Raw genomic sequence first — 228,234 nt, 5'->3', positions numbered from 1 at the left:
TTTTCAAAAGAAGAGGTCTCCAGGAAAAAGCACAGGTGCCCTGGTGGCCACTCTATCCAGAGTAATCACAGCTTAAATGCGAGATAGTGTCCATTCAGTGCAAACTATCTTTCAAAAAAGCAGATTGCTTTTTCGATGCGCTTTGGCAACGTGGACGCTCTCTTTCGGAAGTTTTTTTGGAAGATCTCTTCCAGAAAATCTTCTTTCAAAGGAAGCCTGCAGTCTAGATGTACCCTAAATGAGTCCGTCTGCATAACACTGCAAGAAAAGCTGCCAGTGCATAATATAATCATGTTTTGGAGATATGGCAAGCCAGGGGTTGAGGCAAAACTAAACTGCTTCTAATAGCGCAATGCTGAGATGGAAAAGAAGCTATAGATGGGCAAAGTTTTTGGTGTTTTAGCTATGGCAGTAAGGTACCCATCAAGTCTAACCTTTCAGTTCTTTCCACCTGTTCCTGGGGTCGGGGGACTAGATTCTGCCATCCTGCGCACCCTAGGTGAATGCCCAATCTGCTAGGCCATGCCTGTACCCGACCCACTCCCCCTCCCTACCTTCAGGGTACCCCTTCTCCTGCCTTCCCCCTGTGTGACCCAGCTTCAGTTCTGTCTGTCTGTTCCCGGGGTGGGGGACGTGTGGGACGGGAAAGTAAGATTTGTATCATCAGAGGACAGTGAGAAACTACGTAGTGAAACCCTAAGTGCTTCCAAAGAGAACACAAAAGCATGAACCCAGATACACTAAGAAAAAGGTTTAACAAATGAATAAAAACTAGAAGCCATCTGGCCCTGTGGTTCTTATTTAGAAGGAAGAAAAAAAGACCCTATTAAAAGAGGAACAGCCATGAGTTGCAAGGCCAGGCAGTGGAAAAACGCTGATCTAAGTTAAGAAAGAAAATGCTGGGAAGAACAATACTGATCCCACTAAAAGAGAAGAGAAGGACCTTGCCCATTAGCAATTTTTGGTTATCAACAGTAATTTGTTTTTACACATGCATCTTGTAAGCCTCCTAGGAAATGCAGTTCTCTCCTGGAAGAGAGACGACTCTGCTTCCTTCAGCTCACAAATCTATTGTTTACCTGGAACATCCCATCCTATTTGGTGGCCTTCTGGGCACTCTGAGAGACACATTTGACGGGTTCTTAAGCAGAGAATTGAGTGCTTGATTCCTAGAATGAAGGGGTGGGAAGAAGCTTTGATAGGTGTCTGGCTGAATTCCTGTTGAAATGATCTCTCCAATGCTGCTGGCATTTGACTGCATGATCAATGGTGGGTAGGGCGCATAAGGCCTTGGTGAGGCAGGTTTTTAATTTCACATAACCTTTGCATGTTGCATGTAAAACAGACAGGACCAGCAAAAGCAGGACAAAAGCCATAGCCTTAGGCTCCACCATTTTACGATTTGAGGTGCAGCCAACAAAGGTGGCTCAACTTGCTTAGGTTAGGCATCACATCCTGAGAACACTAAATGAAGCCCAGAGCAAAACCTCACACCCTTAGAACAAAGCACCTGATCCAGAAACAGGGAGGGACAGATCTCTGAACAGCAAGCAGCAGCATGCGGAAAGGCAGTCAAACACCAGCACGTATGGACTGGAGGCAAGAAAACTTTCAAAAGGAAAGCTGACAGCACAGTGTCTGTTACAGATTACTTCATTCACCTGATCAAATGGATGAAACCTCAGTAACTGGCCTGCCTTGATATAGCCATAACCTTGAAATACATAGTTTTGGCTGAGATGAACCCATGCAAACAAAAGGAACACATGCCTAGAGGGCAAGGAGACTTGAAGCTCACAGAATGGAGTCATCACAGATAGTGAACGGTACTAACTATATCTCTCAAAGAGAGAAAATGGGAGCAGAGGCTGATTTCATTGTCAGGGATTAAATGGGATTTGGTGGCCTATGTGGAGTGAATTTATTTGGGTCCAAGCTAGTTCCCTAGAGGACCTTGCATGTTGTAAAAGGCAGCTTCTTTTGTTGACAGCATCAGCAGACGTCAAAAAAACAAAAGGATCCTTGGGACTATAACGTGCTTCCCTAAATAGATCACTGCTAAAGCGCTTTGGCATAGAATCTTGCATTATAGCTGCCTGTTAACTGGCCTATTTTGTCAGCACTAAGCCACAGTACTGCAGCAGTAACAGTACTGTGACTGGCTACAGAGGTATGTGTGTTATAAACCCCATTTTTAAAAGGATAGCAGTGTTTCTGAAAAAAGTCTTAAGAGGCTGAAATTCCAAATGCTCATTCATAGGTCAAGAATATTTTTATATTAAAATAACAAAAAACCAGCTACTGCCCCTGGACAATAACTAGTTTTCCTCCAGTTATATTAATGTACTGATATCTGGAATGCCAGCTAAATATGTACCTAGAGAGTCAGAGCTTAAAGTAAACATATCCATGTTTATTTCAAGTGATTTCACATGCTAGTGCACATTAATGAATAGGTTTCCTAAGAGAGTGCAGTTGAAAGAGGGGGGCTTGGAATTATTACAGATGCAACAGACAGGGAGGGGGAAGCAGAAACATGGGAAGAGGAAGGGTGGGGTGGCCAGGAAGTCTCTGATGAGTAAAGGCATTTACCAAAAAAATTAAAATAATGATCAGCAAACTCTTGTGTAGTGAGTGATTCATCTCTCAAATCTTTCAGTAAGTCACACTGGGTGACTGGTGGGTTTAAATCCTGGGGAGCAGGCTCAGTTTCACATGGGCATTGGCAACAATGCACAACCTCTTTCCAGCTTTTCACTGTAAGAGTTCCTTTTTCCTCCCACAAACCTGTTTCCTGGTGGCTGCCCAGCTAGGATATTTGTTTTGCTTTTTCAGAAAGCCATAGCAAAAAGGGCACATATATTATACACAGTCTACTAAAGCTTTGCGAGATTAAGAACAACACTCTCTCTCTCTCTGCTGTCGATGGTAGGAGGGCTGTTTATATAAACGCACACAAAAGTGACAATCCATTAATTATTAGCTGTATGACTGAGCATTCATTACTCATAAGCAAGCCGCTTACACGTAAATTCATCTGAACTGACAGAAGTAATGCTTTTGGGTTTCCATCACACCAACTTCTGAGAAAGCCACCTGATTTAAAAAAAATTAAAGCAGATCTACACTGCAATGTGTCTTGCACTTGTGTCACTTGACGGTCTTCACAGATCAACAAACTAACCTTTTCAGCAACATAAAGTAAAGCCTTCCTGTTTAGGGGATATGTTGGACAGATGCAGGAGTCAGGAAGGAGTTCCATTACCACCATAGTGTGAAGTACTGTGCAATAGACCTTTTGGAGGACATCAGATGGCAAGATATATATTGTCTAAATGGTCTGATCCAACCTGAACATGTCAATCATAAAGTACAGGAAATTCACACAGTTATCAGAATTGCACCAAGTCATCTTTTCCATCACAACTGATGCTGATGTTTGGGCTTATATGATGTTTTTCAGGTTAAATTGAACTGGTCTTTATCAAGTGGTTGTATCCTCAGAGTTTCCATAATGAAAGTTATAAACTGTAATAGGAATTAAATACACAAGCTGCAGAAGCTGGTACTACTGCTAATTCTCTTGTGTTACTGACAGCATATTGCCTGTTCACATTCCAGTGAGAAGATAAAATACATTCCCATTTTCACTTAAAATCTGAGAGCCTGCTCCTGGCAAACCGCTTCAAGGATGCAGCCAGTTTACTGAGCAATAGGCTCCTCTGTTTGTGACACCCTTTGCTCTCACAATTTACAGGATTATAAAGAACTGCAATAAAGTCACTGATGCTACAGCAGCATCTTTTGTGGCACATGAAATACAAAGCAACATTTAACTGCACCACTACATTTGCTTTGCTTCCAGCTTCAGTGTTTCACTTTCAGCCATGCCGCTGGGCACACTTAAAACCATCTCTATTCACATCACTCACACTCTGAAGGCAACATCACACCAGATGTTCAAAAAAGAGCAGAAGAGAAGTTGCTTTAAGGTGCATGTACATGTAAATTCACCTAACGGTTCATGAGGGACCTTGCTGGACCAGGGGTAGTCAAATCTGGCTCCATGGCTACCACCAGTACTGGACCAGCTGCCAGCCTCCTGGCTGGCTCCCCCTGACACCAGCCTTGCTGCCCTGCTGGTCCCCCCTCCCCACCTCCTTCTCTGCTATGCCAGGCAGCCCCAAAGTGGAGCACTAAGCTCCTGGCCCCATAGGGCAGCCCTTCTGGGTTGTGGCAGGCTGCCCAAGTGCAGTGTGCTGGGCAGCCCTTTAGCAGGAAGACACGAGCCCTCCACCGGGACTCTCTGGTCCTGGAACATCCATGGTCCTGCCGGATGTTGCCGGACCAGGAAGTCCCGGATTACAGAGGTTTGACCTGTATGTCTGTAGTGTCCCAAATCCACCAGTTCTCCAACGGACCTCTGAATTTTCCAGACAGACAAAACTTGACATTTGTCAAAATGACTAGGAAGAGAGCCTCTTCTTAAGTGTATCAAAAGCCATATAGATCCATTCTTCTCCCCCTCCTCCCCACGCTTTTTTAAGTACAGGCAGTCCCCGGGTTACGTACAAGATAGGGACTGTAGGTTTGTTCTTAAGTTGAATCTGTATGTAAGTCGGAACTGGCGTCCAGATTCAGCCGCTGCTGAAACTGACCAGCGGCTGACTACAGGAAGCCCGAGGCAGAGTTGCTCTGCCTCGGGCTTCCTGTAGTCAGCGCTGGTCAGTTTCAGCAGCGGCTAACTTGGGGACGCCTGGGGCAGAGCAGCTGGGGTCCTGCTGGGTTGGTCCAGTAGCGCCACTCCTCGGCACTACTGGACCACTCCACCAGCACCCCAGCTGCTCTGCCCTAGGCGTTCTGATTCAGCCGTTGCTGAAACTGACCAGCAGCGGCTGAATCAGGACGCCTGGGGCAGAGCAGCTGGGGTGCTGCCGGGTTGGTCCAGTAGTGCCCAGAGCGGCGCTGCAGGACCAACCGGCAGCGCCCCAGCCGCTCTACCACAGGCGTCCAGAGAAAAGCCTGGACTGCTGGGGCGGGGGGAACGTACTAGCTGCGCCCTCCCCCCCCCCCAGCAGACCAGGGAGACGCGGGCAGGGGACCGAGACGCACTGTGGTCCTGCCGCCTGGGTCCTCCACGGCTTTGCTCCCCGTCTCCCTGGTCTGCTGGAGACCAACAGATCAGGGAGACGGGGAGCAAAGCGGAGCAAAGTCGCGAAGCATGCCAGCAGTGGGACAGCCGCGGCACGTCTGGGCTGTCCGCGTGCTCCGCGGCTTTGCTCCACTTTGCTCCCCGTCTCCCTGGTCTGTTGGTCTCCAGCAGACCAGGGAGACGGGGAGCAAAGCCGCGGAACACACCGGCAGTGGGACAGCTGCGGCGCGTCTGGGCTTTTCCGCTGCTGGCGTCCTCAGAGGCTTTGCTCCCTATCTCCCTGGTCTGCTGGTCTCCAGCAGACCAGGGATATGGGCAGCAAACCCCGTTCGTAACTGCGGATCCGACATAAGTCGGATCCGTGTAACTCGGGGACTGCCTGTAATATATTTTGGGCAAGCTAAAACATAGGAAAGAAACATGAAATCAGAGAAGTTTATATTTTTGCTATCATCCTTCTCAACACTGCTTTACGGTTTAAAAGACACTTTTTACCTCAGTACAATATGCAACATCTGGACTATGGAATCTGAAAGAAATCAGTATTTATTATTGCAGTTAGCAATCATGTGCACTAAAAACCAGGGGCAGATGACCATTTTGCTGGGCCCCAGGCAGCATAATTCCGCGGTGCCCCCCTTTGCCACGGCGCATGCGCGGGGCTTTCTGAAGCGCGGGGCCCAGGGCAGCCGCCCCGTTCACCCTGCCATATATCCGCCCCTGCTAAAAACTATCCTAGAGGGACTGGTACAACAAACAGTTTAGTAGCAATTTTTTCAATTTCACAGTGTAAGTTATTCCATCTACCCACCCTCTATCAAACTGTATTTCACAGTCTTTCTAGAGGATTTTGGGCAAGATACTGTACCATACAATACTTACTTCCTTGTAAAATACTTTGAAAGCTGTGAGTGAAAAGGATTATAGAATATACCTGTGGATTATTAGGGGCTGGACTGCTTGTGAAATTAAGAAATTCTGAAGCAAGTTTCCAAAAAGCAGAATTTTAAGAATAATTGATGTATCGACTTCTAGAACATGTGTTTTATAATGAAAGAGCAGAGAAATCTTTTAAAAAGGGGTATAAACACAAAGTATGTCCGGAAAATAGACTATTGGCTGAGATCAAAGATGTTTCCATGGTTTCTTAGATTCCAGGAGGAAAAGTTTTAAAGTAAACACACCCCTACAACACTTACCTAACCACGTATCACAGCACTAAAAGTGATTTTTTCCCCCCATTAGCTAGTCAGAGAAATTGACATCATAAGTTATGAAAAGGACACCACGTTTTTTAAAATTTTCTATTTTTATAATGAATTTTTAGTAACATTGGTAAGGTTTGGGATTCCCTCCTTCCCCCCCACAATTTAATTTAAGTTAACTCATCTTTCCTTACAGTGTAGCAAACAGCATTGCCGTGTGTATTATACACTACAAATCACTACATTCTACACAGATACCATAGGCATCTACATTAGGAATACTTTCCTCTGATGATCTAATATCTGATCTGACTCCATGGTAACAAAAGTTCTTTTTGCAACTGTCTCCAAAAGGCATACCTTGACTTCACACAGTCCAGGTTCTGCAAGAGTGTGTATGCGCGAGAGCAGTGGTGGGGGAGGGGAAGGGTAAGAGGCTAGGAAAACTGTATATTTCGTTATTTTATATCCAAAAATGTCAATGCTTTTAAACACCTAATTACTGAAATAAGAGCTACATGGGCTTGCACATTGGGTATGGATGTGAATATCAACTGCAAATAAATGATTAATTATACATGTAAATTATACACTCACATCTCAGGTATGCTTACGAACAAGGATGCTGATCAGCCTTCTGTGATTAATTCCCTTGAGGCACAGCATGTGTGGGTGTGTGTGTGAGGGAAACAGAGTCAGAGGGCAACAACCTTCGAAGTGTAGCCCGAGATGTAATGGAATGCCTGACATTTTCCCATTTATTTTTAAAATTCAGAATTCCAGTAGGGATAAGACCCTGCCAGACACAGAAGTAATAATAATAATGAGCTAACATTTACAAGCTGACACATTGCACACCAACGTTCTCTAGCACACTACACAGTGACTGGCTATTCCAGCAGTGACACAAGGGACGGAGAAACTCCTTTCTATGAAGGTCAGTCCAGTGTGCACACACCTGATGTTCCTGCTTCCTCCACTTCCCTTATCGGGGGCTGGGAGGTGCATGTTGGGGTGGTGGTGTCTGTCTGTTTTCAAGTCTTGCCATTTTGCACTTAAGGAATAAGGGTGACCCCGTTGTTCCCCCTTCCAAAGGGCAGTGCTGTCAATGATAATTCAAATCTGGAAACCCAGGTCAAGTTTCTGTGCACTTGTCACTGCTTTGCTTTTTTCACTATGGTGCCAACAGCAGAGATAACGGTGGTTTTGGAGCCGCTTGCACTGGTGGTTACTGTGACAACAGCTGGCAATGTTGCGGTGGTGGTGAGGATGGTGGGCTGAGCTATGGTTGTTACCGGGATGGCAGAGTCCCACTTACTCTTTCTCTTTTGAGCATCTGATTTGAACAAAATGAAAAGAGACCAGTGTTAACATTAATATTCACAGACCCCAACGATCCCCCTCATCATCCTCAAAGTGCCACTGCCTGAGTGGATGGCAATAACTTGGAATCCCAAAGGAAAACCTGAACAATCTGCACTGCTTATGCCCCTCAACTCTTAGAAAAGTGACATGAGGTTCACTCGCTCCCATATGTCAGAGTAGGTTTGGTTTTGACAAAAGACATGGCTCTCACCATTCCATTAGCATGAGGTCATGGGGTACAGCACTGACTGTTAAAGGGTCATTATCCAAATTACAACATCAATTTGTTCAGATCCTCCTCTCCCAACCCCTTCCACAGGATCTGGGGAAAGACCCATTCAAGAGACTCAACAGCAACAAGTTCCACTAATCACAGCACAAAAGAAATCCTCTCCTTCCCGAAGTTACCCCCTATCAGGGGACCAGAACGGCATTCCCCAATCCCAGATGACTAATATTAGTCACCCCAAGGCTACCACTATTTTCTTTTGACTGGTCTACACTACCACTTATGTCAAAGTAGCTCACATCACTCAGGGATGTGAAAGAGACACCCCATGAGCGATGCAAGTTACACTGACCTAAACATTGTCCACACTGGTGCTATGTGAGTGGGAGACCGTCTCCCGCCAACCCAGCTTCCATCTCTTGTGGAAGTGGAGCAATTATGACAATGGAGAGTGCTCTCCTGTTGGCATAGCCTGTCTTCACCGGATATGCCTCAATGGAGCAGCTGCAGCAGTGTTGAGTGGCAGTGTAGACTTGTCCTTTGTGTCAAGGGGATGGAGAAGAAAGGGAACTTCCAGAGTTTCTGGGTAGCACGAGTGGTGGTTTCCACAATTACGATGCAATGTAAGTTTGAGGTTATTGCATTACTTTACCTCCAACAGCAGTGCTGACTGTTGTGGTTGTGGTGGATGAAGCATTTGTTGTTGTGCCCTTCTTAGTGCCGGTTACAAATTCAATCTAGAAACAAAGGGGTAGGGAAAAGAAGAATAGATGTTAATATCTATGTCTTCTCTCACCATAAAGTTATTTTTAACAAGGTATAAGAAAGAATGTAGGTGATTTTTTTATTGAATCAACTTCTATAATAAGATATTACCTCACCTACTTAGTGTCTCATATATTCTGGGATCAAAACTGTTACAACACCTCAGAAAACAAAAACAATGTATTGAGCTATGCCAGTTAACAGTGTTATGTTGGAGAGAAAGACACATGGTCCCCACTCCAAGTACTACAAAATATACTTGTTATAGCCATTATGAAGATGTGTAAATATGAAGATTCTCCATATGTAGACAAATCAAAAAGTTTGGTACCATCCTTAGTGCACAGATCAGAACCAGGATCCTGGTCTGTACGGACACATTCTTACAATTGTTTCTTTAATGAGAAACGAAGACAGAAAGATAAAAGCTGTCCTAAAATGCAAGCCCCCACACGCATGGTTCACAGAGACTGCACTACAGAAGGAAACCTAGCAACCAGAGCCATAACAGCTAGCAATCACATACCTATGAGTCTAGCCATGGGAGATGAGGGGAACAGTCACAGATGACTATCCTTGTCCATAAAGCAAAACAAGAGGCAAACAAAAAGATGGCTATAAAAGTTTGCCATAAAATATACTTGTTGCTAAAAATGCATTTTATAAATATGAAGTGAGAGCTCATTAGTTTACTCTTTGGTTATGATTTCCTAATGCTAGCCACTAATCCAAGTGCCTCACCATTTGGTGGGGATGATGTGAAGTCCTCCAGAGCTATCAAGTGTTTTAAATGCACTGACTCAATTTCCTAACAAGGGATGATATTTTCCGGTATTGAGAGGCCAATATGGGTCTACATACAGTCAGTGAAAGGAGATAATAGTTATTTAGAGAGTTTATCTTGTATTTGAAATACTGGCTGCAATTGTGTGTGCTCTGATTTAAGAACATTAACAAAACTGGATGATATTCAAGGAGGAAAGTCAATTGAGCCTGGAGAAAAACTGACCTATGAGGAAAGACCAGAAACTTAAATCTGTTCAGTTTGGCAAAGAAATGAATAAGATCATGTCAGAACCACCTAAAAATACCTAATGGTCAATACAAAGGGTAGTACATAGAGAAATATGAAGCAATGGGAAGAAATCCAGCAAATAATTAATAAGGATAGGCCTCTAAATTCCATAATTCTTGAATTATTACCTTTGTACGTTCCTTCTTGGCCTTTTCCAGTTTGTCCATTTCAATCTTCTGTGCTTTGGCTAAAAAGGTTGGTAAAAATGTATAAAAAGCAGGAGATTCAGCAAAAGCAGTAATTTCTCCCCACAACATCCCCTCCCCAATCAATGAATAAGGCCCCACATACAGAAAACTACTGAATCAGCTAGGAAACACTTTACTTTCTATCTAGGCAACATTCCACTAATCATTTCTTCAATCTCTTCACTGCAATCAGAGCCTACTTGCATCTCAGACCAAGATTTTTAAGGGAGGGGCTTTCCAAACTAATGGAAACTCAGGAAGTTCTAGATCAGTCTAGCCAAACTGAACAAGTGCCTTCACAGAACATAGCAGGCATGTTCAGACTTTCCATTAATTCAAAGGGGTGTTTAGTTAAAATATGGTAGCTAAAGGTCTAGCATGATTCAGTTGCAATGAAGGTATAAAAACTGCAGGAGTGATCAGAAAGAAAGATATCCTTAAGATTACCTAGAGCCTCATAGTAGGAATCTTCAGACCACCCATGAGGGTCAAACATGTCCTGAGAGAGAATAAGTTCAACATTACTTCAGGTCTGGTTTGAATAGGAAGACATACAAAACTCTTCAACATTTCACTGAGTAACAAACATATACTTCTATTAAAGTACCAAAAGGAAGAGTGGGAAATCTCCTTGCCTCTCTCCCATATCCCAATCAGCCACAACAGATTCATATACAGTGTAGTTGTAGCAGTACTAGTCCCAGAATATAAGACACAAGCTGGGTGAGGTAATTTCTCTTATTGTCTCAAAAGAAGTTATATCTTATTGGCCTGACATAAGCTAAGAATCTATAAAAACTGTGAAGCACACCTGCCACGGGGGTGGTGGTGGTGGTGGGCTGGGGGTGTTACAGCAGGCATAGGCCAGCCTCCGTTGGGGGAGAGGGGAGGAAGCACCACCCAGCCCAGTTACACCCCTAGATGTGGACCCAGCTCCTGGCCCTATCCCTAGCATGCCTCTATACCCAGCTGGCTGCTATTCCCCATATGGCTTTGCTCCTGGTTCGGTCCTTGCTTTGTCCCCTAACTGTAGCTCCATTTTTGGCCCAGGGCTGAGGCGTGGTCAGGATCAGAGCCACACCTGGACGTGGGTGACAACCTGTTGGCCCCCTCTGCAGCCTGGCTGTAGCGTCTTCCCTGTCCCCAGCCTCAGTCCCTACCCTCAGCCACGCCCAGCTCCAGATTTACCCCCAGCTTTGGCCCCTTAGCCCATCCATATGCCCCTTGCAAGCCATAGCCCCATTCCCAGTCCATATCACAAAGCTACAGCTATTTGGGTTCACTATTACACAGAGCACATTTTATACTTCAATACAACTGGAGATCAAACTGCAGACAGATCTCTAGCTGACTATTTCAGTCATCAACCCTGAAGCACAAAGCCCTAAATGACTTTCCTGAGAACAAAGCTGAGAGCTTCATGTATCTGCCCTATCTCCCATGAAATCTTTTACTCTTCTTACCTTGGGATAATTTGTACCAAGTTCGTCGATTGCACAAAATTGGATCAGCTTTTCGTAGATGCTGAGAAAGAAGAACCACCATTAAGTTATTTCTACCTTTTCCCTTGTCCAATTTTAAGCTCATTGGGTTTGTTGGTATAAAGAGGCTGTTGCTCCTTTTCAATGGTCCAGGAGCAGAATCAGAGTGTAAAGAGTAACACACTAAAGACACAGGAACACCACCACAACTTGCAAAGCATACCATAAACCCAGGTTATTCCTCCACCCAACGAGAGGTTCATCTCCCAACTCCCAACTCAAAAACCTGCCATCTACAAGTCATACCTAAAGCCCCACACAACTGGTTTTAAAATCTGTGTTTCAGTGGTGGTTACATGGCTCTCCAAAGAGTCTCATGCTCACTCACTTCTGCCATCTTGTTAGTCTTTAAAGTGCTACATAGTCCTGTATTTCACTTCTGATATGTTTTTCTAGATCCTCTTGCTGATTTCATGAGCTGTGACAGCATCTATTGCTGACATCCCCAATTTCTGATATGGTGCCAGTGGCAGGGAAGACAAGTTTTAGCATTTGTTTTCATGTGGTATTGCAACTCCAAAAAACAAAAAAAGAAAAAACAAACAAAAACAAAACAAAAAAACTCACCTGGGATTACGAAATTCCTTCTTTCTCTGAATGATGTAGTTCATGTCCATACCCTCTTTTATCTTCCTATCGTACAACTTTTGAATCTTATCCTAGATAAAAAGGAAACAGTATATGAGCCAATACCAAGTAGTAGCATACAGGTAAGCTATATTCAATATGCACAAACACAGTTCTCTTATTTCTTTATAGTTAAACCCAGAGGGCATGTCTACATAGTAGGGCTAAAGTCTAATTAAGCTACATAACTTTAGCTATTCAATTGATGTAGGTAAAGTTGAAGTAACTTAATTCAGCTTTTTGCACTGTCTACACAGCAGGAAGTCAAAGGAAGCACACTCTTCCTTCAACTGTCTCACGCTCCTCGTGAAATGAGAGTTACAGGAATCAGAGTAAGAAGTCCCCCAGCTTGACATTATTTCGAAATAAAGTCTTGTAGTGTAGACGTGCACTATGTTATTTCGGATTAACAACAGTTATTCCAAAATAACACTGCTGTGTAGACATACCCAAAATGGCCCTCTCCCACCTTAAAACAGTAATTTTTCAGAGGCAGGAAGGCTGAAGTAGGCATATCATTTGGGATGAGAAATGTTGATGAATCAGCTAATGGAGTAGCTCACAGCTCTTACTACATTTAAAAGGCAGAGGCACAGCAGTTGGACTGGCACAAGCAGGGACTAAAACAGTCCCTGCTCATGCTGTTTCCACGCTGCGCCTCTGCCTCCCCTGTCATCCTCCGCTACGCAGACAGAGGCAGCAAAGGGGGGAGAAGCAACTAGTCAAGTAGTGACTTAACTACCCAATAAGCCTAGGCTTATCAGGTAGTTCACTAGTCACCTACATTCCTAATTTGCGGTGACACGATCTCAGACTCAAAGATCACTCTCCATTCCACCCATGAATTCATTATATAGGGTGGGCTATCAAGCTCTTAAATGAGTAATGATGCCTCCCTGCTTTGTAGTTTCACTCAAGTCTTCCTGCAGCATCAGTGATGGCAGAAATAGTAAAGCAAAACAAAGCAAATTAAACTCCCAATGTGCTTGTTTCAGCTCCCAAGGAAAAATGGATTAGTCTGTGGACTAGTTTGAAAACCACTGAACTATCGGGGTGTACAATCTACATTTAAGAGTTCCAAAGAGTACCATTCAAATTTTTTAGGGTTCTGCAAATGAAAAAAGTTTGTAAACCACTGGATTAGTCTCAAATTGTTTAGGTTACATTCAACATGCCAGCAACACGCTCGGAAAACGTGGAATAAAGGAAGAGTAACTTTTAAAAGATGGGGGGGGGGGGAAGAAAGATTATTCAGAGGAAAATAATCCTCTGCCCCCACAATTTCAACACTTTCAATTGAGTAACTCCCCCCCCCCCCCCCCCCACACCCCTTCAAAATCAAAGCATTTGCCACCACAATATAAACAGGGGAAAGTAGAGGAAGCAAAGAGGTGAGCTATGTATCAAGACTGTCCACCCAGATAAGTACAAAGCTTATAAAGAGCTTTTAAAGCAGCCAGTAGCTTGACAAGGCCAGCCATTATTGATGCAATTAATGGATTATATACTGCCCTTAACAATAGTTCAGCTTCTTAACAGAACTTGAACGGTCCCTTATGATTATGACCAATTCTGGAGATGGTCCACTTCCTAGGCTAACAGTGAAGCATTAAAGCCATTATCTTGGTCTGGAAAAGTGACACCAGAACAGAGACTGGTGTGTGGGCAGAGCTGGATTTCCAATTTAGGCACAGCAGGCACCTGTCTATCTGCATCGGCATCTCTCTAAAACTCAGTGCAACATGAACGTCAGCTGTAGGTGGGGAAGAGGGGCTGAAAATGCTGCGCCCAAGTGCTCCTAATGTGTAAATCGGACCCTAAGAGGGGAGGCACAGCCAAAAGGCGAAGTTGGAGGGCTCTTTCACATGCCCTTAAAGTCTTTTCTCTTAGCTAAAACTGCTCACCAATTTTAATTTATGAGGCTTTAGATTAACAGTGCAACTGAGATTCAGAGGCCACACAGAATTTTGTCCCCTAAGTTATTGAGACAATTGGTGATACCCCAGAAAGCAGACTTGGGAATAAGCAGCCAGCATCAATGCTCCTTTGGGAAGCCCTAAAATATAGCTCACGAGAGGACATGGTGGTGGGGTTAACAGTAGGGGAAGTCAGATGTATGCCTAGACCAGCCCTTTGCCTGTAGGCTGTGGCTCTGGGGCTGGGGCAGGCAGAGCCTGGGGCTGGCTCCAACCCGGCCTGGTGCAGAGGGGCACTGGGGAAGAAGTTCCCTGACCCCACATGCAGCCTGCAGGGAGCAGCCTGGGCCCCAGCATGCCACGTGTGCTGGCCACCCAGTCCTGCCCCCTTCCAAAGCAAGAAGTCTGTAGCCAGAAAGGGGGAAAAAAAAATCTCTGTCAAATGGTTTTGATTGCGTAGTAATCTGTCTTGCTGCATTTTACCAGCTCTTAGGATGTTCGGTCAATCAGTTAACTGAAATTTCAGACAAATCCTTAGATTCAAAACTGAGTTGGTACCTACCTGTAGTTGATTGGAACACCTGCCTGGAGGTTCCGGTGGTATTTTGATTTCATCTGGAGACATATTTCTTACTCGCTCTGAGAAGGAGGCTGCAATGAAAGATTGGATATGAGATCTGGTATAGCAAGCAGTTTTTTGTCATAAAAACTCCTTTTACACTCTCACTGACAATTCTGTCATTTTGACAATTCAGGATTGGAAAAATGGGGAGGAACCTACAAGTCAGTATCCAACAAAATGTGGATTTTGTGCTAGGGGCTTGAGACTAGGAGTTCTGCAGAATGGAGGATGAAGAACACGGTCAGAAATGTGCATAGAAAGTTTGTGCAGTACTTGCATTCACCTTGTACTATGTCTGGCTCTGTCCAATGCTTAATCCTTCATTTTCATGAACACAAGAATTCATTTAAATGTGCTGTGAAAAGCAGGTGGATTTTCCAACTATCAACTAACTGCCCCTTCTATTCCAAAGCAGCTAGCAAGTTTGTTTTTGTTTTTTTGGGGGGGTGGGAGGGGGAAGAGCTCGGGGGAGGTAAATCAGATACAAATGGCTCTGCAAGTATAGGAACAAAAGCTGTTCAAAAGGCATTATTCTATTCCACCACTGCTTCACCTCTGCACCAAAACTATACACACCAATTATTTTACAATCTTGCTCTGAAAGATTCAGACAACGTGCTGTCTGTAGCCACGGTCTTCTTCCCCCTGGCCATCAGCATATAATCCCATGAAGACTGTCAAACTGTGTAAGTGAAGAACCAAAAGGAGGGACAACCTAAACTAGCCCAGACTACAGTCTGTTAGTTTTGAAAGGGATCAAATTTGGACTTATTTCAGGACACGTTTATATAGAAATGATGTAGGCTGAAAACAGGCACACAACAGTTGCCTAAGAGTTAGTACTCTCAGCTTTTACCCTCATCTTAAAGTTAATAACAGATGCTTTGATTTCTTCTTACTAGAAAGAGCAAATCATTGACACTGATGACAGAGCAGTACAAGTTTGACATTATTATTATAACTCGCAAGAGTAATTGAGACTGAAAGAGCAGTACTGTACAGGTTTGACACATTGTTACAAAGCTAATTTTTAATACTTGTGACTATTACTGTGGTTTCTGTGTAATGTACACATCTGAAACTTCAGTAAGACAGAACATCAGGCTCCCATGAAGTCTTACAACTTCATCTTTCAGCTAAAAAACCAGGGCTGAATAAACTGGGAATCCCTGGTGTCTCAGATTCTGAATGTGGCCATGTTTGAACTTTCTAGAATCAGTTCCCTGTGAAAATACGATAGCCATGAACTTGCTAATGAAAACACTTTGCACTAGCACCCACAAGCCATGTCACTCATATTTGTGATTCCACAGCCATAAGACATGCATCTGACGAAGTGGGTCTTTGCCCACGAAAGCTTATGCTCCAACACTTCGGTTAGTCTATAAGGTGCCACAGGACTCCTTGCCGCTTTCACAGCTCCTGAATGTCTATGTTAAACCCTCTTTGAATAAAGCCCAGAAAGGCTCCCAAAGAACAGACAGGATAAAATCTACATCGGAAGGTAAGATGGCATGGTAACACATAGCTAAGGCTGCAAGAACTCAAATTGTAGAACTGTGCAATCATCTTCAAATCATCTTCTGTACCAAATGACTGGAGGATAGCTAATTGACGCCATTTTAAAAATAGGGCTCTAAATGAGATTCTGGTTGAAACTATTGTAAAGAAGAGAGTTGTCAGACACACAGATGAACATAATTTGTTTGGGGAAAGTCAACATGGTTTCTGTAAAGGGAAATCATGCCTCACCAATCTACTAGAATTCCTTGAAGGGGTCAAGAAGCATGCAGAGTAGGGATGTCAATGTGTACTCATGTACATAATTAACTGATAAGGCTGGATTAATCAGTTAACCTGCATGGTGACATGCACCCTCCTTCCCCCCCCCCCCCCGCCCATACCCTCTCCTGCAGCTCAGGGGGGACAGTGGGAGCTGGTGCTGGGGGTGGAAGGGAGAGCCATCTTAAAAGCCAGATCCCACCCAAGCACCAGCTCCCACAGTAAAATAAGCAGATCTGGCAAACAACCACTCATTCTGTTTGATCAGGCTGTTATTAAGAGTTAAATTCTTCAGCAATTGAAAGTAAACAAAAAACTGTCCTTTGGCATTTACAAAGAGTGCACACTCCTCTGTGGCAAAGAGAAAGCTTGCCAAAGTCCCTACAGAAAAGCATTCACTTTGGGACTCCCAGACAACAAGGCCACATTTGTTATAGGTTATAGCTGCTGGCAGGATGGGGGATGTTTCTAATTTAATTAGTATTTCAGAAATACAAGAATATATGAGCGAATGCATAGAAATGTTAAGTGACAAAAGGGAGAATGCATACTCCTGAAAAGGTAGAACAGATTTTTGGGATCATAATGCTTTCACATTTCTGGCTGAAAGATTACAAGAGCAATGAGGCTTCCCAACCCAATCCAGACTACATAAATGCAAAGGAGTCAAATTAAATCCAGGTACAGCTTTTCCAAATTCAAGATCCACATCTTTCAAGGCTCTTCTGCAGATGGTTAGAGGATGCATTAAGTGAAATAAAAGGATATAGGAAAGTGAGAAATAGCACTTTCACAGATGGGGAATTATTAAACTGGAAGTCAGCCAGGATTGGAATGCAGGAACCCTCTACTAACCCAGCACATCATTCAAACTAGCCTATAAAACAGTGGTTCTCAAAGTGTGGTCCACAACCATCTTGCAGATGGGCTGCGGGCTCCAGGCATTCCCCCCTCCTCACAGCCCTGTGTCCCTTCTCTCCCACAAGGCTGAAGCTCTAGCACCAACTTCCCACTCCTGGGAGCAAGGCAGAGCAGGAAGCAGCTCACCCGGAGGCTTTCCCCACTGCTCCCATTGGCAATTCATCCAACACAAGCTTGGCAACGGATGGACCTGGCACCCTTGGAACAAAGGATAAATAAGGGGGACCCAGATTGTAGGGAGGCGGGGGGCTCCTCCAGTGCTCAATGGCCAAACCACATGAGGCCCTTTCAAAATTAAAATGTGGCTCTAGGAGTGCCCCATGATCCCCCATTCTTCAATAGCCACACTTATGAGGGATGGGAAGCTCAGGAATTCCACCAGGCAGCAGAATGGTAAGGTATAGGCTTATACCCATGATAGAATCATGGAATACTAGAACTGGAAGGGACCTCAAGAGGTCATCAAGTCCAGTCCCCTGCCCTCACAACAGGACCAAGCACCATCTAAGACATCTCTCAGGGATGTTCAACCTGCTCTTAAATATCTCCAATGATGGAGAAGTCACAACCTCTCTAGGCAATTTATTCCAGTGCTTAACCACCCTGACATTAAAGAAGTTTTTCCTCATGTCCAACCTAGAGCTTCTTTGCTGCAATTTAAATTTTTTCTGCGCCTTCCTGGGACTAGCCACATTTCTGAACCTTTTACTTTAAACCACACCAGGCTCATCTTTTGAAAGTGTTGTGCAGGGTTTCCTCTGAGGAGGAGGACTGATAGTTCAGATATATACACTGAGCTAACAGTTTAATGGCCTCAGCAAAGTATCCCCCACCCTCCCCCACCTTCAAATCTTCACACAGTGCAAGTATACTGCAAATTGCTGGTGCACAAGTGGTCCTTCTTTAAGCAGGTAGGGATAATTAGAATGTATTGAACTCAAACTACAGTGGCACTTTTAAATCAGACACACAAAACAGAGCATGTGAAACGCCACGCCATGCGGTTTACATTAGGCCTGCAAAGGTCTATTTGTCCAGGGTAATGGTTTTATAGACAACCAGAAGATCAGATTTTGCCTCACCATCCTTTTGCTCTTGGAAAAGATGGAAGAACAGATTTTGTATTTAGGCTGGTAAGTTTCCAGGTCAGTTCTGCAATGCTGACGTACACTAAACACTGTAGGAATGCTTTAGTGCTTGGGATATTATATATCCATTAACTGAATAATCATATAACCGCATCAAAACATTGCGGTTACATGATTACAGGCAGTCCCCGGGTTACGTACAAGATAGGGACTGCAGGTTTGCTCTTAAGTTGAATCTGTATGTAAGTCGGAACTGGCGGCCCCAAGTCAGCTGCTGCTGAAACTGATCAGCGGCTGATTCCAGGAAGCCTGGGGCAGAGCAACTCTGCCTCGGGCTTCCTGTAGTCAGCTGCTGGTCAGTTTCAGCAGCGGCTGACTTGGGGACGCCTGGGGCAGAGCAGCTGGGGAGCTGCTGGGTTGCTCCAGTAGCGCCGCTCCTCGGCGCTACTGGAGCAACCCAGCAGCACCCCAGCTGCTCTACCCCAGGCGTCCTGATTCAGCCGCTGCTGAAGCTGACCAGCAGCAGCTGAATCAGAACGCCTGGGGCAGAGCAGCTGGGGTGCTGCCGGGTTGTTCTGGAGCGGCGCTGCGGGACCAACCTGGCAGCGCCCCAGCTGTTCTACCCCAGGGGTAGGCAAGAAAAGCCTGGTCTGCTGGGGGGGGGGGGCACTAGCTGCACCCCCCCCCCCAGCAGACCAGGGAGATGGGGGTGGCGGGACCGCCCAGGTCCTCCACGGCTTTGCTCCGTCTCCCTGGTCTGCTGACCTGGGAGACACGGAGCAAAGCCGCAGAGCACACGGGCAGCGGGACAGTCCAGGCACGCCGCGGCTGTCCCACTGCTGGCATGCTCCGAGGCTTTGCTCCCCATCTCCCTGGTCTGCTGATCAGACCAGGGAGACGGGGAGCAAAGCCGTGGAGCACGCCCGCAGGGGGATAGCCCAGGCGCGCCGCGGCTGTCCCACTGCGAGCGTGCTCCGAGGCTTTGCTCCCCGTCTCCCTGCAGACCAGGGAGACGGGGAGCAGTTTTTCTCACCCCGGAGGATGGGGGCGGCGCATCTGGGCGTCCTGCCGCTCCCGTCCTCCGGGGCGAGAAAAGCCCCGTTCGTAACTGCGGATCCGACATAAGTCGGATCCGCGTAACTCGGGGACTGCCTGTATTCAATATTCCCGGGGCAGGGCCAGCAGCCAGTGCACTTCCAGCCCCACTCCCAGGGAGCCCCCTGACACCCTGCATCTCTGTATCAGAGGCAGAGATGATACAGATTCCCTCTATACACAGGGAACCGAGTTCCCCCACAAACAGAGGCTACATCGGCATCTCATGAAGCAGTCTCTATCCACAGTGAGCATGGACCTGCTGCGGACAGAGACTGCTCTGTGGCAGTCTCCCCTGCCACAGCGCGGGGCAGGAAAGTGTGTGTGTGTGGGGGGGGGCTGCTGTCTAAGCCAATATGTATGGGGCACTAGCTTGAAAGCCAGCTCCCTGTGTGTACCAGCTCCTGCCTGCTCCCTCAACCTCTGTGTTGCTGCCTCTCTATCAGAGGCAGCAGCTCAGGGGTGGGGGGCAGGCAGCTCCACGGGATCTAATGCTCGTGGGCAGCTGGCTACCATTTCACCCCCCTTGCTGCCTCTGATACAGAGGAAGCAATGGGGGGATGCACTCAGTCAACAAGATTCACCAATAAACCCAGACTTATCAGTTAACTGTGTAGCACAATGGCAACAAATGGAACCTATATGTTACAGTACAGCCATATTTTAAATAGAAAATAAAACTAGCAGCAGTGTTACTGAAAAAGACCTCAACAATTTAAGTCTCACCTCTTCTACCATTGTATGTGGGTTCTGAAAAAGGCTGCCAGGATAAAATCATTACAGGCTTTTATTTTCCAGATGAACTTAAAAAATGACTTTTTTGTATTTCCCCTATATTTTAGATGCACATAAAATATTTGCACACATTTTGGGCATGGCTGCCTCTTTCTCAGTTTAAAACAAATAAATATTAGCCTGGTAGAGGAAATCACTGAAAATATTCCATTGAGATGAGAATGAGCACATAGGATAAGCCAAATAAAAACTGCATGAACAGAAGGGATCCAAAATGATTTTCACTAGCAGAAAGATTTTCACTAGCAGAAAGAGATGATTTGCATGCATATTTTACAATATATAGCATTACGTGAACTTACCAACCAGCTCCTGGGGATCTCGTTTCTCTATTTCTGAAAACTCCTGGGGAGGAAAAAATAACAATGTTAGCAAGATAGGTCTTTTTGAATCATGCACTAGTGTCACTGGCTAATGGAAATTTTATTTATATATATATAAAGCTCTCAGAACAGCTAAATAAAGACTAAAAGGAAGAATGGAATGTAAAATATTAAACACAAGGAAATGCTTTCCATCAGAAGTGTAGGACTGGAAGGGACCTCAAGAAGTCATCAAGCCCCTTTGCCGAACCAGGATCAAGTAAGGCAAGATGGTCATCCCGGAAGGTGTTTGTCCAACCTGTTCTTCCAAACCTCTGACGACAGGGATTCCAAAAGCCTCCATCGGATACTTATTCCAGAACTTAATTAGCTGTATATTTTTTTCTCCTAATCTGAATCTTCCTTGCTGCTGATCAAGCCCATTATTCTTGTATTGCCTTCAGTGGACATGGAGAACACCTCAAGAGGCCAGGGGGAGGACTGACCAAATTGGATCAGAAGACCATTGATTCAATCAAGACTGGTACTTGACCACTGACAATGAATAATACCCAGTGCTTCAGAGGAAGATTCCCACCACTCTATAACATACAATATATACTTAGCCAATTGTGAAAAGACATAGTACTTTTCCCTTTTATTAAAGGAGCTTTTTTATTCATTCACAACTCAGACTTCAATATTAGGACTAGGGATGTTAAATATCGATTAACTAACTAATTGAATAGTCAATGCGATTTCCATCAACTAATTGTATAATCGATGACTAGTGTGTGTTCCACCTTTGAAATGTACAAGAGCTCCAGCAGGGGCTCTTGAGCATTGCAAAGATTGAAACACTGCGTGGAGCACCAGGCCAGCAGGGAGACCCACTGATCCTAGGTTCCATGCGGCATTACCTCTTTGAAATGCACAAGAGTCCTTGCTGGGGCTCTTGTACATTTCAAAACGGAAGTGCCACATGGAGCTCGGGGTCAGTGTGTGGGGGGGGAGGGTCTCCCTGCTGACCCCAGGCGCCACACGGTGTTTCAATCTTTGCAATGCACAAGAGCCCCTGCAGAATTTGGCAGTATTAATTTCTATAAGAGAAGGGGATTGTGGAAAAAGTTGGTCTTGAGAATGTGGTGAAAAGTTATCCAAAGCTAAGTTTGGGAAGTACTGAAACGCTTCCAAGATCCCAGGAAAATGACTCGTTCTTACACCAGTCTCCCAAAATGACACAAGGGCTCTGAAGCAGCCACGGTAACAGTATTTGAACCACCTCCCTCTTCCCAAAAAGTCTTTCACGATTCACTGGACTCTTGTGTCCAAAATTCCTCAGCTTCTCAGAACACTGAATCTATTCATTCAACCTAAAATGAACACAATGCTGACTCCTCGTTGCTTAGCAACCAAACAATTATACTCCATTAAGGAGGGGCTTTTTATGTTGGGCAGGGGAAGGAGGAAGAGAGGTCAGTAAGATAATTTGGAAATTTGCTGTGCCAAATTCAGGCTGGCATTATAAAAGTCACCAATTCCCAGAAGGCTTCAGTGCCTTTGGGATAAAAACCCAGCATTTCTTTTGTAGAACTAAATGCAGTGTAGCAATATTTACCGCCTTGCATAAAAGAGTATTGTGGCTGAGAGTACATTTGGGTCACAGAAACACAAAACAGACTATTTTTAAAAAATGAGGTACAAGGAGGCAAACATGTGCCTGTTAGCCAACTGGCTAGGAACCAGTCGTATCCTTTTATGTGGAACTGAAGTGGACTGGACTATTGTGTCTTTGATAGTACTCATCTTTAGAACCCTGCAAATCTGCAGATATCCACCAGTATCCACATCCCCAGATGTCAATGTGGATATCCGTGACTCATTTTTGCCGATATAGATGCAGATCGCAGGGCTCTCCACATCTCCCTATATATAGCTAATGTGCCCACACTGTAGTCTCTAGGTGCCAGTATTCTACTATGTACTCTCTCAGGGCTTTTAAAACCTTTTGACAGATAAGGATATATACTCAGGAGAAAATTAAAAAGAAGATACTTGAAATATGAATTGGCAGAACATTTATCAGCAAGTAATTTTAAGAGTCCATTAAAAGGAGGTACATTGTCTGCAGGTTAAAGCACTAGACTGGGACTCAGGAATACAAGAACAGAACCCAGATCACCAAAACTTGCACTACTGCAGCTCCACTGGAGCTAAGAACAGTGTGAATATTAGTGTAAACAGTCCATCTCCCTTCTTCTCCCATTAGAAGGGGAAGACTCTCACCAACCTCTCTGTGCCACTTGCTCCACTCATCTGAAGTGGGTTGTGCCCACAAAAGCTCATACTATATAACATTTGTTGTTAATCTCTAAGGTGCTACAGGACCATTTTTTTTTAAGTTTAAGTTTTTTTAAGTTGACCCTCCTGCAGGTCACTGTCATCCATCCCCCATTCCATTGTTCACAGCTACTCCAAGCAGCTGCAGTAATGAAGGTGACAACAAATCTTACAAATTTCACCATGCTAATCATGCAAATGGTCAGCATCTGGTGCAGGTGGATGAAGTTGCAAAGCAAGGAAACAAACAAAACAAACAAACAAAAAATCAGATTATAGGGCCCTCTGGATCACTTACATTTCTAAGATCTAGACTTATCCAATGCATAACAAGCCATATAATTTCTGGTCTGCCTATTCCAGAGCAGTTTGAGACCTACAAGACTACCATTTTCACCAATTGCTTCAGAGGGGTAGCCGAGTTAGTTTGCAACAGGAAAAACTTAAAACACAGTAAATAGTCTGGTAGCACTTTAAAGACTAACAAAACATGAACAAAACATCAATGACTGACTTCAGCTGCTATTTAAGTATCATTACTGCTTTTCTGCTAGCACCCAGAAAAAAAATCCCATTTATTGCTGTTGAGCATGCAGGCAAGTGCTTCTTCAAGCCCTGGCCCATGAGACACTCCCTCTGGCAGCCTGACAGTTGTATATATTATTAAACGGAACCACCAAGATGAATTCATACCAGTTGATGAAGGCAGGCACTGTTGCTGCTTGTTACATGCAAAAACTGCAACATGAAAGCAACATATTCTATTCAAACTCCCATCCTACCATGGTGACTGTTAAGAGATTAAAAGCCAACAAAACTGCAGGGTGTGTCGTTCCCTTCCCCCCTCTTAAGGTTACAAAAACCCAAACATGTAGGAATGCAGCCTGCCATCAGGTCCCACTGAAAAAAACAACAATCCCCTCAGTTGGAACAGAGACTAAAACATAGGAAGGAAATGAAAACAATATGAATCTGAGACACACTAGAATTTAAGCTTGAGAAAATGTATCCAAAAAAAACCATTTTATTTGATGAAAAGAATGGACTTATTTACAACAATGCTTGCTAAATCCTTCCTGAAAAAATCCATAAATCCAGTTCAAATCTCACACCCACATTGTGGAACACAGCAGCTACTAAGGTTAGCTCTTGCCAAAGGATACCAATCCTACTGTCAATTTCTCACAGAATCAATGGCATACAGTTAGAGGGGCCATTTTAATCATACAGAAAGGGAAGGAGCAAGGGAGATAGGGTAGATAAGTGCCTTGTGGGGAAGGAAAGCCTATCAATGCTAAAGCAGGGGTGGGCAATAATTTTTAAAGCGGGGGGGGGGGGGGGAGAACTACTTCATAAATTTGTGAAGTGGCCCAGAATGCTCCAGAAAGGGTGGGACCTTGTACAGAAGGGGCGGAGCCAGGAGACTTCTCGTGCTGCCCGCCTTCCCCCCAGACTCTGTTTGGCCAGGGGGGAGCATGTGAAGTCTCCACCCTCACCCCCACAGAGAATCACCAGCTGTTTTAGAACAGCTGGCAGTTCCCTCTACACTTGCAAGGGCCCTTCCGCTCCCAGGCCAATCAGAGTCTGGGGGCAGGGGAGTACGTGAAGTCTCTCGCCCTCTACCCCGCTCAGGGCACGTGGTGGCTACAGAAACGCCAGCTGTTTTAAAACAGCTGACATTTCTATAGGCCACGTGCCCTTGGTGCAGGGGGGGAGGAGACTTCACATGCTTCCTCGTCCCCAGGGCTCAATTGGCCTCGGAGCGGGGGAGCGGCAGGGTGGCTGCGGGCTGCATTCAGCCCGCGGAAGCCCCTTTGCCCATCCCTGGGCTAGAGGGATTTGGGTGATTAAAACAAGATCCAAGACAGAGAACTGGATTGACTGAGGGGTCAACGTCAAATTCCCCAGCTTGAGTTCTCTCTTTTCCTATGCTGTTACAACCAACCCAGACTCACAAACACCCTCTATTTAAAAAAACAATGAATGGTCCTGCATTGTTTTTTAATTTTTTTCAGTTACAGACTAACACAGCCTCCCCTCTGCGACCCGCTATTTAGTTTTTTATCACTGCTGATTAGCATCTATTAAACAATCTAATGGGTTGGGAACTTCAAGTTTGACTTAGCCAGCTCGATCTTACTTCTGTTCATCAGATCTCCCCATTTATTATCCTAGCAGACATACCCAGCATTGCCCAGGTCCTTCAGGGCAGGGGGCTGGTGGTGTGGAGGGTCCAGGACTCAGGGCAGGGCTTTAGGGAGGTGTATGGGTAAGGAGAGGAGGAGTTCTGGATGGAAGCATGAGAGTAAGGGTTGGGTGTGAGAAGGGGCTCAGGGTGCGGAAGCCTCATCTGGCACAGATCTTTTTTTTCTCCCCAGCAGCTGCCAGGGGCCTTTTTTTCCCCTCCTCCCCAGCTGCCGGGGGGGCAGGAGAAGGGCCATAGGGCTACTTATTGGTATGCTGGCAGTCAAGATGAGGAGCCCCAGCCTTGCTGGCTACTCCCTTGATAGTACTGTCGCCCCCAGTGGATACTCTCCAAAATAACTCTCTCTTGTGGGCTCACTGCCCCCAGGGACCCCTCTCATATTGTGTCCCTCCGAACAGCAGCTTTTTCCTCTGCATGTTATGGATAACAGTCCTTTTCCCAGGGCTTCTGGTTGTCTTAGCACAACCAAAACTTGACCTTGCTTTAAGTTAGGAAAAGAGGAGGCCGCATACCAAATTTGGTGATCCTAGCTCCTACCATTTAGAAGGTGATCTTGAGCAAATAGACTCTCAGACACACAGAGACATACTATAAAAGGAGGAGAGGGGGGAGGAGATAACTCAGTGGTTTGAGCATTGACCTGCTAAATCCAGGGTTGTGAGCTCAATCTTTGAGGGGGCCATTTAGGAATCTGGGGGTAAATCTATCAGGGATGCTACTTGGTCCTGCCATGAGGGCAGGGGACTAGACTCAATGACCTCTCAAAGTCCCTTCCAGCTCTATGAGATAAGTATAGAATCATAGAATCATAGGACTGGAAGGGACATCGAGAGGTCATCGAGTCCAGCCCTCCGCCCTCAAGGCAGGACCAAGCTCCGTCTACACCATCCCTGACAGATGTCTATCTAACCTGTTCTTAAATATCTCCAGAGAGGGAGATTCCACCACCTCCCTTGGCAATTTATTCCAATATTTGACCACCCTGACAGTTAGGAATTTTTTCCTAATGTCCAATCTAAACCTCCCTTGCTGCACTTTAAGCCCATTACTCCTTGTCCTGTCCTCAGAAACCAAGAGGAACAAATTTTCTCCTTCCTCCTTGTGACACCCTTTTAGATATTTGAAAACCGCATATCATGCTTGTTTAGTTTGGAAAAAAGAAGATTAAGGGGGGACATGATAGCGGTCCTGCCTTGAGGGCGGGGGGCTGGACTCGATGACCTCTCGATGTCCCTTCCAGTCCTATGATTCTATGTCCCCCCTTAAGCTCTACCCCAAAGCTTAAGGGGAGCAAGGTTAGCAGATTTTGTGGATGACCCCAAGCTCTGAGGTGGAGACAAAAATAAGGGGTTCAGTGTATGGGAGTGGGGTGCTGGGGAGGATGTGGGTTGTGGGCAGGAGGTCGGGTGCAGGAGTAAGCTGAGAGTGAGGGTGTGAGGTCTAGGTAGGACAGAGTGTTCGCTGAAATGCAGGAGTGGGCTGGGGCATTTGGAAGAGGGTGCAGGAATAGGGTGGAGATGAGGCGTCTGGGCAGGAGGAAGGGTGCAGGAGAGGTCTGGGAGTGCAAAGTCTTGCAGCTGGGGAAAGGAGAGCATGTGGCAGTGAATGCTGCAGGGAACAATCTTTCACGGGCACTGCCCCTCCCTGCCTCCATTGGCTGTGATTTGGCCAATGGGAGTTATGGGGGAAGGGGCCAACCCCTTCAGTGTGGAGGAGCCACTCCGTCCTCCCCACCCCCCGCTAGGCAAAGCCCATGGGCCAGATCTAGGCCTGTCTTGCCTGAATTGGGGCCATGAGGCTTGGGGCTCCACTTCACGTCTTCAGCCGTGCCCGCCCCCCTCATTCCTGGAGCGCCAGTGCCTATTTACACCAATGTGGGACGGGGGCGGGAAGACAGGTAGATTGGGAGCCTTGAGCCTTGCAGGCTGGAGGAAAGCAAGCCACAGGGCGGGCCATAGGTTCCCTACCCCTGTGTTGCAGTGTCAGCTATTTCTTTACAAATGTACATTTATGTAAACAAAAAGAAGTCACAGGTTCAGCAGACCAAACACAGGGTTCAGCAGAACATATTAATCCAAGCTTATACTTGCCTGTTGGTTATCACAGCAGGTTTCACCCCCCAACCTGAAAGTAGAGCCAGGACCCAAGCATAGTTTTTTCAGGCACAGTACAAACTTGTAAAAAGCCCTCTTTCACACATACCGCAAGTTTCAGTCAAAGCTAGGACTCCGGGACCCACTAAAAAGCACACCCTTCTTCCCCCATGTGGCCCTGGGTACAGCTAAAAGTGAACAGACATTTTTCTTCACTCTCCAACAATTCAGACAGTGGGAGGGAAAGCTTAACTCTCCATTGTTAAAGAATCTGCTAAAACAGTATCATTCTGCCACAATTGACGCAGAAAGGATCTAAATCTGTATTCAAACACTTCATCTCCACTACCAGCAATTACAAAGCACAAAGGAAAGACATCTCTATAGGTAGACAGAAGTTTATGATTAATTTCTCAACCCTTTTCATCTTAGGGCAATGCACATGCTCCAGTAGTTAGCTGGATGATCTGTTCATTCTCACAATAGAGACAAAGTATTAAAATCCATCTGACTTGAGGAGTTAAGAGCAAAAAGCAATTTCACCCCTCATCCTTTAAAGCTTGTCAGTTGTAACATGCTACATTACAGAAGTGGTAAACAGAATAAGGTCCGTGCGTGTGCGCGTGCACGTGTCGGGGCGAGGGCAGGAGGAGAAAGAGAAAACAAGAACAAAGTTTTATTTCCTTTTCCAACAAAATGAAAAAGAGAAGGAGAATCCCAGGAGAAAGCCCAATGCAAGTCCATTTCCTATGGCCATATCCTGTTTGCCAATTCTGTCACATGGCTCTAGGCAAACTGCCCAACTCCAGAGGAGAAAAGGAACTTCTCTCAAAAATGAGAGGAAGCTGCTGGGGCCATGTCCCTAAAACACTAAAAAGTACAGAGGCGAGCCACCAATGGGGAAGAACTGACCGTTTCTCCTACTGAAATATGCAACTTCATACAGTCTGCACACTCTTAAGTATCACCCTGTTCCAGAGAAAGTACTAGACAGGAAAGAGACAACTCCTCCAACTCTTTCTTTATCTTAAACATCTTATCAAAAGAAAGAGCAGACCTAGCTGACACTGCCTTTTACTTTGCTATATTAAGTCTGTGCAAATCCACTGCAAACTCACTTCAATTCTACAACAAAAACACAGCTAAACAAGATTTGGCTAATTATGAAGGTGATAAAATGTTCTAGAACGAGGAACTTCCATAGCAGGGAGAGCCTTTAAATAGTTCCCATTTGAAATCTATTCAAACACTATGTGAAGTTAATGGAATCATATTTCAAAGATATCTAGTTTCTAACCACCAGCTAGAAAGCAAAAGACCCTGAGCCAAGGTTCTTGTATTCTGGTTTAGTACCAAAGTCTGAATCACTGAAGCATTGAAGGCAAGTCCCTAAACCTCTGTACCTCAATTTCCCCATGTTTAAAATGGATTAATATCTTCTTCACATGGTGAGCATTTTTTCCCCAATGGTCCAAATTTCTTTGTCCAGAGATAGTCAGAGTCCATAGAGAAAACAACAATAAGTAAATAAGATTTTTGGGTTCAAAAGCAGCTGGCAGTTCAGATTTGGCCCACTGTCCACTTATTGAATACCCTGCCAGTAAAGCATTTGCAGAGCTTCAGCTACAGGAGTGTAAAGTAAGGGTTCTCGGTATCACTGGAAAAGTTCCTAATATGGTGGCATAAACATGTTTAATTAAGAGCAGAAAAAAAAATCCAAAATAGCTCTCACTTATTGTTGAAACAGATCTCTTAATGACCAATTGGGCAAACAAGCACTTGACTGGGGTTGCCCGAATTCTGAATCCATCTCTGCTCATTTCCATTAGCCAGTGATATTGATTAGCTCTGATTAAGAGATTTCTATTTTGAATGAAAACAAGTCATAAAAGAAGCCAAATTATAGCCTCTGGCAATTCCCATTAAAAGTGGACAAGCTCAAAGCTGCTTATTGCTGTGGAAAGCCCATGAACCTAGCAATTTCCCTCATTGCATTACTGCATCCTATTCAGTTTCAGAGAAGTAAGAATGACAACTTCATGAGATCAGATTATAAAAAGAGTCATGCAAATCTGCAGACATCTGCTTTATATCCGCAGATGTGGATAGGTGCAGCTCATTTTTTTGAGTTCTATATCTGCCCAAGATTCTAATAATAAATATCAGTAATCACATAGCAATGACTAAGATATCAAATTATGTTGATGATTTTTCTTTAAGGATTATTTCACAGAAAGGGAAGCTGAATTGTGAGAAGACTTAGAACTCAGCAGCAGCAATCAAGCAAAAGTGCTTCTTGCACAAAAATTCTTTGTTAAGTACATCCCACTGAAATTCCTTCTTCAAAGTCTAAAGAAAAAGTCTGGTGCTAAAACTTTAGTAATTCAGGGGTCTGAAAAAACCTCACACACGTAAGCAACAAAACTTTTAACACTAAAAAGCACCAGTATTGACAGGGCTTCTTAGTAATAATGCTACCAAGCATTGTTTGGGTGTTTTGTTTTTAACGATAGGAGAGCTCTTCCCCCATCCATAAAGCATGACTATACTGCCCATGTCATAGTACTGCCATGGCCATGCTGTAACATGGGCAGTGTAGACATACCCTTTGTCTACCTTGCCAATGGAATGACAGAAGTGCCTAAAAAAAAAACCCACCAAAAGACAAAATTTTGGGGGTGGAAGTGGCACTGTAAGCGGCTCGTCAGGGGAGCACTCTTCTGTTGATTATATGAACCCTGCCTAGAGGCGGTGGAAGTATTTTGCCAACAAGTGTGCCAACAAATAGCATTTACATGGCTCGACTTTTAGTGACACAACTGTCACTAAAAGCTCTGTAGTACAGACAAAGCTTGTGCACCACAGCAGAAATTCAGAGAAATGGTAGGAGCACAAAAGAGGATTGTTCTGCTGCAGACAATTAACACTAGAAAAGGGCCTTGGGCCCTTTTATTCCATTTATTAATTAGAATAAAAGTGAGAGAAGAAGTTGCAAGGTTAGTTAATAAAAATCGATGAAAAAGCTCATTATCCTAGCAGTTGTGGGGCTAATTATTTATGTCAGCAGAAAAAGGGTGCAACAAGGATTTTCTTTCTGGAGGAAGCACATCAGAAACTCATATCCACAAAGCATTGTCTAGAGAAGGATTCCCTGTGCCAAATTAGTTTCCTATACTCACAATAAACTGTTATAAGGAAGCTTAAATGTTATGAGAGAAGTGCTGTGTTGGTACTTTCAATTGGTCTCCCAATGACAGGTATCCATAGCACAAAACCAAGCCAGCAGCACATGTGGCACTATTTGCACCTTTGCTATCATTCTCAAAAAAGACTGAAGAAGAACTTTCATCTGAAGTGGGTTGTGTCAGTGAAAGCTCATGATACCATCTACATGTTTTGCTAGTCTTTAAGGTGCTGCTAGACTATTCATTGTTTTTTACATTTTTCCAGTTACAGACTCTCAGAAAGGCCCAGGTCAAAAAATCTACCCTAAAAAATTAAATAAACCTATGTTACTGCAGTTGCTGTGCGTGCTGATGTAACTGAATTGGTTTTACATGTCCACGCTAGGCTTCTTGTGTCGTCAGTGCTCATCGTTACCAGAAGCAGTTGCACAGATTGGCGTTGTGGGGTGGTTTTTGAAAGGCAGCAACAGTCGATGTTAGCAATGCAGTGTCAACTCTACACTGACACTGTCGCTCTAGCTACATCAACTTAAAGCACCATGTCTCTTGCATAGGTAGAGTTAAGATAGTGTAGTGGACAAGTTACATCGTCGAGAGCTACATTTTAACGTACATTCTTAGTTCTGGTCTACACTGGAGTGGAAGGTTGACCTAAGATATGCAACTTCAGCTACATTAGTTGCATAGCTGAAGTCGACAAGTCTTAAAACACCATCCACCAAGCAGGAGGTCAATAGGAGCAAACACTCCCATTGGCTTCTCTTACTCTCACGTAAAGCAGGAGTACTGATGTAAACAGGGGCTCCCCTTGAATTCAATTTAGTGCTTCTTCACCAGACCTAAAACAAAACCCTGGAAGACTGACCTCAGCAGATCTTTTCCTTGGTATAGGCATGTCCTTACAGAGTTAGATCCATGTAAGCTACCTTACATGTTAACTTAACTGTAGTGTAGGCAAAGCCAAAAGGACCACCTCTAGGCATAAAAGGGTTGTTAAGTAGGGTTGCCAGGTGACCGGTTTTGAACTGGACAGTCAAGTATTTGAGCGCTCTGTTCGGGGAAACAAATTGAGAAAATATAAATGAAAAAATATAAGTGGCTGGTATTTTCTAAAGATGTAATATAGATTGTGATGTAATGTCAAGCGTGTCTGGTATTTTTGTTGAAACCATCTGGCAACCCTATTGTTAAGAGATGGGATAAGAGTGGAAGGTTTGCACTGATGTTGTACGCAGTCCTTGCTCTGTTAGCGAGAGGTTTCAGTTTCCAGGACACTCAATCTGTCATCATTCAAGAACATTTAATAGAAAAGTTACAATGCCAAGAATGTAAAAAAGAGCAGGTTCTCTCTGCAGGTTGTCAGAGGGTCCCCCCCCCCCCGCGTTCCCCCCCCAAAAGCAGCACCATGCTTAAATACAAGTGTATATATTCTTCCAGTCAAGCTCTTACTGGTGAAAAGAATGCAAGGAAAGTGGCACCATAAGTTCTTCAGTCTTCTGGAACTTTTTATAAAACAGATTAAAAAAATCTTTCATGACTCTCTGAAGAAAGAACTAAGCCACACCTGTATCAATAATCTATGGTATTCAGCACTTCAGGGAGTAAAATTTGTTGCTGCTTGTATGCCTGACGGGGGAGGAATGAGACATGTCCAAATATGTGCCGACTCATCTTCCAAACAGTTAATAAGAGTTGGTTTATTGGGTTCAAAGCTGCAGCCCTGAATTCAAAGTTTCAAGCCAACAATGCTACAATCTCTCTGCAGTTGTTAAAACAAATGGGATGGAAGTAAAGGGGGAAAAACGTGTGTGAAACAGAATAAAACCTGTTCAGTGCCAGATTCATTCTTTCATTAAAAATTGTGTTTAGCATATGCCAATATTCTCAGGCAAACAAAGCTACTTGTAACTGTACCCACGTGCCTAGAAAAAAATGGATTAAGATAAACCAATTGCTTTAGTTTTGGATACAAAAAAAGCACTTGCTTTAATAGTGGGTGAGGACAGCACAAAACTGACTGATCTATACTCTTCTTAAAAATCAGGCATAGCAACATCAGTGAAGCCTCTCAAGACTTTTGGTTTCTTAATGGGAAGTTGAAAAGCTGCATATCTAGGGCTGAGAGTAATGGAGAGACTCAGCCAGTGACTTAGTATATAAAACTAAGTAGATCAAGCAGGTATTGTGATTGTAGGAAGCAAAGAGGAAAAAAGACCAATATAACATTCAACAGACACAGTGCTACTCCTGCAGAGAATGCTAAGGGTTGTTTATTGTAAAGCATTTCAAAGTCTAAATCCAAGAGCAAGTAACCTGAAGTACATTATCAGGGTGGGTGTATTCCTGGAAAGATTAAATGAGATTGCCTTACCATAATGAATTGTGAGCTTGATATTTAACTCCAAGCAGACCCTGCCATATTGTTTAGAAAGTCAGTGCAGGGAACACCCACTGCAGTCATCACTGAATGGGTAGGTTTTTGGGGTTTAGGAACAGTTTTAGAACTGGCTCTTGAAACAAGCTACTTTTCAGAATTCCCCAATGATATTTTAACAGATGATACTTCAAACACATAAAAGCAAAGGAATTCATTTGACCTACTTTTGAGCTTTGTCACCTATAATTAAAACATGAACATTCATCATAAGCAGGGCTTGCCGAACCACGGCGAGCCCCGCTCGCCAGCTGCACTGTCCGGCGATTTGCGCATGCGCAGATCACCCAAACCCAGCTCTTCCAGGTTGCAAACTACTTGCCATGGGTGCGTAGATTACATTATGTGTCGAACCCTGATCATAAGGATATCCACAATGAGTCAGACCAATGGCCCATCTAGCCCAGTATCTTGCCTTCTGACAGTAACCAGTGCCAGATGCTTCAGAGGGAATGGACAGAACAAGGCAATCCATCTACTGTCAATGAGTCCCAGCTCCAGGCAGACAGAGGTTTAGGGATAACCTGAGCAAGGGAATGCATCTATGGTCATCTTAGCTAATACCTATTGATGGACCTATCCCCTTCATGAATATATCAAATTCTTTTTTGAACCCAGTTATTTTAGTATTCACAACATCCCCAGCAATGAGTTCCACAGGTTGACTACACATTGTGCAAAGTATTTAGTTTGTTTTACACCTTTTGCCTATTATTTTTTTAGGCAACCCCTGGTTCTTATGTTATGTAGTAAATAACACTTCCTTGCTCATTTTCTCTATCATACCCTCTTTAGTCATCTTTTTCTAAGATGAGCCATTTCAGTCTAAGTAGGTTTTATTTCAGGCAAAAAGGATTTTTATATACATGTTGCTTTTTTGGGGGGCAAGTATTGCTGCAGATGACTTTCCAAAATTGGACTTAAAATGGCAATGGTCTTACAGGCTGGAGTGGAGAATTGCTAGTGAGCTTTGACAATTCAACTGTTAGTGACTCAATTATCATTTGTACACCTGCTGGTTTACAGAGCAAAATCATCACCTGAAATCAGTAATCTCAGAGCCCACAATGATAGCTACGGAGAGCTGGGGTAGGCAAGAAGGATAAAAAACATCACAATTAGGATGTTGGACTCGCATCCTGGTATTATTTCCCCCACTTCTCCAAATCAAAATGATTGTTAGCTTCTCCCTAAAGCAGCCCAGGGATCACTCATCCATTAAATTAATTATTCTATGGGAGTGCTGGATCAAGACTACAGTAAAAGCGGAGTATGTCTCTCAAGGTTATCAAAAGGCTCTATATTTAGGAAATGCACCATTTCTCTACAAATCTGATATTCATTCCTCTGCTTCTTTTGTCCTGTAGTCTAACTTGGCAGCCTCCCAGAGTCCCAACACACTAAGTGAGAGGAGGGTTCCATAAAAAACATGGCTTCTGACAAGACCACAAGCTTTCAAAAATCTGTAAATGTTGGACACTCAGGGTATGTCTACACTGCAGTTAAAAACTTTTCCGCTGGCCCAAGCCAGCTGACTTGGGCTCACAAGAGCTTTGTTTCAGTGGCTCTGTAACTGCATTGCAGACATTCTGTCTGGGGCTGCAATGCATGCTCTGGGATGCTCCTACCTTGCAAAGCCCTACAGCCCAGTCCAACCTAAGCCCAAATATCTACATCTCAATTAAACAGCCTCTTAGATAGAGCCCCAGCAACCTGTAGGTTATTAACAGCAGTGTAGACATACCCTCAGTTGCAAGGAAGCTGTCATATACACTTAATTTCCTGATATCAAGTGTAATCAGCATAGTATTCAGAGCCTGAGAGTTAATGATTGCCTGTGAATGCCATCTGAAGCAATCTAAATGGAAGGGTTGGGCTTACGTCCTTGCTTGACTTTAACATTGTGCCCTGTTTTAAGTCCTATCCCCACAATGTCTTGGACGGTCCAGAATCCTTCAGGCCACAGTTCAGCAGAGGAGTGCGCTCAATGTTCTGTTCCAAATCAGTTTCTCACTTTTCCCCTGACAACCTGCCCAGTTAATAGTGAAGGAATTAAAAACAAAAAGAGAAGACCCAAGGGCTTATTTCTTTACAGCTTTGAAAAAAAAAAAACAACAATATTCCAATCTTGTGGCAGTAGGCCAAGCACACTGCATGATTACACACAGCTCAACCGTTCCTTAAACACGAGTGCCATGAATGCCAGCAGGATACCACATCTTAAAGCCAGGTTTACACAGTTTGCCCTCTTGCCTCAAATTCATGGCTCCACACTCAGAGAGGACCCACAGAGGCTCAAGTAGGCTGTGGGATACCATCCATCCAAGTCCTTTCCATCCTAGATGAACTGTCAATCATTTTCTTCCCCCTAGTAAATGTAATTCTCTGTTGTGTTTCGTAGTTGTATATTTTTTAAATGACTATATGCTTACAGCTAAGGGATTCACTTTCTTGGTCATCATTACAATTCCCCTTGTAAAGGGATTTGGGTTTATACTCAGCCTGCAGGGTCTCATACCAGAGACAAGTCTCCCCAGGGGAAATTCTAGAGATCCATCTGCTTTTTGCAAAGTTACAACCATCAGGAGCTTGCGGTTCTGTTAATTAGAACACCATATTGCTGAATTAGCTGCCTGCTCACTATCTGCACTGAGCAACAGTTTACACTTCACTAATCAGTTTGAAGACACACGCCTTTGATTCACTGACACACCCTTCTTCAGGTAGTCAGACAACCCTAGGCTAGTCTAGCCCTTGGCTAAAGAGAAACAGTGGCGAGACATCAGTGTCTGGACTTGAAAAGCTTTTTGAGACTTGCTGCTCAAAAAATTCAGTGTCAACATGAGGAGGAGGAAGCTGCAGTCTGTTCAGTCATTCAGGCTCTTTTGAGATAAGCAAGAAAGGGAGTGCCATGGTCATGGACAAAAAACAAAACAAAACAAAAACAAACAGAAACACATTCATCTACAGCAACTGCAATAATTTGATTAAAAAAAGGGATAAGATACAAGATAATATAAACTTAAGAGCTGTGTAGGAAAAAGAGTCTGGACACTTCTTTATATTGGTGCTATCTGTATGATGGGGATCACATTTGGAAAGCATTCCCCCACAATAATCTTTAATATTAAACTGCTATAGAAAATTATGCTTTTATCCATTTATAACTTCCACAGTCTTTGCCTGTGTCATGATCATTAGGGTTAGTTAACCCCTTAGTCTCCAGGATGCTGGCTATTTCCCTTACCTAAGACAGGTGGCAGGCAGCCAATAGAAATGTAGAAATGGGGAAGGAGCCATGACAGCCTGTAATAGCCATAACACCTGATGAACCTTTCACTGTGAGTTATTGCTGTTTAGGTCAAAAAAAATTCTGAATTGCTTTTGTGTGGTTTCTGGAATGGACCTGAGCCACAGGCACAAGGAATTCTAACCTTACATAACCCTGTTTAAATTAGGGATTCAGTGTTTGCTTGTTTATTGTTCAAATAGACTCCTCCAGCTAAACTGACAAAGCACAAACTTAAGACTTTATTCACCATTTGCTCACAGCTGTGCTTATTAGAAAGACAGCAGAATAGATGCTTATAGGTTCTGAATAACTGCAAAACTAATCAATCCAAAGACAGCTGTTAAATCTACTTTTTACAACCAGGTGGCAAGGATTTCATCTTCTGCACAAAGGCTGACCCTAAAATCTGAGTGTTGCACTAGGCCATTTCAACAGCACACAGAAATGCCCAAGAGTTCTACAGATTTCCAAAAGTGAACGGTGTGACTTTATACAGAAACATGCACCTTATCCCCAACAGCAGAAATATTTTTCAGTACATTAGAAGCAGGAATCTTGCCAAATAATCAGCAGGGGCACTGGATGGATGATCAAGGAGCAATTAAGGAAGACACAGCCACTGTGGAAAAGCTAAATGAATTCTTTGCATCAGTCTTCACTGCCCAGGATGAGGGGAAGATTCCTACATCCAAGCCATTCTTTTTAGGGTACAAATCTGAAGAACCATTCCAGACTGAGATGTCAATAAAGGAACAAACGGACACATTTAATAGTTATACGCAAGTAGGACCAGACACTCACCCAGAGTTCTGAAGGAACTCTTATATGAAATTGCAGTACTAACTGTGATAAGTAAACTCTCTTAAATCAGCCTCTAACAGATGACAGGTGTCCTCTGCTAATTTTTAAAAAAATGCCAATTTTTAAAAAAGGCTCCAGACACAATCCCAGCAATTACAGGCAGGCAAACCTAACTTCAGTACTAGACAAACTGGTTGAAACTAAAAACTTCAGGGGGTAGCCGAGTTGTTTAAGTCTGTACAGGATAAACTAATAAATAGTCTGGTAACACTTTAAAGACTAACAAAACATGTAGAAACTAGGGATGTGAACAACTAGTTGACTAGTCCGCTTATCAGATAGTTGGCAGGATAGCCAACTAGTCGCTTCCCTTGGGGGGAAAAGGAGAAGGGGGTACTTCAAAGCGGCAACTCTGCATGGAGCCTGGGGTCCTGGGTTCCATGCGGCACTGCCGCTTTTAAATGCCATGACAGCAAAGCTGATCCCAGGCTCCGTGTGGCGCTACCCCTTTGAAATGCTGCCATGGAGTTTTGAAGCAGTGCCACGTGGCGCCCGGGGTCAGCTGGGGAGCGCCCAGCTAATCCTGGGCTCCACCTGGCATTTCAAAGCAGCAGTGCCACATTGATCCCGGGGTCAGCTGGGAAGCCCCAGCTGATCCTGGGCTCCAAGCCGCTTTAAATGCCATGCGGAGCCATCAGCTAGGGACTTCCCAGCTGATCCTGGGCTCCACTGGGCATTTCAAAGCGGCAGCGTTGCACTGAATATTAGTTACCACTTCAAGATCTTGGAGTCAACATAGGTAGTTCTTTGAAAACATATGCTCGGTGTGCAGCAGTATTCAAAAAAGCTAACAATGTCAGAAGCAATGCCACTACATGAATCCAAGGTACCCCCACATTTTCAATACTCTATGTAGCTCTTATTGTCCCATCTTAAAAAAAATGATATGCTAGAAATGGAAAAACAGAGAGGAGCAACAAAAATTATTACGAGTATGGAAGCTGTTCTATACAAGGAGAGATTAAAGACATGAAATATTCAATTTAGAAAAAAAGAGACAACTAAGAGATGGATATAATAGAGGTATATAAAATCATGAATGGCATAGAGAAAATGAGTAATAAAATGTTATTTAACTCTTCACAACACAAGAATTAGGGATCACACAATGAAATTAAGAGGCAGCAAATTTAAAATTAACATAAGGAAACACTTCAGAAACAGCACGGGCAATCTGTGTTGCTCATTGCAAGGGAATGTTGAAAGAGACAAAAGTTTAATTTGGTTTAAAAAAAAAGAATTTGATAAGTTCATGGATGACAGGCCCATCAAGAGCTATTACTCAAGATGATCAGGGACAACCCCACATTCCAGGTGCTACTAAACTTGACTGCCAGAAACCAGGGCAAAACGACAGGGGATGGATCACTCCATAGTTGCCCTGCTCTGTTCACTTCCTCTGAAGCATCTAGCACTGGCCACTGTTGAAAGCAGGATACTGGGCTAGATGGACTATTGATCTGATCGAGTATGGTCATACTCATCTTCTTATGAAACCAATGGAAAACTAAGAACTATTACAGTGGCTGGAAAATCCAAAAGCTGTTAGTGAGTTAACTAAATGGCTTTCCAGTAGCCACGCTTCTGCCTAGGGTTTATGATAACCAGGATTATGTTTACTTCCTAGTTTGAACATGTTAAGATGAAAAGGTTGGGAAGAAATAAGACAGAAATATACTGCCACTTGGTGGAAAAGGTAGGTATGAAATTCTTGCTACAGGTTAAAAAAGAACTTTTAAAAAGACTTTTCCAATGGATTTCTTGGCAGAATTTATAGTGAAAACTCAACTGGCACCTTAGATAGATTGTCACGGTGATACATCTTCCAAAAATCTCCACCCATATCAGGAATCTGGTTTTGGGCTTCCTCAGGATGCCATTATGCCAAGCTAGCAGTTCAATTAAAAAACAGAAACAGTCTGAAGCATATTTTGTGGCACCCTTATTTTTCACACTACACACATGCCTGATCTGTTTATGCCTAATGCCAACAAACAGAGGAAAATATAATTTGAGCATTAAAAAGTAGTTCCATTTCCTATACCCCTTCTACAAGATGGGTGCAGCTTCATAAAGCCATCTTGTCACACAGAAAGGATATTTCCCTGACCAGCTGGCCAAGATCTAGTGTAACACTAGGTTATGATTGATATTTTATAATGAGGAAATAATTATACACTGCACTTGAGATGGAAAGATCGAGACTAAGAAATAAGATCTTATATTTTAGAAGATATTTCAAAGACTTGGTTTAAGTGGAATGTGGAGTGTTGTTCAGCTACTGAAATAAAACCTCAGCTAAAGCAGAAGGCAAACAGCTCAGCTCTTTATGTGTTAGTATTCTTCAAATATACGTTTCCACTCTGGAAAAAGTCAGTACAGGTTGGACCTCCCTGGTCCAGCACCCTCAGGACCAGACCAGTCCTGCACAAGGTAATTTGCCAGACCAGGGGAGGTCCTCTGTCACTGGTCCCACAGCCCGCCGCTGGCTCTGTTCCCAGCCCCTGCTGGGCCATGGCGGCCCCACTGTGCTCTCAGCTGCTGGCTCTCCAGTTGCCAACTCCCAGTCACCAGGGGTTTTTAGACCAGTGTTGCAAGACCAGAGAGTCCTGGATTAGGAAGGTGCAACCTGTATAATTAATCCTTGCATTGTCAGCAGAAGAAGAGGGAGAGATGACAACAACTATACTTGCCCACCTTTCCTCACAATAGGTTCAGTATTCATTCGTCTCCTTTCCTACTGGGGAATGTTCGTAAATCTGGCAGGTGGAGAGAGATTAAACAACCTTTCTAAGATTGTCTCCTTTCCCCTGCCCTGGTCCTCTGTCTGAACCATAAAAGTCTTCCATCTTCTCATGTCTCTTCCCAGCAAAAAAAAAAAAAAAAAAAAAAAAGAGATCTTAAAATGTTTATCACTTCACTAAACTGAATGGTTAATACAGAAATCATCATATCAAAGCTCCTAAAGTGCTTCTTGTAAATGCAGGCTGTCAGCTTGTTATGAAAAAAATGCAAGTTTCAATTATTTTTAGATGACAGAGTAAAGTGTTCTTCCCTTCCAGTTTTCCATGGGGCCGTGTTTTAAAACATTCCATTGTTTCTTCTTTTTCACATTAAGTTGGAGTGCCTGGCTCTTGTTGCGTACAAATCCTTTCCTTAAGGGCATTAACTGCTATATTTGTGGGTACAAGTCCCCTAAAGTCAATGAGGATGCCCCTGCTTACGCATGGATTGAGTTTGGCCCTAAATCTCAGCTTTCACTTCCCAGCAGTCATAGCTTCCCTCCATGTCCAACATGTCTAAATACTCCCCTCACCTCAGCCTCCCATTCAGCATTACATTTTCTTCCATGCTACAGGCTAAAATAGCAACAGTCTGTCTGCCTGTTGTCATGCCTGACTCCTCTCTTCTTTAAATCAAATATTTTCTCAATCGTCAATGCCAATCTCCTCCGATGGGGCTATACCAAATTCTGAATATAACTGTATGTTTTCACTGTTGTATTTGAATTAAGCCATTAAAGTCTTTGATGCAAGACCAGCTTGTATGAACAATGCTTTGGTCATTTACTGTATGGCTCTCAAACAACATTACTTTATGTAATGCTGGATTTCTCCATTATCCTTTCCATTAGGATTGTACTGCCTCAGCTCAGGTGTGACTGACAGCAGCAGGGGAAAGCTGAAGTGAAAGAACAGACACTGTTCTTAAAGAGAGACACTGCCAATTCAAATAGAGAAACAGCACAGATCTGAGTGATGCCTCTATTCCTAGAACTATTGGAATTCTAGGAGAGCATTAAATCAGTAGCAGGAAGACAACGTTGAATGTATTTTCTGGGGACCAGGAAGGCTGCAGACAAGGTGTTCCTTGTTCAGGCACTGGATATAAGAACTTACTCCCTTACCGTAGGCATGTCACTCAGCCCTTGTGGCTTTATTTCCCTGTTTGTATTTTCTTGCCTGTTACTGCTCATTAAATGTGTCTGCACACTAGAGATGCTAAAGTATAATCGACCAGCTGATACTTCTCAGTTAATAGTGTTGGCTACATTCAGTGGCTGCGGCTGGACAGCAAAGCCTCATCTCCAAGAGCTGGGCAGGCAAGGGCTGCCTGCTCTGCTCCTGGGAGGGAGGCTTCCCTGTGGCAATACCAGATTCTACCAGCCTTTCTTCTATGACCCCACTAAGGAATACCAATCCCCACCCAAAAAGACTGCTCAAGAAGCTCCCTGATGCTGCTCAGGAACAAATTTACACTAACACCCCTCCTAATCCCCGACCAGGAACTTTGCTACCCAATATACACAAACCTGGAAATCCTGGACAGCCCATCATCTCAAGCATTGGCACACTTACCACAAGATTATCTGGCTATATCATCTTCTTCCTCAGACCCTACACTACCAGCACCCCCAGTTACTTCCGAGACACCACTGACTTCCTGAGGAAACTTCAAAACATCAGTAATCTACCTGAAAATACCATCCTGGCCACTATGGACGAAGAAGCCTTTTCCACCAACATTCCACATGAAGATGGATTACAAGCCATCAGGAACACCATCCCCAATAACAGCACTGCACACCTGATTACAGAGCTCTGTGACTTACAAATTTTCTCCGAATTGGAAGTAGTTGGAATCTCCAAGTCAGCGGCACAGCTATGGACACCCGCATGGCACCACAATATGCCAACCTTGAACGATGTTTCCTCAGCTCTTGCCCCCTAACATCCCTACTTTACTTACACTACATCAATGACATCATCATATGGACCCATAGAAAAGAGGCTTTTGAAGAATTTCACAAGGATTTCAACAACTTCCACCCCACCATCAACCTCCGCCTGAACCAGTCCACACGAGAGATCCACTTCCTGGACAAATTTCCACCATCCTATACCAGAAACCCACCGACCGCTACCCTTATCTTCATGCCTTCAGCTTCCATCCCAGACACATTTCTCAATCTATTGTATACAGCCAAGCCCTAACATACAACCAGATTTGCTCCAATCTCACAGACAGAGACAAACACCTACAGGATCTTAATAGAGCATTCCTAAAACTGAAATACCCATCTGGAGAAGTGAAAAAAACATATTGACAGAGCCAAAACGTACTCAGACATGAACTATTTCAAGACAGACTCAAAAGGGAACTCAAACTCCTTCAACGCATTATACACAATCTGCAACCCATTTTGGAAAATGATCCTGTGATGGGGGCAGGGCTGCCCTGCACTCTCGTCCGGGAAGAAGAGACGGCGGCGCGGCCGGGAACGTGGAGCACAAGCTGCAGTGCTGTGAACATGGTGCAGGTGCCGGAAGCTGCGCTGCAGCATAGGAATGACTTCAGGGGCTGGCGATGGGATGAGGGCATCACCACACCCCCTCCGGGAGCGGAGAAGGACCTGGGAGGGGAGGAGGAGGGGAAGGCCATGGGACACAGGCCGGTGGATGCTCCAGCAAGCCCTGCAGAGGGAGGGAGGGACACTGGCGCAGGGGGCACGGCCGACAAGGGTACAAGGTTAAAGGAGGGAGAAGGGAAGGGAGAACAGAAACCTGTCGGGCAGACAGGTAAGAGAAGGCGGGAAGGAGGCTGGCCAGGAGGAAGTGACCCAGAGTAGGGCTGAGGGGATGCCCAAGCATTGGTGCGTTTAGGGGAAACACCTCACCGAGACGGGGAGGATTCTCCATCTTTAGGGCCCTGGGTTGGGATCTGGAGAGATGGCGGGCCCAGGTCCCCCTCTCGCAGGGAGCTGAGCCGGCTGGGTGTCACGCTGTAGTGCAAGTAGATTGGGGGAGGTCCCCCAGGTTGCACCATGTGGGTGCGAATAAACTTGTAATTCCTACAAACTGTGCGGAGGGTCACGTGAGTTATTACACGAATGATCACAGATCCCTCCCTCTGAGGCCTTTGGGGAAAAGCCTATTCTTGCTTACAGACAACTCCCCCAACCTGAAACAAATTATTTCTAGTAACCATGCTACACAACCACATGATAAGCATCCAGGAACCCAGCCCTGCAATCAGCCACCGTGCCAACTCTGCCTACATATCTATTCAAGCAAAGTCATCACTGGAGCCAACAACGTAAGTTGCCAAATCATTCAACTGCACATCCAGGAATTTGATCTATGTCATCAAATGCCAGCAATGCCCCACTGGTATATACAGGCAGTCCCTGGGTTACGTACAAGATAGGGACTATAGGTTTGTTCTTAAGTTGAATTTGTATGTAAGTCGGAACTGGCTCCAGATTCAGCCGCTGCTGCTGAAACTGACCAGGGGCTGACTACAGAAAGCTGGAGGCAGAATTGCTCTGCCCCCAGCTTCCTGGAATCAGCCACTGATCAGTTTCAACAGCGGCTGAATCTCGAGCCTGGGACAGAACAGCTGGGCTGCCAGGTAGGTCCCTGCAGGACCAACCTGGCAGCACCCCAGCTGCTCTACCCCAGGGTCCACAACAAAAGCCTGGTCTGCTGCGCCCCCCCCCCAGCAGACCAGGGACACGGGGAGCAAAGCCTCAGAGGCGCGGGACCCCGCCGCCGCTGCGGCTTTGCTCCCGGTGTCCCTGGTCTGCTCGAGACGGTCCCCAGCAGACCAGGGGCACCCGGAGCAGCTTTTCTCGCCCCAGAGGTCGAGGTGGCGGGACCACTGCGCTCTGGGCGGTCCTGCTTCCTGCGAGCTCCGGGGCGAGAAAGCCTCGTTCGTAAGTGTGGATCCGACATAAGTCGGATCCGCGTAACTCGGGGACTGCCTGTATATGACAAACTGGACAGTTCCTACAAGAAAGAATCAATGGACACAAATCAGATATACAAAAGCGGCGAGGAGCCCTGTGGCACCTTATAGACTAACTGAAGTGTTGGAGCATAAGCTTTCGTGGGCAAAGACTCACTTCGTCAGATGCATGTATTGGAAATTTTCAGAGGCAGGAATAAATATGCAGGCCAGAATCAGGCTGGAGATGACGAGGTGGATCAAATCAGGGAGGATAAAGCCCACTTCTAGTAGCTGATCTGGAGATGTGAATTCCAAAAGAGGAGAAGCTGCTTTTGTAGTTAGCTAGCCAGTCACAGTCTTTGTTTAATCCTGAGTTGATTGTGTCAAACTTGAAGATGAACTGTAGCTCAGCAGTTTCTCTCTGAAGTCTGGTCCTGAAGTTTTTTGCGCTGCAAGATGGCTACCTTTAGATCTGCAATTGTGTGTCCAGGGAAATTGAAGCGTTCCCCTACAGGTTTTTGTATGTTGCCATTCCTAATATCTGATTTGTGTCCATTGATTCTTTTACATAGGGACTGTCCAGTTTAGCATTGTTGGCACATGATGGCATATATTACGTTAGTAGATGTGCAGGAGAATGAACCAGTGACAGTATGGCTGATCTGGTTAGGCCCTGCGATGGTGTTGCTGGTGTATATATGTGGCCAGAGTTGGCACCGAGGTTTGCTGCACGGATTGGTTCCTGAGTTAGAGTTATTACGGTGATCAGCCAAACTCAGTTCAATTCTCACGCTGATGGCCTCAGTTGAGATGAGGGATGGCTGGGACATTTATTAAGCTAACATTCAATGAAAGACAAAGGGCTGTTTGCACCATGTAGATTCTTGCGTTAGTACCCTTCCTATCTGTTGCTATCCTTTGATCCTTATCTGCTTCTTTTTAACTATCCAGTCTTCAGGTGCTTACAGATTGCCAGTTCTGCCTACTTGTTTTTCCCTTTGATATTTTCATTCCCTCTGCTCCTTGTTTCTCGCCCTCCCCCTCCTTTGCTCCCGTATTTATTTTGGGTATGCACATCCTAAACTCAAAACTCCAGTCATCTGAAGAAGTGGGCTGTGCCCACGAAAGCTCATGATACCAGCTACATGTTTTGTTAATCTATAAAGTGCTACCAGACCATTTGTTGTTTTTTAAGCAGTTACAGTTACCCATTTAATTGACTTAACATCCCTTGCACACAGCAACACTCTGTTCTTCCTGTTTGACTTTGCAATGCAAGAATACAGACGGAAAATGCCAGGCATAGGAACCATCTTTTAGTTATGTGTTTGTATAGTGCCTAGAACCAGAGGCTAATGTAGGAGCAGGGCTTTGGCTATATATATGTGGAGATATATCATTTCATAGAACTGGAAGGGACCTTGAGAGGTCATCAAGTCCAGTTCCCTGCCCTCACAGCAGGACCAAGTACCATCCCTGACAGATTTGCCCCAGATTCCTAAATGCCCCTCCCCCAGATTGAACTCACAAACCTGGGTTTATTAGGTCAATGCTCAAACCACTGAGCTATCCCTCTCCCTCCTGCTAGGCAGTAAGGCTATACAAGTAAAACTAAGATTGTGGCATCACAACTGAAGCCTTAAGGGCTTGCAGGGATAGATGAGCATATTAAACATTAGGCGCATGAAAGTTAAAGGAGAAAATTATTTATGAATGAATGTTAATAGCCGGTAAGGTTGCAGTTTATGTTTTAGCAAAGTAATACATAAAGAATATTTTAAGGTAGTGATCCCATCACTGCTACCATGTACAGATTTTTGTCATTGTTTTTGTTTGAAGCTGAATGACATGTAACATGGGGAAAAAAATTAATATCTTCTGGTGCAATTTACTGCTGGAAAAAGCTGCTATCAACTGCTCTGGAGATTGAGCCCTTTCATTCACACAAAAGATGCAGGACAAATTCACATCAGGGCCCTCTAGCAGTGGCTAGATTCTGTTGGAGATTCCAAACACTCATTCAAAAAACAAAACAAAAAAAAAAAACCACTGTTGGTAGCCAAAGGCAAACCAATATGTATATACAAGCAGTCCCCGAGTTACGCGGATCCGACTTATGTCGGATCCGCAGTTACGAACGGGGATTTCTTGCCCCGGAGAACTAGAGCAGCGGGACGCCTGGTCCCGCCGCCCGCCTTCTCTGGGGCGAGAAAAGCTGCTCCCCGTCTCCCTGGTCTGCTGACGGGAGCAAAGCGGCGGAGCACCAGGGGCCGGACCCGCGGCCGCTTCCAGATCAGCTGGAAGCGGCGCGGGTCCGGCCCCAGGTGCTCCGCCGCTCTGCTCAGCGTCTCCCTGGTCTGCAGACTTTGCGGTAGAGCCGTGTGGGTCCGGCCGGGTGCTCCGCCGCTCTGTTCAGCGTCTCCCTGGTCTGCAGACCAGGGAGACGCTGAGCAGAGCGGCGGAGGACCCGGGCCGGACCTGCAGCGCTTTCAGCTGGAAGCACCACGGTTCGGCCCGGGTCCTCCGCAGCTTTGCTCCACGTCTCCCTGGTCTGCTGGGGGGGGGGGGGGGGGAGGGGAACCACAGCTAGTGCCCCCCCCCCAGCAGACCAGGGAGACGTGGAGCAAAGCCGGGGGCCTGTGGTAGAGCAGGTGGGGCACTGCTGGTTGGTCCCGCAGCACCGCTCCTTGGCGCTACTGGACCAACCGGGCAGCACCCCAGCTGCTCTGCCCCAGGTGTCCTGATTCAACTGCTGATCAGTTTCAGCAGTGGCTGAATCAGGATGCCTGGGGCAGAGCAGCTGGGGTGCTGCTGGGTTGGTCCAGTAGCTCCGAGGAGCGGCCACGCTACTGGACCAAGCCAGCAGCACCCAAGCTGCTCTGCCCCAGGCGTCCCAAAGTCAGCTGCTGCTGAAAATGACCAGCGGCTGACTACAGGAAGCCCGAGGCAGAGTTGCTCTGCTCTGGGCTTCCTGGAATCAGCTGCCGATCAGTTTCAGCAGCAGCAGCTGACTTGGGGACGCCTGGTGTTCTTACCTTGAATCTGTATGTAAGTGGAACTGGTGTCCAGATTCAGCGGCTGTTGAAACTGATCAGTTTCAGCAGCTGCTGATGCCAGTTCCGACTTACATACAGATTCAACTTAAGAACAAACCTACAGTCCCTATCTTGTACGTAACCCGGGGACTGCCTGTACTGTATATTCTTGAGTCAGTTGGTACTTTTAGCAGAAAAATCCAGCTAACACGCTTAGCCATTGGCGATGGATGCAGTGGCCAGAATTTAGAAGTGGAAAGCTACTGATGAGGTGGGGAAAATAGGCATTTGAAGTCTACTCTCCAGCCCCTTCACCCAATTAACATAAGAATAATCATATTGATATAGACCAAAGAGATGTAAAAATACATTAACTGTGTAACCGACCAAAATTCTATTGGTTACAATGTTAACTGCGTGACTGCTAGCTCCTGGGCTGGAGCAGCATGCTGCAGGTGGGGGTCTGCTCCGGCTGTGCTGGGCACCGGTTAACCAGTAAGCATCACTCAGTAAATAGGATGCTTATTGGGTAATTGGTTAACCCATTACCCGTTTACATCCCTAGACCAAAGATTCATCTAGCCCAATATCCTGTCTTCCAATAGTAATCAATCCAGGTGCCAGAGGGAACAAACATGACAGGCAATCACCAAGTGATCCATCTCCTGCTGTCCATTCCCAGCTTCTGGCAAACAGACGCTAGGAACACCATCCCATGCCCATCGTTGGTAACAGCCACTGATGGACCTGTCCATGACTTTATCTAGTTCTTTTTTGAATCCTGCTATAATCTAGTTGTAATCATTGTTCTTGAAGAAAAGTGAAAGAGAAAATTGCAATGTATTTCTCCTTTTTCCTACTACCAAAAATCTCAGCCGCCTCCTATATGCCAAAACCCTGCACCATGTCCCTCGCATTCTTACGCTGAAGACATGTGCAACTCCAATCACGCTGCCAAAACCTCTAAGTATATTAAATTATAGACAGACTTAATACAAAGAATTATGTAAACTGATGAGGTGAATTATGTAAACTACTGAGAAACATGTTCAAGTTGTATAAAAATACTGAAATCATGTTAATTTTCATGCTATCCAATAAAGAACTCAGTATTTTAAGAGTACCTGTAGCTACCTTAGCATTTCCAATTTGCTGCTGAAAATCTATAAGCCTTGCCATAGGGTTTTGGTATAGCTTGTCAGAGAGGACACAGGTGCTTGGTAAAATTAAAGCCCTGACAATGTGTTCTCTTTCAATATTCAACAGCACTTTTCATAGTTAGGAGAATTAATTCTTAACCTAATTTCCTACCCAAATTTTCCATAGATGCTCCCTCTGCAGTTTCAAATGAATACAGTATTTCCATCAGTGATCACCACCAAATATACTTCCTGTCCCTATTCAGTTTTGCTACATAGTGCTGCCTCTCACCATAAAGTTACATAAAGTATATGCTATTCAAGGCAAAAGGGTGTGAAAATTTATAAAACCAGTTATTTGGAAATTAGGGATGTAAGGGAGTAGACAACTACCAGATGAGCATATGCCTATTGGGTAGTTAAGATGACTACTTGCTTCCCCACCACTTACTGACTCTGTGTTAAAAGCAGCAAGGCGGTGGGGGGAGCAGGAGCCGGTGCAGGCAGGAGCCAGCTTAAAAGCTGGTCCTCCACAGCACCATCTCCATGATCCGGGGGTGGAGGGGAGGAGACACAGCATTCCAGAGCCAGCACGAGCCAGGACTGTTCAAGTTCTGGCTTGCGCCAGCCCCAGGAACTAATCCTGCTGTGGCTCTGTATTTTAAATGCAGAGCCACAGTGGAGGTAGTTTCTGGGGCTGGTGTAAGCTGGGACTAAACAGTCCCAATTCATGCCAGCTCTGGGACACTGCAGCTCTGCATTTTAAATGTAGTAAGAGCCCAGCAAACTCTTAAAATTCAGAGCTGCAGCTGGGGTAGCGAGCACTCCACCCACCCCCTTGACTAATCAAGTAGTCAATGGAAATTCCATCAACTATTTGATAAGTTGATTAACCTCAAATTAACATACCTAGTGGAAATATCTAATTTGATATGAGGCTCTTTCACTCTCAGATAGCTTTGAGAAAACAATCCTTACAATAGGATCACTAAGAAGATTAATATAAAATGCTTGGATTATTTCTCAAAGGACTTTGTAAGATTTACAGCACCTAGGGATGCACTCAAAATTGATGACTATCAAGATGTCTCATGTAAAATCTGTCTTCTCGATGAGAGAGTGGTCAGATACTTGTCTCTGAATATTCAGGATAGGCTCCTTGTATTACAAGATGTGTTCTTTCAGGTCATTGCAATAATGCCTCCCCTCAGTTTCCTGCCATGTCAAATCTATTTCACAACATAGCTCACTCATGATTTCAGATCTCTATATGCCAAATCAATGCCCTAGCCAGGCAGTTCTGTTGTCTCTTCAGATCTTTTTCAGGAGTTACAATTAAAATCCCTGAATATTCATGTTATAGCTTCAATAAAATAAAAACAATTTATCACTAAGGCTAACAAGAGCAGAAAAACCATGTACCAAACCATGCTATTAAGATTTATTCCTGTTGCAGACAGCTACCCAACCACATCCCACCATACTTCCAAATACCTTTAGGTCACCAGCCTCAGGTTTTTCAGTCTCTGAATCGTCATCTTCCTACAAGACAAGAATTTACAGGATTAAGCTTAAAGGGTGGGCTTGGCAAGTTCCTGCATATATAGCAAGGGGCTTGCATTCAACAGCCCAGTGACAGTCTAAGACCCTTCCAATCAACAAGTCATCATGAGCTCTATCCCTCCCCTTTGCATGATCAAGAAATGAAATCAGATAAACCATGGAAGAGAGTTGTTTAGCAGAAGCACAACTCCAAGTAGCAAATATCCTTTGCAGAGTTCATACAGCTCCTGAACATTAAAAACCGGACAGTAATAGATAGCAAGCTTTTGTCACCCAATAATACCAGCACTTAGTTTTTGCTTGCTCTTGCTCAGCAATCAGCACAGAAAAAGCAGCGTTTACAAGACCTACTGCATGCCAAGCACACTCCAGCAACATACACAGGACACTGCTTGCCTGACATCCCACACAGCATGCGGGCTTGGTAGCACTAAGCCAGACTCACAAGCTTCAAAGATCCAGTGATGCCTGCATACACTGCATCTTTTCCATTCTAGTTTAGCACCCTAAGTTGCTTTCACACAGCTTCAAAACACAGAGGAGGAAACAGCTGGTGTTTGGAAGGATTTATTTCCACAGTTTCCATCCAGAAGTATGAGCCAGATGTTGCACAAGATGCCACCATGAAAAGAATTTTTGAAGTGCATCGTCATGATAAAGTTTGTGACCTATGGTTTTACTAATAGGACTGATGATCAGGTGTGCCGACACTGCTCCATTGGCATAACTTGGGTCATACAGAGTTACAGATCTTTAGAAGTAAATACATTACTCAAGTCAAAATAGGTCTCTAGTAAAAATAGAATGATTATTTTTTGTCCTCCCATATCTTAAAGACTGCTGACCCGGATTTCCCCCAAACTTCTTCATTCAGTTTAACTCTGACCTGAAACCGAACACTTGATGTGTGAGATTCCAAGAAAAAAAAATTAGAACATTAAAAATTGAAAGGTAAGTTGCTACTGAAAGTGACATCTCAGTCTTAACCAGCATGTCAATCAGAAAATTCAATTTAAATTATCTATATAAATATCAGAGAATAATATAATGTTTATACCAGACTCATGGTCTGTTATCAATGAGAAGATGGACCCTTTGTTTAAAATAGCTATTAAATCAAGGAGAACATGGAGTGCAGTATTTCCATGAATATTAAGTCTGAGACAATGTAAAGGGTTTTAAAAAGTCTGCTACTTAACATTTAGGTATTATTTACAAAACCAAATATACAAATTTACAGAGGAAGTAGCTTAGCAGCTAATGCCATGGCCAACACAGTCTCCAAAAACACATGGAAAAACAGACAAAGGTCTACTCAAAGTTCAACTTGCCTGGCTCTTAGAATGCCAACAAACCTGGACTCAAGTAAATCAGGTGAAGTAGCAAATTCCAAAGTTAGAAACCTTCCACGAAGGTGGTTCTAATGCTGATTCTTGACGTGTCCGAGAAAATGATGTTTTACTATTGCAACAGTTGATAAGATGAGCCAGTCTATGTAACTGGGTCATAGACTACCATAGGCTATAAGTCACTTACTATACATAGACTTCCAGCTATGCAAGTACAGAGTTTCGAAAAAATGTTAGATGTGCACCACATCTTGACCCCTGGGATGGTGCATAGCTATAATACATATTCCAAGAAATTGTGCATGCTTGAAAGAAAAAAAAAAACAAAACCAAAAAACCCCCCTACTTTTCAGTGCTAAACAAGAAAGTTCTTCTGGCAAGAATTTCAGTCTAGCCATCAGTTTCTACAAAATATAAGGTCTCATGTCTTTAAAAACATAAAGAGATACTTTTAGCCCTTATGGTTGCCAAAATAACCTTCCAAACGCTATGAAACCACTAGTTTATACTCTTTACGAGCACCCAATGTCTACTTCAGTGTCTCTGCTGTCACAGCTTTTCTATGCTGCAAAAGAATTTAACAAGAACAGCCTGTTTCATTTCTGCTAATCAGGGCTAGAGAAAATATAAAACTTAAGTTCCAGCTGTAGTTTGGAACAGCTAAGAGCAGCAGACACTGAAATTAATCACAATGGAGTGTCACAAAAAATAGAATTTGTGAAGGATTATAGCAACAGTGAACACTTCCCTACTGTACTCCTCACAGCAGATGAAAGGCTGGAGAAAGGCGCAAAAAAGCAGAGATACAATCTTGTACCAATCATACAATCAGGCCCACCAACCAGGAGGTTTTTTTGGGGGAGGGGGCGAGAGGGGCGCGGAAGGGGAGGGGAGGAAGAGGGAAAAGTCACCAGTGACGCTCCAGGTAGCAACAAGGGTTGGCTGGTGTTCTACTAGCGGCACTGACAGCTGACTGTCTCCAGCCACATCCCTTCTGGGAGCATGGAGCCATTGCCCCACCCACACCTTGGCCAGGGACCCAGAAATTCTGTCAGCCCTCCTGCAGCCAATAGACTACGGAGGACAAGGAGAGCAAAGCTTCTCTCTTCCTTTCTGCAGCTAGAGGAGGGAGTGAGTTTTATGTCTCTCAGCCACAGACTACCAAGGGTTGAATACAGAAGATAAATCCTATTAGCTGGATGGAACCCTAAAATAGCTTTCCAACTTCCCCATTCTTATCAGCTGGGTTTCTCACAAGGCCACTGCCCAGAGCCTTCATGATGAGACTGCCCACCCTTTTGTATCTCAAAACTATATTTGGCTGCTAGATGCCTTGTAAAGTTCCTATGCATTGTATGTCTGAAGGATGCCTTTCAATACACTTTACCTTGTTATTTAAGTGCTATTACAAAACATGCCATGCTTTTACAAACAAAAGCCATACAGATCTAGACAAAGAAAACCTGCTACACCAACGTATTGATGTTGTTAAGTGGGATTGTACACAAAAAAAAACCAAAATGATGCTCCTATGTTTCAATCCTGCTAATCCTCCAGTCTGATCCTGCAAAAGCTAGCTGCCCATTATAGGACTTTCCCCATGCTTCTTAAAAGTGCAGCTGAGCTTTCCACCACTCCTCTCCATTTTTCCACTACAGGATTTCATACACCAATTTTGTATATTAAGAAATGAAGGTTTATTTTACACTTCTACTATCAATTCAAAGCCAGTAGCTTACCTTATCCATGAAGCAAAATCAAAATGGCAACTAAAAGTTAGCAACAAGAAGCACAAATGAATGGAGCTGATATTTTTAAAGGCAGAGTTCTTTCAATTTTAAGAGAGACAAAAGGAAATGAAATTATTTGTTGAGCATGGTTTGGTGGCTGAAGGAGAGGATGAAGAGTCTGGATTTCTGCATTCCATTCTTAGTTCACAGGTGGTAAAATGGCTTGTTAAGGAGGCATTTTGAAATCCCTAAACAGAACTATAGAAATATGCACTAACAAAATATTTAAACAGGAAGACTGACCAGCTGGAATAAGAGGACAAACTACTTACTGAATGTCTACTGTTTTCATCATCTTCTTCCTCATACCCATCCTCATCTTCCTCCAAACGAGAGAAATCATCTTCACCATATGCTTCTGACACCAGACCTCCTTTTTCTTCTAGTCCATGCACAGGAAGAAGAAAAGAAAAAAGCATAATCCAGGCATTAACAACTTAGATCAGAGTGGATTAAAAAAAATCTATTTTAATCATAATTTAAATTTAAAACAACACTTAATTTGAAGCTACTAGAACCTGTGTTGAAGACTAAGTTCAGTATAGACAAATCATTTAAATCAAACACTTATTAGTACTTGTTTTTCTTTTGAAGTTTTAAAGAAAAAAAGCCACTAAATCAATTGAAGTCACAGACTCTACTAAAGTGCTACACCAATTTTTGACAGCAGTTGCCTCTTCTCAAAGTGCAGAGAGAATATTTTCTTCATTTCAGTGTGTTATTGGACTGAACTAGTTTAATAAAGTTAAGAAAGCAACTGGAAAATGAAAAAAAGCAGTAAAGCTTCTTTTTTTCTTCCAATCTAATAATAAGAAATAGATAGGAAGAGATGAGATCTATTACTTCTAAAATGATGGACTCGGTGGAAAAAAAAAATCAGTTCAATTCATAGACTAGATACTTTGCTTATTAAGTATCAGAGGGGTAGCCGTGTTAGTCTGAATCTGCAAAAGCGGCGAGGAGTCCTGTGGCACCTTATAGACTAACTGAAGTGTAGGAGCATAAGCTTTCATGGGCAAAGACCCACTTCGTCAGACTCCTTGCCGCTTTTGCTTATTAAGTTAGTTTTGTAAAATGTGTTATGATAATTTACTCCTTTATGTAATCAACACACTTACGGTCAGGGCTCGACAATCTATGTAATCAACTCGCCCGTGGCGAGTAGATTACATCCCGGAAGAGCTGGGTTCGGGTGATCTGTGCGGCTCAGCGAGCCCTGCTTATGGTTGTTTTATTTATTAATAAAAAACAATATTAAAATGATGGATTTGTAGTTTTAAATTAATTCCAGTTTCTACCTAAGGACAGCTTGACAGTCAATGACGACTAAAAAAAAACCTGATCTAGTAAAACAGAAATGCTGACAAATGCATTTCTTAATATAGTAAAAAATGTAAAACTTAAGGATCTAAATAAATGTATGTGAAGCTATTTAACTGGCTAAACATTTAGAACACTAGTGCATCCTCTTGATTAGCAATATTTAGTATAGTGGCTATATTTTAATTACAAATTAACATATTAGAATGCTTACCTCTCAGCATCAATCATTTTTTAGGAAATGGCTTCAAAAGTACAAATGCAAAAATAGATTAAGAAAAATCCACCCTGATTTAGCTGGGACGCTGTCATAGTAACAAGCACGGAGCTTTGCTGTAATCAGATTCAAATGTAGGACTAGATAGATCATCAGGACCAGCGGTTCTCAACTAAGAGCCCCTTCGGAGTGTCTGCCATGCAGGGCTACTCAGAGCCCAGCATCCCACTGGGCAATGGAACATGTTGGGAATGTCTCCAAAAGGCACAGGTTGAGAATCCCTACTCTAGATCCATCTCCTACTGAGGGCAGACTAAGTATTATCTACACCAGGGGTGGGGAACCTTTTTTCTATCGTGGCCACTGACCCACAGGAAAAAAAGCAGTCATGGGCCACACATAATCCCATGGGGAAGCAAGGCGGTTTAGGGCTTTCCCCTGCAGTAGGGTGACCCAGTGCTTGAGTCTCCAGCCCCATGGGGGGAGTGGCGCAGAGGCTCAAGGCTTCCCCAGAGAGAAGCCAGAAATGAGTTATTTAGGGTACAGGATGAAGCAGAGAACTGGGGTGGGGCAGGGAGAAGGCTCTGGCTGGGGGCATGGGTTCTGGATTGGGGCTGGAGATCAGTGGCTTGGCATGCAGGAGCATGCTCAGGGATAGGGCAGAACACTGGGGTGTATGATGGATTTTAGGGTGCAGGCTCTGGCCTGGAGGTACTCAACTCAAGCAGCTCCTTGTTGGCAGTGCAGCCCTGCTTCTGTGCTGATCCACGAAGTGGCCAGCATGTCCAGTCCCTAGGCAGAGAGGCCAGGCTGCTCCGTACCACTGCAGAAGCTGCCTGCACCGGGCTGCAGTTGCTGGTTAAAGAGAGCTGTAGAACTGGCGCTAGGGCAGCATACAGGGATTTGCTGATTGCCACTGCAACTAGGAGCTGCAAGGACAGGGTTGGGGCTGCTGACCTGTGACATGAAGACCTGCTGGGACCAGACGAAGTAATAGGCCATAGGTTTCCAACCCCAACGTAGACCATTCTTTGACAAGCATTTGTCTATTCTTTGACAAGCATTTGTCTAACCCAGGGGTCTGCAACCTTTCAAAGAAGGAGAGGCTTTTTTTGTTCTAGACTAACGTCCCAAGAGCTGCAACACACACAAACAACTTTACACAAAGAGAGCATGTTCGGGGGGGGAGGGGTTGTAAGAGAGAGCTTGGGGTGGAGGAAGTGATGTCACTTGCTGGCTCTATAACAGGGTTGTTGTTTGAGGGTTGTTGTATAGCCTCCTGCCGGGCAGCATTTACCACAGGCAGCTCCCAGTTGGCGGTACAGCAGGCCTAAGGCAGGCTTCCTATATGTTCCAATGTCATGCTTCTCCCAGAAGAAAGCAACACACCCCTATGGCTCTGGAGGCTGGGGGCCCAGGCTCAGTGGGCTGTGCCGCTCTGCTGTCACTGCCCCCTAGCTCCCATTGGCCATGGTTCCCTGTTTCCCACCAATGGAAGATGCCAGAATGATGCTTGGCTGGAGCCACATGCAGAGATCCCTGACCCCATCTCCATGGGGCCATGCTGGCTGCAACCCAGCTCTGCTGCAAGCGGCTCCAGAGCCATAGGTTGCCAACTCCTGGTCTACCCTGTTATTAAAAACAACTAATGGAGATTGCGCAATCTCCCTGTGTAATTTGTTTCAGTGCTTAACTATCCTTACAGTTACAAAGATTTTCTTGTTGTTGAACCAAATTACCCTTGCTGCAGGTTAAGCCCCTTTCCTCATGTCCTGTCCTCAATGGACAATATCATACTCTTTATAACAACTTTTTACAACAACTTTTTACATTCCTTGAAGACTATTCTGTCCACCTCAGTCTTATCTTCTCCAGACCAAAAAAATTTGGTTTGTTTAATCTTCCCTCATAAATCATATCTTCTAGACCACTGTTTCTCAACCATTGGTACGAGTATCCTTAGGGGTACTTGCAGGGTTGTCAGATGGCTGAAATGAAAATACCAAACACCGCCCCCCCAAAAAAAAACACCGGGCCGGGGGGGGGGGAAGGGGGGGAACCAAAGTTGTTGAGAAAAAACAACACACACAACTCCAAGAACCTGGATCACTGCTAGGTGCTAGGGATTACTAGGTACTCATTTAAAAAAAACCAAAAAACAAAACTACACACACACACACTTCATGGGGGAGAAGAGGGGGAAGGCCAGCCAGGAAGGGAGCGGTGCTGGCTAGGAAGGGGGGCAGGGGTGAGCAAACTTGCCGGCGGGGAGCGGGACTGACCTGGTCACTTGCTGCCTGTCCCGCACAGGCTCCCAGCGACACAGGAGTGAGGCGGCTTCTCCTCCTCGTCACACCCAACCGACTGAGGGCTCCCGGTGGCAATCGCGGCCCCGTCTCCCAGCTGGGACTCCCAGCCGTTCCCCCTGCCCATGCCAGGCTTCCGTCTGGTGCGCAGCCAGAAAAAATCAGAAAATAACGGACATTGCACATGTCTGGTATTTTCTGATTTTTTTTTAACCGGACAGAGCATGCAATTACCGGACTGTCTAGTACAATACCAGACACCTGGCAACCCTAGATACTCGAGAGAAGTCGGGGGTGGGTGGGTGGGTGGGAGGAGAGATGTCAACACAATTGAAATTTGGAGAAAGCTGAATTTTTGTTTTAAGTTTTACAGCGCTTTATTAATTTTACACCCAAAAATTTCATCGCCTGCCCGGCTATGATTAAGTTGTTTAAACAAATGTGTTGCAATAGTAGAAAAAAATGTGTGTGTGTCTGAAAACTAAGTACTGGGAGTACTTTTTTTTTTTTAAAGGGGTATTTTATTTTAAAAAAAAAAAGGTTGAGAAACGCTGTTCTAGACCTTTAATCATTTATGCTGTTTTTCTCTGGACTTTCTCCATTTTGTGCACTTAAGTCCTGAAGTGCAGTGCCCAGAACTGGACACCATACTCCATCTTGAGGCTTTATTAGTATTGAGTAGAGTGGAAGAATTGCTTCACATACTTTGCTTACAACATTCACAGAAAGTTTACTTTTTTTTTTTTAAAAAAACCCCACCAATTACACAGTTCTCATCTTAAATTTATGATCCACTATACTCCCAAGATCTTTTTCTACAACATTCCTTCCTAGGCATTCATTTTCCATTTGCACAACAGTACTTTACATTTGTTCTTGTTGAATTTCATCCTATTTTTTTCAGAACAGTTTGTCCCTCCTAACTCTCAAGATCATTTAAAATTATAATTTTAATCTTTCAACATGCTTAGAACACTTGTCAGCTTGATATTGCCTGACAACTAGTCATGCTATTATCCAAATCGTTTATGAACATCTTGTATAGAACTGGACCCAGGACAGATCCTTGTGGGACCCCCTCAATAAACCCTTCCAACTGGACTGTGAGCCATTCATATCTATCCTCCAAATAGTTTTCCAACCACTTGCATGCATACCTTATAGAATCATAGAATCATAGGACTGGAAGGGACCTCAAGAGGTCATCGAGTCCAGCCCCCTGCCCTCAAGGCAGGACCAAGCTCCGTCTACACCATCCCTGACAGATGTCTATCTAACCTGTACTTAAATATCTCCAGAGAGGGAGATTCCACCACCTCCCTTGGCAATTTATTTCAATATTTGACCACCCTGACAGTTAGGAATTTTTTCCTAATGTCCAATCTAAACCTCCCCTGCTGCACTTTAAGCCCATTACTCCTTGTCCTGTCCTCAGAAACCAAGAGGAACAAATTTTCTCCTTCCTCCTTGTGACACCCTTTTAGATATTTGAAAACCGCTATCATGTCCCCCCTTAATCTTCTTTTTTCCAAACTAAACAAGCCCAGTTCATGAAGCCTGGCTTCACAGGTCATGTTCTCTAAACCTTTAATCATTCTTGTCGCTCTTCTCTGTACCCTTTCCAATTTCTCCACATCTTTCTTGAAATGTGGCGCCCAGAACTGGACACAGTATTCCAGCTGAGGCCTAACTAGTGCAGAGTAGAGCGGCGGAATGACTTCACGAGTTTTGCTTACAACACACCTGTTGATACAACCTAGAATCATATTTGCTTTTTTTGCAACAGCATCACACTGTTGACTCATATTCAACTTGTGGTCCACTATGACCCCTAGATCCCTTTCCGCCATGCTCCTTCCTAGACAGTCGCTTCCCATCTTGTATGTATGGAACTGATTGTTCCTTCCTAAGTGGAGCACTTTGCATTTCTCTTTATTAAACCTCATCCTGTTTACCTCTGACCATTTCTCTAACTTGCTACCCTATCCTCCAAAGAATTTGCAACCCCACCCAGTTTGGTATCATCTGCAAACTTAATAAGTGTACTCTCTATCCCAATATCTACATCATTGATGAAGATATTGAACAGTACGGGTCCCAAAACAGATCCTTGCGGAACTCCACTTATCCCTTTCCAGCAGGATTTAGCACCAACAACAACAACTCTGACTACGGTTATCCAGCCAATTATGCACCCACCTTATCGTGGCCCTATCTAAGTTATATTTGCCTAGTTTATCAATAAGAATATCATGCGAGACCATATCAAATGCCTTACTAAAGTCTAGGTATATGACATCCACCGCTTCTCCCTTATCCACAAGGCTCGTTATCCTATCAAAGAAAGCTATCAGATTAGTTTGGCATGACTTGTTCTTCACAAACCCATGCTGGCTATTCCCTATCACTTTATTACCTTCCAAGTGTTTGCATAGGATTTCCTTAATTACCTGCTCCATTATCTTCCCTGGGACAGACGTTAAACTGACCGGTCTGTAGTTTCCTGGGTTGTTCTTATTCCCCTTTTTATAGATGGGCACAATATTTGCCCTTTTCCAGTCTTCTGGAATCTCCCCGTCTGCCATGATTTTTCAAAAATCATAGCTAAAGGCTCAGATACCTCCTCTATCAGCTCCTTGAGTATCCTGGGATGCATTTCATCAGGACCTGGTGACTTGCTGACATCTAACTTTCCTAAGTGATTTTTAACTTGTTCTTTGTGTATCCTATCTTCTAAACTTACCCTCTCTCTGCTTGTATTCACCACGTTAGGCACACCTCCAGACTTCTCGGTGAAGACCGAAACAAAGAAGTCATTGAGCATCTCTGCCATTTCCAAGTTTCCTGTTACTGCTTCTCCCTCCTCACTAAGCAGTGGGCCTACCCTGTCCTTGGTCTTCCTCTTGCTTTTAATGTATTTATAAAAGGTCTTCTTGTTTCCCTTTATGTCTGTAGCTAGTTTGATCTCATTTTGTGCCTTTGCCTTTCTAATCTTGCCCCTGCATTCCCATGTTGCTTGCCTATATTCATCCTTTGTTATTTGTCCTAGTTTCCATTTTTTATAGGACTCCTTTTTTATTTTGAGATCATGCAAGATCTCCTTGTTAAGCCAAGCTGGTCTTTTGCCATATTTTCTATCTTTCCTACATAGCAGAATTGTTTGCTTTTGGGCCCTTATAGGAAGAACAACAAATGGTCTGGTAGCACTTTATAGACTAACAAAACATGTAGATGGTATCATGAGCTTTTGTGGGCACAGCCCACTTCTCCAGATGACCAGAGTTATGAGTCGGGGATATGAAAACCTCCCTTTTTCTTTCTTTCCCCTCTCCTATTTATTTCAAGTTTTCATATCCTCAACTCAGAACTCCAGTCATCTGAAGAAGTGGGCTGTGCCCACGAAAGCTCATGATACCATCTACATGTTTTGTTAGTCTATAAAGTGCTACCAAACCATGTGTTGTTTTTTCTGTACCAGACTAACCCTGAATCACCTTCTAGGAGGTTTGGCCAAATTATATTCCCTTATTTGCTCCATTATCTTTCCGGGTACCAAAATTTAAACTGACTCATTTATAATTACCAATATTCAGTTCCCACTAGAATCTGGGAGGACTTTTTACTTTTAATGCTGATTTTAAAGCCGGAAAAGGCAGCTGACTCCTCTGGAGGCCACCAGGGACGGGAGGTTGCCCCCTTTCTCTGGCTAAGGATGGCGAGGGAGTACCAGTAATTTCTTCCTTCTCGCAGTTACCACACGGGATTGAAAACACCCCCCCCCCCTCGCGCCTCTTGCCCACCAGGGATTTGGGTGCCACTGGGACCCGAAGGGGCAGTTTCACTCCTGCTTCGACGGAGAGAGGGAACAGAGATCTTCCCGCCCTGGGAAATGGGCTCCCGCTACACACTGCGAGCGAGGAGCTTTTCAGCCCTCCCCGCGGCGCTCGCCTCTCGCAGGGGCATTTCTCCGCTGGCAGGCGGCTCCCCCCGGCGGGCGAGGGGCGGCGGCTCTGCGGAGCGACCCTAGCGCGGGGAGGACGCGACCCCGTCAGCGACGGGCGCTCTGTGGAGGCCGGGCTGAGCACCGCTCTGGGCGGAGGAGAAGCAGCGGCAGCTTCCCCCAGCACTCACCCCCTGCCGCCCCGCCGTCGCTCCCCGCCGGGCCGGCCTCGCTGTCGGACTCAGGCTCGGAATCCTCCGCGTAAACCGCCAACGACGACAGAACGTTCCGCTTGGCCGCTGCCATTTTCCTCAGCCCGGCTAGTGCAGGACACAACTTCCGGCGACTGGCGATGACGCAAGCAAAAGAAGGCGGTATGGGCGAGCGCCATAGCAACTTGGCCCGCCCCTTCCGGCGGGTGCTGAGCCGGACGGACTCAAGTCCTACGCCGAGCCGCAGGCGCTTCTTGGGGCTGAGCAGTGCCGAGAAGCGAGTGGCCCTGTGAGAAGGGAGGGGAATGGGCGCCCATGACCACAAGACTCTCAAATCAACGGGACCTACCGGGTTGCTGACAGGGGATTGGCTATGACGTCATTAATCGTCGCCCAAGCGAGAGCAACACCCCCAAGGAAGAGCATCCCAATGACGGAAGCTTAATAAGTGCGAGTAACGCGGTGGGGTGGCTGGGGCGGAAGGATATAAATTGGGGGAAGCGTAGGGCTAAAGGGGAAAGGGACGTTGTTAACACTGGGAATAAAGTAGTTCCTGCAGTGAGAGTGCCGGCGGGGGTACTCTCGTGGGCCCGAATCTCTTCCTAAGGCGGCGGGGGGACCTTAGTTCAGGCGGTTCCTTTGCCAAGCGGGGTTTGCCCTAAAATCCAGCTCTGCTCTGGGTTGAAGGGGACCCTGAGTTTGTACCTTTCCATCCTCACCCTCTTCCCCGCCTGGCAGTTTCAGCTTTGCTGCCTCAGTGATAATTGGGGGGAAGGGCTTTCGGGAGAAGGTGGGAAGAGAGGGGCGTGGGGGGAGGATAGAGCCAAGATATGTGGGAGAGGGGAAGGAAGGAAATAGTGGATGTAAGGGAGAAGAAACGCCCAGAAAGTGGCACTGTTGGCAGACCAGGGAGGCGAGAAAGTGCCAGTGTGAAAAGAGCTGCTGTGAGGGGATAGAAGGTGGTAGCCAAGGGACAGGGATTGAGAGGAGGCAGAAAGGACACAAATGTTCTCTTAGCCTTTCCTGTTTAATCAGACCATTCAGCCCATAGCAGGCTTCCCAGAGGAGTGGCAGGTTGTGTGTGAATCAGATGCTCTGATCATTCTAAAGAGAGTTGTGCAGTGGGTTCTTTTCTCGCCCAGCTGTTTCAGACATGTGGCTCTGTATTAGAAACACTACTTAGAACTGTGTCTAAGAAGAGACTTGCTGCCAGTGTAAAAATTAGATTAGATTTCCCTATTTTTAGAACGGAAGAGGGAAGCTGATTTATAAGTGATTATGTTTAAGAGAAACATATATATTCTCTAACTGCTCCAGGAATATTTGTTAACTTGGATGCTTAGGCAGTCGAGAATCTAATGGGAAAAAATATTAGTGACCAAAAAGAATTTGTGTTTGGTTGCTTGTGTAAATAACAGTTGAGCTAAGTAAGCTCCTTTCCTTCTTACCTTGACCTATTTCCAGTACTGTACCTATACGATGAACAACTACACTTCCTCAGGCCTGGATGGCAAGGTCCAGAAAACTCTGAAAAAGGTCTTTGGTTTTGACTCCTTTAAGACCTCTCTGCAAGAGAGTGCAACCATGGCAGTGGTGAAAGGTAAGGCATTACTGCCTTTCTTGGGACTCTAATCTTGTCTCTTCAGTTTTCAGGTTGTTGTCTGACAGTGGTTCTTTGAATACCATATCACTTGTTTCCACTAGCACATGCACACAGTTGCTTTCAGTTCACAGATCATTAGTATGGTTCTTCCTATTAAATAGCATGGCCTTGGTTTGCATCCTCTTTTTGTTAGTGGATGTTGTGTTATACAGTGATTCTCTGTACAACTTAGAGATTCTCAGCTCCATTACTGGGAGACTTGGTGGTAAAGTTTAACAGGCTGCGGTAAAGGTTCAGGTGTTTTGGTAGGTGGATGTAAAGCCTATCTTATAAGTTAAAAGCAAACTTCTCTGGAAGTAAGCTGATATTAGTTTGGAATGTCACTTAACTTCTTTTTGATTTACACTCCTGGGTAGAATAATTTCCTGTCTCCCAAGCGTATTATGATATTTAATTAACTATTCTAAAGTTATTAGAAATGCTTGGAAGGAAACTAGGGCAGAAGTGCAAAATATTGCAGCTATTAGTCTTTTAAAAATTAAAATAAACCTCTCTCAATTTGTCATGCAGCAGTGTACTTGCAGAGATGTGCTTTTAATGCAATTTGTCTTGATCTACAAGACTTTGTGCCAGTCCTCCAGAGCAAAATTTAGATGAATTGCCAGTTTAGTAGCGTTTAGCTTTGTTTTGTTGTCTTTGCAGGTGAAAATGATGTCTTTGTATGCATGCCCACAGGGGCAGGGAAATCCCTGTGCTACCAGCTTCCTGCAGTTCTGGCAGTGGGCATTACCATTGTCATTTCACCTCTGATTGCACTGATTCAGGTAACCATCTCCTGTTAACTGCGGAAAAGCAATCAATGAAGGGAAGATGGAGAGACTGTGTGGAGACACAATTGAGTCTAATCCCTTCCCCCACTGCCAACCTGTGATTCCAGTTTGCCCCTTTATTTTCACTGACATAGGTTTGGATTTTGATACTGTGAACGGAAAAGACTACTGCTGCTAACTGCCTTGACAGTAGAATTTTTCCAATTAATCCTAGTTGAAAGTATCCTAGCTTGTCAGGTCTTTATCCAAATCTAACACCCTAAAGGTGGGAATAAGAGGATTTTAACTACATTAGCTGCTGTGGGAATTCAGTTTTAACCTTTAACAGGTGATTTAAATTATCACTTTTTTTCTCTGTTTGCCTCCATTGCCTGCCAAAGATGTGCTTTCTGGAGGCAGCAGTGTCAACATCTAAAATGAATTAAATTGGACCATTCCTGAGAAAAGAACTACTATTTTATCTATTTCTGTAGTAAAAACCTTTGGGCGATAATCATTTTTTCCTTATAATAAATATTTTTGCTCAGTATCTACCTTCCTTTCTCTCATTCTTCCCAATTCTATCCTGGAGAGAGGAAGCTTCAGGCAGTACCACTTCTTGAACTCTTAAGGCTTCAGGGCAATTACATGTGGACATTTGGTCTTTTCTGGTGCTTTGTCACCCAGCTGTGAACAGTGAGCTTCCCTGAGTATAGCTGCTGTTTTACTTGGACTTTTGTAAGGCATTTGACTTAATATCACACAACAGTGTGATGAGCATGTACTTTGACACTGTCTTGTGGTATTTTTTAGAAGGGATCAGGAACTAGTTAAGTGATTGACAACTATTTTTTGAGATCAATGAGGAATTCCCATCAAATGGGGTTGTTACTAGTGACTTACCACAGGGATTAGAGCTATGTTGTGACACTTCAATATTCTTGTTCGTTATTTGAAAATAAATATATAGTTTTTGGATAACATAGCGATTGACAGAATGGTAAATAATTATGAGTTGGAGCAACTTGGTATACTAGACCCATTCAAACAAAATGCATTTTGATTCTCCCAAATGCAACTTTACACATTCAGGAACAATTAATGCAGGCCATAACTACAGAGTGGAGGACTGTATCCTGGAAAGGAGTGACCCTGCGCATGAATTGGGAGTCTGTGGACAAGCAACTCAACATGAGCTGCCAGTGTGATTCTGTGGCCAAAAGAATTGATACAATCCTGAGCTATAAAAATGGAGTAGAGAGGTGCCCTTACTTTTGTAGGGTCATTGTGAAACTGATACTGGAATGCTGCATGCTGTTTTTTAAAGAAAGCCCCCCAAAATTATTTGAGGGCAGGAGAAAAGGCAGTTTTTGGTGACAAAAGTTGGTAGTAGGGATGTAGCCTCAGTGTAGGGATCTGATGCTGATCATCCTGAAATAGTCTCATTGTCATTTCCAACATCTGAAAATGACTGGGTCCTTGCTGATAGCCTCAATGCTGATGAGAGAACCATTGTCTCCTATAAATAATAATGGCCACCTAAAGATATGGATGGATGATCAAGCCAAGCAGTTTTGTTAGCTGCTGCAGATAAGCCTGTCTTAAAAGACTCTAGTACTTTTGCTTGAAGACAGTTGGAGCTGAGGCTATACAGAAGTTGAGAGGGGTGAACAGGGTTTGGAAACTATAGGTTTAGAGGTGAATCTTGGTTATTGTGTGTATTTCTGCAGTAGCTTTCTTGGTAAACACAGCTTTCTTTAATGCCATTTGCTTCTTCTTTAATTACAGGACCAAGTGGATCATTTGTTGGCACTGAAGGTCAAAGTCTGTTCTCTGAGCTCCAAGCTTTCTACTCAGGAAAGGAAGCCCATCCTGGCTGACTTGGCAAGTGAGAAGCCCCGGGTGAAGCTCCTGTATATTACGCCAGAAATGGCAGCTGCCTCCTCCTTCCAGCCCACCCTGAACTCCCTGGTGTCTCGAAACATCTTGTCCTACCTAATAATTGATGAGGCTCACTGTGTCTCCCAGTGGGGACATGATTTCCGACCCGACTACCTGCGGCTGGGCATCTTACGCTCTCGCATACCCAACACACCGTGTGTCGCCCTGACTGCCACAGCCACCAAGCAGGTTCAGGATGACATAGTGGTGTCACTTAAGCTAAAGCAGCCTGTTGCCACCTTTAAGACTCCTTGCTTCAGATCTAACCTGTTCTATGATGTGCAGTTTAAGGAGTTGTTGACTGATCCCTATGTGAATCTGAAGGATTTCTGTCTGAAGGCACTTGAAGAGAAGAATGCCCAAGGGGTAAGTTTAATTCTCAGAAGCTACTTTCAAGGACAGAATGGTAAATGGAACCGAACTATCCTAAATGTTGTGGTATCAGGTTGATAATAATGGGTCTGCATGGGGAAGGGAGAGGTCCCTGTAAAAAACATGCTCAGATACTTTTTCAGAAACTTCTAAATCTCTGAAATACTTGGCATCCTTCCAGATATTGACTTCACCTTAATGACAGGGTGTCAAACTCCTCTGTCTTTGGAGAGTGACACTCACAGTTGCTGCCCTCTTCCTCCAATCCTTCACCAAGCCTAAGTGAATGGGGACTAATGGGAGGGGAGTCCTGCAGGAAGTCAGGGGAAGAATCATGGCCTAAAAGTGGAAGGGTGGAGAGAAACAGTCACTCCACAGCTGCTACTGCCGTTGCCTCACGGGTTCTGTTTATGGTAAGGAATTGGACATTGCAGATGTGCTCCTGTCCCTCCCTACAAGCCTGATTGTTCAGAGAGTTACTGCAGGTCAGCATTTCAATACATATCTGATGGAGACACTCTCTGTGGGCTCCTCAAGTCCTGCATCTTCCTCTTCACACTGGAATCCCATTGCTGCTTCTGCAGCTGAGGTTTGTTTTGGAGGAAAGGGCACAATTTGTGTCTCAGAAAGCTTTGTTCACCGTAATACTTTGAATCTTCAATTGAGGTGGTTTGATTGTTTCAAGAAACTACATCTGAAGATCTCCCTGGCTTTCGCGGATGAGAGAACCACATCCCTTCTGCTGTCTGCTAGCCCCCAGTTTCTTTGATGCGTACATCACCTTCCTTATCTCTGAAAACCTGACAAGGAAGCCGCATCATAGACCTTCTAGACCTCAAAGTGGTATCTCCATAAAGGTGTTTATTTAGACAAATCCTTGAAAACCATAGGTTGAAACCACACAGCTTCACCCTCCATAGTCACCAGTGTTGGTTGCTTGTTATGCCGTGATTTCAGAAATCTTCCTTTTAGTATTTAAAACCCTAAATAACTGAGGGCCGGTCTACCCAAGGATCTGCTCCCCTACCCTGTTGTGGTGTGGCTGGAACTGCTGTCTGAAGTCTGGTAAAGCTCTGGAGGGTGTAGCATTCAAGAATGTTCTCACTGCTTATTGGGTCCAATCCTGCAACATACCCTCCATTCCCTACAGAAGTCAGTGAGAGTTGGCTGTGCTTATCAGTTCACAGGATCAGGCCCACTGTGCCAAAGATCATTCTGGTGAGCCTTCACATGTCCCTGTTGTTTCAGCATATGCTTATTTCCTTTATGGTTAAGAGGCCTGGGTGGGGGCTTGGTGTGGGTTCTGTGTCCGCTCTAATCATCTTGGGTCTTGCTGGTTTTTATTTAATTTAGTGAGCTGTTCTTATAGCCAGTTAAAACAAAGGTGCCTTTACATATGGGCCACTCTAAATACCTTTACACTTCTAACAATATATATGTAACTTTTCTTTCTTAGCTGACTTTTTCTCCCATTTGACAGATGCACGGCTATAAGTTTAGTTTTGCTGTGCGTCTGTGGGGGAAAAGCTGAAAGAGGACGCATTGCACAATGGTTTGCGCACTAGCCTAGGATATAGAAGAAGTGGGATCAGTTCTCCCTCTGTGACTCTGGAACAGTCACTCTTCTGTGTGCCTCAGTTCTGCATGTGCAAAATGGGGATAATTGCACTGCTGTACCCCATTAGAGATTGTGTAGAGGTCAGACACTACAGTGATAGGCCATAGACGTCTCTAAGAGTCTCAAGTGTTTGTAGCCCTGTCCCATCAGTAGCAGTGGCTGTTAGCATTCTCTGAATTCCCCTGGACAGTGTGCTGGATTTTCTCTTCTCTGGCTCTGTGTAGGTATACGCTGGCTGTGGCATTGTGTACTGCAGGATGAGAGAGGTCTGTGAACAATTGGCTGTTGAGCTGAGCTACAGAGGAGTGAAAGCCAAGGCCTATCATGCAGGTACTGGAAGTCATGTCCACATTGTACAGCCCCTCACTCAGAGCTGCAGAATTTCACATTATCTAACAATCTAGGTCAGAGCTACCATAGGGAGCATCTCTCTCTCTGTGTGAGCCTGTAACTGCTGAGATTTGGCCAGGAGCTCAAGCTGACAGGCACCAGAGATAGGTGGGGTAGGGTCCAATGGTGTTCCTTTGGTTCTAGAACTCAGTTTCCTCTGCTGATCCACCAGACCTGGAAAATATTGCTCTCTAAGACATAGTTCCAGGCCTTTCTATTCAGGCTTTTGCCTGAGAGGGAACTGAATTTTCCCGTTTGGAGCGTGGGGAGTGCTGAATGTTTTTCTTTGATAATGAGCCAGTCCAAAGTACGGATTATTGTATTTGGCTTTGACCAGCATATTGTTATACATAGGGAGTGGGGAGAGATTGCTGGGATACTGAGGGGTGAAAGGGTATCTCCTCTTTCTCTCTGATGTCCCTGCTTTCTCTCCGTTTCCCTCCTCAGGGCTGAAGGCAGCAGAAAGAACTTCAATTCAGAATGAGTGGATGGAGGAGAAGGTCCCTGTTATTGTCGCTACCATCAGTTTTGGAATGGGAGTCGACAAAGCTAACGTCAGGTGTGTAGGAGCTTGAGCAGAGAGGGGGAAATGTCCTCCGTAGGGTCCCTTCCCATTTAGAACCTGATATGCTTCTCTAGCCCTTTCTGCGAAGAAACCATATTGCCACAAGGGGGAGTAGAGATGGGAGGGATTCATATTCAAACTTCATAAATGTGTGAGAAGGATTTCAATTTAGAAGCCGTGGAGAGCAGAAAGGTTGGGCTTTTACTTGTTACGGGATACCAGTGTTAAACACAGATCGTTGAAGGGTCTGGCTTGAGGGGACCTGCTACAAACAAAGAAAGTGCACTCTCCTTTGCTGCTCTCAGAGGTCTAAAGGGGCCTGACAGTTGCTTTGGCAAGATTAGGTTTTGATTTTCTTGTTCTGCTAGAGTTTGTTAGAAAGCAGGAAACAAGCATCAAATAAAAAAAACCACCCTTTCTTAGTTGCTTTTTAGAACTGTGGTTAATACCTGATCAACTCAAACTGCTGACAGACACTTTGAAGAAAATCTGTCTTTGTGAAAGATTCAGTACACCTGACTCTTCAGTTAAGGGACAAGAGAGCTCAAATTCTTTAGTCTATCAAAAATGGGGCAGACAAAAATTGATATTCCTGATATTTTTTAAGGTAAAGAACAAACAAAGAGAGAAATCCTTTCAGGCCTTCTTTATGCATCATAATATCTGGTTTGGGTTGTAGTTTTTTTTATGTAGGGGGACACATGCAAAACATGCCTGTTTGCAAGTCTCCAGGAAATGCAGAAGAATGCCATCTCTTCTTGCATTTATGCTTGAGCATGTTGTGGGGCAATACCATTGTTAGAGTAAGGATGAGACTCGTTGTTTAACAGCTGATTCTCCTGAAATCCTTGAGCATAATAGCATTAATGAAATAAATGGAAGATTAAATTCTCGGTCAGCAGCAGCATTACAGTAGCCTGATCATGCTGTTCACGCGGTCTTAAACAGTTGGGAAGTGAGCATGATCAAAGAAAAACAAGCATCGCCTCAATGGTAGCCTGATCAAACAGTCTGCTGACCATCAGCAAAATCAGCCATGACAGAGAGTTCTAGTCTAAGGACTTATTTGAGGTTGACACTGAATCTGTTATTGCTCCAAACAGCAACTGGTGTTTGTGAAGAAAAATAAACACAGAAAACACATTTCATCTTTCTACAATAATTCATTCAGTCTAGAGACACTGAAAGAGTCTGGCCGCTCTTACTACATTTATAATGCAGAGGCGCAGTGGTCCTGGACCTGTCGCGTTGGGTCCAGCAGCCCTTGTTTGCGGCAGGCTGCTTGGTGGGAAAGCCCCTGTCTGCAGAGGGGCCCAGCTGCCAGAGCAGCCTCCCCTGTCCTGCCCTACTGCCTCTGACAGAGACAGTGAGGGGAGGGGGCAGGCTGCACCGTGGAGACAGTGCTGGGGGAGCTGGTTTTTAAGGTGAGTACTCCACTCGACTACTCGCCTACGTCCCTAATCCCTAACACAGTGAAGAGCAGCGTGGGAGCATGCATGAATGACAAAATACATAAAACAGCACATTTAGTCATTCCGTGTTGCTCGTAAAGGAAAAGCTGCCCATAACATACTTACAGTAGAACCCCAATGGCGCTTGCGAGCTCCTGGTAGAGCATTAGGTTTGTAGTGCAGATGTGACTATTTCCTGACTTTCAGTGGTTTAAGTTTAGATGGATTTGACGTTCCAGAACGTCAGTGGTTCTGCTGATCAACCCTAGCCCTGCAGAAGGAAAGTTTGTAGCCTGTGAATTGTACACAGGTTTTCAGCTATAGGATCATGCCTGGGAAGTGCTGGAGGAGGCTCTGGAAAGAGAATGGAAGGAGGGTTGAGATGGTCTCTTTGCTTCAGCTGTAGTCACGCTGTCTGCAGCTTGAATATTGCTGTTGCTGGATATGACATATTTGAGGTGCTCATAAACATTCAAGCAAGGAGGTTTTTTTTATATTCTGTTGCCTCCTGACTGTTCCTGGATATGAGAGAATGTTTTGGTTTAAGTGGAGAAATTCAGTTACTTGATTCTTGCAGTCTCTCCCTTCATACATCTGCAGCACATGAACTTCTGGAGTATGGGTTTTAGCACAGTCTGATCCTTTGTTTATTGGCAGCACCTCACTGGAGCATAAACTGCTCTGGGATGTGGCAGGTAGAGAACACAACTAGCAGTGAATGTTCTAGCATTTGTAGATTTCAGTCAGCCATGCAATGGTATTTGGAATGCAGTTTTTGTGTGTGTTTTAATGGTGTTTTAGTAATGATCCAGGGTTAGAGCCCTGTGTGGATACAAAATTTGTATCCACATCTGTAAAAATGAGCTGCAGATATCTGCATTCACATCCACAAATGCAGATACTCAGGGATTTGAAGGGCTCTGTCTGTGGTAGCATATTATGATTGGGAGAGAGGCCTACGTGTGCAGCTGAACTTTCAGCTAGATTCCGTATGCATAACTTGTAAGCAAAGAAGTTTCTAACAGACGTTTAAGCAAGGAAAATGCTTTGGGCCTTGGCAAAGTTCTATGGCCTATGTTGTAAGACGGTCAAACTAGATTCCAAGGGTCCCTTCTGTCCTCGGAATCTATAAATAGTACTATTATAACACAGGTAGCAATTCCTTAAGGTAAATAAAGCACACTAATAACATGCATAACTCTGTAGTAAAAGAACCCAAGCTCATGGATATCAGTACTGGTTTTGCCTCACTTCATAGCTATATATCTTCATGCATTTGTAGTATATATACACCATGTTTATTCTCCATTTGCTTTGGGTGTGCCCCACCAACATATTGTTCAAAGATATGCTCGGCTGTTGTAGCTTCCCTTGGTGCCTCTTGCTGCTTTAAGAATGTCCAGTTAAGAATCCCTTGCTCCGTTTCTCTCCTAGGACCTTGCTTTACTTATGCTGCTCTGTTTCTGCTTTATTGTTGGCCTCAACAGAGAACATCTCTGTGTTTAAAGTGACTGGAAAAGACTTCAACATTGTGCTTCCCATTCTCTTATCCCATGCAGATTTGTTGCCCATTGGAATATTGCAAAATCAATGGCTGGATATTACCAGGAGTCTGGAAGGGCTGGAAGAGATGGAAAGAAGTCCTTTTGCCGTCTCTATTACTCTAGGAATGATCGGGATCAAGTCTCCTTCCTGATCAAGAAGGAGCTCTCTAAACTCCAGGTAGGAACTGTAGAAGAGCTTTCTGCTGCTCTGCTAATACTAGATTTGCACTTTGTCTGTGTCACAGCCATGGCTTCTTGTTAGCATTGCCTGCCACATAATACATGACACTATAGATGCTCCCTGCCTCAGCTCATAACTTATGGCAGCTGTTTTGCAGCAGGGCAGTCTATGCTGCAAGCTTAACATCCATTTTTACACAGGAAAATAATCAACTTAGAATTTGGTTTTCTGTGCTTTTAAAGAAGCAAGTGCTTGAAGCCAAGGCCCTAACTTGGTTCAGGGCTTGCACTGAAGAGCAATTTCTCTATCCAGATCTCCCCTCCAGGTACTCTCTTGGAGAGGAAGCAGATGAGCCGTCTTAACTGACCTGGTGGCTTCTGATTGGACAGGGTCTGTTCCTAGCCTTTCTGTACCACTGGAGGACTAATTCTTTTTGGTAGCCTGGACTGAATTGGTTTTCCTCAAGCAAGGGCTGTCAGTGATCTAATAACTGCAGCAAGATGTAGAGCAGGCCAGATATGATACGCTCCTTCGCATTCTAGTTCAGGGCTCTCAACCTTTCCAAACTATCATATCTTGCGTAACAACAAGTTTCATCTCACTTAAAAATACTTGCTTACAAAATCAGACGTAAAAATACCAAAGTGTCACAGCCCTGATATATGAGAAATATTTGAGAAATGGCTTTCTCATTTTCATCATATAATATTAAAATAAATCAATTGGAATATAAATAGTATACTTACAGTTCAGTGCAGAATAAACAAGTCATTGTCTGCATGAAATTTTAGTTTGTATGGTTTCAATAGTGCTTTTTATGTAGCGTGTTTTAAAACTAGTCAGATCTCTAGATGAGTAGACATATCCCCGAATCACCTTAGCATACCCCCAGAGGTATACATACTCCTGGTTGAAAAACCACTGGTCTAGTTAGCCCTTCATTCATGCTTATATCGTACTGTCCTGAGAGAGAATAGAGTTTCCCCAGATCTGGCCACATTTCTTCACTAGGACTGGTGATAGAGGCATTGGGCTTGGATCTGGCCACAGCAGTGTTGGAATTCAGAGTGGAAGAGGTAGAAGTGCTGAGGAAGGGATGGCTGGTGCATTCTGCAGATCTGTCAGGGAGTATGGAGACGTGGCTAAGGAGGTTGCTCTTGGCCACTATACTACCATGAAGTGGTGAAGTGGCACTTAGATCTGGTTGCAGTGATGTTCTGGAAAGATGCTGCATCCATCCATAGCTACATCAAAGGTGGCTTTTAAGTATTCTTTCTTACTTGCAGGAGAAAAGAGGCACCTTGAAAGAATCTGATAAAGCTACGCTGTCGTCCTTTGATGCTATGGTGAACTTCTGTGAAGCGCTGGGGTAAGAGTGTTTCATATATACATTGATGGGGAAAGAACAGGTGGTGACTTAATCTACTCTTCCTCACACCATTACTATCAGTGTTTTCTGTAGTAATGTGACTGTGGAAAAACTTAAATTACTAGACCTTGGAGTTGTAGTGGAAAATGTGAACTGAATGTAACAGATGCAGTGTTGTTTACAGACCTAGGAAAACTGTCAGAAATAGTCATTTGAACTTCCTGCTTTTATTTTAATTGGTTGCTACTCCTGAAAGACAGGGTGGTAGGTTAGGTGGGCCATTGGTTTGTTGCAGGGGGTCCATTCTTATGTTATGGTCATAAAACCCATAATTTGCCTCCCTGTTTTCCTGGGCACTGAAATACACCACTGTCTCCTGTTTAAAAACTCTGATTTCCTCTATGACCACTTCCGTGAGGCTGTTATTTACTGCCAATAGAGAAATTTGCAGCATGTTAAAAGTCAGAGCACAACAAAATAACTGGACTGTGATATTAAAATAAGTAGCCAAAAGTTGTATTTGCATATTTAAAACACTTTTAAGTGTATTTGAAACTACTCTGGAATTCCTAACCCTGCATTGCAGAAACCAGGAGCCCTTGCATTAGATTGCATTTGACACACCTACTCTGGGTCCGAGTCACATTGCCTTTGAGACGGCCCAGTTCAATGGCTTATGTAACCATATGCGGTACCATCTCGCCTTCATTCAGTGCATCTCATCTTTCTTTGTTTCCTGCCCATTGTCATCAAGACCTCAGAGTTTGAAAGTTGAACCTAGCATTGTATATTGATGATTTGCTTATCGGAAGGAGCTTCTGTATGACCATGAGACCCTCCCATGCGGAATTGTCATGCAGCATCAGCATTTTTCTGCTGAAGAAACCAAAGGGAATGGGCAGTGTTTCTTTGTGCAGCTTTTGCTATTTTCAGACTCACATTGGAGCCTTTAGTTGTCTATCTTTGACTTTTTCTTTGCCACATCATCTCCCCTGTAAATAAATGCATAATCTAAAGCACAGTGTTTTGGTGTAGAAGCATTTAGCTTTAATGTTTGTGTCTGACTCAGAGAGGCTCCCTGCTGCAAGTTGCTAAAAAAAAATTCCCTAATTCTTGTTATCCTCAACAGGAGTTTATGGTGCTCAGCGCCTTTCAGGATCAGACCTATAGCATGGACACGCCCAAGTTGGGGAACCTAAATGCAGCCTTGTAACCACTACACACGTTACAAATAGAGTACTATAACTCTGAGAAGGCTGTAATTGTAACAAATTACTATGTGACACTAGCCTGAGACAGCAAGACCTTAATTTTGCCAATAAGAGAGCAATGTATGTTTACAACCTGGGAAATGAATATCTTCTCTCCCACATACTGCCTTGAATTCATTTTCATTGTGCAGCTCTGTCCAGGGTGGTTTTGCCAAGATTCATGTGGAAATAGGAATATTTATTTTCTCACTGCTGGAGCCCTGACAAGGGTGTTGCTTTCAGTCATGCTTTGAATCGGATATTCTGAAGGATTTTTATTATTTGTCCTGAGGTATGGCCCAAATATTAGAATAATTGGCATGACCTTGCAACAATGCTTGATAGGTTGCAGTTAGGGTGACTCCACTGGATGCCTGCTGTGAGACACCATGCTCTAATATTTTGGACAGTTTATACAGCTAAGTCAATCTCTAGCTGCTGACACATGCCTTTAGTCTAGGGCCTTGGTATCCAACATGGTAGCGACTAGACACATTGGCTACAGTATTTGGCCAGTTGAGTGTGGCTAGTTGGCTTGCCAATGTGGCTATTTGGCTGGTTGAGTTTGGCTAGTTGAATGTGGCTATTTGGCTAGTTGAGTGTGGCTTCAGAACTGGTTGGACACCACAGGGGAGAAAGGGAAAGAGAGATGTTAATTTTCATGCATGCAAGATATTTTAGGTTATTTTGTAACCAGAGCAGACGAATGATTGCACCAGCCTCCTTTAATGAGAGCTTTTTACATAGAAGGGTTGAGAGGAGCTTTTAATCTGGAGACTATTTCTTCATCTGCACGTGTGGCAAAAAAGAGGTACCATTGCCTTGGTGGGATTACTTGAGGGTCTCTCCCATCTTCACACTGGCAGGTGGTCATTTACAAATACTTAATCTCATAGTTTTCCTTGTCAGGGAAAAGTTCAGACAAGCAAATACCTTGACTGTAAGGTTTGGCTGGTCATGTGGTGCTGAATTCAGATTGCATTGTGTGTTGAGATTGCTCCTGAAAGGGAGGCCCTCATGCTGTTGTGCAATCAATTAGCAATCTTATGTGTGGGCTGTCAGCTTGTGAGTGCCTCAAATCTGTGTGTGAAGAAATCATTGCAGAAGAAGGATAAAGGATGAAGCTTCCCTTTAATCTGATCAAGTAGTTCATGGATGGGATGATTCTTGCCTGTTAGCGGTGTTCTTGAAATGCCCCACTCTTGTTCTTGCTGTTTATATGCAACTTGATTTGCGCTTGGGAGCAGAGTAGCAGCCAAAGATGGCAGCAAACAGGAGGAGGGCAATGAAGACTATGCAGAATGACCCAATCACCACAAGGCCCCCAAGAGCCCACTTATCTGTCAGAATGCAACTCTTCAAGTCTTCCAAAACTGATGAAGCTGCTTGCATTGAGGACGACATGCTGACCTGCCCCTGCTGGAATTAAAATGGGGAAACCAGATGAGTGTCTGATGCTTGTGTGCCTTCTCTATTTCCTCAACAGATACATGCACTCACACACCCTTTACAAACTTACTAGCGTTGTTCTTTTGAAAGGTGTAGCCTCTCTTCAGAAAAACAGATCCCATGAACATAAACACAATATAAAATACCAAAGAACCATCCAGCGACCAGTGCCATAGATCAGAGAAGAGAGAATATTCTGCCCTTAAAAAAAATTCTGTTCACAGATTAATTATTCCAGTAGCGGGATCTTATTTTACTAATATTTTAGCAGTGTCGGCTAGTGCAGCTACAGTTATGGCTTTTTCAGAATCTTCAGTATAAGGATTGCATAGTCTGTGTGTAAAAGAACTATAATAAAAATAAATGACTGTAGCAAGTCTGTTGAAGCAGATCTTTACCAGGATAAATCGGGATAGCTCCACTGAAGTTAATGAGAGACTCAGATTTATATCAGTTGAGGGGTGTCTCTCTCTTAAAATAAAAAGTTAGGCTCTTACGTCGTGGGAGTACACCAGAAATGGAAGTAGGCTCTTGTTTCCCTATAAAAAAAGAAATATGTTCTGCAGCCATGTCGTCCAATGTTGGATTAAACCCTCTTGTTGTTTAATACAAAAAGATAAGGAATTAGACCAAGTTATCACCATGCAAACATTTCTCTTTCTGCAGGTGTAGTTATATAGAAAGTGTTAGTTTTAACATTGAATCCCCTAACTTTTTCCTGTTTTTGACTCAAACCTTTAACAATAGCACATGCTTGTGTGTGCCCCCACAGTGTCTCACTAGGGGTGTTAGACTGCAACAAAAATGTTTTCTTTTTATTGACAATTTAATCTGGAGGCTCACTAGCTCTACACACTTTGCTCTTTCAGTGCCATTTTGCTCGTTGCCTGGCTCACAACCGTACTGTTACACCACTGAATAAATGTCTAATATCTCTTGGCAAGAAGATGTAATGTTTCCCTGCTTTATACTCCACAGTGAGAAAAGAAAGGTTGAATAGATTTTAAATCCTTCCATCAGAGAGTGACTGCTGTGCTGACCTCAATTCTTAATATGAGGTCAAGGGAGACAACACTTCACTAACTTATTTCAGTCTACCTATTACCTGTATTGGTCACCTCCCCTTATTTTTTGTCCTTAATACTGCATGAAAGGAAAGAGATATTCTAGGCAGTGGAAAGGGCTGGGGGGAGGGCGCGCTGCACGCCTGGTTGTGCTGAGAGCAAGCTGCCCTCAGCCCTACCTCTTCCAGGAGTGTGGAGCCAAACCCCCCACCCCCCCCCGGGCGCGCGCGCACACACACACACACACCTCTTTCCTGGGGGGCCGTGGAAGCTGTCAGTTCTGCTGGAAAGGGATTAGAGAGTGTTAAGTTAATTTCACCCTCACAAAGCTGTTCCCAGGATTCAGCTTCAGTTGCTGCTTGTTACTTCTGCCCCAGCAGCCAAAGTTTTTTGACGATGCTTTGGTTTTGGAATCACAACAGATCATTGCAATAGGGACCTTTATAACTATGCAGTTAAACAAAAGACCTCTCTGGATAGTTCACCTCAAGAAGGCTGCATGCAGACTCTCTGGAACTGTCCCCTCTCCTTGTAAAATAGTGACACCAGCGATAGCATTGAAACAGGTCTCCTCCACGCCCAAGGGAAGAAATACAGTCTGGATAACCCAAAACTGCTCTTTCCTCTGAATGCAGCCTTGAACAAAGATGTTGTGGGAAGTTCCACTGTTACCTGAAGCTGCTGTGGATGTAGCATTTGTACCTTCCGCTGCTAGTGCCTTCTCTGCACGTCCTGCAGAAGATCCTGGCCTGCAAAGAGGACCCTCGTCTGAGTGCATGCGAAGTGCGGACTCTGTGGGAATTGCCTGTTGGTATTTTAGTAAATGATTAACAGTGGTGGCAGTGTTTTGTGTCTCCCATTCAGACGTTTCTGGAAGGGTGGTGAGGCTTATCTGTGGCTTGTCCAATTATGCAGTTCAGAGATTTAGTTTGCCCATGACTCAGCCACTTCTCAGCCTTATTTGTGTGTGTGTTTCAGTTGTAGTGGAAAGGAAATGTAGGTGTGAAGCTGAGTTGTATATGCATGCCCTTGGTATGATTTTGGCCATGGATGTCATCCCATCATGATGCAATGTCCTAATGTGATGCAGTGTTAACTCCAAAGGATATTTGTAAACATTTCAATGTCCTGAAGTTCATTCTTGTGTGATGTGAGACTGACATAGGAAACAATGCAGCAGGTAGCAACCCTTCTTCACTGTTATTCATTCCACTGATCTTTTTGCTGTATGGTGTCCACATGATACTGTGATTGAATCAAATGAATTGTCTTTCCTCCTCCGTCCTACTGCAGCTGAGGCAGAAATCTGGGGGGGAGGGGTGCTGGCCATGTGATTTCCCACTCTAGCCTGGGAAAGGGCTGGGACAACCCCCCACCACTCCAGGCGTGCCCCCCCCTACTCCCTCCCAACTCTTCCTCCGCCCTCTCCTTTCCTCTTCTCACCCTTGCTCTGCTGCTGCCCCCACCCCACTATGTCTTCCAATCGATGGGCCATAGGGGGCCAGTGCCGGCAGTGAGAGTCCAGCCTATCCACGCTCACCAGCAGTGTCAGGGGAAGGGAAGCAATGCGGCCCCAGCTCGCTCTGCTTTCTGGCCATGTCGCTCCACTTCCTGCCGATGCGTGCAGGGGGGAACCCTTCCTAGAGTAACGTAGTCAGAGGAGCAGAGCAAACTCGGGTTGGAGTGTGGGGGCTGGACCCCTGCTGTGCGCGCCAACCCCTCCTCTGCACTAGTTCTTCTGCCAGATGCTGGCTAGTCCCTTGCTCCTCCTGCCCATCGCATTTTGAGTGTGTGCTCTGTTGCCCCCCTACATGTTACCTCTGACGACAGGCATATATTCCAATAAAAAAAACCTTGCTCCTGCTTGAAAGGACCTGCTAGTTTCTATAGCTGCTGGGTCAGGTGCTAGCTCACAACCTCACTGTTGGTTGGGGGGTTCGGCTCCAATCTCTGATTTATGTACAGAAGTCAGCATCTTAAGCGCAGTTTAGAAACGAAGGGTGTGTCCACAATGCAATGAGGGGTGTGTCCTCTAAAGCAGAACCGCTATAGCACTTCAGCTCTGCCATGGTAGTGCCAAAGGGTGGGGGTGCTTCAGACCTCAGCAGAAGGTTTTTTTCCCTTTTACAGCCTTGCACAACCTAGTCAGTCTAATGGGTAAGTGAAGACCAGGCCATATTCCTCTCTTTAGCGGCATCTTAACCAATGCCATGTTTCCAATCAATATCTTCATCAATTTGTAACAGTCCAGATAGAACAGTCCCTTAGGGTATGTCTACACTACAGTGTATTTCGAAATACTTAATTCAAAATAAGTTATTTTGAAATAACACGTCTATACACAAAATGCATTTTGAAATAGTGTTTTGCTATTTTGAAATAGTGTGTCCACACTGAGTGGACACTGAATCGCATTTAAGGCCAGCCGGAACCAGGTCCAGCAGGACATCAGGTCAGGAGTTACTTTGTGTGGCTGCTGCCTGAGGCTATTTGAGGCCTGTGCTTAAAGGGACCCCCCCCCCCCTCCGGAGAGTTGGTTCTCTGCTTTCCCTGCTTGCTTGCCTACCTCGCTGAGGGACAGCAAAGCATTTTGTCTCTGCGTGCTCTGGTTGCCCTCACTCGGGACACCACAGCACTCTGCAACACCGAGCCAGAGCTGCCCCTGGGCACTCTGGTGCTTCTCGTGGATGCGTTGCTGCAAGCCTGGCTGCTCTGTCTGTAGGCTGCCATCCAGGAGGTCCATTGAGGGGCTGTCAGTATCCAAGAGGCCCTGCGGGAGAGCTTTCAGCCTAAGAAGCACTAAGAGCCTCCCTGGTCTGCCCCACTGGGGACTTGTGCTTCATTCCTCCCTCACGTCCTTCCACTTACCCCTCCCTACCCCTCCTTCCTGATGTGAAATAAAATACATGTATTTTCATGAACAGAAACTCTCTTTATTTAACAAAACGGGGAGGGGGGGGGTGAAATTCTGGTGAGACTGGGAAAAGGAGGCGGGAGAGGGTAGAAGAGATGGTGCGAGAGGGTAGGGGGAAACCAGGGAGGAGGGAGCTGGAAGGGGGAAGAAGGAGAGGGGAAGTTCAGGGTCTCGTCGGACCAACTTGATTTTCATGCAAACCTGCTTCTGGATTCGCATGTGTCCTTTGGTGACCAGGCTGGCAGCTATCCTGCCCTAGACAGCTGCATTCCTCCATCTAGTGTGGAGATCATGGACGTTGGGGGGCATTCCCCCCAAACCTGAATAAGATCCATGATCTCCATCCTGGACCAGGAAGGTGCCCGACTTCTCTGGGCCCTGGCAGGCTCCTGGAAGCTGGCAGTCTGCTCCTGGGGAGCGGTGGATGGCTGGCTGCCAGTGGCTGGCTGGCTTATGTTTTGGGGCCACTGGGTCAGGGGCAGTGACTGCTGGCTCTGGCCTGGCAGGCTTGGAGCTGGCACAGGCACTGTGGCCAGAGTCAACCCCTTTAAGGGCTCCGGGGAGGGGGGAGGGAGAGGAGTGTTCTTGGTTGAGGCCGGAGTGGCCACCAGGGCACCCTGGGAAGGCGGAAGGACCCTTATTTCGATATAAGTGTCTACACAGCACTTACTTGGAAATAGCTATTTCAAATTTGGCATTATTCCTCATGGAATGAGATTTACCAAATTCTAAATAAGCGCGCCGCTATTTCGAATTAATTTCAAAATAGCAGTTTGGCTGTGTAGATGCTAGTAAAGTTATTTCGCAATAACTTTGCTGTGTAGACCTATCCTTACAGAGTAAATGCACTGTGAGACAACTGTAATGAAATACTCTTTGTTGCTTTCTTAATTAACATGGAATGAGAAGATTACACAAGTAGAGGGCTCTAGGTGTGTGTTAGGGACGTAAAATCCCATTTAATCAATTAAACAATATGTTTAACTGGTTAACCAAATAAAGGGAGAGGGTGCAGGGGATCACTCCAGCCCAGCTGGGCTGGAAAGCGTGCACACACCCAGCCCACCCTCCACTGGGCTGGAGCGTGCCCTTCCCCCCTTCACTGCAGGTAGGGGCTGTTGGAGCCCAGCCTGAGCAGCTGCACCTGTGACACAAACACCCCAGCTGCTGGATGCCCGGGCCTGCCATGGACAGGGTCTGCTCTGGACGATAGTGGCAGGCAGGAAGCTGCTCTAGCCCCCACTGTTTAACCTTAATGAGTAAGCTTCACCCATTAAGGGTGAGGCTTATCAGTTAAACATTCGAGTGTGTGAATGTTTGTGTGATATATATATATATATATATATATATATATATATATATATATATATATATATATATATATATCTATCTCAACAGCGTTGCTCACCATCTGATACTGCTGACTGATCAAAAGTAACATTAACTGAAGTCAGTTTAACTCTCCAATGGGAGGGCTCATCGTGGTGAGGAGAATCTTTTATGTAAGATGTATAAATGACCACACCCTACTTTACCAAAATGAAAATTGCATAAAAAGAAAACTATTGTAGTTGCATCACAGAAGACTGAAGGAATTGTAGCTGCTATGTTGCACTTCCTACTTGCATGCTAACTCCAGCTGGTGCCTGTTTACACAAAAACTTCTGCGTTTGAAGTGAGTGATTCTCTGTCTATGCTTTCTGGACTTAAAAAAAAAATCCCCTCCTCCTTTCTGAGCAAGGAGTCACTCCACATCTAATACCGTGCAGGGCATATCTGCCTCTGGCTCCCAGCCACTTTATCTGTAGATTATTTTAAGCCAAGAGACTACAAGTATGTGTGGGGGGTGAACAAGAGGAGTCGGGGGCATTGGCCTAATGTTTATTAGGCAATCATAAACTTTACAAAATGTAGAAAGTTGAAGTAAGATTTGTGGTATCACCTGAAATGCTTTGTGTACTGGCACTTAAACCCCATCTAGCCTTATATTTAAGCATCGGTTGAATTTCAAACATGTGATTAATCCCACTAACTTTGACAGGACTGCTTCCATGCTTTAAAGAGTGGCTAGCTCACTCAGCATTTGCAGAACTGAACCCATAATAGTTGTCTCCTTTTGAGGGAAGAAAGTGTGTGTGGGGAGGGGGTGGGCGAGTGTGGCCATGCCACCTAAACTCCCCTCCCCCCGCTCTGAAAGACGATCTTGGTTTTAGGCTATCTTCAGCGAGTGTTTAAATTCTCTATTGCTCTTTTTCTGTCCCCCCTTTTTTAAATTCTCAATTGTTGCTAATTTGGGAACATGTGGTGAGGGAGATAAGGAAGGGGCCTTCTTCTTGCTGGTCTCAGTCTGTATTTTAACTGTTGGCCATTACTCTTCTGGCTATGCCTCTGTAGATAAGGGCTGGTAATTATAGGCTTGCTTGTAGCAGTCTAGTACCAGTATTCCTTGTCAGTCCAGGGTGAGCTTCCTTATGGCAACTTCCTCCTAGCGACAGCCACCATGGCTGCATTAGCACAGGCCAGCCCCATAATGGTGGAACTAGAGATGTAAAATCCAGTGTAATTAGTTAACCGGTTAATCATTAAGATTAACTGGATAACTGATTAAACAGGGGCAGGCAGCCCAGCTGCTTCCATCCCTGCACTAGGCTGTCCGCTTCCAGCCCACATGGGCTGGGAGTTGGCTGCCTGGCATGGGGCCTGTGGGGAGGGCTCTTAATGGTGATGCTTACAGGGTAACCAATTGTCTGTTCACATCCTTGGGGGAAAAACAAATAGTCCTGTAGCATCTTAGAGACTAACACAAGTACATGTATAGGATCATGCGCGTTCGTGGGCAAAAACCTACCTCCTCGCTTTTCATGGGATCCTGTTCATTTCCATAGCACTCATTATGCTCAGTGGGTGAGGCAATGTCTTCTGTTGGATGAAAATACCCTTTGGCTTGGGCGCAAACATTTTTTGCTGTGCGTTCACTCCATATCTGATGTATCAGCCCTTGTTCTCTAAGGGAAATATGCACAGGACCTTCAAAAGATGAGCTTGGGGACTTAAATTCATAATTCTGCTAGACACTAAAAATCATGATCTCAACACAAACACTGGTTGTATAGCCTACTGACCTTTTGTCTCATGACTGCAGAGATGTTAATGGCTCACATCTTATGCTTAACAACCTGTCTCACCTTGTGTTTCGTTGTTACATGCTAGTTACCTTTTCCAGACCTGAAGAAGAGCTCTGTGAAACTCAAAAGCCTGTCTCTTCCAACATCAAAAGTTGGTCCAGTAAAAAAATATTACCTTACCTGCCTTGTCTCTCTAATGTCTGTAAATGTTTAGAGATCCTCTATGGGAAGGTGCCCCAGACATATGAAAGTTATTATATTAAAGTAATACTATATTAGGGTTTAGCCATCCCAATTCCTTTGAAAAGTCATACAAATATTTGCTTCTAACGTGTATATTGAGGCAGCTAAATGGAAAGGCGGGGCAATTCTTCAGTCTAAAAACATTTTATTCTTTATGTGGTTAGCTTATAGCACTGTAACATTAATACTTAGTTTTTAATGGCTTCTGTCAAGTTAGGTTCAAAAATCTTAATTTTTGTAAAAACCAAATAATCTCCGTTGTCTCTTAAAGCACACATTTTATTTTTGCACAATTGAAATGCAGAGGTGGTGTTTTTTCTGAATGTATACGTTCCTCTGCATTGTTGGCAGCTTCCAGAATTGTTTCAAAGTATGAGAATGAATTCAGATGTGAACTGGACAAATCTAGTTGAGTGAAGAGCAAAAAGTTAAACGGAGCAAGTGGTGAAAAGTAAACTACAGGTTGAACCCCTCTAATCCAGCATTCTCTGGTCCGGCAACATCCATGGTCCAACATAATTTTAGTTAACTGTCTATCCTCTTATCACAGGGGTGGGCAAGTTTCCTGCAGTCCCATAAAGTTTGTTTGTGCCTAAATGTCTTCTAAGAGCCCAGTAAGCAGTGAAAGTGTTGGTAATGCTGCAAGACCATATTGACCTCCTGTGTTTCGGTAAATTCTCGGGTTTGGCACCAGTCAGATCCCAAGGGTGCCCAAATAGAGAGGTTCAACCTGTAGCTCTGTGTGTACACAGAGGATATTGTAAATAATCTAAGGTAATCTTGGGATTCTTTTAAAAATGTTTTTCCTCTTTTCATTGCCCCTTTTTGCAGATGTGTCAGCAACTGTTAAAGCATTGTACGCAAAGCCTTGTAACTCAGACTGTATTAGCTGAACTCTGGGACTGTAGGTGTGTCGTCCATATGGCTGTTTCAATCCTATTAGTCAAAATGCAAATAGAAGAAGGTTTATTTACATTCTCTTAACTCTAAATGGGCTTGTTTAAAATTTCTCTTAAAGATGATCAATTCATATTGTGGCATAACTGCTTTCGGTTTTAAAAATTAAACCTCTTTTAACTAAATAAATTACTGAGAAAGGAGAGTTTTTCTCCTCCTTTCCTATCCTTAATTACAAGTTTCAGGCCTAATGTTACAGCCTTTTTACACGCGTAACTTCCTTTTGAAGTTCACTGGAGTATAAACCAAATATACACAGTGGCTGCAGTGTTGAAAAAGTATTTATTTGCACTTGTTAAGTTCAGCGGCACAGTTTGCTTGGCTCCAGTTTGCTCCACCACTTGTCATGATGCCATCTCTCAGCTGCTGCATGTATATCCTGAATTAACACTGCCTTCACTGTATATTCTTTCTCTGAAATATGTGTGTGTATAAATATACCTTACACGTTTGCTGCCATTCATATAAACTATTCAGGCTTTTTTTAGTGCAGGGTGCTAAGCACGGCACTCCCATGAATAATAACAGGGATTTGTACATCTGCTTCAGTGCCCCATGCTCTGTACTGAACATTCACCCTGCAATATGCAGAAAATGCATAGAGAGAAGGATCTAAATAAAACACTTTAAAAAATGATTACTGGTAGGGCAAGCAAACTAAGCAGTTCATGTTTGGGTTTTATGCTCTTGCCTCAGTCCTTCAGTATATGATGGTTTATTGCACATAGTTTAATCGTTTTTCCTCTTTGGCAGTTTTCTTGTCTTCATAATACTGAGAAAAAAGCAGGGACATTTGATGCCAACTGTATTTCCAGTCTCTGAACTCACATGCCAGCTGAAAGTCCATGTCATGCTGTGCTCTGAGTGGTTGTCGCTGTTAAATTTCACGTGCTCGATTACTCATGGTTTTAGAGAGAGTAGGACAGGGAGGGAAAAGCCATACTTGTGTTGGGCTTGATCCTGAAAGGTGCTGGTAATGAACATCTCCAGTGATGACAGTAGGAATTGCTGGCGCACAGCACCGCTTCTTGGATTAGGTCATTTGTCAAGAGGGCAGGGGACCTGCTTAACCCTGGGCCCATCTGCATGTGATCTTTGTCATGGTTTGCTGCTCATTGCTCACAAAGAGAGAGCCTGTTGAAATTTGCTGCCTGCCCAGCTGCAATGTTCGCATTGCGAAAAATCTTTTTTTTTTTTTTTTTTTTTTTGTCTTTCTATGGCAAGGAGAGAGAAATGTCAGAATACTGTTACTAGGTGGCCATATTGCAGACTTAGGCAACAATCATTGCAAAAAACCTAGTCCATTTTATGATCCATTTTTCTCCTTTGCAGCATATTCTCATTCATTCCCACCAGCCCTTCCAAAGGGTTAGCGTAGAGGGTTGTTCCCAGGCGATTCAACCATGGTGTCTGCCTGTGTCCTTTCGCTTTCTTCTCTTGATGCATTTCACACATGAGCAGTTGGCTGGACCTGGGTCTTCCTGCCTCTTTGGTCAGGGCCTCCATTGCAGCAGCAGCGATAGCAGCAGCAGCTGCAGGCTATGGTCATCAGGGACAGCACAGTAACTGGGGAGAGAAATGAAGAGTATTGGCTTCTGAAAAGATCTTCCAGGAATATAAACATGCTAACTTTGCAGTGCCTTGAAGAGGCTAAATTTCCCAGAACATCTGCTGTAAATGTTAGATTTATATCTGTGCATTATTTGACATTGTGGCAAAAAAGCCCAATGACATTGGTTTATCCGTATGTGAGAGAGTAACCTTAATGCTATAGTGTAATGTATAATTACATCATACAGCACATTTCATTCCAACGGATCTCAAAATACCTTCCAGAATGTGCACCCTGTGAGGCAGTCATTGAACGTATAACATTTCCATTGCTATTGCTTGAAATTACATGCTTACAAGTCCTGGGGCATCAGGCCTAATAGGAATCCGCTGCTCCTCCGGTGTGAAACGCAGCAGCTGTGTAGTGTTGTGTGGCTATAAAGGGCGGAAAGTGAAGAAGAGTTTTCTGTTCAGATGAAATTACAGGGGGGATTTTAAGTATGCAGGAAACAATTACCAGAGCTGGGATTTGTCTCTGATGTCAGTGTTAACATCCCATCTCTTAAGAAAAGTGACTTTAATTAAAACTTTAATTTCTTCCAAATTGATCATTCAAACTAGTAGACGTTTATATTTTTAGTTATCAAATTTAAGGCCAGAAGGGACCTCAGATCATATAATCTGTTCCCCTATTATCTCACAGGCCACCAACAGCACCCAACAACCATCTGTCCAATTTATATGTAATGTCAGACACAGGGTTCACTTTTAAAACAAAAAGCTGGTCAAGATGGGGATTTATTACCTTTCTTTGGAAGAGATAAGGGTGATGGTTAACTGTTGCATAACATCCCTTGTGTTTGTTCTTTTAGGTATAATCCATTGCCAGGTAACCAGAGCTAGTGGGGAAACCAGTTGTCTATGAGAAGTAGATATACCTGCTTCCAAATTCCAGCTGAGGGAGGGATCCATTTGTGGTGGACACACACCCTTCCCTTTGGCATTCAAACTGCGAGCAAACTCTCTACCTCCCTTTCACTCAAGGGTGCCTTTCTTCTCCTGTGCTACTGTTTAAAAAACCCCACCAACTTTCTCCACCTGCCCAGATAGGTTAAACAGCGATCTGGTCTTCCTCCAACATTAGTTATCCCATGACATGGCAACACCTGAGCTAACCTTTTCAAGGGGGAGGCACCTTTTTTCTTCACACTAGGAAAAGAAATTGTCTATCCAATAAAGATAGTAAGCGGCAGTAAAGGGCAATCCCAGACTTGTGTCTTTTCTAGTAGCAAGATACATAAATACCATTCTTCACAAACACTCTCCTTTTACTCCTCAAAACGTTTACACGTGACACGACGCTCTGGGATTTACCCAGTAACAGCAAGAGAGCTTCCCTCTGGATCAGTATTCAGGGACAATGGAATGAGGAAAGCTTTCACTGCTGTTCCCCTTGCTATATGTTCTGTACATATGCAGGAATTAATTCATCAGGACCATCGATCTGGTCCTATCCTGAGTGCCAAAATTCACTTCAGTCAGAATGGATTTGTGGAAGAAAACAAGCTTGAGAATCACATTCTTTAGCACAGCTGCAGAACACACCTGCTCTCAACAGTCATCAGCACAGGCTGCCAGCCTAAGAGATCTGAAAAGAACAGGCAACAAGGAGCACGTAGGATCCTAGTGCTCTTCCATGTACTTACCGATAAACAAGAGGATAACACAAAACGACACTATCTCCAAAGTTTCAGCCTTGGGCAGCTTTTGGAGCTTCAGCAGAAATTTCTCACCAATGGTCTGTATTTCCTTCAGAAAGCCTTCAGAAGACATCCTGGCTAGCACTTCCAAGTTGTGTTATACTGGAGAAAAGCCAAAGAGAGAGTGCGCACATGAAGCTTTTCACTGTCAATATTACTAACACTAGGGAAGCAAACAAGCCTTCTTTAGGGAGCTAATTTGGGAACACAAGTAGAACACGTTTATCTGGTCTCAGCCCTTGCTCCCAATAGCTGAGGAAGGGGTACGTTAACGACCTGCCTATCCAGTCGTTGCTTTCATTCAGATCAGGAGCTAGGAGACACTCTGAGTTTGTATCCGATCAGTTTGTGGCTATGCTCTCCATCTGGGCTTCACTTCGCTGCTTTTAGAAAGCCAAATGACTCTGCACAGTTGGGCAAGGGCAAAAATATGGGTGTTCCCTCTGAAAAGACAGCCTGTTATGTGTAGGGTTTCATTAAAGCTGACTGGTGGCTGGCCAAGGATCTTGGGGTTGTCTTCCACAAAGGGAAATATTAATCATTGCTTTTCTTTGTTTCCAACTGTCCAAGCTTGCATTCTCCCAGAAAGTCAGCAGGCTTTCCCTTGCCAGCCTGAGAATTTGTGTCCCAGATCATGTACACAATGCTGCATTCTGAATGCAAAATGGTCTTCCCCTGTGTAACAGAACACACACTCCCTTTTAAGGCTTCTTGTAGTTCCAGCTGCAGAGTGCCTCTGTAAAACTCATGTAACATTTCTGGTTTCCAGGGAGGGTGATTGTGGGGATATTGTGAATTTTGGATGACCCACATCTATTTAGACACGTTGAATGCTTTAAGTTTTACAGTGAATTCTGACTTTTGTACCTGGTAAGATAAATGTGGCCCTGTTTGACCATACATTTGTAGTAATGTAATGGCATTTAGACTCCTACCCATAGTATATTGGGACAAAGGCGGAAGGGAGAACAACTGCTGCAGAAATCTATTTGACTTTAGAACCTAGTGTAGATAATCCTTACTTCCTTTTTCCTGCATTCTACTTGTAATTCCATCAAATAAATGAAAAGGCAACTTATTGTCAGGAGTTGAAAATACTTTTGATAAAATTATATTTATATAGCGTAACGTTTTCAAAGCTACTACGTCAATTGTATCCATAATATTTACAAGCCTGCTCTTTTGTGTGAGCAAAAACTTCTTGGTATACAAATGAATGAGTTTGCAATATTGCTGGAGAGAGATGTAGGGTGCTGTGTTTAAGAGCTTGCTTACCCTGAGAATGTAATTTGGTTTAAGGAAAGGTATGCATTTCAAAGCAGAATAACTAATCCTGATCAACTGCTTGCATGGATACTCTTTTTTCCAGAATAAGAAACTAGCAGAAATATTCTCCCTTATTCTCAACTAGCAGAAATATTCGGTGTTGCCTGGGGAAAATATAGTAAAAGGTGTGATGAATGAGCTACGTCAATGACCTTAACATAACATATTTTATTGGAAATACTTTTCTCTTATACATATTACTTTAATAAATTAACATAGCTAGTGATGTGCTTACAAAACACATTTACATTTAACTCATTTCTCTCTCACTGTAACTTGAGACCATTGCTCCTTGTTCTGCCATCCGTCGCTGCTGTGAACAGTCTTTCTCCATCCTCTTTGGAACCTCCCTTCAGGAAGTTGAAGGCTGCTATCAAATCCCCCCTCACTCTTCTCTGCTGCAGACTAAATAAGCCCAAATCCCTCAGCCTCTCCTCATAGGTCTTGTGCTTCAGCCCCCTAATCTTTTTGGTTGCCTCTGCTGGGCTCTCCCCAGTGTGTCTACATCCTTGCTTGAAGGGCAGGAGTGTAATGAAAAGATTTTATAGAATAGGTAGTGTATCTCTCCCACTCCCTCTCCAAAAACATCCCTAAGGCCAGGTCTACACTGCTGAGGAAAGGTTGGCTTAAAGTACACAACTCCAGCTACATTGAGTCCAGCTATGTTATTTACGTAGGTTAAACGGAGCTTGACATCATCTCTGCTTCCCTTACACCTCACAACAGTGAGGAGTACTGGTGCCACGGGGGTGCCCCCCAGCATTCGATTTAGTGGGTCTTTCCTAGACCCACTAAATCGACTCCTGGAAGTTTGATTAGCAAAGCGGCGATCCTCCGGTAAGAGGAAACGTGGCCTAAGATAAACAGGAACAGGTCACTAAGTCTGGAATAAGGACATCAGGACATCCATGCAAGGAGCTAATTAGGAATAGTTAATCTAGAATATCTTTTCTCAGTTAACTTCCCATGTAGACACACCCTGAGACCCGCACCACTCTATTAAGGTTGTAGTATGTATAGTAGGGATGTCAATGTGTAGTCGACTATACAATTAACCGATAAGCTGGGCTTCTTGGTTAATCTTATTGACTATACGCATTCCACTCCCTTGCAGTTGGCTCCCCGTGAGCACTGGTTCTTGTGGTTCTGTGTGATAGAGAAGCAACAGTGTGGATGGTGAGCGGGTCAGGTGGGAGCCGATACATGTGGGGAGACGGCTTTTAAGCTGGCTCTCTGTGCATGCTGACTCCGCAAAGCTGCCCGCCCCCTCTCTTGCTGCCTCCCACAGAGGTGGGGGTTGGGTAGGCAGGAGCTGGCTTAAAAGTCGCCTTCCCATGAGCACTGGTGCTGTTGCAGCCCCACCCCGCGCTGCTGCCTCTATCAGAGGCAGCAGCACAGGGGGAGGCAGGGGAGGCTGCCACAGAGCAGCCTCTGTCCGTGGTGGGCCCAAGCTTGCTACGGACAGAGGCTACTTCATGGGATGCTGGTTCATCTTCTGTCCCCAGGGAGCTTGGACCCTCGCAGGCATAGACTGCTGCCACCTCGCATTGCTTCCTCTGTATCGGAGGCAGCAGCACAGGGTGACAGGGGGCTCTCTGTAAGTGGCGCTGGAGTACACTGGCCCTGACTCTGGGGAATATCAAATAATCCTGTAAATGCTAAGTTTTGATGCAGTTACATGACTATTCATTGAATAGATATCTAACATCCCCAATGTATAGTATCAAAGAAACTGAGTGGTTTTCCCATCGTGAGTTCTTCAACCCATTATGCTTAATAGTAGTGAAAGCTGCTTAGAAGAATATAGCCTGTTTAGACACATGCAGAATTTTGTGTATGGTGTGTGTTTGGATCCTCCACTAAGTTAAGGTTCTCATGCCATCATTCAGCTGAAATTTCTGACTTGTTTAAATTCCATTAGTTGACGCTATTTTATGGGAGTCTTTCATTTTGCAATTAATTTCTTCTTTTAGTGTTGACATAAAGCAGACAGATACAGAAAAGGCTTAAAAAATAACCCAATTCATTCACTGTTGCCCTTTCTACTTTGCTTTTGCCCAGTGGATGCTCTAGGTTCAGCCTTCAGTACCTTTAGAACAATTACTTGGTTCTTTCTTTGCATGGTGGGTTTAAATGCTATCCTGCTACGTGAAGCAATGCATTTTAAACATGAGTGTAATCTAGAGAGTTATTCTTTTAAAACCAAGGCTACAGAGTTTGTGGGAGAGAGAATCAGATGGATTCTTAGGGTCAAGGTGGGAAGAGAGACCAGGTCAAGTAGGAGGAGTGCTGCCAGGTGCAGTAAAGCACAGTTGTGGCCTTATCACCTGAAATGGTGTATCCTGATCAATATAATTATTAAATAATCTATAGATTACTTAAGAGTTCCCAGTTACCACTTTGAGGATTGACAGTTTCTTGTCCCAAGATCAGGCCCAATATTATGCTAGGAACTCTGATGTGAACAGTTGCAAAACTTACGCCTATAGGAACTCAACTCTGCTCTATTTACAAATCATTTTATTGACATTTAGCACAGTCACAAAGACTCCAGATAGAGAGAGTACAAACTGTACATCTGGACATCCTTGTGCTTACATTGTCCCTTACAGAACAGCGTGAAATGTTAATTATCTCTTTCTAATCACCAGTGATCATCATTCTGGCATCACCCCAGGGCTACATCTATTTCTCCTGCTCCCATAGGCTGAGGTGCAACTTTTATAATATATTATGCTGACACCACTATGTCTGATGCTTATTCAGAAGGGGGTTTTCCTCTTGTCCTTATTTCTATTTCCTTACCTTGCTAATGTTAGTGTCCTCCTATAGGATAGCATATCTGTGTTCCCCACTTATTATATGCGTCAGTTAGTTGCTGTGGTGCTTTTGTGGTTGGGTAGCTGCGGATGTAGCTCCTGTGCTAGTGGTTATCATGTTATCATGTATTTCAATTCATTGCTGTGTCACTCCTGTGTGGAATTTCCCCTTAAACGCTCTATTGTCAGCTCTCTGATGCTTAGGGTTTTTCATAGGGCAATTTACCTGTGTCAGAGTTCATGGCCCTCAAGCCTAATGTGAACTGCTGAAGCTTATGTCTTATGTGATACAGGCCTGTAGGTTGCTTGCATTACTACTGAATATAATACAAGCAGAATGAAAGGCAAGGCCACGAATATAATAAAGATAAGCTAGTGCTATAGGCTACAATGGCCATTACACAAACCAGGGTTAAATATTTTTCTCCAGGATTGATCTTCATGCTCCAAGTGGACTGTTCCACAAATGGCTTTTCTTCCACCTCTCACTCTGTTCTAGAATTCTGTGTCTGTATGTCTCTATTTTGTTGGACTAGAAATCGATGGAAGGTCTGAGGAGGGGGTGAAAGTCGGTGCCTTAGGGGTAAAACCCTTCGGTTTATTTGTCCCGATGATGTCTTTCTGCCTGGAAGATCCCACAACAAACAGTGTGGCAGAAATGTTTTTGTGCCTTGCGGTGGGCTGGGGAGAGTTGTTCGTATGATATGGGCTAGGACAACAGAGTGTTAGTGAGAAATGTAGGTGTGCTTCCATAGTATGGGTATGATGCTATGTGGCTTCATGTATAGTTCAGTCTAAATAGGCTGTCCAGGATCCTGCCTTGCCTCTGTTCTAAAGCTTCAGAGAGGTAGCTGAGTTATTCTGTAACTAAAAAAGCTTAAAAAGCAACGAATAGTCTGGCAGCACCTTATGAAGGTATGAACAGGGCTGGATTAAGGGGGGAGGGCAAGCCGGGCAGCTGCCAGGGGCGCCAACCAATGGGGGGCGCCTGATGGCAGCTATAAGGGGCACAATCAGGTGCTGCGTGCCCCGGTCTGGGGGCCTCACGGCGCCCCTTAGAGCTGCAATCAGTCACCGTGCACCCGATTGCAGCTGTAAGGTGTGCAGCGGGCCGGGGCCCACGCATGTGCCGTGCGCCCAGGGGTGGAGCCGTGTGCCCACTGCCCAAGGCACAGGAATGACTCAAGCCGACCCTGGATATGAATAAATACATTACCTGGCTAGCACAATACCTTCCACATCCTAATGACTTAACCAACCAAACAATGAGTACTTAGAGAAGGTACAAATTGTTTTTATCAGCTTTATGTACCCATGAACACTCTAATTCACTATTTTTCCCCCTTCCTTCTTCTGCTCCCTCTCCATCCCCTATTTATTTTGGAACTGGACTTTCGGTACTCCGTTCACCTGAAGAAGTGGGTTGTACCCATGAAAGCTCATGATACCATCTACAAGTTTTGTTAGTCTTTAAGGTGCTGCTAGACCACTGGTTCCCAAACTTTTCAGCATCATGTCCTGTTTTTGATTTTTGAGAAACCCTCACGCCTCCCCACCTCTTCTTTACCATCATCCAACCCCCCTTTTAACAAAAAATTCAGTTCGTAATTTAAAATTAAAAATAAACACACAAACTTGGTATAAAAATGTTTATTTAAAATTAAAAATAAGCACAAATTAGTTTTTCTTGGCACAAAAATTTAATAAAAATGTAATTTAACAAAAAATTGTGAAACAAAACAATTTAATGTGGAGGATTATGCTGCATTTTCTTCACGAGTTGGGAAATCCTAGGTTTGAAAGATGAAAGTGTGCAATGCAAATTGTTTTTGACATCCAGTCAATTTCTTTGTTTCGTTTTTAATGTGACTAAATTTGAAAAGCTTTTTTCACTAAGGTATGTCGACGAAAATGGAAGAATAATATGTAGCATTTCTTCTCCAACTTTTTTGAGTAAATTGGGAAATATTTTATCCAAAATTCCTCCAAGCTTAAGTTTTCAAAATAATCTTTCGTTCTTGAATCGTGTTTCATTTTGAGTGCTTATTCTTGCAATGCTTCTGGCAATGAATCAATATCAAGATTGAACAGATTGCGTCCTAATTTATGAACAGGTTTGCCAGAAAAGTTGTCTGGAAAATAGCGGATGAATTCGTCAGCAATGCAGTCCAGATGAAACACAATTTTGTTCTTTGCGTCCTCTTTACAAAGTTCTTGGAAACTTTCATTTTCAGCAAGTGATGAAGATGTTAGAGCAGCAAAAAGTCTTGTATTTAAAGCGCTGTTCTTCACAAAATTGACAACTTTGATGGCCAAATTCAATGAGTCATGTAGGTCATCTGGAAGGGTTTTAGCAACCAACGCTTGTCCGTGTATGACGCAGTGAGTCGTAGTGATGGCTGTATTTTTTTCCTTCACCAGTGTCACAAATCCAGAGCAAGAGCCAACCATCTCTGTGCATACATCAACCAGTTTTCCCCATGAAAGTCTATTTTCTTCAAAAAGTCAGAAATCATTTTCATAACATCAGAAGCCTTTGATGTGGTCATCAATTCCTTCAAAAAAAGCAGTTATTCTTTCACAGTTCCATCGTTAATTAATCGAATGTAGATGAGCAACTGTCGGTATCGTGCTACATCAGTGGTATCGTCACACTGAATTGTGAAAAAGGAGAAGCCAACACTGCCTCCACAACTTGAAGTTTAAGATCTTTTGCCAAGTCATCGATGCAACGTTTCACGGAATTGTCGGAAAGCGAAGTTTTCTTGCTTTTGACACCAAGCAGAATATCAGCTGCTTTCAACAAGCAAAACTTCACAAGAGTTTCTCCTATTATGTGCGCTTTCTTGGCTTTAACGATGAGCAATGACAGTTCATAAGATGCTTCTACCACTTTGGCTGACACTTGATGAAAAGATCCAGTAATGTCCAGCTTCAAGCATTTCAAATTTTGAAGTTTAGCAGCAAAAAACTCTCTTGGTTTGTCTGTCAAAGCACTGTGGTTCTTCATCAAATGTTGCTCAAGACGACTAGGTCTCAATGCATCATTGCTAAGAACTGTGTGACATACTGTACATTGAGGATGATTGAACCCGTTTTTTTCCATGACAGTGAAGCCATACTTCATGTAGTCTTCATCGTACTGCCTTTTCTTAATCTTAATCGCGGCCATAATATATTAATTTTTTAAAATGTATAAAAATAATTTTCCTGATTCAAATAAATGTAATAGATGCAAGTTACGTTGATAAGTTATCGCAACCGTTTATTTACTACTACTATTATGTAAGGACACGTGCTGCCTTATATATACCCCGCCACCAGTCACTGCACAAGATCAGCTACCTACTCCTACGATAGAACAGTCCTGAACACTCCTATGAGTGTGCTAGAAAGTTTGAAAAAGTTCCATCGGTTTTTACATTGTAATTCGCCCTCCCCACCGACCGAACCGGTACCCCTACACATCGAAAGGCAAAAAAAAATTTCACATTTCGTGGTATGAAATTTGAAAATTAAACATTTTTTACGCTGATACACATTTTTTTTTTTCTTTACGAAAATTTCTCAGCCTCGCTGGGGGCCCCCCCTTGGAATTTATTCACATACACCCAGGGGGGGCGCGCCCCCCAGTTTGGGAACCTATGTGCTAGACTATTCGCTGTTGAAGTTTTTCCTCAGTTCTGTTGGTCAGGCTACCAAACACTGTGGTGAGTGAAGGAGTCTTTGATGTTTAAAAGTTGCAAGGAATGTTGCTTGTTTTTCTTGGTTTGAACACTATTTAGGGAGAAATCTTGGACTGCAGTTAGTGGTGCAGTATCTGGCCGCCAACAAGGGAGTAAATACCTTTCAATGCTTCTTTTTTCTAGAGATGCCAGTTCCAGAAAAACAGCATTTCAGGATTTATAATTGTGGGAATTCACTCCTCCACTTATTCTCCACCCTACCCTCGCACCTCCCCCTTAACCCTTGAGAGTGTGTGTGTGTCTTCCATTCCACCTATTATATAAATTGTTCAGAACTAACAATCAACTTGATCTTACTCCCACCAAAATCAGTAGTAAAACTCCCATTGACTTCACCGGGGCCAGGATTTTCAACTAAAGATTAGCATGCAAAAGGACTGGGGTCTGGTTTTGGCTCTACTACCGATTCATTTTGTGACACATCACAGAACTTCTCTGTGCCTCAGTCTATCTATAAATCGAGGATGATGATACTTACTGACATCAGACAGGAGTTCCAAAGATTAATTCATTTAGTACTGAAGATTAGCATGATTGATAGTGAAGAACACTGGTGCCTCTCTGTGGAAGATACAGTTTCATTTCTCTGTTCTCCTTTGTGAGGGAATAGCTGATATTATTCTGACTCTGTTACTTTACGAGCACTTCAGATGATAAGAAACCAGTTTGGCCGCTGGTGATCTGTATGATACTTGGAGATGCAATCCCCAGATGGCCTGAAGCCCCCCCAGTTTATTTTCCAAGGATGGAATGTTGTTGAAGGTTAGAGAAGGCAACTGGAAATCATGTTCCTGGATTCTAAACCCAGCACTGCTCCCAATGGACTGTGTAACCTTGGGCAAATCAACCTCTTCATGTGACAGTTTCTCCATCTGTGTATCTCTCTTCGCAGCTGACCTCCCTCGGTAGCATGTTCACCAGGAACTGTGAGAACAGAAAAATGAGAGCAGGAACCAGTGCTCTTCTGGGAACCGGGATAAGACTTTGGAACTCATTATGGGAGACAGTCAGAATGTCCATAGATCTCCTGCCTTTGCAACAAAGAGTAAAACTCATTATTATGACTTAGCAGTCACATAGCTGAAACTAAAGACAAGAAAGAAGAAATGGAAAAAAGGAAGGGGGGAACGGGAGAGAGGAGGAAAACAGAAACTTAAACAAAAATCAAAGCAAATATCATTCTGAACTGCATCATGGAAAGGTAGTTTGGAGCATTCCCTCTAGTTTTCGTTTCTATCATCTTCTATTCTGATTGTTCATTTCTGAGAAAATCCTCTTTAAAACAACAAAACCCTACATTAAAGCCAATGGGATTCGCTCTTCAGATGTCCTGTTCATACTGCAGGGAAGTGAACTGAGTAGATCAGATCTTTAGATCTCCATATTGTTTCAGAAGGGAGGCAGAACCTGCCATGAGCTCTAGGCACTGTTTGGAAAGAGAACAAGCACAGTAATAATGCAAAAAGATCTCCATTTGGTTTGCAGCACATGCAGGTCAGCTGCCTGGGTTAGGTTATTTAAACCAGCAAGGCACTGCCTGTGTTCAAGGTTCTTGCAGGCTGTTATCAATTTAAGGCTAAGGTGGATTATCCTGTGTCCTTTTAATGCAGATTCATCCTGCAGTGCCAGTTGGAAATTTGCACAGCTTTATCCATAAATGCCCTGGAGGCCAAATCTTTCCAGCTTCTTTTAATAGACTAAAGTTATATGTAGGTACCTAAATAAGTGGTCTGACATTCAGCTGATGAGCATCCTCAGCTCCTGTTGATTTAACTGGTAATTCTAGCTGTTCAGCACTTCTGAGAATAAGAACAATTGTTTAGGTGCCTTACTTTAGTCACCTCAGGGTGAACAGTGTGGCTTTAATGTCTATTGTGAGTTTGCTATGGTGCATTACTGGACCTTGACCAGGTCCGAAGGTGGCATCATATAGTAGATCATCCACAGGGCACAGATTCTGTTATCTGGCTTAAGCTGGACCAGTCTCCTTGAATAACATATTGTATTGTGTGCAGAATATATACAGTTTAAACAGCCTTCCTTTTAACAAGTGATAGAAATGTAGCCGTGTTAGTCTGGTGTAGCTGAAACAAAATACAGGACTATGTAGCACTTTAAAGACTATCTTGTTAGTCTTTAAAGTGCTACATAGTCCTGTATTTTGTTCCTTTTAACAAGATACACCCTTCCTCTCTGCTTTGATCCTCTGGGTAGAGGAGTAGGTGTGTTGGTGGATGGGGGAAGGGTAGGTGAAGCTAAACTTATTGTTGAGGACTAAGCTGTGGGTTAGCCATAATGCCAGTGCTGTTTCTGTAATGTATGCTTTGAATAAAGGCAGAGAGAGAAAGAAATGCTAATCTTGTGGTTAGTGCACAGACTAGATGTCAGGAAATATGCCATTGATTCACTACGTGTTTTTGGGTAAGTCACGTAAGCACCATGTTTGTCAGTTAGTTTCCTTATCTGTGAAATGGGACAATATTTAATACAGACAGTCCCCGAGTTACGCGGATCCGACTTATGTCGGATCCGCAGTTACGAACGGGGTTTGCTGCCCGTCTCCCTGGTCTGCTGAGACGGGGAGCAAAGCCTCTGAGGACGCCGGCAGCGGGACAGCCGTGTCGCATCTGGGCTGTCCGTTGCCCGCGTGCTCCCCGGCTTTGCTCCCCGTTTCCCTGGTCTGCTGATCTCCAGCAGACCAGGGCGACGGGGAGCAAAGCCGTGGAGGACCCGGGCGGCGGGACTGCGGTGCGTCTCGGTCCGCCGCCCACGTCTCCCTGGTCTGCTGGGGGGGGGGGCGCAGCTAGTACCCCCCCCCCCCCAGCAGGCCAGGCTTTTCTCCGGACGCCTGTGGTAGAGCAGCTGGGGCGCTGCCAGTTGGTCCCGCAGCGCTGCTCTGGGCGCTACTGGACCAACCCGGTAGCACCCCAGCTGCTCTGCCCCAGGCATCCCCAAAGTCAGCCGCTGCTGAAACTGACCAGCGCTGACTACAGGAAGCCCGAGGCAGAATTGCTCTGCCCCGGGCTTCCTGGAATCAGCCGCTGGTCAGTTTCAGCAGCGGCTGAATCTGGATGCCAGTTCCGACTTACATACAGATTCAACTTAAGAACAAACCTACAGTCCCTATCTTGTACGTAACCCGGGGACTGCCTGTACTAACGCTTTTAACAGGCTTTGAGTTCTTTGGATGGAAAGTGGTATGGGAAGTGCATTGCTGTTATTTTATTCAGCTATTGTTGCACTAATGAAACAAAATGAAATAAGTTTTGAATTGGATACACTTCTTGAGAGTGCAGTTGCTGTACCACTGTTTAGGATGATGGCAAGTTGTACTCTACGTCCACTCCCTGTCATTGCCTAACCATGTGTTTACACACCCCTAGTTGTTTTTTTCCCTCTTTTCAAAATCCTTCTAACTAAACAGCTTCAATATCCTCTTGCACGGGATCCCTTCAAGGCTTTTGCTGCTGCTAGTTTCTGAGGTGTAAGATGAAGCTTTGGGGAGTCTTTTGTTGATGGTGTGGAGCTGTTAGCACTTGCAGTTCCAATGCTCACTTCCTATGTATGTTGATCTTTGACTTTGTTTGAAGACCAGCATTCTCTTCGCCTTCCCTCCCCATAGTGGCAGCCACTGAGACCTCACAAATCAGCAAGAGGGCACTTTCAGAAAGTGGGTACTACCTGATGCTCCCAAGGAAGGTGTTTACCTATTGTCACACACTTATCTCTGACTCCATTTTATTCTTGGATATGGACTTCCAACACTGCGGTCATCTGAAGAAGTAGGCTGTGCCCATTAAAGCTCATGAAACCATGTTAGTCTTTAAAGTGCTGCCAGACTGTTCGTTGTTTTTTAAGTTTTTCCATTTTATTGTTGTCTTTAGGATGTTTTCTCAGATTTCTTTTCTGAAGCTGTTAACACCATGTGCTATGATCACTCTGATGAGCAGAAGTTTCAGAGGGGTCGCCATGTTAGTCTGTAATTGAAAAACCTTTAAAAACAATAGTGATAGAAATGTAGCCGTATTAGTCTGGTGTAGCTGAAACAAAATACAGGACTATGTAGCACTTTAAAGACTAACAAGATGGTTTATTAGATGATGAGCTTTCGTGGGCCAGACCCACTTCCTCAGATCAGATAGTGGAAGAAAATAGTCACAACCATATATACCAAAGGATACAGTAAAAAAAAAAAAATGAACACATATGAAAAGGACAAATCAAATTTCAGAACAGAAGGGGGATGCGGGAGGGCGGGGGAGGTAAATGTCTGTGAGCTAATGGTATTAGAGGTGATAATTGGGGAGGCTATCTTTGTAATGGGTAAGATAGCCAGAGTCTTTGTTGAGACCCATGCATAGAGTGTCGAATTTTAGCATGAATAACAGTTCAGAGGATTCCCTTTCAAGTGCAGATTTAAAAGGCTTCTGAAGCAGGATGCAGGTAATTAAGTCGTTGAGACAGTGTCCTTTCTGGTTGAAATGGCAAGAAACTGTTTTTTCTTTGTGATCCTGTCTCATATCTGTTATGTGGGCATTGATCCTTTGCCGAAGTGTCTGGGACGTTTGTTCAATGTCCAATTATCACCTCTAATACCGTTAGCTCACAGACATTTACCTTCCCCCCCGCCGCCCCCCCGCATCCCCCTTCTGTTCTGAAATTTGATTTGTCCTTTTCATATGTGTTCATTTTTTTTTATTGTATCCTTTGGTATACAGGCAGTCCCCGGGTTACGTACAAGATAGGGACTGTAGGTTTGTTCTTAAGTTGAATTTGTATGTAAGTCGGAACTGGTACATATTGTAGGGGAAACTCTAGCCAAACATTTTTCCAGAGCTCAGTTTTATTCTCCCACACCTCACTTCCCTCAGTCCTTTATTCTCAAGCTGAGGTGTGTGCTGAGAAAAGCCGCTCCGCGTCTCCCTGGTCTGCTGGGGCGGGCGCTAGCTTTGCGTCTTCCTGGTCTGCTGGGGGGAAGCAGCTAGTGCGGGGTTGCCTCACCCCGTTTGTAAGTAGGGATCTGATGTAAGTCGGATCCATGTAACCCGGGGACTGCCTGTATATGGTTGTGACTATTTTCTTCCACTATTTGATCTGAGGAAGTGGGTCTGGCCACCGAAAGCTCATCATCTAATAAACCATCTTGCTAGTCTTTAAAGTGCTACATAGTCCTGTATTTTGTTTTAAAAACAATGAATGAATGCAGCACCTTCGAGACTAACAAAAAATGTAGATGGTGGTATGAGCTTTCGTGGGCACAATCTTCTTGTTCAGATGAATGGAGTTTAAGGGGTCCAGGTTCCAAATAAATAGCAGGGAAAGAGAGGGGCTGGGGAGGGAAAGAAAAGGGTAGAAAATGGGAAAAGAATAGTTAGTGTCTATGCTAGATTAAGATTATAGAGTGGGTTCTAAGTACTCTTAAAGTGCATGGTGTTTGGCTTTTCGTATCATTAGGATGTGGAATATAGCGGATAATCCAGTTAAGGTCTTTGGTCAAACCACTATTGTAGGTATCAAACTTGTAAATGAAATTAAGGTCTGCAGATTCCCTTTCAAGCTGTTTTTAAATTGGCTTGTACTAATATGGAAACTCTGAGATGAATTAATGAGTGCCTGGGCAAGTTAAAATTTTCCCCAACAGGTTTCCGTGTGTTACCTTTTCGAATATCTGATTTGTGTCCATTTGTGCTTTGTTGTAGAGCAGTGGTCTCCAACCTTTTTAACCACAAGCTCACTCTTTCAATTTAAGTGCAATGTAAGATCTACCTCAAACCCAAGCACCCTTGCACGGCTTCCTTCCCCCTCTTCTCTGAGGCCCTGCCCCTGCTCCATCCCTTCTCTGAGGCCTCACTCTGCTCACTCCATCTCCCTTCCTCCCCAAATCTCATTCACTTTCACCAGGCTGGGGAAGGGGGCTGGGGTGCAGGCTCTGGTCTTGGGCCAAGGGGTTCGGAGTGTGGGAGAGGATGCCCTGAAGGTAGGGAGGTAGAGTGGGTTCTGGAGTGACCATGGGAATAGGGCATTTGCTTGGGGAGCTCAGGGTTGGGGGCTCATGTTCCTCTGCCCACCCTGGGAGCAGCTGGACAAACAACACAGGCTGCCCCAGAGATGGAGCCGACTCCTGCATTAGGAAAGGAGGAGAAGTGATTATTCCCCTTTATTCGGCTCTGGTGAGGTCACATCTGGAGTATTGCGTCCTGTTCTGGGCCCCTCACTACAGAAAGGATGTGGACACACTGGGGAGGGCCCAGCAGAGGCAACCAAAATGGGGGCTGGAGCACAAAACCTATGAGGAGAGGCTAAGGGATTTGGGCTTATTTAATCTGTAGAAGAGAAGAGTGAGGGGGGATTTGATAGCAGCCTTCAACTTCCTGAAGGGAGGCTCTAAAGAGGATGGACAAAGACTGTTCTCAGTAGTGACGGATGGTAGAATAAGGAGCAATGGTCTCAAGTTACAGTGGGGGAGGTCTAGTTTGGATATTAGGAAAAACTATTTCACTAGGAGGGTGGTGAAGCACTGGAATGGGTTCCCTAGGGAGGTGGTAGAATCTCCGTCCCTAGAGGTTTTTAAGTCTCGGCTTGACAAAGCCCTGGCTGAGTTGATTTAGTTGGTATTGGTCCTGCTTTGGGCAGGGGGCTGGATTTGATGGCCTCCTGAGGTATCTTCCAGCTCTATGATAAGGGATGTCGTGAAGGTAGGGGGTTCTGGAGTAGCTTAGGGGATAGGCCATTCAGCTGCAGAACACAGGCTCCTGTGGGTTCAAGTCCTGCCCGCGCTGGAAGTAACCACACAGGGACCTGCTGAAGGTTAGGGAGGTGGGCTGGGCTCTGGAGTAGACTAGGGGATAGGGCATTCATCTTGGGAGCACAGGGTGGTGGGTTTCACAAAGAAAAAAAACAGTTTCTTGTTATTTCAACCAGACTGGGCATTGTCTCAATGACCTCACTACATATATATATTACTTCAAAGAGACTTTAACACCAGACTACAAAGGGAAACCTCAGAACTATCATTCATGCTTAAATTTGACACTTTACGAATGGGCCTTAACAAAGATGCTAACTACCTTACCCATTACAAAGATAGCTTCCCCAATTATCACCCCTATATCATTATCTCATAGACACTAACTTCCCCCCCACCCTCTGTTCTAAAATCTGATTTGTCAATTTTATATGTGTTCACCTTTTTTTTTTTTTTTTATTGTATCCCTTTGGTATATATGGTCATGCCAATTTTCTTCCACCGTTTGATCTGAGGAAATGGATCTGGCCCACGAAAGCTCATCACCTAATAAACCATCTTGTTAGTCTTTAAAGTGCTGCATAGTCCTGTCCTTTGTTTCAGCAAGACCAGACTAACATAGCTGCATTTCTATTACTGATATACATCCTGTAGGTGTTTCTCTGTCTGTGAATCTTAGGGCCTGACTGTAAACAATTGATTGGAAAATGTGTTTTGGATGGAAGCTAGAGGCATGTAGGTAAGTGTAACAGTCGGTAGGTTTCCGGTATAAGGTGGTGGAAATGTGTTCATCATGTAGTGTCAAGGAAATGGATCTCTTGTGTGAACTGGTCAAGGGTGAGGTTGATGGTGGGGTGAAAGTTGTAGAAATCCTTATGGAATTCTTCAAAGTCTCCTTCCCGTGGGTCCATATGATGAAAATGTCACCAATGTAGCATAAGTAGACTGAGTGCTAGGGGGCGAGAGTGAGTTTGGGACAATACGGGAATGGGAAACTCTCCTGCAGTGCATGTAGATAGCGCAGTGTACTTGCTTGGTTGAGAACCTTCCAAGTCTACCCCAGAGAAAAGTTGTGCTATATTGCTGAAGGTGCTTTCCTCCCGGTGAAGCTTAAAACTAAGATCCTGGCCAGTTGAGGTCACTTTATCAAGAGCAGGTGTTCAGCTGTGATATCATGGATATACTTACTGTATTACTGTTCTGGTTTTAAATGGGTAAGATCTTCTCCGTTTCCTTACTTAAACTATGTTCCTGTTGTTTTGCATTATAAAATAATAGTTGCATATTGGCAGTAGATGACATCATTTTTGTATATAGTTTGATTAGTAGTTTGTTTGCATCATGCTTCAAGATGAAAGGGATGATGGAAATGGGGAAAATCCACTAGTGCTACTACATTGTTACTGAGCTTTTGCTGGCATGGATGTAGTTGCTCAACCACATGCACGAGCAAGTCCTGTGTCCGTAACAGGACTGAGCAGAACCCGTCAGGCCATAATTTGTTCCCTGACAGGGGAAATGGTTCACAGCACTACAGAATTCAGCCTTTACCCACTTGCACACAAGCTGGTAAACTGTGGCTCAACTGCATGGGAGAAAACATGTGACGTTGTCAGTCAAGGCTGAAAAGTCTGAAGCCCTCCCCTCCCGATTATAAAGTAGAATCAATTAGGTAATAGCCAAGATAGCCTGCAGTCAAGTTTGTCCACTTATGGGTTCCAGCCTTCCCAGCAGCTTTAGAGATGCCCCACTCCTGCTCTGATCACCTCATATTTAATTAACAGAATCAAGAAGGCTTTGAACCCTCTGAAAATACCAGTCAAGAGTCTAAAATTGGTATTTAGAACTCAGTCAGGAACTTCTATAAAACTCTTAAGAATCCTCTTCCCGTCTCTAGCATGTCTCATCAGAGAATTGCAAATGAATGAAGCTTTTGAGTTGTCATTGTTGCTCCTGTCTTACAGATGGGAGAAACTAAGGCATGGGGCTTGTGACTTGCCTCCTGAAAGGACAAGGCATATTCAGTATAAACCTGCCACTAGCAAGTGGGATTTCTGCAGTTGTGTGGTTACAGCTGCTTGGATCTTGGCTCTAGTAGTCTGAGGAGTAATTAGAACAGCTATTTTCAAGGATAGCTGACAGAATGAGTTGTACCATGTTCAAGTGTTTGTCCAGGCCTGTGAAAGCCCTGTAAATAGCCACTTCAGGAAACACAGGTTTCTGTGAATTGCTTGGTATTTCTCAGTGGGATGCCAGATGCCGCCTCATGATATCAGGAACACATTTTCCGGCTGCTTTCCATTGCACCTGGGTCCTTATCTACACAGTGTTGTCCAGAACTCAGAAATGGAATGAATCTAGCTTGGGTTTTGAAGTTTGCCATTTACACCTAACCAGGTAGAGACCTGGAAAATCCAGGAAGTTGAAGCACCCACTTTGTCTCTTGAAAAGAAGCTGTTTAAATGATGGGGCAATTGTGAAGCTTGTGAAATTGATGGTGTGGGAGAAATGATTGCACTAGCTTGTGTGAGATAAGGGCATGGGCAGGCACTACACTTCCCTGGCAACTCTGCCAAGACCCCTCACATCTGATTCGCCGCTCCCCTGGCTGCTGCAGTCCTGGAATGGTCCAGTGTCATTGTGGTGGATGCAGACTAAAATCCACATTTTTTTTTTCTTCCCACTTGCTTGGATTTAAGTCTGTGCTTTCTAAGATGAATAGCTAGTGTACTAACCCCACTGTACACTTGGACTCCAGCAAAAGCCTTTCTATAGCTCTGTCATGTTTCATACAGATCTCTGTGCTACGTGACGGCTGTAACACAAACCATGCTTCTGCCTTCCTACTTCCAGACACATGTTTCATATTGCTTATTTTTCCTCCTCTCCCGCTGGATAAGCCCCTGGTCAAAACCCTTAGGATTTTCACTGCAAGGAAAATTTGGCCTGTTTCTTCCCTCCCCCCCCCCCCCCCCCCCCCCCCCCTACTTTTCTCCTTGTTTTTCTTTTGCTTTTTTTCCTTCTTTCTGTTTGGATGCCATCTGAACTGTTATGTTTAAAAACAAACATAAACCACCGACCGACCCTTCAAGGAACACTAATGAGTCTCTGGAATTCAGACTAGTTTGGGGGTGGGAAAAGCCCAGGAAATTACTGTACTATTACACAAGCAGTTCTGTAGAGGCGAGTGGTAAGATGCATTACTTCTTCCAAATAAGCAGGACCCAAAGGGAAATGGCAGAAGACTCCAAAAGTACTTGATCCTTCACATTCCCCTATCTGTGTACCATGTAGAAGAGTTGGTTTTGTGTCTGTCTCCCTGCTTGTTTGTAAACAGCTGGAAATTTGAGCTCCCTTTGGAGAACGTATCCGGTTGTCAGCTCAGTGCCAAGGGTTACAAAATCTTCCAAACACCTTTCGGAAATAATTGGCATCAGATGGGAAAACAAAGGGGCTTACTGGTTACATATTTTGCAGTGACAAATGGTGGGTCAAGGAAAGAGGTGTTTAGTAGTGAGAAGGGAGGCTGGCTTCTTGTGCCTTTGGGGCTCTGTTTCCTTTCCCTCCCTTCTTTATCAAAATATGCTCAGACCCCACCATGTCCTGTTAAGTGGAACATGAACTGAGGGACATGATGTTCTCAGCCAGGAGACAGGAGTCTGCTCCTGGTACCATTGGTGATCTCTGTTTGGAAGCTTCTCCTTTATTTCCCCTGGGCACAGATGTTTTATGAAATGTGCACAGGAAGCTGCTTCCACCGAATGGGTTTTGTGTTCTGAACACTCGGCTTGCTTTAGGGGAGCTCTTCAAGCTCCCCCTGGTCTGAGCTTGCTATGATTTGACATACACTTGCCAAAGTCGGTAGCTCCCACTGAAGTCCCCAAACCTGCTGGCCTCGAGTGCCCGTGCATGAAAACCCCTCAGTGAAAAATGCTGCAGGGCATATCCTGCTCAAGTAATGTGATGTTTGCATGTCCATTTTAACCCTTAATGCCAACAAACAAGATTTTGCGATTGAATGCTGTGGCAGAGAATGGAGGAGCTTTGAAGCCACTTGATGTCCTGCTAGCAGCTAGAACCTTAATGCCTCAGACAAAGGCAAAAAACCCAAACAAACCCTGTTTTACAAATTAATCAGCAATTGAGTGATCAGGGCCAAGTTCAGCACTGAGGTGCACCCCACACAACTGCAGTGGAGAGGTGAGCCCAGCTTGCAGCCCAGACATGTTTGCTAATCAGCTAAAAGTTACTCACTTTTGCTTCACGCTGTTACTGACAGTGTCGGTGCCAGGAGCAGAGCAAGAATGGGCAGTAGCTGCTTTCATTAAACTCTGCTATTGCAGCACAGCTTTCCTGACTTCTCAAGGCTTTCGGCTTTCACCGCCCTCCCCTCTCGTGCCCTTGCAACCAAATTCAGGCTAGCAAACTGTTCTGTGACTGAGCACAGTTTGCCATGCAAAAAGCTACAAAAGCTTGAACTACTGCTGACTGGCTGAATCCTCCTACTATTGAGATGCTAGGGTGGAAAAACCCAGGCAAACAACCCAGCCTTACCCGAGCAGTACTGCAGGACTGTCCTCCTCCTGTTGTTGTTTTTGTCTTCTTAAACTTCACGTCTCTCTCCCCCCATCCTGCTCTGGCTTGGGGTTCTTTCCTCGCTTGGCTTCTCTCCACTCTGCTGCTGACAGCCAGCTGCTGTCTCTGTCTGAACTCTTTTTTTTGTTGTTGGTCGTCCTGGAGATGTGAAGTTTCGTATTACATGTGCACTGGGGAGGGAGGCGAGGAGTGAACACAAGCGGAGCCTGGGCGTGCTAGCTGTCCAGAGCCCAGGATGCTAACACTTGTTGGAAACTTCCTGTGTGTCTTCCTGCCAGCAAGGGCTCTTTTTTTTTTTTTGTGCCAATTCATGACCGCTTTTGCTGTAGTCTAGGTTGGAGTTATATTTGTTTCCTTTCAATAGTTCTGTGGCATGTTAAAGCAATTAACTTTCTTTCTGCTGTCCAGTTTCCTGCTGGCTCCCAATGGGGAATGGACTGTTCTCCTGTGTTCTTTGAAGACACTGGGAATAAAGGGGGTGAAATGACAGTACCATTTTCTTTAGAAAAGAGTAGAAAGGAAGGATGATCCTGGGGTTAGGCTGCAGTGTTTGGAGGCAGGAGCCATGTATTTATTTTCTTACTCTGCTACTTATTTGCTGTGTGACCTTGGCCACGTCATTTCACTTCATGATGTCTCAGGTTATCCTTCAGTAGATTGGGGACAATAAGGCCTACCTGCCTGAAAGGGGTTTTGAGGCTGACTTGCCACCGATACATTGTTCATTCTGCTTGTATGTGGTACCCAAGAAATGCCTTTTTTTTTTTCCAGCAGCTGGCAACTAGCTAAATAATTTGTCCTGTTAGTTTTTGATTGACTAATTCCTGAGTTGTCTTGGTTTGCTCCATGCCAGGGGACATGCCCTGCACATGGCTGGAAGCCCTAATTCAGCAGACCTGGAATCCCTGCCTGGTGTATCTCATTGGAGATGCAGTTTCTTTTCCGATGCAGGCAGTAGCTATTCTATGCCAAATGTACCCTTCCCTGATAGTTCTTCTGCCCTCTCATTAGAGAGAAAGGGCTGAAACGTTCTTCACTAGGCAGAAGCAGGGGTTTAAAGAAAGGAGAGGCAGGGCACTGAACTTTGATGAACAACCTCATTATCATCTTGCAAGCGGTGATAGGATTTCACTAACATTTTGCATCATGTTTCAGAGGGGTATTGGTGTCTGTTTCAGAAAAAAACAACAAGGAGTCCTCCCTGTGGCATCTTAAAGACTAATTGGGATGTAAACTTTCGTGGACTGGGGTTGTATCTGATAAAGAGGGTTCCAGTCCATGAAAGTTTATGTCTAAATACATTTGTTAGTCTTTAAGGTGCCACGGGACTTCTCGTTGATTTCACATCACATTATTGAAATTTATCAGTATTTGTTTTTCTTTCTGTCCCTTAAGGCAGAATCAAAAGAGAGTTCCTCAGTGAATTGAAAGGAGACTACATTTTGAGGGGAAGGGGGAAGTTGTATAGTTAACCTGTGGAACTCTGCTGTGGGAAGAGAGACAAATACAGTAGCTGAATTTCAGGATATTAGTGGTGATGGAGTCTGAGTTAATGCCCACTTCAAGGCATAAATTAACTAGTTGCCAGGGCTGAGGAAGGCTTGCCCACCCTGTAGACCATTGTACAACTAGCTAGGCAACGTAACCTCAGTTTTTACAAACACCAATTTTATGAACAACCAGTTATACAAACTTTGTTTTGCGGCAGTGTGAAATCACATAACACAGGAGATGTCTATGAAGACCAAGTCTTCATTCCTTTACACTCTGCTCGGTGCACTGGACATGTTTGAAATGGTACACAGTGCATTATATTGCAGCTTATGCACTGTGATGTTGTAGTTGTAACAGATGTTTAGTTTTATGCACTTTTCAATTTTATAAACCACTCAATTTCTGATTAATTTGTAAAATAGAGTTTGAGTTTTTTGCCTTCATCTGCGGCATTAAGGTTTTAGCTGCTGACAGGACTCCAAGTGGCTTCAGAGCTCCTCCATTCTCTGTCGCAACATTCCATGGCAAAATCTTGTTTGTTGGCATTAAGGGTTAAATGAACATGCCAACATCTTCCCCTCCCTCCCTGACCTGTCATGTTAGCACGGTGAGGGAAAGGAGAGTAAGACCGGGCACTCTTTTATGCTTCACTTTCCACTCAGAGGAGCGGGTGTATGTCAGACTAATGAGAATAATGCCTTCGTTTCTTTCTCTTTGAGAAACAAAGAACTGACTTGCAGAGGGCTTTGACATTTCTGTGATGGTGCTGCAGTGGCAGGGCCCGCGGCACCCTGCCGTTCTTTTGGAAGGGCAGGGAGAGAGGCTCAAATGTGTCTCCCTTTTTTTCCCCTGGTTGTGAAAGGAACTCTTTCTCTGAGTTCAGGAACAAAATGAGTCAGTGCTGCTTTGCCAGGGGATAGAAAGCCATCTTTGTAGTTGCCCCTATTCAGCTTCCAGTGACCTGGACTCATGGCACAACAAATTCACTGTCCCAGTCTCCTTACCTGGGTAGTGCTGTTTTCCTTCTGGCTTCATTGCCTATGTTTGCACTGAGCTGGTCTGGAGCCTGCTGCTTTAGTTTCTTCACCAGCTCTTGGCTGGTTTTTTCTGCTTGGTAAATCAAAGCCCCTGGACTGCCAGAGAGTTAATGAATCAGCAGGTATCATGGACTCTTAACAGTCTGCTTGAAATGCCTCCAAGCCAACAGATACTCTGCTGGATTCCTCACTATCTTCTGGCCAGGAATCCAGACTTATGCCCCACCCTCCTTCCATACACCTGTTTGTAGATGTCACCATTCAGACCTGCCTTAAAACCTAAACAGGGAGTCTCTAGTGGAGAAAATCCTTGCTTTGCGCTTTTCCCTCTCTGACCATTGCGCTGCTGAGCTAATCCTTCTATTGTATAGGTCCAAAATGTACACCAGATGCGCTATACAAATTAATAATAAGCATCAGAGAAGGAGCTAAGTTAGTTTTTAACTGGAAAAACTTCAAAAACAACGAATAGTCTAGCCCAGCCTGATCTCCAGCCTGATCCTGGCCTGCATATTTATTCCTGCCTCTGGAAATTTCCACTACATGCATCTGACGAAGTGGGTCTTTGCCCACGAAAGCTTATGCTCCTACACTTCAGTTAGTCTATAAGGTGCCACAGGACTCCTTGTCGCTTTTTCAGATTCAGACTAACACGGCTACCCCTCTGATACTAGTCTAGCCCAGTGTTTCTCAACCAGTGGTACAGGTACCCTTATGGCTACTCAAGAGAAGTCTGGGGGGTTTGTCAATATAACTGAAATTTGGAGAGAACAATTTTTGTTTTAAGTTTTACAGAGCTTTATTATTTTTGTATTTTTTACACCTAAAAGTCTTCTCCTGGCTGGCTACGATTAAGTTGTTTAAACAAATGTATTGCAATGGTAGAAAAAAAATGTGTCCTTGAAAACTGTAGGTACTAGGGGTACTTATATATTTTTAAAAGGGGTACTTTATTAACTAAAAAAAAAGGTTGAGAAACTGGTCTAGCAGCACTTTAAAGACTAACAAAACATGTAGATGGTATCATGAGCTTTTGTGGGTACAACCAACTTCTTCAGTTGAATCCCACGAAGCCTCATGATACCATCTACATGTTTTGTTAGTCTTTAAGATGCTGCTAGACTATTTGTTTTTTTAATAATAAGCAGTTAGACATTAATACATTTTCATGGTCCTGCTCAAGTAGAGAGAAGTGGTGGATGTGTCAGAGGGAGAAAAGAACTGAGTTATTTCAATGGTAGGCTCATTGGGGCACGGAGCATCCTTTCTGTGCTGTTTGTACAACACTTAGCACAGTGGGTGCTCAAGCTCCTAAGCATGATAGTAGTATAAAAACCATATAAGAGCAGTATGGGGTATTTTGAGTAAAATTCCTGCAGTGTTGGTTGATATATGGGAAAGTGAGGCACTTGAGAAAATATTCACAATTTTCTACATTTGGCAAAAGCAGATCTGTGAGAAAAACAGCAAAAATGTAGCCCTCGCGGGTGTCTGCTTGACTTACCAAAATTATGGCTATATGATAATTGTGTCCTGAGAAAATATATGTCTACACTTTGCTTAGACATTGCTGCCCATGTGTGTCCAGCTAGCTACGGGAAGGTATGCACTGAAGCTGGGAGCATGCTTGCTAGCACAGGTAGAGACGCACACTAATTCTGCTCTAAGCTAGTGCACCAAAAAAAGCAATGTAGCCAGGGGCTGCAGGGGCAGTAACTCAGGCTAGCTCGCTGGAGTACTTACCTACTGGATCCAGGTGTGTTTGTACTTGGGTGCCTAGCCAGAGCCATTGCCTGTGCTACCTCCAGCTACACTACTCATGGTGTGTCTGGCTACTACGACTGGGAAGCAGGCTCTCCGCTGTAGTGTAAATGTGCCCTAAGTGAACGTTGTCTGGTTTTAAGGAGCTTCAGACCCTACTGGTGAAACTTGACAGCCCTGCAAACAGATCTTAAACAGCTCTGGAGCAAAGAGCTTCTGGGCGGGCAGGAGAGCTCTGGGAGTCAGATGGATCCGGAATAACCCACTGCTGGAATGAACAACAAATAAAAGGAGGGCAACAGAAATTAAGGTTGACCCATGTCCTCTTGTTCAATTCCAGTTTCTGATTAAACATGTATTGCTTAGTATGTTGCTCCTTTGTGACAAAATGCATGCAGCCGGACAGCGTTTGCAAGGCAGCTGGGTTAACATAGCTCAGGCCCTGCTAGTGCAAGTGTCTACCTGGGTCAAGAGGCTGGCTCCCAACTGCAGTGTAGACATATCCTAGGAGGTCCAAATCCAAAATGCACCCCAGCTAGATAACAGAACTGGCCTATCGCCCTTTGAATTGCTTCTGTGTCATCTTGATCGACTGGTCCATCCGCCCTCACAGAGAGCCCGGATCTGTGTCTGTCTATGAGTCTGTTTGTTCAAGAACGCCTCCTGATCGGTAAGAGCCAGGACCACCACAGTTGGTATGCAGCTTCCTGTTAAAGCAACGTCAGGGTTTGGTGCATGGAATGTGATTGTTTCTCATCAAATGGAAAGGAAAGGCAGTGATAGCAGGGACAGTTATACTCCAGAGTGACCACAGTGGAATAGCAAGCAAGTGCACCCCCACTGCCCTGCTAGCCCCAGAGAGCTGGGGAGCAGCCACCAGCTGGGCAACATGGCCTCTGCCGCCCCAGCTAGCTCAGGGGAGAGGTCCCTGCTGCCTGGACAGCTGTGGAGCAGCTAGCAGCCGGGCAACGCACCCTCCCACTGCCCCAGGCCAGCCCCTCCACTGCCCAACCCCCTTCCCTATGACCTAAATATATGTTTCTCTCTCAGCCCCAAACTGATCAAAAGGCTCTAACGAGGAACATATTTATTCAAGAGACCAGACCTGGTCCAAGAATAGAGGAACTCTCTGTGACAGTAAGACTCAAGTCTCATCTTGTGCTCTGCTCTTACAGAAGTCCATAGTAAACGTGTGGGTTTGCAATCACTTACTTTAAACTGGGGAGTAAGGTGTTGACTAATCAGCAACCACAATGCCTCTGGTGCTTCCCTTGTTTCAGCAGCCTTTGCGATCTCTCTGATCCCAAGTCAGAACAAAGAAGTCTTTGGTGCATGAATAAATTAATAAGTCAGTTTTCTCTGTCCACATAGCTCTCTATGCACATAGTTTAATTGGAGCTGAATTTCTGCTTGTACTTCATATTGGGGTTGCAGCAATAGTGTATGTATCCTGGGGATTCAAGGGGGCTGTCTGTCTGCAGAGGCACTGCCTTTGAAGAATAAAGCACTTAGTCTCTGCCTGACTGTGCTCTTAGGGAGGTCAGGGTAAAACTCCTCTTGACTTCAGTGCGGGGGAGGGGGGCCTCCGTTAGCCAGCTTTTGAAAATCCCAATGAAAAGTCTAAAACAGATGAGTTTGGGATGGCCCAGTGTGTTGCTCCTGCTATGGTGATTCTTTTTGCCCCGCCCCACAGGACAGATTTGATCTGCAATGTGACATCTCTTCCCAGAGTGCCTTCTGGGCCCCCCTTACCGTACCTCCTCCTCGCAGTAATGGCTCTGTCAGCATGTCACTATTTCCGCCTTTCCCTTGTCTCCTAGATGTCGCCATGCTGCCATAGCAAAGTACTTTGGGGATGCCACCCCCACTTGTAACAAGTGCTGTGATTACTGCAAAAACCCAGGAGCAGTGAAGAAGCAGCTGGATACCCTGGAACTCAGCTGCAACAGCTGGAGCAGAACCTGCATTGGAGCCACAAGTTCCTCTCGGGGTGCCTACGACCCAGAGCTATACGAAGGAGGGAGGAGAGGCTACGGAGGCTTTAGCAGGTTCGGATTTGATTGTTCAGCCTTCCAGAGACTGGGCGTGTTCTGTTGGGGAAGGTGGAGCTCCTCCTCCTCTTTGGACAGCCCGGCTGCCAGCCCAGCTGCTCCTAATTCCAGCAGATATTTCTGTGCCCTGTTTTCCTGTTACTTGTGGCCTGAAGGCCAGGAACAGTTTCCATCCACTAATCAGATTCCTGTCCATAGGAGCCAGAAGCTGTCCTCACATGGTCTGGAACAATTGATTGTCCCGTGGAACACAGCTCCTTCGTGGCACTGGTCTGAATTTTACATCTGGACTGGGAACAAGATTAGAGAGACTATAATCCTATGCCTAGCTCAGGGCTGGGCAAGAGGCTGTCAGCGGGCTGGATCCAGCCCACCTAGCTCTTTCATCCGGCCCGCGGCAGCTCCCAGCCCTGCCCCTGGCGTGTTGCTTGGGAGGTGTGAGCCATTTTAGCTCCTGCTATTTAAAGGGCTTGTGCCTTCTCGGCGGCTGCTAGGCAATGTGATAGCAGCCACGGGTAAGGCGAAAGCCCTTTAAATAGCAGGAGTTTAAAGGGCTTGCGCCTCCCTGGCAGCTCCCAGGCAACATGTTAGTTGCGGGCCAGGGGCTTTGAGCCTTTTCAACTGCTTCTCTTTAAAGGCTCACCCCTTCCCTGCAGCCGCTAAGGTGCGAGCCGTTTAAATAAAAGCAGTTGAAAGGGCTCGCAGCTCCCAGCCCCTCTGTTAACGTGTTGCCTGGGAGACGCCAGGGAGAGGCAAGCCCTTTCAACTCCTGTCATTTAAAGGCCCTGCCCTTCCGCCTGAGGCTCTACCCCTTCTGGGGCAGCTCGCAACCACTTCCAAAACGTAAGGAGTGGGCTTCCCCCTTCAGAATTTATTGCCCACCCCTGGGCTAGCTCCAGACTTCTCCTGGACTTTAGTCCTAGCGCTCACTGATCATGGGCACATTGCTTGACCTCTCTCTGTCTGTGTTTCCTCTTATCGGTAAAGCAGAGATGGGTGTTGGGAAGTGTGATTAAATCTACAGAGTGCTTAGTGTAACCTATATACCTTCTCTGGTGTGGTGTGGTGTGCTGTCCCAGGGCACTTAAACTTCTTACGGAGAGGGAGAGGGGGAAAAAAACGCACTCCCCACATTCCCTGTGCTCACTGAAGCCTAGGGGGGCCCAGGCTAGTAGATTTTGTGTGCTCCAATCTTGCAGGAGGCAGCGTGGGGGTTGGAGCACCAGTGCAGGGCTCTCCTATGCTGGGTGGGGCCCCCTGAGCCTCGGGGGCTGGATCCAGGCAAGCCGAAGGCCACATCCAGCCCCCGAGCCTGAAGTTCCCCACCCCTGTTGTAGAAGCTCTTGCACCAAGCTCCAGAGGTCCTGGGTTTGGTTCCACCTGCCAGCATTATACTAGCACACCTGGATGATGGGGCTACTGACGAGTGGCAGGATGGTGGTATTTTAGGGTATGTCTACACTACAGCACTAACTTGAACTAACTTAATTCGAATTAGTTAATTTGAACTAAGCTAATTCGAACTAGTGCATCTAGACCTAAAAACTAGTTCGAATTAGCGTTTTGCTAATTCAAACTAGCATGTCCACATTGAGTGGACCCTGAACCGAGGTTAAGGATGGCCGGAAGCAGTGCCAGCAGGGCATCAGATTAGGACTTAGAGCGTGGAGATGCTGTCTCAGGCTAGCCGAGGGCTGTGCTTAAAGGGACCCAACCCCCACCCCGGACAGACAGTTATCAGGGGTTCCCCGCTCTCTTGTCTAACTCGATGAGGGACAGCAAAGCAGTCCTGGATTGGAGTGCCCTGAATGCCCACACTCAGCACATCACAGCACTCGGCCATCAGCCCGGCTGCACTTGCCGCAGGCTGCACTTGCCGCAGGCTGCCATCCGGGGAGGGGGGTCAATCGGGGGACCGCAGGAGAGCTTCCATCCTGAGGAACCCGCAGAGCCACCCCAGTCCTCCCCATCGGGGGCTCGTACCCCATTCCTCCCTCACCTCATTCCACTTACCCCTCCCTAGCCCCCCTGCCTGATGTACAAAATAAAGTGTGTTCAAAAATAGAAACTCTCTTTATTGAATAAAACTCGGGGGGACTGGGAAAAGGAGGTGGGAGAGGGGAAGAGAGAGGGTGGGAGAGGGGAGAGCAACTAAAATGATCAGGGGTTTGGAACAGGTCCCATATGAAGAGAGGCTAAAGAGACTGGGACTTTTCAGCTTAGAAAAGAGGAGACTGAGGGGGGATATGATAGAGGTCTCTAAAAGCATGAGTGGTGTGGAGAGGGTGCATCAAGAAAAGTTTGTCATTAGTTCCCGTAATAGAAGGACTAGAGGACACCAAATGAAATGAATGGGTAGCAAGCTTCAAACTAATAACAGAAAGTTCTTCTTCACAAAGCAAATAGTCAACCTGTGGAACTCCTTGCTGCAGGAGGCTGTGAAGGCTAGAACTAGAACAGAGTTTAAAGAGAAGTTAAATAAAGTCATGGAGGTTGGGTCCATGGAGTAGTATTAGCCAGGGGGTAGAAATGGTGTCTCTGGCCTCTGTTTGTGGAAGGCTGGAGATGGATGGCACGAGACAAATGGCTTGGTCATTGTCTTCAGTCCATCCCCTCCAGGGTACCTAGTGTGGGCCGCTGTCGGCAGACAGGCTACTGGGCTAGATGGACCTTTGGTCTGACCCAGTATAGCCGTTCTTATGTTTTTATGTTCTAAGCTCAGGGCTCAGGGTCGGGGGTCTCACTGGACCAACTTGATATTCATGCAAAACTCCTCCTGGGTGGCCAGGCTGGCAGCTATCCTGCCCTAGACGGCCACTTTCCTGTCCCTAGTGCGGAGGTCCTGGACGTTGGAGGCTTCCCCCCAAACCTGGATGAGGTCCATGATATCCGCACTAGACCAGGCGGGCGCCCGCCTCTTGCAGCCCCGGGCAGGCTCCTGGGAGCCGCCAGCCTGGTCCCGGGAAGAGGTGGAGGGCTGGGTGGCAGTGGGTGGCTGGCTCGTGCCGTGCCAGGTGCAGGGTCTGCTGGCTGGGTGCTGGCAGGCTTGCACCTGGCACAGGCACCGTAGCCAGACCGTGCCCCTTTAAGGGCTCCGGGGCGAGGAGGGGGCAGACAGGTTTCCCTGGTGGTGCCCAGAGTGGCCACCAGGGCAAGCTGGGGAGGGCTAGTCTTCCACTAGTTCGAATTAAGTGGCTACACACCCCTTAATTCGAACTAGTTAATTCGAACTAGGCGTTAGTCCTCGTAGAATGAGGTTTACCTAGTTCGAATTAAGTTCGAACTAGCGGTTTGCCTGTGTAGCGTCTATTAAAGTTAATTCGAACTAATGGCTGTTAGTTCAAATTAACTTTGTAGTGTAGACATACCCTTAGTTATGAATTCCCTCCCCCCCATGTGTAACTCCTGTTTCGCAAGTGGATTTTGGAGCCAAAAGCTGTTAGTATTGCTGGGAGGCAGCCATCATGCGGTCAGACACAGAGCAAACTTCTATCAGTGCATCTCTGCAGCACTGCCTGCCTTTCCAGACCTTGGCTTCGACAGATTGACAGTTTCATTCATCAGATGAGCCTAGCAGTAGGATGCAGCCAAATTACTCACATTGCTAATGACCTTGGTCTGTATTTGAACCCAGAGACAGATTGTTGCTTTAACACAGGGCGCTGCTTGCCACTGACTGGACTGATCTTGGCTGTACCTTTGTTCAGAACAGTTGTGGTCATCCCTGAGTGCATAGCTACGCTACCTGTCGGGTCAAGGGGCAGCGATTGATCCGGGGGGGTCGATTTATAGCGTCTAACACAGATGTGATAAATCAGCCGCTGAGTGCACTCCCGTAGACTCCGGTGCTCCACCAGAAGCACAGGCAGAGTTGATGGGAGAGCATCTGCACTCGACTCACCACAGGCCATATAAGTTGATCTGAGAATGTCGACCTCCACTACGTTAGTCGCGTATCTGAAGTTGTGTGACTTAGATTGGTGGCCTGTGGTAGTGTCGCTTAGGCCAGGAGGGACCCAGCTGGGCTGACCTTACTCACTGTTGTTGATTTCAGTGGACTCTTTGCTGAGGAAGTATAGAATTCAACTTGAGGAAGGGTGGCCGAACTGAGCTCTGTTCATAAAAGCCCATTAGAAAACCAATTCCCACTGTGGCGCAGGTTTTTTAATGCCTTTACATCTGCTCCTGCCGTCTCCGCAGGAATTCGTATCCTTCTCGTAACATTCCTGCCTTCTCATCCAGGTATGACGGAGAAAATGGTGGGAGCGGGGATGAAGCCAGCGAGGGAAATCGGAAACGGGAGTGGAACGACTTCTACAAAAAGCAGATGAATCTGCGCAAAGTGAGTTGAATCCCTTCCAGAAGCGATCAGAGGGCGTCTGGCTTCTGTGTACTTGCCTCTCCTGCAGACATAGCAGCTTCCTGTGACTACAGCAGGACGCGCAATGGGGAAGCAATCACCCAGAGAGGTTTACCTATTGGCAAATCAAAACTAGAAGTCTGTAAATCCGAGGGCTGGCCCTCCGTAGTTTTACTCAATTCAGACGTGGATGGGCCTTGTCTCCAGATTGTGGATCAGACGAGCGGGAGTTTTTTGGTAGAAGGGGATGCCCAGAAGAGGAAGACTCTCCCAAGGTTTCCTGAGCTAGTTTGCCCTGAAGCCCTTCTGTCTGGGGGGTGTTCACCCCCCCACCCCCAATCCCTCTGATCTCCCATTGACCTTGGAGCTCCATAAAAGTCAGAGTCATCTGCTCAGTTTCAGGAACAATCTGACTATTCCTCCTGCTTCCAGGAGATGTGTGGAAAGTGGTCTCTGCAGAAAACCTCACTCTTCTAAGGATTCCTCCAGGAGCCGGGAGTGCAGAGGGATGGATGGCAAATGCATCTCCAGCTGGCCTCAGTCTGTGGCCAGTCTGCAGCTGGAGAGCCATCCCTTGGGAAGGGACAGAGTAGAGGGGAGCTATGCTATGAAGACTGTTGATGGCTCCTGTCCCTCTACAATTTATCACATGGAAAAAGATGAAAGATCTTGGGGTATGATGGGCTTCTTGTAAATAGGGTCTGGCTTAAGGGGAACTCGCTTATTACATTTAATAGAAGTGACTGTTTTTAGTAAAGAATTGCACATGGCCCTCTTCAGACTGCTCTCAAGGCTTCTAAGTTTGAAAGCCAAAAAGCTCCAGGTCTCTTATCAGTCCTCGGGATCCATGAATAGTACCTCTGTGTCCGTTAAGTCTCTGATTAACTGGGAGTCTGCATTTGAGCTCCAGAAAGAAGTGGAAAGGCCAACAACTCTTATCTGTTTCCTTTAGAATAAACCCCAGCACAGAGGGATAAAGAAGGGCTGGCAAGATATGAGCTGACAGTGGAGAGACATTGCACCGTCTGCCCCTCTTTCTTCCCCCTTTCCTCCCTCCATTCCTATGCTCCATGTCCTGCCCCAACCTGTCTCCCCCAGGGGATTAATGCCTCACTGGAGATCAGTCCAGGAGAGCCCAGAAATCCACCAGGAGACTCACCTATATTTAACCCTCTGAACGTATAGCATCAGAATGCCAAAACTCCATCATCCCAGGGAGCTTTTCAGCCCCGGATCTCACTGCGTAAGAGACAAATATAGCCACGCCCCACCCCTGTGAAGAAAATCTCCTTGACATGTCTACAAGCTGGCCCGTGCCCACTTCTAGTGAAGGAGATCTCGTCTGCAGCCCCTCTGGCCTTTGCATTGCCAACTTTCTGACAACTCTTTGTTTTGTGCATTGCCAACCCTCTCCTGTTCCTCCGTCTCTTGCCCTTTTTGCCAACTTCCCTCGCATTTTGGCATCACCCTTCCTGGGACAGGTGACTGGAGCTGTGGGCAGGAGCTCTTGCGTTCACTATAGTCCTTCATAAATGTTGCTCATGATGGAAAAGTTTGACTTCAGTCTCTCTCTTTCCCTGCAGGGCAAAGAACCAGGAAAAGATGACTTTGTCCCTCCAGGTAGATCTCACCATTGCTTTATAGTTTTACTGGATGGTCTTGATCAGCGAGAGAATTCCATGGGAAGGGGGGTGGGACACCCTGGTTGCCTTATGTAGAACCAACATCTGAGTGAACAAAGAATGCAAGTTAGTCCTCTCCTGTGGCTGGATGATCCACAGAAATGACACAGCTGGGTCGGTCCATGCTCCAACTCTTGGGCACCAGGACCAGAGCAGTGTGTCCCTCACTGTGGAACTCCTTGCTGGAAGAGATCAATCTCAGCTCAAATCTTTCTGTGATGCAGCCTGCCCAGCGGGACACCGTTTGATCAGGGCTTTCAGCCTCTCCAGTTTTGTGCATCTAAATACCCCAGTTGTGGCCACGGAGTCAAATCTGAGGAAGGTTTTGCCATTTTTACCTGTGATGTTTTGAAGCTTTCTCAAGCAATAGAATTATTGCTACAGTCCAAAGGGGTGGCTCCATATTACTGTGCCCCTGTCAAGGGTTTATTTCTGTTGTGTAACTCCAAGTTTCATCATTTAAAAACTTACAGAATCAGACCCAAAAATACAAAAGTGACACAGCACATTGTGATGGGGTCAGGCCAGAGGGGGGCAAGAGAGACATGGAAGGGAAGTATATTAGCCTTAGAATGAGTAAATCTCTGTTCCCAGAGTAAGTTGGCTTGGGCTAGTCCAGAACCAGCAGTAACTTATCAGAATCAATCAAGGCAATTAAGCACCTGGAGCTAATTTAGTTGTCTTCCAGTTGGAACACTTGGGGCTAATTAATGAACCAGTTCAGGCTGATTTAAAAAGTGCTTCTCTGCAGTCAGTCAGTGCATGGGAAGCTGAGAAGACAGAAGGAGCTCTACAGATACAGAGGATCTAGGAGGAGCAAGTACAAGTAGAGCCTGTGATAAGGAAGGTGCTAGGGAAGGTGTGGGAGAGATAGGCCAGGGGTTTTGTTGCTGTCACACAGCTGGTGTTGGTGATATTTATAGGCAGCTGCTATTACAGGGCCCTGGGCTGGAACCCAGAGAAGAGGGTGAGCCTGGATCCACCTACCACCCACTCCCCATTTCCACTTGGGGAAAAGATTGGCTGGAGAAAAGGAAGGGGTTTCCTCAGGCCTTCATTATTTGCAGGGTCCACCAAGACTGTGGAGTTGGGTTTTCCTCTACCACAAGCTGGCCAATGATAGAGCAGCTCAGCAGCCAGCAAGCTGATGCCCTGGGTGTGGTGCCTAAATTAAAGCAAGCAATCTGCTCAAGTCCAGGACCCACCAAGCTCGAGTAGGAGCTTTGTCACAACGCTTATTGCTGAAAAATGGCTCACTCCCTCATTTTTCTCATGTAAATCCATTGGACTATAACTACTGCCCTTACATTTCAGCCTACAGTCCATAGGGCAGTACAAGCACGTCCCTCTGTGTGAAACGGTTGTTTGTGCTGACTTCGCTAGTGCTTTTGTGTAACCTGTTGTGAAACTAGGCAGATCTCTAGATGAGCTGATGTACCTCCTGGAAGACCTGAGCTACCCCTGTGCTCAACTCCCCCCTCCCACCGTCTCGCCCTGAATGCGGTAGTTAGAAAAGGGCTTGCTGGGCTGGAGAGCTTTTCACAGGCAGAGTCCTCCCACCCTGCCAAAGGGGAACTTGGTAATGGCACACGGGTGGCGTGGTAGGAGGGCAAATCCCAGAGGTATCGTACTAACCCCTGGGAGGGAGGTGGGGGTGGTGTGGGAGGGAACAGAAGGGTGGAGAGCATCTCTTTATACCACCACTTCTCTGGCAGATGCAGGCTGTCCCTTGAAAGATGCCGCCAGCCGGAAAATCGCCAAACTCTCAGTCAAGGTAAGGAAAGGCCTGCGTGAATTCAGTGCAGCATTTTCCCTACACACACCTCCCCCCCCCCCCCCCCCCAGAGGCCAGAGGTACTGCCTGCCCCTTTGAGTGGGTGGGGAAGAAGGGCAGCACCACTCCTGCAAGAGGATCTCCTCTCTCTCCTTTGCTTTTAGGCCCGAGAACACTGCTTGAAGATGTTGGTAGAAGCTCTGAGCAGCAACCAGGAGGCAGCCCCGACTGGACATGGGTATAAAACGAGGCACAGGAAGGGGTGTAGAGAAGAGGCCCAGAACAGCAGGGCCTCCCTGCTCTGAGTTCAATGGGCACCCCTGTCAGTGACTCACCTCAGGGGGCTCTGTAAAAGTGCTCTTCCCTCCATCCATGTTCCCGTCTCCTGGCTGAGCCCCACAGCTGAGTTCAGCCCCACATGGCAGCGCCAGCAGGCCCATATCTCTCTGCGTGCACCGAGCCGGGGATTGGGCTAGCCCCACCAGCTCTGCGTATGGGATTCCAGGAATTGCTGTGCCCCATTGCCCCACCGGGGAGGGGTGGGGGTGGGGTGGCTAGTGTACGACAGTGCAAACCAGAGGAGACTCTCCAGAGGCGCAAGAGGAGGGATGTGCTTGGACTTAAATCCACTGCGCCCCTGAAAGGCACTAAAACGGCCCCTTGGCCACCACCTGCAGGCTTGACACATCCCAGCCCTGCGTCCACCCTGGCCTGACCAACCCACACCCCACAGGAGGGAGACAGTTCACCAGCGTTAGCGCCCCCCTCGCAAGGGGAGAGCCGAGTCCTCCCTGAACTGACCGACGTGACGTGTGTGTTGCAGGTCAGACCCCCACACCTGTGCCGTGGAGATGGAGCATGAGGCTTTCAGAACAAGTAAAATGTCCAACTTGTACAAAGCAACGGTGCTAAAGAAGGTAGGGAGTGGGGGAGGCACCCTGGCGCTGCTCCCTCCTGTCCCCGTTGAGCATGGCAAGTGTTAGACCAGGGGTGGCTAATCATTTTCACAGGGGGGCTGCTTAATGAATTTTGGTACATGGTCACGGGCTGGCTCCAGAAGGGGAGAGGGTTGGGGACTAGCCTCCACCAGAGGCTTTGAATTCAAAACACAGCAAAGACTTGTAGCCCCCGGCCTCGCTGCTACCATGTTGCCTGGCAGCTGCCCGGAGTTGCTGCGGCTATTTAAAAGGCTCAAGGCTCCAGCCTCTTCTGGAGCAGCAGCACCGTGACTGGAAGTCAGGAGCCATTTAAATAGGATCCTGCTGCCTGAGCCACCACCAGGAAATTTGGTGGCACGGGCTGCAGGATATAACTAGATAGTGGCCAGATGCAGCCCCCAGCTCGGATCAAAGTGTTAGGCAGGCTGGATCCGCCCCCAAGCCACATCTTGCCCAGCCCTATGTTAGACTCAAGGGCATGTCGTCCGTCCATCCCCCCTCCCCCCCCCCGTGTGTTCCAGCTCTTGCTCTGCTGGCTTGTGTCTCAGGCTGTTTCTTCCTGCTAATGCTTCCAGGAGCCTTTTTTCTCACTGGACTTTCCCTCCCTGTTGGCTACGACCCAGATGTTGGTCAGAAATCTACTGGGGGCTCTTCCCATCCCAGTGCATATGCATAAAGTGCTACAAACGCATCTCCAGCCATTGGACAGGGACTTGTCATTAAAAATAATGACGGGCGGGGGGGAGGGAACTTTCTCGACCACTAGAGTGACCAGATAGCAAGTGTGAAAAATCAGGATGTGGCATGAGAGATAACTATAAAAGAAAGTCAGGTCTGCCCATGTAAAATCGGGACATCTGATACCCCATCGACCTTGTCACCTTGTGACTGCACCATCGTTTCATAGTGGAAAATACTGACATGGGTGAGGCAGTGGACTTGAGCCAGCCTGGGATGATTCGTGGCCCTGAGGCAGGAGTAGCCCTCAGGGGAGACCTGCCCTTTGCCAAAGAGGGTTGTGATCATGCTGAGGAGGAGACGTAAAGACGCTGCCATTGGGGATGGTTTTTCTTCTCTTGCAACCCAAGGTGGCGGAGATCAACAAAGCCTCGAAAGAAGGGGAGTTGTATCCAGCGTTTGGGTCAGGAGCTGGTGAGAGCAGCAGCCCCAGGACAAAGCCTGACCCCTCAGCTGACGATGGCTTTCTCCCTGCATCCCAAGTCTACTCGGTGAGTACAGGTGGCTGCTGCACAGAATGATCATGGGGCCTGGCATGCTCGGGTGGGCCTGGATTATGGCTGTGTAAAATCCCGCCTGCCCAGCTGGCTGCATGAAAATGCTGACTGGCCTGTTCTAGAAAAGGGCCCATGCGGGGCCATAAAACATGGGCTGCAAGGCTGGGCAAAGAGGAGAAGGCAAGCGATGGGTTTGGGGCCTGGTTCTTTGCAGGGTTGTTGCTTAGCTTTGGCTGAGTGCACACGGTGGAAAGTTTCCTGTTCCACTTCCGGCGGGCAGCTCCCCTAGGAGGACAGCTCAGCTCCTGAGTTATGCTGGATCATCTGTGTGCAATAAATCTAACTTGGTTTCAGACCCCACGGTGCCAAGGAGCTTTCGTCCTCCCTGGCATGGCATCACCCAGCCAAGAACATTACCTGTCCCCGTATTCTGGGGCTACAGCTCCCCCATCCCTAGTGCAGAGGGCTTCCTTCCCTTACGTGCAGCCATGGCTGGGTTTAGACCGCGGGTGCCCCTCGAAAGGAGCAGCAGACGCCATCCAGTGACGCTGGACTGACAGACTTAAGCTCTGTAGCGCGGTACCCAGGGCTAATCCCTCTCCTCCCGCCTGCCAGATCCAGCCCAGTGTGAAGTGGCTGAAAGCTGGTACCCTCTGATTGCTTTTCAGTAGTGCTGTGAAGTGGGTTGGCTGGGCTCCGTGCAGCGCACAAGTGCTCACGTGACCGCCACTCTCAGGGCTGCCTGCTCCTTGGTTGGCAGCCTCAGCAGAGCGGCTGCGGGAGGCAGGGTGAGGCTGGACTGAGCTACCCCTCAGCCCAGGAGCTGATTCCTCCAGGTGAGGTGAAGTGCTTTGGGAGGAGAAATCATCCCGCTGCTTCCCGTGCTACAGGGAGCTCTGCTGGCCAGGGCTGTGGATTTGCCTCTTTCACGTTAGCTGGCAGCTCCTGTATGCTGCTGTGAGCAAGGGCTCTTGGCTGGTGTGTTCACGGATGCCCCTTAGGCCCTGAGGAGATCACCCTGGCCCACAGTGACATGCTGCATGCCCTAGTGTAGCCCCTCTTCGGAGCCGCCTGCTGAGGTTCTGGCTGTTTGTTCCCACATCTCCTGCTACCCATCCCGTCCATGGCCCCATGATGTCAGCAGACTGTATCGGCCTCCTCCTGGCGAGTGGGCTACATGAGTGGCTTTCCTTCATCTCAGAGGGTTGCAGTGGCCCACAGACCCCTATCTGCCCCCACCACCCTGCACCTCTCATGCACTGGAGCCCTGTACTTCCTACTCCCCCCCCCCCCCCCCCCCCAGCACTCTGAGACCCATAAATCTGCTGATCTGCACTCCATCCTCGCTCCTCCCCCTCCCTCGCAGAGCGGCAGCGCCATGAATCAGCTGTTTGCTGCTGTTCAAGTTCTGGGAGGGGAGAGGGACCGGGTGCAAATCAGTGGATTCATGGTGCTCCGGAAGCACTGGGAGGGTGGGGGAGGAGATCCAGTGTGCAGTGCCCCAGTGCACAAGAGGCACATGGGGGGGGGGGGGCGCAAACATCCCTCCCAGCTGCAAGTGGAACCCCAGCGAGCCGTGGGCTGTTGTGACCCACAGAGAGAGCCACACATGTGGCCTGCTCACTAGCCTTGGTTGCTCATCGTCCCTCCAGGGCTCTCCCTCTGTTTCATTCCCTTCTCTTTGTAGTTTAAACCCAAGCGGGTAGGAGCTGGGTTCCGCAAGAGTTCCAGCTTGTTCCAGACTGCTGCCGAGCTGCTGAAGACAACGCAGGAGAATGATGCTAAGCCTGTGGAGCGGGAAGGGAATAGTCCAAGCAGGCAAGGTGGCAGCAAATGTGGTTCAGAAATGGCCAGATTCTCTACCCTCAAGAGCGAGGAAAAGGCAGCTGAAGTCGTACACGAAAGTGCCCTTGACGAGACGGGAGAGCAGCCCAGTTCTAAGGCAGATGTCCTGTGGGAGAGCCCTAACAAGAAGGCAAAACTCACCAGGAAGCAACAGCTGCTAGCAGAAGCAGCCAGAAAAGAATCCCAGGACATTTCCAAATTCTTCTCTGTCCCCAAAGCTGGGCTTCCAGCCTCAGACCGCGTCTCGGCAGAGGAAGACGATTGTCCTGTGAGCGAGCTACCTCGGTCTCCTTCTCACAGAGAACGTCAGCAGAAAGAGGCGCCTCGGGCAAATGACGATGTCCCAGGAGGAGACGCGTCTGGGCAACCCCAGGTGGAGCATCATGAGGCAAGGAAGTCGGAGGAAGCACTGACTGAGAGAAGTCAAGACTTGGAGTCAGAGCACGACCCTGGCTCTGAGGCCACACAGGCGGGACTAGATGGTCTGGTAAAACCAAGGTGAGAGAGCTCCTGAGGTTCTGCCCCGTTCATTCCTGCTTTGCGCAGCCCATCCCAGTGGGGCCTTGTTAACATAGGCAGCCCTGGGAGTGCGGCGCCTGAGAGCTGCCGTGATAGAATGTAATCCAGGGTCTACCTCTGAGCTAGCCTGGGCAAGGCGTCTCGTCTTGCTTTACCGCAGTCTGCCACTCGCAAAATACCAGCCTGGTGACGTCTTCCTCTCGTAGCAAGTTCCTGTCATTGAAGAATCAACCCAGAAATGATCTTGTCTTTTCCCTCCCTCCTCAGCTGCAATGAACCTGGCTGGGAAATCGGAACAGCCTGCACTGGGGAGCATGAAGGTGGGAAGAGGCCAGGATCAGATGAGGTGAGACCTTCCTGAATTTCATTTTCTTCCCCTCGGTCTGCTCAGCTTCGTGCCCAGCTTCTCTCTGGAGGTGACCTGCCTGGTCGACCTCACCTGGCAGGATCTGTTATCCGGGTGTAGTGCAGTCCCGCACCCAGCAGAGAGCAGCAGTATGGTCTAAGTGGGAGTCTGTGCTCCTGGGACCTATGCGTGGCTCTCCCACTGACTGGGGAGATAAGAGTTGAACCAGTTACTTGATAAGCTGATGCTTATCAGCTCCTGTTCGAGGTTAACCTCTGCTAGGGAGTGAGGCGGGCAGAGCCTGCAGGGCTGGGAGCAGGCTGGCGGAACCGGAAGCCCTCCAGCACCCTTCCCTCCCTGCCCCTACGTCCCCAGGTAGAACGTTTAACCATGTAACCAGCAGAGTTTTGATCGGTTACTCGGTCACTACTTTTGTGCACTCTTTACACCTGTTGCGATGCACGGTGTGACTTGGCAGGGCGCTTCTGCCATGGTCCGTGAAGGTGCCGAGCACCCACAGCTCTGGCTGAAGTCTCTGGAAGCTACAGGTGCTCGGCACGTCTGGCAGTCAGGCTCTCCACCAATATCATTTCCCCCCTGAGAGATGTAGACATTGGTACCTACCTGGTAATCCCCATCCCTGATGCAGGTGGGCTCCTGAGTATCTCCCTGTATTGGTCGAGAGGGCAGCCCCCCAGGCTGACTGTACAGCGCAGTGAGTTTGGGGGGTCACGCAGCACGGGCGGAGCACCCTGCCTTGCAGCCCCTAGCCCAGGGTTTGACCCGGCTGTCTTGGCTGCAGCACCATCCCTTCAGTGGGACGTTAAGTGTTTAACTAAAAAGCAGAGCCAGTTGCCCTTGTGGATCTCTCCTAGGCCTTGTTTCCTGCAGCGTCTATCTAGGTTCACCCCGGGGGGGGGGGCATTCCCAAGGGACATGCAAGATTTCCCCATCCCGCCCTCCTGCAGGAGGGCCCTAGCACTCAGCTACTGCAATCTCTGGAGGGGCAAATCCCACAGGCTTTCTCCTAAGTCCCCTTTTCTGTGTGAGGGGGAATTGTGGGGCTGCCTAGATTAATGCCGTGAGTGCCTTCCCCATGGCTAGCCCAGCGCCTGTCTCCAGGGAAGTGAGTGTGCGAGCGGCTTTGCCACCTGGTATTCTGTATGGGAACAGCTTGCAGGGTAGATGGGGACGGTTCGGCCTCTGATAGCAGCTTGGGCTTAGGAGTGTGAAATGGCTGCTCCTCCTCGCTCCATTCTAGGATCTGGAGAGCCCTGTGAGGAAGAGGCTGCAGACGGCAGCAACATCTTCCATCTTGTGGCAACCAGAGGGCAAAGGCCTGGGCCCAGTGAAGAAGAAGGTGACTTTTGATCCGAGTTTGTCTCAGGTTGATAAAGAAGGAACGACCAAGACCATCCAGCCAGCGCTCAAAGGCGTGTCCCTCAAAGAGACCGCAGATATCGTCGTCAAATACCTGACCCCTTTCTACAAGGGTGGTAAATTTGCTTCCAAGGTAGGGCATGGGCTGCAGCCTCTGTCAGGAGGAGCCCAGAACTGTCTCCTTAGGCCTTTTGGGACCGGAGGGAGGTGCGCGATCCTGGGGGCTGTTCATGTTTAACCATAGAGAGCAATGTTCCCTCTTTTTTTCCCACCGCTGAGCAGAATGAATTTTGTTCTGTGCACCATTGTGGAGGTGGCATGCGTCATGGAGGGGCCGTGCGCCACGTCACCTTTTGGTGCACCGAACAAAATTCATATGGCGGAGGTAGGGAGGAAGGGGCAAAGGGTTGGGGTGCAGGAGTGTGAGGGCTGGGGATGAGGGGCTCAGGGCTAGGACAGACTTGGGGTGTAAGGGCTCTGGCTAGGGGTGTAGGCTCTCGAGTGGGGCTGGGACAGAGGATGGGCTCTTGGGGCCTGGCTGTGGCGGGGGGCTCCAGGGCTGGGTGGCTTGCAGGGGGAGGTCTAGGCTGCTTGGGCTGTGCCTGCAAGTGGGGGTCCAGGCAGCCCCAGCCACCCAGGCTGTTCTGGCCGCAGGGAGGGGAGTCTGGGAACAGGCCGTGGCAGGGGGGTGGGTCTGGGAACGGGTTACCTGGGCTGTGGCAGAAGAGCTCCAGGGCCCTTGCTGCTCTGCCCGTGGCAGGGGACTGGGCCCAGCCATGGTTGCCTTCAGGCTGGGGAGACGCCTGGTTCAGACTGTCCCTCCCCGGCCACCAGACTGGAGGCTAGGCTGGGAGTAGGGGGGCCCTCCTCTGCTCCTTGTGCAGGGGCCTTGAGCACCTACATGGCACTAGGTAGGCAGCCGCGCCGCTTACAGGGATCTGTGATAGAGACTCACCGCTGCTTGGTGGAAGGGTGTGTCTCTTGGCTATAGCCCCTGCTCTAGTGAGAGCCGTTCCGGGAGGCCTGCTGTGTGCTGACTGCCGTGGTGCTGCAGGGATCCCCTATGTATGCCCCTCAGACTTTCATGTTAAAAATTGAGTGATCTGTGAACCGTGCAAATCCAGCCCTGATCAGCTCAAGGCAGGGACTGTCTCTCCCGATACAGGACATCTCGCCTGTCAACTTGAAGCACATCTCTGTTTCTCTTACAGCCCGAAGGTGCTCGGCGCTGTGCAAGGGCATGCGACCCTGTGCAGATGGTGTGGTGAGATGCGACTGCAGCAATAGGTAACCTTGCCTCTGCGCTCTGCTTTCTCTACCCTGCAGGAGCTGTTCAAGGGATTTGCCCGACACCTCTCGCACTTACTGACAGAGGAGAAGAATCCCATCCGCAAGGCTGGTAAGTTGCCACGTGGGGATGTGGCTGGGGGCGGGGGCAATACTGGGGCTAGATGAGTCAAGGACTTGTGGGGGGGGCGCCCACTCTGACAGCATCTCCTCAGCGGCTCTCCCTTCTTGCTGCAGTGAAAGAAGAAGCCCAGAGACTCATCAAGGAGTTTTTCAAAACCCGAGTCCGGTGTGAAAACGAGACAGACTGGCAAGAGCTGCCCAGCTCGGAAAGATGATCCCAGCTCGCCCGGCTCTCTCTGACGGGGGGGAGTTTCCTATTCATGTGGCTGCTTGTTCTCCATGGCATCGAGAACATCTCCAGGGCGGCGACCCTCTGGGCATCTGTCTGGGGAGCGCCTCTGTTGCCTAATGGACGACACAGTCCTTCAACAGCCCTTGCAAAGGGGCCTGGGGTCTGCCAATGCTGCTCAGCCATCCTGCTCTGCATCCCGTTGCTGGCAGTGAAGGGCCGAGAATGTCAGGCTCCGATTCCACGTGGGGTGCAAATCCTGCTGCTCCCCGCAGGTGTGTCTGATCCTCCCCCCCCCCACCCCGATGCTTTTATTGAAATGTTACCAGTTGAAGCCTTACATTGAAAACACATTCAAATGCCCACGCTTTGCTCAGGGTTCCTTTGATGGGAGCTGGTGGCTAAGTTCCTAGAGGGGATATTTGTTTTGGAAAAAACGTTTTGTTTTAGACGATGGGCTATGGCAGCATCTGCTTTCCCACAGCCTGGGACCCCTTGCAGGCTTGTGGGTTGTTGGGTTTTTTTTTTTTTTAAACACCCTGAATTTTGGTTTTTACTCTGGCCACCTCCGGGTGCTCTTTCACTGGCGTGGGCACTAGTGCCTTAGCCTGGGCAGACTGGCAGATCTCTTGCCACTGCCCCCCAGGCTGTTACAAGGGAGCAACACCAAAGTTCACGTACTTCCCTAGCGTTTGCTTCTAGCCCCTGAAGCCATATCTGCTCGCTGTGCCTAACCCAGGGACTTAAGGCAGAGGGTGATGCTGCTGGTCCAGCCAATGACCTGCCCGCTGCTGTGGCACTTGGCCCCAGTAGCTCTGGTGCATCTGCTGCTGTGTTATGCAAGGGCCTGAAGTGGGGAAGTCGGTGAGTTGTAACATGACCCTAGTGTCCAGGACTGTCTGTTACATGTAGTAGTTGGGGGCTCTGCCTGGCGCTGATATTGGCCTTGCTTGCAATAGTGCTGCTACAGCGACCCGCAGGGGAAACTGGGCTTGTGTTACTGCAGGGTGCATAGTAAATGGACAATAAACCGAATGGGACAGTTGCAATGGGCTCTTTGTATTACATGTGCTGTGCTCTGCTGGTCCCAGTTACCTTACTGGGCATGAGCAGGACCTTACACAGCGAACGCCTGGGGAAAAGTGGAGTCACTTGCTCCCTTGCCCGAGCAACTGCTGAGCTGAATGGTAGGAGCTGGTGGAGAGGAATGGACAAGCGGGTTTGGAAACCACAATTCTCTTAGCTGGAATCTCTGGGCTCCCTTTCCAGTGCACTGGCTCTGGGGGGTGGGGAAAGCAGACCTGGTGGTTATGCCTGTTCTCAGACATTTCTCTTTCACCTGTGCCCTTGCCGCTTGTGCTGCAGCAGCATGTGCGACTTTGCTAAGCAGGGGCTTTAACAGCCTGGTGCTCCAGACCTGCACGGTCACATGCCCAGCAAGACAAGTACTTGACATGCTGTAGCCATTCTGCACGAGGACCTTTCAGAAGTGGCCATAAAATCATCTGGCCTCTGCTTTGGCTTGCCACTAAAAATCCCCTGGAACTCCTGGCTTAGCTGAGCGCTTCGCTTGTCCACCTCCCTCCAGTGCCCCTACCTTGTAAGTGGGGGGATCCTGGCGCTTTACTTTTGTTAGCGGTTCTGATTCACCCATGAGAGCTGCCAGGGGAGGGGAATCTGCCTCCTTCCCTGCTGTGCCTAGTGGCTCCTGCCAGGGAATGCCTAGGGTGCCCCATGTGGGGGAGGGGATGGAGAGGGTTAAAACAGAGAACTGGCAGCGGGTGTTACTCCCAAAGGCTTCTCTTTCCTCTGCTGTCACTTGTGCTTTCTCTCTGGATGGGGCCAGTTTCAGTTAGAGCTGGTGGCAGCCTCTCTCCCCTCCCCCGCCTGAGGGGGTGGTAGATAATATACCTGCAACAAATCTAAAGCAGTGGGGCCATTTCAAAGGAAGGTTGAATTGCCCTGGGGCTGGGCTGGGCTCTGCTAAGAGTTAACGCTTTATACTGGGCTCTGCTTAGCAGCTCGTGCTGCACTTTGCTTTGCTGCTGGAGTGAACCAGCCTGTAGCACTCCTGGCTGCTAGTGCTCAGGCTCCTAGGGACGGGGTGTGCACCGTGCCCCTGCCAGAGCACCGGCCCGAGGAGGCTTTTGCTAACCTGTCACGCCCTCCCTCCGTTACCTGTCATGACAGGCAGCTAAAAGGCAGCGTTCATGGCTCAAACTGGGAAACGTCAGCAAGGAAAGCCCGTTAGCCTGGGCCCCAAGTCGTTTGTGTTAGCCCAGTGTCCCTGTTTTAACTACCAGGAACCGCTGCCTTTGCTGGTCACATCACATTAGCCACCTACTAGGAACTGATTGCGGATTCACTCGCTGAGCATCAGGCCTGGCTTTCCACAGGCAGCCACTAGGCACTGTTCATTCCCAACCTGCTCCAGCCCCTGCCTTTCCCATCTGTTTAGCTCCCCCCTCCCCCCCAGTGCCCTGTAACACTACTACCTACTGCACATGGCAGCCCAGGGTTTTATTTTCATAGCTCCAAAAGCAACTGAGATTTTAGTAATTTATTGCTTATTAAATATTTTGGGGTTTTTTTCCTCCCCCCACCCAGAAGCTTAACACTTCTTGCCTAGCTGGAGATCTGTAGTAATACAATAAATTAAGGATTTATTTATATGTCTGCTTTTTGCCTGTCTGCTGTGGAGGGCAATTTGTATCCTCCTCTGAGCAAACAGTCCTTTAAACACCGTGCTGCACGGGCCGCTTGAGTTCTTTCTAATCTAAAGAACCCTACAAGCTGCCGCCTGTCAGTAAGAAATCGATGAGCAGGCACCATTCCCCGGTGTGCAGCTCACACTCTGCCGTGGCAGACACAGTAACTGCGTATTCTCACTCCCTGCCATGCTCTGTAATTAACCGATACCTCTGGCAGCTCTTGGACAGAGCAGAAGAGGCCAGGCTCCATATGTTGGGTCCTTCAAAGTATTTGAATGCTTCAATATCTTTGATATAGGTGAGAGGATTATTCTAAGAGGGGTGGTTGAGATTCTGTGGCCTGCACTGTGCAGGGGGTCAGACTAGATGATCATAATGGCCCCTTCTGACCTTAAAGTCTATGAATCTATGAAAGCAGCAGGAGTCACATCACAAGCCCTTTTTCTTGGTGATGCAAAATCCAAGTTGCAGTCTCCCCCTTGCTGCCACTTGGGAGATTTCAGAGCAAAAACAGGCTGCAGTGCTATGGTTTCCAGGGGCTTCCCTGGCCCGTTTGCTTGTAGCAGGTTGTGATGGTGCTGGTGAAAGTCCAGGGCCTTGTCCTGTTGGGTGCTGTGCTCTGGCTGGTGGGATCGTGCAGCTCCCAAGGACTCGGTGAATGGGAATGACTTGCCAACCACGCCGCGGGTGGGATGGGATGGGCTGAGGCGCAGCACTGCGGTGCAGGTCCAGGTTCCAGCAGGCACTGGTGCAGGCAGTAAGGTGACCAAGCAGCTTGGAGGACAGGCTGCCCAGGCATGGCAGCCTTGGAGAGGGCAGTGTGCTGTAGAACAAGGCGGCTGGAGAGCAGACTGGTGCATGGGGCTGGCCCTGCTGCAGGCCAGCGAGAGGCGTGCTTGATTGATCAGCTTTCTGAGCTAAGGTTCTGCTTGGCAGTCTTCCAGCCTGGGGCTCTAGGGATGGGATTCTCCCTCCACGAGGACAGTGATCATATGGTACATTTCTTTGGCCTGTCAAGATTACAGCCCAATAGAAGTGAGTCCCTGAACACCACCATCCCGCCCTGTCCCCTTCCCTTCCTCACTTCCAAAAAGGTGGAAAATTCAGGCAGCAAGTGCTACGTTCAGCCACCTCCCTCCACGAAACCGGCAGGGCTGGCCTTAAACCCCCCGGGCCTTCTCTTGGCAAAGCAGCTGCTGCTTTATTGGTGCTCCCTTCCCCCCCCCTCCCATTTTTAACCTTTTCCAGAGGCCTTGCAGGGAAGTGGCCTTGCAGGGCTCTGGAAAGAACGTTCCTTTAAGACCACTGTCCAGCACTTAGAAGGAACGTGACCCAGGTGCAGTGGAAATGCTGAGCCCCTGGTCACTAGGTATAAATCCCACGGGATTTGTTAATTCCATGGGGCTGGGTGGAGAAGTGCCGCAGCAGAGGGACACTCACTGCATCTGTACAGGGCGTGTCACTCTAGCCTCTGAAATGAAGCTTCACCCTTGTCTGAGGGGGAGCGAGGGGCCCCCAGTGCCTCTGCACTATCTTCCCTACCAACCACGCCACTGGGCTCAAGCAGGAGCAGTGGATGCTGGGAACTGTAGTCAGTAGAGCCCCATCTCCTGGCTAGGGGATGGCACTAGTGCTAGCAGCCTAGATCTCCACTGGCCAAAGCGTGGGCTGGGGAAACCAATTGAGCCGGCCGGTAGCAGGCCATGCACAGGGCTCTTTACCTGGAGTAGTTCAAACCACATGGTCTTAGGATTGGCCGCGGAGCCATAGTTCACTTCCAGCCCCGGTGCCCCGGAGTCCTCCAGAGGCCGCAGCGTTCGCATCTTCTGCACCTCCTTCAGCGGGATGCGGCAGCACAGCTCCTGTGCACAGGGAGAGAACCCGCCATCAGAGGGGACACGGAAGCTCAAGAGCCGAGTACCCTCAATGCTCCATCCCTAGAGGGGGCTTCCCCACTGTCATTTGACTACAGAGCAGTAAGGAAACAGGACTCTGCCCTCAAGCCTCTTTGCAGCCAGTGCAGGCCCGTAGGACAGAGCGGGGGAAACCATGGAGCTGGGGTGATGGGTGGGTCCTGGTGCAGCCGAGCGGGGGCGTGGCAAGGAATGGATCCAACCCACTAGTTTTGTGGGCTGCTGTGGCCTCATCTCATCCGAGAGCTGGAGGCAAAAGCACAACGCGACTGCACGAGCGGGACGAGGCAGCGAGTCCCTGAACCTGGCGCTCTGGGCAGCCTACCTGGGAGCCACTGGTCACGACCACGATCTCATCCCTGTTGACCCCCAGGAAGCTGGGTAGTGGGATCCTGGGCTCACTGCACCGCTCCAAGGGGTACACGTTGTAGCCAAAGAGTGGCAGCTGGATCACACGCTCTGGGGGAAGGGTGACGAGAGGCTGCACTAAGGCGTGTGTCCAAAAGCCGCAACATGCTCCGGGAGACAGCGCTAAACACCCCCCCACCCCCACCCCCGACTTGCAAATCAAACTGTGATCATGAGAACAATCCCCCCCCAAAACTGCAGCCACAATCCCCCCCCTCCAAACTGCAGCCACAGAGCTTTTCCTGGGGCTTGGGTTTTGTGTAGCTTTATGTTCAGGGCTTCCCTTCTGCCCTGCCCTGAACATAAAGCTGCACAAAAACCAAGCCACAGGAAAAGCTCTTAGGGATTTTTCCTGGTGCCCTGGAGGGTCTGGGCCCTGGCAGGCCTCCAAAGAGAGCCTGGGTCCCAGTTCCCTGGTCCTGGGCTAATCAAGGCTTTAGAGCCATTGCTTGGCGGCAGACAGCCAGTGAGAGGTGGCATCCACTGAGCCCAGGCAGCAAGCAGTTCTCAGGGCTCTTCCCTTGCCTCTCCCGGGCCCCTGACCCCAGCTGCCTCACCTATGAACTCCATTTTTGCATCCTGCTGTCCGAGTGGCTCCGTGGTTTCCAGCAGTTGCTTGACTTGGCTTTGGAGAGCCTGGAGGTCGATGCGCTGAAGCGCAGGCTTGGGGACATAGTCCATCAGCTCCTGACTAATTGGACAAGCAGAGAAGGTAAGGACAGGGCTGCAGGAACACTTACTGCACGGGTCATGCACTGCCCTGGGGGCTGCTGGGCTCAGCGCGCACAAGGGACCAGGCGGTGCATGTCTGCAGCCCCCATGTGCACGTCGGTGTGCGGCCGGCTGCAGGGCTGTAGGCTGGCTCAGTCACGGTTCACCTAGACGTGCCCTAACTCACTTCCAAGCAGAGTTAGCAGCCACAGGACTAGCTGAGGGCACCAGGAGGACATGAGACCCATTTGCAGGGGTAGGGCTGGAGAATTAGTCCAAGGCTGGGGACCTCGGATTTCAGCAGGAACGAACCGTACACACCAGTGACAGGCAAGCCGCTGCCCCGTGACAGAGTTCTCTTCCCAAGGCAGCTCATACTGTTTAATGAAGATTGCAGCGCTGCATGGGGTTGCTTTCTTCTCCAGCTCTCCAGTAGGGACTCGGGGGCCACCAGTCCCCTTGCTCACTACACCTCCCCCCCATTTGGCCTTACTGCAGCTCCCCCTTCACACAGACATTCTGGGCCACCTAGCACTCCACAGCCAGGCTGGGTCAAATGCACCAGCATTGGCTTGGGGCATCTCCCAGGTACATTCGACAGGCTCTCCCAGGACACTGCTGTGGAGCCTGAACATGGAGTGCACAGCTAGTGGAAGGAAGCTGGCTCCAGGCCTTTTATCCCCACAGTAACCTGAGCAGCCTTCCGCCATAGTTCTTACATGCCTGGATACGGATTTGGGGGCTCCAGTGCAAGCGAGAACAAGGGAACGTTCCAAAAAACGGAAAGGCAACAAGTCTAACCCCGATGTGAGGAACCCTTTGTACTCAGTGCACGTAACCGTGCGAGACTTTCTGCCACGAGGTACCTGTGCAAGGAGTTCGGTGGATTTCTTTTTTTACAAGGAGTTACACGGCTAATGAGAATATTCACAGGTCGGTTAAGAGCATAAGAGGGGTGTAAACTCTCATGCTTCCCGGTGTGAGCCAGCCACTAAGTGCCTGGGGTCAGGAAGGAACTTCCCTTACTGGCCACTTAGTGCAGAATTATCCCCTGCAGGGTTTCTTGCATCTTGCTTTGAAGCATCCAGTGGTGGTCACCCCCAAGACAGGACTCGGGGTAGCCCAGAGCACCTCTCGGGTCCAGGCTGGCCACCCCGGGCTCCTCTGGACTCTACAGCAGCAGACTTACGTGGATGGCAGGGAGCCCAGGGCTCCGGCCCAGTGCTGGACAAGGGCCATGCTGCCCACCTGCTTCTCTAGGTCACTGTTGTAGTTCAGCAACAGCTTCCCCCTCAGGTAATCCTGCAGCACCTGGGAGCAAGCAGAGCAAAGGGGCTTTGGCAAAGCCTGCCAGCTACTAAGCACGGGCACAGGTGGCCTCCTGTGGCGGGGGCCTGGAATTCGCACTGCAAGGAGCTCGTACTGAGCGCGCTAGTGCAGGCGCCCAGCTCCCAGCCTGTTCCAGCAGGTGCAACGGGCCTGGGACAGCAGGAACCCAGGGCAAAGAGCTCTGCTTGGCCCCACGGCCCAGGCCACGAGGTCCAGCCAGGGCGAGGCCTCGCTTCCTTCCCCCAGGTATTCAGCCAAAAGGCACCAGCAGCTCTCTAGGGGGTGTGTTCTGGGTACAGTCAACCTCTGGGCTCCCGGCCTCACACCCAGCTGCCTGCACTGCACCCTTTAGCTCTGCCCTGCTTCCCAGATGCCAGGGAGCTGCACGTGGGGATAGGGGCTCTGGAGCTGCTTGAGGGAGGAGGATGCAGCAGAAGGGGTCAGCTCACTGGATTAGCCACCACCAGGGATGCGCACGAGTAGTCGGCCAGTCGATCAAGCCTAGGTTTACTGGTTAATCTAGTCAATTACTCGCATTTTCTCCCCCAGTTAGCAGAGGCAGCAAGGGAGGGAGCAGGCTTAAAAGCCGTTTCCCCCAGCACTGGGTCTGTGGTGGCACCTGCCCCTCCACGCTGCTGCCTCTAGCAGAGGCAGCTGTGCAAAGGGAAGGCTGCCACAAAGCAGCTTCTGCCCACGGCGAGCCTAGGCCCTGTCTGCTGGGAGGGAGGGGACAGGGGAGGCTGCAGGGGGCTGGGACCAGGGTTCCCTCTAAGCTACTCGTGTGCAGAAAAAATGTCAACCCGGCGCACCTCCTACGCAGAGCTGCACGGCCGCATGGTGGGTGGCAGGAGGCTGCGGAGGCCAGGGCCGGAGGAGCCACGAGCTGCATAGCGGGAGGCTGCAGCAGCGGCCAGGCCGGAGGAGCTGTGAGCTGCATGGGAGCCTGGGCAGGAAAGCGGCGAAGCAGGTACCGGAGTTGTACCGGACGGGCCAAGGACAGCGGGGACCTGGCACAGAAGCTGGCGGGGTGGAGGGCAAAGGCACCAGTCGTCTGTGGTGGTGGGAGGTACAGGGCATAGGGCAATGCTGGGAGGGAGGGCAAAGTGCGGGGTTGGACACAGGTCTCTGGGCAATGTGTGGAGGGGAACAGGTGAGATGTGGGGCTGGGCATAGGTCTCTGGGCAGTGCTTAGGCTGTGGCCCTAGGCCCAGGTCCTGGCTGTTCGTGTTTGGGGGGCAGATAGCATGGCCCTGGTTTACATACTGGTGGCATATGGGGGCGCAGATTGCAAGGCTGGGCACAACTGCAGGGTGGGGGGGGCTAGGCAGTTAGCAAGGCTCATTCAGGCACCAGCTGGCTCTGTGTGGTCCCGATGGGGGCACAGTGGCTACGTCTACACTGGCATGATTTTCCGGAAATGCTTTTAATGGAAAAGTTTTCCGTTAAAAGCATTTTTGGAAAAGAGCGTCTAGATTGGCAGGACGCTTTTCCGCAAAAGCACTTTTTGCAGAAAAGCGTCCATGGCCAATCTAGACGTGCTTTTCTGCAAAAAAAAACCCCGATCGCCATTTTCGCGATTGGGGCTTTTTTGCGGAAAACAAATCTGAGCTGTCTACACTGGCCCTTTTGAGCAAAAGTTTTGCGCAAAAGGGACATTTGCCCGAATGGGAGCAGCATAGTATTTCCGCAAGAAGCACTGATTTCAGACAGTAGGAAGTCAGTGCTTTTGCGGAAATTCAAGCGGCCAGTGTAGACAGCTGGCAAGTTTTTCCGGAAAAGCGACTGATTTTCTGGAAAAACTGGCCAGTCTAGACACAGCCAGTGTGTGTTAAGGGCAGGGGCCAGTAAGCTGGGAGGTTTTCTGGGTGGGTAGGTGCAGGGTCATGCACCTTGTTAACTATCCATTGCTTTAGTATTTTTTCTTGCATACACTTTTAAAGTTGTGTGTGTGTGTGTGTGTGTGTGTGTGTGTGATTTTGTTAGTAACTGGTGGGTGCCACTGTGGCACACATCCAAACCAGCACACACAACCACAATATTGGTGCACAAGACAAAACACTCCACTCACAGAGGGAAAATCTTAGAGGCAACACTGGCTGGGACCTCCGGTGGCCAGGGACTGCTGCTGCTAAGCAGACTGAGGATACTTTGCGGAAGCCAGAGGCTACTTCACAGCAGCAGCCCCTGTCCACTGGGGGTCCCAGCCCCCTGCAGCATCTCCCACCCCCGCCCCTCCAGCAGCCTCTGTCCGCGGAGAGCTCAGACCCCCTTGGCCAGGGACTGCTGCCGCTGGTTTTTAAACCCCTCGTGGACTGGCTCCTGCCTGCCCCCCTGCGCTGCTGTGACTGATAGAGAAGTGTGGTGTGGCAGGGGGTCTCCAGAAGTGGGGCCAGAGCGCACTGGCTGCCGCCTCGCCCCCCCAGGGCCTATAGAATAGTCGACTAACTGCTAAGATTTCATGCGCTTAGTCAACTATTCTGTTAACTGATAGCTAACATCCCTAGCCAGCACGGCTGCAAACAGCCTCCTGCCAGCCTGGTAGGGCAGCTGCCCCATGCACAGGGCTGGGTGAGGGCTGGGCTGTGTCCCTGGGGCAGATGTGAGAGAGGGGACAGGAGGATCTGACAGTGATGGGAGCCGTAAGAGCATTAGTAGCTATGTAAACTGGGACAAACGCCCCCCCAGATCCATGCTTCAGCCCGGAAGCTGGCTGCTTCCCATGCTGCCTGGGAGGGCCTGGACCAAGCGTTGGTCACTCCGGGCCATGGGGTCCTGGGCTGCAGGGATGGTACCTGCGTGAGACGCTCTAGGGAATTCCCAGCAGCCCACGTGCAGTTTGCCCTTTGGAGAAGCCCCTCAGCAGTTTGCAGGTGCCCCTGGGCCTGGTCCCGCTGCGGGCAGCGCTGAGGCTGCAGGGTACCTGGCTGTAGTGAATGCTGAGGTAAATCTCGTTGTCAAAGTGCAGGGGAGTCTTCCAGGCGACCCGGCGTAACTCCAGCATCACGGAGCCGTCCTCCAGCAGGTAGTCGTGGACGTATTCCTCCTGGCGGATGGGCCTCACCACCTTCCCTGCACACACGGCCCCGTCAGCACCGCCTTGCAGCAACCCCTGGCCGGCCCTTCACCCCCACCCAGCCCCCTGCATCCAGCAGCGCTACCTGCCCGTCCTTCAAGGGGAAGCCAGCTCTGTGCTGTCACACGCAGGGACTGCTCCCTGCTCACAGCTCCGGGGGAAACACGCACAAGGGGAAGTGGAAGAAGCCAGGCTGTGCCCCCTCCTCACAGTGCACCTCAGAGCTGCCTAGGGTGAGCAGGCCTGACTCGCTCTGCCCTGGCCCAGTGGATTTCAGGAGCGGGGGGGGGGGGGGGGGGGGGGGAGGAATCACAGAAGCTCCCAGCCAGCCAAAGCCCCCTGCCCCCCCCCCAGTTAACTCTGCCGGGATCTGACTGCACCAGGACGAGGCAAACATGGTTCTGCTACTTGCCACTGCTCTTGCTGACAAAGAGAGCGAACTCCTGGATCTCCTCGTGCTCGCTGATCCCCATCTGCTCACAGATCTCCTGCACCACTTCCCCAGCCACCTGCAGCCAGGGAGGGAGACGGGCTGTTACCCCGGGGATCCCGCTCACGTGCTGCTGGCCTCACTCCCTGCTCCGGGGCAGGCATGCTGCCGAGGGGAGAGCCACACAGCAGAACCCCCAGACAGGCTGGGGAACTTCCCTAGGGCATGGACATGCCGGTGGGCCCCGGGGCTGGTGGGTTCTCTGTCCCCAGCGCACAGGGGGCAGCAGATGGGAACACGGGCTTGGTCAGTCAAAAAGCCCAGATTCCGGTGCCCAGGGGATGATTCTGACTCAGCTCCACTGAGCCCAGAAAGCTCGGCGTGCCTTTGGCCCGGGCAGGACTCTGGGAGCAGCCAGGGCCCTGGCAAGCGCAGCCCGATGAGGCGGTTCGCCAGTCCCCAGAGTTGTGGAGGGGTCGTGGCTCAGACAGCGCCCTGCTAAGGAGCCTTTGCACGAACACACGGCCCCGGGGCCTGCCTGGCACAGGGCCGGCCCTTGTGAGTGGCTGGAGCTGTCACATCCCAGGAGGGAGCCCGGAGCAAGCCTGGTACCAGCCGACACGGTGAGGCGCCAAACAAGTCCCAAGGCTGGAACCGGCTCCTGGCTTGGCCCAGCCATGCGGCCAGCTAATGCTGCCCATCCCCCGGTGCCCTAGAGCCCGAACCTGCGGGGCACTCACAGTGAACGTCCTGATTTTGGTGCTGTATTCCAGCACCCCGGGCAGGGTGATCACCATCCGGCGGGAGCCGCGCCCCTTCTGCCGGGGAAAGCACAGGGTCAGCTAGAAAGGTAGCAGTGCACCCGCGCCGCACCATTGCCACACACTCGCCTCCCACCCCCCGCACCCGTCGGGTCCCATGGCGCCCACCCCACCTCCTCTGCCCTACACAGCTCCCCCCTCCCCATGCAGCCCCTCCCGGCATGCTCAAGGCACCCCACCCCTCCCCCGCCAGGTACCAGAAACGCGTCCATCTCCATGTGGAAGGGCAGGTACCGGCGCCCACCATACATGATCATCTTCCGCAGGTTGCCATAGCAGCCCCTGGCTAGATCTGTGGGAAAGGCAAAGACGCTGCAAGCCGAGGAAGAGGACGTTCTGAGCGGGGGAGCCCTCCCGGGCTCAGTCAGCCTGCAGGCACTAGCCCCAGATCAAGGCCTCAGCTCTAGTGAAGAAACACCTGAGCCCTCCCTCTCAGAAATCCAGCCAGGCAGCACCGCCCTCCACCAGGCCATGAGCCTGTATCCGACACACAGAGGCACCTGCCCCAGGCTGTGCTGCAGGTCCAGGGGACTCTCAGGGGCACAGGAGGGAGGAAGAGCCCCCCTCCCGGATTTATGGTAATTGGTTTAGGAATATGCATAACTCAAAGGTGCTTTATGCAAAACAGGTCATGTAACTCAGCAATTTTACAGTCACAAGCTGCTGAACCTGCATGGCCCAGTTCTGTGCATGGATCGTCCTCTGTGAAGTTAGAACTATTAAGTGTGTGTGTGACCTCAGTACCCCAAGTGTTCTGTCAGCCCCCCAACTCCCCCAGAGCAGCCGCTTTCTTGGGGAGAGGGAGGCCTAACCAAGCCACCCCACCCCACCACTGGGGCAAGGAGCCAGGGCTGGGAAGTAGCTGGTACCATGGTGGACGCTGGCTGGATCGGCACTGGCTTCCTGCAGGTATTTGGTGACGTATGGCATCAAGGTGCTGGAGGGAAGGAAGAAGCCGGTGAGCAGGCTCAGGAGCTGCCAGCCGCGGATACAGCTGTCCCTGCAGGGTACAGAGAAACAGGACACTGGACCAGCGAGGTATGGTCGTGAGGGAGGCAGGGGGAGGAATCCCCTCAGGGGGAGAAGGGGATTGAGGAGAACTAAAAACAACGTCACCAATTCACAGTTTTAATCGGGCGTCCTGTAATATTTGGGGTGGTTCTTAAAGCCCCGGCTCCTGGAGCCACATGATCAGAGGAAGGACTCAGCTTTCATGTACAATCAAATAGGAATCTTGCCCAGGCTGCAAAGGAAAAGCTTGAAAACTGACCCCTACCGGCTCCAGGACTGGGAGGTCGACAGAGGGAACCTGCCAGGGATAATTCTTCACAATCTCGTAAGTTTTTAGTCAATCTCAGGATCTAAGTGGGGGTGGGGACTCAAAGCTTGAGAGAGAAAGAGTGTGTCTGTCCATCAGTCCGTCCTGCTCAGGAAGGGGAGGAGGGGCCTCAGCAGATGACCGCTCCGCTGCTCAGACAGCACCAGGATGTCTAACATGGATGCTGGCAGAAGGATTTGATGGAGGAAGAGAAAAACCCCTCCACTGCACACACCGCTGTCCCCCGGCAGAGCACAGCTGGCAGCGAGTGACGTGGCTCTGCTGCGGTGACCAGGAAGGCACATGAACCAGAATGGAGCAGGAAACATGAGACTGTTTCCCGCCATCATTTCAGACAGACAAAGGAGCTCAGCAGCTGCCAGTGAACCGACTCCAGGCCAGGGCTCAGTGTGAGCAGCACCTCACGGATCAGTGACCTGCTGTGCTGGGCCCTGTCCCTGTGCACTCAGGCCTCCTCTACAGTCGCGCTACCTCAGTTACCCTGGTACATCAGCCCTAGAGGGGAGGCAGTTACGCTGTGTGTGGCGAGGCCCACGCTGCCTCTCTGGTTTCGGTCCCTGCTGGCCTCCCAAACCAGCCTGGAATGCTTCAGCTTACGCGACACCCGTGTTCTGTATTTACACGTGGCTTCCCACCACCACGTTCAAATTTCACAGCCAACTTTGCCAAGAGCAGCCCTGACCACTCCTGGCTCGTCTGGGCCTGGTCTCTCTCTCCCTCGCCTCCCCTCTCTGGCTTCCTCCCGGCTTTCATACCCCTGGCTAATGAGGCTGGCAGGTGCAGCCAGTTACCAGGCAGGCCCAGGGCTATTCAACCAGCCTCCATCCCTTGATGGGGACTGGGGTGGCAGGGGGGCTGATGAAGTGCTTCTCACTCAGCACCCTGCCACACTGGGTAGCATAAAAGGAATCCCCTTCCTCCTCAGACACAGGTATTGTGGCCACACCTCCTTTGCTTGGATGGAGGCAGTGATAGGTGCCAGTCAGCCTTGGCTCAGCAGTCCCTGGAGAGGTGCCAAACACATCTGTCCCCGGAAGAGCAGAGCGAAGGTACAAAAAACATGTGCCAGTAGCCAACCCAGCAGCAGCTCCAGGAACACAGGCACACCTGAGCCATCAGGAGCTTATCAGGAGCTCAATAAAGTGCTAACTGGGACTCTTCAATGCACCAGTGCGATCAGGGGTCACCTGTAATGTGACCCCTGTAATGTCTCAGAGCTGAGACACGCCCGAGCATGTTCCACTGTGACTGAGGGACTAACCCCAGCCCCAGTTGCTGTTTAACTTCTGCAGAGCCCTGCCCTGGGCGGCTGGGCAGACAGGGCGCATCCGCAAGGAGCTCACAGGCATCCACAAGGGGCCCTGATAAACCACACGGTCTGTGACAACGCACAGGGCAGGGTATGAGCACCAGACAATCACGGTTCTGTTGTGGGGCTCACCATGTTTGCACCCTGATAAATTCACAGATTGCAGGGAATTTACTCCCGATTTACACCAGCACAAGACAGGGCATTCTCAGGCCCAGCATTTCTGCACTGCACTTGCTGATGAAATAGCTGAAAACTGACTCCCTGCCCCTGCTCCTGAATCAACAGTAAGGTGATTGGGCAACAAAATGGCAGATGAAACTAACGTTGACAAATGCAGAGTAATAATGAGCATTGGAAAACCTCATCCCCATTGTACGTATACAATGATGGGGTCTAACTTAGCTGGTACCACTCAAGGTAGGTTTTCATAGAATCACAGAACTGGAAAAGACTTCAGAAGTTAGAAGAATAACTTCAAAAGACTTATTAAAGAAGTGTAATAAGGATAAATGCAAAGTACTCCACTTAGGAAGGAACAATCTGTTTATGGGAAGCAACTGTCTAGGAAGGAGTACTGCAGAAGGGGATCATGGGGTCATAGTGGATGACAAGTTAAACATGAGTCAACAGTGTGACGCTGTTGCAAAAAAAGCCAACATGATTCTGGGATGTATTAACAGGAGTGTTGTGAGCAAGAAACAAGAAGTCATTCTTCCACTCTACTCTGCGCTGATCAGGCCTCAATTGGAATATTGTGTCCAGTTCTGGGTGCCAGATTTCAAGAAAGATGTGGAGAAATTGGAGAAGGTCCAGAGAAGAGCAACAAGAATGATTAAAGGTCTAGAGAACATGAGCTATGAAGGAAGACAAAGAACTGGGCTTGTTTAGTTTGGAAGGAGAAGACTGAGAGGGGACATGATAGAGGCTTTAAGGTATCTAAAAGGGTGTCACAAGGAAGAAGGAGAAAAATTGTTCTCCTTGGCCTCTGAGGATAGGACAAGAAGCAATGGGCTTAAACTGCAGCAAGGGAGGTTTAGGCTGGACATTAGGAAAAACTTCCTGCCTGTCAGGGTGGTGAAACACTGGAATAAGTTGCCCAGGGAGGTTGTGGAATCTCCATCTCTGAAGATATTTAAGAGCAGGTTAGATAGACACCTATCAGGGATGGTCTAGATGGTACTGGGTCCTGCCATGGGGCAGGGGACTGGACTCGATGATCTCTCAGGTCCCTTCCAGTTCTAGTGTTCTATGATTCTATGACTCAAGAGATCATCACGTCCAGTCCCCTGCACTCGTGGCAGGACCACGCTCCCTCTAGACCGTCTCTTGACATCTTGAGAGCCATTATGGAGAGTTCTCTGAAAATATCCACTCAATGGGCAGCAGCCATCAAAAAGTGAAGAGAATGTTGGGACTCATTATGAAAGGGGCAGAGCGTAACACAGAAAATATGACACCTCCATGTAAACCCAGGGCACACCCACACCTTGACTAGGGTGTGTATATCTGGTTGCCCCATCTCAAAAAAAGATGTATTGGAATTAGAAAAAGTTGAGAAAATTACCCCACAAATTACCACAAGTAGGGAACACCTTCCATCTGAGGAGAGATTAGTAAGACTGGGACTTTTTGGCTTGGAAAAGAGACGACTAACGGAGGATATGATCAAGGCCTATAAAATCAGGACAGGTGGGGACAAAATAAATAAGTATTATTTACTCCACACAGCACAAGAACTAGGGGAAACCAAATTCAATTAAGAGGCAGCAGGTTTAAAACAAAGGAAAGTGCTTCACACAATGCACAGCCCGCCAGTGGATGTTGTGAAGACCAAGACTAGAAGAGGGTTCAGAAAAGAACTAGGTACGTTCATGGAGGACAGGTCCATGAAGGGCTATTCGCCAGGATGGGCAAGGATGCAAAACTATGCTCTGAAGTGTCCCTGGCTCTCTGTGGGCACCACCCCTCATCCCTCCTGCCAGTGCAGGGTTTCCCCACACTCATCACCCTCTCTGTGGCCACAAAACAGGCTCCCCGGTCCCATCACAGCCATACAGCCAGGAGGCTGCCTCCCTGTGTTCTCCGGGATTCACTCTCCAGCCAGGGCACGTGCCCATCTCCTGCCACGGACAAGCCCGGTACTCACGGCTTGGGATTCTGCGTGAGCTGCTTGATGACCTGGCAGTAAACCTCATCGCGCAGGTTCTCCTTCTCCTTGCAGAGCTGCAGAGGGGAGCCCAACATCAGAGGGGCCAGAGCTCCAAGTCTCATATCCCAGGGACTCTCAGGGCCTCCCCAAAATCTACCCAGGGGTTCCCATTCACTGGCCTCTGAGACTTCCTGAGACTGGGGCCAGCTGGCCCAGCAGGGACTGGAGTCCACATGTCTATGGAGAGATGCCCAAGGAGGTGAAATCATGGGTTCTCCTTCTCCCCAACCCCCATTCAGATTCCACCTCTCCCCCGGAGGAGGCCATGGCCCGGATTTCTGACCACACAGCCCTGTTCCCTGGAGAGCCTCGCTCATGGCTTCCATTTCCCTTCAGCCCCCTGGCCCGTTCCCCATGGGAGGAACACACACCTTAAGAATCTCATAGACACAATCGATCTCGGGCTGGCTCTTGAGGGTTGGCTGGTCTCCCATGAACCTCATCAAAGCTGCAAGGCAGGAGCCAACATTAGATTGAGACTGGCTGGGTGGAAGGTGGGGCTGGAAACCTGGTGTGTGGTTGATTCCTGGTGCGTCCAGGGGCAGGGGTGTGGGTCCAGACACTAGAACACAATCTCATCTCCGGTGCAAGTGCAGACGTGTTTTGGTGGCTCCAGTGCCAGGGGTGATGCGTAGGGGGGCACAAGGGGTTACATGCCCCCAGACATCCTGGGCAGGGAGAGCTGCCCAGCAGCAACGACCAGCCCCTTCTAGGCACCAGCAGGGGGAGCAGACCAAGGTGTCCCCAGCTACTTTGCTCTCCTGGCCACACCACTCGGGGCAAGGGTGGGACCAGCCTGCACTCCCCAGCGAGAGCAGAACAACGCAGCCAGGGGAGCAAAGCAGCTGGGGCCGCCTTGCTCCACCTACCGCACCGTGGCTGGAGAGTGTGGAGGAGGGGAGGTTGGACCCCTGCCGCTGACCCCAGATCCCTGGCCCCGCTATTCTCTTGGGCTGCCTTGGCTGGGGGAAGAGACAAGGTAGGGGCGGAGCAAGGACAGGGCGGAGAGAGCGGGGGAGAGGAAAGGCAGGGCCTGGGGTGGCATGGGGTTGTACCGGCCCTAACCCAGCAGGAGGGAGGTCACATGGCCCCCCAAACCCCTCACCAAGTGCCACTGGCCATGACTAGCAGGGTCGTGGTGGTCAGAGATGGGAATGCTCTAGGCTCCCCCTCCCCCAGGGCAGCGACTTACTCATGAAGCTCCTTGTCGCCAGCTCGTTGGTCTCGGTGTCGGAGTAGGGAAGCAGAGAGTCCTGGATGGGGACCTGCCGAGCCAGAGCAGAGCAGCGTGACTGGCTGGCCTTGCTGGGAAGTGCAGGCAGCACAGGAAATCCCTGCGTGGCCAGCGCATCCTGCAAGTACCGGGAGTCCGGCCTGCCAGCCCCTGCCCCGAAACAACCCCCCCAATAAACACACCACCCCGTCTGGGGCAGGGGCAGGCGGCCCCTGGGCTGAAGTTCCAGCTTCAGTCTCCCTCTCCTTCCCCAACCCCCAAATACACCCACCTTGGTGTGCTCGACCAGGGCAGCTGGGTTCCTCCTCTCCGCGCTCACCCCCTTCAGTCCCGGCCTAGAGAGAGGGGCATGTGTTTGGCACAGGAGACGCCCACCGCTCCCTCTGCAGAGGAAGGGCTGCATGCGAGGGCACACACCCATGCACACACACACACATGTGTGCAGAAGGGGCCCAGGTACTCACGTGGACTGGGCCTCCCGGAAGTGCGCCGTGGCAAACTCCACCATGGTGTAGTGGTCGGCATCCGGGGCGAAGACAGCGTAGGGGGTTTCCGGTTCCAGGCTGAGGACCGAGCTCTGAGGGGGCAGATACCAGACCCGCCACCGATGTTAGCCTCCCCACCACCAGTCAGCATCCCCCCTCCCCAGGTGTCCTTTGTAGGACCCTCTCCCTTCCCAGGTGGGTCCCCCTGCCCTTCCGGGTCTAGTTAAGATGCTTATCTGTTCCCCTGGCCGCTGGATCTGAGCACCTCACAGCCAGGGTTCCCGGTAAGCTGGGTGCTTGTGCGGCCACTCACGAGAGATTCAAATGCCGCCCAGCTGATTAACAGAACACCCACGGCGGGACTTTTTCATTTTTATTGGTCGTGCGCATTCACACGGGCCTCAGTGCACATAACATTTATTCTGCACATGGGTGGAAAAGATTAGCGGGAACACGGCTCACAGCCTTTAAGGTGCGGAAGGACTGTGCTCCTACCTGCATAATTCAGAGGGTGACCTGAGACACAGGGGGCTAAGTGATTCAACCAAGATCACACAGGCAGTCTGCAGCAGAGTAAGAGACTCAACTGGAGCCTACCAAGCCTTGGCTGGTGCCCCAACCACTAGACCATCCTTCCTCTCATCTGTACAACTCTATTTCCATCTGGGTGTCAGTCACTGGCAGGACCCTCCCCCTGGATACCTCCCTCTGCCTGGCTGGAGAATGTCACCCATAGCCATTCCAGAGCCAGCTGTGGCTCCCCATCCCACCAGAGGCCTCACCTCTCTGCTAGCACTCGTCTCCAGCTTGTCTCTTTTCAGGCTCTTCGGGAGCCGCTCCTGTCGGTCCCTGTGGGTGTTGTGGTAAGTAGGGGCTGCCGCAGGCTGCACCATGCTAGCGGGGAAGAGGCCGGAGCGGCCGCCAATGGAGCCGAACTGCCAGCCTGCCAGAGGTCGGTACAAATGAGCACAACGGCATCCGGGAGAGAGCGGGTCCCCCCATCCGGCTACACCTCAGGGCTTTACAGGCTGGACGGAGCTGCACAGCTCCCCCGGGGTAACTCCCCTGCCATGCGGGTGGGGAAACAGGCACAGAGCGGGGATGTGTCTTTCCCGGCGTCGCTCAGTAAGAGCCGGGCAGGAGGGTGGCAGGTGATGATGGAAAGGGCCCTAGAGGGTCTCCCTGGTATCCTATTGGGTGGGGCTCTGCCGGTTCTGGTATTAGGCGGGGGCAGTCCAGCCCTAACCCTCCTCTCGCCTGGGTCTGGTTTGGTTCCCCATATTACATAGAGGAACAGCCCCCGCGTGGCGCCAGGTCCAGGCCCTGCCACCTTGTGTCGACTCCCACTCTGCCCAGCTCAGATCCACGCGCTCACCCGGCTCCAGCCCCTGCATGGGCAGTAACCGGATGAGGTCGTTCTTCTTGAAGCTCAAGAGGCTCTTGTCATCCGTGACGTAGCTGCGCAGAGCGATGACGTAGTCGGAGTCCTGCGGGGGAAGGGGCAGTGACAGGGCCGCCTGTCTCCCGAGAGACCGACGAGCCCTCGTACGGCACGTTACCGTGCTGGGTCCACACGTGCTTCCTGCCGTGCCTCCGCCGCTCCCTCACCTGCTTCAGCTCCTGGAGGAAAAGCTCCACCATGGCCTTGACCTGCGGGGCCTTCGCCGAGTGTAGGATCAGCTGCTCGTTCTTCATGGAGAACTCCAGGCTGTGGCTGCCCCTCAGCTCCACTAACAGCACGTCTGCAAAACTGAAAACGGCCAAGCACGCTCCAGCCACCGGCACCGGGCTGGGGGGGGGGGGGGGCGGCTCCCCCACACGTGTATCACCAGGGCGACCAACAGCAGGAAGGCTGCTCAGTGATTCGCTAGCATCACAATCCCGTGTGCTACTGCCCCGGGAGGAGGAAAGACTCAGACCTTGCACACGAAACACAAGGCCCGGGACAGGGAGAGGCCTGGAAGGAAACTCAACAGCCTCAAACCTTTGACAGGGCTGGCCCACAAAAATCACCCCCAGCAGCCGAGCGGCATGCGACCAGTAGCCGTGTGTAGACAGGTCGCCTCTTCTGACCTGAGACCCTCTGCAGGTACCACCCGCCTGTCTCCTGCTGCAGGCACAGAGCTCTGCCTGCCAGTGCTGCAGAGCACGTTCTATATGGCCCACGAGGGCAAAGCCAGAGCTGACCGACAGCCCATCAGTGGAGCAATGGCCCAGCCCTGCCGCCTTGCAGGACCCAGGCTCTGCAAATCTAAGCCCTAAAACTGGCTCCTCCCAAAGGCACCTCTGGGCCTGGCCCCTCACCTGTACTGGCCAAGGGTTTTCAGGTATTTCGGGCTGAAGCCGGGCTCGTTTGCAATCTTCAGCAGCCGGAGTCCCCGGTGAGAAACACCCAGGAGCTTCACGTCACTTCCGTGTTCCCCCTGAAAGAAAAATCCGCCCAGAGGCAGGTCTTGGCCTCAAGCCCCCAGCAGAGACCTTAGCATGGGCCCTGTCTGAAAGGACGCATCTGAGGAGACCTGTCCTGCCAAACGTACAGATGACAAGGCACTGCCTGGCCTCAGGGGACTGTTCTACACCAGCCTGACAACCAACAGGCCCAGCAGATACAGGCAGAGGCCAACGGACGGGAGTCAGTGAGGCGGACGGGGGCATGCTGGTGGAACGGACTCGCAGGCAATGAGGGGATAGCAGGCACCATGCACAGCACCAGGGCAGGGGGAGGTGTGAGAATCGAGGGGAGGGAGGTGAACAGACAGACAAGGAGAAAAAGACAAATGCTCAGAACGGGACAGGGAAAGCAAGGCACGGACAAGCGAAGCGAGAACATGGAATTGCAGGAGTCAGGACACGTATGACAGATGGGCAGGGATTCAAAATGAGCCAGAGCTGCAGAATCTGGGTTTTTAATACCCTACAGTGGGAGAGGTTTGGCAGTGGGGATTGTACACACACTGAGCTGGGCCTGTGTTTGAATTTGCATTCCCTAATTATCCCTAAATTCACGGGGGTGTCTGCTGATCCAGGGCTTGGGTCTGGAGCGAGACAGACTTACCTTGACTGGGAAGAGCCGGGAGAAATAATTGGCCCAATTATCCCGAGCAGCCACCACAATCCTCTTCTTTATCCCGTCCTCTAGACTGAAGGAGGCCTCCTTGCCGACCCGGAACTCCGCTGCCGGGAACAGAAAGCAGCTCTGTCACCAAAGGCAGGCCCGGCCCAGCCCAGCCGCTAGGAGTTAGCACACTGATGGTGCTCAGGCAGAGAAGTGCTCTACCAACGGCGGCTTCAGAGATTGGGATCCTGAGGTGAATTTTGCAGTTGGAGCCACCACAATGAGACCACCTGGTCCCCGCCCTGCTCTATTCCCAGCTATGGTGACAAGCTCTGACCCTGGACACCAGGACGCCCTTCTTGGGACCAGTGCGACTGGCTTTCCTCACAGCAAGCACTTCCCTTGCCCCTTCCTGCCACTGCTGGTGCCTCTTTCTGACTAAGGAAGCCCCCCGTGTCTGAACACACCCTCCTCCAGCTCCCTTCCCACCAGCACAATCCCCAAAGCCAGCCTGCCTCTGCTGAGGTGCGAGGCTCAGGGTCGACACTCCCGCTCCATCCAGTGAGGCTCCCATTGAGGTAACAGAAATAATGGGGACAGCCTGGGGCCAGGAGGCCAAGCTTCTATTCAGGCCTTGCCGCCAATTCACGATGCAGCCTTGGGCAACGCTATGTTCCTGCTCTGTGCCTCAGTTTGCCCACCTATACAAGGGGGCTAAAGCGTCTCTGGGTCACAGGGCTGCCGAGATTAGTTAATGTTCCCAGACTGCTTTGCAGATACAAATGTACTATGTAAATACCGAGCTTCCTGCTAGTGTCAATACAGCTCTTGCTTCCTGTAGCATCAGCCACGCCAGGCTCTGCCATGTAACCCACCCGCTGCCAGGAGCTCTGTATCCCTGCCAGGGGCAAGAACCAAGCCACCAGTTACCCAACAAGTCTTTCATCTTGAGCCTCTCCTCCTTGGAGATCCGGATGCAGGACTCAGAGTAGGTGTCTTTCATGATCTGCAGGGGAACCGAGCAAATGGGATTTCATTGGAGATGCCTCCAAAACACACCCGCACGGTGGAGTCTTGGAAGCAGCATGCAAGCTAGAGGCTCAGGAAGGACAGAGCAGGTACATGGCTTGGGCAGATACGGGCAAGGGACCAAAGTTGTTAATGAAGACAAGGAGGCAGCATGTTGGAGAGACTAGTGAACAGAGGATGGAATGGGACACCTGTGTGCACATGCACGCACACACTTACCTGCACACACACACACACACACTTACACTTACCTGCTCACACAGCAGGTTCAAGTAATACGGGTGACTGAAGTTTTCTTTGGGATAAAACACCTGCAGCAAACACAAGGGAACCATCACCAGCGTTAGACTTGAAGAGCAGCTGTCACAGGGGAGCTGTTTGTGCCCCAGCTGTGCTACCAGAGACAAAGGGCCGGCGTCCTGCGTCACCCTGGGACAGAGCCAGCAGGGAGCCGGAGGAGAAAGGGTTGTCACCAAAGCCGCAGAGCAATGGCAGACGCCTGGCTGTCTCAGCACATGCTCAGCTCCCACATGTGCTCGTGTTAATGGCAGAATCAGAGGGCTCCAGATGGAGGATCAGTCAAGCCACCTGGGCTCATCCAGGCACCATGCTGGCGAGGGCTTGGAGAAGGCAGCATCCCTTGGTTCCAACACTGACCTGGGACCGTCCCCAAGCCCTGCCTGCAGCTCTGCGCGAGCCCAGCCCTCCTCTTGTGTGGGTCTATTTCCCTGACATGCTGGGTTACGACATGGCAGATGGGACATCCAGGATCCAGGAGTGAAGAGGCTGCTCACAGAAACAGCTCACTTCTCTATCTGTGCCTTCCCCATTGCACGTATTTTACAAAGGCAGGCACCCACGTGTGGGGAAACTGAGGCACAGAATGGGGCAGTGGTTTGCCAGGGACACGCAGCAAGCTGGAAACAGGGGATGTGGGTCCTGATACCCCATTCAGGGCCTTCCCTGCTCACTGGGTCATGTTGGGTATTCACTGCAGCTGGTTTTGGACTGTCTCTGGCACAGCCAGGCTTCCGTATAGTGCCTGCACCACTCCCCTCCAGCTGACACCTCTGGCAGGGGGCGCCCCGCGCCCATACCTCTTTGCGTAGGAAGAATTTCCAGGGTGTGGCAGCATACGAGAAGCTGACGCTGGCAGTGAGCTTGTAGAACTGCGTCTTGATGCCGGCTTCTTCTTCTGCCAGGTCCCGAGCAGTGCCTGGAGGGGGGAGAGGGCAGTGAGGGGAGCTCTGGGCACCGTGGGAGTGCTGCGGCCCCAGCCACAGACTCCCAGGACAGGAGGGCGGCGTGCAACATCTCGAAGGGCCACGTTGTCAGAAATCACTGGCCAGCCTGTGCTTGCTGCACATGGGACAGGGCGCACACAGTGGGCCATGGCATGGCTGACCGTCACACCTGGCAACGTGTACATATGGGACTCCCTAGGCAAAGTCCATCCCAGGGGAAGAAATGAGGAACTTGAGAGGCAGGCAATTCCAAGTTCCAGGCGGAACAGCTGCCCTCGTGCGCTTACCCACTGGAATATGGCCTCACTTTATGCCATTATAAAATGATTGGTTGTCGAATGATCTAACAGAAACACTTATACAATCTTCCAGACCAGTGTGGTATGAAATTAATAGGTAGCAGATTTAAAACAAACAAAAGGAAGTACTTCTTCACACAACACACAGTCAACCTGTGGAACTCCTTGCCAGAGGATGTTGTGAAGCTCGGGACTTTAACGGGGTTCAAATAAGAACTAGATAAATTCATGGAGGATAGGTCTATCAATGATTATTAGTGAGGACAGGTAGGAATGGTGTCCTTAGCCTCTGATTGTCAGAAGCTGAGAATGAGTGACAGGAGAGGGATGATTACGGGTTCTGTTCATCCCCTCTGGGGCACCTGGCATTGGCCACTGTCAGCAGACAGGATACTGGGCTGGATGGACCTTTGCTCTGACCCCGTATGGTTGTACTTATGAGGGGCTGTCTTTCACAACAGAGCAATTTCAACCCCCAACGGGCTGTTCCATGATGATCACCAAGCAGGGAGCTGGGCGTGGAGGGAGTGTTGTAAGTGTTTCAGGACAAGGGGCATGCTTCTTTACAGTAATGACCGTGCTTTGCACCAGATTAGCACACTCCCCACGGAGGACCATAAAGTACTCGATGAATATTTATGAATGCGGGCTCCTGTTGCAATCAAAGGCAAAGCCCCCATAGAATTCAGTGAGCACATCCGTAAGGATCACCCCTTTGTATAGCCCGAGAGTGAGCCCACCCAGCAAGCAAGACCGTGCCCAAACCATGTGGACCGTAGAGGCACAGCTATGGATTTGCCACATCACTGAGCACTGTAGCTATGGCAACCTAAGCTTTAAGGGCAGACCAGCCCTAAATGGCCAGGCCTGGATAGAGCCTAGCTGCGTCTCTGAGGCCTAAGGCCCATCCGTGGCCGTGCCACCAGAGCACAGTGGGCCATGGCCCACCCACTTGTCATCCAGGCCCACCCACAGCGCCCTCTGCCCTGCTCAGCCGGTCTGTGGCTCTTGCTGGGGAGCAGGGTCGGGGTGCAGGGGCTTGCCCAGCTCCGTCTACCAGGAGGTCCAGGCATGGGGCGTGCCAGCTCTTCCCTTCCAGGGCTCCAGCTGTGGAGCCCACCTGCGGCCCGAGCCCACTCCCCAGGCAGTGCTGGGTGGGCGGAGTGAAGCAATGCTGCCCCGATCCTGTTCCCCAACGGGAGTGCCTCACAGATCAGGCTAGCCCCAGTCCCACTCCCCCGCTGTAGTGCTGGAGATGAGGAGAGGTGGCCCCAATGGTTGCTGCCCTGCCCTCCTGTCCTTGCCCCCCCACCCTAAATCAGGGCCCAGTCTGCCTACGCCACTGCTCTGCCCTAACCACTCAACAATGCTGCTCTCAGACTTGCCAGAATGCTTGGGAGTGGGCTGTGAGGCTGGGGCCTGGCCCCTGGGGAGGGCTTGGAAAGGCAGGATCCCTGTGCTTTGCATTCCTCACCACTCCAAAGTCCATCACCACGCTTCCTGCACTTTGATAACGAGTCTCAGACTGAAACTGGGCTGGACTTTGGCAGAGTTTCAGCCCAAAGGTCCTTTCCTTAGCTGCAGTGGTAAGATCTGCTCAGCCCTTCTGCCTTCCCTCCCAGCTGCCGTGCAAAGCACATTCAGTGCTGGCCCAAGGGGCCCCGTCCACAGCGCTGGATGGTGACCCCTCGTTTTACCCACAGCAGTCACGAGACTCCCTGGCACCGCATGGCTGGAGCAGAAGGGCTGCTCTGTGGGGCACAGGCTGGTTCTGGGCCCATGGCCCGTCCAGTCCCGGCCGTTCGGCTGTCTTCACATGCGTGGCCAAGTGCCCACTGGGAACGAGGGGGAGGCCCAGCAAACTCGTGCCGCACAGAAAGGCTGTGGAAGAAAAGGCCCCCGCTCACCCTTCAGCTCTGGCAGGGCTTGGCCAGCAGGCGGGCAGAGCGGGGGCGGGATGGGGGGAGGCGGAGGAATGAGGGAAGCAGAGGCTGGTGGCTGGCCAAAGAGGTTCATGAGAGGCAGCTGCTTTTCCATGATGGATGCGGTAGATTGGCCCTTCCTGGCGGGCGGAGGGGGTGGAGCCCCTTTGGGGCTCTTCTCTGGAGAGGATGCCTGGGAGCAGGGAGAGAAAGGTTTTAGATACAGCCATACGCCACCGCTGTGGGTTCAGGGGAGGGTGCTGAGGGGCCCCGGGGCAGAAACCTCATTGGCAACAACATGAAGCCTCACAACCAGCAACCAGGTGACAGACAGACAGACGTCAATTGCAGCCCACATGCATTAGGGGTGGAGCCACCCGCAGCACTGCGGAAAGAGGCATCCCCTTGCCAAGACCCCCAGGCCACGCCAGCGCCGGGTGGGCAGCTCTCCCCAGGCTGGTCTCTGCCGAGGTCAGTCCTGCACACATGCTAATGTGCATCTTGCAGCCAGGACCCCGGGGCCTCCCACCACAGATCTCCAAGGGCTTTACCAATGAGCATTAGGGACCCATAACCCATCCTACCAAGGAAGTGCTATAGCTAGGCAGGTTGGGTGACTTGCCCAAGGCTACACAGCCAGCCAGCGGCAGAGTCAGGAGTCCTGGCTCCCAGTTCTCTCCTCTGACCACTAGACTGTAAGCTGGAGGATGCTGAAGCCAGAAGAGCACCTGTGCTGGCGTGGGAAGGGCTCACCGAATTTGGGGGCTCCAGGCTTATAATCCCCAGCTTGGTCAGCGCTTCGTTCTTGGGGTCATTCTTCTTCAGGAAGGTCTTGGACGGCCTCCTGCAGGGCAAGAGGGGACAAACCGGCCCAGTTTAGTGCCCAGGGCTCATGGCGCTGCTGCAATCGCACAGAGAGCCCGGGGGACAATTCCTCCCTTCCGTGCCCGCCCCACCCCCTCACCTGACAGGCTCAATGGGCTGTGGCTCCGGGCCTGGACGGCTCTGGTACATCTTAATGATGTTGCGAATCTCCCGGCTGGGCTCTCTCTTTGGTGGCCGAAAGGCAGCCACCCCAGGGTGCGGTTCCTTCTCCTTCTTCCCTTGCACTTTCTGCTTTGGTGCGGGAGGTGGCGCCGGGGGCTCAGCGGCTGCAGGGCAGGAGGGCATTTACCAATGGAGCCGGTGGGAGCTGCACAAGAGAAACCCCCTTCTGCCACTAACAGTTGCTTCCTGTGTCCTGCCCCCTGCTCCAGGGCTCCAGAGCCCTTGGCTCCATCACTCTTTCCTAGCTACCCTCCTACCCAAAGCCCTTGTCCTGGCCCTCCCTGATCCGCGGCTTCATTCCAGGCCAGGACTGCGAGAGGTTGAACAGGGAACACGCATGCAAGTCTGCACAACTGAGCGGGAGACCAAGGCGGAGTTCACAGCCCCGGCCAACCAGGAGAGTGACGGGGAAAGGCTGTCCAAAGCCTGAGCAGAGCAGGGAGAGACAAGGGAAAGGCATCGCATCTGGGTGTTGCTCAGAGGCCTGCGGAGAAGTTCCCAGATCAGATCTTCCAGATCAGAAAGATCGCTGCCACCAATGTTCCCTCCAATGTTTTCCCTCCATGTGCAGATCTGTTCTACCCATGTGCAGAATAAATGTTTATGTGCAGAGGCACATGGGATTGTGCACCAAAAAACCTCGCCATGGGCTCTCTGCTGATCAGCTGGGTGGCATCTGAATCTCTCCTAAGCGGCCGCACAAGCGCCCAGCTTACAGGGAACACAGCTGCCCCTATCTTGCCCTGTCACTGACAACTGCAGGAGGCCCCAGCTGCAGTGGGATCAGCATGTTTCCACTGAGCCAGAATAGGGGGACAGCAGGATTTCTGGGGTCCCCAGCCATGGAGCGCGAGGACTCCCCGGCACAATTGGGTGGGGTGGAGCTGCCAACACATAGTTCAAGGGCCTCTCTGCTGCTCTGTGGGCTGCAAGGAGGGGTCTGTGGGCCAGGGGGAGGGCATGGGTAGGGTCCAAGTAGGGTCCTCAGACTATGGTGAGAGTTTGGAGTATAAGGAAACAGGCTCTGTGCAGGTGCTCAGCCCCTAGGGTCTGGCCATGCATTAGAAGAGCTGCCGGAGTCTCACCCCGCCCCCCCTCGGCCCACTGCCTCACCTCTCTCTGGTTCTGGGCTGGACCTCTCTTCCGCCGGCTGTGCATTTCCTGGAGGGGTCCTTGCAGAGCTCTTGGAAGGGGACCTGGCTTTCTTCACCCGGATGTTTTGCTCTCCTGAAGAGAGGAGGACCCGGGGGGTGAGCACAGAGCAGGCAAGATCTGTCTGGGCCCGGAGTGCCAGGCCCTGTGCTTGCTACCCTGCTGCTGCGTGGGGGTCACATCCCCAACAGGAGACACACATGCTCCCAAACCCAACAGGAGCCCCCAGGAAACCTACGAGCCACCCGTGCAGAACCAGAACCAGCCCAGCCTCTGCCCCAGGCTCTGCCCCGGCTCACAGAGGGCTGGGAGCGAGCTCTGCGCATCCAGCTCCCGGGCCGGGCTTCACGCTGCTGCCCTGGGAACGGCCGCAGGAACAGGCTGGCTCGCGCAAGAGGAGCTGGGTCCCAGCGCGGGTGAAATTCCCAGCCAGACAGTGGCTCACCCATTCGCTGGAAGTACTCCATCTTCCGCTGGAAGGTGTCTGGGGACACTGAGTCCTCGTCAGTGTCCGTCAGCTGCTCTTCTGGGTCAGCGTGCATCTAAAACAGCCCCCAACAAGCCCAGTTAGGACGGCAGGGGGACATGGGGTGTTTACTTCTGCCCTGGCTGACCCCAGAAGCCCCTTTGTGCCTCCCTCTCACACACACATTGAGATGGGGCCCAGTGGTGCCATTCAGATTCCAGTCCAGATCCAGAGCTTCCCCCAAATCCAGGAGTGGTTGGATGGATCCAGGCCTGGGACCCCTTTTAAAGTGTTTGTGCCAAGCGTGCTGTGAAATAGACAGTAATTCCTGCTGAGCTGCACGCACCCCTAGGGACACTCCGCTCGCTAAGGGACCCTAAGGTGGGCCCAGAACAGAGGAGGGAGGCGTGACAGAGGGCGAAACCCCTTTCCCCACCCCAAAGGCAGGTAACTGCAAGGGACTCAGGCCTGGTCAGTGCTTACAACGTCGGTCACCCAGCTACACCACCCAGAGATCGGAAAAATCCACACGCCGGCGTGCGGCAGCCGTGCTGACCTACTGCCCAGGGCGGACACAGCTAGGAGGGCAGAAGGATGCTGCTGTCAACGTAGCTACCACCGCCTGGGAGGTTGTGTGCCTACAGTGACGGAAAATCCCCGTCTGCCAGCCGGGGCTGCGTCTCCGCTACAGCCTGCCAATGTCACCACGGCGACGCCAGCCTAGTACCTGAGGCACAGACATGGCCTGAGTGTTGAGGCTTTTGACACTGTTGTCAGGGAACCGGCAGGGTGTGCCTGGGAACGGACTGGCAAACATGGCCGCTTCTTTGACGTCAGTGGCAAACCCGCCTGCCTTTGGCCCTGCCTCTTTAAACCTCAGGGAGTGACGTTAGACAGGACTCAGCACGGCACCTGCACACAACCCTCTGAGCAAGGTTCTCTGCCCCGCCCCCTTCGCTAGGCTACTGGCGGAGCCGGGGCTCTGTCACACGGAAACCCGGTCGCTGCTGGAGACACCTTGGCTGGTACCGGTTCTGCTGCGGCTGCTGGTGCAACCTTCTTGCTGTTATAGGTTTTCTTTGGTTTTGAAGCTGGAGCTGGAGCTGGAGCTGGAGCTGGAGCTGGAGCTGGAGCTGGAGCCGGAGCCGGAGCCGGAGCCGGGGCCGGGGCCGGGGCCGGGGCCGGGGCCGGAGCCGGGGCCGGAGGTGGAGGTGGTGTCAAGGCTCGTCTTGGCCTTGGGGGCTCAGGAGACCTCCGCCGTGGCTGCTGCTGCTGCTGCTGCTGCTGCTGCTGCTGCTGCTGCTGCTGGGAAATCGTCATGGCCTGAAGGGTCATCTGCTGAGCCTGAAAGAAGAAATCCAAGTCTCCATGATCTCTGCGCACTCACACGCCGAAGCCTGGGCAGCCACCTCCATTCTTCCCCAGGAGACGCAGAGCCACTAAGCTCCTAACCAGCGCCATTAATGTAACCACGTTATGGGCTGAGGCAGCCCCACACCCCCCACTGCCCAGGCAGGCACGCTCCAGGAACCTTGGATCCTCACCATGCTGTCCACAGGGAGCTCTTGTTCCCTCAGAGGGCTAACGTGCTGTCGGGCACTAGGCTACGGAGTTAATGCACCTTGAGCCAGACAGAAAGAGAGGCTGCAGGATTTGCATGCCCAGTGACCTCCCATTTGGCGCCTCTGGTCTAGTGCTTAGAGCTGGGGGGTCCTGTGGTCTACCCTGGCTCTGCCACTCACCCACAATGTGGTCTTGGGCAAGTCACTTACCTGCTGCATGCCTCAGTTCCCCCTTCTGCACAGTGCAGATAAGAAGAATTCCCCACTGCACAGGGTGTGTATACACACACACACACACACACACACACACACACACACACACACTGCACAGGGTGTGTATACACACACACACACACACACACACTGCACAGGGTGTGTATACACAAACACACACGCCTCCACTGCACATGGTGTGTACACACACACATCCCCACTGCACAGGGTGTATACACACACACACACACATCCCCACTGCACAGGATGTATACACACACACACACACACACCTCCACTGCACATGGTGTGTACACACACACATCCCCACTGCACAGGGTGTATACACACACACACACACATCCCCACTGCACAGGGTGTATACACACACACACACACATCCCCACTGCACAGGGTGTATACACACACACACACACATCCCCACTGCACAGGGTGTATACACACACACACACACACGTTAGGAAGAAGCTTGAGTGTGGTAGGGAAGAGTCCGCATTCACTCTGGTGCATTGTCTCCTCACAGACTTGCTCCCTCCCCCACGCCCTTGGCACGCACCATGAGCAGGGCCTGCTGGTTGATAAAGGCTTGTTGTGCTGCGAGCTGATTGGGATCCACAGCTGGGATCACTGGCTGAGGCGCCATCATGGCTGCGAGAGAGACACGAGATGATAATCGCAAGGCAAAGGCAGCTGCCTGCCTGGGGGGGCAGGGAAGCCCCCGACAGGCCCCTGCGCATTAGGCGGGGGACACAGAGGCGCGCAGGGTGCCTGCCGGTGGTGTCTGCACGCAGGGGCACATGGACATCACAGCTGGAGCCTGAGGTGCATGTGGCAGCCCCGAGCCCACCCCGGGGGTGCACCTCCAAACACACAAGACATTGCCCTGGCCCAGCCCAGGTTGGGTGATTAGATTCTGCCTCCTGCCCGGTCCATTGGATGCCGCACGTTCCCCACTTCCTGCTCTACACTGTTGTGTGGGGCTGTGGGACCGCCAGGCTCCAGCACAGAGGTGGCTGCATTTCAGGGGTGGCTGCTGCAATTCCTGTCTGTTACTGGTAAAGCGCATCCCAGAGTCAGGGGGTGAGAAGGGGTCGCAGGGGCCATCTGAGCCTAACGATAAAGGCCCTGGGTAAATGAACTCACCCAGCGCCCACCCGCCCCTCAGTCCAAAGACCAGCCCCCCTGGGATTTACTGGGCCATTTTTGCATTCTGTTACCTGGCATGGGTGGCATCCCGCCTAGCGCTGGCATCATCGGCATGGGGGCTGCCATCATTCCACCCATCATTGGCATGGGCTGGTAAGCTGGGACTTGCATCAGTCCAGGGTAGCCTGGGGGAAAGATGCCACAAGGACAGTCGGCATGGTCAGTGACGCCCAAGGAGGAAAGCCCTGTCCAGCCCCAGGCAGACCCCCAGGCAGACCCGCTGGCACCGCTGATGTGTATGGAGCACGGTGGCATGGGATGGGACTTCCCATCACTCAGAAAGCACCACGGCAACACCCAGGCAGGAGGAAAGGGTCAGGACAGACCGAGCGGGAGGGGGCGCCTGGCAACTTGGCACACTGATGCCACTCAACAGCATGTTCTGGGCTCCGCCGCCTGCCCAGCCTCACTGTGCGCCCCTGGGCCCAGCCCAACCAGGAAGCTACTGAGGCCAAAAGCCCTGGTCTGCAGCATTTCTGTTTACAAGGGAGAATGTCTTCCGCTGACGGACAAAGCTCCTTGGACCTGCCACGTCCAGTGCGTTGGAAGCCCCCCTACCCCCAGCTGAAGCCAACACGGCTGAACTGGCAAAGAGCCCACGGCAGACACAGAACAGAGCCTCGGACAGGATGCCCGGGAAGAGTCCCCCCCTTGTTGGCATGAGCCCCTGCTGCGTCCCGGGCTGTGAAACAGGAGGGCCCTTGTGCACAAAGCCTCCAGACTGTGGTCACGGCTAGAAAAGAATGGGGGGGGGTTCACCTCCTTCCACGGAGCCCCAGCGCAGTACACACCAACCCATTTCAAATACCACATGCCTCGCCCATTTGTGAAATAGCCATGGCTGGCAACTGGCTATGCGGCCGTGATTTCTGACAGCCACAGCTATGTTCCCAAAATGGCCGGGCCCCAAGATCTGCAAGGGCCACGAATGCCCCGTCTCACAGATGTGCAATCATCAAGCTGCCCATATCTCTGCATCCCAAGTGTTGCCCCAGCCACGGGTATTCCCAGGGCCCACAAGTTCCTAACCACCGCCCAGCCATGCCCCACGAAGGTCTAACTGTCCCCCCCGGACGCCAAGCACACAGACAAGAGGGAACGAGAGAGAGAGAGAGAGAGAAGAACGCACACACGCAAGAGCGAGGACCTGAGTATGGTTCCGACTTACTAACCCTCTGAATAGCTAGGGACGATGGGGAAGGCTGTGAGGAAACAATAAGAGAGATTAAAATCCTCCCCTCTGAGGCTGCCCAATTTGGAGTATGCTGGCTCCTCTACGGCTGTGGGAAGGGTTAAGGTGGGCCTGAGACGCTGATGTCCGTGGAGGTGGGTGCTTGGGGAGGGTTGGGATGGGGGAGGGACGAGCCGTCTCCAGGTTCGGTTGTTGGGCTCCGAGCAGGAGGAGACATTCTGCGCAGGGACTCGGCGGTGCCGGGGGTGCAGGGCCAATCTGAGCGTCGCAGGCTCCCAAGGCATACGCAGACCCAGTCCAGACCGCACTGGGAATCAGTCCTGGAGGCCAGCTGTCCTGCCCTGGCTCATACACCCCCGCGGCCCAGCAGCCGTCCCTGCCACGGCCTCACCACAGGCTGACCCAGAGATGCTCAGCCCCCCTACTGACCTGCAGAAGGAAAGGCTCCTTGCTGGGTGGGTCCGATCTTTCCTCCTCCTTTCATGCGTTCAGTCAGGCTCCTTCCATTCTCCAAACCCTACAGCGAGACCCAGCGTTACGCAGCTCCCCAGGACAGGGGGCGGGGTAGGGGACAGACAGTGTGTACAGCAGGACAGACAAGGGGAAAGATGCACGCTGGGATCACCTCTCCGCTCCACACTGAGCTGAGCTCCTGGGGAGGAACGTGCAGCCTGCCACGGGCACAAGGGACGGAAAGGCAGCAGCAAGCAGACAAGGGAGGAAGCGGCGTGAGACTTACGGGCACTCTGGACCCTTGGTGGAGCACAGGGTCGAAGAGGTTATCCACATAGTGCTCTAGGCCTTTGGGGGACCTCAGGCCACCCACTGCTCCTGGAGCAAACAGAGTCCAGTCACTAGTTAGGCGTGGAACAGCCCCCCCTCCTTTCCCCAGTGTCATTACACAGAATATGAAACCCCCCGCCCCCCACTCCCTGCCCCACTGAACGCTGCTGACTTCAGCCACCCGCTGGCTGGGGTCTGTGGCGGCTGACTCTTCCGAGTGCCTGCCCCACTCCCGGGGAGAGCTCACCTGAGTAGACGCTCTCGGCGTCGAGGGACGGCGGCAGGAATGGCGGAGGGAGAGAGGGCGCCTGAATGCCCGGTGCTGGAGGGATGTCCCACTCCGTCCTGTCAGAGGGACGGTCAGAGAGCTGAGCAAAGCACAAAGGGCTGCGAGTGGGGTGTCGGCTTGGGAGGCAGCGAGGGACACTCACCCGTCCAAAGAAGGGCTCTGGAAGGGGCCACCGCCCTGCTCGGGTGTGATGGGATAGTCAGCTGAAGAGTGGCCAGCCTCCTCCATCTCTCCAATGAGGTCCAGCATGAAGTCGCAGCCCAGCAGGTCCTGCCACACCTCACCTGACAGCATGGAGATGGCCCACCCTCGAGGATCCTTATCCAAGCCCCTGAGAAGAGGGGAGGAAGGGGCGAGAGGGAGAGGATGGTAGAGTTAGCGAGAGGAGCACCGGGGTGGGAGGGAAAGACAGGGAGGGAGAGATGCTGAGAAGAAAGAGTTCAATTTCCTTCCCCCAGCACCAGCTTTTTCTAGTCCAGGCTAGTTATTCCTCCCCTCAACAGAATCTACAGCGCCCCCAGCAAATTCTAATCTTCCCCCAGCAAATGCAAGCTTTCCCAGAGCCCCACTGGAAGGGACAGAGCACCGTCCCTGCTGCTCAGAGGGGGAGAGCAAGACAACAGTGATTAAAAGATTTGCCCAAGATCAGACAGTGAATCTGGCAGAGCCAGGGACTGCATCCAGAGCTGCCGATTCCCACGCCCCAAGATGATCCATGGGATCAATGGTCCTTCCTCTCCCCCTGCACACTGAGCTAGGACAGACACGGGGAGACACGCAGCTTCTGCTCCTGACTTGACAGCACTTCTCTGGGCTCTACCAGACAGAGTTTCACCAGTCCCATCTTGCTGGCCTGCCCAGAGGCAGCGTGTTGCAGTGAATAAAAGATGAGACGGGGACTCAGAAGACCTGGCTTCTATTCCTGGCTCTTCTAGCAGGCTGACCTTAAGTAAGTCACTTCCCAGCCTGGTGCCTCAGTTTCTCCATCTCTGAAATGTGGCCCTGACCTTTGTAAAGCGCTACGGATGAAAAGTGCTATGAGAGAGCTATGGGTCGTTATCACCACCACCCTTTTCTGCTCCATCATCTGCACCTCCTCACACACAGGAGGCTGCATCTGCACATCAGTGTCAAAAGATAATGCAAAGGAGAAACTCATAGGAGGCTTCATGCCGCATCCTGGAGTCTTTGACACCCTCCTTCCCCTGCCACCTTTCACTCTCTGCCCTTCCCGCCAGTTCCAAACACTTCTCAAAGTACCAATCTATTTGGAGTCAGAACGGTTCAGTCCACAGAGTCTCAAGAGCCCAAGTTATCCACAGAGTTCTAGCCTGAAATAAGGGCTGCAAACCTTCATGCTTCAGGGCAGGAGCCAACCACTAAGGCCTGGGGGTCAGGAAGAATCGTTCCCTCATACTCTATAATTGTGGGGTTTCTTTCAGTTTCTTCAGAAGCAGCTGGTGCTGGCCACATTCAGAAGTGGGATCCTGGACTAAATGGGCCAGTTTAGCAATTCCTGTGTTATTAGAGGTATAAACTGGGTACGTCTGGAGAGAGGGGTGATAGTGGAAAATGCAACCCTCCCAGTGATAAGCATCTGACTCCTGGCCTGGAGCCCGGCCCAGTGTGAACCCAAAGAACAATAGCACTCCCCCCTCGAGCTGTACCTTGAACCCAGGATCCAGCCTGCGTATTGTTCTGCTGTCGTCCAGGACTCCACTTCAGCAGAGAACCTCTCCTCTAGGCCAGGAAAGAGAGAGTCAGCAGAGCCGTCCACAGGACCCAGGCACCATGCGATGTGTGGCAAGCTCTGCGGGAGGATCACACCCGGCCTTCCAAGGACACCCAGAGGCACTGAGAGCCGGTCAAGCACTCTCCCTGCGACCCTCTAGACTAGCACATGGGGGCTCTGTGTTACAGCGCCTGCCAATGCCAGGGCGTTCGGAACCCCACAGGTGGAAGTGCAGTGGGCCGGTGCTCATGGCCGCTCTCTGTAGGAGCCCAGCTGCGACCCCCGGGGCCCAGTTTGCAGAGGTGCCGAGCACACACTGGGTCTGTGGGGGGAGGGCAAACGCCTGGAGAAGCAGTTCAGAGAATCCACAAGCAGCAGGACACAGAGCAATGGGGTTTTGTTCTAGCTGGAGCCGGAGCAGCAAGCCAGGGCTGCAGTTAGATGGGCCCCACCCACACCCAAAGAAACTGAAACTCAGGAATCTGTCTCTGTCTTTACCCTGAATCCAAACTGCCTCTAACTTCAGGAGGGGATGGACAACGGGTCAGACCTCCCTGGCCATGCCAGCCAGCAGCCCAGGTCTTGTGCCCAGAGCCAGCCAGGGGAAGGACTTTCTGAGCCCCCTTTCCAGCTCCAGCAGAAGCCTTGAAGGGGCTCACAGTTGGGGCAGGCGGGAGCCAGTTACCATTATAGGTGAAGACGTCCAGAACCATCTTCCCTCTCCTCTGGTTGGCGGTCCACTCCAAGAGGGTGGGAGGGTGGGCACGGGAGACCTCCGGGCTCGTCTCGGTTTGCTGCATTGCTGTGAGGATCTTGCGCTGGCAGACGGCATTGTAGCCCTCCAGCCCGTGGTCTGACACGAACCTGCAAACCAAGCAGCCACCTGTAATTACGCGCTGCTCCTCTCCGGAAACAGCGATAAAAAGAGCCCTCTCCCCTGCCCCCCCTCCCCTTCCTTACTTCAGCAGGGGCTTCTCCAGCTCTGGCGAAGGGGCGAACGCGCTCAGAAAGGCAGCCAGCAGGGCGTAGCCTCGCTGGCTCTGCTCCGCATCTGGGTTCTTCCACACCTGGCTGAGCACCTGACTCAGAATCTCATCGCGCAAAGCCGGGTTGCCCAGTCCTCGGCTGGCGACGTAGTTACCTAGGAGCACTTCCTGCCAGCTCTCGAGGTTCCTATCCCCGATGAACCGCAGGATCTGAAAGAGGCCCAATGGAAAATCAGTGAGGGGCTTGGACTGCAAACTTCAGACCCTAGTTCCAGGTACTGCATCTGAACTGGGAGGTTCAAGAGGTCCGGGATCCCTCTGCAAAAGGCAGATCTGTACTGGAGCTCAGATTTCAGGCACGCCCGAGGTTTAGGAGAATTTGGGAGGCAGCATGTGTGACGTAGTGGGGGTACTTGCTGGGCTGTGGTGACCTCTGCTGTCTGGAGCAAGACCCAGCAGGGAAAACCTCACTATGCAAAGGTGATGCCAAACCTGTTGAACCAGATACCCCCCATGGAGAGGAACAAAGGAAGGGGGAATGCTGCCCTGGCTGGGGGGCAGGGCTGGAAGGGTGTAAGTTAGTTTCTGTCTGGGAGCATGGAGGAAACAGCCTAGGGAAAGGGGCTGGAGTTTAGGGGCCCAGTCTCCCCCCCATCTCAAGGGGGCCTGAGGCATCCTAGCCCAGCTCTGTGACCAGATTCCATCTGTGCTGTGCTGTATCCTGGAGAGGCAATAAACTTCCTCTATTCCACCGGCTGGTGCAGTCTGTTTGTGCCATTTCGGGGTGCAAGAGACGGGGGACCCCCAACGCACCGTCACAGCATGTCATGGGGATAGGACATTAAACTGGGAGCCTGAACTCCTGAACTCTATTCCTGAATGTGACTGACATACTATGTGACCTTGGGTAAGTCACCTGCCCTCTCTGGGCCTCAGTTTACCTGTCTGTACAATAAAGGACGTGGTGCTCACCCAGTCTAGGTGAAGAGATCTGAGATCTATAGACTAAAAAGGGCTAGGTATTCTGAAGGCATCAGTGGAAACTTTAGGCTGGGCTGATAGTGCACTTAAAGCAGAACTTCAGCCTCCATTCTGTATGGAAAATGCTTCACACACTTCCCAGAATTACAGCACTTCCTCTCTGAGGGCACAATGAAGGCTCTGAGAATTTACAAAGTCAATCTGTGAATAAGTTTAGGAATTAAAATTATTCTAAAGTCGGCCTATTAAAAAAATGCCTGGCTCTCTTTTGTCCCCAGAGTTCTCAGGAACAGAAGAAACTCCTTAAACTTCCCATATAGTTAAAACTCACTGAAATCCTGTACAAAGGCTACATATTTTAAGGATTTATCTTCTTCCTCTTTATTTTCACTATCCTGGAAATTTGAAGAGTCTGTTGTCATGTTAGTGAGAACTTTGGACACATGTTAGTGAGAACTTATGATATTTCGTAATTAATTAAATTCATTTTTAATTAATTAATTTCTTAAATCATTAGCAGATTAATATGTGTATTCCCAGAACATCCATACTGTACAGAATGAGTAAGTGCTGTCATTTTGGAGAAGATGTGATGTGTGCTGGTGTTATCCCTAAAGCTCCATAAACAGCCTCACCGAACATAAGAGTCTTGGCCCTATCCTGCTGAATTCCCATGGGAGTTTTGCCACTGGCAGACCTTTGAGTCACACGAGTGTACACGTGCCTACATGGAGAGTCACTGCATGACTGTATTGTAACTCCGGCCTTCCTCGTTCCACCCCTTCCCTCTCGTCTGTTGTTCTCGCATTACATCAGAACTGCACAATCAACTCCATCAAACACTTTCAGACATAAGCTTTAGTCTAGATATTTACAAAAGTAAGGTCAGGTTTGCCAGAGAGCACTTCCATCCACTCTATGCCACACACGAAAGTACATGTCTGAACAGCAAAGAAAAAGCTGGGCCGGGCCCATGCCAGCTGACACATGGGGTGTAGACATTGCTGGAGCTCAAACTCTGGGACCCTCCCACCTTGTATGTGTCTAGCTGCTGTGGGTCTCTCACTGCTGTGTAGACTCACCCAGAGTGCCCCACCCCTTATAGGCCCAAAAGACACTGCCAGGTTCTGTTTTGCAGAGGATGTAGGGTATTTTCCCCATGGACTCAGTAATTGGCACTCATAGCAGAATGGCGCAGCAGGGCTGTGTGGGGACCCTGTGTCACAGCGATGCCTAATGGTTAGAGTGGGGGACGAGGTGTCTGGGTTCTCACGTTCTTCTCTTCCTGGCTCTGAGATGCTAACTTTGGGCAAGTCATTTCAGGCCCTTTTCTGCTCACATGAAAGCCACTGGCCAAACTCCCACGGATTTCAGTGGGACAGGGCTACAATTCTCTCGTGTTTGGTGAGTCTGTTTGTGGCTATTGCGGGATGACAGCTTCCACAGGCCCCAGGGCAAGTGAATGGGCCACTCGGGTCTCGGGTGGAAGGGCCGGGGCAGAGGCCAGAGCAGCCAGCCCTTGGTGCTGTCCTGACTGCGGAGCTGAACCCACACCCAAGCCCTCACAGCCTCACTGAGAGGTGCTCCGGCAGCAATTTAAAGGAGGCCCAGGGTTCTGACTGCTGCAGTAGCAGCAGCGGCAGCCGGAAGCCACGAGCGCCTTTGCATTGACAGACCCCATGGCTGTTGTCCCCTCCCCATTGGCAGGCCTGGATAACACCAACAGTCCCTTCCAGGGCCTGCCTGTTATTTGCACAGAGCTGGGTGATGCTAGGAGGAAAAATATTAGAGGTCTGCAGAGTATCATTGTTAGATCATCTGGGGCGGGGGAGTGAGTCTCTTGCCTCATGCCTCACCTTGTACACTTAGGACAGCAACAGCGCCACACCCCCTGGCATTTAGTGCCTTTAAATAACTATAGATATTGACTTAACCCCTTCTCTTCGCTGCAGAGTTAACCCAGGCAGCACCGACGGCCCTCTTCTAGGCCCCCACCTCGTCCCACACTGGTGTCTCTAGGTCACTAGTACAGCCCTTGCAGCATTCTCTTGGGACACTCACCTTTTGGTGGCTGCTGTTCCTAACTATTTCGGGAGTCCTCTTCAATCCTCCCCCCCGACCAAGTGCCCGATTGCCGGCTTTGCAAAACCATTAGCCAAGGTAACCACAACAAACCCCACAGCAGTGTTCAGTAACCTTCCTGTCATGCTTATAAGAAGCACACGGGGGCTTACACTCTGACACTCCTATATGGAAGAAGAGAGCAGTCCTAAGGGGAATGGGTGACCCTGCTGGTCTGGTCCCGCCTGGACATCAGTAACAGGCATAAACAGCTCGTCTGCTGCAGCTTCCAGTGGCCCTAGGCTGTTCCGATCTGTCAGAAAGGGAGGCTGGCCGATTACGCCGCATACGGCTACGTTTTAGCTACAGGGCTACCCTTCTATTTCTTGTGCTAATCTTCCCTTCCTGACAGGGCTGGTCTTACCATGAGGCAGACTAAGGAGGCCACCTCAGGTGCCAGACTGGGGGGGGTGCCACTAGGGCCCAGAGAATTGAGACCTTTCAAAGTTTTGGCCCAAGCGAGAGGACATGGGGGCGTCATTTGAGCTCCCCACCTCAGGTGCCAAAATGTTGTGGTCCGGCCCTGCTTCCTGACCACAGCCCAGCTGCCCAACCCCCTCTGTGATCTGCTCCCTCGCCCCCCACCCCGGAACCAGCCACAACCCTTCAGTTTCAGCCTCCCAAACCAGCAGTTGAAGGGAGCTTCCATCCAGGTGTCCAAGCCCCTCGGACCCCCGCAGCACACTTGCTCCATCCAGCGCAACACCATGCCCCAGCGGACAACTGCGCTTAACACGTCCCCTAGAACATTTCAAGTTAACAGAATCCCTTGTCTGCACTGGGTGTTGTCCCAGCCTCTCTCCGGTTCACACACAATATCCTCACCCAGCTCAGGCCAGCTGGCCCAGCGGGGGCTGTAGGCGACAGCGCTTTCACTCAAGCTGGTAACCCACCACGTTTGCTGGGTGGATGCAGGTGAAACTGCTGGAGTGTTGAAAGCATCCACTGCCTTTCCAGCCCCCCTGCCCAGGCACACAGGACAGATGTGTTCTCCCACCACTCCCTGGGAAAGAACCAAAGAGTTTGGTGCAGGGCTCAGAGCCATGGGTTGTGCCCCAGAAGCCCTAGTGATATACAGGGGCGAGCACGGCACCAGTGAGAATGCAGCAACTCGCCTGTGGCTTTGCAGCGCGGCTGCTACCACCCGGGAGCCCATGGCCAGGGTTAGCACTGCCCTTGGGACATATCCTTAGCCAATTTGCTTCCCCTGGATACCTCAGCTCAGATGCTGCAGCAGGTCCTGCCCTCCCTCCTGTCTCCAAGCTTGTCAGGAGGTCAGGGGACTGGTGCATGGGGAGACAGCAAGTCAGTAACGTGGTGGCGTGCGAATCCACCGTTCTTTTCCCGGAACCTCTAGACCACATGACTTTCCTTCTGGGGGCATTACTGCACTTGGGGTCCTGTGAACCTCAGTAAGGCCCCTCCCCTTCTGGAGACAGAGCTCCTAGAGGAGCCGAGTGCCTGCATAATGTGCCTTCCTAGTTCACTATTGCCCCACTACCAAGGCCAGCGGGGGGCTTTGGGATTGTCCGATATCACAGGCTGGCTCTGTGATGAACTGCTGCACGTGCGCACACTCATGCACACACATACACTCCGCTCACCAGCTTGTTGATCTCCAAAGCGCTCTTCTTGTCCTCGCCCTCCAGGCGGGTTAAGGGCTGCTGCAGGGGCTGCCCCAGGGCAGGGAAGTTGGGCTCCTAGGTGGTAAAAACGGGCTGAGTTCATGGGCCTGCTACAAGCCCTAGGAGAAAGCCAGAATCCACAGCAGGACTCTGCATTCCTCCCAGCTGTGCCAGGAATGGGCTGAGGCGGCAGCAGATGGCTTCTTGTGGGGATCAGTCCTTTGTAACATTCCAAGGCAAAGTCCCTAATGACAGCTCAGTGCCATAGACACAGCCTGTGGGGACGCAAAGCATAGACCCAGTACGCAGCTCCGGGTGGGGGGGGGGGTGTTTCTGCAATCCCCGATGTTCAGGCACATACTGGAGCAGAGAGACAAGGGGGTTAAGGAGCCCAGGAAAGCATCCTGACAGAGAAAGCACGTTCAGGGGGCTGGAACAATTTGTAAAGCGGGGCACTGAGAGACACTGAACCAGACTGCAAACCCTGCATCTGATGGAAACTGCTTCCAGCCAGGGCATGCGACAGCACCCCCTGCCCCTCTAGTTCCAGCACTTCTGAATACGTGAGAGTAGGGGAGAGGCAGAACCCCGTGGAATCTGGGGCAGAATGGCAGAGATGGGGAGAGGAGGAGACAACAACGAAGGGAGGGGTAGAGGGGCAGCAAGCAGGGAGGAGAAGGGGCAAGAGAGAATGGAAGGGTCCCTGTCAGGGTTCTCTGCAAACTGAGGACTTGGGCAGCCACCCAGGAGAGATTCCAATGCTGCCCACAACCGCCCACAGCTGGAACCATGTGTTCCTAATGGTGGTGCACATCTGCTTGTGCCTCAGTGCACATAACAACATTTATTCTGCACATGGATAGAAAAAGTTAGAGGGAACACTGATCCCTGTGGCTCATGGCATCAGCAGCATCCTACCTGGAAGTGAGACCTGATGAAGGCAGAGAAGAGCGAGTGGTTGATGTTGGGTGGGAGGGAGAGATCGCACTTGGCCTTGACCTCTGGAGGTGAAACCTCAGTGATCTGATTGGCCTGGACATGGTGCTTGCCTGTAAGCGAGAGGGGGGGGGGGGGATGAATACACAGCCTCAGGCCCACCTAGACACAGTGCCACACACCCAGTTAACAACACTGCCTGCCCACCAGAGACACCCACAGCATCTCCCAAGCTACCCACACCAACCCCTATCTCTGAGACACCGGAGGCACCCAACCCCCATCGCTACCATCACCCACCAGAGACACCTACAAAACCTCCTTCCCCCACCACCCCCACCTGAGACACCCACCCCATTTCCCCATCCCCACAGACCCCTGCCACACCCAGCTGCTCCCCCCACTAGACCTCCCTGCCTACCTGCCAAATGCAGTTTGCTGCCATTTTCCCCTTTGGAGAGCATGACTGGTGTGACCCTCCTGCCTGCCTGCTCCCCAGCTCATTGCTAATGCCTGTGCCCCGGGGGGCAGCAACAGAGCTGGGGGTCTGTAATGCTGGCACCAGAGAGGGGAGGGCAACGGGTAAATGCCTGGCCAGCTGCACTCAGCCCCTCACGCTGCCTTTGCTCTAGCTGGGGTTGGAGAGACAGGGCAGCTTCTTCAGGGAATGGACTCAAAGGCTCTTCTAGAAAGGGGGACTTTGCGGAGCAGAGGTGGGTCAGGGAAACAACACATCCAGGAGTAGCTCAGGTGTGGAGCAAACCTTGGACACCCACAGGGAACGCCCCTGGCCAGCTTGGAGGCATTGCCATTCCTTCACAGTGTACAAATAATGGAGCCCTGCAGAGACTCAGCTGGCAGTGTCCCAGTTGATAAATAAACCAGAGGTCACCGAAAGCGAGGCAGCAGATAAGGGAGTTATCGGGGCGATAGGACAACAAACGCCTCCCAGGCTACAGAGACTTCCCAAAGCAACACGGCTTCTGCTCGCCTTCTCCTGCTCTCCCCCCCCTCCTTCCGCTTTCCAAGCAGCGCCTCCCCCACTGCCACCCCCTCTGGTTAAACCTTCCTGGCACTTCAGGGGAAGCCAAAAGTTTTCTTGTCCCAGGAAAGCTTCCAAGGTTTCAAAACTTCCTCATTCTGCACTGGGACGAAGTCACGACCGGGGATGTTATATAGCGGGTAATAGAACAGCTGTGGAACTGCAGGAAATCTTAGCGGCTCTCTGTGCCTCTGTCCCTTTCTATGGCTCGCACAGTCAGACTGGGGCAGGGGCCGTCTCTTGCTGTATGTTTGTACAGCATCTAGCGCGCTGAGGCCCCTATTTCAGCTGGGACTCCTAGCTGCTACCATCATACAAATTAATTAGCCATCAGGGCAAGGCAACTGTTAACGAGCAGACGGTGCTGGATGCCCACAGGAGCACTGCAGCTCACAGAGATGTGTGTCAACCAAGTTGCAGGGGTTGGTCCCATTCTCACACACACACACCCCCCGAGTTAGGACGCAGAGATTGGGACAGGGGATTTTTCTTACCTTTGGCAGAGTGCAGGAGGGCCGCCAGCTCTGCCGGGATCTCCAGCAGGCCCACATCCTGAGGAGAGAGGGAGCAAAGCATCAGCAATCAAAGTAGCAGGAGCCAAAGAAAAATAAAATGGCAGGTGAAAACAGGGTCTGACTCGCGGTGTTTTTACTCAGACTTTGGGAAACGCTGCCACTGAGTCCCACGACAGTGTGGAAGGAGCCAGACCTTGAGCATTTGAGCCAACCAGAATATTTGGGGGTGGGTGGGGGGTTCTAGAAGCTTATCAAACACAAGGAATAAATAAGAGTCGCACTGAAAGGACGGTAAAGTAGGAGAGAGTCATTGCTGCTGATGGCCAAGCACTACTGGGGGAAATATACAAAACTTATTGCTTTTTGGTTACTTCTCCCAAGTCCAAGGGGTTCCTAGTTTTGCATAAATAAATGAGACCATGTGTGACGTAGTGTGGGTACCTTGCTGGTTGCTAGGCTTGGTCTGTGGGTGACCCCCATTGGCTGCTGCCTGTACCACGGCCCAGCCGAGTAGCTGATGGGACAGGAAGGTAACCTGTTCTACCAGTTACCCCCCAGAGAGAGGAACAAAGGAAGGTGGAATGCTGCCCCTGGCTGGGGGGCAGGGCTGGAAGGGACGGTCTTTAGTTTCGGTCTGGGAAGCAGGGGAGAAGGAGCTAGGGAGGGGGCTGGGATTGTAGGGCTCAGCCACCCCCCATCTCAAGGGGGGGCACTGAGGCCTCTTAGCCCCAGTTCCTGTAACCAGATGACATCTGTGCTGTGCTGTACCCTGGAGAAGCAATAAACTCCCTCTATTCTACTGGCTGGTGGAGTCTGTCCGTGCCATTACAGGGGTGCAGGAGACGGGAAAACCCCAACGCGCCGTCACACCATGTTTCTGGGTTCCCCCCACCCCCACAGCAGCTGCTTTTTCATTATTTTACAGCATCCAAGAGCACTACTATACAAATAATAAAAGGTGGCCATTAAGTTAATGGAGTTCATCTGCATTTATGAGATTGTAACCTGGTCCCTAGGGGTATGTCTACACTACAGCGCTAATTCGAACTAACTTAGTTTGAATTAGTTAATTCGAACTAAGCTAATTCGAATTAGCACATCCAGACTTAAAAACTAGTTCGAATTAGTGTTTTGCTAATTCGAACTAGCATGTTCACACTGAGTGGACCCTGAACCGAGGTTAAGGATGGCCGGAAGCAATGCCGGCAGGGCAGCAGATTAGGACGTAGAGCGTGGAGCTGCTGCCTCAGGCTAGCCGAGGGCTGTGCTTAAAGGGACTCGACCCCCACCCCAGACAGACAGTTCTCAGGGGTTCCCCGCTTGCAAAGCAGTCCTGGCTTGGAGTGCCCTGAGTGCCCACACTCGGCACATCACAGCACTCGGCCATCAGCCCGGCTGCACTTGCCGCAGGCTGCCATCCAGGGGGGGTCAATCAGGGGGGTGCAGGAGAGCTTCCACCCTGAGGAGCCCGCAGAGCCACCCCAGTCCTCCCCATTGGGGGCTCGTACCCCATTCCTCCCTCACCTCCTTCCACTTACCCCTCCCTAGCCCCCCTTCCTGATGTACAAAATAAAGGACACGTGTTCAAAAATAGACACTCTCTTTATTGAACAAAACTCGGGGAGAATGGGAAAAGGTGGTGGGAGAGGGGAAGAGAGAGGGTGGGAGAGGGGAGGGCAACTAAAATGATCAGGGGTTTGGAACAGGTCCCATATGAAGAGAGGCTAAAGAGACTGGGACTTTTCAGCTTAGAAAAGAGGAGACTGAGGGGGGATATGATAGAGGTCTATAAAAGCACGAGTGGTGTGGAGAGGGTGCATAAAGAAAAGTTCTTCATTAGTTCCCATAATAGAAGGACTAGAGGACACCAAATGAAATGAATGGGTAGCAGGCTTCAAACTAATAACAGAAAGTTCTTCTTCACAAAGCAAATAGTCAGCCTGTGGAACTCCTTGCTGCAGGAGGCTGTGAAGGCTAGAACTATAACAGAGTTTAAAGGGAAGTGAGATAAAGTCATGGAGGTTGGGTCCATGGAGTGCTATTAGCCAGGGGGTAGAAATGGTGTCCCTGGCCTCTGTTTGTGGAAGGCTGGAGATGGATGGCACGAGACAAATGGCTTGGTCATTGTCTTCAGTCCATCCCCTCCAGGGTCCCTAGGGTTGGCCGATGTCGGCAGACAGGCTACTGGGCTAGATGGACCTTTGGTCTGACCCAGTACGGCCATTCTAAGCTCAGGGCTCAGGGTCGGGGGTCTCACTGGACCACCTTGATTTTCATGCAAACCTGCTCCTGGGTGGCCATGCTGGCAGCTATCCTGCCCTAGACGGCCACTTTCCTGTGCCTAGTGCGGAGGTCGTGGATGAGGTCCACGATGTCTGCACTAGACCAGGCAGGCGCCCACCTCTTGCAGATCTGGGCAGGCTCCTGGGAGCCGCCAGCCTGGTCCCAGGAAGAGGGGGAGGGCTGGGTGGCAGCGGGTGGCTGGCTCATGCTGTGCCAGGTGCAGGGTCTGCTGGCTGGGTGCTGGCAGGCTTGCACCTGGCACGGGCACCGTAGCCAGCCCGTGCCCCTTTAAGGGCTCCGGGGCCGGAAGGGGGGCAGACGAGTTTCCCTGGTGGTGCCCAGAGTGGCCACCAGGGAAAGCTGGGAAGGGCTAGCCTCCCACTAGTTTGAATTAAGTGGCCACACAGCCCTTAATTCAAACTGCTTAATTCGAACTAGGCGTTAGTCCTCGTAGAATGAGGTTTACCTAGTTCGAATTAAGCGCTCCGCTAGTTCTAATTAAGTTCGAACTAGTGGTTTGCATGTGTAGCGCCTATCAAAGTTAATTCGACATACCACACTAATACCAACCCTGGTACTTTCCCTTGCAACAAACCCCGCTGCCAGCTTTGTCCACATATTCACTCTGCTGACACCATTATTGGGCCTAACCAAGTGAGTTACAAGATCAAGAATACATATTCCTGCGCCTCCAGAAATATAATCTATGCTATCATGTGCCGAAAGTGTCCGTCTGCTATGTACATTGGACAAACGTCTCAGGCACTTCGCCAAAGAATCAATGCCCACAAAACAGACATTAGACAGGATCACAAAGAAAAAACAGTTGCTTGTCATTTCAACCAGAAAGGACACAGTCTCAATGACCTGCTAACCTGCATCCTACTTCAGAAGACATTCAAATCTGCACTTGAAAGGGAATCCTCTGAACTGGCATTCATGCTAAAATTCGACACTCTCCGCACTGGACTTAACAAAGACCCCAGCTATCTTACCCATTACAAAGATAGCTTCCCCAATTATCACCTCTAATACTATTAATTCACAGACATTTCCCCTTCCCCACCTCTAATATCATTAACTCACTGGCATTCACCTTCCTTCCCCCCCCGCCCCCCACATCCCCCTTCTGTTCTGTAATGTGATTTGTCCTTTTCATGTGTGTTCATTTTTTTTAAATTGTATCCTTTGGTATATATGGTTGTGACTATTTTCTTCCATTATTTGATCTGAGGAAGTGGGTCTGGCCCACGAAAGCTCATCATCTAATAAACCATCTTGTTAGTCTTTAAAGTGCTACATAGTCCTGTATTTTGTTTCAGCTACACCAGACTAACACGGCTACATCTCTATCACTATTCTAACGTCTGTTAGTTCGAATTAACTTTGTAGTGTAGACATACCCATAGTTCTCTCCTTCTCAGTGTAACACAAGCAGGCAGAATCAAACTTGGGACCTCTGGAGCTGAGACCATGCAACTCTACAGCAGGAGCTAAAAGCCAGCTGGCTCTCAGCTAAGGCTCAATATTCTCTCTGTAGATGGTCTCGGTCCCACTAGCTGGGACAGTGCCCCACACCCAGAAGGCAAGTGGGTTACATCTGCACCTTGCATTGATGTGTACACCTACTCAAAGTGGACGTACCTTGCTACCCTTCTTGGGACCAAGTCTTTCTCCTCTGGCTGAGGTCAGAAATCCCATTCATTTCAACAGGCTAGTCACTTGAGCCAAGCCATGTGACCTCTGGGCAGCCACCTGTGCCACATCATCCCCACTGCTATTTGTAGCAGGATAACTCGAGCAGAGCTAACGTGAGTCTCTCCACCTAGCCTGGGGGAAGGGCATGCTCCCAGCTCCAGTGTAGACATGCCCTAAGGCAAGGGTGGGCAATAATTTTTGCCTGGGGGCCCCTTCAAAAATTTTTGAATCAGCCCACGGCCACCCCGGGAGGGGAGGGGCCTAAATAGGAAGGGGTGGGGCTACCCCACCCCCAGACCACAATTGGTCTGGGGGAGGGGAAGCCCTTCCCCCCCTGCACCCATGCCCTGGAAGAGGCTAGGCACACTCTCCCATGCCCAGGCCAATCAGGGACTTCAGAAAAGCAGACTTTGACTCCCTCAGAGAACTGATGGGCAGGATTCCCTGGGATGCTAACATGAAGGGGAAAGTTGTCCAGGAGAGCTGGCAGTATTTTAAAGAAGCCTTATTAAAGGCATAGGAAGAAACCATCCCGATGTGCAGCAAGAAAAGCAAATATGGCAGGCGACTGGATTGGCTTACCGAGGACATCCTTGATGAGCTTAAACACAAAAAGGAAGCTTATAAGAAGTGGAAACTTGGACAGATGACTAGGGAGGAGTATAAATATATTCCTCAAGTATGCAGGGGAGTTATCAGGAAGGCGAAAGTGCAATTGGAATCGCAGCTAGCAAGGGATGTGAAGGGTAACAAGAAAGGTTTCTACAGGCATGTCAGCAATAAAAGCATGATCAGAGAGGTTGTGGGGCCCTTACTGGATGAGGGAGGTAACCTAGTGACAGATGATGTGGGAAAAGCTGAAGTACTCGATGCTTTCTTTGCCTCTCTCTTCACGGACAAGGTCAGCTCCCAGACAAATGCACTAGGCAACGCAGTATGGGAAGGTGGTGGAGAGCCCTTAGTGGGGAAGGAACAAGTTAGGAACTATTTAGAAAAGCTAAACATACACAAATCCCTGGGTCTGGATTTAATGCATCCGAGGGTGCTGAGGGAGTTGGCAAATGTCATTGTGGAGCCTTTGGCCATTATCTTTGAAAACTCGTGGAGATTGGGAGAGATCCTGGATGACTGAAAAAAGGCAAATGTAGAGCCCATCTTTAAAAAAGGGAAGAAGGTCAATCCAGGGAACCACAGGCCAGTCACTCTCACCTCAGTCCCTGGAAAAATCATGGAGGGGATCCTCAAGGAATCCATTTGAAGCACTTGGAAGAGGGGAAAGTGATCGGGAATAGTCAACATGGATTCACAAAGGGCAAGTCGTGCCTGACCAATCTGATTAGCTTCTATGATGAGGTAACTGGCTCTGTGGATATGGGAAAGTCAGAGGATGTGATATACCTTGACTTCAGCAAAGCTTTTGATATGGTCTCCACAATATTCTTGCCAGCAAGTTAAGGGAGTATGGATTGGATAAATGGACTGTAAGATGGACAGAAATCTGGCTAAACTGTCGGGCCAATGGGTAGTGATCAACGGCTCAATGTCAGGATGGCGGTCGGTTTCTAGCGGAGTGCCCCAAGGATCTGTTCTAGGACCAGTTTTGTTCAATATCTTTATTAATGAGGGGATGGATTGCACCCTCAGCAAGTTCTCAGATGACACTAAGTTAGGGGGAGAGGTCGATACACTGGAGGGCAAGGATAGGTTCCAGAGGGACCTGGACAGATTACAGTATTGGGCCAAAAGAAATCTGATGAGGTTCAACAAGGACAAGTGTAGAGTCCTGCACTTGGGATGGAAGAATCCCAAACATTGTTACAGGCTGGGGACTGAATGGCTAAGTAGCAGTTCTGCAGAAAAGGACCTAGGGATAACAGTGGATGAGAAGCTGGATATGAGTCAACAGTGTGCCCTTGTAGCCAAGAAGGCTAATGGCATATTGGGGTGCATTAGGAGGAGCATTGCCAGCAGATCCAGAGAAGTGATTATTCCCCTTTATTCAGCTCTGGTGAGGCCACAACTTGAGTATTGTGTCCAGTTCTGTCCCCCCCTCCCCCCACTATAGAAAGGATGTGGATGCATTGGAGAGGGTCCAGCGGAGAGCAACCAAAATGATGAGAGGACTGGAGCTCATGACCTCCGAGGAGAGACTGAGGGATTTGGGTTTGTTTAGTCTGCAGAAGAGAAGAGTGAGGGGGGATGTGATAGCAGCCTTCAGCTTCCTGAAGGAAGGTTCCAAAGAGGATGGAGAAAGGCAAAACAAGGATCAATGGTCTCAAATTACAGTGGAAGAGGTCCAGGCTGGATATTAGTGTTCTTGCGGAAATTCAAGCGGCCAGTGTAGACAGCTGGCAAGTTTTTTTTGCGGAAAAACCTGCCAGTCTAGACGCAGCCGTATTGTTTATTCCCCTTTCCATAAGGGAACAGCTATAGCAGCAGAAGGCACCTTTATTGCAGTAGAATTGCACTATTCTAACTTAACTAGGCCAGCAAAGGGGCACAACTTTCTAGTGCAGACAAGGTCTCCATAGACCTATCATATGCTTCACTGCTAGTCACACAACCTGACCTCAGCTTCAAGCTGGCCTGAGCTGAAACAAGTCCAAAAACTCAAGCTCAACAACCTAGCACGGCTTCATGTGAACCCGCCCCACCCTAAACCCAAAAGGCAACCAGGAGCGTGGCTCCAGTGAACGAACTGAAAGTGAAGGCCCTATTTGCATAAAGTGAAAGCACCATCATTTCCACAGTCCTCAGTCTGAACAGAACAAAGCAAATCCCAGGCAGGGGCCAGGCCTGGAAGAGGGGGACTGGCTTTTGCTTGGCTGGCTGCAGCCTCAGGTGGGCTTCATGTCGCACACAGAACCGCTTCCCCCGGGAGCTGCTGAGCAAACCACTCTCTCCAGTTCAACAGGAGGCGCGAGGCCCTGCCTGCTGCAAATGGGGATGATTCAAGGCCAAACTTCTCCCCAAAAAATGTTCTGTTCAGAGGGAATCCAATTGTGTCCTGGGCCCCTCCCCACTGCCACTGTGCAGGTGACAGGCTGACGGTTCTGTTCTAGCCGGCACAATCCATCCTAGAAGCCATTAAGATTTAGTGGGATGTATCCCGTATGATGCCAACGCAACGGTAGCCTAGGCGTTAATTCCTTCATGGCAGCAGAAACTCACAGCCTCACTTCTGAAATACGGGCACACAGCTGGAACTGTGGCACCGCAGCGGGAGATACCTGGAGGCTGCTTCTGAAAGAGGAGCTGCCTCACAGAGGTCTAGGTACATTATGCATCAGTACAGATATGAATACAAGTATCAGACTTGATACCCGAACAATACCCCCCTTTACAGATAAGACTGCTGCTACTAGCTTACAGTTATAAACTGCATTTTACCCCAAAGTCCTTGACCCACACTGGCTCTCTCGCCTCTATTGGCAGACCCCTGTCCCCAATACACACCCACATATAGGAACAATCATTCCAAAGTAGCCACCTCTGGGGTGGAACATGGGTGTGTCACAGCAACAGCATGCTTCAGTGCCAGAGAAGATGATGACACCATTCCCCCTCTCTGGCCCCTGACCTGCAGCTGACATCCCTAATTCCAAGGAACAATCCCATGGGATCTGTAACAAAGGCAAGTGGTAGGGACCGAGGGCCTTGATTTTGCAGGTCACCCAGAACAGCTGAGAAAAGGAGATTTGAGTCCTGTTGAGCATTAGGATTAAATTCATTTCTACGTGGAAGCCAAGCCCCTTCAGCCTGTTTCCAAAGCTCATCCCCAGGCACTTGGGTGACCCTATTGCTCCTTGTTGATGCAGGTTATCTCATGGAATTGCAGCACTTCGGCTCCCTTGGGCCTCCTCTGCCAGCTGGCTGGGTTACAACAGCTGCAGCCATCTGGCTCCTTTATCTCTGTCTGTCACACTGCTGGAAACCCCAGCAGGCTGGTTTGTTTGGATAAACGAGGCCAGGCCCTCCTAGCTGATGCACTGGAACTTATCGACCTACCATTCCGGGGCAGCTACCACGCTCCTCACCACCTCTGGCCAGCGACTCGGCTCTCTGCCGGCTGTCCTCACGGCGCTGCTGTCAGAAGGAAGAGAAGTGGCATGAGGGCACTTCCTGGGGCGTGCCAGGCATGTCGGAGGGGAAATGCTTTGGATGAGCAGGATTTCCTGGGCATGTGCAGGAGCTGGCTTGCCGTTTCAGCAGCTAGTGCGTTAAAGGGAGAGGGGGAACACAGAATCTTCTTAGGATGTAGCTACTCGGGGGACCGAGGTCTGGGCACCACCCTTAGTCCCCGCAGTACATCAAAGACCCCGTGTTCCCAGGCTGAACACACTCAGAAAGGAGCCCCTACCCCACAGCCTGCTCTCCAGATAGCCTGGCAATTACTGTCTCACGGGATACACGTGACAACGCCCCACAAAGTACACAGTGACCGGAAATGTGGGTCAGCTCCCTCTCTTGGCAGCTGAAAAACCTGAATCCAGCCCAGAGAGGTATCCAAACAGGGGGCTCTCCTGGACGGCTGGTTGGGAACCCCAGGGGAGCTGTGCACCCATCCAGCTCTGCCCGTTCCCAGTTTGCGGGCACGGACACTCAACCCCGTCCCACCCGATGCTACTCACCTGCCTCCTGCTCGGAGGCTGTGCAGCTGTCTCGCTCCCTCTCTCCTGTTTGTCTGCTGAGGATGTGTGACTAGACGGGAAGGTGCCAGGGCTGGGCTGGAGAACAGGCAGGCGTACTAAAGTCCACCCAGCGTAATGCCACGGGGCGGGGGGGGGGGGGGGCTAGGCTGTGGTTCTAGCAGGTGAACTTTGAGACCTTTCATTGTTGTCACTCTGGGAGGGAGCAGAGCCTTAGAAGGCAAACACGAGGGCTGGGCATGGGAGGATTTGCTGGGGTTACTCTGGAGAGGGATTGGAGCAGAGCTGAGAACACATGCCCTGCTCTGGCAGTACAGGCAGGGGCGGCAGATTTGTATAATTTTTGGTGGTGCCCCATTAGCCACACCCCCTGACCCCTGTTAACCACGCCCCCTGACCCCCATTAACCATGCCCCCTGACCCCCGTTAACCATGCCCCCTGACCCCCGTTACCCAGGCCTCTGGAGATAACACACTTGGGGCAAGATGGACACGTGACCAGAAGTAAAAGGTGTCATGTCATCCCTTTCGAAGGACTTTTCCCACCATCCTCCTACCAACAGGGATTAGTTTGGCCCCCACCAAACCCCCCTCATGCAACTATCCTGCAATTGCATTAACCCAAGGTGTGTGACATTAACTCGGGGGCAGAGAGCTGGGGAAAGTGTTCCCTCTAAGGCTATGTCTACACTCGTGCATTCTTGTGCAAGAACCCACAGAGTATTCACACTGTCCTGCTCTTGCGCAAGGAAATTTACAGTACGGCATGGTAAGAGAGGGCGTCTTGCACAAGAGCTACGCTCTTTTCTAACAGGTGTAAGCTCTCTTGCCAAGAGGGCAGTGTGGATGCTCGGCAGGGATTTCTTGCGCAAAAAACCCCTATGGCTAAAATGGGTGCTCTTGCGCAAAAGCACAGCTTGCACATGGCAGTGTGGACGTGTTCTTGTGCATGACTTCTTACACAAGAACCCTTGCGCAAGATGTTCTTGCGCAAGAAGCCGCCAGTGTAGACACAGCCTAAGAGTTTCCTCCCATGAGCAGAATGAATTTTGTGTTGTGCACCAGTACTGAGTTCATGTGGCTTGCTTGGATGTGCCACTGTGGCACCCAAGTTATTAATAAATATTTTATAAACCTTTACCTTTTTTCTCTGCTGCCATGTCTCCTCCCCTTGCTCCATCAGCTCCCCTGGTGCCTGCTGCCCCCCAACTCCTCACCCTCCTCTGCTGTCCTGACTCCTGCCCTTCTCACTGCCCTCAGCCCTCCTGCCCCCCTCCACCAGCCCTTCTCTCCCCCCTGTGCCCACTCCTCCAGTAGCCTCACTGATCGTGTGAGCTACCCCTCCTCATCCCCTCTTCTAACACTTCCCTCTACACACCTGCCCTGCCTCTCTCCTCTGGTGCTGGTCCCTCCCCTGCAGGTGTCTGCCCTTCTGTTTCACCCCCAGAATCCCCTGGCACCTGCACCTTCCCTTACTGCCCCTGCCCCCTTTGCCTTCTTTTTCCCTGATGCCCACCCCCTCACCACTCTCTGCCCCCATTATCCTCATGCCCCTCTGTGCCCTCACACATGACTTGCTCCATCCCCACCTTTCTCATGCCCACCCCTTCTTTCAAGCCTTCTCCCAGCACCTCCCCCTCCTCCCTCTAGCCCCCAAAGCGCTTACTCTCTCCTCTCCCAGCATCACCCTGTCCCCACTCCCACTGACACCTCCCCTCCTGCCCTTTTCCTCATTGTCTGCATTTGGCCCCCTGGCATTTGTTTCTCCTCCACCCTGTCCCTTGGTGTCTTCCCCTTTCTTCCCCCTCCTCCTTCGCACAAGTCCCTTCCTCTCCCACCCCTTCCCCTATTTTCCCCCTCCCCCTCCGCATAAGTCCCTTCCTCCTCCTCCGCCTCCCCCATTTCCCCCCTCCCCCTCCACACAAACCCCTTCCTCCCCCTCCCCCATTTTCCCCCTCCACACAAGCCCCTTCTCTTCCCCTTCCCCCTCCGCACAAGCCCCTTCCTCCCCCTCTCTCTCCCCTTACCTTACCTTCTGCCTTCCACTTTGCAGGGCCAGAGTCTGCGCTTGGACCCCAGAAGTCCCAGGACTCTGAACCTGGAGCTAAGCCGCACGGCGCAACGCCACGCCGAGCAATTTTAAAGTCCCAGGCTGTGACATCACGTCACACCCGGGCATCTCCTGGGAACACCGCACATAGCAGCAGCAGCTGGCAGTGCGCACCAGCACGGGGGTGCCAGACTGAAAGCTACGCACGGCAGAGACGGGACGGGGGGGGGACGCTCTGGGGCTGGGGTGGGAGGACGCGCGGGGGGGCCGGCAGGTGGGGGCCGGAGCCTGCTCCAGGCAGGCCCGGGGGAGAGACCCATCTCCAAATATTGGTGGAGCAGGGCCCCCGGCTCTGAATATTGCTGGACCATGGGCACCACGAGCCCATATAACTCGCTGCCCATGAATACAGGTGGCCATGCCGTACCCTGAAGGTATTTTCCATGTGCAGCAAGACAAAGATCAGCCCAAGTCCTCTGTCCCTGCTCGCTCCCAGCCCCTTCTTCCACTCCGAGAGCCAAAGGCAGGTTTCACAGGCTGGGACAATGTGACTGTCTAAATCCCAGAACCATCTACTAAGATGGCCTGACACTGCCGCGCGTGCCATCTGCTCCTCTGCCTACCTGCCAGCGCTTCCGTGTCTGCACCAGGGGCCTGGAGATTAAAACAACCATCCCAAGCTGCACCAGCATCATCTTCAGCCTCCTATAGCGCTTCCTGAGAGCAGAGCGGGGGCAGGGAGAGAAGGAAAATTCAGCAAAGCAGGCCAGGCTGTGTGGACTAAGCGGTTCCAGCTGTGTCTGTGGGGTTGGGTTGCTGTATAACCAATGGAACTATGCAGGCAGAAGCCCTGTCGTGGATGCAGTTATCCCAGTGTACTGGGCTTCCATCAGCATAGTTTATGCCAGGTTCCCCACCTATACTGGCACAGGCACTCGGGTATCAGTGTCCCTGCATGCCTGGCCTCGGGGTTTGGCCGGTTTAGCTATCCCCATACGACTCTCAGCAAAACAGTGTGAGCACGGACAAAGCTTCAGTTTGCCATCTGAATTCATCTGGGTTGGAATTCCCAAGGGAGTTAGGCACCAGACTCCCAATGTAACTCAATGAGATTTAGGTACCTACCTCCCCACGGCACCTTTGCAAATCCCAGTCATTGCTCTTATCCATCTCCTGACCTCAAGGATTAACAACCAATTCTGCTAAAGTTTCTGCTTTAGGAGCAACAAGAGTCTGGTTAGTTATGACTCAGAAGGAAAGATCCTTCCTAAGGATACAGGAACCTTGTGGGGTTGGCCCCAGGGACAGGCGAACTTTTTAGCTGTTCCTATGCGAGGAAGGACAGACACAGGGCACATAAGACCCCATGCACCACAGGACTTAATGCCATATTTGAAATAATTTTCTAAGCACACAGATGGGCAAACAGGGCGAGAGTCCTCACGCTGTGCTGGCTTATGGGAGGACCACCCTTATAGCAGGTATTGAACTGGGAACCTCTAAAGCTAAAGCATAGGCTGCTACCACTTGAATTAAAGAGTCACAGCTCTAGAGCGGTGGTTGTATCTGCCCATGTCTTCGGTGGACTGACAGAGGGGGGCCCGGAGCACACACTCAGTGGGTGTTACTTACACTTGCTTAAGAAACTCTGCTTCCACCTAGCAAGGAGGTTAGTTTGCCACGTGAGAACTGCTGTCGGGGTTGTCTCAATCATTGCGCTCTGAAGCCACGTTATACCACCCTGGGTAAAGGTTGGTCAAGCAGGATGCCGCCCCTCGCATGGACAAGCCCACAAGGTGAGCCATTCAGACGGGCAGTGCACATCCTGTCCCCACCACCCCGCATGGGGGCACCGGGCAGGACTCTGAGTTACTGGATCTGTGCACGGCCCACAGCAGATGCTTATGCTTAGAACTGGCCAACACATACAAGCATGGGTCTGGCCTTTGACCTCTGACCTTGCCTGATGACCCCGAAAATGAGCCTGGATGATCGTGACCTTCTGCCGGAAGATCTGGAATTGCCTGCGGCTGATGAGGCCTCGGATGTTCCGCTGGAGGGTGACAATGGCCCAGCTCTGCTTCTGGCTCCATCGTCTCTCCAGCAGCTGCTTGGCCTTCTCCTTCAGGAAGACCTGGGTAGAAGAAACAGCTGCTGACCTACAAGAAGCGGCAGTGTCCACAACAGACACGGGTGTTTACAACCCCTTAATGTAACCCAAGCCCCATGGAGCCGCTGCCGCCCATCCTGACACAGGCTACCCACTGACATGAGTCATTGTTCTTAGATCAGGTGACACTTGGACTCTTCCAGGTCCTTTCTCTATTTAGGGAGGGCTGGAACCAGGCCAGATTAACTCTTCTGAGGGCTGAGGGCTATTAGATTTTGTCGAGCCCCCGAGGCTCTGGGCTGGGTCCAGAGCTTCAGCGTGCACGAGGGGGTGGTGGGTTGAGGCAGGGGGCCGAGTACAAGGGGTGAGGGCTCCAACTGGGGGTGCGGGCTCTGGGCTGGGGCTGAAGAGTTTGGGGTACAGGAGGGGGCTCCAGGCTGGGGCCAAGGAGTTAAGAGTGCAGGAGCAGGCTCAGGGAAGGAGCTGGGGGTGGGGGTGCTGATCTGAGAGGGAGGTAGGGTGTGAGAGAGGGCTAAGGGTTAGGGTGTAGGGCACTTATGTGGGGCAGCACCTCTCTGATGGTACAGGCCCCAGAGAGGGGGGAGCAGGTGCCTTTGTGCACTGCCCTGTGCTTGCCTGTAGGCACTGCTCCCCGCAGTTCCCATTGGCTGTGAGTCTCAGCCAATGGGAGCTGCAAAGGTGGAGCTTGCAGGCGAGGGAAGTGCACAGATGGAACTTCCTGGAGTTTGTCGCTCCGGCCTGGGGGGAGGGTGGAATGGCAGCACGTGGAGCCACAAACCCCCTCCCTTGCCAGCAAAAGTGGAACTCCGGGGCTTGAGTGGCTGCAGCCCAGGGCTCGGAGCTAAGGGGTCCCACAGAAAGATCTGCACTTTTGGCAGCCCGGAAATCCTTTTGTGGGGGCCTTCCTTAAGCCCAGGGCCTGAGCTACAGCCCCTAGAGCCAATTTCTTAATCCAGCCTCGGCTGGAACAGGGGGCTCTGGCTCAGGATTGAGGTACCTCAGGAGTGCCAGGCACAGGGACCCCAGCAGCAGCACACCAGTGGATGCTGTAGGTTAGCACAATGGAGGCCCAAGTACATTCATTGGCTGGCCTAGGGACTCAGGGCCCGCTCTACGCTCAGTCTCCCCCTCTCACAGGCACTAACCTTCTCCAGCTCAACAAATATGTAAAATGGAAATCAAACCACAGAGACGGCCCGGGCAGGAGATCAGTCCTCCCACCCAGCTGTGTGCGGCGGGAGCTGAGCACCCTACATAACATCAGGACCAAGAGGGTGGACAAAGCTCTGGGCTCAAGACAGGGGAATCCTTAGACAGCACCTTTGTCACTCCAATCTGATAGAGGTCCGAGGGGTGCCCCACTACATGTGAGAGCAGCGCGGCGCATCGGTCCCTCTGCTCTGAACAGCTCTGCCCTGGGACCATCAGGGTCCCATACCTGAAAGACACAGGGGATGCCCTGGATCAGGTGAGAGAACAAAACCCAGAACTTCAGCAGCTCTGCAAAGTCAGGCACAGATGAGCTCCTGGATGCAACTGGCAGCAGATGGGGTCTTGGGGACATTTCATTAGAAACTTAACTGAGATCATTTCACACAGGCCACCAGAAAGCCATCCCAGGGGAGTGGCTTTCAGCAGCTACGAGTATGGAGCCAGTCCTGCCAGCGCTCACACACGTGAACAACTCTGCACGCTCCATGCCAGGGGACTCCCTGTGTGCAGGAAGTTACTTGTGCATGTGTTTGTGCTTGCAAGGCCAGGGCAAGGGCTGGATTTGAATTCATGGCCTACTGAGGCGAGCATCCTCCAGTCTCCTGTTACCAAATCCTTGCACCCCTTGGCTACGTCTAGACTGGCATGATTTTCTGGAAATGCTTTTAACGGAAAAGTTTTCCGTTAAAAGCATTTTTGGAACAGAGCATCTAGATTGGCACGGATGCTTTTCCGCAAAAGCACTTTTTGCAGAAAAGCGTCCAGGGCCAATCTAGACGCGCTTTTCCGCAAAAAAGCCCCGATCGCCATTTTCATGATCAGGGCTTTTTTGCAGAAAACAAATCTGAGCTGTCTACACTGGCCCTTCTGTGCAAAAGTTTTGCGCAAAAGGGACTTTTGCCCAAACGGGAGCATCATAGTATTTCCGCAAAAAGCACTGATTTCAGACAGTAAGAAGTCAGTGCTTTTGCGGAAATTCAAGCAGCCAGTGTAAACAGCTGGCAAGTTTTTCTGGAAAAGCGGCTGATTTTCCGGAAAAACTGGCCAGTCTAGACACAGCCCTTCTGTTTGTTGAGTTCAGATGTTTTCCTTCCCAAACCTCGACACTTTAGAGCAGTGTTTCCCAATTTTATTTGGCCACGGAACCCTTTACAAAAAACAAAACAAAAAAACCCGCTGGGGGACACTGGTTGACCAAAAAAAAAGGGGCAGGGGAAGGGAAGGGGGAAACTGTCAAGCAAAAAAAAAGCTGGTGGCCCCGTGAAAATGGTGGCTCAGCTCATCTGCCCCCTAAGACCGGCTCGGAGGGGGGGAGTGATCGGGTTCTCGCGGAACCCTTACTTTGACTTTGCGGAACCCCGGGGTTCCGTGGAGCACTATGTGGGGAACACTGTTTTAGAGGCATTTGGGGAGAACAGATTCTGATTTTCATTATACACCAACATCTCTTTATTTTTCTTACAAGGAAAGGCATTGACACTTCCCTACCTCACAGGGCATTGTGAAGATAAATATGTTAAAGACTGGGAGGGGCTCTGATACTACAGTAATGGGGGGGGGCAGATAATTACCTAAGATAGATCCAAACAAGCCTGAAAGCGGAAGCCCCAGAGAAACAGCCACACACGTAGCCTGCGTCATTGGCACTGTGGTTCCCTTGAGCTGCCTAGAAATCCCAGCCAAAAGGAAGAGACGACAAACTGAAGTACCTGACTAAGAAGTGCTGAAACAGGATGCGGATGGGGTATCCCTCCTTCCTGACATGGATGGCCTCCAGTATCCCAGAATGCCTCAGCTGACAAGTGACATATTCCACATCAAAGATGTCGGACAGCTGTGATAGGAAGCCATGGGGAAGGGGAAGCCAAGGTGGATGGGGAAAAGGGAATGGACAAATAGAAAGGTGGGCAATTAATAAGAGCCATGCCTTGCTGGTTTATCCCCCAAGCTTCCTCCAGTCACCATGCAGTGATGTTGCCATGCTGGAGGGTGGGATGATTAAACTCATAGAATACTAGAACTGGAAGGGAACCTTGAGAGACTGTCAAGTCCAGCCCCCTGCCCGCCCGGCAGGACCAAGTGTAACCCATGCACCTAATAGGGAGCTATCTCTGTGCAGGAGATAGGAATGAGCTTAGCATTAATGTTCCTGAGCTGATTTAACACTCCACACCCAGAAGCTTGAGGAATTGGGTGTGGAAGTTTGGGGTCAGACTCCATGAGCCAGCAGGCAGGGCAGCTGCTTTTCTAAGGGCCTTGTGCCCTGTGTGAGCTGGGAGGAGCTGAGCCAGGAGCAGAGAGCAGATGCTGTCCTTCACTCTGTAGCACTTTGCAGCAAGTAATAATGATGTTAACCCTCTACCAGAGATCATGTGCAATGCTGATTACAGCAAGGGGAAAGTGGGAGGGGAAAATAATTTCTGTTTTAGTTGTATGCTTGGAATGTTGTTTTGATTTTAGCCAAACTGTTTTCGTTCACTTTCTCAGCCAGTAGGATTCTTCAGCTCCTCTTTAAATGTAGCAATGGGGAAAGAGTCAGTTCTGTTTTGTTGATCTCAGGTTTTGTATTTTCTTGTAACAAGGTTTTTAAATTGGTTCACTTGTGAGTTAACTGGCTGGTTAATCAGCGAGCTGGCTGCCTAGCAGTGATCCACAGCAGAGGAAGAGTCTGCCTGGACTCCATGGCTGTGTCTAGACTGGCAAGTTTTTCCGCAAAATCATCTGCTTTTGCGGAAAAACTTGCCAGCTGTCCGCTTGAAAACTTGCCAGCTGTCCGATCTCATGTAAGATCGTCAGTGCTTTTGCGGAAATACTATGCTGCTCCCGTTCGGGCAAAAGTCTTTTTCTGAAAAACTTTTGCGCAAAAGGGCCAGTGTAGACAGCAGAGATTTGTTTTCCGCAAAAAGCCCCGATTGCGAAAATGGCAATCGGGGCTTTTTTGCGGAAAAGCGCGTCTAGATTGGCCACGGATGCTTTTCTGCAAAAAGTGCTTTTGCGGAAAAGCGTCCTGCCAATCTAGACGCGCTTTTCCGAAAATGCTTTTAACGGAAAACTTTTCCATTAAAAGCATTTCCGGAAAATCATGCCAGTGTAGACGTAGCCCACCTGATTCCCTACAGCAAGTGGAGAGAGGGTTCAGACTCAGCATATGGTGCAGATTTGATGAGTTGGCACAAACTGAAACTTCGGGGAACTAAATCTAAGCTTTTGGGATCTCTCAGTCTCTTCTCGTTGTGTTTGTGTGGACTGAACTATTCACATTTTACTTTTAGTTTTCTTTTTACTTATGTTTACTGTAACTGTGGACGATATCTGTGGCTTATGAAATAGCTGTGTTTATGTTGTAAGAATTAGATTAGTATTTGTTATTATGACCCTATCCTCCAAAGCTCTTGCAACCCCACCCAGTTTTATATCATCTGCAAACTTTATAACCATACTCTCTATGTCAATATCTAAATCGCTGATGAAGATATTGAATAGAACCGGACTCAAAACAGACCACCTGTGGAACACCACTTGTTATGCCAACTGTCTTCAGTTGTTTTCCTTCAGTCTTGCTTCCCATGGGAAGCAAGCTCTCTGAGTTTACTAAAATCTGCCTTTCTGAAATCCGTTGTCTCTATTTTGTGTTTTCCCTTCTGCCATTCCTTAGAATCATGAACTCTGTGATTCCATGATCACTTTCACCCAAGCTGCCTTCCACTTTCAATTTTCCAACCAGATGCTCTCCACATCCTGCCTGTCACTTTCTGGAGGCAATTTCCCAACAGGTGTGAAGGAGGGACCCTGTGGGGAGAGGTTGTGAGAGACAGAGCAGAGCATGTAGCCAACACTGAAATCCTCCTCCAGAGTGGTCTGAGCAAGCAGAGCAGAGGAGACACCTCAAAATGCAGGGATGCTCAGATGGCAGCAGGCCAAGTGGGGAAGGCTGGAGAGCATGGGAGTGAACTCTTCTGTCTGAGGGGTCCCACAGAACCTGTGGTGGCTTCTCCCACCCAAAGCAGGCAGTGCTCTCACCTTTTTTGGGTTGGGCGTGATGCAGCGAATGAAGAAAGTATGGCTCCTAAGGGCAGAGGAAAGGGAGGACACATTAACGGCCCCCGCCCAGAAACGTCCTGGTTTAACCCCAGGGACAAGGGAGCTCCCAAATCCCCAGAGCAACTCAGTCTCTGCCGCACTGGCTCTGTCGCCCAATCCCCGTCCCCCAAGCTCCCCGCAGACCAAGCCCCAGGTTAGTCAGCCTGCAGCGGGGCTAGTGCCATCATGGTCCCCCTCACCTCCTCAGCTTGGCTGTGAGATCCTGCAGGGACTGCTGGAATCGGGACACCAGGGTAGAGACATGAAGCTTAAGCCCTTTACCTCTCATGGCCAGCTCCCCCTGCTGTGTGTGATGTCCCTTGGCCTGCTGGAATAGGTGGGACACCAGCTGGAAAGAGATGGAAAAGGGGCTGTCAGTGAATAACACTCCCCTTTGTGCTATTAAAGACGAGTTTCTGGAATTATTATAGTCAAAGGATGAGGACCCTTCCCCATCATTCTCCCCCCACAAAAGCAGGGCTGGGCCTGTTTGCAATCAGAGGATGTTCCCACCTCACCCATCTGCCCATGGAGTGGGTAAAGCATATACAATACATATGCCTTGGGCACTGTCATGATCTCCCTAGGGAGCTCAGAAGGTAAGTCAGCAATGAGTTTGGTGGAATGGGCCTACATCCATCACTCAGTGCAGGTTTCCCAAACGGCTGTGTAAAGTTTCTTACTATTTCCCCAACTAGCCCCCGTCACCTGGGTCTTCAGGCTTCCCTGAAGAAAGCAACACAGGCTCCTGCACCAGAGGCAGCCCAACCCTGAATACTGTACCTGGAGGTGACTCTGGGAGAAAATCTCAACGACTTCTGGGCGAAGCTGGTCGTGGTTTTTATTCAGAAACTTGTGAACCTGTAAAACCAAGCTCTGACCAATCAGAGAGAGACCATCAAAACCAGACACTAAAGCCTCATCACCGACGGATGCAGCCCAGCATTCTGCAAAAAGTCCCTTCCACCGATCTTCTGACATGTCCTACAATGGCTCAGAATTAGCCCACTGTAACCTGAGAACACAAGGGCTCCCCCAAGCTCCCACAATACTGACACTTTATCATCTCTGTCCTTAGTACCAGTGTTCCCTGTAAGCTGAGCACTTGTCCAGCTGCTCAAGAGAGATTCAGATGCTGCCCAGCTGATTAGCAGAGCGCCCGTAGCTAGGTTTTTTGTTTATCCTAGTGGTGCACATTCACACATGCCTTGGTGCACATAGAAACACGTATTCTGCACATGGATGAAAAAGCTTAAAGGGAACATAGCCTCATACCCAGTGCTCAAGCTGCTCTGGGTCTGCTCCAACCTCGGCCCAAGAGCATACCTGGTAGGTGACAGGACCTGCATAGTGCTGCACAGTGAAGACTGGCGAAGGCAGTTTGGGCTTGCCGTACCAAGGGCTATTTCCATGATGGTAATGGCACTTCTGGAGGAAGGTGTGGTCAGTGGCCTGTGCAGGAGATAGACACATGCCTGAGAGCTGAAGCCTATTCGCAGATTGAAGAGCCATTGTTAAACTGGGGTTAAGGAATTAAAGTCACATTGGTACCTTAAAGGGAACCAGACACACCTTAAACTAAGGGTGGGCAAAATATGGCCCATAGGTCTGATCCAGCCCACCAATCCACCAGCTCCAGCCCATGGACCAGCAGGAGCCTTCGGCAGGCTTCCTATCTGCCCTGCCCCCACACACAGCTCAGAGCAGCCAGCTGTGGGAGCCATGTATTTCTCTGAGCGCCACTTTGAGTGGCATGCGGGGGGTTGGAAAGCAGGGAACCTGCCTGAGGGAGCCGCTGGGCTGCTGGCCAGGAGCCACCTTGGTAAGTGCCTCCCAGCCACAGCCTGCACCTGACACTCCAGCCCTTCCCTCCCCCAACCCTCTGCCCCCCTTCCTTCACCCTTATCTCACGTAACCCAAACCCTCTGCACCCACCCCCACTCCTGCTCCCATACCCCCTCTCCCAAGCCCCATGCTCCTCCTGCACCCCACAACCCTATTCCAAGCTCCTTTCTGCACCCAACCTCCATCCTGGACTCTGCATCGCCTCCATTAATATCCTAGAAAAGTGCGGCCCTTATGCACTTGCCAAATTCTTGGAGTGCCCCACCCATCAAAAATTATTCTGTACCCTGCTTTAAACTGTATATGTGACCCACTGTTCAGCTGAGTTATGCCCCAACTGATCGTCGATGGTTCACATAAGAAGGTAAGAACTTACTGCATTTACCAGCTACGGTATTAGAATCACTCCTGTTATTTAAGAGTAGAAGCTCTGTTTGCCAGTGCTAGGGTCTGAGGTTGAGTCCTCATTGACAACCACAGGTGACTTGTAGTAGTGCCCAGGAGGTGCATCATCCCCACTCCCTGTGGCTCTACCAACATTCGATTGCTAAATGGGTGCTCCCTCATGCCTCTTCCCTGTTCCTCTGTGTGGCCCTCCCTAACCTCCCTCCCCTCTCAGACACCAGCCGTCTATGTGATAGCCTATGATAGATGGAAGAAGATTGACATTTTAGATTATAGAATCAGACTCCCAGGGCTGGAAGAGACCTCAGGAGGTCATCAAGTCCAGCCCCCTGCCCAAAGCAGGACCAGCCCAAATTAAATCATCCCAGCCAGGGCTTTGTCAATCCGAGACTTAAAAACTTCTAGGGATGGAGATTCCACCCCTCCCTAGGTAACCCATCCCAGTGCTTCACCACTCTCCTAGTGAAATAGTTTTTCCTAATATTCAACCTAGACCTCCCCCACTGTAACTTGAGACCATTGCTCCTTGTTCTGCCATCCGTCACTACTGTGAACAGCCTTTCGCCATCCTCTCTGGAACCTTCCTTCAGGAAGTTGAAGGCTGCTATCAAATCCCCCCTCACTCTTCTCTTCTGCAGAATAAATAAGCCCAAATCCCTCAGCCTCTCCTCGTAGGTCATGCGCTCCAGCCCCCTAATCATTTTGGTTGCCCTCCACTGAACCCTCTCCAATGTGTCCACATCCTTTTTATAGTGGGGGCCCCAAAACTGGACACAGTACTCCAGATGTGGCCTCACCAGTGCCGAATAAAGGGGACTAATAACTAGGGATGTAAAGGCTTAGTCACTCTTGCCCCCTTCCTGCCTCTAACATATAGAAGCAACAAGGGGTTAAGTCCTGCATGTGGTTAGGTCAAACTAGATGATCATAATGGTCCCTTCTGACCTAAAAGTCTATGAGAAGAAGGGTAATGCCACTTTGAATGCCGTAGGGAGCCCAGCGTCAAGCTCCTCGTGGCATTTCAAAGTGGCAGCACCACACGGAGCCGGAGGTCAGCTGGGGACTCCCTAGCTGATCCCAGGCTCCATGTGGCACTGCCGCTTTGAAATGCTGGGTGCAGCCCAGGATCCCAGCTGACCCCGGTCTCCACGCGACATGCCAGTTTTGAAATTTCAAAGCGAAAGCGCTGATGTGGAGCCTGGAGTCAGCGAGTCTTCCTGCTGGCTGTGGGCTCCACAGGGCATTCCACTGGGGCTCTTGTACATTTAAAAGGCGGAGCGTGAAAGTGCTTATCAACTAGTCGAGTAGTCAATGGAAATTCCATCGACTACTCAACTAGTAAATTAATCGCTACTTAACATCCCTAACTTCTCTAGATCTGCTGGCAATGCTCGTCCTAATGCAGCCTATATGCCATTAGCCATCTTTGCTACCAGGGCACACTGTTGACTCATATTCAGCTTCTCATCCACTGCTATCCCCAGGTCCTTTTCTGCTGAACTGCTGCTTAGCCATTCAGTCCCCAGCCTGTAACAGTGGTTGGGATTCTTCTGTCCCAAGTGCAAGACTCCACATGTGTCCTTGTTGAACCTCATCAGATTTCTTTTGGTCTCATCCGATTTCTTTTAGATCTGTGAATAACTACAAAATAACCACCCCACCTTTTCAAAAAACAATCTAAGGCACCGTCCTCACTGAGGTCAACAAAATAAAGCACACTTGGAATATTTGACCCAAACTTCTTTTAAGAAGGACTTTTTAAAAGTGAAGTACATCAGTTTCCAAGCAGTGGAATAGTGCTAGCTTTTTTAGACTGTCTTATCTCACAAATGTCTTCTACCACGGTACCCCTTACAAGAGGTAAACGCAATCTCCTCTAGCAGAACAGCAACCCTGAGAAAGGTCAGTAAAACTGGATCTGAATGTCGAATGGACGTCAAAATCGGGATTCACTAGTGTCAAATGAATCCACATCCCAGTGCCCTTCTTCCCACTTAATTTGTTATCCCAGGCATGGTTGATAGCCATGATGTGTTCTTAACCTGAGCCAATGAAGTCTGGTCATCCAGGATGCGTAAGATGCCGTGGGGCTTTGCAGCAATCAGATCCAGGCATGACTCTTTGTGTATCATGGAAATGGGGATCCAGACTAGCTCCTCTTGGGTGTACTCCTCCTGCAGGGCACAGGTCATTCAGCCAACCCCGCCCACACACCATGAAAATGATGTGACATCAGGGAGTTAGTAGAGAGATCCAATTGTTAATTGATACTGTTAGAAACGTGCATTGTAGCTCCCCCATTAGAACCCATGGGACCCTCTTCTAAGATTGTGAATGTTCTTTCCAATCTGTGAGGAGAGAGCTATACTAGAGCAAGAAAACAAGGAGTGTAAGAGATCCTGAGTCTGGAAATTACCCTGATTTCCTGCCCGGAGGCAAAGCAAAGTGTAACCACTTAGCTGTCAAAACAGGCCTTAAAGTTACAGGTGTGGTCAGGGTCTCAAATCCCAACTATGCTCCTTAAAAACCTGAAAAATGGAGAAGGGCCCTAGCAGACTCCTCTCACACTCTTACTGCAGAATTAGCACAGGGTCACAGGCAACACAACCTCAGCAGGATGGCCTGGGGAGGGAGAACATAGGTGTCAAACAAGTGAAATTGCTCCCATCAACCCCCTCCTTGCCTATTAGGGAGCTCCATCCAGCTGAGACTGACTTAACTCACTGCATGTGTGTCATTCCCCACCAGCTGGTGAGGGTTCTGTTTTACCTCTTCCTGGGTAATGACTGTCTGACGGAAGAAATGTTGGAGATGCTCATTCGCAAAGTTGATGCACAGTTGCTCCAAGCTGTTCACCCCCAGGTCCTGTAGACGTGTGGAAAGACACATCCCTCACTCTTTTCTGTTACTATTATCATCTTTATCACAGTAATGCCAAAGGACCAATCATGAATAGAGTCCCATTGTGCTAGGCACTGACCTGAGAGTAGAAGGCAGTCCTGGAGCCAAAGCCGACCATTGAATAGCTAAGGCCGTGTCTAAACTACATCCCTTTTCGAAAAAGGGATGTAAATTAGACACTTCGAAATTGCAAATGAAGCCGGGATTTAAATGTCCCATGCTTCATTTGCATAGTGGCGGCCGCGGTTTTTTCGACATGGGGCTTTTCGATAGTAAAATGGAAATTTAGACGGGGATCTTTTGAAAATAAAACCCTTTTTCGAAAGATCCTGTACTCCTCAAAAAATGAGGTTAGGGTCATAATTCAGAATGATCTGGACACACAGGAGAAATGGTCTGAGGCAAATAGGATGAAATTCAATAAGGACAAATGCAAAGTACCATAAATTAGCACATATAACCCGCACATGAGTATTACCCGTACCTGTGTATAACCTGCAGTTTTCCCTGATTGAGTAAAAAAAGTCTTGCATACCCCGTGCACAGGTATAGCCCGCAGGAGATGAACTGTGGGTACTGTTCATGCAAAGCACCTGTAATCAAGTGTTAATGAGCTGCAGCTGATAATGCCGAGCACTAAGTAGGCTACAACCAACCCTTACCGCTCTGATTCGAAGTATGACAGTGATTCTGATTCTGCACCACAGACCTCAACTGTCACTGAAGCCAACCTAGCCTTGGCTATGGATTTTATGGATGTTTTTAAAGACAGTGACTATGACGAGAATGTTGATGGTTTTGAGACCTCAGATGCTGAGGAGGAGGATGCTGGCGCTGATTCTAGAGATCAGAGTGAATGAGAATGCGAAGACAGCTTTTTTAAAATTGTTTTTATTCTTTTACTAGTTGCACAGTAAACTAATGAATTTTAATGTACTTTAATAAATTTTAATATAACTGCCTCTATTATTATATTAAAATATGCTGCTTTTCTCAAGTAAGAGTCAGTCTTGTTTTCCTTTCAGTAAAAAAAAACTCTATTACACGTGGACGAGTATAGCCCACAGGGTGGGGGGGGACGGGATATGTAAAACTTTTCATAACCCGAGGGTTATATTCACTAAAGTACGGTACTCCACTTAGGAAGGAACAATCAGTTTCACACATACAAAAGGGGAAGTGGCTGTCTAGGGGGGAGTACTGCAGAAAGGGATCTAGGGGTCACAGTGGACCAAACAAAGCAAACATCATTCTGGGATGCAGCCAACCCTCAGAGCCACCCAGAGTTTCCCATGCAGCACACCAGCAGCAATTTAAAGGGCACAGGACTCTAGCCGGGAGCCTCAGGCCCTTTTGCACCTCTGGGTCCAGGTGCAACTGCTCCCTTTGACCCATGCCCCTCCTCCCGTCAGCAGGCCTGGCCAAACACTTCTGAACCAGAAACCCAAGTAGCCCTTTCAACAGCTACCAGACCATAAAATGCAACCAGAAAGTGACCTCAAAGCCATAGATGTCGACAACGCCTATAGTGCTGTCCATTTCCCATGGGGCTAGCCACTCATTGATCTTCATCAGGAGCCAGTCAAAGAGCAGGGAATACAGAGCTTTGGCAATGGCATCCCTGGGTGGAAGAGAAGAGCAAAGCTAATGACTCCCAACTGAAGGCAACACACTGCAATTAAACCAAACTAAGACAGAGACAAAGGCATTGGCCGTTACCTGGCATCGATAGCACTTTCCACGGACAAAGGGGTGAATATCCGATCATAGGATGTCACCTGGGCAAAAAGAGGCAGAAATAAATCCTAAAAAGGCTGTTGGGGAACGTTTCTGGAAGTTAGAAGAGAACGTTATTCATAGGCCCCTTCATGGTCTGGGAGTCAGGTATCCCAGATATCAGGCCTGAATTCCATGTGCACTTGTGCATCTCTAGCAATAGAAAAGGGTCCCACAGTAGATGTAGATGTCATTTCTGCCCACTCTCAGGTCTCTTTTACACTGCCAGAGTGACAGAAAGGGGCCTCAGTGTAAATAAGAACCAAACCCATCAAATTTCCCTCTAGGACCCGCTGCAGGAGTCACTGTCCAGTAGATTGTTCTTGCTGTCAGCTCTCATAGGCTAAGCCTTCCAGGCTGGTGCCCGGGCATTCTCAATAGAGCACCCTCCCCTTTGGGAGCCTTCTCTCTCCAGCATACTGCCAGATCCTGAGTTCAATGCATTTATAAGCCCCTGTAAGAGTTCCCCCTTTGGTCAGGCACTTGACTCACTATGTGGCGGAACTTAACTATGGAGGGTGAGGAGCAGTGTTCCCTGTAAGCTGAGCGCTCGGGCAGCCACCCAGGAGAGATTCAAATGCCATGCAACCGATTAGCCAAGTGCCCACCAGCAGGTGTTTCTACTGGTGGTGCACATTTGCACATGCCTCAGTGCACATAATAAAATTTATTCTGCACATGGGTGGTAAAATTTAGAGGGAGTGCAGGAAGCTGTTGATAAATCTCTTAAACTAAAAGGTTCGGGTTTTGATAATCATTAGCTGTTGTTTTGTGGATCCCAGCTCCCCCCAGATTTTAGCCATGGGCACAGATATTAACTCTTTAATAAACAGGACCTTTTTGCAGCATAAATTAGCCAGACCAGGGATGCAATCTGCTGCAGCATAAGCACATCCCGCTACATCCAATCCATGGCTACTCAGGACTGAATGCAATGGGAATGTCTCAGCTGCTCACGTCCACAGTAGCGCAGGAGGAGGAAAGCAGCCCTTGCCCAGTCTGCACCTGGGAATGAGGAGCAGCAGCATTTTTGTGCTCACTGGGGTAGGAGGCCTGGCTCTTCAGCTGCGACCTTCCTTGCGTCACACAATAGGAAGCAACAGCAAAAACAGCTGCCAGCAGACACAGTGCTCGGATCCCTCTGCAGCAAGAGCACGGGGCCGGGGCACAGACCCTCTCGTGACACAACACAGCCTCACCACCAGAGTCCCGCAGGACGGCAGGGAGTGGGGCTGAAGGGGCCATGCAGTACTCACGGTGACTCGGTGAGTGATGGCGCTCTGGAGGCGTGCCGCTGAGACATGCAGCAAATTGGCCACAATCCGGATTTCCGTGTCACTCGGGATGGCTGCGAGGCCAAAGGATTCTTTCTAGACCGTGGGGGAGACGAATGGCTCTAAGCTTGTACTGGATACAGCGTCCCAGATGAACCACCACACTTCCGCAGGGAACTGGACTCATCTCACTGCACAGGGGCGGGTCTCACTGTAGTGGGCAAAATCTTGCCTTTGGCTTGTAGATCAACTCTTCAGGCTCTAATTATCCCTTGGCAGTCCAGGCATCTGGGTTCTGCTCTCTGTTTCCCTTGACATTTGCTACAGTCCGCAAGAGGGGGGAGGGGCTCTAGATGATCACGCGCAGCTGAGATACTTTGGCAAGGCCCATCATAGGACGCTGCTCCCTGTTCGGTATCAGTCTTGCCCAAACAGGAGAGGTCTCAACATACCTCACAGGAGGTAAAACAGATGTTCCCCAACTGCAGGATGGCAGCCAGCACTGCCCAGAGGGAGGTCAGCTGATCATCTGAGAGGCCGATCACCTGCAGAGCTTGCACCAAAGCCACAAAGTCCTGATCGTCTTGTTTCCCCAAGAGGTCGCACGCTCTGCCCTGAAAGAACCAACCGAAGCTGGTGGCTAGACCCACAAGCCAGCCCTTTCACACCAGCCTCTCGCTCCAACAATGCAAGGGGGCCCAAAGAATAAAACTCAGATCTGGGTTTCAAAGCTCAGGGGCTTGGGTTGGGCCCATCAGAAGGAGAGAGCCCATTGCAGAAAGGTGCCTACCCAGGCCTCGGGCAGGGGCACTGAAAGGGGGCATGGCCCTTGTTTTACAGGCTGTACGGGTGAGCAACTAGAGGGGGAAGAACACAGAAGAGCAAGCAGGGGATGGAGTCTTGGAGGAGCAGGAGGTAGCATGAGAGCAGGGCCTCAGGGGAAAGGGTAGCTGGGAGGAGGGCTCGGGGAAGGGGCAGCTGGGGGGGGGGCCTCAGGGGAAGGGGCAACATGAGGGCAGGGCTGTAGCCCTCCCCGCACCTTCTAGGATGCTTCCACCATGCCTGGCCTCGGGTATTCAGAACGTGGAATACTAAACTGGGCCTCTCTCCAGCTAGGAGCAATCTCCCTCTCCTGATCCAGCATCCACAATGCGGAAACACAAACGTGACATGAGGACACACTGCTGCTGCGGACGGGCATATCCACTGATGTCCATTTCCACCCCCCTCAGCTACTGCCACAGCAGACGTTTGTATCTGAGCAAGAGCTTCTCCCTTCAGTCCAAATCCTTCTCTGGTTGCAGTGAGTCCTGCAACCTAACACCACGAGAGGGAGCTCATCCTCTGAATAAAGGTAGGAGGGAGTGGGAGAAGGGGAACTCAATTGGCTCCTTCTCCCAGGTTACACTAAGTTGAAGTTTGCATTGAGTTGGCTGGAAAGGAGAGACCTCTTGTATTTTCCAGTGTTTCCAGTCTCTTCTCTCTTAGGCTTTAAGCTCTTTGGAGCAGGTTCCCTCATTATCTGAGTGTATTAGCTATCTGGGGTCATTGAGTGTATTAGCTATCTGGGGGTCATACTCCAGCACCCACAGCCCTATTATCTGAATGGCACCATGCATCTTGCAGGTGTTTCACAGACTAATAAATCCCATGGGAATCAGCCTGATTCCACAAATTCAGCATCGGACAGGACAGCAGACTGAGGATGATCCTGCGGGGGAATCTCCAAAGGCCCTGCCTAGCTGGGTCAAACTTTAAATAAACCCAATAAAGGATTAGGAGAAATAGAGGTACTGGCCTGGCAGCAACCAGAGGCTTCTCAAGTAGGGTTGCCAGATAGTTTCAACAAAAATACCGGACACACTTGACATTATGTCACAACCTACATTCCATCTGATTTAGAAAATACCGGACATTTATATTTTTTCATTTATATTTTCTCAATTTGTTTCCCGGACAGAAAGCTCAAATACTGGACTGCCCGGTTCAAAACCGGACACCTAGCAACCTATTCTCCACACAAGCGGGGGTTAAGTCACAGCTTCTAGAATCATAAAACTGGGACTGGAAGGGACCAGTCCCCTTATGTTGAGGCAGGACCAAGTAAGCTAGAGCATTCCTGACACGTTGCTCAGCTGTTCTGATAAAGCCCCGACAAAGGCAGAATGGAACTGAGGGGGAGTTCAGTGGCCATGGATCAGTCCGGAGCACACCCCTTCTCTGGGCTGGGGGGTGATGTCACTGTCGTCCCGCAGGAAAAGTTTTGTCACATATAAAGAGAGATGTATATCAGCTTACAAGGCAGGTGTGTGTGTGGGGGGGGGGGGTGTCTTGGACCCATTCTGGGCACCACCAAAAATTATACAAACCCAGCACCCATGGACAGGGTGTGAATATTTGCACTACCCTGAGCAGCATAGTTAGGGCAACCTAACTTTGCAGGCAGTCCTGGCCATAGGTCCATCCTAGCCAATCAGACCATTGGTCTGGCTCCCTGGCTCCCAAGACCTGATACCTCAGAGCAAAGGAGGAGTCTCATAGTGAGAAAAGTGATCAAGGTTCTATTCCCACCTCCATCTTACCATGACCCTGGCAGGTCCCTGCCCCACTCTGTGGTTTAGTTTTCCCCTCTGCAAAAATGGTTCCAATCATACCTCCCCACCTGCAGACAGTGTTGCTAGCCCCTGGGACGAAAGGCTGCTGTAGAAGTGCTAAGCAAACATGCCCAGCCACCATGCTGTGCAGAAAGGGGCTCCCAGCTGACCCCCAAATCTTGAGTTTTGGTGGATCAAAGAAAGAAAGTCCAAGACTTCAACTGCTCCTGGTTTTGCAAACCCAAAATTTAGCCCTTCTCCCCTAATCTCTTTTCACAGGTAATCCCTCTCCCACACTTCTCAGCAGGCCTTGCCCATGTCAATTCTCACGGAGACTTCCCAGGTACATCATTATCTCTAGCTATCAAAAATGTAGCACCCTCCAGCTTGGTTCTCCCCTGTCTCCCCCCCCCATTGAGGTTGCTAGGGAAAGGTCTAATATCCAGTTCAAGGAGAGATCTTTCCACCTCTTGTAACTGTCTGAGGTGAAGCCATTGAGCATGTTGAGCCCTTAATTGCCCTTGCATCCTAGGAACAATAGTCATTAAGGGTACTTGTCCCATCCTTGCTAGGAGGAAAACTCTCACTAATCTAATTATGGGTGAGGGTAGGACTGAGTGCACAATTCCAGAGCTCTGCACCGGCTGGTCTACATACAGAGAAATTGATGGGCATAGATGTAATGGAATAAAGATGTAACTCCTCCGTGTGCATGTTCTGTTTATTTCAGAATAAAAGTGACTATTTCAGAATAATTATTTTGCTATGGCTGTGCTGGTCAATTTCCACAAGTCCTTAATCAGCACAGCCTTTTATTGCTTCTAAATTTACTGCCATTTAGTTTCTTCAGCTGCCTTGTGTTTTTGGCATACGGTAACCATCTCCCCTTGTAGACCACAGAAGAGTATAGGTCCAGGCAAAAGCAGGTTAACTGTTTTAGAAAGCTATTTTCCAGTGTTGCCAATTCTCATGATTTTTTTAATAAGTCTCATAATCACTATTGCTTTCCTTAAAGCCCCATCTCCTGGAGACACGTGGATGTGTGATGATTTCAGTCTTCATTTTTAAAGAAAAGGTAAGTTTCTAGTAGGGTTGTCAAGCAATTAAAAATTGTGATTAGTTGCTTGATTAAAAAAGTAATCTCACACACACAATAATATAATATTATTTTATATAAGTATTTTGGGTGCTTTTCACATTTTCAAATACATTGATTTCAAGGACAACACAAAGTGTAGGGTGTTCACTTTCTATTTATTTTCTATTATAAATATTTGCACTGTAAAAGTAAAAGAAATAGTATTTTTCAATTCACTTAATACAAGTTCTGTAGTACAATCTCCTTATTATGAAAGTTTAACTTACAAATGTATAACTATGCACAAAAATAACTGCATTGAAAAATAAAACAATATAAAACTTTACCACCTACTAGTCTACTTGGTCCTATTTCTTGTTCAGTCAATAACTCAGATAAACCAGTTTATTTAAATTTGCACTAGATAATGCTGCCTGCTTTTTGTTGACAATGTCCCATGAAGTAAGAACAGGTGCTCACAGAGTCAGGTGCACTAAAGATGCCACCATTCCAGAGGACATGCCTTTATGCAGAACTGAAAAATACTATTTGTTTCTTTTTTTTTTTTACCATTTTTACAATACAAATATTTTCAATAAAATCATATAAAGGGAGCACTGTATACTTTATATTCTGTGTTGTAAGTGAAATCAATATATTTGAAAATGTAGAAAAGTTCCAAAATATTTAATACATTTCAATTGGTATTCTACTGTTTAAGGGTATGTCTAGACTACGTGGTTCTATCGACGGAGCCATGTAGATGAGTTTACTAGACATAGGAAAATGAAGTGAAGATTAAAATAATCGCCGCTGCATTTACATCAAAATGGCCGCCGCGCAGTGCTGATCAGCGGTTTGGCGGCACAACGGGGCAGTCTGGACGCACTGCGGTCGACAAGGGAAGCCTTTGTCGACCGCTCCGGTATGCCTTGTGAAATGAGGCTTACTGGAGCGGTCGACAAAGGCTTCCTTCCTTCCTTTGTCGACCATGGCGCGTCCAGACTGCCCCGCTGTGCTGCCAAACAGCTGATCGGCACAGCGCGGCGGCCATTTTGATGCAAATGAAGCGGCGATTATTTAAATCGACGCTTCATTTTCCTATGTCTAGTAAACTCATCTACATGGCTCCGTCGACGGAGCCATGTAGTCTAGACATACCCTAAGAGTGCAAATAAAACTGTGATTAATCAAGATTAATTTTTTTTAGTTATCACATGAGTTAACTGTGATTAATCAATAGCCCTAGTTTCTAAACCTCATGGCTGTGGAGAAAACTTCAAGAGGTGACCCCAGTGCACCCTAAAATCTCAAAAAACAGAAGGCAAATGAAAACTTTAAAAACCTATTATTTTTACATAAACTCGTGGATTTTGGTGATCCTGACTCATGATTTTCGAACACTTGGGAGTTGAAATACTGGTTGGGTAGAGCCATAGGGTCTGCATGGATAATCCATATAAAAATAAGAGTCCCAATAACATGGCTTTTTCCAACAGGAAATGGACCCTGAATGATGGTAAAGGGAGGAGAAATGACTAGGACCCAGGCTCTTCGAACAGAAAGACACATGTTCTTGGTCAAGAGTGAGAGGGGACCAGACAGTGCATTTTCTCATCTAGCCAAGATCCAAAATGTATGGATTTGGGGGGGAAATTCTGGAGGAGAACACAGAGCTTATCATCTTGCCTGTTCCCTGTGTGATCCCCAGCACTGGGCTGCTCAGAGAAGAAAGCACTGGTTCAACCATGTCTCTCTGCAGCTTGCTCCACCCCCTCACTCACCTGATTAAGATAAAAGTACGTCTCTGCCTCATGCAGGTAGAGCTGCTCTTTCTGCTCCACGGAAAGGCCTGCCAGCAGCTCATAAAACACATGGTAGCTCCTCTCTCCACAGGCCTGAAAGGAGATCATTTAAACAGGCGGCCAAACATCGTGCTCCACCACCCCTCTGCATCAGTAGATACAAAATTAGTATCCACATCTGCAAAAATGAGTCACAGATATCCACATTCATATCTGCGGCTGCGGATACCCACAGATGATATCCACAAATTTGCAGGGTTCTAGCTAAAAAAAATTGTATCTGCATCTGTATCCACAAAAACTAGCCATGGATATCCACATCGATATCTGCAGGTGCGGATACCTTTATTCCTCTGAAAATCAGGAATAAGGGACCTTTCGGAAAAGGCTTAATTTTCCGAAAGATCCCCGTCTAGACTGGCGCTTTTTTCCGGCAAAGCCCCGAGCCGGAAAAAAGCGGCAGCCATGTTTATACAAATGAAGCGGGGGATATTTAAATCCCCTGCTTCATTTGCAATAACGATGTGTCTACACTGCACCCCTTTTCCGGAAAAGGGGTGCAGTGTAGACACAGCCGCAGAGGGAAAAGTTTAATGGAACTTTGAATAAACTTTAAGAAATATGGTTCAAGCTGCTAGCGATAGAGGGCGCACTGGGTTCTCCTATCTGTGCTGCAAATGTGAGCCAAGTTCTGCCTGTTTAATTCAGTGGACCAGATATTCAGCTGGTACAAATCAGTGTGATTTCATGAACATCCATGGAGCTATCCTGTCGTACACCCTCTGTGGCTCTGGCCCAAAGAGGTTAGACTGATATTAAATCAGGGCACATTTTGTCCTTGTTTCTTCATCAGGAAAAATAAACCCAAGTGGAGAATTGATTCCTAATCATGCACTTCTCCTGGGAAAGAAAAATGGGAGAAAATAAATGTTCCTAAGACTGATAGAAAACCAACACTTTTCCCTGCTTCTAGCCATCTTTCTGGAGCTGCTCCTGTTCCCAGCTCTGTCTCCAAAGGAGTTTAACTCAACATGGGTGAATGCCAGAACATTACTTGCCACAGTGCTATGCCACCCAGTAGGAACACAGCCATTTACATGGACTTAGTTTAGACTGTGCGGCTACGTCTACACTGGCCCCTTTTCCGGAAGGGGCATGTAAATTTCACTAGTCGTCGGAGGGAAATCCGCGGGGGATTTAAATATCCCCCGCGGCATTTAAATAAAAATGTCCGCCACTTTTTTCCGGCTTTTAAAAAAGCCGGAAAAGAGCGTCTAGACTGGCCCCGATCCTCCGGAAAAAGTGCCCTTTTCCGGAGGGTCTTATTCCTACTTTGAATAAGAATAAGAAGTAGGAATAAGACCCTCCGGAAAAGGGCGCTTTTTCCGGAGGATCGGGGCCAGTCTAGACGCTCTTTTCCGGCTTTTTTAAAAGCCGGAAAAAAGCGGCGGACATTTTTATTTAAATGCCGCGGGGGATATTTAAATCCCCCGCGGATTTCCCTACGACGACTAGTGAAATTTACATGCCCCTTCCGGAAAAGGGGCCAGTGTAGACGTAGCCTGCACGTATAGGATGGCTGCCAGCCTGGCCAACAGACCAGAGATTGCTCTGGTGCCTTGAAGATCTAAAACCATGAGCTGTTAGAGGTTCAGCTAAAAAGCCATGTGGCTCTACTGCTGGGCACAGTAACAACTCTCATCCTCTGGACTGATACAGAAGGGGACTTGTAACAAATCTCAGAGACGTATGAGACTGCAAGCCCTGTCAATTAATACAAGAATTATGGAAATAAGAAACAACAGTTCTGGGGCTACTGCATTGGGCACAGCCCATGCCAGAGAGTGAGCGAATTTTTTTACCACCATCCTAGGAACTGCTGGGTAATGGTAACAATGGGCTTAATCATTTAACGTCACCTCGTTAGATTTGGGAGTCCTGCGAATGTGCGGAACGTGCTGAAATGGTTGGTCAATTCAAAGCCCCACTGCAACTGGACAAAGTGTGTGTGTGAGGCCTGTGATCTCACTTGCTATAGGAAAAAAAACAACAACAGACAAGGGGGCTTGGATGGAGCAGCAGGATGGGAGCAAAGCCCTCTGGGTTCATCCACCATCTCAGGGCACCTATGCACCCAGGGCAACAGCACTGATGGAGTTTGAATCCAGACCCTGAGGATATTTGTCCATCACACAGCACCACTCAGCTCCTTACAGCAGGTGGCATCTCCTCAGGAGAGGCCCTGGACTGGCCTAGCAGGGAATGCTGCAGGGCAGCAGAGTGGTGTATGCAGGGCTCCTCCGGGGGAGGAGCTACAGACACTCTGATAAAGCTCAGCACATGCCCACTCTAGAGACCCTGTAGGTGGCACAATGGCTACGTCTAGACTGGCATGATTTTCTGGAAATGCTTTTAACGGAAAAGTTTTCCGTTAAAAGCATTTTCGGAACAGAGTGTCTAGATTGGCACGGAAGCTTTTCCGCAAAAGCACTTTTTGCAGAAAAGCGTCCATGCCAATCTAGACGTGCTTTTGTGCAAAAAAGCCCCAATCGCCATTTTCGCGATCAGGGCTTTTTTGCGGAAAACAAATCTCAGGTGTCTACACTGGCCCTTTTGTGCAAAAGTTTTGCGCAAAAGGGACTTTTGCCTGAACGGGAGCACCATAGTATTCCCGCAAAAAGCACTGATTTCTTACAGTAGGAAGTCAGTGCTTTTGCGGAAATTCAAGCGGCCAGTGTAGACAGCTGGCAAGTTTTTCCAGAAAAGCGGCTGATTTTCTGGAAAAACTGGCCAGTCTAGACACAGCCAATGAGACTAACCCTAACTCCATACTCTGCTGCCTTCCACTACGGCTGAGGGCTGGCTACTTGCCATCTGCCTAGAGAATCTGCAGGCTCTCTTTGCGTTTGTACCCCCCCTTGGTAACTGACATAGCACACAAGCACAGCCTCAACAGGCAGAGATTATGACCCAGGTGGAGAAGCGGGGCTGGTTGGTTCTTACCTGGAACACAACACGGGATTTCTCCAGAAGGTACTGGGAGATGGACGTACCCACCACGGCCCCACTGTGTGAGAGAAGGAGATGGGTTCTCTGAGAGGATTCAAGGTTTATTAGAGACCCAGCTATACCTTCTACAGGGGATTGGGCAGAGGGAGTCCTCACCTAGAGACACAAATCCAAGGTGAAAACCTTGGATCTGAGTTTTTAGAGGTCTTCAGAGTTGAGATTTTGAAGCAACCCCATTGTAGAGAAAGGAGCCTACTCTAGAATATGCATCTGGATTCAGGTTTGGACTGTGAACAACCTCCCCAAATACAGGAGCACTTGGATCTTCTACACACAGCAAACTAAAGAGATTCCCCACTGAGCAAGCCCCCAAATAGTTTGAGGTGTAACCTGTGCATGCTCCTGAATCATTCTCCACACATCTGTGCTCACTGTTTCCTTGTACTCCCTTGTCTGTGTACAGCTGCCTGTTGTCTTATATATACTTCACCTGTAATGGGGCAGAAACCAACTTTTTGTCCTGTGTTTGTACAACACCTAACACAGAGAGGTCCTGATCCATGACTCTGGCTCTTAAGTGCTATTGCAATAATAACAAAATGCTGTAGGGGCTGGAGTTTGGGAGGGATCTAAACATCACAAGGGTGTTATGCTGTAGGAATGGTTTTATTACAGACCCTTCATTAGTAAAATATTTGCCAGGTGAAAGTAATGGCTTCTAAGCTGATCCTTCCCATCTCCCACCCCATGTAGCTCAGGGCCTGCCCCAGGGAGAAGGGTTTGCAGCAGCTGCCCAGATGACTATGCAAAGGTGGGAGTTTCTCATGGAATGCAGCAAACATGACTCAGCAGCACGGTAAGAGTGGACAGGTCTTCCCAGATGCACCATTGCTCTGGGGAAGGTGCTGCTCAGTAGGTATCAGGGCTGTCCCTAGAAATTCTGGAGCCTTATGCAGCCTCTTATGGGTGCTGTACATGCTCTCTCCCCCTGGGTTTATGTACCGCAGGGGTCAGCAACCTTTCAGAAGTGGCGAACCAAGATTTAACTTATTCACTTCTATTTATGGGTCTGCATGCTGTTGACACTTTTTAAAGTCAATAATAGTCCTACTTACAGCAGCTTCATGAATTAATAAATTAAGATGCCGATCTTACCGTTTTAGTAACATAGGATTTTTAAAAATACATTAAGATCAGAGTTTTAGATATCTGCAACACTCCAAAAAAATTCTGTTAAAAGAATCTTTTTCTTTCTTCCTTTGGGATACACAGGCTTAATTCTTGGCTCCATCACAGACTGAGCGAGTGAGCTCAGGTAAGTCCCTTAGGCTTCGTCTACACTGCAGGGTTTTTGTGCAAGAAGCTTTTTGCGGAAGATCTCTTCCGCAAAAACTTCTTGCGCAAAAGTACGTCCACACCTCAAAAGTGCATCGCAAAAATGATGTGCTTTTGTGCAAGAGAGTGTCCACCCTGCATGGACACTCTTGCACAAGAAAGCTCTCATGGCTATTCACAGAATGGCCATCAGAGCACCTGTGCTTTTTGCACAAGAAACCCCTGCAGAGAGTCCACACATGCCTCTTTGCGCAAGAGCTGTAGCGCAAAAAGGAGTTATTTCTCATGGGGAGAGGGATAACTGTACTGGCAAAAGCCCTCTGTCCTGTCAATTGACTGCATTTTTTGTGTGCAAAAACACACTTGAGGTGTGGACACTCTGCCAGTTTTTGCACAAAAACCTTGTAGTGTAGACATAGCCTACGGGTACATCTATGCTACAGCTGGAGGTGTAAGTTACAGCTTCAGGAGACATACACACACTGGCTGTGTCTAGACTGCATCCCTTTTTCGTAAAAGGGATGCAATTAGACATATCACAATTGCAAATGAAGCGGGGATTTAAATCTCCCCCACTTCATTAGCATAAAAATGGCTGCCACTTTTTTCCGGCTTGGAGCTTTGCCGGAAAAAAGCACCAGTCTAGACCATCTTAATCCAGGAAGTACTACCTCTGGGGTGGGACTTTATGTGACAGATGGGCTGAACCTAAGGGATCAGGGGGTGTGGCTAATGAGGCTGGGGGCATGGCTAATGTGTCCCTATTTTTTTTATCAGAAAATATGGCCACCGGTCATTTGAAGAAGTGGGCTGTGCCCACGAAAGCTCATGATACCATCTACATGTTTTGTTAGTCTATAAAGTGCTATCAGACCACTTGTTGTTTTCTTCTGAAGCTAGTCAGCAGCAGTTTTTGAAGGGGCTTTTTGTAAAGGAAAAATTTCACTAACTTCTTGGGAGGAGTGGGGGAAATAGAAAAGAAGGAGGACATTTTGAAAAAGGGGAACAAATAAAAAAATGGGTCCTTTGGCACACTTTGAAATGAAAACGAATTCATAAGTTAATAATTTTTTTTCCCCTCTGTGAAAATAGGTCATCATATTTCAGCCAGTTCTGCTAACATAGGGAAAAATCATGAGTTATGCTTTTGTTGACAATTTCCATCAGAGCCTTTAGCTTTGTTTTTTAGATCTAGACTCAGATACACAGAGGTATTTGGGTGTCTGAAGAAGCAGATACATGCCTAACCTGCTTTGCACTCCAGAAAGCCCCAGATGTCTAACTCCCATTAAAAGTCAAATGAAAATAAATGCAATTCCCATTAGGCACCTAGCTGTCTCTGTAGGCGTTTGTAAATCTAAGCCATTAACACCTTATCTTGCTGCTCTGGTTTAAGCAGCTCTGTTTAGCAGCTGCTTAACAACGCTCCCCTCCCTCCTCCCAATCAGCTGAACTCCCTGCCTGCGCCCCAGGCTCAGAAACTCATGTGGCAATTCAGGCTCCCTGCTGCGTGGGGCAGGGGGGAGGGGCAAGACTGAGTTCCTGCCTGCAGGCGCTAATGAAAATCGGCTCACGTGCCACTGAGGGCATAAGAACGGCCATACTGGGTCAGACCAAAGGTCCATCCAGCCGCGTACCTTGTCCGCCAACAGTGGCCAATGCCAGGTGTCCCAGAGGGAGTGAATCGAATAGGTAATGATCAAGCGATCTCTCTCCTGCCATCCATCTCCACCCTCTGACAACAGGCTAGGGACACCATTCCTTACCCATCCTGGCTAATAGCCATTAATGGACTTAACCTCCATGAATTTATCTAGTTCTCTTTTAAACCCTGTTATAGTCCTAGCCTTCACAACCTCCTCAGGCAAGGAGTTCCACAGATTGACTGTGCGCTGTGTGAAGAACAACTTCCTTTTATTTGTTTTAAACCTGCTGCCCATTAGTGTCATTTGGTGGCCCCTAGTTCTTATATTATGGGAACAAGTAAATAATGTTTCCTTTTTCACTTTCTCCACATGACTCATGATTTTATAGACCTCTCTCATATCCCCCCTTAGTCTCCTATTTTCCAAGCTGAAAAGTCCCAGTCTCTTTAATCTCTTCTCATATGGGACCCGTTCCAAACCCCTAATCATTTTAGTTGCCCTTCTCTGAACCTTTGCTAATGCCAGTATATCTTTTCTGAGATGATGGCACAAGCGCTGTAGGTTGCCGACCCCTGATGTACAGCACCTAGCACAGCACCTTATTATAGTGGAACTGTAACAAGGATAGCACAGGAGATTGGTGATTGGGGCTTGGTGATTTCAGTCAGGGAACTCTTGTAGGTTTCATGTGTTCTTTTGTAGACAAATCTCAAAAGAAACGGAGCGGATGCAAACTGACCCTCACCCCAATGAAAAGTGTGGGGGGAGGGAAGACTCTTGTTGTGTAGCCCCCCTGCACAATTCACTCCCCAGTAGAGTAGCCTTGGATCTTTTCCTGTACATGTCTGACTAATTTCCCTTCCTTCCCAGCGTGCCTCACTGCTCAGCTGGCTAAGGGCAGCATCCCTTAACTCACTGTCTCAGGTGGACATGCAGAAACTTCCCAAAGCGGCTCGAGTTGTCGTTGAGGATGGTTTTAGCATTCCCAAAGCTCTCCAGAATGGGCAGTACATCACAGGGCTGGGAGTGGAAGAGGATACAAGACGTTCCATTAAACAACCAGATAACATTATAACGTTGCCCAGAGACCAGAGCCCCATAGCGACAGCTCCATACAAACGTAGGAACCATCTGTGTCCCAAAAGGGCATTGGACTGAAAGACATGACCAGATACACACAGTGTATCTGACAGCCAGCCGGGGGATATAGCTCAGCAGAGCAGTAACATGACATAGACTCTCTAGTACTAGGTCACTAGAGTACGTCTACACTTCAGTGCTATTTTGGGATACCGGAATATCCCAAAATAGCTATCCCATGGTTTCACAGAAAACCTATTATTTCGGGCTCACTATACCGATGTCCCTGTAAACAAAATTCTACGAGGATTAATGGATGTTTTGGACTAGCGTTTTATTTCAAAATTTGGCATTGTGTAGACAGCGCCAATGACAAAGTAAGCTATTTCGAAATAGCCTTGAAATAAGATACGCAATTTGCATAGCTCAAATTGCACATCTCATGTTGAGATTTTGGTTGGCGGGAGGCAGTTTTAACCATCATTCTAGGCACTAGAAACACTAGATTTCTGGCAGATAATTTAGCAGTTAGCTGACAGGAGTCCTGTATCTAATTCCTATATAAAAGAAAGACAAATATTAGGCCTATTAATTTCATTGAGAGACTCCTAGGCTACGTCTACACTGGCCCCTTTTCCGGAAGGGGCATGTTAATTTCAGAAGCCGTAATAGGGAAATCCGCGGGGGATTTAAATATCCCCCGCGGCATTTAAATAAAAATGTCTGCCGCTTTTTTCCGGCTTTTAAAAAAGCCTACAAGGGCTTTTTTTCCGGAGGATCAGGGCCAGTGTAGACGCTCTTTTCTGGCTTTTTTAAAAGCCGGAAAAAAGCGGCGGACATTTTTATTTAAATCCCCCGCGGATTTCCCTATTACGGCTTCTGAAATTAACATGCCCCTTCCGGAAAAGGGGCCAGTGTAGACGTAGCCCTAGTTCTTATGTTATGTGAAGGAGTATAACAACATTTCCTTAATCACTTTTCCACGTCATTCCCCTCATCACAAGCCCCCACCCCCTTCCCCGTCCCGTGTTACACCTCCCCGCTGTGGTGAGTGCACGGGGAGCCGATCACTGCTGCTGCCCCGCCATGCCAGGCCCCCCATTTAATTTATAGGCCCACTCTAGGCCTTGCCCATAAAATGGTTGAAGCAGCCGCCAAAAGGGCTCCTCGAAAGCACAGGGCCAGGGGCAGCATTCTGAACCATCCAATAGGTTCTGGATTCAGCTAATTTAGACCCCATTATTTTGTATGCAAGTTTGGGATTATATTTTGCCATGTGCATCACTTTGCATTGATCAACATTGGATTCAGGGACAGACCACAACATTTTGGCACCTGAGGTGGGGAGCTCAAATGCCCCATGACCCCTCTCTTGGGCCAAAACTTAGAAAGGTCTCTTGTGCCCTCCTTCCTCCAGCACTGCACTCCACCATCTCTGTGCATCTAGAGCAGAGAGAATACATATGCACCCGCAGGAGACACAATTTTCTACACTCTGGGTCCTAGTTGGCACCCCCCCACAGTCTGGCACCTGAGGCGGCCGCCTCAGTTCACCTCATGGTAGGGCCGGCCCTGACTGGATTTCATCTAGGGTTACCAGGGAGTCTCAAAAAAAATACTGGACACACTTGATCGGAGGCAGGCGGGGGAGGGACCGGCCGGGAGGGGAGCGGGGCTGGCCGGGAGGAAGGCGGGCCGGGAAGCAGAGCTGGCAGTGTGGGTTGGGAGCGGCGGGGCTGGCCGGGGGAGATCAGGGGAGGGGTGGCTGGTAGGAAGCAGAGCTGGTCAGGGGGTGGGGAGGGTGTCGGGGACAGCAGGGCTGGCAGGGGCGGGGGAGCAAATCAGCTGGCGGGGAGCAGGATTGACCCGGGCACGTGCAGATTCCAGGGTGCTTCCTGTCCCATGCACGATCCCGGCGAAGTGAGTCTGGCTGCGGCTCCACCACGCGCTTGACCAGCGCTCAGGAGCAGGAACAGGGCTTCCCCTCCTCCTCAGACACAACCAGAGGCTCCCAGTGCCAATCGTGCCCTGCCTCCCAGCCACTCCCCCCACCCCGGCCAGGCTTCCATCCAGCACCCCACTGGAAAACCAGAAAATACTGGACATTGCACGTGTCCGGTATTTTCTAAAAAATTTTACCAGACAGAGGGCCCAAAAACTGGACTGTCCGGTAGAATACCGGACACCTGGCAATCCTAATTTCATCTGCCAGTGTGTTACCCTGTCACCCAGTTTAGTGAGATCCCATTGTAACTCTCTGAAGTCTGCTTTGGACTTGACTATCTTGAATAAATTTTGTGTCATCTGCAATTTTTGCCAACTCACTGCCAATTTTTGCCTTTTTTTCCAGATCATGAATGAATGTATAGAATAGCACTGGTCCCAGTTCAGACCCCTGGGGGACACCACTCTTTAGTTCTCTCCATTCTCTCCGGATATTCCCACCCTTGGTTACCTCTCAGTTCATGGGAGTGCCTGACAGTGCTTTCAGAATCATCTCAGGATCCTGAGGTTATTTTAATGGCAAGCCTTTGGTTATCTTAATCACCCTGCCTCTGTTTATAAACAAACTCCCTGGGGCAAAGGTTGTGCTGCTCCCTGCTTCTGAATTCATCACATTCATATCACACTCAGATTGTGTTGCCGTTTACTAGGGTAAGTAGACCCCCGGGGTACAAAATTCAAGAGGCCCTTTCTGCCCCCGCAAACGACACTCTTGCATAAATTGCTTTCCAGTTGCCATGTCTAACAGGCAGGTGGCTGCTTCATTGGCAGTGGGTAATATAGGCAAGGGAAGACAGAGCCTTCCCAAAACTGCCTACAAGCCGTGGCCACCCCATAGGGCTGGGGCCATGGTGTGGCAGCTCAGCTTCCCCGGTGGCCCAGGAGGGCTACAGCCACAGCACAGCTGTCCGGCTTCCCTGTTGCCTGGGAAAGCTGAGGCCGTGGCATGGTAGTCCGGCTTCCCTGGCCACCTGGGAGGGCTGGGGCCGTCACATGGCTGCCCTGCTCCCTGACCACCGGGGAGGGCTGGAATTGGGGCAAGGGGCACAGCATGGTAGCCCCCTGGCCCTCCAGGTGGCCAGGAAGGACCAGGCTGGGAGCGGACAGGGCTGGGCTCCAGAGGCAGGCTTCAGGCAGAAGGGGCGGGGCTGGGGTTTGCCTTCCCCAGCTGGGCCTTCACCCACTGCCTATGGCTTACTTCAGTGGTCCCCAACCTTTAGAGGCTCCCGGGGCCGCGCGTCCGGGGGCATGCCAGGAGACAGGGATGCCTTTGCACCCGGCGCCGACGCCGGCATGTGCCCCAGGGCCGGGGCTGGGACCACCCGAGCACCTTGTGCTATGGGCCCGGGGCCGGCGCCAGCGCCGCCGCCCGAGCCGCGCACCCGAGCGCCCGCATATGCCCCGGGGCTGGGGCCGCCTGAGCGCCGCTCACCCGGCGCCGCTGCATGTCGCGCGCCTGGGGCCGGCGCCTCCCATGTGCCGCGTGCCGGGGGGCAGGGCCGGCCCAGGTTGTCGGTGGGCGCACACAAATGCCTCAGCGGGCGCCATGGCGCCCGCAGGCACCGTGTTGGGGACCACTGGCTTACTTTATAAAAACTGTTCCTGCTATGACTGTGCTCTTTGCTGGTGGTCTCCATAGAGTTCAGAAGGCTGAACGGCCATTGGAACCTTCCTGCCAAGTCTGACGGGATATTTGCTTCCTCCGCTTCCTGTTCTGTGAACAGATTGGTGTGGGGTTCTGAAGCTGGGTACCAAGCACCCACGAGCAGGGAATTCACTCAGAGCTCTCACATGCTCAGTAAGTGCTTCAAAGGTGCCTGGCCAGCCCCACTAACAACACTGGGACTCCGGCTCCTTTCAAACTATGTTCCTGTGGGTCTGCACCCATGGGATCTGAATCCCTAATCGGGTCATGTGATCAGTGTAACTGTCGATGGCTGTTGCTCACCCATGGGCAAAGCAAAACTAGAAAAGGGTTTCGCTACCTCAACTCTCCATCTGGTTCAAGCAGGCCTCAGATGCCAGTGCCCGAAGGACCAGATCTTAGGAGGTGTCTGGGCCTTCAACCTTTGAAAAGGCAGGAGTTGAAACGTGCCGTCCCCAGTGCCCCGCCTCACAGTGAACATGGCCAGCCACACTCCCATGCCAGATACTTGCCCCACTGTCTCCACATCCAGCTAAGAACGGACATGAATGGTTTTGTTTTTGCGTTTTGTTCCTGTTCAGCTTGATGTTAGCCAGGCCATGCTGACCCATTCTATTCCATGCTCTGCTACTCAGCCACTTACACTGTGCTCATCACCATAGTATCTGAGCCCCTTCCTCCAGCGCATTACTCATCATGACTATACGAGGCAGAGCCGATAGCCTCCATGGATCCCTAACCATGGTCGGGCGGGGGGGGGTGGCTCTGTGCTCCCGGAAGAGGTGGGGCTGGGGGCAGCCAGCCCTCAGCACTGCCGGGACCGGGACCGTGGGCCCCCAGCCCTTAGTGTTGCCCAGAGCATGTCACATGGCACTCCAGCGGCGATTTAAAGGGCCTGAGGCTCCGGACATTGCTGCTGCTAATTCAACAGTGATGGCTTCCAGAGCCGTCGGCCTTTTTGAATTGTTGGGCCTCAGGGCAACTGCCCCTTTTGCCCCCCTGCACCCATTGGCAGGTCTGACTACACACACAGTGCACAGAAACATTAGCCACCGCAGCAGCCCCTTACCTGCCTGATGGCATGGCTGTCCTGTTGCCAGTACAAGGTGGTCAGGTACCGCATGATTGCTTTGGCAGCTTCTGTTTTACCTGATCCGCTGTGCCCACTGGGGGAGAAAGGGCTATGGATCAGAGACAGCTCTGAGCATCAGACTAGCTGTGCCTACAGTAATTACATGAGCTCTTCAGTCACTGTGAGTCACCGTAGCTCTGCCAAAGCCAATGATGTACAGCAAACGAGGGTCAAGCCCATATTGTTTAAAAGTCTGGCAGCAAGTTAGAAAATGGGTCCAAGCAAAAACCCCAGACCCGGAGCCAACCCACGTCCCTTCCTACCTAGAATGGCCAGGCGTCCAGTTTTTGACTGGAAAATCCAGTTGAAAAGGGTACCTAACAGTGTCCAGTCAGATCTACGGACTGAACAACCAAAGGCAAGTTACTATAGGCAAAGGAGGTAGGAAGGTGGTGCCAGCCCCTCCTTAGCCAGAGCCACCTCCTATCTGCATTGGGTGGCTCCAGCTCCCAGCCTCGGCTCTGCAGGTGTGTCCCTCCTGATCCATACAGGGAAGTGGTGAGTGAGGAAAAGCAGTGAGCGAGAGAAGGAAGGGGAAAGCGGAACAACTGGAGGAGTGGGGGCTCTGGGTAAGGGGCAGGGTGGGGCCTGTGGGGAAGAGGAGGGGTAGGGGTAAGTGGTTGGAGGGGGGGGGGAAGAAGAGGGCAGGGGAGGTTCTGGCACTCTTGCTACAGTGTCTGTTTTTTAAATATTACAACGTTGGCAGCCCTATTCCCATCTCAACCTATCTCTGATAAGCAGCGAAGTTCCATCTACACTTTAGACTTCTAGAAGTGTTTCTTCACTTTTATTTGCTTTATATAACTTTATATCTTGTACTTAGCATCACTTAACCTATGTTCTATGGTTAATACATTTGTTTTACTTTCATTATAAATCAATTCAGTGCTGTATCTGCAGGGAAGGGCATGTAAGCTGTGATGTGCTTATATCTCTTCAAAGGAGCAGTAAACCTTCTTATTTTTCTGAACTATCCTGGAGAGGGTTGGGCATCACACTTGGTTTTGGGGGAATTTGGGTGCGGGCATGTTGTGTGGGGAGTCACCTTTCAGGCTGTAACAAATCCTGATGGAAGCCAAAATGTAGGGGCTGTAGACAGCCTGCTAGAGTCAAAAGTTGCTGAAGCAGGACTGTCAAGCTCACACATACACACACTCAGGGCTGCTTGCTTGTGAGCTGGCTGGAAGCATCCCAGGCTGGGAGCTATTGTAAAGCATAGTAAAGCACCCAGGATTGCAGGGCAAACGGTGATAATTCCTTGTTGATCTGGATCGCATCCTCTGAAGTGCGACAGTGACAGCTGCAAATTTGCTTCCTCCCTGCTCCACTCCCTTTCCAGATCATTGATGAATTTTAACAATGGGGTTCCATAGGTGTTATATTCTTTAATATATTATCATTCAGTCTTACTCTTTGACTTCTGTATGCTACTAGTTTTTGATCCATGACAACATTTTGTCTTCAATATAATTTCTTTGCTTCCTTAGTAACCTCTTTTATGGAACCTTGTAGGAGGTCTTTCAGAAATCTAAATGTCAACCAGTTGCCCTTTATCCATGAATTTATGACACATTCAGAGAATTTTAAGAGATTAATGAGGCACAATTTTCCTTCACTGAATCTAGCTCATTAACCCTTATTATATCAGATGTTTTGCTGTTTTCTTTTCATAGATTCACTCATTTTGCAAGATACAGGTCTAAGGCTTCCTGGTCTATAATTCCCTGGATTGCTCAGAGAGTCTTGATAAAATACGCACACAACATGTGCTACGTTTCAATCCTCTGAAGCAGTTGTTTCAATGGGGAAGAAACTTGGAGGGAGAGGAGGAATCTCATTCCCACACAATGTCCTCATTTCCTACCTGATGACAATGCACTGCTCCTGCTCTGAAGTCTGGGACAGAGTGTAGGCCATTTCCGCAATGGCAAAGACGTGTCTGGAAACAGGGGGAAAAATCCCATGTATTACGTTGGCCCTCGTTTCCTGCCCGCACAACACAGCCCCAAGGGTTGGCTAGTGAATGTCTGTATTAGTGGTGGGCCTAGAATAGAATCCCGGATCTGAGAGCTACGGCCAGTGCTAGCCCATTAGGGGTCCTACACAGGAATATTTTTGTCCCCCTCCCTCCAATACTAAAACAAGTGAGATCTGATCATAAAAAGCAAATGGGGCCCCCTTAAGCTGCTCAGGGCCCTAAGCTATTGCTTAATCTGCTTATGCCTAGCACCAGCTCTGGCCATGGTGGCAGCCTATGTTATACAGGAGAGCAAATTTCTCACTGCTGCAGCTCCACGGGCAATAGCCACTTTCGGAGCCCTAGTATGACTGAGGCTCCTGCAGCCAAGAGCTTTTTTAAATGCTGTGTGTCCTGTAGACTCAGTCTGAGCCAGTTAAACACACTGATGACCACGGAGACCTCATCCAAACCAGGGCTTCCAATATTCCTAGCTCCAGTGGAGATGCACTGATGTTAGCAATACTGGGCGACTGCCATCACCCCTGGGGAAGGCCACAGTCTTCATGATCATCAGCAGGGACTGAACCTGGGACCATCAGCTAAAGTGAACAGAAAAACTAGGAGGGAGGCTGTTACAGTGGCTGGATCCAGCCTTGGCAAAAGCATCTGCACTAATGGCCTGATTCAAAACCTACTGAAAAGGGCCTGGGGATTACAGTGGATGAGAAGCTGGATATGAGTCAACAGTGCGCTCTTGTAGCCAAGAAGGCTAATGGCGTATTAGGTTGCATTAGGAGGAGCATTACCAGCAGATCTAGAGAAGTGATTATTCCCCTTTATTTGGCTCTGGTGAGGCCACGTCTGGAGTACTGTCTCCAGTTCTGGGCCCCCCACTATACAAAGGATGTGGATGCATTGGAGAGGGTCCAGTGGAGGGCAACCAAAATGGTTAGGGGGCTGAGGCACATGATCTACGAGGAGAGGCTGAGGGATCTGGGCTTATTTAGTCTGCAGAAGAGAAAAGTGAGGGGGGATTTGATAGCAGCCTTCAATTTCCTGAAGGGAGGTTCCAAAGAGGATGGAGAGAGGCTGTTCTCAGTAGTGACGGATGGCAGAACAAGGAGCAATGGTCTCAGTTACAGTGGGGGAGGTCTAGGTTGGATATTAGGAAAAACTATTTCACTAGGAGGGTGGTGAAGCTCTGGAATGGGTTACCTAGGCAGGTTTTTAAATCCTGGCTTGACAAAACCCTGGCTGGGATGATTAGTTAGTGTTGGTCCTGCTTTGGGCGGAGGGTTGGACTCAGTGACCTCCTAAGGTCTCTTCCAGCCCTAGGATTCTATTATTCTAAATTAAGGGGAATCTTTCTCATGCACTTCAATGGTTTTTGGACCAGGTTGTAAGTCAGTGTATCACTTACGGGGCTCTGAACTTTAATGGGTCAGAGCTGCATGCAGAACCCAACATTGTAGTTGGGTCTTATCCCTAGAACAGGCTAAACACCTTCCAGCCTGGCTGGAAGAGAACAAGTCGACTTCAACATTGTGGGCCAGGCAGTGCTTGGGTATGCAAATGCTGAGCATCATTATAGTGATACACAGGGAGGGACATTTGTCAGGCTAGGGAAGACTTCAAGAAACTTCTCTTGTTTCAATCACTGGTATCTTAACCTCAAGTTGTTACTGAAAGGTTCAATTAGGCTCTAAAGAGAGGTCTTTTTCTGACCCTCTGCTTAGAAGAGATGAGCCCAACAGCACAGACCAAGTCTTGGTCCAAGCTTTTCCAAAGCCCAGTGCTGTTGGCCCCGCATTTGCTCCTCAGGTGGAAACTGTTAGCAAATAAAACATGGCATCTAGCATCTGAGGCAACAACATTAGTACACCCATGTGCGGGATGTACCATACACTTCTCCTTGCACCAGGACTACTCTGGAGATGACCTTTGGCCAAGTGAAATGGTCCTGGGAACCTAGAGACAACACGGCAACACTCTGCAGGGTAATAATAATGAAGAGACTGAGCCGTAAAGCAACAAGTATACATACGGGGCATTTTTGGAGCACGTCCCCTGCTGGTACTGGGTCACCACCTCTTCCAAGTAGAGACTGAGGGGCTTGAAAGGATTCACAGAGACCAAGATTTGCCCAATGTAAGTCTAGGAGGGGGAAAATAGAGTTTAGTTTTAATACCTCCACTGGATAATTAGAGATTTCTGGATGGGATCTGGAATTAGCTAGGAAGGCCTCAAGTATCTATTACAGTGGTGGGGAACCTTTTTTGCGTCGGGGGCCGCTGACCCCCAGAAAAATCAGTTGGGGGCCACTCACACAAGCGAGAAGCAAAGTGAGAAGCCCTGACTGAGGAGAAAGACACTCCTCATATCCCCTTGCACACCAGAGTCTGGGGGGTCAGACTAGTAGATTTTGTGTGCTCCAGCCCTGAGGGTGGGAACTGGGGGGGCTGGAGCCTCAGGGGCCGGATCCAGGCAAGCTGAGGGCCGCATCTGTCCCCTGAGCCTGAGGTTCCCCACCCCTGATCTATTGCATAACCAAAACAAAAATTAAACAACAACAACAAAGGGTTTGATTTACATTTTTGGAAGCCAAAGTCATTCTAAACAGAGCTGAGCTTGGCTGTTTGGATTTGCACAGGGGCTTAGTTAATTTGGGGAACATGTCCCTCATAGCCACACACTTCCTCTGAGCTCCAATTCGACTTTCAGGATCAAAGTGAAACTTGGCCAAAGCCAACAAGTTCTGCCTACTTTGAGGCCAGAGCCATCAATCCCATTTGGCGTTTGAAGGATGGAGGTCCCCTTCCTCCCTTAGCTCAGCCAGAACGGGACCCAGCTTTTGGAAGAATACTCACAAATTAAGGGAAACTCAAGGCTTTTCAGGCTGCATCACAAACCTTTCATGCTGCCCCCATTTTAGGTTCAAGTTAATGATCATCCCCTCTCTTTCTTGAGTCTTCAATTTCACCCCCATTATGCCCAGTCATTCAAAGGGTCTTAGAGCAGTGGGTAAATGCCTGCGCCAAATAGGTTATAGCGCCCAAGCACAATGGGGTCAAAATTGCAGGGTCAAGGAGTAAGTACTCAGAAAACATTGCTGGATTCCAACACTTCTTCTCTGCCCACTTCCTGGCTAGGGTTGCCTGGTGTCTGGTATTGACCCGGACAGTCCGGTATTTTCGCCTCCTATCTGGTAAAAAAAATTCAGAAAATACCAAACACCTAAAATGTCCGGTATTTTCTGGTCAGAAGGCAAAAATACCGGACACCTGGCAACCCTAGCTCTTGGGCCTGGGCCCAGCCCCTGGCCTCCCTGGGCCCCAACATCCCCAGCCCCCCGCCCCTGGACCCGATGCTTACCTGGTTCCACGGGGAAGCTAGGTTCTGACTTGAACAAGAACACAAAATGGCCACCGGCAAAAAGCCTAAAGACCAAGGGGAAGCAGTGCCTTCCCTGGGTCTCAGTGCTCAACCTTTCCCCTGTTCCTATCCGTATTCTAACTCTGCACTCACTCTGAAAGGGACCATGCTGTTTTAATGCTGTTTTATTATGTATTTATTTATTTTTTTGCTTAATAAGTCTTGGAGTCCTTTTTTTTTCCCCTCGACAGAATTTTTCCCCCATTTTGGGCCGGGGGGTTCGGTATTTTTGGTTCAACCATCTGGCAACCCTATTCCTGGCTTCATTTACCAGTGAGATGTTTTTTCTAGCTTCAGCCTTGCAGCCTCCCCACTGAGAGACGAGCAAACCCAGAAGGCTTCTGCCTCGTCAGCGGCTATAAAGAGTCTGCCATCAGAGCCCTCAGTTGTGCGCTGATGGACAAAGCAGAGCCGCATCGAGTTCGCTCCCTTGCAGTAGCTGCACTGGCTCTGCTCGGCTAACGAGAGTAGGGTCTTATCTTTGCCAGGAAAGCGAACAGATGCGCTGGGTGTTAAAGCCATACAAGGAGCAGTTCTGCTGTGCCAGTTTTACTAGTCACCTATCTAACCACCACTACAGTCACTCTGTGCCCCACTGTTTGGATTGCATGCAGCTGAAACCCATACACCCTGGGTTTCTATTACTGGGTGGCTGTGTCTACACTGCACCCCTTTTCCGGAACCTGATTTTAAGAGGAATAAGGGACCTTTCGGAAAAGGCTTAATTTTCCGAAAGATCCCCGTCTAGACTGGCGCTTTTTTCCGGCAAAGCCCCGAGCCGGAAAAAAGCGGCAGCCATGTTTATACAAATGAAGCGGGGAAAATTTAAATCCCCGCTTCGTTTGCAATTGCTACTTGTCTAATCTGCATCCCTTTTCCGGAAAAGGAGTGCAGTGTAGACATAGCCGGTGTGTAGAGTGACAGCAGTTGGGATAGGGGGTAACAATGAGCATGCAGGTATGAGAAGCTGTTGTGATAGACTCAGATTCGTTACCTAGGTTATATGTATCCTGTGCTTGCTGAAATTCTGCTTTGGGGGAGAGAAGGGAACATAAATTCCTCTGTGTCTGCCCCTACAGGTGACTTTGAGGCTGGTCCCGTAGTGGGAGCAAGTAACAACTGTTTTGTGAGGTCTCAAGTGGGGGGAGGAGAACTGGCCAACGCTGTCCTTAGGCACCAAATTTCCAGGTGCCCTGAGGCAGCCATGTTTTTTTTATATGCCAGAGGATGTGCCTCTGCTGGTTCCTCTCTGGCCCCTCCCCAGGGCTGCTCTCTCCTGTCCATTGCAGGGCTTCTCCTTCCCCCCTCCCTCTCCTGCCAGGCCTTCTTCTCGGCCAGCAGCAACTGGCTAGCGACACCTCCCTGCTGCCAGACTAGCCGCAGAGAGGAGCTCCCAGCCCCTGCAGTTCTGCTCTGGCCCCAGGGAAGCCCCAGAACTCTGCTAGGAGCTGCATGGGGGGAGGTGGGGGCGGTGAGGGAAGCTCCAAGCCCCAGACACCCAGCAAAAGCCATGCGGGGGGATGTCCCAAGTCCCGGGCAGAAGCTGCAAGGGGTGGGGAGGGAACAGGCCCCTGGCAGAAGCCACAGTGTGGAGGGCCCTCAGTTGCATAGCACCCCATAATTTGTAAGGACAGTCCTGGACCTGGAGCTGCAAGGGGAGTAAGAGAGGTATTCCATGCCAAACAGATATATCAGGTGAAACCCTTGTGACGCACATCTCACCACTACTGGGAAACCCCAGGGACTGTATTCTGCCAGGCCTGGATGGGGCAAGAAAACACCACCCCCCTCCCCGACACCTTGTCCCACAAAAATAAGAATTGAAAACTTAGCAGGCATACGTAAATGAGATTGTGATGGAATCTCTTCTTCAGACACAGAAGGACCGAGCTCTCACAGACCTCCCTAGAAACACAAGACGTGAGCTGTCAGACAACTTCATCCAAGGACTTCATTCATGTCTTACAGTCTGTTGGTCGTCGGGGGACGCTGCGAGATGGGGAACATTCGAGATGATAGGCCCAGAATACAAGGCTGTTTTGTTACCCAGGGTGGAAAATGCTTTCATCACCTCTGAACAGACGAGCAAACAAAGGAAAAAAACAAACCACCCTCCATATGGTGGCCCCAGAAGTTGGTGCCCAGGGTGACCACTCTAATCACCTGCCCCGTGCTCAGGATGGCACTTATAAGGGGGGGAAGAGAGAGAAAAAACACTGCCTTCAATGTAGGGAGGGTCTGACCTGTCTATGTCTGTGCGATTGGGCTAGTCCCTACTGTCTGCAACCCAAGAGCAGCCTTATTCTGCTACACCACCATGAGGATTTCATGTGTCGCTACTGGTGTTAGCTGTGCTAAGGCTTGCCATGCTTTTGTGAGCAACTGCTATAACAAACCCAGTGACACATGATGTGTTAGAGATTCTGAGCCTCAGCTAGTCAGTGGGGGTATGTCTACACTACCCCGCTAGTTCGAACTAGCGGGGTAATGTATGCATACCGAACTTGCTAATGAAGCCCGGGATTTGAATTTCCCGGGCTTCATTAGCATAAAGCCAGCGCCGCCATTTTTAAAAGCCGGCTAGTGTGAACCCCGTGCCGCGCGGCTACAGACCTATCTAGTCCCCGGCACGGGGTTCGCACTAGCCGGCTTTTAAAAATGGCGGTGCCGGCTTTATGCTAATGAAGCCCGGGAAATTCAAATCCCGGGCTTCATTAGCAAGTTCGGTATGCATACATTACCCCCCTCGTTCGAACTAGGGGGGTAGTGTAGACATACCCTGGGAGATTTGCCATGTCAGTGAAAGTAGGATTAGATAATTAGAAAGACACTCTGCCTCACCCCACAGATTCTCTGTTTCCGATGCATGCATCCCACAAGAACAGAGTGCTCTTTGTTTCTGGCTGTTTTACCAGATAGAGGTATAGTAGTTAGAACAAGAAGTCAGAAGCTCTAGTCCCCGCTACCATTCACTCTCAGCCTGGTATTAGGAAAGGCACTTCAGCTCTCTGGGCCTTAGTTTCCTAGTCTGTAAAATGGACTGATCCTTGAAAAACCTATTTCAGGAGAGAGTGCTTCTTACAATTTAGATGGGGTTCCTTGTCTGCACCACCAACGAGGTCTGAGATAGCCATTTTGAGCCCCTTGTTTTCTGCAGTTGCCTCCTGGAGACACAGAGAGCAATGCGTACTCTTCTGTACACAGAGGAGTTTGGGGAGAGACTGCGATTCCCCCTACACAAGTACAATCCCCCATCCTCTCCAGTGTGGATAATTCAGCCCTTCCTCTGTCTTAAAGGGCCATCAGTCCCTCACAGTCATGAGCACCATAATCATCCCATTGTTTAGAGTTATAGGTCTTGTTCTATAATTTGCCTTCTGCGGCTGAGCCAACACTGTCTTTGATGGGTAATTAATAAACCCCTCCCTCTTCCTGCTCTCCACAGAACATCACTGACATACTTACTCCAGCGTGGACAGATCTTCAATCTCCTCAAGCTCCACCAAGAGCTTTTCGCCTGCATACACCTGAAATGGATGGAAGAAATGGCTATGAACTGCATCCAGGTGAACCCCACCTCAAACTCCCACCTATTGCAGACCATACCCGTTTCCATGTCATGTCCGTCTCCAGGAGATCCTCAGAGAAATCTTCTGCCTCCCACCTCTCTCTCAATGTCTTCGGCCTGGGGGTCGTGACCAGATCCTGGTCCTTATACATGGCCCATTTGCTGAGGTTCTCAATGGTGAGGCGCGGGAGCAGCGTTTCAGCGTTCAGCCAGGCTGCAGGATCACACCCTCGTGTTCGCCGCTGAGTCCAGTGCACCCGGGCCTCTTTGTCAACATCTCCTTCACTGTAAGAGTCCATCAGACCCTCTGGACCCTCTCTTTCCTGGGGGGGAAGGTCCTGCTCAGATGGACAGTTTTCAGCTGCTTCTGGGAAGAGGGAGGTTTTAGTGGCCTGCTGTGCTGCCTGCCCTCTTTGCCCCTCCACGAGGAACTGGGACATGGATATGCCTTTCCCCCCTGACGTCTTTATCACTTGCGAGGAGGAGCTCAAAAGCTTAGTCACTCTGTACTGGGTTGCAATGCATTGTGCTTGACTCGAATCACCTGGCATTGGCAGATGGATTTTCTCGCTGTGAGGAAGCCCTTGACTGGTTCTCTGACAGGTCTGCTCCTTTGGGAGGTCATGTTTGAACACGCAGCCCAGCGGCACAGACCTCTCTGCTTTCCTACACGATACCTCCCTTGACTGAGCCTGTGATCCACTATTCCCAGAAGAAACTCCTCTGGACTTCACCATGTGATGGACCCTGGGGAACACGACAGCAAATTTGGCATCAGGAACATTGTTCTCCTTAGGGGGTCCATTCAGATTTAGCAATTGCAGAGGGGAGCTGGTGCCAGTAAGGGGAGAATCGTATGACGCCAACTGGGCTTCTTGCAGCTCCTCTGCCACGTCAATAGCAGTGCGATCCTGTTCTAGCAATGGCTGGGAAGAGCTTTTCCTCTTGCTCTGTTCTCCCCCTGAGCCCTGCCTCTTGATCAGTCCAGTGGTGCTAACAATCCTGATCGCTATTCTTCTTCTGAATCCAAAGGGCTTGCGGCTCCTCTTCCCAAACTTCTTCAGGAGCCAGCCTGAGAGCCCAACTGCTCGCATCACATTCAAAAAACGATCCTTCAGGCTTGCTTTCTTGGGCGGCTTTTGGCTGAGCCAGCCGGTTACTCTTCTAAACGCTGAAAGGGTGTGCAGGGACTGGAAGCCCTTTGGCTTCAGCACCCGCTCTTTTTCAGTGGGTGCCTCTCCAACCACTGTGTCCTCCATGATCTCTTCTCCTAGAGTCTGGCACGAAGCCTCTTTGACTTTTCCAATTACTTTCCCAATCTTCTTTCTCTTGCCAAGATGCTGCTTATCAACAGGTAGGTTTTTAGTACTAGAGGAGGAGCTCGAAACATTGGAGAGACTTAATCTCGGCTCTCCAAGACCCTTCGCTATATTGGAGTCCCCAAGTGCCTTATAGGTTTTTGTGGCACTCTTTTTAGAAGGGCCCTTTTGAACCTTCTCCAGGTCACAGCTAGTTTCTGCTGTCTTCTGGACAGGACTCAGCTTACTTCTTGCTAACAGTTTGGCCGGGGCATCTTTCCGATTGTTTTTCAGGTTCAGGAGAATCCGGGATTGCAAAGTGAGGGGACTGCATTTCTTTGCAAGCACAACCATGGACTCCAACCTCCGGTTGCTGTCGGAGGATGAGCAATCCGGATGTAGGTGCTTTACATCTTCATCTTGCTTTATTATCTCAGGCTCCTGGGATTTCTTTTCTGGTGTTTGCGGTGTGGGCCACGCAGGGTTATCTCTCCTCATGCTGCCATTGTCATTCAGATTTCCTTCCCAGCTGACTGCCAAGGGGCCTATGCTCAAGCCAATGTTAAGGAGCTTTGCTTTGACAGAGCTAGTCAGTGGTTTCCTTCTTGGTTTCTCTAGCTTGATGCTTATTTCTGCCTCTTCATCCTCCTCGCTTTCAGATTTAGCCTGATCATTCTCAGACATTTCTTCCCCACTATCCTTTTCCAACACATCTTCCTCTTGGCTTCCATCGCCCTCATCCTCTCCCTTCACTGAGCTTTTCACTTCATCTTCTGAAGTTCCTGCACTACAATCTTCCTCACTGCTATCACTCGGAGTAGAGTTGCTTTGCTTGGAGACTTTATCCTGCTCCTCTGTTTTCCCATCTTCCTCAAACTCTTCAGAGATAGTTTCTTCATCCTCAGATTCTTGCCTTTTGTCCTTCATCTCCTTTTCTCTTTCACTGCTTGCTTTGTTACTTCTACCATAAGACTTTTTTTCTTCAGATAGAAGCCAATTTTCCCGTGTAGTTTTTCCCTCAATATGGAGTTCTTCTTCCAAAGAGCTTCTCTTGTCTTGGCTGGTTTGGGTGTTGTCATTACCAATCTCTCTCTTTTTTCTTCCTTGGGTACAATTGGTTTCATCTCTGGAGCCAAAACAAGATTCATCATCTGAGCTTTCTGGGATCTTTCCTTCCTCACTTGCCCTGGCTGATTTTCTAACTTGTTTTTTCTTGTGTCCATCACCCCCATTCTTCATTGTCTTAGGTTTGAGCTCCAGACTGCCTTGCGGCTGGGAACCTGACTTCCTGATGGTGGTTGCTTTGGAGTCATGCTTCTTATTGTATTTTTGCTTTGCAATAAGCCGGCGATCAGTCTGAGGCAACTCATGTTTTTGGGAGGAGCCCTCAGTACTCCCCACTGTGAAGGACTTCACAGACTCACTCTTGGTGGACATTTCACTCACACTCAGCTGCTCTCTGTGCTTTCTTTTAAAAGTACTTTTCTTGCTGTCTTCAATGGCCTTTACTTCATTGCAAACATGGGACGTGCTTCCTTGACCTGATCTCAGATCCTGTTGCTTGGACCCCTTTACTTTTTTCTTTTCCATCGATACTAACGGTTCTCCATGTTTCCCGCCAGAACCAACTTCTCTTTTGTCCTTGCCCTTGGAGGTTCTCTCGCCTTTGGCTTGCTTTCTGTGGCCATACTCTTTTCCTCCCTTAATCCTTGCCTCTCTCTGGCTCTTTGACATGCTCTGTACAGATGCGACTACAGGAACTGGCTCTTTTTCAGAAGAGGGTTCTTCAGATGTAGCTTGGGCATTGCTCTTTTCTTTCCTCACTCTCCCACCTCGGATCCTGGACTCCTCAGGAGGGCTCTTTTTCTCACAGCGGGCAGCTCCCTCCTTACCAGCTTTCTTTGCTTTGTCAGCTGCTTTTTCCTGAGTCTTCTTAGACCTAGAGGGTGCCATCATGCCAGCATTCAGAAGAGCATCACTTTTTATTGAAGCGCTCCTACAAAAAGAAACACACATTGTTTCTACTGTTCAACTTTGCAGCTGCTGCTGCTACCAAGAGGCAAGTAAAGAGGCTGGATACTGCACAACCGTAATCATGGATTCACTCATAAAACTGAGGCCACATCTATACTTACCCATGAATAAATGCTCTGGAGAGTGATCTTCTGGCGTTAGATTTAGTGAGTCTAGCATAGACCTGTAAATGGAACACTGAGGGCAGCTCCAGCTGGTGTCTGTACTCCTTGCAGTTGTGAGGAGTAAAAGAAGCCGACAGGAGCATTTGCTCCCATCAGCCTCCTGCTGCATGGACGCACCAAGCTCAGCTTAAGGTAAGCCGACTCCAGCTATGCATTCTACTTAGTTGGAGTTGTGTATCTTAAGCTGAGCTGCTGGGTCTCGTGTAGACCTGGCCTAATGGACTGAAGAAGCACACCCATAAGTCTGAGAGACCTGAGTTGTGACTGCCATGTGCCAGTTTATATCATAGAATCGTAGGGTTGGAAGAGACCTCAGGAGGTCATCAAGTCCGACCCCCTGCCCAAAGCAGGACCAACCCCAACTAAATCAACCCAGCCAGGGCTTTGTCAAGCCACAACTTAAAAACCTCTAGGGATGGAGATTTCACCACCTCCCTAGGGAACCCATTCCAGTGCTTCACCACCCTCCTAGTGAAATAGTTTTCCCTAATATCCAAGCTAGACGATTGCTCCTTGTTCTATCGTCTGTCACTACTGAGAACAGCCTCTCTTCATCCTCTTTAGAACCCCCCTTCAGGAAGTTGAAGGCTGCTATCAAATCCCTGCTCACTCTTCTCTTCTGTAG

At 48.9% G+C, this 228,234-nt stretch overlaps 4 protein-coding genes across 16 annotated transcripts; 1 reads left to right on the top strand and 3 right to left on the bottom strand.

The window, feature by feature from the left end:
* Positions 1-5,578: 5,578 nt before the first annotated feature.
* SAP30BP (SAP30 binding protein) lies at positions 5,579-60,792 on the bottom strand. Of its 4 annotated transcripts, none has more exons than XM_006136432.4 (11): positions 60,659-60,792; positions 52,957-53,066; positions 49,477-49,524; positions 20,669-20,711; positions 14,626-14,714; positions 12,088-12,179; positions 11,443-11,503; positions 10,427-10,478; positions 9,920-9,978; positions 8,604-8,688; positions 5,579-7,693 (listed from the first exon to the last, which is right to left on the bottom strand). In XM_006136432.4, the coding sequence occupies exons 1-11, from the start codon at positions 60,771-60,773 to the stop codon at positions 7,512-7,514; spliced, it is 936 nt and encodes a 311-aa protein (XP_006136494.1). In that variant the 5' UTR covers positions 60,774-60,792; the 3' UTR covers positions 5,579-7,511. The 4 variants fall into 4 exon arrangements, with proteins under 4 accessions (XP_006136494.1, XP_006136495.1, XP_014435733.1 ...); XM_006136433.4 differs by having other exon boundaries at positions 52,957-53,063; positions 60,659-60,791; XM_014580247.3 differs by lacking the exon at positions 49,477-49,524.
* Positions 60,793-60,986: 194 nt separating this feature from the next.
* On the top strand, positions 60,987-129,694 carry RECQL5 (RecQ like helicase 5). 6 transcript variants are annotated; one of them, XM_075903662.2, is made up of 20 exons: positions 60,987-61,127; positions 62,144-62,279; positions 62,985-63,106; positions 64,880-65,398; positions 67,247-67,352; positions 67,860-67,971; positions 70,988-71,150; positions 72,440-72,522; positions 112,180-112,407; positions 116,653-116,752; positions 118,354-118,390; positions 120,168-120,226; positions 120,391-120,464; positions 121,050-121,143; positions 122,253-122,393; positions 124,087-124,742; positions 125,031-125,109; positions 126,371-126,469; positions 127,816-127,888; positions 128,014-129,694. In XM_075903662.2, the coding sequence occupies exons 2-20, from the start codon at positions 62,159-62,161 to the stop codon at positions 128,112-128,114; spliced, it is 2,967 nt and encodes a 988-aa protein (XP_075759777.2). In that variant the 5' UTR covers positions 60,987-61,127; positions 62,144-62,158; the 3' UTR covers positions 128,115-129,694. The 6 variants fall into 6 exon arrangements, with proteins under 6 accessions (XP_075759777.2, XP_075759774.2, XP_089628060.1 ...); XM_075903659.2 differs by having other exon boundaries at positions 126,371-126,622; XM_075903660.2 differs by lacking the exon at positions 60,987-61,127 and adding an exon at positions 61,153-61,376 and having other exon boundaries at positions 126,371-126,622.
* Positions 82,711-106,569, bottom strand: SMIM5 (small integral membrane protein 5). 5 transcript variants are annotated; one of them, XM_006136435.5, is made up of 3 exons: positions 87,112-87,477; positions 86,782-86,937; positions 82,715-85,090 (listed from the first exon to the last, which is right to left on the bottom strand). In XM_006136435.5, exons 2-3 carry the CDS (start codon positions 86,906-86,908, stop codon positions 84,972-84,974), a joined length of 246 nt encoding a protein of 81 aa, XP_006136497.1. In that variant the 5' UTR covers positions 86,909-86,937; positions 87,112-87,477; the 3' UTR covers positions 82,715-84,971. The 5 variants fall into 5 exon arrangements, 4 of the variants coding, with proteins under 4 accessions (XP_075759783.1, XP_006136497.1, XP_025033935.1 ...); XM_025178150.3 differs by having other exon boundaries at positions 87,116-87,477; XM_006136434.5 differs by lacking the exon at positions 87,112-87,477 and adding an exon at positions 106,026-106,267 and having other exon boundaries at positions 82,716-85,090.
* Positions 129,695-130,629: 935 nt separating the features above from the next.
* On the bottom strand, positions 130,630-227,364 carry MYO15B (myosin XVB). Its single transcript, XM_089771932.1, has 65 exons — positions 224,152-227,364; positions 224,011-224,072; positions 222,387-222,450; positions 219,158-219,267; positions 217,018-217,092; positions 215,091-215,187; positions 210,209-210,312; positions 206,306-206,369; positions 203,282-203,395; positions 198,278-198,439; positions 197,808-197,921; positions 196,495-196,553; positions 196,273-196,396; positions 194,644-194,739; positions 193,917-194,048; positions 190,951-191,076; positions 190,408-190,485; positions 189,825-189,973; positions 189,565-189,610; positions 187,254-187,378; positions 185,653-185,770; positions 184,160-184,335; positions 182,825-182,918; positions 179,511-179,588; positions 171,501-171,558; positions 169,947-170,077; positions 169,008-169,103; positions 164,276-164,511; positions 164,001-164,179; positions 163,251-163,323; positions 161,726-161,914; positions 161,542-161,639; positions 161,251-161,342; positions 160,941-161,028; positions 159,331-159,444; positions 158,670-158,761; positions 157,335-157,661; positions 156,297-156,393; positions 155,805-155,926; positions 154,617-154,795; positions 154,406-154,496; positions 153,638-153,845; positions 151,285-151,403; positions 150,439-150,498; positions 150,089-150,164; positions 149,159-149,277; positions 148,408-148,526; positions 147,712-147,853; positions 147,479-147,590; positions 146,886-147,046; positions 146,083-146,195; positions 145,890-145,953; positions 145,577-145,649; positions 144,756-144,832; positions 144,322-144,398; positions 140,394-140,524; positions 139,722-139,816; positions 139,444-139,521; positions 138,686-138,782; positions 138,121-138,269; positions 135,061-135,182; positions 133,718-133,851; positions 133,078-133,211; positions 132,561-132,701; positions 130,630-131,849 (listed from the first exon to the last, which is right to left on the bottom strand). Exons 1-65 carry the CDS (start codon positions 227,362-227,364, stop codon positions 131,793-131,795), a joined length of 10,500 nt encoding a protein of 3,499 aa, XP_089628058.1. The 3' UTR covers positions 130,630-131,792.
* Between the last annotated feature and the right edge of the window lie 870 nt (positions 227,365-228,234).

The sequence above is a fragment of the Pelodiscus sinensis genome, chromosome 20 (assembly GCF_052426305.1).
Source record: "Pelodiscus sinensis isolate ZL-2025 chromosome 20, ASM5242630v1, whole genome shotgun sequence".
Classification (NCBI taxonomy): domain Eukaryota; kingdom Metazoa; phylum Chordata; order Testudines; family Trionychidae; genus Pelodiscus; species Pelodiscus sinensis.
This window is presented reverse-complemented; position numbering and strand designations above follow the sequence as displayed.

What these genes read in the sequence shown, in the direction of transcription:
- MYO15B (XM_089771932.1), bottom strand. Translation starts at nt 227,364, where the DNA reads ATGGCACCCTCTAGGTCTAAGAAGACTCAGGAAAAAGCAGCTGACAAA. An exon ending in CGGACATGACATGGAAACGG is followed by an intron (nt 224,073 to 224,151) that starts GTATGGTCTGCA and finishes CATCCATTTCAG; the next exon opens with GTGTATGCAGGCGAAAAGCT. An exon ending in CCCGGCTCTTCCCAGTCAAG is followed by an intron (nt 148,527 to 149,158) that starts GTAAGTCTGTCT and finishes TTTTTCTTTCAG; the next exon opens with GGGGAACACGGAAGTGACGT.
- SMIM5 (XM_006136434.5), bottom strand. Translation starts at nt 86,908, where the DNA reads ATGTCTTCTGAAGGCTTTCTGAAGGAAATACAGACCATTGGTGAGAAA. An exon ending in TGTTATCCTCTTGTTTATCG is followed by an intron (nt 85,091 to 86,781) that starts GTAAGTACATGG and finishes TTCTCTCCCCAG; the next exon opens with TTACTGTGCTGTCCCTGATG.
- SAP30BP (XM_006136432.4), bottom strand. Translation starts at nt 60,773, where the DNA reads ATGGCAGCGGCCAAGCGGAACGTTCTGTCGTCGTTGGCGGTTTACGCG. An exon ending in CGACGGCGGGGCGGCAGGGG is followed by an intron (nt 53,067 to 60,658) that starts GTGAGTGCTGGG and finishes TGCATGGACTAG; the next exon opens with AAGAAAAAGGAGGTCTGGTG. An exon ending in GGTGTTCCAATCAACTACAG is followed by an intron (nt 12,180 to 14,625) that starts GTAGGTACCAAC and finishes CTTTTTATCTAG; the next exon opens with GATAAGATTCAAAAGTTGTA.
- RECQL5 (XM_075903659.2), top strand. Translation starts at nt 62,159, where the DNA reads ATGAACAACTACACTTCCTCAGGCCTGGATGGCAAGGTCCAGAAAACT. An exon ending in GGCTACGGAGGCTTTAGCAG is followed by an intron (nt 112,408 to 116,652) that starts GTTCGGATTTGA and finishes CTTCTCATCCAG; the next exon opens with GTATGACGGAGAAAATGGTG. An exon ending in AGCAGATGAATCTGCGCAAA is followed by an intron (nt 116,753 to 118,353) that starts GTGAGTTGAATC and finishes CTTTCCCTGCAG; the next exon opens with GGCAAAGAACCAGGAAAAGA.